The sequence below is a fragment of the Rhamphochromis sp. 'chilingali' genome, assembly GCF_963969265.1.
Source record: "Rhamphochromis sp. 'chilingali' genome assembly, chromosome: 2".
NCBI classification, from domain to species: Eukaryota; Metazoa; Chordata; class Actinopteri; order Cichliformes; family Cichlidae; genus Rhamphochromis; species Rhamphochromis sp. 'chilingali'.
In genome coordinates, this window is record NC_137930.1 from 46,678,350 (window position 1) to 46,956,051 (window position 277,702).

A 277,702-nucleotide genomic window follows, 5' to 3' on the forward strand; every position below is an offset into this window, starting at 1 on the left:
TTGGACGAAATGATTGACAATAAAGATGAAGCTGCAATCAGCTTAGCTTAGTATAAAAACTTGAGATTGAAGAACAGATAACCCGCTGTAAGCTTTGAAGCTTTATTTTCCCCCAAACAATTTTTTTTTTTTTTTGGTTGGGTTTCAGTTAAGCTGCTTTTGACTCCTCCCTCGTCACAAAGGGTTGCTACAACAGGTAGCTCTGCATGTTTGATTTAGCACTTTTACACCAGATACCCTTCCTGATGCAACCACAATGAGTATTTGTGTCTCCAGCTAGAATCAAACAGCAACCTTTTGTTTGCCAAGGAAGGTTTCAGACATGTCAGGTATCAGTAAATACTATTAATTCTCTGTTGCTGACTCTTTCAGATTGAGAGAAGGTTATGATATTGTCGACACCAACACTATGGTCCAGAGTTCTTCTGAAGTAGACATTAAATTGTAAATGTATTTATTTGCTGAATTACGTAGTACTTTGGCAAATAACTTACAGCATTAACTGTATTACTCTGGGTCAATTCACGTGTACGATGACGTTTGATATTCTCCACAGGTTGCTTTGCTGTAGCTTCTAATATACTAAACCATGTGGATGATTGATTAATGGTCACATTCAGTCCTTGTTTTAGTTTTCTTTCAGCTTAAGTGTTGATCGGTGCTAAGCGATTCCTGATAAAAAAATCAATAAAATGGGACACAGGGATGAATTAAAAAATACTTTTATTAACATGCAGCATGCATGTTTGCAAGGACAGGCATCCTGAAAACATTTAATTGGAGAACCATAGACCATAAAGTCTGTAAGTAATAGTTCATCAAACTATCCACATATTGAAGTGGAACAGACCAATTATTAATTATTTAAGGGTAAAGCTGGTATAGCTTTCCTGACTATTCTCAGATTAAGACAGTAACCAACCAAGAACTGACTGCTAACACAGCTTCTGTCTGTAACCAAAGCTTGATACATCATATTTATGTGGAACTGCATGGAACTTCACTGTTGTCCCGAAACTATTAAAAACTCATCCACATGTCATTAAGAGATATCTTCCTTCATTACCATAAATACATATCCTCCTGCCAAAAATGCTTCTCTTGGAAGAATACACTTAAATTAAAATTTCACAGGTCTACACTACCCAGTATGTTACAGTCTTCTGGGGTTTTTTTAAATACAGAAACTATATATTTTGTGAGTCTTGCACGAATTTCCTTATTTTTATATAAAAATGGGAAATATGTGCAGTTATTTACTGAAGCATGTGGAAGCATTTTGTACAGTTCTAACAAGCTTGAAAGTCGATGTGTTCTGAACACCTTTCTTCTTCAACACAGTCTGAACTCTCTCAGGCAAGCTTTTCTGTGATATCATTAAGTAGTCCTGACGAATAGTTCTCCGGGCTTCTTGGAGGACATTCCAAAGCTCTTTAAAAGCTGTGTTTTGTTCTGTTCTCTGCTGAGAAGATCCCACACTGCTTCAGTAACGTTGAGATCCAGCTCTGGGAAGCTGATCTGTAACTGATAATGTCGTAGTGTGTGCTTTTCCTATCCAAGTATGCACGTGATAACTTGAGAACAATGCAACGTCGGATTTTTAAATTCATACCACAAGTGCATCTGCTGGGAGGCTGAGGGGTAGAACTGGACGCTTCTGTATTTTTGCTGTTTCTGAAGGACATGACATTTGGATAATTTTCATTTGCTGTAATTTTTCTTAGGCTTTCCACTGCTTCTTTGTACTCAGATTGTCCAGTTTCCCTATTATTTTTACACAGTGCACACAATGATAGACATATCTAGTTTTGTTGATGCAAAAATATTATTTTATGTCACACTGTGTTATCCTTGACAATTTTCAAAGATTGAGCTAAAGAAATATGAACATGTTTTTGGCTGCTAGTAACAAGTCCCTTGTTAGTTCCTTGCCGGTGCATCCCCTGGTGCCTTTGTCCATCCATCCATTCGCTTCCGCTTATCCTTTTCAGGGTCGCGGGGGGTGCTGGCGCCTATCCCAGTTGTCTTAGGGCGAGAGGCGGAGTACACCCTAGTGATGGGATTTCTGGCTCTTTTTAGAGAACCGGGTCTTTCGGCTCGGCTCACTAAAAAGAGCCGGCTCTTTCGGCTCCAAACAGGCTCTTCAGGTTGTTTTGTTGCTTTAATTAATTTATTATTAACAATAATATAAAATTATGCACAAAATGAATTACTAATGTAAAAAAAAAAAGTGGTTTTATTTATATATGTTTATATATAAATATATACGGTGGCCCCTAGAGACAAAGCACGTACAAACTCCAAAAAGCACGTACAAATTCAAAAACACATTTCTAGCGTTAACTGAACTTCCTAAACAGAGCTACCTAGATCACACAGTGGTGTGCGGATCGATACTGAAATATCGATTCTTCCGATACCAGCAATTTATGTTCTAGAATCGATTCTCATATTATAATATCGATATTTTAGTACTCTAGGGTAAATTTGTAGTTTTTCCATTAAAATGAACGCAGTGGAAAGAAACTATATTCGGATCGTCTAATTTGGAAGGAACTACTTCCTCTTACGCCTTTCATAGTCATGTGCGAAATACGGCTGTATAAATGTGTCGCAGCCCCTGGTGTGCGCACTCACAACAATGGCTGAGCGCAAACAGAGTCCTGTGTGGACGCGTTTTACCTCCACAAACAGCCCAGACACGGTTTGTGATATATGTGGCAAGACAGTGAGGTGTTGTGGCAACACCACTGACCTCGTCAAACACCTTGGAGTAAATCACATTACAGAATATGATAAGCTTATGTTGAGGTGAACTGAAGAGGAGGAGAGGGACGGGTGCTGCTAGGGCGAGACAGACGTCTCTCGCAGACGCACAACGTCAGTTTTTTTTTTTATTTCTATATGATTATTCTGCATTATTAAGCAATAAAAACAAGTTGTCTGATGTCCTCTAATCATTATGAAGCAATATGGTTATGTTATTATTACAATTACATAATACAATTACATATTGTATTATGAAATGCAATGAAACATTAAGTTTTTGTACAGAGTATCGGTATCGGATCAGTATCGCCGATACCACCCTGAATTTTACTTGGTATCGGATCGGAAAGGAAATCAGTGGTATCGCACATCACTAGTTGTTGTCCCTGGCTCTCTTTCTCTCTCTCTCTCCCTCTGGCTCTGTTCCTGTGCTACTGAGTGTAACTACCGCCCCTCCCCCCTCTTCCCAGCGCAAAGCACAAGGCTCGCATGCTGGGTGAAGCGGAAAAAAGTGCGAGAGAGAGGGTGAGAGAAAGAAGAAAAAAACCCCCACGGCTCGCGATAAGGAGCCGGCTCGCGTCGTTCACGTCAAAGAGCCGGCTCTAAGAGCCGTTTCGTTCGCACCACATCACTAGTCCACCCTGGACAGGTCGCTAGTCTGTCGCAGAGCTAACACATAGACAGAGACAACCATTCACTGTCTTCTCATTCACTTCAGCAAACACACCTATGGGCAATTTAGTGTTAACCTAATTAAGTGTTTCCAATTAACCTATCCCCACTAACTGCATGTCTTTGGACTGTGGGAGGAAGCCAGAGTACCCAGGGAGAACATGCTGACTCCGCACAGAAAGACCCCGGCCTGATGGTGGAATTGAGCTCAGGACCTTCTTGTGAGGCCACCATGCCAGTGTGCCTTTGTTTTTCTGTAATAATTCATAGGTTAGTGTTAAATATCTTAACAGACAAGAAATAAAATCATCTTCTGAACTTTTGGAAGCAAAATATGAAGAAATGAGAGTTGTCTCATGATTTTTGCACAGTACTATATGTATTATCCTGTATGTCCCTGCACATCATTAGGTGTGGAGTCCAAAGTCCATTTAGAGTTGAAGTTAGGTTGGGAAATGAAAAAAATAACTCGGTGCAAAAGTGCCAAAAACTGCAGTTACTCTGATGGTCATGTGAGGCTGGCTCCAAAAGTGAATGTATCCCTCCAAATTCCCATCTCTGATATTTAGCCATGAGCAAACTCTAACCCTTTTGTGACTTCAAGAAGGAATAAGGCAGTGCCGCACCACTTAATAATATATTAAACTGTCAGCCTAAGAAAATAGATTTCAGTCCAAAACCTTAAACGATCATAATTAAAATGATATAAAACTGATTCATCTTTTGCTAAAATTAATTCTTCATTTTTGGGAGTTCTTTCATATTTCAGTAAGAAACGCTGGTGCGTATTTCTCCTCGTTGCAGGTTTGTTTAGAAGGCTTTGATTACAAAATCTGCCCCGAGTCTGACTGAACTTTTATCCTGAAGTAAGATAAGGGTCAAAGGGAAACCAGGCATCGTCAATAATACGTTTGTTGTCTCTGTCAGATTAGCTCTTTTATTTCGGTTGTGTTTTAAAGGCGTTTGGTCTGCCTCCCTCTAACTTTTGACAACTTAGAAGAGGAAGGCTTATTGTAGTCCCACAAGGCTTAATTATCCCTCCATCTGATAACAACCTGGTAAGAGAGGAGGTCGGCCAGAATGAGAACAGGAACCAAGGGAGGGGTGGGGGGTAGGATTAATGTAGATTGTCTGATATTACCTGGCCTCTGATCAAAAGACTGTGTTGGCAGGCGGAGCACATAATCCTCTTGATTTCGCCTGTCAGTGCCAAAAACTTCTGGTACTGTGTAGCTCAGTGGGTAGGGCAAGACATTACTGACCAGCCAATGGGAACTCTGCCATATCGTTTCCATAAACACATATCTTAAAGCATGAATCATATTAAATATTTCATCAAAATGCACAGGTAAGTACTGACCTCACAGCCCTAGAGCAGAGTGATTTTTTTTTCCTGTCATTTTTGTTTTTATAAATATTGACAAATTTTCGTATGATAGTACTAAGAGTTTTGTGGCATTTTAATATATCCATCCATTCTCACATTTTACTCGCTCTCTGTTGTATTATCTGTGGATCTTTGTGTCCAGAGAGAAAGCAATTTTGAGCAAATTTTCATCTTTAGTCATCATCTTTTTTTTCTCTTCTGAAGTGCATCTCTCTTGCAATAAGATGCAATAAGATGAAATATTATTAGAATGGTTTTTTTTTCAACTCAAGGACATTTTCTCAAAAAAAAAAAAAGGAAAAATAGACAAAAAAGTGATGTTTAAAAAAGAGAGCAGCTCAAAAGACACTGACAAAAGAAATGATGATTAAGATTATTATGATGTGTAGCATTATATATAATAGTAGCAGCTTTAGTCTAAACATACAAAAACCACCATATGCATATCTATGTATCTGTCTATGTCATATATGCTTAATGCTAAGCTTACTGTGCAGTCACACACATCAATATGTCCTCTACAGAAAACAAAGAACAACTTGCAAACAATCTATCAAGTGCAGATCCTGATGCCACATTCTGATGGACAATGTTTCTTTTAAAGCCCATTTTTTTGTATAGATCTGTGCTTTTGGCTTCCTTTAAAAGACGTTTTGTGCATAATCTAGTTTGAAAATAGAATCTATCCTTTGAAAGAGCTGTCCTAATGCTAAACTGCTTAATGGATAGAAAAAGCAGCAATTTGACTTACCTACAAAGAAAGTACCTAAAAGAAATCTACCCATATTTTGCAACATTACCAACCATGGTTAGTTACTATATCATGATAATTGATTTTTCTGACATTTGTCCCTATTCACTTTAAGAAACTTTCCCACAGTGGATTCACCTCCATGCTGAAGGTTACATTTTAGAGATGATCTCAATTGATGATATATGATTATATCAGATAGGAGGAGAGGAGAGCCGAGCGTCCATGTCTAATGATTCAAATAGCCGCTTTCACCTCTGTTGGGAAAAGTAATTATGAGAAAGTCACGTGAGGCTGAAAAAGGGAATGTGGATGAGGACAAGATCAGTGAAATGCACCATTCATCTTTTGCAAAATAATTTTTTTGCTGAAAAATTGCGACATTTGTTGACAAGAAATTGTTTTGCATGCAAAGCAATAATTTAAAAGTCTAAAAAAGGGACGTTGATTATAAGAGGAACATAAAAGAAGAGATGAGAAGAGTTCGATTCAATTGTGTGCAAAGATAAAAATTTAAAAAGTGCAAACTCATTGGAGTATGTAGGGCAGCGGTCCCCAAACCCCGGGCCTCGGGGTTTGGGGACCGCTGCCCAAACCCCGGTCCCATGTTTCATTGCACCATAGGTGCAATGAAACATTGCAGTGCAATGAAACACTGCAATGTTTCATTGCATTTCATAATACAATATGTAATTGTATTACGACCGTGAGTCGTTTGGTACCAGGCCGCGAGAGTTGAGGCTCAGGTGTGAAATGTATGGTTTTCAGGGGGTTTATCGGTTTTCAGCGTTATTTTGTTATCGTTTTTATCGTTAACTCGATTTTCCTTGGTCTTTTCACGTGTGTTATGAATAAATTTTCTTTTTTTCGGTACCGGTACTAGTTTTACTTTGTTGTATTTGCAATGTAGCTTGCCATCACCAGTGTGTGAATGTGTGTGTGAATGGGTGGATGACTGGATATGTAAAGCGCTTTGGGGTCCTTAGGGACTAGTAAAGCGCTATATAAATACAGGCCATTTACCATTTATTTATCCGCGACACCTTAAAGGCCGGTCCATGAAAATATTGTCGGGCATAAACTGGTCTGTGGCGCAAAAAAGGGTGGGGACCGCTGATGTAGGGGACACTGGGGTAGCATGTCCTATACAGTAGATCTGGAAATAACAAAGCGTTGTATGATGCAACACAAAGAAGGAACATTGCCAAAGTCTCCATTATTAAATAACTGTGAGCTGCTCTGTACAAACCTCAAAAATTTTAAGTTACATGACCTGTTAAACTGTTCACAGATACATGCATCAAAAGTTGGTTCAAGGAAATAAACTTGCAACCTTTGCTCATTTGTTAGAAGTGCTGCCATTGCTGTGCCTCACGTTTTATTCACCAAATAGAACCGCGTCACAAGTGTCAGAAGTCCAATTGTTATTCTAAGCAATGACAGACCTTCTCTGCATCAAATCATAGCAAGACTCAAGGTTTCTGTGGAGGTGAGGCAATTCACTTTAAAACACTGTGAGGAAACTGGAACATTTGTTTCCCAAACACGATCAGGCAGGCTGAAAGTGCCCACACTGTCAGAGGATCCAGACATTTAGCTGTATTGGCAGAGAGACGGAGAAGCAATTTGATCACAGATGATGTGAAAAATGCTTAATTTACCCTTGTTAAGGGACTTCTTACAGATAATGTAAATAAAGAAGAAGAGTCAGAAGAAGGCTGTCCAGCAGAGGAGTCAGGAGTCTCCAAACCGCTTCTTGTGGAAGGAAACAAGGTCAGATTGGCGAGGTAGTCTGAGACTAACATTTCACTGTGATTGACTGAAAAAGGTTTTAGATTTTAGGTTAGTTTTAGATTACTGGCAGTAACAGAGAGGTGTGTGTAAGTGTTATCTACACTGAAACGAGTGGGGAGAATATTCAACATTATGGCTATCATAATTTAGACCCCTGCAGTGAATCGACATCTTCCTGACCAAGGAGCATTACGGTCCTTGGAGTCATACTATTCTGACTGGTTTATATATTTATTTATGAGTATCCATGTCTTAGACCAACGTGCGCTGACTGTCATGGAATAAAAAAGCAGCCACAAAAAAATCCGTCAGTCAGATTTTTCCTACAGAAGCCAATATAAATGAATGATAAGCAATGATAATGCTGTTCATAATGAGCAAATTAGTTACTTAACAGTTCAGTAATCACTGAGTGGGCCATAAATTTGAAGCCAGAAGGACAATCAGATGGAAGCTTATCAATCCTCCATGTATATCAGCACCCTGCTGAACTGTGAAGAGCACACGAGTCAAACACATGGTCTGTGACATGTGTTCGACGGTGTTTCAGATCAGGGATTATTACGTTAATTAGCATGGATATGCTCTTCAAAAACTGAAACCCGTCAGTGATTGGATCAGATAAGCATTTGACATTCAGAGCTTGCTTTTACCCCTCTCTTTGCAAATCCCAGGGAGGATTTCATAACAGACGCCTGCCTGCTACTGAGCTGTCAAATTCTATTTTCTTCTTTACCATTTTTACTGTCTGCAGTAGTGCTGTGCTGTGTATCAGTGTTAAGTTGTTGTAGAGTAGTGCCATTATGTTTTCCAGCTGAATATCGAGTAGTATTTCTAGACTGTATATAAAAGATGAATATAGCCTCTGGGTCTGAAAAGTGAAGCCAAAGGGGAGCTTCTTTAAACCTGCATTCTTCCTAATAACCAGCAGAGGGCGACTTGTTTGGTTTCAGAAAGTTTGTGTACGGAAGTCAAGTGTCCTTTTGTCTTAGTTTCTGTTGGATTCTTGCCTTTTCACTACTTTACACCTATGACTTAGTGAAACCCCGTCAGCCTGAGTGATCTTTGTCCTCACCATCCTCTGTATTTTCAAACTGTGGATCTGATTGTGATGTGCTGTTTATCTTGCAACCTCTTAATCACAAGTCATTAGTCAATGGCCAATACCTTCTTTCTGAGTCTTTGAATTAACATATTTTAATAATGGTAATTCTCTTAGTATTACCCAAAAATGAGTGACAGAGCCCATAATGTCATCAGAGCATTTTTCATTAAGGTTAGAGTCAATTCCTGTTTTCCCACAGACAGGATCAGATGTCTTTTTGCAGCCACAGGTATCACCTGCTGGTGGTTCATCTTATATATTATCTGGAGATGTAAGTGAACTTCAATGTCTCTTTTTGTGCTCTATGTCCAAGTCTCCTTCCTTTATTCACTGCACATCACTTTGTGATCAACAATTGCTTTCTATTCTGGATATTCCAGGCTCTGGCATTGTAGGTAACCCTTGTTTATTTTGAACTCTATCATGTTATTCAGCGATAGTTTTTCTGTGTTTTCTACATTTTTGACAGGGTTATATTGTCTGAAACAGAACACAACAAATTTTCACTCTACTAAAATTATAGTTGAGTGATTTTTGCAAATATGAGCACGCTGCCAGTCCCCTGACTACATAGAAAACAAAAATTTTGACAATTTAACAAACAGTGCCACAAAAGAAAACATCATTGAGTAAAAATACATAAAAAAAAATCTGGTGCTGTTAGGGCTCTCTCACTCAGACCAGAAAATGGGTTAGTGACCCCCTGGCAATCACAGTTGGCTCGGGAAAAAAACATCCCCCAATCAGTTGGTAAATGGTTGCTGGAATTCCCTGGCTGCTGATACAGTACGTAAAACTGGTCACAAAAAGGGTGCTGCACCAAAAACCTCTTTGTAATTGGTTTAGGTGTTGGCAGGTTGTCATGGTTGGTTGTTGCATAGACGATGCAAGCTTGTCTGCAAGCACTTGCCAACTACTTACCAAGTGGTAAGGAGATGTTTATAGATATGTTGTCATCTTCCAGGCAAACTGTGGGGAACCACAGCAACCTGACAGTGACCTCCATACGCCTGTTTGCAACCAACTTCAACTAGTAATAACCAACAGCCAGTCACCAACCAGCTGAGGAATACACATTTTTTTCTAGAAACCATGACTGCCAGGGGGGTAGCCGACCCTACCGGCTCAAAAATTATTAGCTCCTCCTCTTCAGCAAAATATTTAGTCAATATGATAACCTTTGAACATTAGAAACTTTCAGCATTCATTCAATTTGATTGCAACAAGCACCAGCATCTGGACAGTTGGTAGTGCACTGCAAGTAGTGCAAGCTTAGGTAAGGCCACAGCTGTTCTAACTAAAACAAATAATTCCTTATTCGAGGAAGACATTTTGAGATGTCACGGTAGGAAGACCACATGTGTAAATTAACAATAACAGATTCTTAACGGTTTAGGGTTATTTAAAAAACAACTTAAAGGACATTTTTTTAATCCTTAAGATTTATTTAACACTTTAAATAATAAGTATGATCAAATACTTTTTAACAAAAGAGAAATTCTTGGTAAAATGACTACATAAGTGATGTAAAGGAAGATTTACTTCTCATTCCAGTGCCCTTACAACTCGTACCACCAGTAGGCTACCATCTATCTTGAGTCATTTCAGAAGAGAAAAACAGTAAAAGACTATTGAATTCTCAGAGTGAAAAGCTGCTGTCCATCTTCTTTTTTCCCCCCAACTGTCATATGTAGAGAAATAAAAGTATGCTGGCTTCTTTCATTCTATTATTCTGTTACCCTTGACTTCATTGAGTAAAACAGCCCTTAAGGGCATTTTAAAAGTAGAAGCATAAAGCAGAAATGCACTCAGCATCTAACTTTAAGTGTGCCAAACTGCAATTTGAAATGAACTTTACACAACTAACCAGATATATTCTTTGCTTACAATAAAATAGTGATTTTTCTTTTTTACTTTGGCCCTCCAGTATGTGAAATAAATTTGAGAAATGATTCTAGTTTGCATGTAAGTGACTGAGGGGGCCTTTGGGCTATTTTTAATCTGAAAAATATGTCCTGCGCTAAATTGGTCAGTCTGTTTCTCTTATTCATATTTCCGCCACAGTTGGCCCACTGGTGTGGCAATGATGATGGAAATTTTTATATATACTTTTTAACATTATAAGCTTTCATTGTATTGTAATTTTTCACTTTTAATGCAGTAAACTTCCTGACAGAACTAGAGTAGAAAGATTTATGGCTACAGACAGTCATTGATAGATGCTTATTGCCCAAAGATAGATATATCGATACATGAGGACTCTTTTAAGAGCTGGCCGCCCAGCCAATCTGAGCAATCAGGGTAGAAGGTATTTAGTCAGCGGGGTGACTGAGGACCTGAAAGCACTCCTGCATTAGTCTGTGGAGAGAGGCAATCCTTCCAAAAGGAAAACATTTTATGTAGCACTCCACCAATATTTGTGTCTTTGTGGTAGAGTGGCTAGATGGAAGCCACTCCTCAGTAAAAGGCAGATAACAGCCAGCCTGGAGATTGCCAAAAGGCACCTGAAGGACTCTTGGACAATGAGACACAACATTTTCTGGTCTGAAGAAACAAAGATTGAACTCTTTTTCCTAAATGCCAAGTATCTTGTCTGGAAGAAACCAGGCACAACTCATCACCTGTCCAATACCATTTCTACGTTAAAGCATTGTGTGGAGATGTTTGTCAGTAGCAGGAACTGGGACACTGACTAGTCAAGGTTAAGGGAAAGATGTACAACAAATGTACAAAGATATCCTTGATGATGTCCTGCTCCAGTGCGCTCTAGACTTTCAACTAGGGCGAAAGTTCAGCTTCCATCAGGACAATGACCCTAAGCACACTACCAAGATAACAAAATGAGTGGCTTCAGGACTATTGGGTAAATGTCCACGAGTTAAATGGTAAATGGCCTGTATTTATATAGCGCTTTACTAGTCCCTAAGGACCCCAAAGCGCTTTACATATCCAGTCATCCACCCATTCACGCACCGGTGATGGTAAGCTACATTGTAGCCACAGCCACCCTGGGGCGCACTGACAGAGGCGAGGCTGCCGGACACTGGCGCCACCGGGCCCTCTGACCACCACCAGTAGGCTACGGGTGAAGTGTCTTGCCCAAGGACACAACAACCGAGACTGTCCAAGCCGGGGCTCGAACCGGCAACCTTCCGATTACAAGGCGAACTCCCAACTCTTGAGCCACGATCGCCCGTTAACCAGCCAGAGCCCAGACTTGAACCTACTCTAGAGAGATCTGAACATGTCTGCGCACCGAACCTCCTGATCCTGACTGAGTTTGAGAGGTTCTTCAAAGAAAAATGGAAGAAACTTCCCAATAGGGTTTCCAAGTTTGTAGCATCATAGTCAAAGACTTCAGCATGTATTTGCTTCCAAAGGTGCTTCAACTAAGTATTGAATCTAGGCTGTGAATACTTATGTACATGTTGTATATGTTTTTTCCAATAATATTTTTTTTCACTTTGTCGTTATGGGGTATTATGTGTAGAATTTGGAGGAGAAAATTTATTTAATTAATTCTGGTATAAAGCTTTAACATGAAAAAATGTGGAAGAAGTAAAATGCTGGTAATATTTTCCAGATATACTCTGCTTTAAATTTCAGCCTCTTAAGGTTCTTCTTCTTCTCTGTGCCCTTTGACTACTATTTCTATTCTGTGATCAGTCCCCAGTTCATCTATTTTCGGGTGTTAAAATATTGCCATATTAGTTACAAATTATATTTTAGTTACCAAAATAGTTTGGTTCCTTGACAGTCAATAAATGTAATTTGCGTAATGTTGGGTGAGCCTCACACACTTTCACAGTAGTTTGTGGTGACTTTTGTATCATTTTATACAATTTTCATTCCATTCACCATTCAGATTTGTCACACTGGATAGCAAAAAACAGGACGGTGATGACCAAAATTCCAAACTAGAGGCTTGTGGTGGGGCGTGGTCTGCGGTGCCGTGCAGGGAGGGCGGATGCACCTGCATGGCATCCGTAATCACGCCGGGTTAAAACACAGGGACTCAGGTGTGTGGGGGTTGTGTTGTGGTGAGATGTGAATAAAGACGGCTCTAAATGATACTCCGTGGTCCCGCCGTGCCTTATTCTCGCCACAAGGCTTAAAAACAGTAGTCATCAAGTCACGACAGGAACATTGACAGTAATTCAAGGAATGGGGAATTGAAAATGTTTAATTTTACAAGTATGCAAGATGCACCTGAATGCATCATTTTTTTCTGTCTGTTGAGACTTTGTTAGTTGGCTTTCAGGTTTCATTAAGAACACAGATTTCACAAGGCCTTCTGCTGATTCAGTCATTAAACTGTAGACTGCTTAACTTCGCAGCCGGTCGTGTTTGATAGGAAAGACACGCGAAAGGAAAGGTCGACCTCTACTATTAGTCTGTGAGTAGGTGGGACAAACTGCATTATTCCACACCAGACCCTATTTGTACACACATTGTTTTCTACATATCACCCTTTCCTTTCAGTGTTGGAATTCCCCTACTACACAAGCAAAGAAAAATGAAATCCATAAAAAGGTAAAGGATAAAAGCAGACAGCATACAGATTCAAATACAGTTTAACAGTAGAAGATTCTTTTCTTTCAGCTTGCAGGCATGCATAATATAAAGCAGAATGTGCTTAAACTGGGGCAGTATGGTTTGGCAATTGTTCTGAGATTATTGCATGCAAGATGATGCAAAGTTTGCCTTGCTGCGATGTTTAAAGATCCCAGTTGGCAGCTATATACAATACGCGGCTCCTCCAGTCCTAACAAGCTCAGCCTGTCTCTTCTTTTGGTGGCAGGTTTGCCAGACAGCCACACCTTGTGAAGGACCCAGTTTCAAAGTTTCCTGACAGATCCTTTTGATTATCGTGAATGCTGGCAGCATGAAACAAAAGGCATTACAGAGTTATTTTCTACGGGAACAAAGGCACTGGCTCACCACATTCTTAGAGCAGCTATAAAAAAATGAAACTCCCAACATACTTTAAAGGGGTTACAGTGGGAGTTGCTCTTTAAAATTACTTTTCTTTTGTCAGATCTGATGGTTTGAACCCAGCTGTCCTCAAGCCAAGGTCTCTAAAAATCAGAAAGAAGATGTCTGCGTGTTATGATCTAAGCAATGTTAGGAGCTGGTGGTTTCTTGTAGTCTGCAACAATATTTAGATGGGTGGTCAGATACTGAACAACCATCCCTGTGAATACTGAGTAATACTGAGTAGGTTTGCATTCATCCAGGTTATACAGCCCGTTCTCACTGCCGAGGCGTAACATCCTGACCATTTGTCACGTCCCGCGACGTTCCTGAGGAACGCGAAAGGTGACCTTCCGCATGCTTATGCTACGTGCCAGGTTATGGGTGAAATACAGTAGAATGATGGTCCCGCGGTAATATACGTTCCAGCCATGTATTCCAGCTCTAACCCTAACCAGCACTTTAATGACGTTAAATAGTGTTTTCCAAAGCGATTTAAGTAAAATGAACGAACATGTGTAGATTGATTCCAAACGGTTCTCATGTTTCCTCATTTTTTCCGTTGACAATTTGTCACCTAGCGTTGGGAGTGAGAACTTGTTGGGTTATAGTAGTGCTGAGAGCTTGAAAAAGGCAAATGGATATTTCGCCCTTCTTCCGAGAGGCTTCTTAACCTCTAGAACAGCCAGTGGCGAGTCCGAGGGACTGGGATGAGGGGGTCGATCCAAACATCTTCATATTATGTTGTTATCAGCTCAAGTTCATTTGGGACTTGGCTGTACTTTCAGGTAACACCAGTGTACCAGCAAGTTGTGAAGACCCCGTTCCTATATGTAATGGCAGCTTGGCAATAGGCAAAGCTTCTTGAGTAAATGAAGTTCAGGCTAAAAAAAAAAAAATCCATCAAGGTTAAAGGTCAACCAGCACCCACCCTAAAACACCTCAACGGCTACTTTAAGGTTTTAGATAAATACTGCAAAGGTTAAACATGCTTCATGCACATCCTGAATATAAACAAATGAAGACAGATACTTAATACTCAAGTTTGAGTATGCTTTTATTTCTGCATGTTAAGGCAACTATAGTAAAACTAACTAACTAAATAAATAATATAAAAATAAAGAAAGGAAGGAGGTGACATTCTGTGAATGAAACCTTCTTTCAGCTGTTCGCTTATTGACAAGATGTCACTCCTCATGTTTGATTTGGCAGATGCCATATGCCCGATGCACTTCTTGAAACAACCCCAAAGGGATCTGGGAACCAGGGATTTTTTCCTAGTTAGACAAGTGTGCAAACCACACTACTGGGCCACTGGGCAAACTTCAGAGACAAAGACTGCAAAAAAAAAAGTGCAATTCAGAAAAAAGAACCCATGAAAGACACATATACATTAATAACTTTGCTCTCACATACTGTCAGAAGTAGGAGCCGTACTTTGCCTCGCATTAAATTAACTTCTTTAAATTTGGTTACTGCACTTTCAGTTAGATATTCACTGTAATTAAAATTTCCCCCAAATGTGCGTAGTCTATAACTGAAAATCAAAGGTTGTAAAATGCACAGACAATCTCAAAATCAGTTAGAAGTCACATTTATAGACCGTGTGACTCAACAGGACCCCCTGCAGCGTGAAATGTAAACAGTGCCTGAACATAGTCACCTGTGCTGCCAGCATGTCTGCCTTACTGACATGGTTGGAAATAGGTGTTGTTTGTCTTCTAATACCATTTAGAAGATATTTGCATATTTGATCTCAAGAGTTCAAATATGCTAATTTCTTTCCAACTCAGCCTTGAAAAGTGAAGCAGCATCACTCCTTCATGAAAAAATGTAAATTTTCATCTTTATTTTTGCTGTGAATTGAACAGGTTTGTTTAATAGAGTTATGCCGTCATGCCATTTCACAGAGGAGTCCACAGTAGAGTGTTACATAAAGAGGTCTCCCTAAAGATGAGAAACAGAATCACAGTGGACGAGATATCTGTGTCTTTGAACAAAAAAGGTGCCACATCAGATCACAAAGTGGAAGTGAGAACCGTACGAAAATGCATCACACATTACGAGATCAGTGAGAAAATCAGATTGAATTTAACCGTCTACATCCACACAAAGGTCCAATAAATAAGGTTGTTGCAGGGGAAAAAAAGGGGGATATGAGGGAAGTATTGACTTTAGGAACAAAATTAGAATTGATCCGGTCAGCAGAGAGAAGATGTTTTACACTTCCTGCAGTGAATTGTTATACTCGTAGTCGAAGTAAACCTCTGGTAGAGCCATCCTCTCATTATTCTTCCAGGCAGGCGTGCAGTTCTCAGACTCGAAATGAGAGTAACTTCAGATGGCTTAAAAATCTTAATTGATGAAGCTGAGGTTGATGTGCAGGTCCTTCTCTGTCACTTTCTCTTCTCGTCAAAACGGCGCCTCTGTGAAGAAAAACCATCAGGGAGCGAGACTCTGCTGCTCTCTGCCAAGAAAGAAAAAAAGAGAAACCTTTTCTCCCAGCACATCCACATCTCCACTTTAAAGCGGAAAGATAAACTGTGAGACTGTGGGATGTCCTCAGCTAATCCTTTTGAGAACACAAACAAAATCCCACCCCAACAATCCTGTGTTAATGCTGATGAAATCTTTAGGAACAAGGAGGCTTACAGCAGCTAAGTATTAGCTGATTAATATTCATCTATTCATTTATTGCTACTAATTTAAAAAGAATTTAGAAGTGATGTAGGACAGTTTGGTTTAGCTTTTCAACTTCTTTTCGTCTTAGAGGACCAAACAGCAAATCCTCTTTTATAAAAGTCCGTAAGTCATGTTTTTTCTTTTTTCTAACTTAATTTATTATAGGTATATCCAGTCTAATCCAATCCACTCCAATTTCATCTAATATGAAATATGAAATTCCCATCAAAACCGCTCAACAATCTTCATGTGACATTTTCACAAACGTTAAAGGTTCGTTTTATTACCGACAAACTGTGTCAGTCGGGCAATTTTCGTGTCAGCATGATGAGGGAACCTCATGATGACAGTTTCAAAACCCCTGGAGTCAGACATGTTTTCCAAAGTGAGACAGGAACATGTCAAATATAAATATGTTTGTGTGGATTTCATAAGATGTGTTTCACAGTGAGCACTGAAGTTCAGTCTTGACAACAAAATGTCTTACTTAGCCTAAAGCTGCATTAGCTAAAATCCATCCATCCAAAATCTATAAGGCGAAAAAAAAAAAAACTTGCTGTAAGCAGTCAACCCTCTACCTGCAGCCTGTCCCTATCTATTTTAATTCCCTTCCATAAACATGGGCTTATGCATATGTTTCATAAACTAAGAACAAGCCAGTACGTTTTAGATTGTCCAGAATAAACAGGGTCCAACAGAGCTGTGGCCCTAAAACATTCATTGGGTAACAGTTACACAATTGTGTCTTTAATAGAAGTGGTCAGGATAATATATAAAAATCCATCCATCCATCCTCTGCTGTTTATCTGGGTCTAGGTCGCTGAGGCAGCAGTCTATAGAGATGCCCAGACCTCTACTCAGCCACCAGCCTCTAGCTTTTCTGGGGGAATGCCAAGGCCTTCCCAAGCCAGCCAAAAGTCATAATCTCTTCAACATGTAGGTTTAGGGTCTCCTCTTAGTTGCTTGAGGAGAGACCCCTTCCACTTCTTTGGTGTCCCACCAAAGAAGTGGAAGAGGTAGCCGTGGAAAGGGAGGTGTGGGCATCTCTTCATAGACTGCTGTTCCAATTCCCAAGGCCCAGACCGACAAAAAAATGGATGGATGGTGCAGATGGTGTCCTGTTGTTTGATAAAATACAAAGCCTACTTTGTATTTTACTTGCTCAGTTTAGCAGGTCCACATGCATGCTGCTCCTTACACTTTAAACATTGTGCCTAACTCATGATATCATCTTTAATAGTAGTGGAGGGGGTAACTTTATTATACCTGCTCCGTAAATACAAGTCTGAATTTCAGAATTGTTATTTATCCATCTTCTTCTTGGCATGCAGTCATGATTTTGGTTATCACTACCTTGGGTGTTAATTTGAGCAGTAAAAGCGTGGAGGCTTTTCTTATCCCTTGAACGCTTCGTGACACTGCTGTCAGCCCACATTCATATCAGATATTTATTACATCCAAGCAGAGATGTAAACAGTGATCCAAAAAAATCAGACAGGAGCAGTAATTTGGAAACAAGCCCAAAACCCACATTGTAAATGTAGCTAGAGAGTGCAGAAAAACGGCAAGCCATCATTTCTCAGCTGTCTGCCAAAAGCGTGCACAGGAAGCTGCTACTATAAGATGAACATAATAGAATGCTAATAAATCCTTTGGAGATCACCGGGAGTTCAGACTGATGTTTCCCAGAATGCTCATCAGTCAGACATGTGAGGGGTTGACTTACTCCTGGAAAGCATCTTGTTTCACCGTTGCTTTGCTTCATCTTGCGAATAACTGACATTCCTTTTTTTTTTTAGACTGATGTAAATAATTACAGACTGCAGCTATCATTTACAACTTCACTGTTACTCAAACTGGCAACACATCACTCCTCCAGCGTTTTCCTGCTCACGATGTCCTGTTTTCCCAGGACATTCCCGACAGTCCTGGCTAGTTATCATCTTTACTGCGCTGCTGTAATGCATGAAAAATTATATAATTTAAAACACATACTGGTACTTAGCCATAGTTTTTTAGGCATTACTTTGAATTTAATCCTCGTGAAATTAAGTTTGTGAATGGACTTTTAAGCATCCTTTCATTAGTTTCAATGCACAAATCACTTGCTACATGTTTTTATATGAAACCTGAAAGGTCAAATGGCCAACATACTCATCCTTTCTCCAAGGGTTTGACTTGTCTTTGACTCTAATATAGAATATAATTTACAAAGTTATATTCAGCTACCAGTCCTGTCTACACACTGGTTGAAATCTGATCACTGCAAAGCCATAAAGCCGTTCGGTCATATTTCACGCTCTATAGATTACACTAGTCAAGACAGAAATGTGCCATCACAGGAAAGTTAGAAGTAGACAGATGAAACCATGCTGGAAATGCACCCCTCCACTACACAGCTGAGGCACTGGATCTCCTCGTTGTGGAAGAGTTCAGAGTTTTTCCTGAAATATTTCTTCTGTCTGTTGCATTGCAGCAAAACAGGAGGAAGGTTTAATTTTTCACACAGTTTTTGCTTACTTGTTACTTTTCGATGAGCAAATCCTTGATTTCTTAATGACAGGACTCTACATAACAACCATTTCTCATGGAATGCTCTGTGATTAACGGCAAAACTGTCATGTATCCAACGTCAGTCTAAACAGTGACGGGTTGGAACTAATCGGGAAAGAAAAAATATGACCAGGCAACATTAGGCCTACACAAAAACAACATTAGTTAAAGATGGTAGTGATGATAATGATGATGAACAGTTGGTGGACTAATGCCAATAAAACTTAATTTGATTGTATAGAGCGATATTACTACAACTAAATAATGTCATTATCAGAGATGGGCAGTAACGCGTTACAAGTAACTTTCTTCTTCCAGTCAGAGAATGTTGCATATAATTTAATGTTTGCTTCATGCGTAAAGTTAAAAGATTAAAACTAATAAAACTAGTTTCAAAAAGAAACTTTTTTATTTGATTACATTTTATATGATGGATTATTATTATTATATGATGGATTGGGCTGAAAGATCTATTGCTTTATTACCTATTCAGGCTGTAAATAATTTTTTTAAAAAGGTAACTAAGTAACTAATTACTTTTGAAAATAAGTAATCAGAAAAGTGCCCCTCCCTTCCTTCCCTCCCCATCTCCAGCTGCCTCCCTCTTCCCGCTCCACCACAACCACCCACACATGCAGGGCCTTGGAGTAGGGGTATGTCACCAGGGTGCAGAGGAGGCTACCCCCCCCCCCCCCCCCCCCCTAACCCCCTTCTGGCTGCCTCTGCCTCAATTTTATCCCACAACTTAGACATTCACATTACTCACACTCTCATTGCACATACATATAGGATCTTGGGGGTGGGCACGATACACGGAGTCCAAATTACCATCAGGGTGTACACCTCACCCCTGGCGTCGTTGCCCACCTCTCAATTTTGAATACACGTAGACATTGAGGGCTAGCAGGAGGGACCATGTGCTTACCTGCTGCTCCTTGGCAGGTAGCTCCATGCCCTCCTGGGTTTTAATTGCACCTTAGAACACACATGCATCAACACTACAATGAGCAGGTGGAGGGAGGTTTGGAGTCTTCTCTCACCCCCGTTCTCTGCGGCCTGCTGGAGCGGGGGGGCTAGGAGGAGTTGGCCGTCCGACTGCGGTCTGGAGTGTGGGGCCTCCCTGCTGCTGCGGAGTCGCCCCGACTCCGCAGCAGCAGGGAGACCGCCCCGGTCTGCCTCTCCCCACCGCAGGGAAAAGGGTAACACCACCTGGGTCTGGGTGCAGTTCCCCCCTCCAGGGGCAAGGGTACCTAGACCCGGTTCGTAGAGTACGCTTGGGGAGTGTGATTGTGTGTACAGCGTCTCTTTATGTCTGTCTCCACGTTGGTTGAGTGTGGAGTGAGTGCATATGAGAGCATGAGGGTGGGAATGGATGTTTGTATCTGTGTGTGCCTGTATGTCTGTGTCTATATGTCAGGTTGGGTATCAGACGCCACCTCTCTGGGGACATCTCAGGCCCTCCAAGGTTTGGAGGCCTATCTCCCCCCACCACCACTTCCCCTGCCAGTGGCGGACTCCCTCAGGTGTCGGTGCGTTGGTGGTTCTTTGTGTCTGGGGGTGGGCGTCCAGGTACACACCGGCTCACTCCTTGGCGGCCGCTTATCGGGGCCTGGAGCCTGGGGCTCGCTCGGGCCACTTCGGAGGTGGGGTGCCCCCGGCCTCGGGCTCGGTCACTCAGGCACAGCTGGCTGCTGGCGGAGCTCACGGGCGCGTCACTGCAACTCCCCCTGGCTTCTGCTCCGCGGCTGCTGAGTGAGCCCTCATCTGGGACTCTCCTCAGCTCTTACTGGGACAGTGGCGCGGCTGCCCCTCTGTTGGTCTTCCTTGGTCTCTTGTGTTCTGGGGGCCTCTGGATGTCTGGAGTTTTGATCTCCTCCATACCTGCTTCATGCCCTGGAGGACGGGGCTGTGGCCCCCCCACACCCTCTAGCAGATCGTTACATGGAGAAACCTTTGGAATGCAAGCATGCTGATCCACACAGGTATGCACACAGGTGTACACACGGGTATTCACAGACGCGGACTACAGCTTTCTTGGCTGCTGCCTCAAAGCACATTGTGCGCTGTCTATCTTGCGTGCTGCACAATATCGTTTATTATTTAGTATCTACTGATATCTACTGCTAGCTAGTTTATTGTGATGGTGCCGTTTTTTTTATTATGTTGCTCTTTGTTGTTTGCTTTCTCTTCTGTTTTTTTTCTCCATACAGGTGACCCAGGTGTTTTTTTTTTTTGTTTGTTTGTTTTTCTTTCTTCCCCCCCTTCTCACCGTCTCTTCTCCCCTTTGGTTTTCTTTCTCTCCCTCTCTTTCTTTCATTCTTTCTCCCTGTCCTATCCCCCAGTCATGTCTGTCCCGTTTGTAGCAACTGAAAATAAAATAAATTCATAATTATAATAAAGGTCAATCAAATGGACCAATATGGCAAGGCCATGATGATCCACTTGGTAAAATAAATCCACTTGGCATCTTTCTTGGCCTTAAGACAACAATTCTGATGGCTAAAGATCCAAACGGGACACAAAAAAGCAAAAAAAAACAAACAAACAAACAAAAAAAGATTGTGTGGCAGGGGACAGTTGATGATGTGGCACACTTCCTTGCTGGCATACTCAGGATGGCTAAGAGGGAGTGTTGTCTTTCAAATGTAAATCCCAGTTAAAAATGATCCAGACATTTAAAAAAACAAAAACAAAAAGTAACGGGATTACTTTTGGGGGGAAATAATCAGTAATTAGTTACTGATTACTTTTTTCAAGTAACTTGACCAACACTGGTTATCACAGTGGCATATAGCAGTCACATTTAATGTGATGCAAGACCCTGTGGACTGTATCAACTGTAAACCCACACCTGATGAACTGACAGGTCAGTTACATGTAGTCCTTAGTTGATGTGGGAATTCCTGCTTATTATTTTTTTAATGCTTGTAATCTTTTGAGCACAGCTTTGAGGCGATGAATGGGCTAAAAATGCCAGAAAGAGCTCATTAACATCAGGTACATTTGTAAATATATATACTTGAAAAATCGCCTTAACTGGAGTTTAAATCTCTACTCTAATCCTTGCATATGGCCATGACTGCAAATACTATAAGAATGAGATCATGAGGTTACAAACGCAAACAGCTGGAATGAGTTTCCTTCATATGGGTTGAGCTTAAAGTAAGATAGGTGTTATAGTTTCTAGGGATGCACCGATCAACCAGCCAGGGACTTAATTTGGCCAATTTCCAGCTTTCTCGGTCCGAACGTATGAGCATCTGGTCAGCCTGCTGCTTACAATTATGAGCTGATTGTTTCATGCATACACAACATCCACACAGTGGCGCATGCAAATAGTTGCACACACACTCACAGCCACACACTAATATATTTATAGTGTTAAAGGTTGTCACAGTATGTAAACACACAAAGTTTGTTTAAATAAAACGTGCGACAACACAATGAAAACGCTTGCGACAACAGACCGAATCAGACACGGAAATCCCCCTTAGCTTAATATTTGAAAGAAGCTAACAAAGAAAAAGTGACTAAAGCCAAAGCTATCCAGAGCCCAAAGCCAGCCACAAGCCAGCAGCAGGGATCAAAACAAAGGATCAAAATTTTCAAAGCAATTTTTTTTTCATTATGAAAATAATATTTTGCATCGGACAATTTTTTTTCTTGATGTAATTCTTAGAAAGGAAATAGCAATGTGCTATTTGTCATGTGCCAAGAGAATTGCAATCCATGTATCTCTAATAGTTTCCAAGTTTGTGGGTTTCCTCTAACCTATGGGAGAATTTTGAGACGCTATTAGGACAGTTTGCCCACAAATAGCCAATTAACAGCTGAAACAGGAAACATTTAAGCCAATCATGTTGTTACTCACAGTGAATGTTCTGTGTTCTGTATTACAACTATTTCTGCGTCATAGTAGAAGGCATAGATTTCAACCTCTGATTGTGGTATAGTGACTTTTTTTTCTTGTTCTTCGAGTCTGGGTCTGCCAGAGGTTTCTTCCTGTTAAAATAGATTTTTTCTTCCCTCCGTATTTGCTCATTGAAAACCTCAACAACCAGAGGACAATCTACTATTGTAGGGTCTTTACATACCTCATGGCATCAAGCACCTTGAGGTAAATACTGTTGTGATTTGGCACTATATAAACAAAATAAGATTTATTTGAATTGAATTGCTTGTGTGGGATGAGTAGAGGTGGGTAGAGGCTAGGGCCACTAAGGAATGTATAATGTAATACATGCGGAGCAGAAGTACAACTTGCTTTTTAAACCTTATTTTTGTGCAAAGCCAACAAACTTTTAAACTGACTTTCCTTGAAGCCAGAGGAATTATCACGAGTCTGCTTATTTAGCCTGCTGACTGACTGAACTCGTACATTTTTTTTGTTTTTTGGTCGTGAGCTCAAGGTGACAGCTTGGATAAATAATAGTCTGAATGCTCTACTGAACTGAATAAGCCTCGAACATCAGACTTATTGCGGCTGCACTGACAACAGTTTGGGAATTTAAGTGACAGCGTGCGCTTCAGAGCAGAGCTTTGTGCGCTCTGACACCTCTCCCTCCTCTCGCTCTCTGTAGAGGTGTGGGATGATTTCAGAGTGAGCTGTATAGTTTCAGAGTCACAAAGACTCGGGCATCTCAATGCCACTCTTCCACTGAGCTCACACTGATGTTTCTATTACACTTGTCGCCATGGAGACCAACATCCTCTCCCCCATATTCTGCTGCATCTCTAAATCTTTTCTGTTTCCCACATATGTACCGCCCAAAGTAGTGGCAATGAGACTGTGCCCTTTTTAATGCTCTGTGCGGATTTCCCTTGTTCCTGCAAAACTGAGAGGAAGTGATGTGCTTTGAGAATACTTATTATCGTCTGTATTTCCCACTCAGGCAGTTTCATTTCAGATGTGAAATCTCACTGCGGGCAGCTAGTGCGTGATTTGCACTGATGCAGCACACATTGTCATGCGTCTACAGTGACAAATAGCATTCTTCTCACCTTGGGGCATTGTTGACTTCTCACAGGAGCGTTGTTTGTTACTGAAAATGTGGTTCAGACTAGCTTGGCACTTCCCAGAACAACCCCCACCCCTTGGTCTTTTCTCACGTGTTGAAATTTATTATTGGCAGGTCCTCGGTGATATCAGATCCCTTCGCCCTATTGCCCCACAGCAAGTCAAATGCAACAACAGCAGAATTGATTATATGTGGACCACAGAGCAGCACTCAGAAAATGTGTTTACTGTAGTCTCCCTCTCGTCTAAATGCCAAGAATCAGCTCTCAGCAGACGCTCGCCTGCCCGATGAATGTTTAATGAGTCACAGAGCTTCTATAACTGCCTGCACAAACACATTTTCAAACAGGTAGATCAGCAGCGTGTCAGTCCTGAGGCATTAAAAAAAAGGTAAATGCAGGAAAGTATTTTTGCAGAGTTATGTCTGTTTCCTGGTTTATATCCCTGGACCAGCTAGATTGTGTTTTGATGATTAGCTTAGCAGGTAACTGGGAGCAATTTAATTATAGATTCATGTAATAATACACAGAATCTTAAAATCTATATAGTCGATAAGAGTCATACTGACAGATTTCTTTTATTTACTACAGAAGCATTTCACCGATCTGGCTAACTTACTACTACAAAAACACAACCTCCTTGACAAAGGTAATAATGATAATAATCATAAAAATTATTATATGACCCCTGGTACAGTGTACCAGATGTGATGTAAAAAAATATAATATATTTTAATGTTTTCCTGCATTTTGTGCAACAAACAAAATGTTATGTTGCTTGTAGCCGTCTGATAACACCTGCATCCTCAGTAAATTCTGCTGAAGTGCCCTTAAACCACACAGGAGTACCATCAAACTGTCCATCAATGAAACAATGACAGGATGAAATGAAGCAGCTGTATTCACCTATTTTAGTCCAGGACACTCACACTCTCAACAACATGAATCTTAATCCTTTTTCCTCTCACAATGTTTTGGTGATTTATAGTTTTGTGTATTAATTTAGATTTTCTGGGTTGTTGTTTTTTGTTTTGTTTTTTTTTGGGGGGGGGGGGGGGGGGGGCGGTAAAATATACACAGCAAATTCAAAAGTGTTAAATGTTTTGGTGTTAATAGTCTCCTTGCAAAAGTAGAGTTAATTTTACTCTAAGCAGAGTCACATTCTTTTAATGTAACTCTGAGGTGTAAAATGATAGTAGTTAAAATCGAGTGTTAAAAATGAGTGTTTCTCTGTCAAATCTGGAGGTGTTACAATGGAAACATTAACTCTTGACCTCTTAACTCTGAACTCCTAGAGGGGCTATGACACCAACAGAGTGAATTCACAGACTCCGCCCCCAGCACCGCTCCAATCGAAGCTGAAGTGAAGCCGTTTCGGAACATTTTGCTCTACATATTTGAGTTGTTTGCCATGCTTGGTAAGTCATTTTTTCAAAGATTGTTTCAATTATTTCTATTAGCTTTTATTTCTGTGGCTCTTTGGAGTTGAGACAAAGCTGTGTGAAAGGCATTAGCCATGTTGCTCGCTGATAGCATAATATTCTGTTTTAGCTAGCTGAAAGGTATTGTTTGCGGGCAAATACCACAGCCTTGAAAAAAAGCTTGCATGTGAATTTTCAGTCAAACTTTTGGTCAAATACACCTAAAACAATGTCTAGAATGTGAAATGTTGGTATAATGGTGCTACTTGAAGCCTGAAAACGATCGCCCATAAAAAAAAAAAACTAAAAAAAAACGAGCAAACAGCAGTAGCAGGCGTCCTGACTGGATTCTACGGTAGCATTTAGATCCCTCCAGAGTTTTGTGCACACGGTTTAGGTAAAAATGAAAAAAGTTGAGGTTTTACATTTAGTTCAGTATTACCTGTTGCCTGTGTCCTTGTTTTTTGGGAAAATACTTTACACAAGTAATGGCTCAAAGAGGATTCCTTTTTTTTTTTACTGTGCTGCAATTGTTTACTGGATTATTTGTGCCATTAATTACTGTCAACTAATTTTTATTCGATCTCCACACAGGATATGCTTGTGAAGATGGAATATGGGGGAGAGCAGAAGTGCGTTGAAGTTCCACAAAGGGATGAATGAAGGACATGCATATTGTATTGAAGAAATAAGTGATGAGAATGCTGTTATTTGCATTTACCAGCTCATCTATGTCAGACCTTTTGATAAACAAAATTCTAATGAAAGTGAGAACATGTATACTGTTACATCTTTCAGAAAATGTTTTGAAATTGTGGTGCACAGTTCAGAATAAATGTTTTTCAAAAACCATTGCATCTTTTTAGTAAATGTTTATTTCCAAAAGAAATTTCTAGAAGTTCAGAACAGTAAAATTCCCGCTTTTTAGAATGAATTAGAAGATAACTCTTACGTAGTTAAACTAAAATACTCTTTGAGAGTTAATATATAAACTCTTAACACCAAGTGTTAAATTATCAACTCCAGACAGATTTGGTGTTTAACACTAAATCAGAGTTAACGTACCAACTCTCCAAAAAGAGTTAAATTAACACTCTCTGGTGTGGACCCATATAGACACTTTAATAGTGTTGAAATCAAATCCGACAGTGTTAATTTGGACATGCTGGATTTACTGTGTACTTGATTAAGAATTGACCTGCGATAAGCTCACAAAAGCTTTTAACAGAAGGAAATGCTGAGAGAATGATGCTGTGAATTTTTCAGCGTTGCACGACATGAATTGTCGACATGAGTAATTCTAACTACTAGAAATATGCCATTTCTCTTAGATGATCATGCTGGTGGTGTTAGAGTGCGACAGTTACCTGCAGAAGTGTCACGTGGACGTTATGTAACACCACACAGACTTTCTAACAAGGAGCTGGCAGGCTTTAAGAGTGTTTGAACTCTTATGCACTCTCACATCCACCTCTGTTGAGTAATGAGGGCTGCTGAGCATGTGTGAAATACACTAAAATTTCATCACATATGAAATTCTTTCTTTATTGTTTGTCAGATTTTCTGTCCCACTTCCTCTTGTCCTCTTTCTTCCCTTTACCTTTTTTTTCATCCCCACTGCTTTTCTTGGATTAAATGAACTGGTTAATTTTGTATCTCCAATCTGGAACATTTGCAATGCAATAATTTGCCAGTCTTATAAATCCATAATTTAGTCACTGGAGAACACAGAAAACATTAAATGTTTATTGTGAGAAAATGTATGGAACGCCAGGACTGCCATAATGAATTAATTAAATACACCATTAAATAATTAATTAAATGTGTCAATAATTAATTAAAATTGGAATTAATTAATTAAATAAATAGTTATGACACATGTAATTAATTAATTATTGACACATTTAATTAATTATTTATGTATTTCACATTTTAATTAATTATTGACACATTTAATTAATTAATTATTGACACATTTAATTAATTATTTATGTATTTCACATTTTAATTAATTATTGACACATTTAATTAATTATTGACACATTTAATTAATTATTTAATGATATATTTATTTATTTCATTTTGGCAGTCCTGACGCCTGGCTCTCGTCATGAAATAATTTTATCTGTCAGCCTCACCCATCAAACTCAGGGGGCGGGGTTAACGCTGCCCATGCAGCTTCTCTAACATTTGATTGGTTGCCGTGCAAAGTAAGTCAAAACAGGTCGATCCTAGATAATCGATTGCTTGTGTAGACTTGGGGCAGCCAGTTATCCCAGAATGCAGATCAAATCACAGGCAGCAATGGTGGTGGTGTAGTTTTAAAATACCCCGTTTTTCTGTCACCAGCTACACTTTTAACAGTGTTTTAGCCGCGAATGTCGCGCCGTATGTCTGGTCAGGTTGTCAACATAGAACATGTTTGCAAAAGTGCTCAGATGTTTTCAGAGATTTCACTAGCTCTGCTAACAGTTAGCATGCAGAGTGCACCGAGGGGGTACATTAACCGGTTTGTTTACATATTCCACTCTCCGTGTTCCACATGTTGCATTCGCAGATTCTCATTTTCACCGAACGATCGTCTCTTTCCGCCTGGTCTTGTGTCTCTGTGCTTCTGTAACATAAAGAACGAGCTGACATTTTTCTCACGAAACCAGCGATCAGCTCAGCAGACCCTCAGTTTACCTGCATGCATCCTCCTCCTCATCTGTCAGCTGTTTAACACCTGCTGCTAATTCAAGAAACACGCCTAGTTACCTGGTGATAGTCACAGTTTAACTGGGCAGCCGGTGCTCGATATAACGCAATGTCAGCGCATTTTTCTGCACAAGATAAGTAAATATAGTATTTTCCCCGAGCGCAGAGCTGCTGGAGCTTGTTTCCTTACAGAGCACTTTATAGGCGAGCCAGCTTTATCAGCGGCTGATGTCCAATCACCAGCACACAGCTTTGAAACCTCAGCTGAGTTTTAGCTCTCAGTGGTTAAACGCTGGACTTCATTCACTCAGGTTCTGTCTGTCGGGTCACGTTTACTTCGCTGTTTTATTTACAACTGAGCAAATCGGTTTGGCTGAGGTTAAAGTTACGTTTCATAACTGCATAGTTTCACAGACGTTTAATGGTTCACTGGCACATGTGTTAGACTGAACTATCATCTAAATATCATCTGTTTTTTAATAGTTATTCAACTGTATTCTAAGCACCAGCTGTCTGTTAGAATGTGATTTTTTTTTCTCTCTCTGTTGGCAGAGGTATAAAAATGCGCAGGAAAATCTGACGTGCATGGCGAACTTCACCGACGATATTTAGGGAGGAATAAACACACATCAAACATAAATGAACCATTTGCCTGTCTCCATAATTGAGAGCATTTTCTCTTCTTATGTCAACACTCTCTCTCTCTCTCTCTCTCTCTCTCTCTCTCTCTCTCTTTTTTTTTTTTTTTTTTTTTTTTGCTTTTTCGGTCATGTTATGTTTACCTGTCAAAGGCTTGTTACAAACTATGAAACACATCGTGCAGACTTCTGGATGTTAGAAGAAAACTAATACTGCTCATGAATGAGACTAAAGGCAGGAAGGTGTCCTTTAAAACTAAACATGTTAATAGGACCTCCCTGTTTATATCATAGTTTATGATATAGCACGTGTATTTCAGTAATAGCCTGCTGAGGCCACTATACGTGCTGGCCTCATATCAAATGTGAAGGCAGACTGAGTCTATGTTTGACGTTTTTTATATCTAATCTTCCTTTTCAAACATTTAAACAGCAGCGAGTCTGCAGCTGAGGGAATACAAATTCAAATTGTCGGAACAGGTTTGCTCGTTTCTTGGATTCATTTGGTGATTTATTAAATGTATAACTGTTATTCTAATCTGCTGCTGAGTCTCTTACACTTTTCTTTATGCTGTATATTTTCACGTCTCTGGAATAGTTGGCAGTTAGATAGTCAGCTGGGAAACTTTGTGTTAACTCATGGAGCTGAGGATATCGTGGATATGCTGACCTCGCTGCGTGGTGTACAGAGCGAGGTCAGCATGATTAATATTCACAATAAAAATATTAGCCGAACATCATGAAGTCTGTATGTGTTTCATAGTGTCGAACAACCTTTGTACAGTTAAAGCCAGCAGTTACTACATGACGGAAACACCAACGTTATCTCTTTTATGTGTTTATACACAGGTCACGCTGATTACTGAACAAAAACCCAAAGATCAGATGTTAAACAGATTTATTTGCTCTCTCTCCTCCTTAAACATGTTTTTAATGTTAGTTATAATTCAGAATTGGCGACTGAAACACGTAGGACACATAAGAACATCAGGAAATAAAACACCGATAAATATAACCTCAGTAAAAGAAGTCAGCGGGGGTTACTACAGCTGTGTACCGGGGCCTGCGCTTTGTCGGTGGGATTGCTTGCGAGGCGAGCGGGTCTATCCCACGCTTTGCCGTGAGACTGGGCAGACATCTCCGAAATCATCGAAACACTTTTGCAAAGAGGCTGTATCTTGACAAACCGACCAGACACATGAAGATTAAACCACTACATTCTCGGCTAAAAAAAATATTAAAACGGTATTTGGTAACACACAAACAGGGTTTTTCAAAGCTCAGTTCTGTTAGCTTCCACATGCCGGTTGTTGTGTGCTAGAAACAATGGCCACCAGGGCCCTGTTTCAGGAAGCCGGTTTGGAAAACTCAGAGTGAAAAACGACACTCACGGTTGAGTAACCCCGAACTGTCCAACTCGGAATATTCGGTTTCAGAAAGGCTGATAACAAGTAGTTCAGTCAACGCGGAGTTGCTTTAACCCCAAGTGAAGCGCGCGGACGAGGATACATAAAGCCCTGATAAGCGGAGCACAGATTAAGCGAGTCACCATGGAGACGGAGGGAAAGAAGGCGCGGTCAATGTATTTCACAGCGCTTGAGGCCGAAATTCTGATGGCAGTATATGCCGATAACATGCAAATTCCGCGGAAAAAAGTAACACAGCCACAGCTGCAAAAGAAAGGGAGCATGCATGGCAAAACATAGCCGACAGAGTCAATGCGTGAGTGTTAATATAAACATTGATCGAGGGATTTCCACCCATTTAACACGTTATTTTATCATATGTTATTTTATTTGTTATTTTATACATTTTATTTTGTGATGTGATGTGAGCGCAGGTGCAACCCAACAGGCCCCAAACGTGCCTGGCAGCAAGTAAAAATGAAATAGAAAAATATAGTCCAAACAGGTAAGGTGTAATTGTATTATGAGCCATAGTGCTTGGTCTGTTTGTCCGATGTAAATCAATTGCAGTTAGAGGCTACATTAATTTTCTGTCTGTAAGCACTTATTGAAATTATCTGAGCACATTACAAGTACATATTTGCTTACTCTGTATGCTCAAATGTGACCCGTTATAGCCAACAGAAAAAAAGCGGAGGCCCGAAAAACAGGTGGGGGTCCTCCACCACCACCACTCACAGAGGCTGAGCAGTTGGCCCTCAGCCAAAACAGTGGGCGCCCTGTGGCCGAAGGCATCTCGGCGGGGACATCCTCTGAGTCAATAACCCCGCAAGACACAAGTGCCTACATAGGGGGTAAATCCAAAATAATACATGATGTGCATACATCCTTTCTTCACAGTCACCTTTGCAGTGCTGCTCATTCATTTGATAAACTCTTTACCATAATGGATTATTTTGTAGTGAAGTTATTTTCCTACTGATTTTGCCTTCCCTCAGTCTTGGTTGTCTTTGAGAGCATAATGACAATGAAGTGTAAGGTGATTGGTATGTTTGTTAATTGCCATTTGGTCCCTTGTAAGTTATAAGTGACCTGTATGAACCTCATATTCTATCAGTTGATGGTGGTGGTGTACTGCATCTGGTGCAGCCTCCTGTTGAGCCAGACCAACATGCAGTTGTGAGTAATACTCCACAGATTATATGAGTTTACAGTAGAACAGCAATGTTGTTTATTTCTTTACTACAGGAAAATAATGGAGAAACATTGACAGCTGTTACAGAGGAGGAAGCAACAGAGACACTTTATGAGGTTTACATCTTTTAATACTTTGTGTACAGGAAATACAGGCGACCAATAAAGCCAGTTGAACAAAAAATCTGTTTATTCCTCTTTCAACATGTTGAGGTGATGGGTCAAAGGAAATGATTGTGACATATGGTGTCTCTGACTGCGCTCCCATCTTGTATGTCCGTGGGAGGGTCAGGATGTTCATGGTTTGGATCACTGCTGATGTTTGGTTCAGAAGGACAGTGTTCTCCTCTAATTGTGGCAATGTTGTGAAGAATCACACATGCCACAATAATGTCACATGCCCTTTCTGGGGTGACCCTGAGTCTTTGCAGGCACTGGAACCGGGCCTTAAGCATTCCGATAGTCATTTCAATTCTGGCTCTTGTCCTGCAATTAGCCAGATTATATCGCTGCTGTGGGCCCGGTTCAGGGTCAGGGTAAGGGGTAAGCAAATAGGGTAAACATGGATACCCCCTATCACCAAGCAAGTAGCCAGTGAACTCTCCTAAGACAGAAGGATGCACTTCAGTTCAAATGTCCCTGAAGCAATTGGTCTTTATATATTTTAAAGTATTCTCAACTCACCATGTCCAAATTTTGTGCTCAGTGTACATTCACGGAATATTTGTGAGTCATGGACAGAGCCTGGCCACTTGGCTTCCACATTTGTGATAATGTTGGCAGCATCACATATGATCTTCACAGTGCAGAGAACACAAATTAGCATCCATTACTATAATGAAATAATTTGTTAGTTTGACATGCTACAGGGAACTATGTACCTGTACATTACTGCTGTGGAAAGACTTCCTGTTCACATAGTCTCCTTCATTTACTGAAGGAGCAATGATTGGAATGTGAGTGCCATCTATACAGCCAATCACGCCTGGGAACCCTGAAAATAAATGTAAAATTTAAGTAGTAGTTCAAGTATCACCACATCATACATTAAGTTTTGGTCATCCTGATACCTGCAATTTTGTGGCATCCCTCTTTGATAAATCTTGTGGGTCTATGACCGGGGAACACCACAGACGAGTACAGGAGACGTTTCAGTGCAACTGTAACATTCCTGACTGCCCGACAGACGGTAGCCTTGGAAACGTGCTCAGCGTCACCAATATTATACAGAAAGCTCCCGTTTGCAAGAAACCGAAGTGCAATACAAATAATATGCAATGAACTGAGAGCATGTCCGCGATGTGTCACATGCGTAATATATGGCCTGAGGATGTTATTCAAATAAATTATAGATTGTGCTGAGAAACGGTAACGTTCGCACAGAAAATCATCAGGAAATGATAAAATGTCCAAACGCGCTCTGATCACTCTCTCCCGGCGGAGAGCTCTGCAGAGAATTTGGGCTTCACGATCTACTGGCTCTTCAAGGAAGTGGCACGCCATGTCCGACACTTCCTACAGTCAGGTTTCCAACAAAGGGGCGGAGACAGTCAGGGTTAGTTGTAGTAAACCTGCTAGGGGGCAGGTTAGCTTCACGGAGTGTGTCGTCATAGTGACTCACTCAGGCTGCAGCTGAACTCGCTTTGTGAAACCGAAAACCCAGAGTTTTCGTTAACTCAGGGTATACTTACTCAGTTTTTCCACTAAACCGGCTTCCTGAAACAGGGCCCAGGCCAAAGCAATGGTTTTGACTCGATCAGCGTTAACCCCGCCCCCTGAGTTTGATGGGTGAGGCTGACAGATAAAATTATTTCATGATGAGAGCCAGGCGCCAAGACTGCCAAAATGAAATAAATAAATATATCATTAAATAATTAATTAAATGTGTCAATAATTAATTAAATGTGTCAATAATTAATTAAAATGTGAAATACATAAATAATTAATTAAATATGTCAATAATTAATTAATTAAATGTGTCAATAATTAATTAAAACGTGAAATACATAAATAATTAATTAAATGTGTCAATAATTAATTAATTACATATATCATAACTATTTATTTAATTAATTAATTCCAATTTAAATTAATTATTGCCACATTTAATTAATTATTTAATGGTGTATTTAATTAATTCATTATGGCAGTCCTGGCGTTCCATAAAAATGTACCACTTTTGAAAAAAGCATTTAGCTTATTTTAAATTGATGGCAGCTCTCAAAAAGGATTGGATGGGGCATGTAGCATCCTTGAATGCCACCCAGTGCACGCTACACTCAACTGCGTGTGTTGCAGATAGTGGGCTTACAGGATGTTACACCCATACCTCTTCTTCACGCTGTGCCCAGCCAGGACCTATGGGCTAAGGCCACCAGAGGCAACCCTTGGGCACCCTCCCCAGGCCTGGCTCCAGGGTGGGGCCCCAGTAACCTTATCCTAAGCAAGGTAAACTGGTTCCATGGTTTGCCTCTCACAGGTTGCCTGATACTCTCTTCATCTGGCCCTTCATCCAGAACCAATTTGCCTTGGTCCTGTGCACCCTCACAAGCCTGTCCTCCACCATGGTAAGGCGGTGATTCACAAGCATCTGACTTGCATGCCTCCTGGCTGGATTCTGGGTGAGGCCCCGGGACATACTGGAGAGATTATATCTCTCAGATGGCCTGGGAACACCTCGGCGTTCGCTTGGATAAGATGGAGAAGGCTGGGTGGAAGGAGGTCTGGGGTTCTCTGCTTAGGCTGCTGCCCTGTGGAAGATTGGTGGGAAATGCAGTTGTTGGAAGGATGTTACATTATTACAATGTTAAACTGATACTATCAGAAGGTGACTGAACTACCATTAAAGAACAATAACAAAACCAAAACATTTAGATCTCTGTGGAATAAAGGTGTGGTATGGTGAAATTAGATACTACTGCACAAATCAAACAAACTACTACAGCCGTCAAAAAGTTCTGAAAATATATTAAAAATTTGTTGCAACTCTGCCTGATAAAGCTGACATGCCATAAGTGTACCCCAAGTAAGCCGTCATTTAAGAGCAGTTTGGGGTGGAGGAGATCTTTGAAGAAGCGTCCCATAGTTCCCAGTGAATATCAGATTTCTTTTTATCAGTTTTTTGCTGTAAAGACCTGTACTACCATGGCAGTAATTTCTCACTGTGAGTCATTATATCTGCCACTAAATACTGCTGGACTCAGATAAACACCTAGAGCACAGATAGAGCTGAGACCTTTATGTGAACCAAGCATGAGGAAACCTGACCAAATGAAAACATCTCTTTCAAAGTGTCTCTCTCTCTCTTACTCAGTTTTTAAGGTTAATCCTTTTGTATGTTTTGCTCTTAAATACCTTTGAGCAAGGCATCTGACCTGTTGTCCTTGTCAGTTCCCGGTGTACGTCTATAGCCGGCGCTGCTGAAAGCATCACACTGACTGACTTTCCTGTGATAAATTAATGGAGGAAGAAAAATTTTATCAAAGTCATCAAAGGCTATTAATGTTTCCAAGGCTACCGTGTTTCTCAAACTGACCCAGCGCTACTCACTCCCCCGCTACCACCACAAAACCAACCACCTCCTAACATTTCTACAGAATTTTGTCATTTTCCGACATTCAGCTCAGCTTTGACATCCCAAAAACCTTGGGGAGAAAAAAGCTCACTGGGTTAGTAACCACGCCCCATCATTGATCCTGACACTACATAATAATCAGTCGAGCTTTTTGCATCCTGGCTCCAACGAAAAGACCGACACACTGAATGCAGAGAACGCTGAGACGAGCAAGCCTGTTCTTTAATAATAATAATGAACCAAACTACTTTAAAAACATCTTTTAAACAATAATAGACGTATTTATGCTTTAACCTTGTAGTCAGACAGGCTTTATTTCCCCCTTTGCTCAGAGCTGAAAGCTCTCATCTGCATAAGCTACATTTAAAATATACAGTATTTTCCACAGTTCTGCTGACTGACAGATGATGAAAGCGGAATATATTACAAAGTGTTTTTGAAGTCTACATCAGCGTTGAAACAGGCGTAATGTTTCCTGGGAGATTGATTCACTTTGAAACTCTTCTCCTTCTGTCATAACTTTGCTTGTATCAGTGTTTTTTCCTATACGCTTACAGGCAGTTTGTTAGCATCAAGCAAAACAAGTTGAAGAGGCAGAAAATGATTTATATGAAAAATTAGCAGTATTAAAAATAATTTAGCCTTTGGCAGATGAAATAAACACTAACATCCTCTGCTTTCTGTACCTACAAATCTTCTCTTACATATTAATGTTTTAACTTGATGTTAATTTCATCAATTCTACATTTAGAAGCTACCGACACCAACCGAACCTCTGGTGCTGGGGCTTTGTAGATTGTACGCTTGACTTGTCAGAGCGCTTTAGACTGTGTGACTCTGGGAGAGAAATGTGGTGATGGTGGTGTTCAAAAGACTGGCCCCATTTTTCATTGTGAGACGCATCCACCAACAGCAAGATTTAGAGCTTTGGAGACAAAAGAGGCGCTTCTGAAAACTCTGCAAGTGTTAGAAGTTTAGGATCAAAGAGCAACGTAGATAGATGACCTGAGAGGCTCTCCTTGCATTTTATTCTTTGATTCTTGGGCTGCCGTTCACCGTACTGTTATTGCACTGCTGGATCTGACCAAAATAGATATCATACAGCCTGAAACTGGCTACAGCCAAGCTTTTGTTAGACTTGTCTCACACAACGTGCAATTAAATTGCAGGATTACTGATATGTCTGTACAGCAGGGGCGGGCAATTAATTTTCTCAAGGGGCTGCATGTGAAACTGGGACTGTTGTGGAGGGCCGCACCAATAAGCTAAATTCAGTTTTGCTCGGTATTCATTTTATCTCTTTATAAACTGCTACTGGTAAGAATAGATGTTACAATTAGGCAACGAAAATGGCACAGTACAAACTGCAACATTTTTTCACTACCAAATCAACATTTCCAAAACCAATTATGAAAATAAATTGCATGTTTTTGTAAAATTTTGAAGACTTGCTATTTTGCTCATAGTTCAGTTACTTTATCTGCAGATTAGGAAATAGGAATAGGAAATGCGATGGACCGTCATGTGAACAGCAAATGTAAGAGCTGCCTTCCATTCTGCATCTGGGAGTCCCACATTATCCTTGCCTTTGTTTTCACAAAGCTCGTGAATTTCTGCTCTCATGTCCCATACTCTTTTTAGCCCAGGCTGAGCCACCTGACACCCGTGTGTTAGCCTACGTCACCATGTTCAGTCTCATTTGCCTCCAAAAGTGCAATAAACGGCCTTTACATATTCAGTGCTCTCCTCACCCTCATGAACAACTTGCATAACACGTCCTAGTGTATTATACAATGCAAAAATATCCATTCATTGCTGGGTTCATTTGAGTAAATCTATCTTTCATCCACTTCAATAGGATGACATTTTTTCTTTTTCACATTTGCAACACCCATTTGTTGTAACACCTGCCAGTTTGTCCCACTGCATGCTGGAACATTCAAATGTAATTATCAAATATAGAATATAATGTGGGTTTAATTCTAGGCTAGGCTAGGACTGAGTTTGTTTTTTGGTCCATGAATTTCTAGTTTCTAGTATTTTATGTGTTAGCACTAATCAGATGTTATCTGTATCGTGCAGTCCATGGAAGCATCATACTAAGAAAACAAGTATACAAGTATCAAGTCATGACATTTGAAGTAAAATGTTTGAGGTCTGAAGATAACATTCGGACCAGAAATATGTAAACTTTTGCTGTTCTGTCATCCTACTTGAATTGTGAGTTGAGACAAAAGCCCCAAAACCTAAAAACAGGTCTAATATGCTGATTGTTTCCAAATTCTTGTCTGTGTATAAAAGTATTCCCTCCAAAACCCAGCTGACATTTTAGACATTCAGAACAAAAGTGAGAACATGTTACAGATTATTAGTGTAACCATAAAACTTGCAGACAAATTCTAAAAACTGTCAATGTGGTTCACCCTCTCTATCATTAACAGACACATTACACTGCATCACATGTGACTTGAGCTTTTTACCGCTCTTTTTGTGGAGCATGTCATGCATAAAAAATGTTGCTGCAGTTAGCCACCCACTTGATGTCATCCCCCACTTAATTATACAAGTCAGGTTTCTAGAGATGAAAGTTTGGGTTGTCATATCTTGTTTTGATAGTTGTTTTTTACTGATACCACCTCTCAGAATTAAAACTTGCATCACCGCCTCCCCGCTATGTTTCCTTCTCTTCGCTTGGTTAAACAAAAAAAATCACAGCTGTCAAAAAAGAAGCTAAACTTCAATTAACACTTTTCTTCCCACTCTTTACTGCAGGTCCTGTGCGTGTCCTTTAGTTTAAATCATAAACTGATCATTTTTGAATGCATTAAATGAATTCAAGTACTTGCATGAAGAACTTGGTTTCATGTCCAGAATAAAATCAGTTAGACGGCAAAACTCGACCAATCTAAACTGGTCTGCCTTGTTTGTGTCAGTGTTAGAATTTAATCCTCAACAATAATCTGAGCATTAGGATTAGGCAGAGACCTTGTTGCCATTTTTTACAACACTTCAGTGATGTTTCATTCCAAGCTGATGATGCTGTGACTTTGTCCCTGTAATATTTCAGCTGTCTGGTGGACTTCTATGACTTCCATGTATTGTGTAGGCATGCAGCCTCAGCTTACAGCTCTTCACCTGTGCAGTTATGTCAATCATAACTAGCTAGCTTTCGCTGTAAACAATACATGGAATGCCACAACTGCTGCTTTATGTTAATTAGGCTGCAGCGCTTTTTCAAGGTGTTTATTCCGCATTTGATGTTGATGCAAACAAAGTTTTGTCACAAAGGCAAATTTTGGTGATCATAATTTACATATGGATGACATACATAGACGCTGAACGTGACAAGTAAGGAAGAAGCAGGGTACAAACATACGTAATGCTGGTTTTATGCTTGCCACGCACCCCCTCCACATCTTTGTGCGGCGCTGCAACATCATCTCACCGTCACTTCTATTTATGCAAGCTGTTAAAATGCACAAAGCTGTTGCGGTATTGTCCTGAGTGACAGGTGTCGCCACAAAGACAATACCACCACATAGGCGCTGATATAGCAAGAGAAAAAGTCAAAAGTTTTCAAACTGTTGCAACATATCCAGTTGTATATCTGAGTTTCTGTACTGGAATATTATTTTTAAAAGGCGGTAAAATATGACTGTACATTCGTGTCTTTCACCCAGCTGTGGCAGTGGTGGCAAGTTACAAATATCAAGAGATGCACGACCGACCGAAGTGCCACAAATACGGTGGTGTACGCCAGAGGATGTGATGTCAAATAAAAAGACCGGCATATTGATGCATAGGCTATAAACAACTTTGTAGTAGCATTTCTATGTGGGTGAGAATTATGTCCTTGGCAGTTCCAGGTATAAGGTGACCGTTATTGTTATTCGTTTGTTTGCCTTTTTGTTTCACTCAAACTAAATTCACTATATGACGAATAAACGCATTTTAGGAAAAGTCATGAATTTTAACAGTGATAAATGATTTTTAAAATTCAAAGGTGTCACAATCACTCCCGTGGCAGTTCGAGTATTAAACTATCAAAATGTATAATCTATTGTGGAAAAAAACAACAACAAAAAGGCTGCTAGCAACACTCTGTGAATGTAAAGTTGCTTTTCCACAGTAACACGCACTCTGTGTCAGAACAGAACAGCTGTTTGGCATAGGCCTGCTCTCCTTGCTTCAGCCTCTTAGTAGCCTAAAATTAACCCCACAGCAAGTCATACACACTGCTGCCACTGTGAGGAGAACAAGTGAAAGAAAGAGAGGGAGAAGCAGAGCGCTGACTGTGTTTTGGTCTGCCGTAATTAGTGACTGAACTCAAGGGACAGATATAAGCTGAAACACTTAAAGTAAAAGTCGTAACATTTTCCTGATTCTTATTTATTTTTTTCTTCTGGCTCTTTCAGGGTGTTTTTTTTTTTTTTGTACAGTTAGCATTTGATTATGACAATAAACCATAAAGACATATGTATAACTGCTAGCTTTATAGTTTTGCTTAAAAACATCTTAAAAACAATGCATATTCAAAAAAATGTGATTAGCTTATGTGTATCTTGTTACTACCATATTCACCACATCAGAGAGCCACATCATCTCTGTGTGCTGCAACCAAACATGCAGCATGAGCGCATGAATACTCCTTGCAGGTCTTGCAATTGCACATGTTCCCATTCATTTTTAATCACATCTACCCCTCATGTACAACAGCAGGAAGATGGTAACTGTTGGAGTCTAAGAAACTTGCTGGCCGCCTCCACCTTGATGAATAAGTAAACACATCGAACCAGGCAGAGATGCAGTTGGTGAAATTCCCAGCTGGAAGCAAGAAGATTTGCTTTCTTCTGGAAGAAATGCTGTTTACTTGCTGATAATTCCACTGCTCGCACTCTCTGAACTCTATTAACATTTTCCTTTGAGTCTGGATTCCTGCATCAACTTTAATTCTGGCCGGGAGATTCAATTTTAGTGCCTCAATCATACTCAGAGCAACTCTAATTAAAACATATGCAAAAATCTTCTCGGTCTTGACAGTTGCCTTTAAATAAAGTGGCTTTTGCATAACTCTTTATTTACCTGAGTTTCTGATTCAAAGCGCCTGACATGCCTGCTGTGTTGTTAAACAACTACTCTGCCAATCAGCCAGAGATAGAGCAACAGTGGGTTTTTCCTGTTGAGAGATTGTGTTTAGTGTGTCCTCAGTGATTCAAGTGGGCAGAGAGAGTTTTTTAAGGGAATCTCATGCATTAAAAAATTACAAATGTGATAACAGGTGTTGCAAATTTGCTTATTTTTCCTTGGAGATGGGATTAGATTATTGTTAAACAAACTGGTTAGGCTGCTTTCTTTCGGCTAGATTTTAAATATATATATGTTTTAATATATATGTTACTGTTGGTTTTCAGCATTGCATGATATGCTCCATAGACCAATAATCCTGTTTCTCCTTTTTGTAGTCAAATCATAGATAGATAGAGCTTTAAAAACAAATAATAGAACCTTGAAATCGACGCTGTACTTACCTTGCAGCCATGTAAAGATGCAAGTATTGGAGTAATACTGTCTCTCTTTTTGATCCCTGTCAAAATCTTTGCAGCTGCATTTTGAACACGTTGCGGGCAGAACAGACTTGACTGACAGTTGCCTAAATAGAGAGAGTTACAGTAATCAAGACATGACAAAATAAAAACATGGATAACTCTTTCCAGGTCCTTAGATGATAAGATAAGTTTAAGTTTAAAAATGTTTGTCTTGAGTTGGAAAAAACTGCCATGAAACAACTGAGTTTAGTCTTTTGTCCAGCTTGAGAGTAGAACTGAAAATGAAATGAAGGTTTTAAATGTGGAGAGGTACATTAGTTGATTGTGGGCACAAGTTATTTATTATAAGACAGACTTGCGGTTGGCAAAAATTATAATCCAGCAGTTTATGTCACTAAGACAATCTGAAACTTTCTGCAATGTACCATCATCACCTGGCTTCAGAGAGAGATGTTGTTGAGGTCCCTTGTAAGGGATCTCAAAACTGGATTGTAGGTGACAGGTGTAGGTGATTTTTGGCCACCCCCTCTGTTCAAAGATGGTTGTTCACATCGAGCATAGATGGCTTCTTTCACTCCCCTGTCAAACCACCATCTGTCTTCTCTGTCCAAAATGTGAATATTGGCATCCTTGAAAGAGAAGAGGAAAGGAAGGAAGACGAGTTTCTCCAGAACCTTAGACAGAAATGGCAGCTTAGAAATGATAAATCCAAACCAGTTTTTTTTAGAAGCGGCTAGACAATAGTTTAAGAGAATGAGGAACAGTCCCTTTGGAGACACTGCTATAACAATAGCGAGGGTGTTGGGGTCAACTGTCTTCACCACATCTCTGAAAAATGGCGTAGGGAACACGTCCAGAGAGGAAGTAGTTGGTTTCATGTGCATGATTATATCAGTAAGATTAGCTAAAGAGACTGGTTTGAAATAAGTGAGAAAAGAAGAGCATGTTTGTGGCTCACAGGGGTCTTGAGATTAGAGCAGAATATTTGCTCTGATATTATAAATTATTTTAGTAATGAACCTCGTGTGTGTGAGGCAGTCTCAGCAATGGCTGTAGTGGCGGGACGCAGGACAGAATTAATTGTGTTAAATAGGACTTTAGGATTACCAGAATTCTTAGTGAGATATTTAGCTCTTTCTGCCTTGATGGTGCGCTAATAGTTATTCAAATAGTCTCTAAACACATTCTACTTTCCTGTCTTACTGCATGAGTGGCATTATTTAACCAAGTTTTAGTTTATACCGTCTGCATTTGAAATGAACGATTGAGTCCATAATGTTGGTGCGAGGTGAACTACAGCATGCAAGTAGCTCATCAGGAATATTGCGATGATTAGAACTTCCATTAATAAAGGAGATGTAGCAAAAGCAGCAGATAAATGGGGAAGGTTGAGACGTTTAGGGTGTATTAAAAAGGGGATGAGGGTTTGTTTAGGTGAGTGAGGAATGGGAATATTGAAGAAAATGAGTTTATGATCAGATGGACACGCATCAAACAAGATGAGGTCTGTGTGTCCTTGCTTGTATGTAGGGCCATTGACAGACTGGGTTAAATTAAATGACTCCAAAGTTGTAAAAATTCAGCAAACTAAGGTTTGGAGGTGTAAATATTGAAGTTACCAAGAATTAGAAGCTTCGTTGTCACAAACGAAAAGTCTGAAAATTCCTGGATGACAGATCCGTCACAAACAGCTCTAGTACAGAAGTACTGTAGTCCTTTCTGAGCATCACTCTGCATTCAAAGTGATCTCTGAAAACTGTTGTGGAGGTGGCCTGGCAACATGAGGTTGCTATGAGGTTGCCAGGTCACCTCCACAACCTGTTGTCGGGGAGGTGGTAACCTCGTGTGTTGAGGAAATTACAGTTTTCAGGAGTCAGTTTAACAAAAGGAGCTAAATCACCGGCTGGTAGCCAAATTTCTGTCATAACAAAAGGCGAAACCATAGGAGACAAAGAGGTCATGGAAGATGAAAGTCTTATTCACCACAGAACTTTCACTGAACACCATTTAAGGGGCGGAGAATCCAGTCTAGTTGAGAAAAATTAGAGACTGTCCAGATGGATGGGACTTGCAGAAAAAGCTTTCCCAAAAAACGAGTAAATGCATGCATAGCGTGGGCTTCAAACGATCCCCAAGGGGGCACAGCACACATAAGTTTAGGGAGGCAGCCGAGTCCTCGTATTTAGACGTAGAAGTTCAGATTTTGAATAGTGAAGCATGTAGCTATTCGCATAAAGGTCCAAGCTTTTGATATGGCTATAAAAACAGCACAGTCCAACAATAAAGCCAAGCAACACTCGGCAAGCATACAGTTAAAAAAGGAGTCATAGTTTCTCCATTTGTTCACACAGCCAGGTTAAACCACATTAGCCAACAAGCCACAGGGCTACGATTAACAAGCCGCTGCCAGAAAAGTAGTTGTAATTACCTGCTTGGCACTATGTATACCACCCACAGCTTGAGAAGCCAGATACTTGAGGTGCGTTAACCAACCAAACAGCAGTGAGGGCTCGTGTTAGGCTGGTGAGTTAGGTGCTCAGAGGAGTTGATTAGCACGATAAACGATACAGCCCAGGTTTTCCAGAGTCAAATCAAAAATAGTGCTCAAGGGCTAAATGGTACGTTAAATACTTTACAGTGAAAATAAAACAAAACCAAATAAACAAACATACAGAGAGCAGCGGCAGAAAGACACAGCAGCATACGCTCACTGCACCACTCACTACGCCTACCTCCAGCTAGTATTTTGGCCTTAACAAGGGCAAGTGGGGGAGTTTTTTCAACAAAGCAAAGGATTTACAACATAGCATTTGTAAACTAGTTTTCTTTAAGAAGAATAAATGATCTCTATTTGTAACAGAATAATTTTAGGAAGAATTAACAGGGTAAATATAATTGGGCCTGTGAAAAACTGACCTTTGTATTGAGCTATAGCACAAATTAGTGCAGTACAATGCTTTAACTTTGTAATACTCAAAGCTTGTAAAACCAAGTTACAGCTGAGCGTTATCTTCCAATTTGCATACAGTAAGTTTGAGCTGTCACATGAGAAAGCATCAAACTTCAAACAAAAGATATTCATTTAGACTTGATAAAAGAATTGTTGATGTTCACAGAGCAAGAAATGAATATACAAAGTTATCACAGTGTTTCCAAGTGCCAAGATTGGATCATCATCAAGAAATTCATAGAGAGCAACACAGCACAGAACAAGTCTGGCAGAGATAGGAAGTGAGAGAGTTCAAAGACACCGGAAAAGAAAACTAGTGAGAGATGTGTCTGAAGACATCTGCCGAGACACGAGTGAATGACTTTGCCTAGAAGACAGTCACTATAACCTCACACAGAAATGGGCCGCAAAATTGCAGACCAAGAAAAACTCCACTTCTGCAGAAGAGACACCTTCAAACCAGACTGACGTATGCTAAGAACAACCTGGAGAAAGATCATGGGTACTGGAAGTGTGCCTGTTGGTCAGATGAGATTAAATTGAAGCTCTTTGGTGGTGGAGGTGCTGTTTATATTTGGAGAAAGAAAAAAAGAATACCATCCCCACAATGAGACATGGTGGTGGGATTATTATGCAGTGGGAATGCTTCAGCCCATCTGGAACCGAGAATCTCGTACAGGTGGAGGGAATCATGAAGAAAAAAAGACGTGCAAAGATTTTGAAAAAAACCCTCTAAGTTGCCACTTTGTCTTCCAATATGACCCAAAACTGTCACTTCAAGTAAATAACTACCTCCAGAAAACCAAGGTGAACGTTATGAACTGGGCTGCACAAATCCCACTGAAAACCTGTGATTGAAGTCCAAGTTCCATGATACAAGACCATCAACTCTGAAAGAACTTGAGAGTTTTGCCAAACAAGAATAGGTTGCAGTTTCTCAGGAGACACGTGTGAGACTTGTTGAAAAGTACAGCAAATGACTGCCGGCTGTTATCCAGCAAAAAGAATACACAACTGTTATTATGAAGCAAATAATTACTTTTACCCTCTAGTTTGTATTTTTTGTGAAATAACTTTCTTTCAGTGTATAAACTAAGCTTCCAAAATAAAGCTTGTTCTGTTACTTGTTCTGAAAAATACAAACACGGCTCAAAAAATAAATCTGCAGAAGATCAAAATTATTGGATAAAAAAAGATTGACATGTACAGTATGTATTTTTTCAGCCAGCATGTACACTTCAGTACTAGCTGATAGCAATTCATTTTTGCTAGCGCCCTAAATGGCAATTTAAGAGTAATTTTTTCTTAAGTCACCAATAAAACATACATCCAATTTTTGTGCTTTTTCATTTGGAAAGACAAACATAAAACAAAGACGCCAGGTGTCCCCGTAGTCTAATTTTCAAAGTAATTCCTACCATAAATGAGTCTGTGTAGTTTTAGTATGGTGACCACGGTGTATACAGACTCCTCTGTAAATAAAAACTCAAAGTTTAAAAAAAATTACTTGCGTAACATTTATCATGTTGAATATATTAGAAAACTTCATTTAAAAGAATCATTGAAAAACATGCGATGTGAAAACACTAAAATGTTCTCCCTTCATCAAAAGCTTTCCTGATGCCTGTTTTCCCGACACACCCACACACTCCAACCCACAAACACACAGCAGCTCAGCAGTGTCCGTGTCAGTTCATGTGCTGCCCTGGTGTCAACAGGCAAATGAACAATGGTGTTTACCAAATGGCTTTGTTGTTCAACACGCAGGCTTATTAAAATGGCATCCCATTACAGGCGCTGAGCAGCAGTTTTAAGAGATTATTTGCATTCTGTGAAACCACGTTCTCTTCATTATTATTCCGCATTGCATATGGATTTTCTGTGACCATAATAGCTGTTGATATTCATATTACAGGAAGCTTAGGAAATGGGTAGGGAATGAGGCAAAGGCGGAGCTGCGATTGTGTACACACAGATGCAAAATTTTAAGCTTTCTTGCTTTTGACATTTCTGCTGCTAAACTAATGAAATGTCCAAGAATTTATCTTCCACTGATCTTCTGTCAAGCAGAGGTTAACAAAAAGCACAAGATTCGTCTAGTAGCTGTTTTGTAGCTTTCAGTAAATTCCACTGATCTTCATAATTATCTTCAGTCAGCCATAAACGCTTGACGTTCAAACTTCAATGCTGATCCCAGAACACAATCACATCCTCTTATCTGCAATAGAGCATTTGATCGTATCTTACAAGCTCAGTCTTTTCTCTCAAGACAAATTACAGCATCAGTCAATTCAGAAAATGCACCCGCACATTTTTTTGCATCTAAATGAGAAAATTTTTTTTTTTTTTTGGGGGGGGGGGGGGGGGGGGTGTTGTAGGAGTAATGTCTGACCGGATTGTTACATAGCAACAAATTCTGCACGGATAGTTGCTTGTGGTGGATGAATGAGAAGCTAATTATCATTTTACTGATTTTGCTTTAACCTCCTAGCACCTGGCGTCCACATATGTAGACATCACATTTTGGGAGGTCTAAACCAAAATACTTAATTTTTCTCTACAAGGGCCTGATATCCACTTACGAGGACATTATACTGCTACTGTTCTATCAAAATTTGAAACGAATGTCCTCATATGTGGATCTCATTTTTCTCAGAGGTAAAAATTAGGTAAAGAAAAAAAATTGGTAATTCTTTGCTTTTACATTCATCGGGTCTCAATCGACCCAAATAGCAAAGAAAAATTAAAAATGCATGCCATGAAAGAGTTCGGGTCTTAGGAGGTTAAAGTCAGACACAGTTCTCCGTGTTTTATTTCATACGAATTGTCAACCTGGTGTTATCATGATAATGATCATTGTATAACCCTGACAGTATGTCTTGCTGTGTTGTTTTTGTGGCTACATTTACATGTCGTGCCAAACAAAATCTTTGAAACAGCTGACTTGAATGAGATGCTGTCATCTTGTCTATAACATTGTCCAAATGTATGTGTGCATCAGTGCCTACATCCTATTAACTGTTAATTGGCTTGGTCTGTTTATGGAAAACAATCCTAACAAGGAATTTGGAGTGTGTTGACCTGAGCTCACTAATGACGTAGAAACCATTGTCTAATTAAATTCAGAAAATACGACCAAATGAGCTCTGATCTTTGGTGCTTAGCACTAATATGGTAACCTCTAACTTAAAACCAAAAACAAAACAAAAAACAGCAAAGACAAATATGACATAACTGAGTATTCAAAATCGCAATCAATAAAACAAAACAACACATTCAATTTATTTATATAGCACCAAATCACAACAAAAGTCGCCTCAAGGCGCTTCATAGATACAAAGAAAAACCCAACAATCATATGATCCCCTATGAGCAAGCACTTTGGCGACAGTGGGAAGGAAAAACTCCCTTTTAACAGGAAGAAACCTCTGGCAGAACCAGGCTCAGGGAGGGGCGGAGCCATCTGCTGCGACCGGTTGGGGTGAGAGAAGGAAAACAGGATAAAAGACATGCTGTGGAAGAGAGACAGAGGTTAATAATAGATATGATTCAATGCAGAGAGGTCTATTGATCACATGGCATCACCGTGGCTACATCTGTCTTTTAAACTCAGTGGTTAGTATATTAGTACCTGCTTTGCAGGTAGAACAACCTTAATTCTTCATGGCAGAAATTCAACAAGGTGCTGGAAACATTCCTCGAAGATTTTGGTCAATATTCACATGATAGTGTCACACAGTTGTTGCAGATTTATTGGCTGGACATCCATGATGAAATCTCCTGTTTCACCACATTCCAAAGGTGCTATATTGGATTGAAACTGTAGGGGCTATTCGAGTACAGTGAACTCACTGTCACGTTCAAGAAACCAGTTTGAGATGATTTGAGCTTTGTGACCTGGCACATTATTCTGAATTATGTCGCAAACAAGATGGGTACACTGTGGTTATAAAAAAATAACATGGTCAGCATCAATAGTCAGGTAGGCTGTAGCATTTAAAAATATGTACCGAGGGGCCTAAAATATCTCTCGCACCATTGCAACAACACTCCCAACCTGAACCACTAATATAAGGATGTATTCTTATAAAGCCCAGCAGCGCCTCCATTTCTTGAGGGTTCTGAGATGGAACAGGCTGCAGACTGAACCGTGCCACTATCGAGAGTGTGCTGGTGCACGCCATCCCTGTGTGGTACGCTGGTTGCACAACAGCTGACAAGAAGAGACTACAGAGGGTCATCAGAACTGCAGAGAAGGTGATCGGCTGTCCACTCCCCTCCCTGGACTTAATTGCCAGCTCAAGATGTCTCTCCAGGGCCAGGGCAATTATAAAGGACCACCTCCATCCTAACCACCATCTCTTCAACATCCTGCCCTCTGGAAAAAGGTTCAGATCCATCAGGTGCAAAACCAACAGACTAAAGAACAGCTTCTTCCCGTGGGCTGTCAGAACTCTTAATGCAAACTAAGAGTGTGTAAAGACTTCCCCAACACATCCACTCTGACACTGCTGTTGATCATCTATGTGCAATATCTCAGTCTTTCCATGCTATGTGCAATATTTTGGTCCCAGTAGAACTACCATCTCCACCCTAAATGACCATGGCCCCTCCACCCTTATTTAATTATTATATTATATAACTGCCCTTGTATACAGACCCACAATGTTTCTGTTTCAATGTTTCTAACACATACACCATGTATATAGTTTCACTCACATATATGTATACATATACATTGCTTTTTATTTTATTTATTTTTCCCCTCATTGTATATTGGTTTCTCTTCTTCTTACTTTTGATACTAACTAATTTCATAACAATATTCTAATAAATATAATTATTAATAAGTGTTTTATGGTAATGCCCAGCTTTGCCTGAAGTTGATATCAAGTACAAAGGCAGTCTATTTTTAACTGGATTATTTCTTCTTCTGTTTTCTGACTGGCGATGATCACCTGTACATCACGTTTATCTGTTTACTGTGAGTTTATCTCAGCTTCACAGCACCAAAGAAAATAACAGTGTTATCATTATTTCAGTTTTTGCCTTTTGGTTTTTGTCAGTGGCCGTACATTGAAGTTGTACATTGAAGTTAGTCGAAATTTATTTAAAAAAAAAAAAAAGAGTAGATGCTGGTTGAAGAACAGAGATCATACTTTAAAAATATGTCATTCTTAAAAAGCCACAAACCATTGATGCTGCAAGGACGTTATCCTTTCAGTGGGTGTGTTTAAGACTTTTCTTTGATTGTTAAGTTTTTTAGTAGTTTTGAATCTAGGAAATCAAGTGTAAACAGTCTTTATAGTAGCACAACACCCAAACACAGAAGAAAGAAAAAGAAAGAAGAGCAATCAAAAATAGAATATACTCACAGTATGTTCATCAGGTACACCTGCTTAGCTTTTAATGCCCAAGAAAGTTACTCAAATACACAGTTGTTACAACCAACGTGTAGCAAACAGCATCTTTAAATAAACACAACATCCAGACTTGAAGCGATGGACTACAGCAGCAGCAGATCACACTGGGTGCCACTCCTGTCAGCTAAGAACAGGAAACTCGCCAAAATCGGACAGTAGAGGATTGGAAAACGTTGCATGTCCTGAGTCTCAGCTCTGCATCAACATTCAGAGTCAGAACATGCTGTAAACATCATGAAAGCACCATTCAGGCTGCTGGTGATGATGTAATGGTGTGGGGGATATTTTTCTTGGCACACTTTGAACCCCTTAGTACCAACTACGCACCGTTTAAATGCAACAGCCTACGTGAGTATTTTTGCTGACCACGTCCATCCGTTTATGGACACAGTGCCCTGATGGCTGCTTTGAGGAGGACAAGGCGCCATGAAGCTCAAATCATTTCAAACTTGTTTCTTGAACATAACAGAGAGTTCACTGTACTCAGTAACCAGATCTCAGACCAATATTACATCTTTGTGATGTGGAGGAACAGGAAGTTTCCATCTGACAAATCTACGAGTGTGATTTCATGTAAATATGGACCAAAGTCTCTCACCTTGATGACCCCCTGTCATGAAGAACTTGTGCAGAAGTAAAGGCAAAAGGGGGACAAACCCAATACTAGGCAGATGTGTGACCAGTGAGTATATATTGATAAAAAGTCTAAATGGACTACAAACAAAAGATTACAAAAGATTCAGCTTTTTACACCAAATTGTGCCTAATTATTTGATTATACTATCATGAGACTGTGACTGAATTGCATATCAGCATCACACAGAGACAACAAACAGTCCACAACCGAAATCAGAATCAGAGGAAAACCAAAAAAGCCTCCAGTACGTACTGATGGAAAACATTTAAACTGCAGCTTTTGGACTGTTGTTCTATGAACGGGTCTGTTGAGGTGTTTTTCCCCCATAGTTCTCTCCAGGTTCCCCTCAAAAAACAAAACATTTTTGATAATGATTCGTGTAATTGGAATATTAAAAAGGTGCAGCATGTAGCATTTATGCTGAGCAGCAGATCTTAGTTGTTCATTGCGGGGACGGAATTTACCTTAGAGGGTAACTGCACCGATTTTACACATCAAAGTCTGTTTGCAGTTCTCGCACAGGGGGGTGAAGAGCACACGTTTGAAAAATGAAAAAAACAAAACAAAAGATCTGTGGATGGGGAGCTGCATAGTTAGAAAGACGTGAGCTTATCAGACCTCTCTAGACTGGACCTAATCTGCGCTTCAGGGTAGCAGGAAGTAGAATGCATGGAATAGAAAAGATGATATCTCTGCTCCTGCTTCTGCAGATTTTTTTTTTCTTTGTTTCAAACAGTTGTGAGTTTAACTGGAGTGTTATGCGTAATCAAAGGGAAAAATTTTCCACAGCTCCAAAATATGTATACCTACTTAAAACTGTCTGAGTAAAATCAAGCACGTATAGGATACTCGAGCTGTAGTAGTCCCAGTACTGGTCTCAGATTTTTGCCTAAAATAATCAGATCTCTGTGAGTTACTGCAAAGTGCAGATGCTCTGTATTAGTGATTAAAGTAGGCTTTTGCCCTAAGCACACATAATTCTCTACTTCTAAAGCATGATGTGTGCTGCAGGCCTGCAGTACATGTAAACTGCAGCTGGAGCGTATTTACCTTTCAGGTCATAGACGAACATAAAAGGCTTTTGCGGTCCCAGTGGTGGCAACTGTAATGAGGATGGGCTCTCCACAGCAGTCAGTGCTTTGACCCACATTAGCTCTCTGCCCAGGGCCCGCCGAGGCAGGATGGAGATGGAGAATAATAGCAGGATAGAGTGTGAGACGTACAATGTGTGTTAAATTATATTCACAAGAGTTCCACAAGACGGCATGAAGTTCATAAACTGGAGGGGATTTTAAAAAAGCCATTAAGAGCCCTTGGCACAGATTCCCAAGCACGTCTCAGCGCTATGATGATCTGTTCTAAATCACAAGTGAAACAACCTTACTGCAAAAGCATTGTCATTACTATTGTTCAGACTGCAGTGACTTTGAATGCAATAAATTTGATGTAACATCACTCACTCAGGGCGCTTTTATTTTGTTCAAGGTGACACACAAGGAACTCCTTTTATTTTAGGCTTTTTAGTGGGATAAAAGACTGAAATGGAAAAATGTGAGACATGTGACTGGAGTGCTAGCATTTTGCATGCTGGAAGTCACAAAAGCAGCAAATTGAAGCTATATATGCTGTATCTAATCAGATTTTTAATCTATAATTATCAAACTAACCTAACAAGAAATCAGTGGGCACCGCTGTTAATGCCTATGCTAATGTGAAGCCAAAAACAGTCAGCAGCAAATCCACTATTTCCACATATTTGAACAAGTGTGAGGAAAAGACTGAGTTTGTTAAAAATAAATGAACTACACATTTATGAGATTTCTTTCTTATGTTTTTTTTTTTTTTTTTTTTAATCTTCAGCAGAAACAAATGGGCTGACTCCTTTATGCAGCAATATCAGACTGATCGCTTAAAAGATAAATGCTCTGTGTGATCATGAGCAAAAGGTTGTTCTTATATTTGTTTTTGAAAATAAAATTATAGTGATAAGGAGTGTGGGGATATACTTGATATCTAGTTAAATGCACCTAACATCAACATTTTCTTAATTTCAAAAACAGTTTTAAATGTATCATCCACAGTCTAGCAGATCAGCAGATGCAGACCTATTTCTTTTTCTGCAAAATTTGAGATTTTTTGAAGTCATGCTGTCTGTAAAAAACAAACAAAAAATTAATAAAAAGGCAAATCTCACTATAGAAAATCAGTTTACATATATATACACGAGCTAATTTCAGCTGCAGATGACGATGGATGTGGTTTGGCATTGTCTTGCTGAAATATCCAATGCATTCCCTCAAAGACTTCATCAGACTGGAAGCATATGTTACTCCTGTATACTATAAACTTCTATATATAGTTTTCATATCATATAAAAACTGCTTGAGTGCGTTCAGAGGCAGTAATGCAGCCCCATACAGTCAGAGATGCAGAGACCACAACAGAGTTGTTCTACTTTGCCTCAATCTATTTTAAATGAGTTTTGGCCCAGAGAAGACAGAAGTGCTTCTGGATCATGCTCACACATGACTTCTTTACATGACAGAACTTTAAACTGCATTGGTAGACGCCACGGTGAAGCGTGTTCACGGACAATGATTTCTGGAAGCGTGGAAGAGTCCACACAATGATTTCCACGACAGTTTTTAATGTGCGTCCAATATTGGTTTTCAGCCTTGTCCTTTACACACAGACATTTTTCCAGATGTTATGTACTGTAGACTGTAACAGCCACTGAATTTGATAATAAGAAGAAAGACGATGAAACAATTAAAATGCTCCACAGTTTGTAAATGCAGTTTTTTGCAGATTGTTGAATCTCTGCCCATCTTTACCTCTGAGGAACTCTGCCTCTCTAGGATCATCTTTTTATACCCAATCTAAAATTGTCTGGGGTTTTTTGTGGTACGGTACTATAATGCCGTTTTGTCAGAGCGCACATGTTTTAATGTTTCATACAAGATATCCTCCTGAGGGTGGTGTCTGGGCATACCAAGTTAATGCTCCCATTTTAGAATCAGAATCACCAGTGTGTGTTAGAAGGTTGGCGTGATGGTGGTGGAGGTGGGATGAGTTGGTTATTCAACCAGCAGACTGTGGTTTGCATTCGTTAAGGATCTTTGTTTGGTTTAGGCACTTAAACTGACTTATGTTATGTTTAGGAAAAGGTTGTTATGTGAGGGAAAATACACTGGGCTTGAAAAATGGCATCATTACCCAGTCGGCGGCTGTGACAAAACTAATTGATGTTCCAGGAATGAACAAGCTTGAATACAAGTATCGGGCAATATTTGCCTTGTTGACTGATATCCGCCTGTCGCTAAATGGCTTTTATCGGAGTCACGTGCTCATATTTATCTCTCGTGTCACATGAGTTTTGCACTGACTAAATGGTCGAATATAATGAAGACAGCGTGTAGAAAACAGTCTTAAAACAGTTATTAAATACATTTTTAAATGACAACACTTGAATTAAATAACAGGGGGGTAAAAAAATCTGCAAATAAATTATATCAATTCCAGCCATCATCCAAATTGATATAAACAATATGAACAATCGGTTTTGGAGTTTCACATCTAGAGAATCAGCAACGACTGAATCAGGAGGAAAAACGAGTATGTCTCGAGTCTGCTGACAGTAGCATGTTGCTGTTTTCTTTTCCCTGAGAGGCGTTTACAGCATTTGCCTCTAAGTGAAGCTCCTACTTTAAAACACACAATGAAAATAGAGAGCAGGAAAGAAAAAAAAAAAAGCTTGGCAATAAAACAGAGGACATGTGTTTTGACTTTAACTTTTGTTCTGAAACCTGTTAAAGATAATGGTGCCCCTTCACTGTGTTATACGGTACCTTTCTTTCATTTCTGCTTTTTCAGGCTGAAGTGTGCCGATCATCCAGGCGCTAGCTGTCTCTGCTCTGTTTTAGTTGTGCCTTGCTTTTGTGTGGCAGAAGCTAATTGATGGGTAATTAGCTTCATGAGCTACACCTGGGCACGGTTAGCTGTAAAAGCCACTTTCTTCCTCCAAACCGTCCCTCAGGCTCTTCCTGGCTTCCTGACTTTGCCCAGTGCGGTTCTTTTTCTTCCTGCGATTGTTTGTGCATGTAGTTCACTACTGACCTGCGGAAAAACACCCACTCTTAATTGAGTTATGTTTTAGTACATACATTTTAATTTTCTAACTTACCACCGTGTCTTGTTCCCCATTCCTTGTCGTCGTCCAAAAGCCCAGTTTGCATGGAGCTGTAGGGAGGGGTAATGTGGCTGAGAGCTATCTGTGATGAATGTCTTTACACAGCAGATGTGGTACAGTCTCTGCTAGTGTCATTAATTATTTTAAATCATCCGTGTTCATCGAGTCAATAATGAGCCAGCTGTCATGTATAAGAATACATCCCTGTGGAGTCTCTCAGCAATTTCTCTGCTGCAACAAGTATCTCATCCATCTTTTCCTGTCTAAATGTATACAGGCGAGAGTTTTGCTGAGAAAGCGGTTTCTGTTTCAGCATTTCACACAGTTACACGCGTTCCCACTTGGGAGCCTCCCAGTACAATCACAGTCTCCTAGTGCTGCTACTGACACTAATGGGGATTAAGTGCCTTGCTGAAGGGTACCTAGATGGGAGTTGTTGAATTCAAAGCATTTCTCATTTATTTTCTCTGATAACACTTTCACAGCACTTTTCACAACACACTCACTTATTAAAGCTTCACAAGCTTGGCTCCTATAACTTTCATACAGGCTTCAGGCCTTCAATTTTCCAAATTATTCCCCAAATCAGACTTTTTCTTTTTCTTTTTTTTTTTTTAAAGAAGCTCTAAATCTTCATTTTAGCTAGAGTTGGAATGAAGAACTAGGCACATTGGAGTTTGAAACAGAGAATACATTGAATGAAAAAGCTCTAATATGTATGTCAGATTCATATTTGCTCCATATTTTGGTCTGAAGCTAAAATACTGACAATGTTCCTTTGAAGCTGCGTGGGTGCGCAATTGCGCACTGCTGGCACGGTCTCTGCACACAGAAAATCTGCGTTGCGCACACACAAAAAAAGGGATTAGAACGATGCCACCTTATCCCATAGTCCAGCCAATGATGCGATTTACATTCGAATATACGCAGCTAATCAACGTCGTTGACAGGCTATGACAGCGTCTTTATGTGCCGACACCAGTGTTTTAGCTAGCAAAGCAGCGTGGCTGATGTGGAGTGAAGCCACGGTAATGACAACGTGGACAACCATTGGAGATATGAGCACGACAGACGGAACAATTGTGTGAACTTTATACCAGTTTTTAAATTGTGTTGACAGGCCACGTAAAACCAGAGTTATGATAAAAAAAATGCAATGTTTGTTTTCTTCCTGAATACTATCGTTGTTTATATTTACTGCAGGAAGAAACAGTAAAAACGGCGTTTTATAAGGAAAACGCTCGAATGCATTCTCCGCCTGTGAGCAAAAACAAAACCTCCACTCTTTCCTATTGGTTGAGAAATGTACCATGTCGACCAATCAAAAAGTGATATGGCAACATGGCATTTAGCTGTTTAGGAAAGGGGGAAGTTTTAGGAGTGATGGCGGTGTTTTGAGATGTGAGAGATTTGTGACGTTTAGCGTGTTTGGAGTCTAAAGTTAGTGTGTTGTCTTGTGTAGTTAGTGTGTAGTGTAGTCAATAGTTTCTTGCGTGCGTCAGAACAATGATGCGACTGCTGAATGTTACAGGTGTTACAGGAGTGATACATCTCCTGCTGTCAGGCTGTTGTTCTCCTTTATCTCATAGTGGGCATTAATTATTTTTTGGAGTGGCACAAATAATTTGTGTGGCATCAAATTTGATGCAGAACAGCTGATTGTTCTGTAAATAGTTTGAAATGTTTATTTTAAAAAAACCCCCGCCTTGGTTGCATTTTTAGGTAAACAGCTGCAAAAAACTTTGTTGTTTGCAAAACTCAGTTACTGTTTTTTTGAAGAAGTAACTATATAATTAATTACCCAACATTGGTAATTATTTACTGTATTTTGCAGACAGAGAGTTACAGGACTCTCTCCCAGACCACAGACTCATAATACAAGTCAGAGCCTTATAAAAAAAAAAAAAAAAAGTTGTGTTTTCAAAATTGGAGTTCAAGTTATTTTTACTTCCAATAGTGTTAACGTACTGCACAGGTCATGAACAAGATTTTTTTTAATTTTCATTGTAAATGGGCTCAAGCAGTTAATTAAAAGTAGTCTAACATAAATGTAAATGCTGTAATTTGATTATTTTAATAAACCATGTAACTTGGATGGATTTGATGCTGGCGTGACCACAGTGCACACGTCTGCTGTTGCTCACAGTGGTCCAAGAGATCGCTCAGGGAGTTTGTGTGTTCACTCAGACACATGAAAAATTAGAGGGAACATTGCTGCCAAAAGGTTTCATATGTTTGGAAGCTACAGAGCTGTTGTTGCAGAAGCTCAAAGAGGGCCCACCGACTGTACATACTTTCCATATTTAAATAATGTGTTGTGATAACTTGTGCATCTGCCAAGAGGATCAATATGGAAAAGAAATAGAAGCTATTGAGCTAGCAGGCTACACCACACAGCGACATTACCGAACAGTGGACAGTAAGCACAAAGGAGGGGGGCTCTGTATATATGTGAACAACAGCTGGTGTACCAGACCGATAACAGAACGTCACTGTTCACCGGACATTGAATATCTGACTGTCAAATGCAGGCCCATCTACCTACCTAGGGAGTTCACCGTTGTCATAATAACAGCTGTTTACATACCACCAGATGCTAATGCTAACTCGGCAATCACACTCCTGCACACAAACATCAATAGTAAACAGAGCATTTACCCTGACGCTGTACATATCGTAGCAGGGGACTTCAATCACGCAGACTTAAAAACAGCAATCCCCAAATTCCACCAGCATGTCAAGTGTGCCACTAGGGGTGACAAGATTCTGGACAAAGTTTATTCCAACATCAAAATGGGCTACAGGGCCAGACCTTTGCCACATCTGGGTCAGTCTGACCACTTGTCACTGTTTCTAATCCCTGTATATGCCCCCCTCAAGAAAACTGCTCCTACCATCACAAAGAATATTACCATATGGCCAGAGGGTGCCTCTCAGCGGCTGCAGGACTGTTTTGACAGGACTAACTGGGATATCTTTGAACATCAGGACTTGGAATTGTTCACAGACAGTGTTCTCTGCTATATAAAACACTGCATAGACACTGTTACAGCAGTCAAATGTATTCGGGCTTATCCCAACCAAAAGCCCCGGATGACCCGGGAGGTCAAGCAGCTGCTAAAGGAGAGGAACATCGTGTTCAGGTCTGGCAACAGGGACCACTACACTAGCTTGGTACTGTAATAGGATGCCACTGCTGGAACAAGACAGTTTGTGAAATTCCTTCTCTTCTAAATATTCCACGATCGACTGTAAGTGATATTATGCGGTGGAAGCACGGTGGAACCACAGCCACTTCAGCTATAAAGTGGAAGACCATATAAAGTTACAGTGGTGCACAGTGTGTAAAGTCACCAACAATCTGCTGACTCAGTAGCTGCATAGTTCCAGATCTTCTCCTGGCATAAACATCAGCTCAAAAACTCTTCACCAGAGCTCAGTGGCATGAATTTATAGGGCTGAGCAACTCCTGTAGATGGCCCAGTACTTTTGTCCATATAGTGTAGCTCATTAACATTGTCTCACAGAACCCTCACTATCAGAGGAACCTACCTAATCAAACTAGTGTATCCTGCCGTGTCTTGACATATCTGCAGTATCCATTATGGGGTGTAAAAGGTGGCATATGCTGACCTAAACTGCCTCAGTATTTGACCTTGTTTTCCTGAAACTCTATCCCTTTAAATATTAACGGAAACTGAGATATCAGTAGTGTAAAGAAACTACTTCTTGAAGCTCCCTGAAGAAGATCAAGCAAGCTTGAAATTGCAACACTTAGGAGCTGCAAAGGCAAGCTGTGTTCTTTTTCACTTTTCCATATCAATTTAAATAAATCTTGCCCTGCTTTTTCTAATGACTGGGGTTAAAAAGAAAGCGACAATATAGACAGTATAGACAATATATACATAGACAGATACATACATCCCATTTGGAAAGGAGATACAAAAGGAGGAAAAACTGAAACCCTGTCAGCTGGGCTATAAAAATGGCTTTGATTTCTGGCAGCTTGAATATGCAGTTCAAGAACAGTCACTCTAATTTAATAAAGTTTACAGCAATTCTCTGACTTCTCAGAACGATTCAGGACTACGTAAAATGCATTTATTTACTTTTCTCAAAAAATTTATTTTTCCTCCAAAAACCTTAGCCAGGACGACCTGGCTTCTAATACCTTTACGCATTGCAGCAATTTCCCTTTCTTTCCGTCGGTTTAAGAAAACACGTCGGGAAAAAGGAAATTACCGCTGTTCTTGCTCCTTTTTTTTCCCTGTTGTGTTTGTAAAACAAAAATATTACTGAGCAGGACAAATCTCCCCCTCATTTCCGTTTTTGGAGAGACTGTTGTTAATGCGCAGCACTTAAGATAAACCCTCCTAGGACGCATAACAATTTTTAACGTTGGAACTCATTGGTATTCCCCTCTACCTGTTATTATTTCGCCGGCTCTAATCTAAAATGACTTCAGTCCTAGAAATGAGCTCACAGGGCAGACGCACTGATAATTTGCTGAGGGGGAGAAAAAAATAACAACTTGGCAGAGAAACATTTTAAACTAAAGCAAACACACTAACAAATGGTGCTTATTTATTCACAGACGCACCTTCATTTCCATATAAATGTACGTGACCTATAAGGGGTCTGTTTGTTGTTTAGACTCACTGAGAGAAAGCAAACAAAAATCTAATTTCTTAGTATTTTCTCTTGCAGCGCAGGCATGTGGCTCTTATTTGGCCTTGTTGGACATTCTTTCATTGTCTCAATATCTGATGTTTGCAGGCTTCTATCTAAAACGACGGTTCATGTGTGAGTTGGTGTGTAGGTGGTTTAGGGAAGACGTTCATAATATTGACTTACAGCCGTCGTTGTCTTTCCACTTATTTTCATCGCTGCATCTCTCAGGTGCCGCCGTTTGGAGCTTTTTCATGACAGCAACATAAAATGGCTTATTTCTCTTGCAGATGGCAGATCTTTTGTTTTTTTTCTCCCCCACCTCTAAAATGGAACTCAAGCAATGAATAACACAATGAATAATAAGTTGTTTATTCAGTTATTGGGCCCAGCAGCAGGCCTTTGCCAAAATTGTCCCTGTAACTGGGGAGCTTGTGGTTTCTCACACTGAATGCTGCATTTTCACGTTACGAAACATCAAAATTAGAGAACGTGTCCTGGGATGCTTAGTTTTTGTTTTTTTAGATGAGGTTCCAAATAGGACATGCTGTGTAGTCGGGGTGATTCTTTTTCATTAGAAGACACTGAGCATATATCACCCCAAACAGGCCTGGGAGCGTTTGTTTTCTTTCGAGAGATGTCACTGATGTTTAATGACTTCTGAAACATCACCGGGCATGTGTTCCTTCTGCACGCAAGCTAAACAGATGACCGACAGACCCCTGCGCAAGCAGGTAGATTAATGACAGAAATTATCCATTAATAGCAGCCGTTTTGCATAATCCAATGATAAACCTTCAAAATCAGCCTTCTATAGCCTATTTGTGCCGTTGCCATTGGCCACATCTGTCATGTTGAGCAGCTCATCAGAATCTAATTAAAGATGGATATCCTTCCAGCTTTGTGATTGATACTCCAGGGCTGCAAAAACCAGCAATTATTATTTTTTGATTAAGCCCTTAAGGCCTAGTTTGATGTAAAAACGGCTCAAAAAACTGTGTGGCCAAAATGAGCATTGAACCCTGTTTGTTGGAGAAACTATTGGAACACAAAAAGTCTCTGAGCTAGCCTGAACCACGGAGTCAGATGATGATGAATCTAAACCAGAGCGCGCAGCAGCCTTGTAACAGGGAATTAGTGTAGTACTGATGCTACTCAACCAGCTTTAAAAATTCTCAGTTCCAGCTCTCATGAAGTCATAGTGGTAGTGTTTTTATTAAATAACCTCGTCCTGATACAGGGACCACTTTGAAACAATTGGAAATAAATGTTTTTGGTCTGGCCTTTAGTGCTATTTATGCATCTATATTGTTTCGTGGAAGTTATCCAGTTTTGGTGATGTCGGCTGTAGAGATGTCTCCTTTTTCTGTGGAACAATAGGAGCAGCTGGCTCTCTGTGTGGATGAAAGTGTCATGGGATGGTAGCAGTGAACTGGTTCTAGTTAGAAATGGCTCCTATGCACTCAGTTGCAGACATGCACATAGACACTGTCATTCCTATTAGACTTTTTTCCTACACAGAGCCTTCCATTCCAGTCTGTGGGTGTTAAAAGACAGCCCAGGTCACAGACAATAACATAGGATCAAATGCTGCTAGAGCCTCGCATTCCAATCCGGTAATGCCATTTACATCACTCTGACCCAAGTCGACCCTTAACACTGGTTTAACCTCCTAAGACCCGAACTCTTCCATGGCATGCATTTTTAATTTCTCTTTGATATTTGGGCTGATTAGGACCTGATGAACGTAAAAACAAAGAATTGCCAGATTTTTTTTTTTTGCTTAATTTTTGTTTCTAAGAAAAGTGAGAGCGACATATGAGGATATTAATATAAAATTTTGATAGAACAGTGGCAGTATAATGTCCTCGTAAGTGGATGTCAGGCCCTTGTAGAGCAAAATTCAGTATTTTGGTCTAAATAACCCAAAATGTGATGTCCACATATGTGGACGCCAGGTCCTAGGAGGTTAAATCTGTTCACTGAGTTTCTGGATTTTTCCAAGTAACTGGGTCAGGATATCTGGGAGTGATACATGGCTGTAGAGTTTTTCAACAAAACAATGAAGCTGGATCAAAAGTAACATGGGCCACAGGAAAAACATGTATTTTTGAATTCGGAGTGAAACGCCCCTTTAAAGCTGCACTAATTCAATTTTTTTAAAATTCAGTTTCTTGTATAGCAACTGTAGAACTATATAACTATAGAACAGGTGTTTCATATTATAAAGTAAAGATCCCACAATATTATAGAAAGGACCGCAGTGATCAGCTTTCCTATGAGCAAACTCTCTGTGACAGTGCAAAGGAAAAAACAAACTCCCTTTTAACAGGAAGAAACCGACGGCAGAACCCGGCTCGAGGACGGGCATCCTTCTGCCATGACAGTTTGGGTGTGATGGGAATGAGAACAGTAGGGAGAGCACAGAGAAACCACAAATGAGGAGAAAAAGGACAAAACGCAGGCTACAGGAGACTAGACAGAACTTAGTGAAAAGGAGTGAGTGGAGGATGAGCCCACAGTGTATCATAGCGTGGTGGCTCAAACATCCTATGGACATACACAGCCTGAGGACAGCTTTGCAGATCACTGCTGTTGTAGATGTTAATGATAGTGTCACTATCTGGCTCTGGCATACTGTACTTGTGGTGTTGATGGTCCTGCAGAAGATGTTTGATGCTTTGTATCTTTGTGATTTGTAGTAACAAAGTTCTAAAGACACAATCTATAAATTGGTCCTTTGCTGGGCTGTCTTTCACGTGTAGACACAACATTAGTTCATCCCTTGAATTGGTTTATTTTTTTATGACTGAATAATTCATAGGTCAGTGTTAAATGGCTTAACAAGCAAAAAACAGTCCTCTGAAAATTAGCAGGTGCAAGGACTGGACTGAAAATGAAAAAGCAGTCAAGAAAAACTTTGAAATCCTGGAGAGCTATTGCTCAAGACCACAAATAACAAGATACTCTAAACCAAGGCACAATGTACATTCCAAATTCCTTTAATTTTAAATATGTTTATATTGTCTATTCTGTAAAATAGTCAGATGCAGAATTCACCTGCTTGCTGCTACTACTGCACATTCACCCAATGCATATACTATATATATATATATATATATATATATATATATATATATATATATATATATATATATATATATACAATGTTCTTCCTCTACCCCCCCCCCCCCCCCCCCCATTTTTGCACATGTCGAGAAGCGTGTCAGGCTACATTTCACTGTGTGTTTTACCTTGAACCTTGAGCAAGGCAAGTTTATTTATATAGCACAATTCAACAACAAGGTGATTCAAAGTGCTTTACAGAGACATTAAAAAACAAAAACAATAAAAAGCATGATTTGAAATTGATTTAAAAAAACAGTAGATAAAATCAGTAGTTAAAATATAAGTTTTGAAATTTAAGCTTAAAAGTGTGGATTTGGTGCTTTATTCAAATGCAGCTTTGAGTAGGTGAGTCTTCAACCTGGATTTAAATAAACTGAGTGTTTCAGCTGATCTGAGGCTTTCTGGGAGTTTGTTCCAGATATATGGAGCATAAAAGCTGAATGCAGCTCCTCCGTGTCTGGTTCTTACGGAAGCGTAGAGCTGCCACCAGGCAAAAGAAAAATACAAGTGTATCACGTTATAACGTAAAAGGTTTATTGTTCTAACAAGATACTTTTCCTGTTTGTACAATATACTTTTCACGTTTGAACAACATAATATCACGTTATTACAATATACATAATTATCACGTTAGTACAATATAATATTTATATTGTACGAACGTGATCCTATATTGTACGAACGTGATAATTATGTATATTGTAATAACGTGATATTATGTTGTTCAAACGTGAAAAGTATATGGTACAAACATGATAGTATATTGTACAAACAGGAAAAGTATCTTGTTAGAACAATAAACCTTCCACATTATAACGTGATACACTTGTATTTTTCTTTTGCCTGGGTGGCAGCTCTACGCTTCCGTAGGTTCTGACTCTGGGAACTGATAAAAAATAGGATCCAGATGACCTGAGGGATCTGGAAGGTTCATACTGGGTCAGGAGGTCACTGATGTATTTTGGTCCTAAACCATTCACAGCTTTATAGACCAGCATCAACTTTAAAGTCTATCCTCTGACGGACAGGCAGCCAGTGTATAGACCTCAGAGCTGGACTAATGTGGTCCACTTTTTTGGTCTTAGCGAGGACTCGAGCAGCAGAGTTCTGAATGAGCTGTAGTTGTCTGACTGATTTTTTTAAGTAGACCTGTAAAGATGCTGTTACAGTAATCAAGCCTGCTAAAGATGAATGCATGGACTAGTTTTTCCAGGTCCTGTTGAGCAATCAGATCTTTTATCCTTGATATATTCTTAAGGTGATAGTAAGATGATTTTGTTATTGTCTTAATGTGTTTTTCTAAGTTTAGGTCTGCATCCATCACTACACCCAAATTTCTCTGGTTTTGGTGGTTTTTAGGTGTATAGATTGAAGTTCTCTGGTGACCTGTAATCGTTTTTCTTTGGCGCCAAAGACTATTACTTCAGTTTTGTTTTTGTTTAGCTGGAGAAAATTGTGGCACAACCAGTCATTAATTTCCTCAATGCATTTACCAAGAGCCTGTACAGGGCCTTGGTCTCCTGGTGACATTGTGATATATATTTGTGTGTCATCTGCATAGCTGTGATAGTTTATTTCGTTGTTCTTTATAATCTGTGCCAGTGGGAGCCAGTGGCGTGTCTAGAAAATTTTTGTTGGGGGGGCCAGGTAGGGGCACAGATTTGGAGAAGGGTGGCAGATGTAATTGGCAGATAATGTTTAAAACAAATTCTACCAACCATTAACCATAATTCAATAACCTTATAAACCTAATAACCGAATGCGCTTTTAACTCTTATTAGAATGAGATTTTAACCACTACGGTGCAAAGTTTTTAGATACTGCGTTGATAAAGTACAAGAGATACAATCAGTGCTTTGTCAGTGTTTACTCAGCATTCAAGGACAGCAATATTTGCATAGTATTTTTACTGCCATGTAGTGCACATATGTTTTGGGCAAAAACAGTTTTTAATATTAAAATACGAACATTTGTAACAAACAATTGACAAATTAGCCAATGCCAATGCAAAACTTTATCTGCCTGTTAAAAAAAGAAGATAATCTTCTCACAAACTGGTGATTTTGAAACAGGAAAAAAGTGGGGAAACAACTGAAAAGACTAACATTTGAATAAAACCTGAAAGCAAGTAAATACTTTCTATGCTGCCTTATGGTAAACTTCTATACATTTTACGTCAGATAAAAACTTTGGTTGTAAGATTCAGATAATTATTTAATAAAAGCTAGATATTTTAAATGAGAATAAGAAAGAAAAGTATTTCTTTGTGCCCCACCTTTCCCTGTTAATGCCCTACATGGACCCCTGGCAACACTTTGCTAGATCCACCCCTGCACAGTTACCAGCTGTCAGCTACCTAAAAAAGGATCCTGGTGTTATTTGTCTCTCAGAAACAGTTCATAACTTCCCTTCAACTCATTCATGTTAACTAAAAGGTAAACCTGTTTCTCCATCACCTGTTCAGCTCTGATGATTCAGTAAGGACATCTCCTGGTTTCATCTTCATGTTTCCCTCTCACCACATATCCAAACCGACACGATGACCTGCAGTTTTACAGCTGTGGCTCCAGCAAACATCAGCTGATACTAGAAATTAATATTAAATAAATTCTGACAACAGCTGATCAAGCTTAAACATGCTGTTGTTGTTTAGCGCGACATCCGCTGGTTTCCTCTTTCTGGCGCAAAGTGGGCGATAAACAAACAAGAGAGAAAAGCCGATCAGCTGATCATTGATCAGTTTCATGATTGAAGTAGCAACAGGAGAGGGAGGGGGGAGAATGAAAGAAGAAGAGGCAGCTGTGCAGCGTAACGACAGAATAACTCCAGCTTTGTGTCTTTTTCCATCCTAGCTAAAGTTCGGGACAAACTGCGTCTCTTCTCAGCTCAATACGAAACGTGTAATATTTTCTCTGAATGAGGGACCATTCCATTTTTTTAAGGAGCCGTTGGCAACTCTACTAACTAACCTTATGAATAAAATAAAGTTCACTATCAGTAACATCATAGCACCCACCCAGCTGTATAAAAACTCCGTCAAGCTGGCTAGAACGCAGTACGAGTTATTGCAACTGAGGGTAAAAAGTCAGCACAACGAAAATAAACTCCACCTGAACTTGGTTTATATCTGACCCAGATAGACTGCAGGTCATAACTTCTTACCTGAAGCTCAGTTCACCTGACACTCGGACTGGCGGCTGCCTCGGGGCTCTCCTCCTGCCTCCCCTTCCCTCATCCACCTGCTGGCCTCTGTGGAAGCTCCGCCACAGCCACCACCAAACAACTGAGTTATTTTTACACATCGACCTGCATCTGGCCAATCCACCACCTCTCATTGTTCATGCCATTACAAAAAAAAATAAAAAATAAGTCACCGGGCATATGCCCGGTATGCCCGATGGCCAGTCCAGCTATGTTAACCTGCAACCAAATCTGCAGCTCCATACAGCAATGTTACGACTTGGATTATATCTTATAACTCATAACTCTTATGTTAGCTCCCCTCAGCAGCAAACTGTCTGAAATATTCCACGGCTGCGATAATTCTTTAAGTGTTATTTTTTCCTTGGTATTCTAATTTCACCGAAGTTTACTAAACTCAACAAACTTAATATTACTTACCGGGACATTTATTCTGTCCTCATTTTCTTTCACCGAAAAATTGTTTCCTGCAGTGCCGTCTTTCGTGCTTGGCTCTCCTACCTTTGCTAACGTGATGCACATAGCGCAGAAGCGATGCTGCATTCACTTACACTCGGATATCTGAGCTTCACCGTGAAAACATAATCGTACATTTGATATCTGATTGAATTTTATTGTTTTGCCTTTGGGGTGGCACCTGGGGTGGCCAGTCTGGTTGGGGGGGGTTGGCCTGTGCCCCCCCAGGCCACCCCGCTGGACACGCCATTGGTGGGAGCATGTAAATGTTAAACAGAAGGTGTCCCAAGATGGAACCTTGGGGAACTCCACATGTGATACTTGTCTGCTCAAAAGGGTAAGTTACCTATTGATACAAAGTATTTCCTGTTTTCTAAGTATGTTTTGAACCAGTTTAGTACAGTTCCTGAAAGACATGCCCAGTTCTCCAGTCGTTTGAGTAATATGTTGTGGTCAACTGTATCAAATGCTGCACTGAGATCCAGCAAAACTAAGACTGACATTTTTCCACTGTCTGTATTCAGACATATGTCATTAAACACTTTGGCCAGAGCGGTTTCAGTGCTGTGGTTCTGTCTAAAACCTGACTGGAAGGCATCATAGAAGTTATTCTGTTTTAAGAAGTAACTGAGCTGTTGAGAAACTGCTTTTTCAATGATCTTACTTAAAAACGGGAGATTTGAGATCGGCCTGTAGTTGTTCATTTGTGTCTTGTCAAGATTGTCCTTTTTCAGTATAGGTTTAATTACAGCAGTTTTTAGTGGTTCTGGAAACACACCTGACATTAAAGAACAGTTGACGATCTGTAACAGGTCTGACTCCAAAGTCTTTGAGACCTTTTTGAAAAAACTTGTTGGCAGGACATCTAAACAGCAAGAGGAGGAGTTCAGTTGACCTCAGATGTCCTCCAGGTCTTTGCTGTTAATAGGGTGAAACTGTTTCATGGTGTTTAAACAGTTTTTCAGTGGACACAGTACATATCCTGGATCTGCTGTTGATGTACCAATTGCTTGTCTAATCTTTTGAAATTTGTCTGTGAAGAATTTGGTGAAGTCATTGCAGGCCATGGTCGAATGAAGTTCAGCTGCCACTGGCACAGGAGGGTTTGTTAGCCTGTCAACTGTAGCAAATAAGACCCGAGCATTATGACTGTTTTTAGTGATGATGTCAGAGAAGTTGGACCTCCTTGCATTCCTCAGTTGTAAATTATAATTGTGAAGTTTCTCTTTATAGATGTCATAATGAACCTGGAGGTTTGTTTTTCTCCATCTGCGCTCAGCTTTCCTACACTCTCTTTTTTCATTTTTCACTAGTGTGGAGTTTCTCCATGGAGACTTTTTCCTTCCAGAGATAACCTTCACCTTAATGGGAGCAATAGTGTCCATTACATGTAACATTTTAGCATTGATGCTATTGACGAGCTCATTGACTGACCCTCTGGACAGGCCAGGTGTTAAGGGGAAGACCTGGTTAAATATCTCACTACTGTCTTCAGTTATACACCGTTTTGTGATCACTGAAGTTGATATATTTGTGTGGGCTGAAATTTTACTTTCAAAGAAAACACAGTGATGATCAGACAGGCCCACATCAGACACAGTAACCTTCGAAATGCTCAGGCCTTTGGAGATCAGTAGGTCAAGAGTGTGTCCTCTATTATGTGTGGCCTCTGTTACATGCTGAGTCAGCCCAAAGTTGCCCAGAGTGTTACTCAGGTCTTTAGTCCCTTTGCCCTGAGGGTTGTCCACATGGATGTTAAAATCCCCAACAATAATTACACAGTCGAAATCAACACAGATCACAGACAGCAGTTCACTGAGGTCATTAAAAAAAGTCTGTGCAATATTTGGGAGGCCTGTAAACATTAAGAAACACAACTTTGGATGGGGCCTTCAGCTGTAAAGCCACATATTCAAAAGACTGAAAATTTCCAGGAGATAGCTGCTTACATTGAAATAATTCATTAAATAAGACAGCAACCTCTCCTGCTCACCCTGGCCTCACTGATAAAACTGTAGTTAGGAGGGGTCGTCTCAATGAGAACAGCTCCACTGTTACTTTGGTCCAACCAAGTTTCAGTTAAAAACATAAAATCAAGGCTGTGCTCAGTGATTAAATCATTAATTAAAAATGTTTTCCCAGCTAAAGATCTAACGTTTAATAAAGTCAACTTAAGTGTTTTAGAGGTATTATTTGCCCCGTGTTTGGGAGCAGTCTGTGGCACACAAGGTATATTTACTATATTTAAAGATCTTTTAGAGTGCCACTCCCTGTGTTTTGACCAGGCCACATGTCTCCTTCTGTCACCTAAAAGTACAGAACTTTTAAAACCCTGTCTACCCTAGTAGACAGGGTCCCAGCTTCTCCTGGGAAAAGTCACCACTGCCATAATCCTCATAGCCCGGACCCTCCACACATCACACATCAGACTGTGGAGACAGAGCATGAAGGTGGTAAGGAGGAACTAAGGGGGGCGAGGCTGGGCAATGTAACTTCGATTGCTCTGTTGAGGGCGGGGCTCAATGGCGAACCTTTGGCTGCTCTGGTGGGGGGTTTATGGGGGACAAAAAGGGATTGGGCCGGGGGTAGATCTGAGCCCAGCATTGACCCGCTCCATCATCTCCTCAGTGAATTTCAGGTGTGGCGAGGAGGGAGAAAGGGGGGGGAGGGTGATGGCCTGTCAGGGGTTTGGGGGACTGGCGAAGGTCGTGGTCCCTGGTCCTGGTCGTTGGTGTTGTTGAGAGAGTTGGAAGCAAATAGGGACCCCTCTTCTTGCCTCTGATGTCTCTCCTTTCTGAAGCTCATCCCAGGTGGGGGCAGATGAGGCTCCTCCTCAAGGTTTCTGGTGGGCTTTGTCTGTTCTTGGAGTACTGTTTGTTCCTCCGTCTGTTGTTTGGACGCATCGTTTGACCCTGTATGCAGAACAATGTTTGTCACAGTTGGATATTCATCTGCAATTTGAAGAATTCCCTCCTTCAGGTTGTTGACCATATTCTTAGGAACGCAGAGGACTTTAGTGTTCTTACCGCACATGCTTTGTACATCCTTTACAGCAGAGTCAGCCTCAATCAGAGTTTCAGGCCAAGCCTTTAGCTTTCCCTGTGGCTTTTTACTTTTCAACAGATTTTCAGACCTTACTTCACATTCAGTTGTTTTGGAGGTTTCTTGTTAACCTTCCTATTCACGGTTGTCCAGTCCTGTTTCCTCCCGTATACAGGGGTAGAAGAGCTTCTCTGTCTCGTAGGAAGTGAAGGCCAGTCGGTTTCAGAGATTTCAGCTCGCTGTGCCCTGCCTGTGATACGTCCTCCCCCTTCCAGGAGACATGATTTATGTCTTGGTTTTGCACCAAGACAGTCCAAGGAGGGATTATCGCTTGACGATTTATTATAATGCACAGTCTACTTTCTTGGTCATGTTATCTGTGCTCCTAGCTGTGTACTAGCTTGCTCATCGCCATTGTTTTGAATCAAAGGCAAGGTTGTTTCATTTCCACACAGTCCATTTACCTCCACGTTTACTTCTAAGCGATGAATTTTTGTCTCCAGTACTGCAATCTTCTGCAGGAGGCTGTGGTAGTCATCTGTGGAGAGGGAACGCATCTTGTTGCTAGTTAGCCTAGCGGTTAGCACCTTTCCAGGCTATTGAGGCTGTTCGGTGCCCAGACGCTGTAATCAGGCTTCAGCTGTGTCTAGGCCACAGACACACAGAGCGCTGAAGATACGGTAACTATAAAAATGTTGCTGTTTCTGTTAAGAACACTTTAGTCCTAATGATTTATAAGCTATCGCAGGTAAGCTCGTATGGAAAAAAGGGGAAAAAATCAGCTAGGGTTGCCAACTCCCTGAAAAATAAATAAGGGACACCTCGTGGCCAGGGCCGGGCAACCTAGTTGTCTTCACCCTTCCCAGTGTGGTAGCTCTTTTTTGTGTGTGTGAAATTATTTTTTAACCATTTGACTTGAATTTGATTTAAGCAGATGCATATTCTTTGTGATATGACCATATGGGAAACAAATGATCATTTAGCCATTTATTTTTAGCTCAAAATGACAACATTAACACAGTAAAACAGGTCTCTTTCTTAAACAGAAGCCTGTCATGCTTAACTTTTGAGAATAAAAGTAAATCTTTCTTTAAAAGAACTCTGTCCTGCTTAACTTAAAATTATATAAATTAATAGAAAGCAATAGAACGAAAAATATTCTTGTAACTGTGCACATTTAGTGCATTTAGTACAATTGGCTTCAGTTGAGGTATTATTTCAGCTTTTCTAATGCTAATCAGCTGCTCCTGTTTGTAAACCCACTTGTTCCCATGATTACGCATCATAACTCATCATCATTATTCATCTATGTATTACTTTTATGTATTAGTCATCTATTTGTTGTAATCATCTATCCTTGCAGTTGTTTATTACACAAAATAAATTATATTATCACACTTCTGGCCACATAGCGCTGATATTCACTGCACATGCCCATATTAACCTTAACCAGAGGGTTTAAAAAACAAACCAGTGTTTACATACCATATCTGCTTCTGCCGTGGCCTGGTGGACAAGAAATTGGTTAAGGGTTCCCTGAGCTTTCACACCCCTCATGTTCTTCATGTGCCCACCATTAGAAGCATGCCTATGGAAAAAGTGCGCCGGCACACAGTGCAGTGCGCTTTATAGGTGTTATGGTGACCTTTTCCAGCCAGGTGTTTCCCTTTTCCCATTCCTCCCTGTGCTTTTGCAGCCTTTTTTTCTTTCTCTGAGCGAACAAACATTGCTGCTCTAATGCTGGGCTTCTGGCCCATTTTGAGACAATTTTTGAGTCGTGCGACCGATTTGGTGATCGGCCCAATTTTGGCCTTCATCGTGCATCGTGTAGTATACGTGGGGTAACGAGAAGCGATTAACACCTCGAGCAGCTCCCGATCATCAATCGCTCGTGAGCTGCTCACACTGCTCACGCGCAAACACGTAAACGTCGGTGAAAAAGACGGAGCAGCACGGCTGTGCAGCATGTGATCTGGACACAAGCGATGGAGGCACAACTTGTAGAACTTCGGAAAGCTCTTCCGAGCCTTTTCGATGTGGCATCACAAAATTATCACGACCACAACAACCGTGAAAATAGTTGGATTTACACTGCTGCTCATTCACAGCTGCCTGATCAATGTTTTTCATTAGCAATTTAGCAAAGTTGATGGTGGTGGTTTGCGTGTCTGTGTGAGTGAAAGACAGAGCGACAGATTTTCTGTTATAACCTTCATGTTATGGAGGCACAGTGTGAGCACTCGGGTCGCATCAGAGCATCGGGTGGTATAGTGTGAGACCTGCATCGTGACCTACCAACTTCTAACCCCTGCGAGTCAATCGTGCAGTTTGAGCAGGAGCTGAATAACGCGACTGAAAAAATCACACAGTGTCTGCCCAGCTTTAGGTGTACTGTCGTCCGAGACCGCAGTGTCGGCGTTTGTTTCCCTGTTGGCCATGCTTCTTGTTGTGGTCATCTGTTGTCTTCCGGTATTTTCTCCGCAAGCGACCTTTCCTCGACCAATGAGATGAGCGGTAATCTGAATTGTCATAAGTGTGCTGTCAGCTCATTGGTCACAAAGCAGGAGAGGGGCTGGGAGTTATGCTTTCAAACAAAGCGTTAATTCCATTAACATTTATAGACTACTTTTGATTCTCACTGTATTACGGGACAAAGTGCGTCCCTTATTAGCTCAACACGGGACGTGTACTTTTGTTTCTAAATACGGGACGATTCCGTTTTTTAAGGGACGGTTGGCAACCCTAAAATCAGCATAAAAATCAATAAAATCAATAGAAGCAAAGCATTTAAAGAGCAAAGAGAGGAAGCGTCCACACTCACAAAAAGGGGGAGGAGCAAGCCTGTGTGGAGGCACAATCCGATTGTTCAGTGATGACGCGACAAATCCTACTTCCGGGCCTAAAGTAGTCTGCGTTTCAAATCAAATCAAATCAAATCACTTTTATTGTCACATCACATGTGCAGGCACACTGGCACAGCACATGCGAGTGAAATTCTTGTGTGCGAGCCCCACAAGCAACAGAGATGTGCAAACACAACAACACAAACGAGCAAAATACAAGAATGGCCAACCTGAAACTAAGGTTTAATATGGCTTTTGTGTTGTTAACATGTTTAATGTTATGTATTTTCTTCTATTTAATCTCAAAAAGCTCCTAAAACAGTCAGTGATCACTGTTGACCTCCCTCGGCTTTTATTACCGCTAATCATTTATTTAAGCTCAGTTTTTAAAACCTTAGGATGTAACTACAGCCCAGCCCATGCAGCAGTATATGAATGACTAACCTCGTATTATGGATGTATTATCTCAGTTGTTCTCCTGCCTGAAGTTTGGTCCTTTTACAGCATCCTGCCGTGCGATTGCATTTGTTCCTGACCACCGAGAACACTCACGTTAACTTTTATTGAGTGGAAAAAAAGTTAGCTTGTTTATATTATGCTAACATAGCTGTGTCGCTAGCGGTCACGTAGCACATCATTATATACCAGCTAGCCCAACTTCAGTAACCCTACAAACGTCACTGCTGTTTAGTTTTCTGTCTTCATTTATGCTGGAAGTGATAACAGAGCTGTACGTTTTAATTTGTTTCCAAAACCCCGCAGTCAGGACATGCTATATTGTATTTAGATAGAAGCTAGCGAGCTAACTCCCTGCTAACTTCTAACTCCGTTAAATGTCATAAATTCCGTTTTCATGGATGCCTGGATGTTAAACTCAATTGTTACACCTGGTAGAGCAGAACGCTGATCATTTTATTAAAGATGAAAGACTTTAGATAGTTTTTCAACTCTCAGTAATGCCATAGTGATCGTTTGATATATGGACCTGCAGCGGAGTTTAGGTCCAGACACGGCTAGTGACGTCAGACTGAACAACCGGATAGGAAGAAATCTGGGGCGGGTCAAGAAATTGCACAGTACTATATGGAATTACTGCAGTCCAGTCTAATAGAAAAGAAGGCATTTACTGTTCAGTGTCACTCTGACACAGACTGTCTGCAGTGTTGACAATGTGACGCGGATAAAAATAGGCAGAGATTTGCTTAATGTGGGAGTTAAAGGACATCCCCAGGTCACAGACAGTACGAATGGATCAAATGTTACTAGCTTGACAACAGAGAGGGTTACCATCTGACTTCACAGTTCCCTCTGCTCCACAAAGCTTTTTAGTGTCTTTATTTCTATGGCTTACACCTTTTAATGCAAAAAAGAAGCAAAAGCAAAAGCACACAGAGACTTACCTTGGTTAGGTTTTTCTCTGGAATTAGTGGCGTTGGCAACAAGAGTGTAAATATTGGCTATAAACATGTCAAGTGCCAGGCAACAATATCTCAAATGAATACTAATGTTACTGGTAGATGCATGAAAAGGTGATAACACATCAGCCATAACAGCCAGAGAAGGTGATAACATCTTACTGTTATATTTATAGTTTGCACGCCAACCACCAGAAGCCATAAAGACATTTTTCCTTATTTAATACAACAGATGTCATTTGTGAATGATTTAATCAATTGTAAATCCTTTAAAATGTTACAAGTTTCTGAAAAGCTCTTTGAAGTTTATTCAGTGCAAACACAGAGTTTAGTGTGAACTGAAAAATTTTCCTATTATTTTTTTTTCTTTCCAGCAAATTGAGCAACCTCGCTCACTACAAGCAGTCACGATAACCTCTCTTTTGTTTTCTTTAACAACTCTGCCCTGCCTATGATTTTCTTCCTTTATGTGTTTTCCTTCTTTATATGTCATGTTTTATTCTTTTAATTAAATAATTTTTAAAAAGAGAATCTCTGAGGTGGAAAAATTGTCACATAAGAATCTGAAGCCTGTGAGTATTGGGCTTTTTTGGAAAGATAAATTACATAAAGCAACTCTGTTAACAAAATAAATAGAAATGTTGTAAATTTACAAAATGGTTTATTGGCAACTCCCATCAGCACTTTCAGGACTTCTTTTCCAGTTAAACATGAGGTCAGCATACCTTGCTCTGTAGTCTTCACAATGCACAAATTAAATTACAGCTCCTGATTAAAACAGATTATGAGTCCTTGTTATTCTATTACCGTAAGTCTTCCACTAATCCTTCATAACGATGTTGTAATCCCAGTGTTCACAGGGATTGAAATAAAACCGAAATTACTTTGCCAAGCTCTCATAAAGTTTTATTTGCTTTTTGATGTCTACATTTCTGTTTTATCTGTGATGTTCAGCAGTGAGAGACTTGATCATGAGGGTAATGTGGAAGTCCATGGACAAGATGAGGTGCTTCAGGAAACGATCCATCTTCCCTTTCCTCGGCTTTCTCATCGCCTTTCTGCTCTTTTTCAACCATTATATGGATGATGGATATGTGCTGGTAACTTTAATCATGTTGTTGTTTGTTTTGTTTTTTGAAATTTTGACTCTTATGCCTGAAGTGTTCCTACAGGTGTTACTCTTTGTGTTTGCATGTTTGTGTGTGATTTAGGAGGCTGAAAAAAGACAGCTAGGAGAGACGCTGATCCATCCTCCGAACTCTGAAAGATACGTGCACACGTTCAGAGACTTGTCCAATTTCTCTGGGACCATTAACGTGACGTACCGCTACCTTGCGGGGCTTCCTTTACCACGTAAAAGTAGGCATTTCTACCAGATACCAGTTTGAATTCATTTTTACTTCGAACAGGAAAATATTTACTGACTGAACTAACTGTTTTTCACTGTTGGAACAGAGTACCTCACCATTGGCTTGTCGTCGGTCAAGAGGAAAAAGGGAAACTACCTCCTGGAAACGATCAAATCCATATTTGATCAGTCCAGTTACGAGGAACTGAAAGAGATTGTGGTTGTCGTCCATCTGGCGGACTTTGACCTGGTCTGGTGTGAGAACCTGGTGCAGGAAATCACCAGGAAGTTTGCACACCACATCATAGCTGGACGTCTCTTAGTAATCCAAGCTCCAGAGGAGTACTATCCGTCTCTGGACGGATTGAAAAGGAACTACAACGACCCAGAGGACAGGGTCCGTTTCCGCTCCAAGCAGAACGTGGACTACGCTTTCCTGCTCAACTTCTGCACAAACCTCTCCGACTTCTACATGATGTTAGAGGACGATGTGCGCTGCTCCAGGAACTTCCTGACAGCACTGAAGAAGGTGATCACCTCCAGAGAAGGTTCCTACTGGGTGATGTTGGAATTCTCCAAGCTGGGCTACATCGGGAAGCTGTATCACTCCAGAGACCTGCCGCGCTTGGCTCATTTCCTGCTCATGTTCTACCAGGAAATGCCCTGCGACTGGCTCCTCATCCACTTCAGAGGCCTGCTTGCACAGAAGGACGTGATCCGCTTCAAGCCTTCACTGTTCCAGCACATGGGCTACTACTCCTCTTATAAAGGTGCCGAGAACAAGCTGAAGGACGATGACTTTGAGGAAGACTCCATAGACATTCCCGACAACCCCCCCGCCAGCCTTTACACAAACATCAATGTCTTTGAAAACTATGATGCCACCAAGGCTTACAGCAGTATTGTTGATGAGTATTTTTGGGGGAAACCTCCGTGCACTGGAGACTTCTTCATAATAATCTTTAACAAACCAACAAAAATCACCAGAATTAAAATCCTGACCGGCACAGAGGACAGACAAAATGATATTCTTCACCACGGAGCTCTGGAAGTGGGCCAGAAGTCTGTGGACACCAAACAGGGCAGGCAGTGCACATCCTACATCACACTGGGGGAGTTTAAAGTTGGAAACATTGAGGTTAGCAATGTGGACCACAAGATAGGCTTTGATATTGAGTGCGTACGAATTGTCATCACTGCCAGCCAGAAAGAATGGCTCATCATAAGAAGTGTCAGTTTATGGACCGCGCAGCCTGTCGCTCAAATATAGAAATAAAGCTTTTTAAATGATTCTCTGCTCGTGGTGATTTTGGATGCAGATGCTGTGACTTCATTTGGGACTTCTACTGTTTGCTGAATTCAAATCAATCCACATTTTTCTTGGGTTGGCCAGAGATCTGCTGTATGTTTTCATTGTGATGTATTAAATTGACTGATGTGTACAGTATGGAGCTTTTATACTTCTGTTCATTTTCAGAAAATCTGTATATAAAAATATTCAAACTTGGCTGGTATTATATCTCTTTTTTTTTTTTCAATTAGTGAACTCCAAGGGTTTTTCCACAGAGTCTGTGGTTCAAAAGATAAATTTGCTGCTTACTTTTTAAATCCACAGTGGGGGGCAAAATACACAAGTGTAAAATAAACAAAAACATTTTTATGGCACAAAGACTCATCAGCTACCTTTTTGTTAGTATTGTCTAACAGAAGTGAGCAAGAGCATAGAATAGCTGTTACCTACATCTAATATTAAACAGTTTTCAAAAACTATAGGGAAGTGTTTTCAAAGCTCATTAAACTATGCGTGATGTGTCGAGTGAGGACTTCTAAGTTCCTGAGATAGAGCTGTCTGACAATCTGTTAATGATTTACAAAAAATAAGGTTCCACCTGCTGTTCAGTGTAAGTACATGCCTAAAAAAGAGAAGTCAAGCTGTGTAATACTGTTAAAAAAATTTCAGACGATCATCATCCCTGAATTGAGTAAAAAGAATCTACCACCTGTGTGAGGTTACTCTAACAAATGCAAAATGAACTGGCAAAAAAATTAGATGGACAAGAAATTTAATTAAATACTATAATATTAACTACAAGCTCTCGTTTTTGTCATTAAGTCATTTTTGGTGAGTTTTAAACGAATCTGTGAGAGTTGACAAATATGCTCTTTGGAGTACCTTGCTGCCACCTTGTGGTAAATTATAAAAATAACAACGGAAAATATACAGATTACCTATTGACCTAAGAGGTACATATATCATAAAATATGACCAAAATTGTGCATTAAAGGTGTATAGACTGTTATATATATATAATAATAGTCTATACACTATAGTGTAATTACAAGTAAAATAAAGAGTAGCGCAGAAAGTGAAGCACCTAAATTATAATGTCATAATTTACACCCTCTGTTTCATGCAGCGATATGTCAAAATCTACAAAGCAAGAGTAAACCACAGTTTTGTCCTGAAGAGTTATATCAGAATTATACATAAAGTGTGAAATGTGCCATAGTATGTTTTTTGTATGTGGTACCACGGGCCACACTTTGAGAAACCTGGCTCTAGAGCTTAAATGATTAAATATTTATATTTTAACATAATACCATTTTGGAACTTTTTATAGTAAATCTGTGTGTGTGTGTGTGTGTGTGTGTGTGTGTGTGTGTGTGTGTGTGTGTGTGTGTCCCAGAAAGATTCACAATTTTGCCTGAAGATGCTTCACCATCTGGGAAACTTATGGGACATAATTCTTCTTTCAGGATGAACAGATATGCAAATAAATATTATGCATAGTAAACAGAAGGAATATCATTATGCTGCAGAGGCGCGGGGCTGACTGTAAATAAACAAAGTGCAACCATGTATGAAGCACAGTAATCCATGAAGAATGTCCCTGCTCTGGTCGGAGAGTGTTACAGGTGTCGTCTGCACTGCAGCTTCTTCTCTGCGTGAGTCCCCTTCAGGTGTTGAGGTTGCCAGAAATAAACAGATGGCATGATTACTGATGGAGCCAAACACCAAATGAGTTTTCAGCTCACAAGAACTAAGTTCAATGCTTTTCCTTCATTTTTATTCATCCTGTGCACATCCTAAACCTCATTTTCAGCAGCAATCTTCTGGGACATTTCTCCTCATGCTTCGGTTCAGGTGTAAGTGTTTTTTCACCTTTTACTTTGTGATGTCTTCCTCTTGAGGCTTACATTATATTCACTTATATCTGTCTCCAGGTAGCTTCCAGTCTAATGTATTGTCCCTTTCATCCTTTTCTCATCACATTCACTACCTCCTCTTGCTTTTTTTAAAAAAAAAATCACCTTCTGCCGCCCTGACCTCCTACCATCATGTGCAATCCAAATCACTCTCACATCAGCGTCCCCCTGCACTTTTAGAAGAGAAAGATTACAGAACCACTATTTTTCAACCTTATAGCAGACATCTGTTTATTAATATTCCTATTTCTTCAATTACTTGGAAATATTAGGACCTGATAAGTTAAAAAATTGTAAGCATGAATTTATTTGACTGTGCCTGACAATAAAACTTAATTAAGCAAACTCATGCCAAGATCAGACTGTGCAATGTTCAGAAAAACTGCAAAAAACCCAAGAACTACATCTCACTCTATAGGTCTCAGTTAGCATGTAAAATGTTAAAGTTCGTGAGAGCAAAATTGGAAAAAGACTGAACAAGTATGGCTTGTTTGGAATCCTTCCCAGAAAGCCTCTTCTCTCTGAAAAGAACATGGCAACATGGCGTAGATCTGCAAAGTTACTAATGTAAACAAACAGATGAGACCAACATTTGGCCATAATGCACAGAACCAAACACAGCCTATCAGCACAAACAGCTCACACTGACTGTCAAGCACAGTGTTGTCGGAGTGATTGTTTTGCAGCCACAGAGTCTGGGCACCATGCAGTCAACCATGAATGCCTCTGCATGCCAAAGTATTCTAAAATCACATGTGAGGCTGTTTGTTTTGCCCAGACTGGGTCATGCAGGACGAGGATGCAGCTCAGGAGAGCAGATCATCTACTTGTTGGAAGGTTGGTGCTTCAAACTCTGGTTGCTCCAGTCTGCATGCCAAAGTATTCTTGGGCAAAACACTGAACCCTAAATTCCTCTGATGCATTTACTGAATTCAATTCCATTCAATTTTATTTATATAGCACCAAATTACAGCAACAGTCACCTCAAGGCGCTTTATATTGTAAGGTAGACCCTACAATTATACATATAGAGAAAAAAAACCAACAATCAAATGAAATGATTGATTGAGTACAAATGTGCATGAATGTTAGATAGAAAGCACTTACATGTAGAAAAAAGTGCTAGTTTGAATGGGTGACATGTTGTATAAAGCGCCTTCAGGGCTAAAGTCGAGCAGAAAAGTGCCATATAGTAACCAGTCTGTTTAACAATGGCTGAAAAAGAAAAGTCACAGTCCAGACTTAAACCTGATGAAATGTGACATTGAAAGCTTAAGAGAGCTGTGTATATCCAAATACCTGCAAACCTCAATGAACTAAAGCAGTGCGATTGATAAAAGATGTTTTGTATGTCATTCAGTGAAAATTACAGGGAGTGCAGAATTATTAGGCAAGTTGTATTTTTGAGGAATAATGTTATTATTGAACAACAACCATGTTCTCAATGAACCCAAAAAACTCATTAATATCAAAGCTGAATGTTTTTGGAAGTAGTTTTTAGTTTGTTTTTAGTTTTAGCTATTTTAGGGGGATATCTGTGTGTGCAGGTGACTATTACTGTGCATAATTATTAGGCAACTTAACAAAAAACAAATATATACCCATTTCAATTATTTATTTTTACCAGTGACACCAATATAACATCTCCACATTCACAAATATACATTTCTGACATTCAAAAACAAAACAAAAACAAATCAGCGACCAATATAGCCACCTTTCTTTGCAAGGACACTCAAAAGCCTGCCATCCATGGATTCTGTCAGTGTTTTGATCTGTTCACCATCAACATTGCGTGCAGCAGCAACCACAGCCTCCCAGACACTGTTCAGAGAGGTGTACTGTTTTCCCTCCTTGTAAATCTCACATTTGATGATGGACCACAGGCTCTCAATGGGGTTCAGATCAGGTGAACAAGGTGGCCATGTCATTAGTTTTTCTTCTTTTATACCCTTTCTTGCCAGCCACGCTGTGGAGTACTTGGACGCGTGTGATGGAGCATTGTCCTGCATGAAAATCATGTTTTTCTTGAAGGATGCAGACTTCTTCCTGTACCACTGCTTGAAGAAGGTGTCTTCCAGAAACTGGCAGTAGGACTGGGAGTTGAGCTTGACTCCATCCTCAACCCGAAAAGGCCCCACAAGCTCATCTTTGATGATACCAGCCCAAACCAGTACTCCACCTCCACCTTGCTGGCGTCTGAGTCGGACTGGAGCTCTCTGCCCTTTACCAATCCAGCCACGGGCCCATCCATCTGGCCCATCAAGACTCACTCTCATTTCATCAGTCCATAAAACCTTAGAAAAACCAGTCTTGAGATATTTCTTGGCCCAGTCTTGACGTTTCAGCTTGTGTGTCTTGTTCAGTGGTGGTCGTCTTTCAGCCTTTCTTACCTTGGCCATGTCTCTGAGTATTGCACACCTTGTGCTTTTGGGCACTCCAGTGATGTTGCAGCTCTGAAATATGGCCAAACTGGTGGCAAGTGGCATCTTGGCAGCTGCACGCTTGACTTTTCTCAGTTCATGGGCAGTTATTTTGCGCCTTGGTTTTTCCACACGCTTCTTGCGACCCTGTTGACTATTTTGAATGAAACGCTTGATTGTTCGATGATCACGCTTCAGAAGCTTTGAGACTGCTGCATCCCTCTGCAAGATATCTCACTATTTTTGACTTTTCTGAGCCTGTCAAGTCCTTGTTTTGACCCATTTTGCAAAAGGAAAGGAAGTTGCCTAATAATTATGCACACCTGATATAGGGTGTTGATGTCATTAGACCACACCCCTTCTCATTACAGAGATGCACATCACCTAATATGCTTAATTGGTAGTAGGCTTTCGAGCCTATACAGCTTAGAGTAAGACAACATGCATGAAGAGGATGATGTGGACAAAATACTCATTTGCCTAATAATTCTGCACTCCCTGTATTAGTGGTAATGAGGCCCTCTAGATAAGAGCCAGTAGAGGGCTTATACACCTGCTAGTCAGTCAGAAGGTTTTTATCATCCATTCACATGGAGGACCACTAACAGCAGCACGGGCAGACTCCAGTCCTGCTAAACATTCTCCCGAGACTGTTAATGTGAAAGAGCAACTTGATAAAGCAGATAACTGTTTTGTTTTGAGCATTTCCTTCTCCACCTTTTTACACCTTTTCGCTAAAAGGATGAGCACACTTTGCCATCATCGCTGACCAAAGTACAATTAATGAGTACAGTGCAGTTTTATTTATATAGCAGTAATTCACCATAACAATCCTCTCAAAGTGTGTTCTATGTTACAGTAAAGATCCTACAGAGAGAACCACAGTGCTCAAGAATCACTACAGTTATTCACAGACTGTATATAGCATGCAGTCTGGGCTCTAGATAAAGAAATATATTCCAGAAAGGATTCACATTATTAGTGCTAAAAGTCATGTGCTACATATGTGTTATTAAACACAAATATACATGTTTCAATGAATAAACTAAACTATTTTCTTACCTTTATCTCATTGATGAGGACAACATTCACTGTATCTGACTGGCCATATCTGACTCTGTTTTATCTCTGGATAAAAGCACTAAACAGTCAGATTTATAGTGTTTGAAACAATACTACAGTGGGGCAAAAAAGTATTTAGTCAGCCACTGATTGTGCAAGTTCCCCCACTTAAAATGATGACAGAGGTCAGTAATTTGCACCAGAGGTACACTTCAACTGTGAGAGACAGAATGTGAAAAAAAAATCCATGAATCCACATGGTAGGATTTGTAAAGAATTTATTCGTAAATCAGGGTGGAAAATAAGTATTTGGTCACCTCAAACATGGAAAATCTCTGGCTCTCACAGACCTGTAACGTCTTCTGTAAGAAGCTTTTCTGTCCCCCACTCGTTACCTGTATGAATGGCACCTGTTTGAACTCATCATCTGTATAAAAGACACCTGTCCACAGCCTCAAACAGTCAGACTCCAAACTCCGCCATGGCCAAGACCAAAGAGCTTTCGAAGGACACCAGGAAAAGTATTGTAGACCTGCACCAGACTGGGAAGAGTGAATCTACAATAGGCAAGCAGCTTGGTGTGAAAAAATCAACTGTGGGAGCAATCATCAGAAAATGGAAGACATACAAGACCACTGATAATCTCCCACGATCTGGGGCTCCACGCAAGATCTCATCCCGTGGGGTCAAAATGATCATGAGAACGGTGAGCAAAGATCCCAGAACCACACGGGGGGACCTGGTGAATGACCTGCAGAGAGCTGGGACCAAAGTAACAAAGGTCACCATCAGTAACACACTACAACGGCAGGGAATCAAATCCCGCAGTGCCAGACGTGTTCCGCTGCTGAAGCCAGTGCATGTCCAGGCCCGTCTGAAGTTTGCCAGAGAGCACATGGATGATACAGCAGAGGATTGGGAGAATGTCATGTGGTCAGATGAAACCAAAGTAGAACTTTTTGGTATAAACTCAACTCGTCGTGTTTGGAGGAAGAAGAATACTGAGTTGCATCCCAAGAACACCATACCTACTGTGAAGCATGGGGGTGGAAACATCATGCTATGGGGCTGTTTTTCTGCCAAGGGGACAGGACGACTGATCCGTGTTAAGGACAGAATGAATGGGGCCATGTATCGTGAGATTTTGAGCCAAAACCTCCTTCCATCAGTGAGAACTTTGAAGATGAAACGAGGCTGGGTCTTCCAACATGACAATGATCCAAAACACACCGCCCGGGCAACAAAGGAGTGGCTCCGTAAGAAGCATTTGAAAGTCCTGGAGTGGCCTAGCCAGTCTCCAGACCTCAACCCCATAGAAAATCTGTGACGGGAGTTGAAAGTCCGTGTTGCTCGGCGACAGCCCCAAAACATCACTGCTCTCGAGAAGATCTGCATGGAGGAATGGGCCAAAATACCAGCTACTGTGTGTGCAAACCTGGTAAAGACCTATAGTAAACGTTTGACCTCTGTTATTGCCAACAAAGGTTATGTTACAAAGTATTGAGTTGTATTTTTGTTATTGACCAAATACTTATTTTCCACCCTGATTTACGAATAAATTCTTTACAAATCCTACCATGTGGATTCATGGATTTTTTTTTTTCACATTCTGTCTCTCACAGTTGAAGTGTACCTCTGGTGCAAATTACTGACCTCTGTCATCATTTTAAGTGGGGGAACTTGCACAATCGGTGGCTGACTAAATACTTTTTTGCCCCACTGTATATAATCCAAACAACTTGAAGAACTTTTAGATTTAATTTTGGTGAGCTGGCTGCTATTTTGACACCTTTTGTCCAAGACAATACTGATGAAGCACAAGAAGAAAAATGTGATGCCCTCATGTGCTGGTCTCAGGAGATTAAGAGCATTGATATCTGGCTTGTGTTATTTGTATGTATGAATCTATGCAATATATTTAAAATGACACTGCAGAAATAACAGTAACATTAAAAATATATTTGGTGCAACCAAAGTCATCTAATCTAACTGTTAAAATAATTTCCCCCAGGGATCAATAAAGTATTCTGATTCTGATTCTGATTCTGAAAAACCTTTGTATCAGAAATAACAGACTAGGAAATAAAAAGCACAAGTTTTTTTTCATGAATGCTGGATGAAGTTCACTGAAGATGCATAAAGATAAACAAAATCAGTGGGTGATTCTGGTGGCAGCATTCTTATTTTAATGTGTTTTATAAAACACAACTACACAACTTTCTTGGATCTGTATTTTTTCAGCATAATAAACTGAGGTGGGGAAAAGAAAAACTGTACACCAACAATAAAAAAACAAAGACAAAAACAAAGAAACACCCCAAAACAAAACAGATATTAACTAAGAGCAATCAGTTACTTTTCCGTTTCATAATGTCAGAATTTCTGGTACGTATAGCATTCATTCACACAAAGATCTTAATGGATTTTTTGGGGGGGTGGGGGGGACGGTTTACTTCACGATAATATGGTCCTATATTGTTTAATCTGTAAGGAAATGTAGGAAAGTTGGCTTGGTTCCTGTTTTTGTTTAGTTTTGTTTTTTTTTAATTATTTTATTATTAGTTATATTTATTACTTTATTTATTTATTTATTTATTTATTGTTATTTTGACTTATAAATACTACAGCAGACACATTTTCTACAGTTTTTTTAAAATCCAGATCATTCTTGAATGTATACAAAAAATGATAAGGAAAAAAATGAATCGAAAAATGATAGGGAACGAATTAATTTATAGACCAAACATTATTTATTTTGAATCTTTTCAAAACAAGTTTCAGAAGCGGGTAAATGTTGTGTAGGCCTAATATTTATTTAATTAATTAATTGTTTGTTTGTTTGTTTATCAATAATCTTATTATTATTACTAACGCAAACGACTGACGTAAGGTCGTCACACTCCAACGTCATGAAGCCGCGCCAGTGTTGTGGTACCAAGACAAACAGAAGCTAAAAGCGAGGCTAGTGGTGAAATTTGGATGGTGCCTCCTACGTGGACTCTGCACTGTTTGGTAAGAAGCACCTACGTGTCACAGTTGCAGCAGAGGATCATATTTATCCCATTTTTATTTATTTATTTTCTACGTTTCGCTTCTTCTGGTATTGGTTAAGTTTCAAGCAAAGTAATGCAGCTAGTTGTTAGCAGAGTGCTCCTCAGTAATATTACGCTGTTACTACAGTTGTGAAGTTTAAACTGAGGTTTACTGTCTGGAGAGGTCTAAAACTCTGCAGCTATAAGTACTTTCGAAGAAGGAGCGCTGCTGCTATGCGGTTCTTACGTTGAAGTCTAAAATAAACGCCGACGTTGTTAGCGTCGCTGGATGTTGATGCTAATTTAGCTAATACAGCAGAGCTGCTGCCCTTGCGAGCATTTGGCTGTTTATTTTTTTTTTATGACTTATAGATTATTGTCAGGTCTACGTGAGGTTTGACACATCGATATGTTCTATGTATGCATGCAGCCACAGGAAGTCTCGAGGTAGCTGGTGGGAGAGGATGAGTTTGTTATTACCTGATAGTCATCTAAGTGTTTTTAATTATCTAGTCGTGTTTCATTAATATTCTGTCCCTTTCCAACTAAGTTTTAAAGGGATTACTAGTGTAATAGTAACTTTTTAGACGAGCAAATACAAAAATAAAAAAAATCAAAGGCCGGGGCGAACAACTATAACAGTAAAGTACACAAGAAAATTCAGCTAAAAGCAATACACAAACCATTATGAAACCATAAGTGATGATTAAAGGAAAAACGCAAAAAACAAACAATATCATGTGAAAGCAATTTGATAAACGTGTTTGTTAGAACTAGGGCTGCTCGATTATGGCAAAAATGATAATCACGATTATTTTCACTGAAATTGAGATCTTGATTATTTGACAATATTTATTTAACAATAACAATGTATTGAATAATGACTTTAAAGATTGTCAAAAAATAATATAAAATAGTGTGCAAATACTGATAACAGTGCAAATGTTTGCAATATAAAAAATAAATGAAAAATGTAAACATCTATGTTTAGTGAACTTTGCAGTGCTGCTCTGTGGCGCAGCTACGACACCGTAGCAAAGTTTACACACTATGTCTACTTGATCCACGTCTGACTCCGCGAACCCATAATATTTCCACACCACTGAAGTTTTTTTTACCTCTCTTTTCAACCAACGGCAGTCACTCTCCTCTCCAAATAACTTCTGCTTAGCTTTCCGAGCTTCCCTCGGGTCCTCTTAATTGTTGTGTGCGCTCGATTTGCCACACGGAGCAGCGCGAGAGTAAAGCACGAGGGAGGGTCTAATAATCGCTCAGTCATTTTTAATGATCGTTGAAAGCCCAGATCGTAATCGTGATTAAAATTCGATTAATTGAGCAGCCCTAGTTAGAACGACTAGATGCGTAGATTTAAGCCAAAAATGTGGGATGGCCAAGAAAGCCCAGCTGTGAAGCTAAGGCTGCAAACCGGCTCATTTGGGGCCAATATCTCCGTTAGGAAGCAAGGACCCAAACATGCTTTAAAAGTCAGCTCTAAAATGTACAGAGAGCCAGTAGAGAAAAGCAAAGACTTTGGTGATGTGACACTGTCCACTAGAAAGCTGAGCTGTTGCATTCTCAACCAGCTGAATGTGAGAGGACCTTTAACTAATCCCAGAAAGAAAGGTACACTTCTTTATCTTGGTCCTATGCCTTTTGCTCCTTTTTGAAATTTTGGTTGGTTAAATTCTGGGTCTTGGTATGCTTCATGTACTTGCCATATTCTCTAAGGCCTACGATCATCTGTGCCACAGCATATTTTAATACAGATGAATGCACACTTCATTTTTGTGTGTTTTCACTATATTTTGTATGTCTTTCTTTAACTAAAATATTAATCTAAGGCACTAATAATTTAAGGCAATCATTTCCCACCAGGTTTGGAAGAACTGAATGAGGTGCTGCCTTTTGCCTCTTCTCTTGTGTGAGTTCTACTGCTGCCGGGATGGGTCAGCAGATCTCAGGTCAGGCGGTGATGAACCATCTGCCTGAGAAGCTGGTGAAACATGCCGGATTGGTTCGTGACAGCGGCTACCTAAACTACGAGGAGTTTCTAGCAAGAGTGGCTGAACTTAATGACGTGTAAGTCTGTTAAAGATGATTAGCTTTCCCGTACAACAAATAGCTTTTCTTTAAGACAAACAGTTTTTGTGCAGAATGGATAGGTGGAGAAACTTGACCTATTTCACAAAGTGTACCTTTGGGACTCTTCAAATTGAGTGCTGGCATCAGTACTTTTATGACATATGGGATTTGGCCTTCCTTATTCCCCCAGCATTAGACACAGTTCTGCCAGTTTACCTTTAGCTTACAAACTCCTAGAGGTAATAGCTGCAAGGCATGATAATGCAGCAGAAGGTGGAGTAGAGAAAGGCTTTGTTACAGCAATTCTGAAAAAAAGATTAATGTGACAACAAAATAAACAGCACAGTGCAGTGTTATTGATGAAAATAATCATTGAAAACACCTGAAAAAGAAGGCGCAATGAAAATGTTTTTTTTTTTAACATTCATCATGATGAGAAATAAATCAAAAATCTGCGTGCTTTATGGAGGATGGTTGGAATGGTTTATGGAGATAAACATAACCTTTTCCCCTCTCTCCTGCGTCTCTCTCAGTACGGCCAAGCTAGCTGCTGGACAGCAGAAGCACCTGCTGTTTGAGGTGCAGCCAGGATCTGATGCTACAGCCTTGTGGAAAGTGGCTGTCAGGGTTGTGTGTACCAAGGTGAGACCAAAGAGCCTTCCCCACATGCCAACAGAGGCATCTGCATACACATTTATGACAGAGAGGGACAGATGTGAGTGAAACCATACTCCTGTAAATTGTGTTTATATGAGGAAACCATGCTCTGAGGGATCTCCTGGGATGTCTGCAAGTGTTAAAACCAATTTATTGTTTGGAAATGGACTCTTATCAGAATGATGTTTACTATTTCACAAAAATCAAGCCCTTTCTGGGGATCATAATAATATTACAGGGTAGGTGAGGGTAATAGATCTCTGACAGTTTAACTCATTGTTCCACATCGGTTTTTAACTTTAAACGTAATGTAACACTGCCACTGACCAGGCCAAACAAAAATAGAAAGTTTTTGTTTCTTCATAATTAATATGAAGAAACAAAAAGTTGTGTATGTAGTTGGTTGCATTTGTTTGTGTCTGTCTGTTAGATGTCAACTGTCTGCAGTTTCCAAGATATCATTTTCAAATTTTGTGTGATGGTAGATACTAATAACAGCTTGAGTCATAACATGACACCATAAAGTTCCACAAAATCACATACTGCATGAATAGATGTTAAAGTCTCATGTTTTTACAGGTTATAGAAGCTAAAAGATGTCAGCCAATTCTGCTCCAATCATATGGTTAAAATAATAAAATGCACAGTTATATTATGTAATGCTTCAAGGTCAAAGTTTAGAATCACATGAATTAGGAAAAACTTTCCATCGGATCATTTCCAGATTCTAAAGCAGTATAATAGTCATTGAGTAGCATAAGCACTTCCTTTCTTTGAACTCTTTAAAACATTATTTTTTAATACATTATAATCACAATGACCAACAAGATTAATATGCTACACTAGATTTCCATATTAACAATGCTCACATCAGCACAAATGATCTATGAGAACTACTTACATCAGCACGTTGTCATGAAAACATCACAGTTTTAGTATAACCTTTGCCCTTTGGTGGGAGTTGCTCTGTGAGTGCTCTTGTGATTGCCTTTGCTTCCCTCCAGATCAATAAGGAGAATGGCATGGTTGAAGCATCGCGGATCATGAACCTGTATCAGTTCATCCAACTCTATCGTGACATCACCAGCCAGGCAGCTGAAGTGTTGTCTGTAGAGGGTGCCACTAAGGGCCCCTCAACCGAGCTTCCCTCCACTGACTCCTGCCAGGCCAGCATGTGGATGGGCAGGTCAGTTACCAGGAAATGGACAGCTATGATATAAAGTGCACACACAACAATTAGATTTTCATGACGTTTTTTAATAGTGAAGATGGACAGGGATTATGGGAAAAGAGAGCAGTGGTACAACATGCAGCAGAGGTCTTTGTTCAGCGAATGCACTCACTTGTAATCATTGCCAGATTTTGAAGGAGAGTTTTCCTACAACAGACCTGAAAAAATATAGAATATTGGACTTTTGTTTGTCAGCTGAGCAGTAATGATGTTTGTGAACATATGCGCTATTAAAAATGTTACACTTGTGCAAATATCAATGCTGTTTCCAGCTTTAGCCTCCAAGTGCCCAAAATGCAGTCTCCCTGCTCAGCACATGTGTTACTGATGCAAGACTACAGAAAATGTTTTTTAATGCCCCACCATCTGCATGAATTATATATTTTTAAGGTTGTTTTTTTTTTGTTTTGTTTTTGTTTTTGTTTTTTTACAGCTGAGCGATTCCTTATTCTGTAAAGTTGAGGGGGGCAGTGACTGATGGGTCATTTTAAGGCTTTTACACATTTTTATAACCCCGAGAAATATTTATCCTCAGGCGAATCCTGAGCATAAAAAAGTGTTTCTAAAACACTTCTTATGCTTTTTGTTTTCATTTCTAAAAAATGAAGATAAAGTGTGCCTAGCGTTAAAGAAAATAATGAAATTGTTTTCCCCTCTTCTGTATACTTTTCCATGCAGAGTGAAGCAGCTGACCGATGAAGAGGAGTGTTGCATCTGCATGGATGGAAAATCTGACCTCATTCTGCCCTGTGCACATAGCTTCTGTCAGAAATGCATTGATAAATGGTGAGATAATCAAATAAGCTTGAATTATTCAAATTCATCTATAGCGTTGTAAAACATTAAATTACACACCCTCTTCTGTTTCTGTAGGAGTGGCCAGAGCCGAAATTGCCCAATCTGCCGTCTGCAAGTGACTGCTGCCAACGAATCGTGGGTAATGTCTGATATCCCCACAGAGGATGACATAGCCGGCTACATCCTCAACCTGGCTGATGAGGCGGGCCACCCACACAGGCCTTAACATGCAGAATACTGAGCCAAGTAGATAGCAAAGGGAAATATACCCACTTCAGTAGACTTTACATACTGAAACACAAAACACCACTTTCACTGAGAGGTTTCTTTCCCCCCCCTAAAGAGTAAAACAGAAAAGAATCCAGCAGGTGTCTTCTCTTTATATTCTTTGTGATAGCTTCTGAAAATCTCCTCTTATAAGTCCTAAAAATCCCAGGATGCTTTTTGAAACCAGAGTATTGTTGATGATGTACTTTATGGAGTTTTGTGATATGTTGTTTGAAGTGAAACAATTGTATTTGTATATTACAATAAATTGTAACATTTTAATGGAACCCAGAATAACCAAATGTTGCTTAAAGTACTACTAAGAGGTGGTTGGGGTTAACTAGGCACTTTATAAAACAAATGCTGATACATGTTGACATTGCCTTCCTTCGATATGAATGAGAGAGACACAGTTGCACTTCCTTGTAAAGTTTGATAAGTATGACTCTCATTCATATAATTTAAATCATCACTTTGATATTTTGGGAAAGTGTCTTGTTTGCTGTCCAGGGAAAGTCAGATATCTGTAGGACAGCAGTTAGATTATCCTCATACAAAGACTGGAAACAAGGAGAAAGGGCTGGCTGTAGTCAGTTTTATCAAATCATCTTTGAATTTGTTATATTTAACTATATCTAAATGTGAAAAATAGAGAGGTTTAAAGGTGATTTTTTTTTTGCTGTAGACTGATTCATGGCTAAGTTGCTTCATGAAGTCATTACAGGACTGTTTTCAACTTTTGGACAGCATCAGGCTCTTTTCATTCTGTTTGTAGTCTCTGTGCTAAATTTGGGAACTGACTCTGTCCTTGCAGTGAACATACAGACAGTAAATTGGTATTGATCAAATCTTAAACCTCTGAGCAAATAAGCATCATTTCCCAAAATGTCCTATTCTTCCTTCATGTGCAAATCCAAGACACCAAACATACTTGTCGTATTTGCCAGGGCTTCTGGACAAGCAGTAAAGTGAAAATTTATGTTCCATCTATAAAGCTGTTTGGATGTCTGTGCAATGTATCCCTGCATGTTTGTACCCCACATGACATGGACCATGAGCTGTGTTATGTGAATCTGTACTAAAATCCTGTTCTGGTGCAGTTCAGGACACAGGACTGAATAGGCTCATGTGATTTTAAGGACTTGGCTCGTTGTGGTGTCTTAACTGTTGTAAATAACCTTGCCTGTCACATAAGTTGTTCTCCTCTTTTTACTTTTATGAATTTTTTTCTAATTATTTTTCTCTCATCTTTATTTACACTATTTTAATATGAATTCTGTAGAAATCTTTTAGTTTGCACTCCCAAAACTGCACTCTGTGCTTCGACGTGACTGTAATTAAAAGCAACTTAATGACTGAGAGAGAGGCAGCTTGTAGGGGAACAGTTAAGTAAAATCACTGAAATTGTGTTTTGTTTTCGTTTCACCCTGGGTCTAACCGATCCCTAGTGGCATTTTCAGTTTAAGTTGACATAGCTGTGACACTCGAAGTTGATTCTTCCGGAAATATTTTATTAAATGTGAATATGTATGAACCTTATAGATTTCATTTCTGTTTTACTCAAATCCAATTCTTCATTTAAAGTTGTATTAAAGAAATGACTTATTTAGATCTTTGTTGTGTGAAGTTCAGTGAATTCTTCAGTTTAGCATTTTTCACATTTATTTTAGCAATTTATTCCTATAGTTTTGAAATATCAGTAATATTTCAGTTCTGTTCATTTTGTTCGACCTCACTTCTCTGGGTGCTTGTGCGTAGTTGATGGAGATGATTATATTTGCCTTCATAAATGTTATTTTGGCGCTTTAATCCTTTCATTCAAGCTGAAATAAACACACCCCAGAGATGTTCAGCAGTAAGAGAAGTCTTTTACAAGCTCTTTAGCAAACTGTGTCTGATCTTGTTGCATGACTGCATGGTCCATTCAGAAAAATGTCAAAGAAAGTTTTTAATATTTACATTATAAAGTTTATGAACATATCTATGTTTTTAGGGCATATTTTTAAACATGCCCTAAAAACATAAACTGCTGTGTAATGTGATGTTGCAACCATAAGATGGTAGCATTATCCTGTATTCCTTCTGGGGTCCTGGCATAGTACAGACATTGTATTTGTTATAGTGAATGAAGGGAAGTGTAATAACAGAACCATTCTTACTGTATTATCCTTAATAAATAGATACTCAATTTTTGGCACTTTATGACTGTTGAATTGAAAGTTTTTGCAACTTTTGTTAATAAGTTGTTTCATATGCAATAAACTGTATAAGCTACATTTTTATACAGCTTATTCTGTTTGGAAACAAGATTTTCTTTGGCAATAAAAGCCTAAGTGATGTAGCCTACTGTATCAGACTGGTGTTAAGATGTATAGGAAAAAATCATAAATGCTTAATCTTATGAGTTTTACATGGCTAACATTGGCATTGTTTTACAGGTTTGAACATGTAAACTCAATGGTGGTGGGACATTTCATTTTAAAATAAAAAAGAGTGAAACCTAGTTGTTCATGTGGTTTACACGTTAACCATACCCCTCCGCGAATTGCTACCTTATCGTGGTGTAGTGGTTTGTGTGTCCCAGGGATCCCAGGAGATATGTTGTCCGGGCCCTTGTCCCCCTGGTCAGGCCTCTCACTTGAGGCAGTTAAATAATTCCAGACCCAGAGCCTGGCAGAGCACCTCGGGTGGATGAGGTCCGCCCTGAGTTCCTGAAGACTCTGGATGTCGTAGGACTGTCTTGGTTGACATGCCTCTGCAATGTTGCATGGAGATCAGGGGTGATACCTCTGGATTGGAAGACCAGGATGGTTGGTTCTCATGTTTACCGGACCACAGGGTGTGTTCCAACTATAGGGGGATCACACTCCTCAGGCTCCCAGGGAAAGTCTATGCCAGGGTGCTGGAAAGGAGAGTTAGTCCGTAAGTCATATACAGGAGGAATAATGCTGTTTTCCTCCTGGTCGTGGAACACTGGACCAGCTCTTTATCCTTTCAAGGATACTTGAGGGTGCATGCGAGTTTGCCCAACCAGTCTACATGTGTTTTGTGGACTTGGAGAAGACATTCGACCGTGTCCCTCGGAGTGTCCTGTGGGAGGTGCTTTGGGAGTATGCGGTGTCTGGCCCATTGTTACGGGCCATTTGATCCTTATATAACCGTTACAAGAGCTTGGTCTGCATAGCCGGCAATAAGTCGAACTTGTTCCCGGTGGGTGAAGCACTCTACCAGAGCTGCCCTTTGTGACCGATTCTGTTCATAATTTTTATATACAGAATTTCTAGGCGTAGCCAAGTGATGGAAGGCTGTGGTGATGTGGTTCTGTTGGCTTCATCAGGTGATGGCTTCCAGCTTGCACCGGAACGGTTTGCAGCCGAGTGTGAAGCAGTGGGAATGAGGATCGGCACCTTCAAATCTGAAAAGGGTGGAGTAGATTAAGTCTGGTACGTCCTGCACGAGTGACAGGAGAAGGGAACGGGAGATTGACAGACGGATTGGTGCTGCACCTGCAGTGATGTAGACATTGTACTGGTCCACTGTGGTGAAGAGAGAGGTGAATGTAAAAGCGAAGCTCTCAATTTACCGGTCGATCTACGTTCCTACCCTCACCTGTGGTCATGAGGTGTGAATAGTGATCGAATGAACAAGATTGCGGATACAAGCGGTGGCAATGGGGTTCCTACGAAGGGGGGCTGGCCTCTCCCTTAAAGATGGGGTGAGAAGTTCAGCCATCCGGGAGGGGCTCAGAGTAGAGCCGCTGTTCCTTCACATCGAAAGGAGGTGGTTTGGGCATCTGATAAGTATGCCTTCTGGACGGTTTCCAGGCATGTCCCACCAGGAGGAGGCCCCGGGGCACACCCAGGACATGCTGGAGAGATCATATCTTTCAGCTGGCCTGGGAATACCTTGGTGTCCCTCCTGATAAGCTGGAGGTGGCTGGGGAGAGGGAGGTCTGGCCTTCTCTGCTTAGGCTGCTGCCCCCGCGAGCTGGCCCTGGATAAGCCGAAGAAAATGGATGGGGACAAAAAATGGTAAAAAAAAAAATCTGGCAACTGCCAGTGCTACCCCTCAGCCTCCTACTAGACTACTTTGCCTTGTTCTCAAGTTACTGCATTCACTGATTCTCTGACTTTGAGGTCGAGGTCACTGAGGTTCAAATGCATAGAATATTTTTATTTGTTGCACCCGTGGTATCAATTTGAAGCTCCTACATCACTTTATTCTTAGGTTATCATATTCATAAGATTTTTATAAAACTTGACCTTTGACCTTGACCTTGAGGTCGAAGTCACTGAGATTCTAACTTATCTGATTTTTTTGTAGTTACACCTGTGGTGTCAATTTGAAGCTCCTACACTGCCTCGTTCTTGAATTATTGAGAACACCTAACTCACAAACTAAGGTGTCCAAGCTGCCCCATCATTGCTTTTACGGAGGTAAAGACACAGTGAAGCCAAGGATTATTGAGAATTCACATTGCAATACCTTTAATACCTACAGCATGTTCCAATTGCTGTAATAAACTATTGCTAACAGTACCGAATGCTCTACTGACGTCTAGCAGGACAAGCACAGAAACGGGTCCACTGTCAGAGGCCATAAGAAGATCATTTGTAACCTCCACTAACATTGTTTCTGTAAATAATCAGTTAGCTGTTTTACAACCCATCTTTCAAGAATTTTGCATTTTTCACGAGTCAGTTGTGACAGCTAGGATTTGCACCAGGAACTTTATTGCTCTGAGACAACAGTGCTAATCACTTCACCACCACAGTGTAATGATTCAGATATTCCTGTTTCAAGGCACTCTCTGACATCTGTATAACCTTTGTTCCTTATGTGTGCCATGTGTGATCACTCCTATGCTGTTTTACTATGGCTATTCAAAGACCAGCATGAATCTGTTTTTGCAGTAAGTCACTGCAAGTCACAAATCTTTGGCTTTTTATAAGATTTTACTAGTTACAAATATAGCTATTATTAACCTGTGGCCATTAAAGTGCTCCAAATAATTGGCTTACCAAATGGCTCGGGTAAATACGTTAGTGGGTTACCTAGGCAACCGGAAACTGCTAGACCAACCGCCAGCTTCATCCTCCACTTAGAAAAATATTTTTCCTCTGTTGGTTTGCGAGTGTTACTGGTGCTTTTAACACAACACCGGGATGGGTCAGCAGATCTCAGGTCAGGGAGTTATGAACCAGCTCCGTCAGAAGCTGGAGAAATGTTTAGAATTGCTTCGTGACAGTCGCTACTTAACTTACGAGGAGTTCCTGGGAAGACTGGCTGAACTTAATGACATGTAAGTGACAGGTCGTTAAAGACAGCTTTAGAGAACAGCAAGCGGCTTTTCTTTAACATAAAACAGTTTTGTGCAGAATGAACAGGCCGACAAACTTAACCTAGTTCAAAAGTGTACCTTTGGGCTGATTTTACGTAGACTTTTCAATTTGAGAGCTAGCGTCAGTGCTTTTATGATATCTGGGATTTAACCTTCCTTATTTTCTAGCATTACATACATTTCTGCTAGTTTACTAGCTAGGTTTTTTTTTTTAGCTCACAAGCTCCTGGAGCTTGAAAGCTGCAAGGCATGATAGTGCAGCTGAAGGTCAAATAAACACGAAGTGAATAGCACCGAGCAGTGTTGTTAAGTATTAGTAATGAAAATACATTTTTGAAATTCAGCATGATGAAAAATAAATGTAAAAATTCTGTTATGAATATTGTGGCACTGCTTTGTCATTTGGCTGAATGGTTTATGGAGAAAAACATAACTTCTCCCCTCTCTCATTCTTCTCTGTCAGTACTGCTGAACAGCAGAATGACCTGCTGTTTGAAGTGCAGCCAGGATCTGATGCTACAGCCTTGTGGAAGGTGGCTGTCAGGGTTGTGTGTACCAAGGTGAGACCAAAGAGCCTTCCCCACATGCCAACAGAGGCATCTGCCCACACATTTATGACAGAGAGGGACAGATGTGAGTGAAACCATACTCCTGTAAAAGGGGAAAGGTAATTCTGCCCCTAGAGAAATAGAGAAATACATCCTGTAATAGATTGCTGATAGCAGCTATCAACTGGTAGCTTGGATTAAAAAACCGTGCTGGGCTTGAGAAGCCTGTCATCGGTGGGTTATAGCCAACTATTTTGGCACAGTGTAAGATTGAAACTGCATGCACTACCAGTCATTAAGTCACATGATTGCCTTTTCTTCCTCACAGATCAGTAAGGAGAATGGCATGGTGGAAGCATCGCAGATCATGAACCTGTATCAGTTCATCAAGCTGTATCATGACATCGCCAGCCAGAGTCTTCAGGTGCCGTCTGCAAAGAGCCCCTCTACTGAGCTCCTGGCTGACTCCTGCCAGGCCAGCAGGTCAGGCAGTCATGACATAAAGCATACATTTTATAGCACATTCAGCAATTATAAGTACTTTTATAAGTTTATTTAATAGTGACAATGAACAGGAAATAGGGGGAAAGAGAGCATGGGAACAACATACACCAAAGGTCATTGCAGCCAAATCAAAGTGGGACCTCACTACTTGGGCATGTTGGTGGTCTAAAAACTCAGCTGTAGGGTTACCATTTTAAAAAGCTATTTAAAAGGTTTCAGCTAAAGCTTTTCTGGACAATTTAACCACAGGTTGGTCGTTGTTTTGTTTGGAACAAAAAAGGACTCCTTTAAAGACTAAAGGTTTTGGTGCCTCAGGAAGAGCATGTGTGATCCCCAGCTCCCACAGATTCTTATGCAAATGCATTCAGTCCCTTTGAATACACCCACTTGATCTTATATTTGCCAGCTGAGCAGTAATGATAATGTTGGAACGTACATGCCATTAAAACCATTACACTTGTGCTTATATCAAATGTTGTGTTTCCGGCCCGAATCTCCAAGCAGCCTAACAATGCAGTTAATGCAGTTTTTCCTGCTCACCACAGGTGTCAGTGCTGTAAGACTACAGAAATATTTCTTTTAATGCTCCACAATCTGCATGAATTATATAATTTCTTTGCAGCAGAGTGATTTCTCATCCAGAGGCAAGGCTAGGGGGCTGATTGATGGGTCGTGTTAAAACTTTTGGACATTTTTAGAACACAGAGGGATATTATTTTCTCAATTCCTTGATTGCAAACCTTCAGGATTTATCAGACATATTTCTACTAAAAAAGGTAGAAAAGCTCATTTAAGTTGCCTTCCTCTGTAGATAAATAATAAAACAGTTTATGTTTTCTCTGTATACAAGCAGCAATTGATGATGAAAATTTGTTACTGAAAAATCTAAACTTCCTGTTATTCACACACACCGTAATTATTCCACATCCTCTTCTGTTTCTGTAGGAGTGGTCAGAGCCTAAGCGACCTAGCATGTCATCTGCATGTGACTGCTGACAGCGAATCGTGGGTAATATCTGATCTTCAGAGACTACTTCCCTAATGTGACTAATGAGGGAAGCCACCCATACATGCTTTAAAATGTCGAATACTTAGCTAAGTACATAGGAAATGGAGATACACCCACATAAGAAGACTTTTTCCTCCTAAAGAGCAAGATAGAAAAGAATCCAGCAGGTTTCTTCTCTTTATATTCTTTGTGACTGCCTCTGAAAATGAAAATCTCCTCTTTTAAGTCCTAAAAATCCCAGGATGCTTTTTGAAACCAGTTTTGTGATATGTTGTTTGAAGTGCAAAATAAATCTGTATTTGTATATTATAATAAATTGTAACATTCACGGATCCAAGGAGCTTTATTTGTCATTCGCATCACATGTTAACATGAGGTGGAACGAAATTATGTACACACGGTCCGGAGTGAAAAGAAACAAAAATAATGAAGAAACAGAAATTTTTTCTTAAAGTTAGAATAAATAGTTGGGGTTTTTTTGTTTTGTTTTTTTAACAAAAGAAATGACAAGTAATAAGACAATACAATAAATAATACTATAACTAGAGTGCAACAACCTGAGTACCAGTATGGAGTATGGGTAAGGAGTGTAGGTATAAATATAGGTGTAAATAAATATTTTAGCAGCAAAGGGCATAATGACCAGCATTGATAAAGTGACATAAAAACATTAGAATCGACCCGTTCTCCGGGAGCGTGAGTAGCCGCTGCTCTACTGTGCGCCGCCATGTTGACATCAACATTTTAATGGAACCCAGAATAACCAAATGTTGCTTAAAGTACTACTAAGAGGTGGTTGGGATTAACTAGGCACTTTATAAAACAACATTGACATTGCCTTCCTTCGATATGAATGAGAGAGACACAGTTGCACTTTCTTGTAAAGTTTGATAAGTATGACTCTCATTCATATAATTGAAATCATCACTTTGATATTTTGGGAAAGTGTCTTGTTTGCTGTCCAGGGAAAGTCAGATATCTGTAGGACAGCAGTTAGATTATCCTCATACAAAGACTGGAAACAAGGAGAAAAGGCCAGCTATAGCCAGTGTTATTGAATCTTCTTTGAATATGTTATATTTAATTATATCTAATTTGTTTAATATGACTGATTCATGGCTAAGTTGCTTCATGAAGTCATTACAGGACTGTTTTCAACTTTTGGACAGCATCAGGCTCTTTTCATTCTGTTTGTAGTCTCTGTGCTAAATTTGGGAACTGACTCTGGCCTTGCAGTGAACATACAGACAGTAAATTGGTATTGATCAAATCTTAAACCTCTGAGCAAATAAGCATCATTTCCCAAAATGTCCTATTCTTCCTTCATGTGGAAATCCAAGACACCAAACATACTTGTCGTATTTGCCAGGGCTTCTGGACAAGCAGTAAAGTGAAAATTTATGTTCCATCTATAAAGCTGTTTGGATGTCTGTGCAATGTATCCCTGCATGTTTGTACCCCACATGACATGGACCATGAGCTGTGTTATGTGAATCTGTGCTAAAATCCTGTTCTGGTGCAGTTCAGGACACAGGACTGAATAGGCTCATGTGATTTTAAGGACTTGGCTCGTTGTGGTGTCCTAACTGTTGTAAATCACCTTGCCTGTCAGCTGTGCTGATTTCTCTAAAAGTATTTACATTTATTTGTTAAGATGATTTTAATCTGACTGTTGTAGAAATCTTTTCCATCCATCCAAGTTGATATCATATATAATTTACAGTTAAGTTATGAGTTAAAATTGTTTTGTTTAAGTGGATTTAAAGTGTTGATTTTATTAAATGTAAATATGCAGTAGCCTTAATCTTTATTATTTATTAAATCCTTAATTAAAGTTGTATTTAAAGAAATTGGTTATCTAGGTCTTTGTTGTGTGAATTTCAGCTTTTGCATTTGATCACATATACAGGGTGGGCCATTTATATGGATACACCATAATAACATGGGAATGGTTGATGATATTAAAGTCCTGTTTGTGGCACATTAGTATATGTGAGGGGGCAAACTCCTCAAGATGGGTGGTGACCATGGTGGCCATTTAGAAGTCGGCCATCTTGGATACAACTTTTGTTTTTTCAATAGATTTTGTTCAATGATGAGGCAAACTTTTATGTGAATGGTGAAGTTAACAAACAAAACCACCGCTATTGGTCTAACACTAACCCACATTGGATGGATTCCTCCAAGACTGTTGGAACAACAAAAGTGATGGTTTGGTGTGGTATATGGGGTACAACGATAGTGGGTCCATTCTTCATCAATGGAAACCTCAAGGCCACTGGATATTTGAAATTGCTACATGATGATGTGTTTCCCTCTTTATGCACTGAAGCTGGCACGTTCCCTGAGTTTTTCCAGCAAGATGGTGCACCACCACATTATGGGTGCCAGGTCCAAGCATTCCTAGATGAACAGTTTTCTGGAAAGTGGATTGGTCGTCGTGGGCCAGTTGAATGGCCCCCAAGGTCTCCCGATCTGACCCCCTTAGACTTTTATCTTTGGGGTCATCTGAAGGCAATTGTCTATGGTGTGAAGATACGAGATGAGCAGCACCTGAAACTACGGATACTGGATGCCTGTGCTGGCATTTCTCCTGCGGTGTTGCTATCAGTGTGTGAAGAGTGGGAGAAGAGGGTTGCATTGACAATTCAACACAATGGGCAGCACATTGAACACATTTTATAAGTGGTCAGAAACTTGCAAATAACTCATGACAGAATAAAGTTACGTTGAAACCAAGCACCCCATTGTTTTTCCTGTTACATTACCAATAAGTTTGATGTGTCACATGGCCCTCTTCCTATTGAAAAAACAAAAGTTGTATCCAAGATGGCCGACTTCTAAATGGCCACCATGGTCACCACCCATCTTGAGGAGTTTGCCCCCTCACATATACTAATGTCCCACACACAGGACTTCAATATCACCAACCATTCCCATGTTATTACGGTGTATCCATATAAATGGCCCACCCTGTATTTTAACTTATTATAAGTATTTTTTATGTAGGAGACAACAGTTTTGGAATTTTCTTTAATATTATTTCAGTTCAACTATACTAAAGTTAGAATTTTATGTGACCGAAGGTAAAACTTTTGGGTAGTTGTTTTTTCTTTTTTTCCACTGCTGTCACGTTTTGACACCTCAGTTCTCTGGGTTTTCCTGCAAAGTAACAAAGAGATTCATAAAATGTTATCTGGCAATTTAATCCATTCATTCAACTTGAGATTTTACAGGCTCAAAAGATGTGCCGCTCTTTCAACAAGTTCTTCAGAAAATGGCATCTGATCTTGTGGTTACATGACTGTGTGGTCAGGTCAGCAAGTGTTCCAAAAAACTTTACATTTTAAAACTTAAAGAGCATACCTGCATCTGAATCTACATACACCAGTTTCATATTTTTAAACATGCCCTAAAACATAAACTGCTGTGTGGGATGTATATGATGTTGCAACCATGAGGTGGCAGCATTATCCTGCATCGCTTCTGAAAGGAGTCCAAGCATCAGTAAAGGATACTTTTTAACCTGAAAGTGAGTGAAAAGAAGTGTAATAAAACAGATGCGTTCTTATAGCATTATCATTAATAAAAAGATGCTCACTATTTTGTACTTCATGGGTTTGTGTTCCGGTGGACTGGATGCCTGTTTTCATTTTTTTTATATATTTATATATTTTTTGTTGTGTTAAAAAGTAAAATTTCTGTACAGTCTCCCTTTAATCAAGCCAAGTAATTAGATGTTCAAAACAAAAAAACGACCCCCGTTTAACTGTTTCAAATCAACTCACTACAGTCTGTTTCACAAGTGTGAATAGTTGATGTCATAGCCACTGTCAGTGTGGGGCCTCTGATGAATGTAAAGGCAAAATTCAGAGTCTTCAGTTATTGAGTTTTAAATGGCTCACATTAGCATTGTTCTACAGGTCTGAACAATGGCTGTGTGGGAGGTTCATTTAGAAATAAGAGTAAAAACTACTTTTTCGTGTAGTTTAATGACTGTGCATTAAAAAAGAAAAAGGTTATTGAGAATTTAAAGTGATAACATTTGCAAATGGGCATATGGGGATCATTTTGACCTGTTATTTATTTTGCGTCTGACCTTCAGAGGCCAGAGCTGCTCTGACAGAAGCAATGTCTGCTATGTTGTAGTTAAGATACAAAACTTAAAAAGCTTGTCTTAGTGTCTTTGTATGAACTTTGCAAATGATTATTATCTAACATGTTGTCTTCAGGCTTGGGCACTGTTTCATGACTGAAAGTTATTGATTGACTTATCCTAATGACTAGTCCTTCCACTTGGTTTAGGCTCCAAATTAAAAAAAAAAAAAATTCAAAAGTGAAAAATAAGATATATTGTTTTTGTTTTTTAACTTAACTTTGTGATAAGGTATTTTAACCTTTCAAGATTTAACGCCCTCAAAAGCCTTCAAAAGTTAAGCTGCTGAGAGACTGTCAGTTTTTTTAAAATGATTTATTTATTTTTTAAACATCAGCTAGCATTCTTATCAAATTAGTGTCAGATGTTTGGCTTCAAAAGAGATACAGAAATATTTGCTGACATCATGAGCCCTCTTTTGCAATTAGAAATTTGTATTCCTGATCACAACTTCCGCTATCATGATGATAAAACACTCACATGTGTGGAAGGTTTTGAAACCTCTCCCCTTGCATGTCGTGTGCAGACAGCAGACGATTGCTCAGTTTAAACAGCATCTGTTTCCTCTGTAACTTATTGGCAGGTTGGTTCAAAGAAAGTTCATGACAAACATCTCTGACATTTCTGTAGCCTTTATTTTAGGAATGGAAAACTATTTAAAAATGACATCACATATATAAAAAGAAAATTCTAAACAGTCACATGTTTGCGAGTGTAACGCAGGTCTTAAATACAGATTTCACTGTAACGGTTTACCTGGCCTTTCATTAACGTCTGTCAAAATTATGCTTGTGCCTGAAATCCATGCACACGGCATAGTCTGACCCCAAACGTATATTATCTTCAAGCAGAGAACATGCAGAACAAAAATCAATTGTTGCTTTCTAACTTTTAAACCATTTCCCCCTTCTTAATGTGTCAATCCAATAGCCACATCCACAGTAAACAACCTGCAAAATGAAAATAGACTGTTATTCTAATGAAACGATATACATGCTGACTGGAAGGTGTTACAATCACATTTTCATTTTGTGACACGAGGTCAAAACACCGCCACCTTTACCAACAAGCACCAAATATGTAGAAAACACTGCATTTTTTCCTAATAAGCATCAGGAACCTTTAGAGGGTGTTTAAAAGATTGTGCTGTCTAGCCTGTGCCCCTTTATCCCTGTGTGACATATCCAAGCACAGTTTGTGTTGGTGTGTTCGGTCACTGAGCTGAACTGTGGCCGAACTCGGTTTTCACTGCATCCACTAGAAAACTGAGCTCATTGCACAGAGTCTCGTAGCGATAGGCCATGCGGATTTGTGCTACATTTGTCCGCCTGATGTCATTGCCCTTCGGTCCATCCTGTAGGTAGTTGGGCCCAATGAAGTGTTTCTTCTCCTATAGGGAGCACGGTTAAAAAGATGTAGGTTGGAAAGTTGCAAATAGATATAATATTTCCAGAATTAACTCATTGTGGAGTTTGAATTTCATTAAAAAAAAAGAGAGATTGCACAGAATAAATATGCACTCAATGAAGTCAGGACTATTGGACTGTCAGACATTCTCTTATCTAGCTTTTCAGTGGTAATAGGATCGGTACTAATCTGAAGGACATATTTTAGGGTTCTTCTTGGATGTGCCGATTGACATTTTTGTGAGCAATTAAGTTTTCGAAAGAAATTACTGGAATATTGTAGAATTTTGGGAAATTAGTTAGCTTTCAGTAAGTCTGCACTGCTATTTAGTGCCTCAAAAAAGTATTTGACCCCTCATTTGGGTTACACAAAGAGAACCCAAATACAGCAAAAAAGCAGTTTTTAAATGATGATTCCATTTATTAACACAAAAACAAACCTATCTGACCCTATGTGAAAAAAGTAATTACCCCTAAACCTAATAACTGGTTGTTAACTACAGTCAGTCATTAGCAATAACTGGCAATGAGTCTTTCAAATCGCTGTGGGGAAATTTTTGTTCACTCTTCGTTGCTGATTTGCTTTAATTGAACATGAACAGCGTGTTTGAGGTCATGCCAAAGCAACTCAATTGGATTTAAGTGCAGACTTTGATTGAACCGCATTAAAACCTTTGTCTTAGTATTTTTGAGCAGTGCAGCTGATGGTGTGTTTGAGATCATCATCCTGCTGTTTAAACCCAAGTCAGTTTGAACTTCAGGGCATGAACTGATCTTTTATTAATAATGAAAAGTCATCCAGCTCCTGAAGAAGCAAAGCAGCACCAGACCACCACCTTTATATGTGACTGTTTGTATAAAGCATTTTTTTAATGAAATGCTGTTTGTTTTACACCAGAAGTAACAGGATTTCAAACTTCCAAAAAGTACTGCTTTTGTCTTTTTAAACAACCCTGGCAGCAGATCAACTTGAGTTCATGTTTAATACAAAAGTTTGGGACAAAAAAATAAAGAAGTTTTTAGTTTATCTATTATTTTATCCATTGTATCTGTTTCCAAACGCATCATTTTACAATAAGGACTTTTAAAGAGAGCATCCCCCAAGCACAAAAGGTCTGACCTTACCTCATGTGAGAGGCCGCTCTGCAGGACACTGTTCCTGGCAATCTCACACAAATCACAAGTGCTCAGCTTCCACAGCTGAGCTGCAATGGCATACTCCTCCATCAAGGCCTCCTGAAACGTTTCAAAAAAACTGATATTAACAAATGAAATGTTATGATTGGGCTGGCAGGTCTATTTGTACAGCACCCTTCAAGAAGAGAGAAATTTCTTGTATTTCTCTGTGCACCACATACTGACAGTGATTATTCAATTAGTCTCACAGATGTCACCAGACTGGAGCAAATTACTGTGATCAAAGTGACTGTGAAACGGTAAATAAAAAATTCTCCTGTGTTTCTGACCTTGGTGTAGTGGAACTGCATGGGGTCGTCGGTGGACAGGGACACACACAGGCCCTTGTGCAGAAACTCTCTCAGGGGGTTCTTGGAGTACTCCAGGAACAGGCTGTTGTTGCTCAGTGGAGACATGGCAATTGGGACCTGGGCCAGGTAGTATAGATACTGCAACACTGGGCTCTGGGGAGGAGACACAACATAGTAATGCGAATAGAACGATTTTGTTTTGTTATTTTCATTTTATTTGTGGGAAAACTAAATGAAATTACAAGCAGAACAAGTAGAAGTTCAAGGGAAACGTTTTGTAGATGGTGCAGACACGCAAGTCTTCCTAATTATAAGAAGTTATTCAAAACTAAGCGTTAAATCAATATTGACTTTTAGAAACCATATCTTATGTTATGGCACAACAAACCTTGGGCTATGGAGCCCAGAAGATGGCAGCACTCCCCTCTCTCTCTGTGACAGAGAAAAAGCTTTAAACATGCACTCTGGAAAGTGCTTGTATGGAGGATGTGTCCATGTAAACTGACATAACTGACTGGAGCAACATGTAGCCACATTCTTCGCACAGGCATTTGGAAGTTAAGGGCCGCAGCGCTAATCTTAGCAACATTTGTCATACTAATCTAATGTCGTCTGTGTGCAATAATGCAACGTGTTCCAAATTTGAGCAGTATTGAAAACATGATGCAATTATTAGAGAATGTGATTAACTGTTTTAAATCCTCCCTACATATTTATACATGCAGTGTTTAACCTCATCTGTTGGCTGTTTATTTTTCTCTTCACATTTAGTTGGATATTATATTACACAGCAGGAACTTCTCTGGTGTTTAGATATCAACTGGATGGTAAATGGTATTCTACCCAACACATCTTACTCAAACAAGCTGTTTTTGTTCTCCTATGAGCACATCGGAGAGGGACTAAAATGTGACAGCTAAAAACAAGCACTCGTGTGGATTAGCGTGTCACTGCTCGTTACTGATGGACCTGTTTGCAGAAAATATCATCTGCCAGCATCTTGTGCAATCAGCAAACACAAGACGCTGAGTATCAAACCTCAATATGATTTTAAGGTTTTAACCTTCTTAAGGTTGAGTCCATGGGAGATGTTGTCAGCTGTCAGGAAGGCGGAGACAAGATGAGTGATGGAACCCGCCTCTCCACAGTGGGGACGGAACAGGAAGGTGTTCAGTCCTCTTTGCCTGTAGAACGATCCATAGTTACTTTGTGCACTACTACATGGAAGCCATGTAGCATTAAATGAGACTAATGGGCAGGGCTTACTTGCGGAGGTTGTTGAGAACCATTATGTTGGCATACATGTAGAACAGATAATAGGTGTAGGGAGGATTGTCATCTGTGGTCCATGCCTCAGGCTTCGGGCTCTTGTAAGAGAACATGTGGTCGCTGTGTTTAGATTCGTCATCCACGCTGTCAAATCCCGTCACCTACAGGAAAACAGATTCATATCAGCACATTTGCAAACATAAAGTATATACTAGAAAAATTTGCATTTCCTGCGAAAATGCAGTGTGGATGCTTAAAGCTGAAGCTGTATGCAAAAAGTAGCTGAAAAAGCTGAAAAGTTGCAGAAATTGTAAAAACTTTGCAGAAGCAAAAGAAGTTTGCTAAAATGGAATAACTTAGCAGAACTGCAACATCTTAGAGGAAACATAATACTTGGCAGAGATACAATAGCATAGCAGAATTTAGCAGAAATATTGTAACTTACCAGAAACATGATAACTTCTCAAAAATACAAGAATTTAGGAGAAATAGTATAAGATAACAGAAAGAATATATTTAGCCAAAAATACTTAGCCATTACAGAAACACTATGATTTAGAAAAATAGTACAACAGAGCAGAAATATTGTGATTTACCAGAGACACTGTGATGAACTATGAATATTGTAATTTTAAATTAAGACTATGTTTTAGCACAAATATTATAATTTGGCAGAAATACTATAATTTAGCAGAAATACTATATTAAGCACAAATCCTATAAAAAGCAGAAATGGTATGATTAAGCATAAATACTACATTTAGTAGAAATACTTTGTTTTAGCACAAATCCCATAAAAAGCAGAAATACTGTACTATGATTTAGTAGAAAAACTATAATTAATCAGAAATACTAAATTTAGCAGAAATACTATATTAAGCACAAATCCTATGAAAAGCAGAAATAATATGATTAAGCATAAATACTACATTTAGCAGAAATACTATATTAAGCACAAATCTTATAAAAAGCAGAAATACTATATTAAGCACAAATCCTATAAAAGCAGAAATAGTATATTAAGCACAAATCTTATAAAATAGCAGAAATAGTATGATTTAGCACAATAGTAATAAGTTAAACAGAAAAATTGGAAAAGCAAAATGGACAGCTGAAAAAATGCTGAACATGCTGAGGGTCCCTCAAATATACTTGTTAAATGACAAAAATCTGAAAAAAAATTTATGACAGCCACACAATTACAAATATGTACACATGAGGAAACACACATGCACAGAGAGACACACACACAAGATCCAATTCAGTCAACCAGTCTAACTATATTCAATTTAAATCCTACAATGACATGCTGCCAAATAAGGGCAGGGTCCTCTCTCTCCCACTAAACACACACACACACACACACACACACACACACACACACACACACACACACACACACACACACACACACACAGAGGGAGAGAGCTGCCGAATTTAAATCCACCAATCAGAGTGGCTGTTTACGTTTTCCCGCCAAAACAGGTGCATCTTTTTACACACGCAGCACAGAGAGGCACAGGATTATTGCAGCCTATTTCTCATAGTGAGGACTCCCCTCAAACAAATGACCATAATTTCCTAACCGTAGGGGCTAGAGCGGTCATTCTTAAACCGTTTTGTTCAGAAGAGATGGGGGAATCTTCCAGTGTTAACAATTTATCATTAAAATGTGAATTTTTAGAGATATACGACATGGATGACTTGTTGACTTAGAAGCCACGAATTCCCCAATATGCAAATTTGAATGCCTGAGGCCACATATATGATTGGCTGGCTGGGAAGCCGTGCAGGCCCTGATTTGTGGATTTGAATTCCTCAGCCCTCAGATATGATTGGCTGGCTTAGAAGCCATGAAGGCCCCAATATGCAAATTTGAATGCCTCAGGACACATATATGATTGGCTGGGAAACCGTGCAGGCCCTGATTTGAAAATTTGAATGTCTCAGTCCTCACAGAGGATTGGCTGCCTGGGGACCTGGCAGAAATATATAGAAATACTATGATTAAGCATAAATACTACATTTAGCAGAAATACTATATTAAGCACAAATCCTATAAAAAGCAGAACTAGTATATTAAGCACAAATCCTATTAAAAGCAGAAATAGTATGATTTAGCACAATAGTAATAAGTTAAACAGAAAAATCGGAAAAGCAAAATGGACAGCTGAAAAAATGCTGAACATGCTGAGGGTCCCTCAAATATACTTGTTAGATGACAAAAATCAGCAAAAAAAATATATAACAGCCACACAATCAGAAATATGTACACATAAGTAAACACACATGCACAGAGAGACACACACACAAGATCCAATTCAGTCAAACAGTCTAAATATATTGAATTTGAAGCTTAGAATGAGGTCATCCCATTAAAAGCCTTTCTCTCTCTCTCTCTCTCTGTCACACACACACACACACACACACACACACACACACACACACACACACACACACACACACACACACACACACACAGGGAGAGATAAGTAAGTTTCTAGGTCAGCCTGGGAGCAGCTGAATTTGAATCCACCAATCAGAGAGCCTGTGCACTCTTTCCCGCCAAAACAGGTGCTTCTGTTTACACACGCAGCAGCACAGAGACACACAGGATTTTTGCAGTCTATTTCTCATAGTGACGACTCCCCTCAAACAAATGACCATAATTTCCTAACCGTAGGGGCTAGAGCGGTCATTCTTACACCGTTTTGTTCAGAAGAGATGGGGGAATCTTCAAGTGTTGACAATTTATCATTAAAATATGAATTTTTAGAGATATATGACATGGATGACTTGTTGACTTAGAAGCCACGAATTCCCCAATATGCAAATTTGAATACCTGGAGCCCACATACATGATTGGCTGGCTGGGAAGCTGTGCAGGCCCTGATTTGTGGATTTGAATTCCTCAGCCCTCAGATATGATTGGCTGGCTTAGAAGCCATGAAGGCCCCAATATGCAAATTTGAATGCCTCAGGACACATATATGATTGGCTGGGAAACCGTGCAGGCCCTGATTTGAAAATTTGAATGTCTCAGTCCTCACAGAGGATTGGCTGCCTGGGGACCTGGCAGAAATATATAGAAATACTATGATTAAGCATAAATACTACATTTAGTAGAAATACTATGTTTTAGCACAAATACTATAAAAAGCAGAAATACTATAATTTAGCAGAAATACTATATTAAGCACAAATCCTATAAAAAGCAGAAATAGTATGATTAAGCATAAATACTACATTTAGTAGAAATACTATGTTTTAGCACAAATCCTATAAAAAGAAGAAATACTGTACTGTGATTTAGTAGAAAAACTATAATTAATCAGACATACTATGATTTAGCAGAATAGTAATAACTTACAAAATTACAAATATGGAGGCATATTGAAACACAAATCCACAGAGGGACACACAAACACAGGCTCTAATCCAGTCAAACAGTCTAACTATATTCAATTTAAATCCAACAATGACATGCTGCCAAATAAGGGTAGGGTCCTCTCTCTCCCACTAAACACACACACACACACACACACACACACACACACACACACACACACACAGAGGGAGAGAGCTGCCGAATTTAAATCCACCAATCAGAGTGGCTGTTTACGTTTTCCCGCCAAAACAGGTGCATCTTTTTACACACGCAGCACAGAGAGGCACAGGATTATTGCAGCCTATTTCTCATAGTGAGGACTCCCCTCAAACAAATGACCATAATTTCCTAACCGTAGGGGCTAGAGCGGTCATTCTTACACCGTTTTGTTCAGAAGAGATGGGGGAATCTTCCAGTGTTAACAATTTATCATTAAAATATGAATTATTAAAGATATTTGACTTGTAATGCACCATAACTGAGTAGAGCGAAGCAAAAACTGCCTTGACTTGCCCTCAAACAACGCTTTCTAACTCGAAATCGCTTTGGAGTATCGATATCATTCTTTCACCGTAAGAGACAGCAGGCTTTGGTGAACAATCATGGAAATTTTCAGGTCTCTGTGGAAATCCAACAAAAAGTTATGACGAGAGAAAAAAGTGGTTCATTTCCACAGTTTGAAATCTGAAGAAATCTGAGCGAAGGACAAATTTCCTACCCTCAAACAAGTCCAACTCATTTCAGAACGGTAATAGGTGAGAAAGAAATTCTTGAATTGTGAGCGTCAGGAGTGTCTGAAGATATACGGGGACAAGCCTCATGTCTTAACTTTGCTTCGTTAAGGAGATATGACGATTCGAATATGCCTCTCATTACAGAAATCCAGCGATGATTTTGAACAAGCTCTCCATTGACTTTATATGGAGAGTTTTCCGACATTGTGTTGGTCTGAGGAGATTTGCGAAAGTTCTATGAATACCACAACAATGATAGTGACATTTTCTGAAAGCCAGCAAAAATACCTACGTTTTGATGTATAATTTGTGGAAGTTGAGTGAAAATTGAGCAAGTAGCAGGAAGTTGTTCGGACATGAAGTGAAAATTGCAAAACCTTCAGTGGCACACTGGAAGCCAAGAGCATAGCAACCATAACAACGCATGTATTTTGTGAAAAATCACAATTTTGCAACTCAAAACTTTAAGAGGCATAAAAGTAAAACAGTAAAAGATTTGAAAAAGCTGAATCATACATGAATAGCCCAATAATTTGTGAACATTTTAAAGTTTGAATGGTTGTTCTAGGCAAAAGTGTGAGGACGTAGTTAAGTTTCAAAAACAAGCAAATTTTAGCAGAATTGCAGAAGTTTCCCATTCATTTCAATGGGACAAATTAAAGGAAAAAAGCTTAATATTTTAAAAAGTATAATAGCAAAAAATAGCAAAAGTCATAGCCGGAATAAGCAGAAATAGCAGAATAGTTTAAAATTTGAACGGTGAAAATAGCACAAAAATTGTGGAAGTAGTTCTACGGCGAAAAGTGTACGGAAGCAACTTGAAGAATAATAATAAAGAATAAAGAGAAACAGGAACTCAATAGTGTGGATGCTTAAAGCATCCACACAATAACACAACACTGAAATGAACGGACAGACGTGGATACATTTGTTTGTTTCCTTGCAGTTTATTGAAACAATGAATCATTTCATTCACCAAAACGAGCTCCAAAGTTTCTAAGAAAATGTCCTTTGGACTGAGGAGAAAGAACTGGAGCTTTTTGGCCACCCACATCAGCTCTTTGTTTAAAGGAAAAATGAACCCTTATAAGAGAAGAACACCAAGCCTACTGTGAAACATGTAAGGGGATACTTTTGTTTTGGGGCAGCTTTGTTTCATCTGACACAGGAAACATATAATCTGGGCAGAGCACAATGAAGTCTAGAGAGTACCAAGGCATGCTGGTGTGAAAAATACTGCCCAGTGTCAGAAAGCTCAGCCTCAGTCGCAGGTCATGTATAGCTGGGAATAAAACTTTGGACTATTCTTAAATGGCACTCCATGAGACAGGATCTTAATCCTATTAAGCATCTATGGAAACATCTGAAAGTGCAGTGTGGAGTCAGGATCCTTCAAACATGAGAGAGTGGGCTAAACTACCTGTTGTTTGGAAATGCAAACGTCTTATTGTGAAGTACAGAGATCACTTGTTGGTACTGACAACTGTAAACGGTGTTGCCACAAAGTATTATATTAAGGCCACCACCTTGTTTTTTGTCCTGTCATTTACATTTTGTTAAGTAGCATAAAATAATCATCTGATTCTTATGTAAGCTGATATAAGAATCAGATGATTATGTTTTTTTGTTTATTTAATTGTGGAAAGGTACCATTAAATTTTTCATGTCTGTATATGGTTGCTGTTGCACATTAGAACTTCTCCCTTTTGACACTTACATATTTTAAGAACACGTGGACTGCTTTGTGCTTTTGAGGGTTGATTGTAGCCTCAAAGAGGGGGCGGAACACATTCTCCAGTATCTTGGCAAAGCTTGGGATTAATTTCTTTGACTTGAAAATATCACTGCAAGACAAGATAAGCAAATTTAACCCATCTTCCTGCATGTGACACAAACATTTTACAGTTTGTTTGCTTATTGAAAACAGCTGACTGAGAAGTGTAATTATTCAGAACCCAATTATGCTGGATTTAGCCTTCAGTTGATGCTTACTAAATCCTGGGCACTTGGATCATCCATCTCATGTTGGGCGAGTGGACCTTATGCTGGATGAACCACGTCGCTAGGCTCTCCCACTCGCTCGCAGAGCGGCCGTAAATTGACAGACGGGGCTCAGCATGTTGGTATTTGCTCTCCTCCAGCTCCCCGGCCACTTCCTGAAACGGATAACAAACCACAGGAAGAAACAGGATGTTTCTTGATAAAGCAGAAGTGACTAGTTGTAACTGCCCAGTGGACAGATATGGCAACACTGTTTCCAAGTTTCAGCAAAGTGCTTTTTACTGCATATTCCAAAGCATCGCTTAGATGAGCAGCACTACCAGTGCGTGTGAGGCATATATATATATATATCTTATTCTAATTCATAATGAATATGACTCAAATCTTTGTACGTGTAGCAACATTTGATTGTATCAAAATGTCACAGTGACTCAGCATGCACAATACCAGGGCCTTAAAAAGTAAAAGCAGCTTTGTGGAATTTAGCCATTGTTCATTTGATTATTTATGTTTGGGCTTTTTCCACAGTGATGTCATAATGTCTAGAAAAAAATATGGGAACAAAACTGGGAACATCCTGAATGAAAAAATGATCCTCTATGAGTTAGCATCTTATAATTGAATCTCTGGGGATGGTGGCCCGTACTTCATTGCTTTAACTGTAGCCAGATTATATCCAGGTCAGTTTCCTCCTTTTCTGTGGGATCAGTTCAAGTTGCACTGATAAAAATGTCAAATGTAGTCAAACAACAGGCTACAGTTTCAAGTTTAAACATCAGTAAATGCACTGTTTCCCACACATAGGCTTTATTAGGTCACGCCTCATATTTGTTGGCTTGCTTTAGCATTTTGTATTTTTGTATATCTTTTGTCTGAATGGGGAAAAAAGGCCTTCATGCTTTCCATGGCCGCTGGCTCTACTAACTAGTTGTCCTCATTATTATTCAGTTGCTAACAGGATCTTGTAAAGCTCAATATGAGGCTGTAGCTCTCATTGGTAGTGCTTGTTCTGCACTGTAGATCAACTGGCACACTGAGACTGCAAACCAGGACTGTACATCTGTAGCGCTAAATGAATTTATACTTAATAGAGATTCACTTGAGAAGCAGCTGATAATGTCCTTCAGTTATCTGTCTCAAAGAGACTGACAGAAGAAAAGTATAAATGTCATTATTTAATTGTTGAATTGCATCTGTGCCTCCTATTTTGTCACCATCTGGATCTGTTTCAACATGAATAATGTAAAGTTGTTCCTTTTTTTGTTCTCCACCTTGGCTATTTACGCGTGTCAAACATGACAGGCCAAAACAAGAGCAAATAAATTCTGCATGTAGTTTGGTGCCTTTACATAATTTCAGTTTAACTACAGCTAAGCAGGCCTTCAAGTGGTGTTAGTGCTTTAACTCATACTATACCTTAATGAGACGTGCAAAGTATTCTCCTTTGATGTAGTTGTCCGCTTTCAGGTAAATCTCCCGCAGTTCGCTGGCCCCCACAGGGTTGTATTTTGAGTTGAACTTATCAAACCGATGAAAGGTTTGCCTTCCCTAGAAGGATAATCGATCGGTCAGACAGTGAGGCTCATGCAGCGCAGTGGCGATCACAACATTTTCATTTCATTAAAGGGACTGCAGTAGAAATTAACAGGAACTGTTAAGCTGTTTGTAAAGATAAACAACCAAACGGTCATTTATAGTCACTGAGTTATTGCCTCAACTGTTTGCATCAAGGACAATTTCTATTTATACAAGGTAATGCTGACATAGGAACAAGTAGAAAGCTTTGAGTTCTCTTACAGCGTGCACGTCCAGAGAGTCTACAGTGAGGTCGTACGGGTCCATGTGGAGGCTGTCAAAGACCTCCTTGAGTGTGAGCTTCTTACTGCCTTTTTCCAAGACCACTCGATCTGCTTCAGTCTGGTATGTGGTCTGTATGAATCTCAGCAGATGCTTCTGGTTCATGCAAGCGGCCGCATGTATATGTGTGTCCACCTGTGTTTGACACAAGTCAGACAGTGGCACGGGGCTTACTGGACAACTCACAGCATCCCTATAAAGTGATATTTATTTATACTGAGAGCACTAAAGTTATGAATAGCTTCTGCTCTAAGTGCGTCAGCCCCTCTCCTCTGTCTGGGGCATCGCAGACTGAGCAGAAAGATTTCAGCCAACCTTTCTAACGTTGTAGAAGTCTCTGTGTGGGACTCTTTTCAGCTCTTTTAGCTCCGCCATTTCATTCAGCATTTCATGCAGGTAGAATTTGGAGCCCAGGAAGTTCAGCCGTCTGTGGCAGTAGGATTTTCTGCGAAGCAAAATAACGAAACAGTTACGAGTAAAATGGAATAAATGTCATTCGGTATCAGTCAAAAGGTTCGTAATGTCAATCTGTTAGAAATATTGACTAAGCTTTTGCACTCACGTTGGGCCGTCAGCTATCATTGCAAGTACATGGCTCAGGTCTATAGCAAAGGTCTCGAGGTCGGGGTAAGGAAGGCTGTAAGCTTGCTCTTGTTTCAGGGCCTCAGCACTCTCATAAACATGAATTATACCATCCTTTATCTGCAGCTCATAGTTTAGGTCTTCAGGAATACCCTCCATGGAGTATGGGTCCTCCCCTTCACGAGGGTAAGGCCAGATGTCTGCAGATGATGACAGCAGCTCAATCAGAAGTTATTTCACATTTGCAAAAACAGTCACTCTCTGAAGTGTTGGTTGTAGAATAAAGATTCTTAAAGTGTATTTTTCCTTATTTTCTACCAAATACAAATATACTGTTAAATTAATAATTGCTCCTATTGAATACTGGCAATTTTAAATAAGGATGTCAGCCTCATCAAAGAGAGCAAATATCCTTAATGCCTTCATTTCAGGCTCAAAGCCCTGGCCACACACCTGTTATTTAGACCTTCTGTTTATGAGGGAGATCCGATCAGAAGAAAGACTGTGTGAGGGCAGGTAAAGGAGCTAAGATGGCTTGTTTCACACATTGAGATGTACCCAGGGGCTGAGATAAAGAAGTATTGTTTTGAAGTGTGCAAAATCATGCAAAGCTTCTCTGGTGAAGTGTAAGAATACAAAAACAGGAACTGGAAATGAGTCGAATAGACCTCTGACATTTGAATGAAATGATGGCTAGTAGATAATTCCAACAAGTCTTTCTCTTGACTCATTTGAGGTCAGTTTTTTCAGGCTCTGTGTCAGGCATCGCCCAATCAGGTTTGAGCTCTGATATTTCCATGCCTGTATAACCTTCCCAGTGTATTCAGGAAGGGTGAAATTATACAGTATCTTTTATTTATTTTTCACTTAAACCTAAACTTTGGCTTTTAATTATGACTGAGTTTTGTTTTGTTCTCTTTGTGTGTTTGTTTTACGTTTTATTTTGTACAGCAAGTAACAGCAAGTGATTGAACTTAACCTTAAATGTATCAAAATGAGCAAAAATTATAACAAATAGTAAGATAATTTAAGGCCGGTAAACTTTATTACACTGGAGTTATATTTAAGATTGTACATTTTCTTTATCTGTTGTCTGGATTATTCTCAGGTTCTGTTTCTGACGACATTATCTGTTGTCAGAAACAGGCTGACTGACCTTGGCTCACAGACACTTCACACCATCTCTGGCACACATACAGAGAGGTCTTAAATTAGATCTGCATAGAATAGGTGGCACACAGTAAGTTTTATCTTTATCTCCAATACACAACTAAACATCAAATCATTAGTGAGTTGTTTAAACTGGTCTGAGCACTTTTATTGAATATTGGAGTTGGCATCCTTCGTAAGTTTAATATTGTTTCTGCTCTCTGTGTGAATTGTTTGAGGTTAACGGTGAACTGAAACCTGAACCTTTAATATTAATGGCCTTGCTCCTTTTCCTCTCCATGTCGGAGTATTTCATTGGTTAAACAGCTGAGCTGGTTAAACATCTGCACTTGCGCATGTTGTACATAGCCTCTTGCTGTGTGTGAGCGAGTAGATGGAAAATTACAAAACGTGCACTTTTGCAAGAAGATTAAATTGGACATTTTTGACACCAAAAAGGAAAAGTTTAGTAAACCTGGCAGGACTTCATCCTCTTCTAGCCACCTCTCATTTTCAGCATTTCGCAGGAACAGGGCTGTGGTCCTTGGAAATCGGTGGTAGGCCAGCCTGGAGTACTTCTCTCGGATGAACAGGGCTTTGAGGAGACCCTTGGTTGCTTGCTCATAGTCCTCAACTGTGATCTGGAAACATCGTGAGGTTGTTAATTTTTGACTTTTGTTTGTGTTTAACAACGGTGTCTTAAAGGTTCAAGATGGCCTTTAAAGAATAATCTATTTAAACTATGGCACCGAGCTAAATGAAGGATCTCTCCTGTTGCCCTGTCAGCTTACAGCCATCAATGAAGTTTTAACAAGAAAAGAACAACTGTCATGTTTTTCTTTTTCTTGTGTGAAAATGTCATTTTATAAGTACAGAGTGGATCGACTTTTTAATTCTGGGTAAAAACATGTCTCTCATAGGCCAAACATGCATTTTACCACATCATTGGTCTGAATTTAAAAATCAGTTGTTTTTTATCGTATATTTCCTCACTAGGCTGTGGTCCATCTTTTATATTTCAACATATGGACTAGTCTCGTTGATTACCCCTGCACAGTAATCTCCACTGATGGTAACTCTCTGGAAGTCTGGGAAGGAGTCTGAAAGCAAAGATTCAGCAGTGGCGGGTGTTTGCGCTGGGGTAGGTGTCCAATCAGGAGGCATCTGCAAAGATACCGACTGTGACCGCTTCAACTTGAAACTCTTCTTCCTAGTTACACAGAGGGAAAAGAAGCAAGCACTATTTATGCTGAGTATTTTTTGATGGTTTTATTTGTTCTTTTTTGTCTATCCAGAAAGAGAGATATGTTCAGTTAAGCATGTTTCTAATCCATACCTCTTAACTGACTCCTGAGACTGCTGTTCAGCCATCTCCTTTTGCAGCTCCTTCTCTCTAGTCTCTTTCAGACCAATGGGACAGTCTTCTGGGACAGTGAACAGAGCCAGAGTATCCTTGCTGTCTTCCTCCTTCAGAGCAGAGGCGTACACCTTCTCTGCCATCAGACGAACCCTCTCATCCACCTCGTGTATTGACACTTTTGGGAAAAGGCGTGGTAAATCTGAAAAGTATTGAGAACATTTTTTTAGCAACTACCTGTATTTTTCTTACCGGTAAAAGTAGTGTTTAAAAATGTAATCTAATCATATTTCAGAATGCTTCTGTCATTCCAATACTGGTCATTATTAGTCGGAGTTATGTCATAATTATGTTTGAAATCTAAAATGGAACAAAATACTGACATGTTATAACTCGTCTCATAAACGGGTTTAAATATGGGAGTGCTTAAAGAAGAAATAACATTATCTTAGTAATGACAGTAAACATAAATACCAGAAACATAACCCGGAGTGAGGACGGTTGGTTGTGGGGCTGTTTTCCAGCTTCTCATTTCAACACACAGACCAGAGAACGTGTCTTGAGTGGTGTTGGAATTAAATAATTTGCAGTGCCTCAATAATGCTATGCTTTTTTATTAATAAGAGTTATAAAGTCATATAGTGTAGTATTGAGTGGACACAGTCCTGAAAAATAAAGGCATTAGATCATGTGTCCTTGGGGAGTAGAAAGCTGTAGACGCTCGCTCACACTTGCCTTGGAAAAAGTAGATAAGAGGGGACCATCTCTAGTGGAAAGTTATTGAGACACTGTTGTTTAGACTAGAATAAGAGAGCTTCTGTAATAAAACTGTTGTGTTATGCAGGACGCATCTCCCTTCTAGAAGTATTGTGAAAGAGAAATAAAGTGTTAAATGGTCTACTGAGCAGTGTTTTGTCTTCCATCGGATGCCTCCGAGGAATCAAAAGAACTCAGTGAAGTGTTGATCGTTGACAGTGGCTAACTCGTGTTTCAGTGCTTGCTGCCAGTGCAACAGGTAAGTTACAGTAAACAAACTTGTGTGTCCAAGTCTGGCCGCGTGTTCTGAGAGCACACCGCACTGAGGACGGTATGTGACAGCAGGAAAAGCAACAACACTGAAAGCTCCTGCTTACACAGTGCACCTCTGTCGGTGCATCGCCGCGTGTTAATTAGATGTGACTGAAGGGCTGTGATGATAAGCAAGATATTTTTCTGTAGGAAATATCATGTTGATGGAACTTGTGAAACCAGAGCTGCGTAAACGTTTTGTTAAGGTTCAAAATTGAGGAAGGAGAGTACAAACCACCCATGGTCCAGAAGGTCTTGGTCAAACAATGATTTTAATGAATACACACGTGTGGGAAGAACACTCTGTACGCCGACAGCAAGTGATCTCCGACTTAATCAAAGCATAAACAGATATTTTATAGCATCAGGGTTTGATTTACTGACGCCCCTTCATGCGTCACAGATACATTTTATACATGACTTTTAACCCAGAAGATCATCTTCTATTTTCATGGCTGGTACTTTCCGTTCTTGTCTTAAAGTGAATTGTTCCTCTTTCTTGTCGAGACATGACTAATCTCTCCTCTAAATAAATCTAACTCATGTGTGTGTGTCACGACCTCACATGCTCTTTCTCAATTCACCTGTTGCACTTCTGACCTTTCACCAGACCAGAGGCTCACTGAGACTATGTGTATGTCTTCTACTAAATAAATGTTTTAACCAAGAACCTCTACTTAAAACCTTAATATAAAATGATCTGATATATAAGTGTTTTGTAAGCATGTATTGCAATTCCTTCTATGGCTCCAAGTCACTTGCACAATAGATTGTCCGGACATCGCGCCGAACAAAGCTTCCAACCCCCAATTAATTGACCGAGCTCCAACTCTTTAATAAGCACAGATATGCATTGTGTATAAAATAGTCATAACTGCACCTGAAATACAAGGTCAACATAATAACTGTATGCATAACATCTTAAGGCCTTCTTAAAGCTATCTGTTACATTGTTAAAGCCTCGTCTTAGCCTGCTGCTCAAAATAACTTTCACTTCTGCAAAACTCTCCAAGCCTGTTTCCTGTCCTGTTACTTTTAGCCTTTCTGAAAGACACACACTGTTCAACCCCTGAATGCAATATAAACTCCAGATTATATTATTAATGCAATGGTAATAATGATGATTATTTAACAATAGCAGTAAAATAATTTCCCTGCTCCACAGTTTGCAAAACAAAAATTACATAATGATTCGTGAGGTTGTGTTTATTTATTTTTATTATTTATGGTTGTCATCATCCTTACTGGTATATTGTGACACCATTAGTTTCGTGTTTATTTTGTAATAAGTAATATACAGTCAGCGGGCACTTCATTGGGTTGCACCTCGTTCCAGGTTGGAACAACTTTAACTCTTTGTGACACGCATTCAACAAACTGCTGGAAACATTCCTCAGAGATTCTGGTCCATATTGGCTCCATAGCATCGCACAGCTGCTGTAAATATGGAGGCTACCAATCTGTTCCACCACATCCCAAAGGTTCCCTGTCGGATTAAGGTCCGGGGACTGTGGAGGCCGTTTGAGTGCAATGTGGTCAAGAAATGAGTTTGAGATGATCTGAACTCATGCTGCACTATCCTGCTGCAAGCCACCATCAGAAGATGGTACATTGTAAACTTTACACTGTAATACAGGCATTTAAATGGTCAGCATTTAAACGCATTACTGTTTAAAATGTAGTGTTTCAGTAATGATAAGTTGTGCTACATCATTACTCCACCACCACTACTTTGACCCACTGATCCAAGGCAGGATAAATCGGTGCTTTGATGGTGTTTATGCTAAAAAACCGAGACAGACCAGGCAACATTTTTCCAGTCTTCTGTTGTCCACTTTTGATGACCATGTGTGAACTGTAGCCTCAGTTTCCTGTGGCACCTGGTGTGGTCTTATTTGCTGTTGGCTTCCTATCAGCCTGTAGCAGCCTGGCCATTCCCCTCTGATTTTGCCCAGAGAACTGCCGTTCAAACCATCCTCTGTAAACTCCACAGATATATGTGTGGGAAAATCCCAGAAGAAAAGCGGCTTCAAAAATACTCGCCTGTCTGGCACCAACAAACGTGCCACATTCAAACATGTGGAAAAGCACAGCTGTTGAAGTTTATATTATCATTGCCGCTGCAGTTTGCCCTGGGAAGTCAGTCTTTCCTTATTTTGACATTTACCATGTAATATTATCAGAAGGTTAGTTCAGGCTCATGCAAATATTGATTGGCTTATGTTACATTGTAACAGGTTTGCAAGGGTGTCAGACTTGATACAGGTCTGCTATTGAATGGTAGGCATCAGTAAAGTACATTCAAGAATCTTCAGACAGATATCCTGTATGTAGTTCACAGGATTTTTCCAGGCTTGTAAATGGAAAGGAAATATTTGACCCCGTTGTTAGAGCAGCAGTTATGAGCATGCCATCATTTTGGTTCTCAAGGCTTTTTGGTGGGAAACAGTCAAGTTTATTTGTATTAATCTCATTCTCTCATACATGCATGGCATGCTATTTCTGAACTCAGGACCCCCTGATCTTGTATTTTCAGCAGATGAATGACAGAAGATTGGTTTTATATTTTTAATAGCTTCTCCCCCTTGTTTAATTCCCACAGTGTGACAGCTACTGTTGCTACCCAACATCCCATCATCAGTCGAGATGTTTGGATATTCTGATCACCGTGTCATCACTGTGGATATTAACGTTGCAGTCCATGGGGGTCACTGGGACACATCCAGAATATATCCGTGTGAGGATACTGGAATCAACAAGCACACGATAGCACATGCAGCTCCAGTGTATCAGATGCCAAACTTTTCAGCTGCACACTGCATCCCTACTGGTTTACACAACACTCTGTCTGAAACCTGTGAGTGATCTGGAATTCTTCACAGATGATACCGTTAACATTTGCCCTCACACTGACACGCTTGCTGCCTGTTCCTTGGCTAGCACATTTTGGGAGCTGCTGTTTCTGATGAGCCTTTCAGCACGTGTACTCTCTCCCTGCTGGAACAGCTCAACAGTCTCTTGGATGACCTTGATGTAGTGTGTGAATGTGTGCGTGAATGGGTGGATGACTGGATATGTAAAGCGCTTTGGGGTCCTTAGGGACTAGAAAAGCTCTATATAAATACAGGCCATTTACCATTTACCATATTACACACCCCAGTTATAAAAACCTAACATTCACAAAGCCTCTGACTATGTTGGAAACGTCAATTAAACTGAAATTCTGAAATATTATGATAAAATTTCAATTTTGGAATGATTTTTAAGTTTTCAGTGTGTAACACAAAAATAAAATAAAATCAATAAAATGTGCCAGTATTTCATAATACTCACTTATAGTATATATAAATATCCACCTGTTTCCTCGGCTAAAGACTGCTGCACTTATAGCATCGCTCAGAAAGTCAAATCTAGCTGCTTCTGTGCCTCAGGCAGTAGCCACTGAATAAACATCTTTGAAACTCTTCTTTGAAATTACTCTTTGAATAGTTGTCATCACATTTCATAGTTTTTTTTTAATAGAAACATAAAATCAGTAGGGGTAGCACTATCTGTCTCTTACCTTCTGTCGTGATTTGGGCCATGTTTGGCTCTTTCAGTCTCTGCCTGTTGAGTCAGGTATTTCAGCTTTCACGTATCTGGTTCTGTCTCTTGTGGACCCCTTACCTCTTAGCTTTGGCACTGCCACTTCTACAGGTATGGCACTCAGTGGCAGGACTTACAAAACATCTGAGTGCTGCTGACACAACACCTATGTAAACTGTCCTGAGTTCTGGTGACTGTATATTGCTCGTGTCTGTGATGCTTCTCTTCAGGGTTTTCTCTCTGACTGACTCTGTCGGGCTTTGCTCTGCTGTTTATTTGGTCCACTGCCTGTATGTATGATGCAGCTGCTAGTTGTTGTTGTTGTATTGAGTGTCCTTCTATCTCTATTTTAGGGTATTGAGCGCGTCGGGGTAACATGGGGTGCTAATCCAAGCTGGTATGTCACAACTGGCTGCTAACATGTGAGCTCTGATCTGTGATATGGGGCAGTAGGGCAAAAAGTAAGTACTGGCAGCTACAGTCACTGTGTTTACCATGTAAACACTAAAGTAAGGGGGAAAAGCCATCAAACCTAGCTGGCCCTGTAGGAAAAAGTAAAGGTCTCCTCTTGCTAAATTATTAATTAACTGTGAGTAACAGACTTCTTGGAAAACTGAGTTCATTTTCACGAGCCACACCCAGGCGTGACAACAGCCAGACCTGCTGAACCAATAAATCAATTATAGAGGTATGTTAGCAGGCTAGAGACCTCAAATTTAAAGAAAATGGCACCGCCGACCACGCCTCACCAGAGTTATGCAGCCAGACAATGATCCAAAACACACCAAGTAGTCCCTTTTACATACTATTAGAGATCATTCATAAAAGCATTTGTGTAGCAAAGAATCTGAAGAACACGAGTATGAACTTTACTGCAGTAAAAGGAAGCACATTGCTGGTGACAGTCCATCTTTGTATGCAAATTATTTAGTGGTTTGGTTAGTTGGAATCATCTGTTCACTGCCCTCACTTTTATCACACCTATAAGGAGCGCGCACTGTTCAAAAAAGCCACTCAAGGTTGCAGACAGCAGACAGTTTAACTTTAAGTGGTGTGTGAACAGATGCGTGATAAACCGTGTAATAGCTGCATTTGAATACGTGGGAGTGAGACGAATGCCTGTGTTTAGTGAGATCGCTGTTTGTTGTGCTTTTGTATATTATGTTTGTCCTGCATGGTTTTATTTACTCACCCTTTCCCATGCATGGTGTCGACTGTTGCTTCAAAAGGGCCATGTTGATTTTCTTACTCATTTTGAGTTGATCTAGAAGAAACAAAGCTTTAATAAATAACACTGCACACATATGTTGTTCAGTAAGGCAGCATTTACTCAAACTTGACATTGGTTAAAGGTGTCATTTAATGGCTCCTAGCAAAGCAGTACAGCCTTATCTCGCATCACAATCTCTTCTTCCTTACCTTTGTTTGCTTGAGTGACGGTCACACCCAAAGTCACACCCCGAGGACCATGATTTTACACAACTTTGACTTGACTGTTTGAGTTATCGTAGTTTTTGAAATGCTCGTGTATTATGCTCAGATTTAACTTGGAATTTGTTGAAAGGAAGTCAGTGAACTGGAAAGTGGGGAGGTTTGCATCAGGAAGGACAAAAAGTCTGTGACAAGTCAAACATGGAGATCATCAAGAATGAGATTTCCATACCGGAGCGTCTCTGGTACTGTTAGCGGACAGGGTGACGGTGCAGACTGTGCTGCTGTTGGCCAATGTGGCAACCCATAAAGGGAGGAGCCAAAAGAAGAAGTTGAAATGCATTACTTGTATTTGGAGTGTTCCCATTATGTTAAAAAGAGGAAAGTTTTAGGGATCATCAGACAATATTTAATCTCCCATTTTTGTTTAGCTTTGGTTTGGTTTTATATGAGCAGTTAGTTTTGTTTATTACTTTGTTATTTTATGTTGCCATCATAAATTGAATGTAGCTGTTTACTTGACATATTTTAAGGGACTGGAACTCTAATTTGACTTTTGTAAAATGAAGTATTTTGTGTTTTGGGCAAAACGTTAGTTAAAAAAACAACAACAACAAAACGTCCCACTTAATTTGTTTTGTTTGCATTGAACAACTGTCATTTCAGTAAATTGCTGACAAAAACTGCTCTAACCAGTATGGCCATTGTTGGGACACCTTTGGGAGTGTCTTGTGCTGTGTGGAACCAAAATGAAGGAGGTGGATCCTTAATGCCTTTAGATTTGACTTGATAGAGTTCGTGGTTGCTTGATCAGATTGGAATCTGGGAAGTTTGGAGGCCAAATTAATGTCTTTGGCTGTTGTGTTTCACAAGCTTTTTTTTTTTTATGTTTTCTTAGTTTAGGGTTTATAATCCTATGTATACATTACACAACATTACATTACACACAGCTTTGCGTGTCTCAAAGTTCTATACCAGCATGCAGTGTCAGTGTTGTCACAACATCCATGTGAAAAGTACTGTAGTCATTTTTTAGTATAGGATGCCATTTACATTCATTTTAAACATGAACAATAGAATTAAAAAATATCCACATAATGCATTAGCAGTTAAAGACTGAAAAGAGCTCATTTCAGAAACATTTCTTTCCTGGTATGTGCAGACAGTTGCTGAGCATCAGATGCGAGTGCTGATTCTATAACACATTTTAACTACTTAACTATGTGTTGAAGTGTAACTTTAAAAAAAAAATTTAATTTCTCTATCACCAGTTCACACTCGTTATGAGAACTCCTTTTATAATTTCAGATTAAAGGCTACAACATCGTAAACTCAACTATCTAGCAGTTTTCTATGAAGAAGTATTTGGTGCCAGAAGGTAAAAAAAAGAAGTCATTTGTAACAGGAAGTGACATCTAATAGACCAGGCTCAGATATTCACAATGCCAACATGACTGAATCCTGTCAGCTGCCATCAGGTGTTATCTCAGTGTTGTAGCGGATTATACTTAAGGAGGTAGTCGTTTTTAGCTGTCTAGAAGAATTTGTCTAAAAAAATACAAAAATAATTGAATCATTAACAAATTACCTGATTGAAAGAACATGAATGAATAAAATCTGTCTGATATTCCAGATCTCACATAAAAGCTCAAGTTGTCACAAGCTAAAAGTAGCAATCATGTGGCTTCACAGTGGCTGCTCTCTGCCCAGCCTGGAGGTCATTGCAAACTCTCAGTACCTCAGCAGAGCTGGCAATATCATCAAGGACCACTCTCACCCCAGCAATCAACTGTTTGAACTATTACCGTCAGGCCGACGGTACAGGTCACATAAAACCAGGACAAACAGATTCAGGGATAGCTTCTTTCCCAGAGCTATCACCGTAGTAAATAAGCACAAAAACAATTGAACCTATTCCATACGGACGATCTGATTTCCTCGTGTCAGCATTGTTCCCACATCATCATAATTAATGTTGTTCCAGGTTCAACATTGCAAGTGACCAATCACCTTCTTGTGACGTCATTCCTTTGCGACTTCGAAATACCCGCCTTCGATTATTTCGAAATACAAGTGAAGAAGCGAAAAACCGCCGCCTGTCCGCCGAATTTGAAGTCAATTTAGGATACTTTCCTTTAATAAACGGTAAGCATTATACATATGTTCCTCACTTGGCTTGCTGTTTGTTTGCTAGCGATAGGCTACTTGACGACAGCATTAGCTAACCAGTGTTCTCTAGACCAGCGTTCCCCAACTTTTTGGGTGTTTCGTGGCCCGGGGGTTGGGTCAGGCAAAATTGCAGTAGCTTCCCTGATCATTTTACAAACATAAGTGAAGAGAATCTGGACTAAAAGGCCTAGACTTATGGTTGTGTGCTGAATCTATGAATCAAACTATCACCTGGAAACATAATTAACTGGTCCATAGCTGTGAAACTGGACATGAGTTCTTGATTCTATGGAGATTAACAGTAATCCAGAAATTTACATGTGGGAACAATGCTGACACGAGGAAATCAGATCGTCCATTCCATACTGTCACTGTCATTATATTATGCTGCTATCCTGTATATATTGTACATACTATTGTTTGAGTACTTATGATTGTTTTTTTGTTCTTTTTATATTTTACATTATATTTATTATTGAAACTTACACCAAGGGAGTGGCACTCCAATTTCGTTGTACTCTGTACAATGACAATAAAGGCTATTCTATTCTATTCTATTCTATTCTATTCTATTATGTTGCTTTGTTGGTGTAAATAGCCCAGAGAAAACAACAGCAAACCAGTGCAAAAACTCCAAAGGCATGTGCAAACTAAGCATTTCAAAGGAGATTCTGACAACTTGGTACTTGTGGGAAACTTGTCGTTGCCACAGTGTCTTCTTTGATGTGCATGAACTGTTCAAGCACGCACCATGTGCCATGCATAAACTCATCAGTGTCATTTGACTAGATCTGTATCACGGGTTCGTGTCTTTCTAGGGTGTAACGCAGTCTTGTATTTATTCCTCTACAACAGAGGAAACAGAATGAATACCACCCAGTCCTATTTTTAAGGCAATTAGTCGGCATCTAGTTTTGTTTGGGATTTTTCCTTTTTTTTTGTATTAGTTAACTAAGACACATGTTGGTACCTGTTGGGAAATGTGCGGCTGCCGTACTTGATCAGGCTTGTTTTGGACTGTGTTGTAAAGAGAGCAAGAATACATCCACAGACATGCTGTGAATTCAACATTAGGAGCAAAGTTTCAGAATAAAAGGAAAAAGAAACATTTTGATGTCAGGCAGCAGTGTTAACCACAGCTAACTGTTGCCTTAAAAAAGTTTGACTGTGCCTTAAGATTGCAGTTTAAGATATATCATTTATTTTGTTTTAATACCTACAGATGCTCACTCCTTTGGAAGCCAAAAAAGCAAAAAGAAAAAGAAATAGAAATATGCACATTCATATTAAGATCTTTAATCTATATGCAAACTATATCTAGGTATGTCTGCCAGAGCTCACCATGCAAAGGAGGTAAGTGCTAAAAGCAATGCTGGTGTGTTGATAATGACATAAAGTTAATATAAACAATGGAAACACAAAGAATCATTATGACTGCCGTGTACTTACTGTTGGCAGGGCTTTGCACAAAGCTAAAACGTCCTGGGACTGTAGAGAGCGTTGTCAGGTGTCAGCAGACTGAAGCCTTGTCAGTGCAGGTTCCAGCAGACACCGGGCTGGTTCGGGCTGTCACTGCCGGGTTGAAGTATGAAGGAGGTACAAAGTTGGTGTAGCAAACAAGGAAGTAATCTGCATCAGTGTTGTTTGGCAGTAGAGGAAGTGCAGGAGGAAGCGTTTGTATGAACAAGCAGTTCTGTGTCACTTTTTTTAAAAGCCTTGAGACTTCATAAGCCCCACCCCTCTTTGTCAACTTAAGTTGTATGTGTAATTCACTGGGCTGGCGACAAGTCACCGTCTCCTTTTAGGGTATTTGATTAGAGAAAGTGTGTGTGTGTGTGTGCGTGTGTGCGTGTGTGTGTGTGTGCAAATATAAACAAACATGGGGAAGTGACTTTTTTCTATAAAAGGATTGCTTTCTCCACCACTTTGAAAAGAGAAGTAAATTTTGACAACGTTTTTTTTTATTTTTTTTTATTTCAGGTTCCTGTGACCAAGGTCAAGATGTTTGATCCTGACCTGGTCAACAGAGCACTGATATAGAAATGGTGGTCGTGGTGGTGGTGTGTGTGTGTGTGTGTGTGTGTAGCATACCACTGCTACACACGTCTGAAATACTAGTAAACTGGTCCTGAGTATGCTCAGCATAAGGTAATGCTACTGTAATGCTTGCAACACCACCATCTGGACAGCGACGGAAAGTTCATTCTCCTCGGTTGGCTAGATACTTTTTTTTAAAGCCCTATACTCCTTTGTGTATTCATGATACTTCTTCTTTATGGTCCAATGCTGCTGTAGCATACAGTGCCACAGCAGCTGCGCATTCAGCAGGTGGACAGGTCAAACTGGTCAAACTTCAAATTTAGGGTGACTCTAAATTTATAAAATGTTGATATTACTTTAACATTGGTGCACTGCAGTTTGTTATTTTTTATTAGCAGTGTTGAGCAACTTACTTTGATAAAGTAATTAGCCCTTTCACGCATAGTGGTCACTACAGTGGACAGCTGTGCTGTTTTCTTGTATTGGTGTCAGTGCTGATGGTATACTTGCACATAAACAACTACAATGGACACTGATGTGTCACTCCATACCCTGCCGCCCACTGGTGGTTTAATGTGCCTATAGATGTATGACGTGTTCCATTGCAATTATTGTTATTTAACCCTGTCATGAATAAATTATGACAACCTCAATCAGGATTTTTTTCTTAAGTATTTTTATTCATCTTTTCATGCCTAAAGATGAATAAAAATACTTAAGAAAAAAATCCTGATTGAGGTTGTCATAATTTATTCATGACAACCTCAATCAGGATTGAGGATTTTGCCACTTCAAACAATAATTTCTGTCCACTATAAGATAAATGAAACATTATAAGCCTGATACCTGCAGACCTGAAAGCAGGAGGTGTATCACTTTCGAGCGCTCTCCTTAGAAAACGCTGTTTTTACAGTTTCTTCCTGCAGTAAACATAAAGATAGTATTCAGGAAAAACATTATGTACATTTTTAGCATAACTGGTTTTACGTAGCTTATCAACACAATTTAAAAACTGGTATAAAGTTTGAAGTCCGAACTTTTAACACAAAAGTGGAGACTCGGGGTTGTCTTGTGTTGACATAGCATCATGTTGCCCATCTGTTAATAGCTTGTAGACCCACCTTTAGCACAAATAAGCTGAAGTAATCATTTTCTGTATGACATATCAGTCTCTCAGATTGTTGTGGAGAAAACTTGGCTCACTCATCTTTTCAGCGTTGCTTCACTTCATTCACATTTGCAGACATGCGTTCATGCACTTAAGGTCCCAGTCCAGTTTATTATCTATGTGTTCTCCAAGGTATTTATGATCAATTTTTCGGTCTTTGTCACGTTGAGCTGCAGATGATTCTGCTCACACCATGTGACAAATGGGTCAACCACAGCCCGGTACTCTGACTCATCACCCTCACTGATGCATCCAACCACTGCAGAGTAATAAGAAAACTTCTGAAGATGGCAGGTCTCTGTGTAGTGGCTGCAGTCTGTGGTGTAGAGCAGCGGTCCCCGGGCCTCGGACCGGTACCGGTCCGTGAGTCGTTTGGTACCGGGCCGCGAGAGTTGAGGCTCAGGTGTGAAATGTATGGTTTTCAGGGGTTTTATCGGTTTTCAGTGTTATTTTGTTATCGTTTTTATCGTTTACTCGGTTTTCCCGGGTCTTTTCACGTGTGTTATGAATAAACCTTCTTTTTTTCGGTACCGGTACTAGTTTTATTTTGTTGTATTTATCCGCGACACCTTAAAGGCCGGTCCGTGAAAATACTGTCGGGCATAAACCGGTCCGTGGCGCAAAAAAGGTTGGGGACCGCTGGTGTAGAGGCTGAAGAGGAAAGGAGAGGACGGTACCTTGTGGTGGCCTCGTGTTGCTGATCATCTTGTCAGACACACACAATGTTGAAGACACATATTGTGGTCTTCGTGTCAGGTAATCAATAATCCAGGTCACAAGAGAGGTATCCACTTGCATTCCTGTCAGCTTATGACCCAGGAGGGTTCGCCTGATGGTATTGTATGCACTAGAAAAGTCGAGTGTCCTGATGCATGCTCTATCTTCCAGATAAGGAAATCCCCCAAAATGTATTCTGTTCATCTGGATGTAGCATTTTCAGTGGGAAAAACAGTACATGTGCATAATGACTCAAACTAGCATAAATGCAGAGTCCTGGCCTGACGAGATGTCATAACACAGAAGAGCTAACTCATCAGGCCAGGACTCCGCAGTCTGTCTACACCTACAGGCCAGGGCCACTCATTCAGTGATGAGGATGTATATACCCTGGACAGGGAGGAATGCTGGTTTGAGCAGAGAGTCAAGGAGGCCATTTATGTGAAAAGGGAAAGACATCTTTCACCATCTTACAATGCTCTGACTGCAGCCATTCCCCAACTCTGTAAGTAGTACTCGTGAAAATGTGCATATCAATGATCAAAGAACTGACCTCACAGCCCAATGTTCCTTCAGTGGGCTGGTTTCAGTCATCGTGCAAAGGTAGTGTTTATAAGATTGGGCAAAACCTGCAGTCAGCTGAGACTGAGGAAGTCACTTGGATGAGTAACGTTTTAACGTATTAACATGTACCTCAATGCTCCACAGCAAACTGACGGCATGTCTGTGTTTTTATTGAGGCACGCAAACTTGCTGTTGATCAGTTAATTTGGTGCACTTGATTAACAGCACCTGGTTGTTACCTAAGCTTTGAATTCCTATGGCAGCAGCTTAGTTTTGCATACACAGCTTCTGCAATTTGGCTTTTACTGTATGTCCTGATATGTAAATCCTTAGAAATGAAAGGGTGTACTTTGACCATTTTCAAGATACTGCACATGCAATATGTTGATGAACCACTCCAACATCTTTATTTTGTGGACTGATAGTTCTTTACTGGACTTGACAAGAGGAAGAAAACTTCACATGTCTGTGTGCCATTTGTTCATTACTTGCACATTAAATAACACAGGCAACAGCAATGGGTGAAATATGAGCTTTTTATAATTGAATATTTCAAATGTTTGTAGGATTCTTTGCAAACAAACCCATAGCAAAGCCAGAGACCATCGTAGCATTTAATCCTCCTAGAGGGGAAGTTGATGTTTTTATGTCAAATTTATGTCATTTATGTCAAATCTGTTTATCATTTTAGGGCACTGTGACCACTCAGCATACAGGGAGGTGCGTGTGTGTGTGTGTGGGTTGGGGGTCACATTCCACAGTGATTATATCTTTCTAGCCCTCATGTAAGTGTTTCTAATATATAAAAGAGCACACCACTCTCCTCTCCATTAAGCAGAACTTGGACTGTCACATTTGTGCCAAAACGTAATTTATTGTCCCGAGAGGTCGAACTTACTCAATCCGAGCAACATGTTTACCCAATACAAATGTAATTTTAGTACATGTGTTTCTTGAGACAGTGCAGGTGATGAGTAGTGCTATTTTTAGAATGGAATGTAAACCACTGGGTCACATATTTTGCTCTCAATATGACTCAGAGTTTAATTTTATTAAACAGCACACGCAATCCTTAAATGACAAGGGACACGCCATGTGTTTCCCCCTAACACGAACGCACACACACGCACACACAGACACACACAAGGTAAATAATTGATGTGGATCACAGAAGAAAGGTTTCTTCAAGTTTATTTTATTGTTTTATTTGTTCATTTATTACTGAAAATTATTACAGTTCCTGGTATTCGAAGCAAGACATTAATCTGGTTCAGTAATACCTTTTCAAGTAATTTCAGCTGAATTGTGAGCAAATGATTATGATTTATAACATTCAAATATAGGAGGCGATAAACCTAACATTTAACACACCAAAGTAGATGCTTTGAAATGGCTTGGCCTGCATTTGTTACACATAAGCCTGCTGCAAAGCTAGATGGCAGCACAGCACTTTCATCAGCTCATCAATCCTTCTCCTTCCCTTTAAGTGAAAGCTCAGCCCCAAACTAAAAGGCCTGCTTTGCTTCAGGTGCAGATAAATATGCATAAGACATGTTAAATATGAGTAAGTTCCAAAAAGGTGTAATCAAGTGAAGGCAAATGGTACAACTCATTGTTTAGATACATACATAGAAATAAAAAAGCAAAACAAAAAAATTGACACATTTCAGATACATCAGATACTTCACTGAAGTTAAACTAAAGATGTTTAATATGTAGTTTTGTTGTTGGAAATTATAGTTGCATACATTATAAGGTAGTCTTTCATATTTTAACATATAAGGTACATATTTTATATGTTTATCTATATATAAAAATTGTAGCTAACAAGCAATTCGATACATTCAGTTCAGTTTTGTGAGGATTCTGCATTTGATAGTTTGGGGCCCAGTAATGCTGATTCCTTGAAGAAAAAGTAAAATAAAAAGGCTCCCTTGTTGCAGAATGTGTTCCTCCAAGCTTTGTGTTTCGGAGAAGATCCACATGAATTGTCTTCTGTCTCAGCTGCCAAGCTCGCTTTGGATGCTGAAGAAGAGACAGACATTCTTGTCAAGTCCCATAGGTCTGGCTTGAATTCATCAATAAATCAAACACTTGTTCAGAGACACTGAAACCTGAACCTAAGCATGTGCACACAAACGTCTCAGTTTGATTTATTTCAATCTTCCTTTCATCCAGAGTGGTTTGAGCTTCCTCCGATGGGCTGTGCAGATGTAGCAGCCAGTCTTTCGCTATATCTAGCGCCGAATCTGTGGAATAAAAGTTCTGCGTGGACTAATCTTCATCTGCAGTGCTCACATAACCCCAACAGGGACTCTCCTTTGCTTTCTCATGCCTGCCCTAGGCCACCGTGTGGGTGCTTTTGGGGTTGCTGACTCGCTGACCAGTTTCCGTGCTCCATCTATGCGTTCCTGTCTCGAGGATGAGCTGAGTGGCATCCAGAAGTGAGCGGCGGCGACGTCCAAAGCCACCCGGTCCCATCTTTGATTTAGGAGCAGTGGTGTCTGTTTGAGCGTTCTTCTTTGTCAGGCTCAATCGGTAGAACAAGTCGTGGTATATACATGTGATTAGGAGGCAACCAGACTGACTTGACGTTGACCTCCTGGACCTTATATTTGGGCCAAAGCTGGAAAAAAGGGGAAGATTTACTGCTTTAGAGGTGCTGTTAAGTCTAGCTTGGCAACACATAATATGTTCACAGTGTGTAAAATCCAAAATGTTTCATATCTAGATTTTTGCATGTTTTATCCAGTAGAGAATGGATCATTTTCAGACTTCATTTGTAGCGTCTTGAACAAAAATAGATGCTTCAAAATTCTGAATTTTAACACTTTTAAAATTTGAACACCTCTCACAAATGACAGCCATGGGGGTATTCTAAGTAGGAAAATAACTAGGAGCACACTGAATGACTATGTGACTCTAGGTCACCAATCCAATGTTTCTTGTTACCTTGATGGGGTTGGGAGAGTTTTGGCAAGCCTGTCCTGCTGCGGTCCACCAAAATGTTGGTCATCGCCTGTCACTAAGCGACTGCGCAAGTCTCTCTTCATATGGCTCTGCAGCCATACTCTAGACCTGCCACAAAGATCAAACAGGTAGTTAACCACAAAACTTCAACTCTGTCACATTATCACTGATGTTAAGTGATATATATATAGCACTTTTCTACTCTACTCAACCACTCAAAGCACTTTATACAATCTAAATATGTTCATACACACGTACATGTAGTGAGTAAAAGGAAATTGCAATGAATAAATGTCAAAGACATTCAGAGACAGTGTCCACTGAAGACACTACAACTTTGCCCATTATGAAATGTAGTGCTGATGTAGCTATACTATATTCAAGTAAAAAACAAACAAACATATATCTATCATTATTGGCTTAATAATCCCTTATGTCAAGAAAAAACTAAAATTCAGAATCTACTTGGCATAAAAGTTCCTTGTGTTACCAACAGTGGGCATCTTATTCTACTAGATGAATGTAGAATGAACACAATGTTCTGAGAGCTTACCTTTTTCTCAGGCTGGCGTTGGTCTCTCCTGTGGCCCCTTTTACCAATGGCAGGACTGTGGTGAAAACACAGCAGCAGATGATGGTGTGCAGAGATAATCTCATGTTGGCTGGGAGCTGCCAATGGTAAACAGACAGAAATGGCACTGAAGCGGTCATGCCTTATCTATTACCACAACATCTGAACGATGAAGCTCTTTTAGACACATTATTGCAGTAACATGTGGAGTTTTCTGCACAGAACAGCATAAATAAATAAAATATTTTCTTCCAGTGATTCAGAATTTTTTCACCAATTTTGCAGAATTTAAATTCTTTACAAAACTTACTCAAATAGAAATCAGCGACAAATTCACTTACCTCTGGCTCTAGTTTGTGTTGTGATGTACAAAATTAATGGTGCACATCCAAGTTTGTTCTTTACTACTTTAGCTGTGTGGTTTTTTTTTGTTGTTGTTGTTTTTGGTGAAAGCTGTAAAGACTTTACCATGAGTTGAAGTCTGAAGTTTATGCTGCTAACATGAGAGGCTTTATAGTAGAAGGGAGGGAGTTGCACCTGAATGCCATACCCAGTGGGAGGGACTGTGGGACAGTTCATGTCAACCCCATCCACCCCACATGTACAGTCAGTCAGACCAAAAACACGTAGATAGAGACTATAATCAACACAGCAGTCCGCAAATAGCGTGACTAATAGATACTTACATAATTCTGATTTATTACTCCACCCCCCACCTCTCTCTTTGAGAAAGTGTTGAAAGAATTTTTTGCATTTCAGGGGTTTTGCAAATTGACCTAACTACATTGCTTCTCTCTGTCAAAGGTTTGTATTTGATTGTGTAAATGGAAGACTTGTTTGCAAGTCCATTTACATATTTTTGGTCTTTTCTTTCAGCAACTGTGAAGGAATCGGTTGTTTAGAGGGGTTAACAGAGGACACTCTGTGGTCTTGCATGCTTTAAGGCAGTTATTTTGGGTTTAAATGTGTTAATAACTGAAATAAATTGAAATGTGTGAGTTGGATGACTCCGTTTGAGTGTTAGCGAGCCATCTGTTAGTTTTAAATAGCTGAAAAAAGCTAACCATGTGTAAATTAGCGCTGTGCTGTTATGGCAACCGCATGCAGTGTGGCAATTTAGGAAAGAAGAGTGTGCTTTTGTGCACTTCCAAGTGATCTCTTAAATCGTTCAAAGTGCTGCTCTCAATCACTGGTAGCTGCTTGCAGGCATCCTAATTAACGAAGTGTATAAAGGTTAAACATGTTTTTCGATCTCTGTCCGCTACAGCTAACGTTTTCAGATATTTAAGAGGCCGATCTTTGCATCAAAACTGCAAATTACCAAAACAAAGAAAAAAAAACTTGGTTAGGCCTCCAGATTGGGGATGTAGCTGCCAGGCATGTACTCTATGTTGAATGATCAGAAACCATAAAATGCTTCATTAATTAGCGGTGCAATGTGAAAAAATGATACGAGCTAACGGCTAAGGTTAGCTATTAAATTTATTATTTAATTTACTACAATATTAAACTTAAAATCAGCTCGACTTGACTCGATGTTACATATCACAACCCACACCATGCTTCTATGGATTTGATCTATTTCTGATTGCAGTGCATTTCTACAACATGCACTATTTTTAACACAAGCCAAAGTCCAGGAAAAGGGAGTTCACTCCCTTCCACAGAAAATACTGCCCGTAAACTGCCTTACACGTCTTTTTGGCAGCCTGTCCTTTTCTTCCATGTAAAACATTTGAGTAATGATCTCTTTAGTGGCTAGTTTGGAGCATCCTTAAAAAAAAGAATGAGTAACTGCCTCACAGTGCGCCAATTTTACATCCTTGAAAGAACCGATTCTGTTAACTCAACTATAAATGCCTTCGCCACAAACAAAGTAGGCCAGATGTTCAGTTGTTTGATGGGCCTTTATGTCCCCACAGTAATTTTTTTTTAAAAAGTACAGTGCGTGGCTAATGGCACTGTAGGTTTTGGTGGTGTGCTCCCAGGCTGGAGAAACGCGATGTTAAAAACTGTGGAAATGTCAAGATTTGAAGCCAATAAACACGGACTGTGTGTAGATTACTGTTTATTTTCTCTCTAAGCTGAGCTGCCTTTTTGTTGGCACACCCTGATGGTGCAAATACTTAAATAAATGATCACAATACAAGTAGTATTGAAAATTGTAAAGCCAATGCATGAACGCATGCATCTGTCTTTCTTCTGGGTCCAATTGTGGTTCCGACTATGTGTTGTATGTACACAGGCTTATTACCCGCAGAAACTGAAACTGCACCTCCTGTGGTCGTGGCAACAACAGGCTTAAAAAGAAGGTGTGGTAAAATGAATCATCTGTGCTGTGTTCTAGAGGCCTTGTTCCTGTATCCCCCATAGAAGTTTATCGTCTTTGCTGTTGCTTGTGTTTCAACAGCTGCATATATTGTGCTAACCTGAAACTTGCTGTGGCGGGTTAAGAGCAATGGGTGTAGAAGTTTTCTTGTTTCTAAATACAACATGTAAAGATCAAGCCTAAGATTATTATATCTAGGGTAGGCGTACAGTATCTTATTTTTCTTTTCTACTTATTTTTAAAACCCATATACAGTATGTGAGGATTTTACAAATAAACTGACATTAGTGTGGAAGGACAGATGTTCTAATAAATGGGACAGCAAATAATGGTAAGAGAATGTTATTCCAACTCCAGCTCTTACACTAACTCCTGTGGGGCCAAAGTTGATTTTGTTCTTCTGGATGTAACGTTTTCAGTGGGAGAAACGTTTCGTCGCTCATCCAAGTGACTTAGTGGAGACTGAAGAAGTCAGTTGGATGAGTGACAAAACATTTCTTCCACTGAAAATGCCTCGTCCAGAATCAACTTTTGGGGATTTACAAAAAAAAAGGTACAATTCTAAAAATGAAAGTGTCAGGGGAGCTTTCCACTGGAGTAGACAGTTTGTGCTTCATAGCTATCTACCAAACAGTTTGCACCGGATCTCAAAATAAATGCTGCGTTTAAATTTTTCCCACAGCAGTTTATAATATATGTTTTTGGTGAAACGCTGCCCTTTAGTGGTGAATTTTATTTAGTTGAAATTTGCATTGGGTAATTGCAAAAAGTACCTTTTTATAGAGAAAGTTAGGAGATATAATTTCTAAATTCCCTAGTATAATATAATACTGCAATACTACCCTACTAAAAGCTATAGCACAGTACTAAACAAATATTCAACAGTGACTCTGTTTAATAAACTATGACAAACAAGCTTCTTTTAAAAGCAGTGAAGACATTTTCTATTTTCTCTGCGTCTTTTGATGAACTGTATTAGTAGTAGTAGATTAAAAGTTCTTCCCAGTTTGTTCATAATATCTTGCCTTCAACATGTATTGACCTGCAAGCAGCTGATGTAACTTTTTAGAAGCTTAGTACCGCTGTCAGGTGCCAGCTTTGTGGTCTATCGGAGTTTAGATGCCAAGAATACATGTACACTGTGGTGTCATGGCAACGCCACTGCAGCTTTCATGGGCCAAAAGATGAGTCAGTGATCTGTTTCAACGTGATCCCTTCCCGTTCTTAAATTAGTTGTACTTTATTTGCTTTGCAAGCTGTTGGCGCATTTCCTGCTGCAGAATTTCCAAAACAAAGTGTACTAATCCAAATCAGTTTGTTGTTGTTGTTGTTGTTCATTAATACATTTTGACAAGTTCAAAGACAGTGTAGTGTTTGGTTTGGAGACGGGTGAATCTGATATACTTCCACAGCCAAGGGTCAGTAGAACACAGTGTGAGCTCACTTTTGGCAGACATCCATTATGTGATATTCATGGTCTATTCATAGTTACTTATTTCACTCTTTTTTTATTACTACTGAGATAAAAGGGCAGGCACTGTAGGAATTTTATTAACTCTTTATTTGCTCTGGTATGCAATAGCCTTCTTCCTGGAATTGTGCTTTCCTAAATGTGGGGCCCTTACATTCCTTCTTGTTCCTTTCCAACAAACAGAAAGTTATTATATGAGGGTTTTTTTCAGTTTGGAAAACAGACACACAGATTACACAGATTACAATCAATCAATCAGTTATAGATACTTTCAACTTGTTATGTGTCTAAAACACACCTGTCCACAAATCCATATCTTCCATTTCATTTTTTGTTTTGTTTTTTCAGTAGCATTTAATGACTTATTTTTCCAGTTTTTTGTCTGCCTAGCCAATAAAGCAAGAAAAAAAAACCAAGCTACATTAATGGATAATGTAGCTTGGTTCATTTCAAATCACCTCACCTGGCACTTTGTTATGTATCCCTGTTCAACTTTTAGTTAACATGAGTATTGATTTAGGTCGCTCCTAAAGTGACGGGTTGGTCTGAGTGTTACTGAATCTACTGGGATTTTCCCCACATAAGCATCTATAAGGTTTATAGAAAACGGCCTGGAAGAAGAGAAAATATGATGCCAGAGATGAGATGAGAGTGTTCAGAGGGCCACGACCGGGTGAAATTAACCCAAACAATCAATCATTACAAACAAAATATGCAGAAGAGCACCTCTTCTCTTAAATTAGACGATGGGCTACAGCAGCAGAAGACCAACCCTTTCAGCTAAGAACAGGAAACTGAGGCCATCTTTCACACAAACACAATGAAATTGGACAACAAATATTTGGAACAACAATGGCTGGTTGGATATGTTTCAGTTTCTGCTGCAACATTGAGATGGCAGAGTCATGCTATGACATAAACAACTTGAATGCATGAATCCATCCTGCCTGGTGGTGTGGGATATATTGTATTGACACACTTTGGGCACCAACTGAGCACCATTTAAATACCACAGCTTATTGAGTATTTGTACTGACTGTGTTCATCTTTATGACAGCGTGCTTCCAGCAGGATAATGGACCATGTCACAAAGATCAAATCATCACAAACTGGTTTCTTAAACATGACAATGAGTTCACTGCACTCAAATGGCCTCCACAGTTACCAGATCTCAATCCAACAGAGCACCTTTTACAGGAAATTCATGTATTTATCTATCTGCTTAGCACTTATTTTTATGTTTATTTAAGTGTTGTCTTACAGTATGTTTTGCACTAAGTACTGCAGCAATTTCCTAATGTTGTAAACCTGCTCAACATTTGGCAAAAAAAAAAAAAAACCCTGTCTGATTCTGATTCTGATTCTGAATGTGGAGCAAAATCTGTTAGGATGGTAAAAAAATGAAGTCAGGTTCTGAAGGCCAAAGAACTCATTCCCAGTATGACGTACCTCCTGCATCAGTGGTCATTTAGTTGTATTTAGATGTATCCCACAACACCCTACACCTAAATTAGCTTTTTTCCCTCGTCAGGGATCCATTTGGAGACTCCTAAAATTCCAATGGGTGGGATGTAGGATGGAAAGTGGGCTTTGAGAGCCAGAAACTTCAGCAGCTGGCAGAGTCTTGACTGATATTTATTAACAACGCTGTCAACCGCGCAGATAAATTTTACATTTGCACCATTGGCCAATAAATATCTTACTTCTTAGTCTTGTAAACATTTATAGAAATCTCACACAACATTGTGTTGTCAGCGCGGGCGTCGTGCTTCTGCTTGATTTCAAAACAGCTGTTGCTCGTGCTAACAACCTCTGACATGCATGCTTTTGTAACAACCTGGCATTAACGAACCAAATTATGATCAAATATTCAGATAAAATATTTCACAGATTCACACCTGTTAGTTGCCTGACACACGCGGTATCAAAACAACCACCACCGAGCAACATTTGAGCGTTTTAATATCGTCTCTGACTCTGCAGGTGCTGTTTTCTTGTGAAGATTTGAAGACTGAACCTTTCCAACTCTCAGCTGCTTTTCTTCCCTCCTTGAATAATGTTGTGAAATTTGCAGCTTTTTTTTAACATAGCTATATTTCTAGGACAGAGTATTAAGGCCATTTTTGGTAAAAGAAAAGAAAAAAAACATTTCTGGCAATATTTAAAGGGGGTGGGTGGGGGTTGTTGTTTATTTACCAGCTTTGCTAACATGTGCACTGGTGGAGTCTATTGTGGAGCCATATTGTTATTGTTTCTTTTTCTTTCTTTCTTTTGCTACTGCTACTTTCAGCTTTATGAACTCAAACAATATTCATGAACTTGTCCTGTTTTTCTGTAAACGTCTCAGTTTAATGCCAGAGACGCTTGTTTTGTTCAACAATAGGCGTCCCCTCATCCCTGCTAGGTTAAAAAAAAAAAAGAGAAAAGTTCTTTTACTTTGAACATTTCTTGTCTGTTGTTATTAAACTCAGATATATTTTCACTCAGACACAGTTTAACTCTGAGTAGACACAGCAGAGTTGAAGGTGTCACCGCAGCATAAGCTGTGCCTTTAAAGGTACAGTCAGTCATTTTGGGGCTTATTGAACAGAAAAAAACGAATTTTGTAATTGTGTTTTCCAACAAATTGATGGACATCCCAGTTCCATCTAACTGAATTTTTTTGTCTGTGGCTCACCTCAGTCTAACATCATCAGTCATCATGACTCATACACTTAATCCGAATTCTTTCACAAAGTTTTATAGAGTTGTTAGTCCTGCAGCGTCCACCGTAGCTATGTACTTGACATGGGAGGGTTAAGAAAACAAAATTCAGTTGACTGCATCTGCAACTTACTGACATCTAGTGGTGAGATTTTAGCAACTGTAATTTTAAGTTGTGTCAGTCTTGAGTTAGAATTCCTTGAACATGTTTCAACTCCTTAACCAACTTTTCCTTAGTGTGTGTGTGTGTGTGTGTGTGTGTGTGTGTGTGTGTGTGTGTGTGTGTGTGTGTGTGTGTGTGTGTGTGTGTGTGTGTCCCATCCACTGTTAAGTACTGCTGGTCAAAACCAGGACTACCTCACAAGCTTTACCATTTCAGAAATACTCAAACTAACACTGAGTATACCACATGTACCAGTGTGCTGGTTATTATTTCATAAATGAAATCAGTGTTTCACATATCTTAACAACAGAATAGAAATGAAGAAAAGAGACCACAGATTTATCTAAAGAGTCATGTCTGCTGTTTGCAATTTCACTTATAAAAATTTATTGGACTTGTTTTGCTTCATTTCCGCAAACAGTGACAGGAAAACAGGTGAGGCAAACCTAATCACAGCTGTTTCTCCTGAGGACAAATGAATTTGTGCCTTCAGTTTGTGAAAGGGTATGTCCACATTTTTAAAGCTTCAGATCTCTGCTCTAACTGGTAGCACCAAAAAAAAACCCAGTAACCACCCATAACCAAACACTATATCACACATCCTGTATTTAACCTTTGTGAACAAGCTTAAGAGGATGATATTTATTGGTTTGGTTTATGTTTAATTTCTTTTTTTTTTATTATGATACAACATGTTTTATTTTCCACATTGGCCTGACAGAAGAATGACCTATTCTTCCGTACAGGGCCACTTATACCAAAATAATAGTAATATAAATAACACAGGGGTATCCTGCCAGAATCTTAAAATATTCTGTGATACTGATTTATGGTCTTGCTTCCCTGCACTGGCTCAAACCCAGTCACCTGGCCTTAACAGCTTGACTCTCAGGCGAGCCCATTCCTCTCATATCCAACACACTAAATATTGGGTCCAGATTAACTTCACATGTTCTGTCATCATAAGATCATCAGTTACTCAGAACATCCGTGCATCTGTGAGTGGTCATGCTGCTGTGGTTCACTGGTGTGTACTCCTTGCTGCCTTGTTTATCCTGTTTATTTTTGCACTAAGGCAACAAGTGGAGAAAATGTAGATCGCATTTCCAAGATGTTTCGGGGCTTTATTCCACGTTGTCTTCTCCAATTCTGAGAGATGGATATCCCACAAGTGGCCCAAAAATGTGTTCTGAAAATAGCATGTTTACTATAGTAATTCTTCCGAAGCTAATCGTGTAATTGGAAATGATCTTTCCTGCTTCATCGCATTCTGCCATCGTGAGTCATCGCTGTCACGCCAGCGTTGCATGCAGGAAGCGAGCATCACCCGACGCTGAATCCATAAGGGATCAAAACAGCAAATCTTGCCAGCATCGCTGACCATCACTCACGCTGGGTGATGCAGCCTATTTGAAATGTGAACCTGGCACTCCAGCGAGCTAAGCGATTGTATAACACCTCATTAGAACTGGGGAGTTAATCTGTAGTTTTGGAACCAAAGGATTACTGTCATATTGTCCTCATTACAACTTTATAGTTTAAGACATGTTTCATGACTTTCAAATGAAGTGGAGAGAAGGATTGTGTAACGTGTGGATTTCATTTGGACTTTTATTTTTTCTAGACGTGTTCTTTCGAGCACTACCTCACCTCTGTTGTTTCATTGCCTGTGACGGTTGTTACACGCATGGAATACATAACATTTATGGCTTCATTTCTCTTTTTGTCATTCAGGCTTTATTATCAGTTACATAAATGTTCCTAATGGGTTCATTCAGGCATGGCCAGATCATTCTTATGTTCATTAAATGCCAGGCGCACAACCAGGAAGTTCTGTCCATAATTTATAACGTTATGATGTGAAATTCATGAGTTTGTGGAATGTTTGTGCTTTTCACTGTAAAAACTATAAAATATTTTGGCATCTGGGCAAGAAACTGAACCCCTTAAACACCCCCAGTGTATCATCAGCGTGAGTGTGTGTGAGGTGAAGAAAGGCTGTGACTAGATGAAAAGTGTAAGTGGCTGAAAGTGGCTTGCAGTGGTAAGCGCTTTGGAAGGATGAGAAAATGCTGTTCATTTACCTTTTATTTGAATTATTCCTAATTATAATAATGTGATTGTATTTTTGCACAGAATCACATAAAACTGTCTTTTGATTGCTAATTTCTCACAGGTTACAACATAAATAGGATATTTATATAACATAGGATATTTAGTGGAGGAACGATTGTGAGTAGGTGTTTTTTTAACGCATAGTTTCTGATAATTAATAATAATATGACACATTTTTATTTTCTTCCCAAAAAAGAACTTATTCGGGAACATAGTGCATGTACTGAAAATCTTAGAAGGTTATAACCTGTTATTGCAATGTGCATAACAAAGCTATAATCAAATTCATCAACTATACTCAAAAAGTACCTTAAAAAAAGACTTTGAAGGAGAGGTCAGAGGTCAAATGTGAAATTTGATATTTTATACCCATATTTGATGTTTTAAATCTTTATGCAGTACTTTATATATGTCGACTATACAAACCACAGTTGTAAGAATCATAGTTAAAAGGCTGTTTGTCATTTTTCAGCCAATAAATGATTCGGTTGACTTTAAAGACCTTGGTGGATGTAAAGCAAATTATAATGGACTGTTAACATGACCCCACTCTACACCCCTACAACGTTTTTTTAAAATTCATTCAAAACCTTTTGAGCTATGGTGTTTACAGATTGACAAAGTGACACACATTCATGCAAATACTACAAAAAACACAACCTCCTCGGTGGAGGTAATAATATTCATACATTTTGCTTACATAAGTTTAATCCTTTTCTATGTAGTTAACTATCTGCACACTAAATTAAATTATTTTTGGATTATACCTGAACCCAAAAAGTACCCTTCTCCTTCTAAGCTGAACCCTTCTTCTCTTTATTCTTTCATCCTGGTGGCTGTGAACGACTGGGCAAAGCACTCATCAGGCCAGCACAAGCAACACACTGGACCCTTGTGTAGTGCAGGGTGGTGCTCAATCAGCAGCATTGTCATCGTGGATGAGCATCGCCACAGCCTTATGCAAATACACAACACTGACTTGTTCTGCATGACTCGAGCTTTTACCTGTGAGCTATGCAAGCTGAAACTGGTGGCCATTATATTCAGTAGCTGAGCTGACTTTTCTACATTTTATCCAGAACAAAGTAGTTCATTATATTTTTCTGGATGACCTCTGAATAAATGAGCCATCGTTGAAATAAACACAACTCAGTGGCTTTTTAAAAAAAACGTTTGTATGTTAAGATTTTGTACCTTCACATCACCGTACACTGTCAATTTAAAAAATGTAAAACCTACTTTTTCCTCAACTAGCTTCGATGTAGTTGAACAGCATTCAATGTCAAGTAACTGTTACACATTCAAAGCAGCTTCCTCATCATTGCTCATTAAAAATGTACACAAACATGGCATCTTTTTTGAGAGGAGGTCACATTTACTCAAACGTTTGTTCAACATAAACTGCCAGTGAGGATGCTGGAGGCAGAGCTCCACATTCAAAGCCTGAGAAGTTAAGATTAAGTGCCATGCTCTCCTGTTGTGGTTTCTTTTTTTCTTTTTGGGTGTGAGGACAAAGCAGCTTCTGTTCCTCTCCAGTCTGAAATAGCAGCCCTATGTTTACCTTCATGACCCTGGAGGAAGGGTGTGTCATCAATAAAGAAATGCTGACAGTACTGTGCAGGTAACCCCACCCCCGACGCGCACACATGCACGACTTTCACCTGGTAAAGGAGAGCTCTGCTGACTCGTTGACTTCTTTTCTTCGAGCCTGCTGCTCTTGGATATTTTTAGCATGATTTTATAAAGCTGTAATTAAGTCGGATGCTGGTAAACAATGCTTTGGTTGGAGGCCAACTCCAAACTTGGCTTAGTCATAAAAAGTCAGACGGTTTCAACGGAAAAAAGAAATAACTTCATGTGCTGGAACGAGTGCAGTGCAGTCCATGGGGGTTGTAGGTTTTTTCTTAACAGGAACACTTGTGTTTTATATTTGCGCCTTGCCACACATTCTTTTGTGTTCATGGGGGAGGAAGAAGATGAGATGCTGACTTTTGAAGTCTTGCGGTCTTGTCACGTAAAGCATTCCTCATCGATGGAGTTGGACCACTCAGCCGAGCAGTCACTTCTCACTGCTTCCCTGTTATAGTTTTCCTCTGACTGAGTTGAATTAAAACTTTGCCTGTGCGTGCGTGCATTGGTGTTTTTTCTTCTTCTTATCTGTAGCACATTTAGGTACAATTGCATGCTTGCTGCATTTGTGTCCTCCGTGTTTGCAGGCAGGAAGTACATGCATTTGAGTGCTGGTATTCGTGTCAGGTGTGCAGCTTAAACACCTGTATTCATCTGTATGTCCATTTGCATAATATTTACAGGAGGCAAGATGACTGGTTCATGAACTCTTGCATGTATTACGAGTAACTTTTGACCTATGTTGGTAAAAACACAAATTTAAGGTCAGAGTGGCACAAGGCTCACCTTTAGCTTGGCTCTTTGCATTGCCAGGAGATATTTTTATCTAGTATGAACAATTGAGAAAGATGGGTTTGAGTTGTCCTCTGCGGCCTCGGGTTTGGCCTTCCTGTGGGTGCAGAGTCAACCTCAGTCTGATGCTCTGATTGGAGCCAGATCCTTTGTCCCAGATTCCGAATCCTCGCATCCTTGAACCTCACGAAACCTAAAAGTCCCACATTACACAAATCCAACTGAAATCTATTGTGAAATATCAGGAGGGCGATGCGGCGGGATAAAAAACACGCTGTTGGAAAAGAAAGTTGACATGCAGGTGAAATGAGGTCGAAGGTGAAGTCTCAAAGGGAGGCAAAGACAGCCTTTTAATAGTAATAGTTATTGTAGTTGTTGTGAAGTGGAATGCTGCTGTTAATTCCTCACTCTTCTGGACCCACTTTTGGTGTTTTTCATTTTTATGAGGCAGGGGAAGACATCTGCTTGCATAGTCAACCCTTACAGGAATTCTCTGGGGACCTTTTAATCATCCGTTCGAGATCTACAATGTGAAGATGCTGCGATATGCTATTTTTGTCTACTCTCTCACCAGATGCTTTCCTGAACTCTTAATACTCTCACATCACACCCCTGGGGTCCATGAAAAGTCACATGCGATACTGTGATAGAAAGTGAATGTTCTGCAGACATTTTATTTTACAGTCCCAACAGCACGCTTCTGCTCCGCAAACCTCCGCAGGCTCCAGGGGGTTTGCGAGAGCCCCATTTGCTGTAAATGCCCAGAATTCCTAAAACCTTCAAATGCTGTATATTTTGAATTCCTCAGACATTTCAGACACTCGGATGTTCTCATACTCAAGAGGGCAATGAGACCTGTTAACCACTTTACCCTACACCCCTTCATACACAGACATATTTACACACACACACACACGCTCATGTACACCCCCTGCGATGGATTCCAGATCTGGAATTTAATGCATTTCTGTTTCGCATCACCTCCCAGGAATGCGGCACACGTGCCACAAGCCTCATAACCCCAAGCTGATGAATGTGAGGATGTTTAAAAGGAAAGGATGATGATGGGATACAGACGTTTCTGGGGGTGGGGGTGCATCCGGTGCAGTATTTGACGTTATTGACAGGCCATGTTGTTGCAGAAAAGCAATGTTAGTGCAGCTGTGGTACGTGCCGAGCACATCTGGACCACAGATTTGGGAACGCATTTTGTGTGTGTTTGTTTGGTCTGCCTCGTCTCACTCAAATTAACGACTATTGCACGATATGGAGAGAGGATGGAGCGAATTAACTTAGCAGGGGATCATACGGGGAGAAGCTGGGGGAGTGTGTGGGGGCGGGGGTGATCTAAAAGTGGAGACTTTACAATCTAGTCTGTTTTGAACAGTCACATTCCTCTGACTCATATTAGACACTCTAGGTTGATTGCAACAGAGGAAAAAATTAGTGAGCTGCAGACTAACTACAGATCAAGGTTGCGGTCAAGTAGAAAATTTTGCTTATTATTGCCGCCAAGCAGACACTTCCAGGTCACGTCACTCAGTTAGGAACCTAGAAAGCACAGTAATACTAAGGAAAGATACTTCAGAGTGTCCTCCAATACTTCCTTTAAAACAGGATACGCTGGACCATCCTTTAATAAAGGAAAGGAAAGGTTGAAAATGGTGCTGCAAAGTGATGCAGATCATCATGAAAAATATTCTATTTTTTGGAAATAATGAAAATTATGTTAAGGTAGCAAAAAGTTTCCCATTATAAAGCTGCCACCCTGACTAAAACACTTTGTAATGTAAGCTTATAAAAACACTGTACAGAAAGATGGCTGTTTATATATTAAACTGATCAAAATAAAGGGAAGATTACAGTTTAAAGTCGTAGTTTCCATTGGTTATGTCCTCATTTGAGACGTTTTAGGATTAATTAAATATTGTGACAGACAGAAGTGAATTCTTTTCCCTTCACCCCCCAACCAGTAATGGCAGCTGCTCCTCCCTGAGCCTGGTTTCTCCTTTTAAAAGGGAGTTTTTCCTCCCCACTGTCGCCAAGTCCTTGCACACAGTGGGTCCGGTGACTCCTGGGGTCTTCTTTGTATTATTGTAGGGTCTTTATCTCACAATATAAAGCGCCTTGATGCAACCACTGTGGTAATTTGGCTCTATATAAATACAATTTAACTGAATTAAACAAATACGAGTTGGACATTAAGGTGAGGAGAGCTTCAGTCTTGATAATGAAGTCATTGCTTTCATCGGGATTTCCATATTTTATGCTACGTCCTGATGAACAGAGTTAACTTTTTGGGATTTCCTTACCTGGATGGTTGAGCATGCACCAATGTTGCTTGGGTAAAGTTTATCATTAGTTTTACTAACCATTCATTTTTTAATTAGCCATTATGTCAATACTGTGTCATCAAAAAAATACAATGTCATACTTTTAATTGGCCAACAGTCATTATGCATTCATGTCTACCTTATTTATATGCGGGGCGACCGTGGCTCAGGGGGTTGGGAAGCGTATCTGTAACCGGAAGGTTGCCGGTTTGATCCCTGGGCTCTCTGTCCTGGTCGTTGTGTCCTTGGGCAAGACACTTTACCCTACCGCCTACTGGTGTTGGCCAGAGGGGCCAATGGCGCGATATGGCAGCCTCGCTTCTGTCAGTCTGCCCCAGGGCAGCTGTGGCTACAACCGTAGCTGCCTCCACCAGTGTGTGAATGCGAGAGTGAATGAATAGTGGTATTGTTAAGCGCTTTGGGTGCCTTGAAAAGCGCTATATAAATCCAATCCATTATTATATGATACAATTACCATGTCGGTCTAATCTGTTCTGTCATGTTTGGTTTAAATAAATCTGTAATTTCAAGATATTCAAAATTTAACTTCAGCACAGCATAATACAGCATACATGGAATTATGTGTAATTCTGATTGAGGATGTTTGTAGTGCAGCTTTAAAGATTTAAAGTAAGCTTTTAAATATAGGCTGCGTGTATTCTTAACAGACCATAATTCATGGTGGTTTAACTTTGCTGCTTTAAAATTTCAGCGATCTTGAAGAAAACGTTTAAATAGGGCAGACGGCCGAAATTTGAACTCAGCTTTACCTGTGCCGCTGTGAATGAGTGAACTGCCGCATAAACACTGTGCGATGCTTGTTTATTGACTCTTTCCCGTGCTCCATTTCAAGCCATTCATTGCTCCCGTTGCTGCGTGAGATGAAGATAAATGTGCACGGTCACATTCTGCTTCTGCTGGACTAAGATGTTCTTTATTTACCCACTGCTATGTTGAATCGTTGTGTCAGAGTCTTATATAATGATGCCTTATTTTCCATTCACAAAGCATTCGTTTAACTCTGAACAAATCTGGGATTAAATCAACTCTAATCAGTTGTTTTGGAACTGGAACATTTGAAAGTTTTGCTTTTTGTTTGGTTTTTTTAAACTTCCTGGAACAAACCCAGAGAAACTCGAAGAATGTCAGATGTACTTTCAGATTCCTTTCTGGTACACTGAAACGATTAATCCGAAAAGATACATTTAAAATAATACAAATAAATTTCCATAATTCTTGCTGTTCTTGTCTTGCATCTGGTTTTTCCAAATATTATCATCGTCTTTATATTTGGCTCATATTTGACTAATGTTATCTCCCTGTATGTGCTGGACCTCATATTAAGTAAGTTGCTCATTACTCAATAATACAATGCGAGGATGGCAATTTAATTAATGTCATTTCTGTTACATAACTGTAGAAAAATGCAGTATCTCTGATCTTGTCTGTATTATAACAACCAGACAGGAGACATGAGACAGTGATGAGCTTTATTTTTTTATAAAACTAAAGGTTTAGACAGTGAAGTCACAGAAATGAAGTCAACATTTGTCACTATCCTGTCCCCAGATGAGCTCCAGTTAACATTTTACCGTTTTGCTGCTTTATAAACTCACAGCACACATTTTATGACACTGTAGCGCCCTCTAGTGATCACTCAAGGTTAAAACCGTTATTACTTTATAAACTGGCTAATAGGGTAGAATAGAATAGAATTCAACTTTATTGTCATTGCACATGCACAGGTACAGGGCAACGAAATGCAGTTTGCATCCATCCAGAAGTGCTTTAGTGATATAGATATATTACAATATATATTAGCAACAATATAGATATGCAAGTATGTTACAGAAATGGGTCTATTATGGTATATTATAATGTACACGGTATGAAGTATGTTATGAATATTCTATAAGTATGTACAGGCTGAGGAAATATGTGCAAATATAACCTGAATTTGGATATTTCATATTTGAATTTGTTTTAATATTTAATTTGAACCGCTCAAATGTCTTTTTTCCCACAACATTTCTTAATGCACAAACAAACTGGAAGTCAGCTGACCTCTTTCATACACAGATTCCTTTCTGACTGGCCAGAGAGAGATGTGTCAAAGTAAACCAAAGTTTAATGGAAAAAATGTGAATCTGGAGTTTGAGAGATAAAAGTAAGAGTAGGAGGATTGAGACTTTTTTTTTTTTTTTTTAAAAATTGAGCTATATATTTATTTATTTTACCTGTTTAAGTCATTTTGTTATAGTCTTTCATGTTTAGATGCTCCCACTTCTCACCTTAGGATAAATAGCACATTACCTTATTTAAATGCCTTTAGGTCAAATATCTGTCCGTCTAATGTTACCTGTAGATTAGCAGATACACCTCGTCTGCCTTGCTGAGAGCAAGAGCCCCATCCCCGAATTCGATAAGTGGAAGAAGCTTGTTAAATGGATCGTTGTAACTCTTCTACGGTGTTAGAAAAAAAAAAAGTCAGTTATTCAAGATGTGATTTATTATATGGTTCAGTTTTGAGCTTTTTACATATATATATTAAAAAAAAAAAAAATCACAATTTTGAATTTTTACAGTATCAAAGTCACTGGTTGTTCTAAAGTAACAAACTTTCTGCCGTTAGCATCTGTGCTGGGAGTTAGACTTCAGTAAAATAATCCTGCTAACAATATTCAGGACAAGACAGAACAAGAAATGTTCCAGAGTCACTTAGAAATCTTGATGAAACAAAGTATTGAAAACAGCTCTTTGACAATAAAACATTTAGTGAATTGTACATGATAGTTTACATTCTTTTGAAGGTAACATTGTTAAAACATAAAGTCGACTAAATATGTACAAACACTTACATTTCAATGTAAAAATGATCTTAAGGAGGCTAGTTTGTAGAGTAGTTTTTAGCAGTTTTAGTAGTTTCTGCTTCTTTAAAAGGATTAAAACAAAGAACCTAAAATACACTTTGGCTAATTCTTGTTAGACGGGTCAGACTCTGATCAAAAGTAGTGCATATCATGGACACAGTCGAGACAAACTGGAAGAAGAAAAACAGTGCAAAGCACTGGTGTGCACATTGTTTATACTCGTGGCTTAAAGGCTAGTTTCATTGTGTTTCATCCTTGTGTATTTCCTGTCACTGAGGTTATTGTGTTTTTGTGGGTCATGCTAAATTTATACTCTCCACCTCCATTGCAGAGATTCAGGAAAGGAAAAAAAAAAAAATTATACCGGGGGACCATATTTGACCAAAAACAAGTTTTACATGAATAGTTTGTTCTTCCTAGAGTCAAACCAAAAACACAGATTAGCTGCCTGAAATGGCCATATTACTTTACAGTTCTCCATCCATGAAACCTGTTAAAACAGAACAGTTTTCTTTTTTGTGTTTTTAATAAAGCTGAATGTCTTAAAACCAATTTCAAATCATGTATATTGTTGGCTCAGGTCTATTTTGACTATGGTCTGCCTTTACAGACAGCAGGCACTGACCACTGTTAACTTCTAAGTACTCCACTCTTTATTAACTTTGTATAAAGGTAACTGGTAAGGTTCCCATTGGTCCTACAGCTCAAAGTCACCTTCCACAATCATCGTACAGATGCCGGATGTGTTACACATGAACACAAAATGGAAAACTAAGTTATGGTTATGGTCAGTTCGAGAAACAATAATGTAGATATTGATAAAAAATGAAATCACAAGGATCCTGCCGATTCTTACAGTTTTAAATGGTTTGCAAATAACTGCAAGAAAGATTTATAGGCAAAAACCCAACAAACCTTCTGTATACAGCAGGTAAAGTATTGAACACATCACCAATTATCTCTAAAGGTCCCATTGACATGAAATCTCCAGATGCCTGTAACAACCCATCCAAGCCAAATGACACAGTGGAAAAGTATTGAACAATTTTTTTAAATTAATTTATATAATTAATAATTAATTTATATAATTTAATAATTTATACATTTGATATTGAGTCGTTTAATACTTGGTACAAAAGCCTGTGTTGGTGACAACAGCTTCAAAATTGCTCATGTGTGATTTTGGCCCAGTCTTCCACACAAACATCAAATCCTGATTCCACACCTCTCTTCTATAAACTCTGAAATTTGGTTCTTTCCATACATTTCCAGTTGGATTCAGGTCAGATGATTGGCTGAGCCATTCTTACAGCTGTATTTTCTTTTGCTGAAACCAATCGAGAGTTTCCTTGGCTGCGTGTTTGGGAACATCATCTTGCTGAAGCGTTTCATCGTCATCATCCTGGTAGATGGCAGCTAATTTATATCAGGAATGTCTCAGTACATTTTTCAATTCATCCTTCTTTCAATAATATGAAGTGTGCCGGTGTTGTATGCTGAAAAACAGCCCCACACATGATGATCCCACCTCCAACCTTCACTGTTGGTATGGTGTTTTGGGGGTGATGTGCAGTGCCTTCTGCTGATTCCAGGTCTTTCTGTAGCTCTCCACAAGTGCTCCTTGGCTCTGGGACAACTCTGACAATTCTTTCCACTCCTCTGTCTGAAATCTTGCGGGGAGGTCCTGGTTGTGGTCGGCTTATGGTGAAAAATGTTCTTTTCACCTCTGGATTATGGCCCCAACAGTGCTCAATGGAATCTTCAGTATTTTAGAAATTCTGTAACTGGTGCCATCAGCATGCTTTCCAACAATAAGGTTGTGAAGGTCTTGAGAGAGCTCATTAGTCTTACCCATCATGAGAAGTCTCTTCTGTGACACATTGGTAATGAGTCACCTTTTTATAAGCTGCTGGTTTGGACTGAACCAGCTGACATTAATTTGCACTAAGCGCCAGGATTATTTTCTAATTACTGATAGATTTCAGCTGGTGTCATGACTTTCCATTCCTTTTTGCGCCTCGCTTTCTTCATGTGTTCAATACTTTTTCCCTGTGACATTTCTCACCATTACACATAATCTGTGGATGTCTGTGGTTTGATGTGGGTTTTGCTGACATTTTGGTAAAACTGCACTCGTGTGGATCGCATGTCCGACACGTGCCTGCACTTATCTGAGAGAAACGCTTCCGGCGAGGGAGTTGCTAAGGAGGGTCAGTTACTTTAATCAGCCACTGTCCTTACTGCCATCATTTCTTTTACAATAAAATGTACACTGTAAAATCTTGCAGAGAAACTGTCAGTTTTGCACTTTGCAAGGACGGCAAAAACAATTTTGTGGTGTTACGTGGCTTTGTTGAAACATGCTTTCACATAAAGGCACGTATGTGCAGTGTATGATATTCCACTCCTATGTTGGACAGCTACAAATCTCCACAATACCGAATTCTTTGGATCCCTCTGTTCAACAACGTCTTCGTCTTTTGAGCCGTGGTCCGCGTTTGTTGTCATAGTCACTGGTTCGGTTTGGCACTACTCCCATTGTCACTGTCACGCTGTGTGTAAAAATATAAACCGAATGCCTTCTATTGATTTTGTGCTGATTATCTCTCATATTTCGACTGAGGAAAAGTTATTTTGCAATAATTATCATTTTAAATCCCGTTCCCTAAATTATGAGGTGACTTTTTCTTGTTGGTGGTTTTAGAGATAATCAATGGTGGCCAACACTAACATAGAGCCAAGTTTATCAGTTCTAACTGTGCTTCCTACAGGGTAACGTGAGATTTATTGATTAGTTAATGCCACCTTATTATAAAATGCCTTTTCATCCCGGCAAAGATACGCTTCATCAGAGACGTTCCAGTACATCCCAGCAGGCCTGTCTCATCTTTCCCTTGTTAGTTAAACATGTTTAAGGTTATGATAATGGTTTACAACAGCTTTACTGAGCTTAAGTTGCCTGGTTCTTCGTCTCCTGCCATTGTTTCTCCCTCAGACTGAGCTCTGCTTCAGAAAAGGCTGCAGGGCCCCAGTTTGTGATATTCTGCTGCCCCTTGGCACCTGAGCAAGAAACAGAAACAGAAAAAACATTGTTGCATGGCAAATACACACACACACACACACACACACACACACACACACACAGCAAAACTGTTTATAGCGTAAACCACACAGCATATCATCACAAATTCGCCAACAGTAAAGCGCAGCAATGGAGCAGTGATGATTTGAGCTTAATTTGCACCCACAGGACCCAGGCTCCATGCAGTCACTGAGTCTCCTCTGTGCACCAAAGTATTCTGGAGTAAATTTTTGAGGCCATCTAATAAACATCTTAGGTTTGACCCCCCCCCCCCAAAAAAAAGTCTTAAAAAAAGAGACCACAACAGCTGATCCTCAGCTAAAAATCTGAGGATTTATTGTATGTGTAACTGCCATTTTTCTTCAAATTAAGCTAGCATTGCAAAAAAGTTGCAGGACTCTAGATGATAGCCTCTGTCTGATTAGCAGCTACAGAGTAGACCACAGAGGAAATGTTTACCAAACCCACAGAGTTCTCCCTTTCTCTCTTATCTACACTCTGTCCCTGCAGAGTGTAGCCTTCTACTTTCATGCCTTCCTCTACTGGCATGTGATTTAATGCCCTTCGAGGAGGTGGCGCTGTACAACATCACGCTCACTGGAGTCATTGCTGTAAATCAGCGAGCAAAACCATTACTCGACACACACAACTACGACCAGCTGTGCTGCCAACTATTGCAACAACCAAACCACATGCATGGTTCCAGGTACAGTTTATCTCAGTCTTGACTAATGACAGGACTGCTGTGCGTCCCGTTGTCTCAGCGTCTGCAATGGTGCAGACACGGAGAGAGACACCGAGAGTGTACTGACAACTTCTATGATTATAACCAGGGGTGCACATAAATGGTCCGCAGGTGCGCATTCGCTGTCAAATTAAAAGACGCGCACCAGATAAGAAGTTGCGACGCGCGTTTGCGTCCATATAAAAAGCACTGTTTTTGTCCGCTAGAGTGGGATTTTCACAGCACATTCCGCACCACATCTCTGTGCGTTCATCATTTGTTTGAAGCCAGCTCACCTCCTGCAACCACTTTCCGAGAATACGTGCTTCTTTTGCGGTTCGGACTCCTTCTGATCTTTCTTTGGAGGTGGAGGAACATCACAGTAATTGCTTAAAGGAGCTTCTTCGACATCTTTAAGAGTTCTAAACAAATGTCTGTCCTCCTCCAGAACATCTTATGTACGCAAACGCGCGTTGCAACTTCTTATCTGGTGCACGTCTTTTATTTTGACAGCGAATGCGCACCTGCGGACCACTTATGTGCACCCCTGATTATAACCAGCTGCAATTGACTGCACAGTTTATAACATATCATAGGTCAGTTTTTACATGAAATAGAATGGCATTTATTATAATACAACATTTTTAAAAATCCTAACTATCATTGTGATTAGGTTTTTAACGTGTTTTTACTTTTTTTTTTTAAAATCTGAATTTATGTTATAGTGAAAAAAAACAACTCATTTTATATTTTCTATATGAATAAACAGATGTATGATATTCTGAATATATCACTATCACCTAAAAATAATCCCAACCCTAACCTTAAACTTGAATTATAACTGTCAAACAGCTCTTAAGAAAAGCACCACATGGTGCAGGCGGATGCTCATTGGGTTTCTGTTTACCTGGTTGAATGAGCCGTAACAAGCCCTCATGTTCAGCCACTTTGTGCTTCCAGGTCTTGGTGTTGTTGGTCGCAGTTTCCAGCTTCTTCTTTACCGTCTGGCTCACACATGGAGAAACAGAAAACGCAACACATGTGTGAGGTTTAATAGATGTAAACATGGCACCTATCAGCATACTGATTCACAAGTGGTTAGTATTAAATCTCTTGTCTAAAGAAATCTTGTCTAAATGGCTAAGCCTGAACAGGTGTCCCTGAGGCTTCCACAAAGTATTTGATTAAAAGTGAATTCTTTTGGGAATGACAGACTAATCACATGATGAGTCTGCATATTTGCATGGAAAGCTGCTGTGCAAATAGTCCAGTCACTGCTAGCAAGGTGGATGCTGCATGTTCTGCCTCCTGCATGCAGGTGGCCCCCACCTCTAAACCACATGTAGCAGCTTCTGTAGTTTGAGTGGAGCAGACCGTCTCCTGCTGTGTGCTACATATGAGGAAGGACAACTGAAAGCAGCTTTGAGGACATATGTTAGGTGCAAACCTCAAAGACTGCTCAGTAACTGCTTTGAACTACAGCAAGAGGCACAATTTAGTCATAAAATGTCAACATTCATAGAAATGATGATAAGTTGAGTTTTTCCCTTTTTATTGTTTTAATGATTTATTTGTGGGTAACGGCTCCATTCCACAGAGGAGTTTTCACACTAGTCCTATTGCATCCATATTTATACCCCCCATCACTGACCTCATACTGCTCCAGCGCCCCCTGCCTCTCCAGCTCCAGCTGCTCCAGCTGCTTCATTGCAGCTTGCAGGGCGCTCTCCTTGGCCAGACGCTCCTTCTCCAGTTCCTCTTTCTCAGCCACCGTGACGGAGATGGCCTGCTTCTGCTGCAAATGGATCTGCTCCAACTCTGCTCTCTTCTTGGCCTCCTCCTCCAGTAATCTGGTCCACAGTACATATATCATTTACTACAGGCAGGCTTCAGCATGGGCCCTACCCCCAGGAGGGTCAGATCACTGCATAAACAAAGCATGTGGACCGTACATGCGTTTTCCACAGATTTGACACTTCTTGAGAAAAATATTAGACCCTGTGTAGTTACTATTATCAACAGTGTGTGCACTGTATACTGTACACACACACACACACACACAAAAAAAAAAAAAAAAAAAAAAAAAGTGTTTGCCCCCTTCCTAAGTTTCTAGTTTTTGTATGTTTGTCAAACATTAATGTTTCAGATCATCAAAAAATATAAATATATGTCAAAGAATAACACAAGTAAACACAAAAGGCAGTTTCTAAATGAAGGTGCTTACTCTTAAGAGGAAAAAGAATCCAAACCTACATGGCCCTGTGTGGAAAAAGTGATTCCATTATCCACAAATGGTGAAAACATGGAACAGTGGTGAACCTTCCCAGGAGTGCCCAGCTGACTAAAATTACCTCAAGAGCACAGCGACGACTCATCCAAGAGGTCACAAACAACCCCAAAACAACATCCAAAGAACTGCAGGCCTCACTTGCCTCAGTTAAGGTCAGTGTTCATGACTCCACCTTAAAAGACTGGGCAAAAGTGGCCTGCATGGGAGTTTCAAGACAAAAAACCACTGCTGAGCAAAACGAACATAAAGGCTCGTCTCGTTTTGCCCGAAAACATCTTAATCATCCCCAAGACTTTTGGGAAAATACTCTGTGGACTGACGAGACAAAAAGGTGTGTGTCATTTCAGAAAAGGATCATCATGCCAACAGTAGAACACTGTAGTGTGATGGTCTGGGTCTGTTTGCTGCCTTAGGACCTGGAAGACTTGCTGTGGTAAATGAACCATGAATCCTGCTGTCTACCAAAACACCCTGAAGGAGAACGTCCGGCCGTCTGTTTGGGACCTCAAGCTGAAGCAAACTTAGATTTGGCAGCAGGACAATGATCCAAAACACATTAGCAAGTCCACCTCTGAATGTCTTAAGAAAAACAAAATGCAGACATTTGAGTTGCCTTGTCCTGACTTAAATCCGATTGAGATGCTATGGCATGACCTTAAAAAGGCAGTTCATGCTCGAAAACCCTCCAGTGTGACCGAATTACAACAATTCTGCAAAGATGAGTGGACCAAAATTCTCCACAATGCTGTAAAAGACTCATTACCACTTATAGTTTGGTTGCAGTTTTAAGGGTGCTCCAACCAGTTATTCGGTTTAGGGGGCAATCAGCTCACCTTCATTTAGAAACTTAATTTTGTATTTACTTGCATTATGTTTGTCTAACATTTAAATTTGTTTGGATTATCTGAAATATTTAAGTGTGACAAAAACACACAAAAAAGAGAAAATCAGGCAGGAGGCAAACACCTTTTCACAAATAAAAGAGAAATATATTTCCAGGCTGTAAAAGTAGAATTGTTTTAAAAAGAAAAAAAAGAATAATAAAGAAGCTAATGTATAAATCAGTTGTAAACGGATGTGTCAGCAGGTGGTGCAATAGTGTAGTTAGACAAGTAAATATAATAAACATAAATATATACAAACATAATTTAGTTCAAAATTTTTTATGAAATATATTTTCCATAAAGGTGATCTGAGTTTGTGATGTCATGATTTGTATAGTTGATATTTTTTGACACTGAGACTGTTCATATGTATATAGTGCTGCACAACTGTGCCCCTGGCAAATCTCCTCTCTCAAAATTTCAGTGGCAAGTCTTTAATATTTCTTGTATCTCATTAAGCACCTATACGTTTCATTATAAAACACTGCCATTTAGGTCTCAGGCATGTTTTACTCATTTAACTGTGGTTGTAGAGAAAAAACAGCCACTGAAAATTGTCCTCTTCTAAAGAACTGATTGACATTTTTAACACAACGACTACATTTAAAGGAAATACTCGCTGGTGACTTCTCAAACGTGACCTGGAATGTATTCATCAGCAGATAGGAAGGAAAGATGAGGGAGGAAATGTCGAGTGTATGAAGGAGAAGTTGAAAGTCTGGCTGTGTATAGCCTCCTATATTAGGAAAACAAAGACTTAGACTCAGCTCTTTGGACAGAGGTTCATGTGATGCACTTCATTAGGAATAATAAGTTTCATGCTTCACTGAAATTTGGTAGCACCCGTGCTGGATTGTTAAGGTAACAAAAAGAATTTCTATGAATATATTTATCCCAGTGTTATGCTTTCCAGATAGGAGACGTATGCAAAGATCCGAGTGACCCAAGTTTCCTCATCAGAGGATCTGAGTGAGGCTCTGTGGGGAATATTCTTTATACAAACCCAAACATTTCTCCCTCCGCACACCCTTTGACTCACCGTGTCTGCAGCTTACGGATGATTTCCTCATCCTGTCTGGCACGTCTCTCGTCTTCCAAAGCGTGCTCCAGTTGGCGATACATGTCTTCCAGCTCATGGACCCTCTGCAGGTACTGCTCCAGCTCAGTGGACTTCTCAGCCAGGTTTTTCTCAATCTGCTGCCGCACCTTTAAAACCAGGAAACACAGAAGTATACTTAACCTGGAATTCAAAATTAATACTCATAAGATCCATTCGTGTGTGTTTATACACCACTCTGAAATCATTAGATTTTTTTTTTTTTTTGTCCCATCTCTTGCTGGATGTTATTTCCTGTTGAAAGCAAGGTTTTCCTTCCCACTGTTGCCAAACTGCTTGCTCATAGGGGATCATCTAATTTTCAGGGTGTTCTTTCTCATACATACATACTTTATTTTTATTTATTTTTTTAAACTGACTTGACTTGTATTAAGCGTTGGAGTTTGCATATTGGTGCCAACTCTAAAGTGCCACAGCAGGTGCGCATATCTAAAGTACTCTTGTCATGATTAATCGACATCTCACAGGAAACCAGAGTTTGATATTAGATGTGTAAAATAAACAGACAGACAGGTGCAACCTAAAACCTCAGAGATAACTGCTATCACAACTGCTATCAGCTCTCTGTAAACTCAGGCTTTCTGCTCCAAGTGCGTTCACATAAAAGAGGGCTGATGACTCCCATCAGACACATTATCAGAGGAAATATATATATATATATATATATATATATATATATATATATATATATATATATATATATATATATATATATATATATATATATATATATATATATATATATATATATATATATATATATATATATATATATATATATATATATATATAACAGAAAGCTGATAGTTATCAGTTATTTCAGGCTCTCACTGCTTTCACATAAAAAAGGGCCGCCTACATCCAGAGACAGAGGAACAGGTGACAGCAAAGAAATATAACAGCAAAATATGACCAAAAAAAAAAATCAGCCTTGTGAGTTCATAAGTTAATATTTATTCTAGCAGTCTTTACATCCATGAGTGCTGCTGTTTATATCTGATATTGTGGGTGCATTTAAAGTGCATTGTGACACTGTCCCAAAGCCTTCTGATGGAGGGCTGTAAATCACTTTAGTTTATGCTCAGATCAAATTTAAATATTTTCTGTTGACTGAATATTATTGCTGTTCAATAGCCTTCAAAAGGCTGCTGTATTATCCAAATCCCACTTGGAGCTTATTGACGGGAAAAGCCTCAATGAAAGCATTTGAGAGTCACCTTAGAGCTCAGCGTACCTCACTAACTCATTGTTATTGTATCTTTATTTCAGACATATACAGAAAAAATGATATATACAAGTACACATACTTGCATTTACATGTACAAATATGAATATATATGTAAATACACACATGCATGTGCGCAGACAAAACAAAAAAGTAAAATAAATAAAATAGAGTCTAAATGACATGAAATTACAATTATTAAGTCTGAAATGGAGTAGGAAGAAGTATAACATACTTATTAGCATTAACACTGCTTCATATAACACCTCTGGGATCAGAAGTTTATGAATCAGCAGTTTTTATAATCAACTGATCAATGGGCCATCAGGATTGATCAGCAGAATGAGTTTTAACTCATTAGTGGAGATGATCTTGAGCAAACACTAAAAACCTCATGCTATTCTCAGTGGGTAGCTCAGCTGGTGTGGACGAGTGTGAGAGAAAGTGGAGTTAAGCGAAGTGCTGTTACAACCAACTTAAACCGAGTAACATATTAATGATGTATAAGATTAAGTAAGAAATACAAATCAAAATTACGCCGTCTCTTAGGATCAACTAAGTGGGACATCTGAGAGCAGAACTGTGACTAAAGAACCACAGTTAAACATCTCTCTGCCATTTCACCACATCCATGCTGTGTAGCAAGCATGTCAAGATGTTATCAGTGGCATTCGAGCACAGTGAAACGGGGCTCTTTTACAAACAAGTGTTTGTGAGTAAGAAAGAAAACGCCATCAGTGTTAGCTGAGCCTCATAGACACTTCTTAACCACACACTATGTTCTTAAATGTGAGGCAACAAACAACATCCATTCAAGTCTCTCCAAATTGCTGCTCAAGACTCTGCAGTACTTTTCTGTTTTGTGTTTATTTTAGTAGCTCTTCTCAGTTTATGTATTTAACAAGTTTATGAAAATTGTTCCGACTTACCCATTATTGCATGCTCTCAATAATACAGTGATATATTGTTCCTTTTATTAATTTTGTTCCTTGTAAGGTGACCTTGGGTTTCTGAAAGGTGCCCTCAAATAAAATGCATTATTATGAATATATTTGCAGCCTGATAATTGAGGATTAATGTCCCTGAATATAAAGCAAGTGCAGTAATTGACCAGTCTGGTGCCCCCCACACCCACCCATCCATCCATGTCACGAGTAGAGTCTAGAGGCTAGAGTCTATTCCAGCTACTATGGGGTGAGAGTTGAGGTACACCCTGGACAGGTCTAGTCACAGTCTGTCTCACGGCTAACACAGAGAGACAGACAACCATTCGCACTCACATTCACATTTAGAATCATCAGTTAACCAAACCTTGCTATCTGCATGTCTTTGGACTGTGGGAGGAAGCCAGAGCACCCGGAGAGAACCCGCACAAGCACAGGGGGAACATGCAAACTCCACCCAGAAAGGCCCCGGCCAGATGGTGGGGTCTAACTCAGGACCTGGTAGTGTTTGACTTTGCTTATTTTTTGTTTTATCTGTAATAGTACTTAAGACTACACAAGGAGTGTGCAGTGCTAATATTGCTGTCATTTTAATGTGGCACTTCATCTATGGAGGCCCCCCCATTGATGACATTTGCACATATCTACTACTGATGTTTCAATACATATCTCAGATAACTGACCAAAGACTGAGTGGAATTGCACTGATGAACAGCCATCACGGAAATTATGCAGAGATACAACGAGGAGATGCAGAATTAACTTAAACAGTAGGAAGTAGGAACCACTAAACCACTAAAATTGTTTTTCTGTTCAGGAATTAAAGTAAATAACTCTAAATTGGCATTTTAATCAGAAGATCCAGTACTAGAGTGTACTTAATGAAGTGTAGCGCAACAATATTAAGATGTTGTCAGGCAGAGTAATCAGAAGTTTGTGGTAATGGTGCAGAGGAAACATCCATGTATGATATTAAGTCCAACTGGCACCACTATGCTCGACTGTACGTTATAGACATTACATGCAGATGAAAAGGATTGACAGACCAGTTTCTCTCTCTCCAGGTCCCTCCTGTAACGGTCCTGGAGCTCAGTTTGGGTCTGAAGGCGTCTTTTTTCTTCTTCTGCTGCGTCAGCTGCTGCCTCCTCCAGAGCCTGCCAAAAGAGCAACAGACAAGCCAAAAATGAAATTTTTTAATTTTCCTTTTTTTGCAGAGTGGACTAAAGCAGTATGTGAAATCACACATTTCACACCCTTGTAGTGTCAGGTTAAAGAGACTGTTTGGTGGTGTTACTTTTACATACACTAAAATATCACACTCTAGTCAGGGATATAACCAGGGCTTAGAAAAGCTACAAGTCCTAGAGTCGTAAAACAGCCAAAAAAACAAAATAAAAACAAAACAAAAACAACAAACAAAGCCTGGAATTTTGAAAACTGTAAAGGGCTTCACTCTTCCTGCTTTTGCAGAAGCAACTACATATATGAAAATTTGAAATATGTGCTGTGGGTATATAATAAAGACATAAAACAAGATAAAGCGTGGACTTAATCCTTTATTGGAATTAAAATAACACAAGGCAAAAGTTACCTACGATTAACTGGCTTTACCTTCGATTCGCTCCTCGTACCTTAACCAATCATCAGTCATCATTCTTAAGGAGTCATGCTACAGTCCAACTCGACACACTGGGGGGAATGATACCAATCTGGCAACATGTCCAGTGTTTTCAAAGAAAAAGCCATCAAAAGCACGTGTTGTTTGTGTTTTGGCGTCCTCATAGCAATGGCCGTAATTGTAATACTTAATTTATACAGTTTCATCATCAAGTGCCATCATTTTGAGACATATTGCCAAGTGAAGTCTAGTTGAGGAGATAAATGATTTTGCAGTAAAGGTTAGGGATTGGCTAAAAACCAACCAGAACTGTAGCTCTTCTAATTTAATTTTCCCTTCTAAAGCCTGGTAATTATATCTATTATGTTTTATTTTGTTTTAAGCATCTAGTAGTTTTATGAAACTGCTGTGCAGACAAAAGGTTAGCCAAGGATGAGAACTGAAAAGTAGTAACACATATATAGTATGCAGCACATCAGTTTCATGCTCCATTTTGAAACTGGCGAACTACATCATAACTTTTAAATAAACTTGAAATTAAAAAGCAGTTTCTCCATTTTAAAAACCACAGAATGAAAAAAAGGAAAACAAACAACGAAACTGGTGTGAGGGGGAAGTTTCAGCAAAGACCTGTCAGGGGGGGATTGCTGCATGTTTAATTTTATTTGTGTGGTTTCTAACAGACTAACAGAAATGAATGCGCTGCCTCTGAATAGGTATGCAAATGTAACACCAGCAGCGCTCTATGAAGGCAAATTGAGCATGAAGTAATACACACTGAAATCATTTGTCCTGCAGAGTTCAGACTTCTTGGAATAACAAATGTTTTACCATTGCGGTTGCATTTTATTTTTGGGTTGTTTTTTTTTGTTTTTATTAAAAAAAAAAAAAAAAAAAAAAAGTAAAAGAAGAAGAAGACTACTAGTCATTCTCTCATGACCTTCCACGTTTATCTGGGTCGATGTAACCATTACAGTTACAGCAACTGTATTGTTTTTGACACACACACACACTCTCTCTCTCTCTCTCTCTCTCTCTCTCTCTCTCTCTCTCTCTCTCTCTCTCTCTCTCTCTCTCTCTCTCTCTCTCTCTCTCTCTCTCTCTCTCTCTCTCTCTCTCTCTCTCTCTCTCTCTCTCTCTCTCTCTCTCTCTCTCTCTCTCTCTCTCTCTCTCTCTCTCTCTCTCTCTCTCTCTCTCTCTTTTAGCCTAGTCATTGCACACTCTACATGGTTAATCAATGCACCCCGACTCTGCTATGGATCCATGTTATTGCTGATTGTTATTAAATTGAGATTTTAGCAAAGAAACAAAAACCAATTGAAATAGACCAACACAATGGAGATGGCACTGTGCTACAGTGCTAATTTAAAACACAAGTAATATAAACACAAAATGTGAAAACTGTTGCCTGCCAGTGCTGCCGCTCAGCATCCTATTAGATTCAAACATGGTATCAACATGAAAATCTTACACTGCTCGATCGTTATCGCGTTCACAGAGTTGGGGGTCCACACTACCTGCGAGGCCAGTTAATTACAATACCCATCAGGATTTTATGGCTGATAAATAATCAGGATTTCAGACAGTGGTAAGCATGCTAGCCAGTTACTTCACATACTGGTATCATATTTGACCATTTTTAAACTATGGTAAATGGCCTGTATTTGTATAGCGCTTTTACTAGTCCCTAAGGACCCCAAAGTGCTTTACGCATCCAGTCATCCACCCATTCATGCACACATTCACACACTGGTGATGGCAGGCTACATTGTAGTCACAGCCACCCTGGGGCGCACTGACAGAGGCGAGGCTGCCGGACACTGGCGCCACCGGGCCCTCTGACCACCACCAGTAGGCAACGGGTGAAGTGTCTTGAAAAATTACATCAAAATTGAAACTGTCCAAGCTGGGGCTCAAACCGGCAACCTTCCGATTACAAGGCGAACTCCCAACTCTTGAGCCACAATCGCCCGCTATGATAACATGAAGATCAAAAATTTTTTATATAGCACCAATTTAAAAAAAGCTGCCTCATGGCACTTTCTAGGATACAATACCAACAATATTAGAAAGAACCATCACCAGGCCCCCTATCAGCAAGTAATGGGCAACAGTGGGAAGGAAAAACTCCCTTTAAAAATAGGAGGAAACCTTTCAGCACCACCAACCTTGGGGAGGGGCAGCTATCTGCCACAGCCGGTTGTGAATGAAGGGAAATTCAGTTTAGCCATTTGTGAAACACACCCAGCAAACAAGTGTGACGAGGCTTGATTTGCACTTTCTCACCATGAGTCTCCTTTTAGATTTAGAAGAGAGAATGTTGAGTGCACGCTACAGGTTTTGTTGCTTGTTTCAAGACTTTTCCCTCATTTAACTTTCTGAATGACAAAGTTATAAAATACAACACAAGTTGCTGTCAATGTGGAATTGCAGGCGACTGTTGAAACAGGACATTTGATAAAATGTTATCAGGAGCATAAGTAGGTTTGGTGCTTCTAGATGTTTCTAGAGGTCCCTGAATTTATTACAAAATGTAGCAGCAGCAGTTTCATTAACTCCATTTTCATTTCCATCCATTTAATTAAATTGCCTAATTTCATTATCTTGCCAGGATGTAACAACACTTGATATTTCTGGGGGGGGATTTTTGTTTTTGTTTTTTTAAATAAAGACAAATCTTCCTCGTTTGCTGTAATCGAAACGCAATCAAAATTTAGTTCCAAGAAGAAATTGACCATAATTGCAATTGACCTGATATATAAAGACAACATCCCAAAAAGTTGATTCTGTTCATCTGGACGTAGCATTTTCAGTGGGAGAAATGTTTCATCACTCATCCAAGTGACTTCTTCAGTCTCAGCTGACTGCAGGTTTCCCCAAACTTATAAAAAGTACCTTTGCACAATGACTGAAACTAGCACCACTGAAGGAACAATGGCCTGGGAGGTTGGTTTCTTGATCATTAATATGCAAATTGTCATGACCACTGATCAAAGACCACTGATCAGTGCGAATGGTACCATGAGTACCATTCACAGAGAGTTGGGGAATGTCTGCAATCACAGCATTGTAAGTTAAGATAAGATAAGATAACCTTTATTAGTCCCACACGTGGGAAATTTGTTAAGTTGGTGAAAGATGTACCCTTAGGCCCCCCCTCCTCGATTCAGAGATGGTCTTTCCCTTTTCACGTAAATGGCCTCCTTGACTCAAACCAGCGTTCCTCCCTGTTCAGGATGTGTACATCCTCATCACTGTCCACTGGCCTGTAGGTGTAAATAGACTGCAGAGTCCTGGCCTGACGAGTTAGCTCTTCTGTGCTGTGCCATCCGCTTAGCCAGAGGTTGTTTGGTTTCCCTGATGTTTAATCCTGGCAATCCTCCTGGCACTTTACAGCGTACACTATGTCAGTCTGTTTGTGTCGCAGGACCCAATCCTTGGAGTGGACCAATTTTTGGTGCAGTGTGTTTTGGGGTTTAAAAACCACAGAGATGTGGGAGTTTTCACTTAGGCAGCGGTTGTCCTTCTCTCCTGGAGCGTTCTTTTGGCGCCTTCTCAGCTTTGACAAATGTCCAGCTGGGATAACCACATTTACTCAGGACCTTCTTGATATGATGTTCTTCTGCTTCCCTGGCCTCTGTATGTCATCAGGATGCTACAGTCACAGTTTGTGCTCCAGTGGATGATGAGAGTCAAACCTGTTTATAAGGTTGGGGAAACCTGCAGTCAGCTGAGAGTGAAGAAGTCACTTGGATGAGTAACGAAACTCTTTCTTCAAGTCAAGTCAGCTCTAAAAACTTTATATGGTCAGCTTTTGTATTTATAAAAGAAGCAAAGGTTCAAAAATACTAGAATAATACTAACTAAAATAAAATACATTTAAAGGTCCAACATAGCCTATATACTCCAAGGTTAAACTTTTATAATTGCTGCCATTGTTTTTGTTCTACAATCATTTAAATACATTGTGAAGCGTATAAATGGCAACACAGTCTTGTGCGAACTGTGTGTAGCTGTTTTTGGCCTCTTGGCATCTCACTGACCTATGAGGAATGTGACACCAACAATACTAGAATATACAAACAATTTATGAAAACGCATTTTTAAGTTTGCCAGCTGTTGGTGTAGAGCGTGGGTTTGTTTCGAAACAAAACCGAACGTAACAGGGAAAAACATTTGGGTAAATTAAACTGTGCTGGTGGTTGATCAATAACCTCTTTTTGCTTCACCCCTGATGTGAACTGTCTGCAGACTGTCACAATGCTCCTCTTATAGCAGCAGTGTGTGAGAATGTCTACTGTATGCCTGTGTGTTGCTACACATGTTTGTGTTCATTGTTAATTCATGAAGCTAACTATGCGAGTTGTACACTTACACCTCAATGGTAGATTGTTGTGAGTTTAGAGGTCGCCGTTCCAGACAAAGAACTCTTGTCCTGTTCTTCAGTCTGTTAGACGAGCGCAGCGTGAACCAGGCTGACTGTAACTTAGCTTTACTCACAATGCTGGCTGCAACCCCCCCCGGTCCTACACTGAACTGAAAACCTAACCACTGATACGTGGTCAATGCGGTGATTTAAGTTTAACTAAACAATACCATTCTCAGAAGATTTATCTGACCCCTTGAGTCAGATAAGAGGCCTTTTTTAATTATTTGTAGCCCATCTGCTCTGCAATGATGTTTTTTTCCTATAACAAAAATCACAAAATCAAACAGTTGAGAGACTATTTCATAACATTTGTAACATTTGCCCACATTGCAGAAGGACAGTACAAACAAACAGATTTCTCACGGATGACTAACAGCAATGAGAAAAATACTTAACCACGACAATATTGAAGATGGCACTTCCTGTTATTTCTCAGAATTAGCTGAGAGCAGCCACTAATTATCAGCATTTGAAAAAGACAAATGAAATTGCAGAAATCAGCAGTGTTGGTAGCAGCAGAGAGAGTGAGGTTTAGCAGGAGGATTTTCTGGAGCAACATGTTTAATGGCTGCTGCACCCCCTGCCCCCACATTGCTCTTTCAATCCACATTCCTTCATTTGCAGGAAGTGATGGACTATTTATTAGTCAGAGACTGCAGGGTGGAGCTGATCTATTGTTGGCATTCATGAGCTGGCAGCAAGTTTCAGTGGTAACGAGGGTTTTTAGTTGACCTACTTCAAATAGTTGCATGAGACGCGTGTGTAACCCTGCAGTGTGCGACACAAAAATACACTGTCACTTCTAAAAGTGCGCAAGATAATGATTATTGAATGATTATTTTAAGTTGTGATGCGATCTTAGAGGAATGTTGCTGGATTGGTTTTGACACTTAATTTAGACAATGACAGCCGTGATGACATACCTGACTGAAAACAGTGGTTCCTTCTCGGCCACAAACCGCCTTCGCAACACTGGTTAAGCAAGATGCAATCCCAACATTATACCATAATAGTTAGAGACATCTTGGTACTTCTAAGTTGCTGTATCTGTGCCAGTCGGCTCTATCAGTTTAGTTTTATCACTTCACAGTGCAGTGGGTGGCCACAGAGAGAGGTGGCAGGCTGCTGACCATAAGCCAGTATATGTCCATTACCATCCATCCAGTTTTTGCTAGTATCTAAGGCCAGGTCACACAGAAGCAGCAGTCTAAGAAGAGAAGCCCAAACCCCCTTCTCCCCAGCCACCTCCAACGCATCTGTGGGAAAACTCAGGCAATCCCAGGTCAGCTGAGAAATAATCTCCCCAGCGTGTCCTTGGTCTACACCAGGGCTTCCTCTTGACAGGACATGCCTGGAACACCTCATCAAGGAAACATCCTACACTTACACCTGAACCACTTCAACTGACTTTTTTCAGTGTGCAAAAGTGGCGGCTGTTTGAGTCCCTCTCGAATGACTTAACTCCTCACCTCAGCTCTGAGCAAGAAGCCAGCCTCTGCAGGAAGCTCGTTTTCACAGCTAGTATCCACAAGCTTGTTCTTTTGATCACTACCCCACAGTTTGTAACCACAGATGAAGCTAGGAGTATATCAACACTTGGCTATGCCTGTTCATAAAAAATGATGACTGTAATCAATTACAGAGGGCAGCCCTGGCAGAGTTCAACACCCACTAGGGCTCACATCCTGCAACGCAGACCAACTTCTCACTGTGGTCGTACAGGGACCGAATCGCTCATAAAAACAAACCAAATAAACCATACATCCAAAGAACCTCAAAAAAACCATCCACTGAGGCTTAAAGGTGTGATTGCTTTGAAAGTAGCTAGGCCCATCAGAGGCCTTCTTTCTTTGGGCTTCCCCCCTCCACAAGCTCTCAAAAGTCAGTTTGACGCAAGCAAGCAGAAGTCAGCTCCGACAGCAGAGCTGTCTGCAAGAGCATAAATTAGCTACAGCTAAGCAGAGACGCGCTCGCCTGGATGATGGCTCCTTTGTGCACTTGGCTGTTGAGTTCTATTTGCATAAATGGCAACAAATTATTTGCTGTTTTTTGACAGAAATATAATTCCATAAAAGGCAAGGCAGGCAGAACATTGTTTTCAGATACTTTAGGCACTTTCCCAAAATTAGTGCCACATAGTTTGCACCTTCCTGTGGAGACAGTCTGAAAAATGGAGGACAGGCTTGCAGCTTTAACACTGCAAATTCTTCACACATACAGTTGAGCCCTGAACATTTCTAAGACTTCTCTGACATGAATGTGAGAACACAAATTAGCTGGTCTTTAACCACCAGTGTGCTGTAACATTGTGTGAATAGTTCGACAGTGAGGTGCAGTTGCTCCAGTGCACTTTATGCTGGAAGAGGAATGCCTCCCATCCTTCCTCATTCTTTAATCTGAGACTGAGTACTGAGCTGTGCTTTGAGGAGTGCCGTTTTCAAACATACAAGTTCAGAACTTCAGTGAGGGAAATCCCTCAGGTTTGTCTCGCTCACTAAAGAATGCACAGACGTTTTTTCTGCTCCATTCATAATCTTATTTAAACATCCTGGTGTTCGTCTGTGATCCAACAGATGCACCTCCAGCCTTATATGCAGACGTTTCTCTCGTTATAACCTCAGTAACCACATCTCCCTTACGTGCACTTCCTATTTTCAAGAAGTTCTCAAGAGAAAGGCTGTTTTAATTACTGTTATTACTGCCTGCCCAACCGTCAGGCTGTTATCTGATAAGCTCTCTCTTCTTTTTTTCCATTTTAACAAAGGAAAATAAACTTTTATTTTTAGCTCAGAGGATGAAAGTCGGTGGCTTCACTTTACATGGTGTTTCTAATGTCTGAGGATCACATGTTGATCTTGTACTATATGTACAGTTTGCACTTATTATAGCTTTTTGTCTCTAAATGATGCTCACTCACTCAGTTTTTCCCATGAAGATATGCACCTCTGTCTCACATGACCACAAAGATCGACTTCCCTGTTTCAATACAAACAGCATAGTGAAGATGGCCAAGAGCTGCTTTAAGTCTCTCGTTTTTTCCTCCCCCGCTTTGCTTTTGTGATTTTATCTGTTATATTTTTGACAATCTCTGCATCTTTCACTTCTGTTCATTTTCATCTTTGAGATGCTACGAAACAGAAGTGATAGTGAGGCAGACTTTTTCTGACCAGACTGGATCCACGGGGGACTATTGACTGTGTGAGTTTCATCTCCTACCTTCCTCATATTTTCCAGTTCATGCTGCTTGGCCTCATTGGCTATCTGTAGCTCCCTCATCCTCAGCTCCAGTTCTTCCTGTTCAGCCTGCTGTTTCAGCCGCAGCTCTCTGCGCTTCTGTCGAGCCTCGCGGTGCGGCGCTGGTCTGCCCTGACGCAGCAGAGTCACGCAGTTCTGAACAGCTGAGACATGGATATCACACAAAAAAATCTTTAGTTTTAGAGCTTCCCGTTTCATGTTTTGGTTTTTCCAAGCCCCTCTATGAATTGCCACTTTCTTCCTGGAGGACAGTTTTGCATGCCAGCGTGATCCCAGCAGCTATGTTGTCAGGGGCAATTCAACCCTGGAAGGATCACTCAAGGCAAACTGGTCCTGGGAGAAATGTCACAGTAAGGAGGCCGAGCTTTAACCTATGGGGTCTGGCTGGGCACAGTCTAAAAGCACTACATGGGCTTGCTCTCTTGTGGGACCACCACTAACAGTAGGGGATATGAGAGTTTGGTGTTTTGTGGATCAGGCCGCAGTCATGGTTGGATGCCCTCTCTGTCCAAACCACAGATGACAAATCTAGCTTTAGGAACATGGAATATCACCTCTTTGGGCAGGAAGGCACCTGAGCCAGTGTGAGGGGTTGGGAAGTACTGCTAGAGATAGTTGGGCTTGTCTCAATACACAGCCTGGGCTCTTTACCACTCTGGAGTTGCCATTGCTCAAAGGCAATCGTCAGGCAGTCAGGTTTAGGTATATGCATGGGATGACTGAAGGTGCCCCTTCCGGGGACTCCATTGTCCCCTTCAGGCAACTTGAATTGTCAAGAAGATTAGTGACGACACAATCTGGGGATATGCGAATGGGAGGGACCACCTGAGCCATGGTTTGCTTGTCCATAATGACCATCGTGTTTGAACATACAATTCACGATGTTCATATTTGCACTTGGCCCCAGGACACCCTAAGTCACAGGTCGATGATTGATTCTGTAATCATTTCATCAGACCTGCAGCTACAGTGGGGCAAAAAAGTATTTAGTCAGCCACCGATTGTGCAAGTTCCCCCACCTAAAATGATGACAGAGGTCAGTAATTTGCACCAGAGGTACACTTCAACTGTGAGAGACAGAATGTGAAAAAAAAATCCATGAATCCACATGGTAGGATTTGTAAAGAATTTATTCGTAAATCAGGGTGGAAAATAATTATTTGGTCAATAACAAAAATACAACTCAATACTTTGTAACATAACCTTTGTTGGCAATAACAGAGGTCAAACGTTTACTATAGGTCTTTACCAGGTTTGCACACACAGCAGCTGGTATTTTGGCCCATTCCTCCATGCAGATCTTCTCGAGAGCAGTGATGTTTTGGGGCTGTCGCCGAGCAACACGGACTTTCAACTCCCGCCACAGATTTTCTATGGGGTTGAGGTCTGGAGACTGGCTAGGCCACTCCAGGACTTTCAAATGCTTCTTACGGAGCCACTCCTTTGTTGCCCGGGCGGTGTGTTTTGGATCATTGTCATGTTGGAAGACCCAGCCTCGTTTCATCTTCAAAGTTCTCACTGATGGAAGGAGGTTTTGGCTCAAAATCTCACGATACATGGCCCCATTCATTCTGTCCTTAACACGGATCAGTCGTCCTGTCCCCTTGGCAGAAAAACAGCCCCATAGCATGATGTTTCCACCCCCATGCTTCACAGTAGGTATGGTGTTCTTGGGATGCAACTCAGTATTCTTCTTCCTCCAAACACGACGAGTTGAGTTTATACCAAAAAGTTCTACTTTGGTTTCATCTGACCACATGACATTCTCCCAATCCTCTGCTGTATCATCCATGTGCTCTCTGGCAAACTTCAGACGGGCCTGGACATGCACTGGCTTCAGCAGCGGGACACGTCTGGCACTGCGGGATTTGATTCCCTGCCGTTGTAGTGTGTTACTGATGGTGACCTTTGTTACTTTGGCCCCAGCTCTCTGCAGGTCATTCACCAGGTCCCCCCGTGTGGTTCTGGGATCTTTGCTCACCGTTCTCATGATCATTTTGACCCCACGGGATGAGATCTTGCGTGGAGCCCCAGATCGAGGGAGATTATCAGTGGTCTTGTATGTCTTCCATTTGCTGATGATTGCTCCCACAGTTGATTTTTTCACACCAAGCTGCTTGCCTATTGTAGATTCACTCTTCCCAGTCTGGTGCAGGTCTACAATACTTTTCCTGGTGTCCTTCGAAAGCTCTTTGGTCTTGGCCATGGCGGCGTTTGGAGTCTGACTGTTTGAGGCTGTGGACAGGTGTCTTTTATACAGATGATGAGTTCAAACAGGTGCCATTCATACAGGTAACGAGTGGGGGACAGAAAAGCTTCTTACAGAAGACGTTACAGGTCTGTGAGAGCCAGAGATTTTCCATGTTTGAGGTGACCAAATACTTATTTTCCACCCTGATTTACGAATAAATTCTTTACAAATCCTACCATGTGGATTCATGGATTTTTTTTTCACATTCTGTCTCTCACAGTTGAAGTGTACCTCTGGTACAAATTACTGACCTCTGTCATCATTTTAAGTGGGGGAACTTGCACAATCAGTGGCTGACTAAATACTTTTTTGCCCCACTGTACATGTCCTGGGTATTCTCATAAAGAGAGAAATTCAGCTGTTACTGAGGTTACACTGAATAGTGAGAGAGAAAAAAAGAGATAGCTGAAACAAGCAGTGGACATGAGCTTCCTCCAAAGGGTGGCTGGAGACTCCCTTAGGGACTGTAGTTGTTCAGTCATCCGAACAACTACAGCAGGCTCCTGGATACCTTGTAGGTCAGGTGTTTTGAGCAGAACAAAGTTTTTCTTTAACTGTGTCGAACTAACAGGTTTATTTGCAGTAGAAGTAGTGAACAACTAATTTACTGTTTATTAACAATGAGGCAGACAGCAGAAAACTATTATCGAACTACTATCGAGCAGCTTCGATAGAACTCACCTTGGATCCACTCCTGCTTCTTCTTCTTGTCTGATGCACTGATTTCAAAGCTTTTTTGTGATGACTTGATGAGAAAGAGGCACTTCTTTCCCTCTTTATCTTGTAAATGCTGCAAAGAAAAACAGAATTTACAAGCTGACAATACACAGACAAAAAACAATAACATACTTCTTTTTTTCTAAACAGTTCTCCGGTCTTTTATTTCTTATGTGCATAGGGAATTAATCTCTGTGTTTCACATGTTTAGATTCTCTTCCGCTGCTGTTCTCATAGAAATCAAGGCCGGGAAGCTGAAACAGAGTTTTACTACAGACAGCAGGCTCTTGCCTCCACACTGCAGTTTCCATCCAACAGGACGTCTCCTTTCTTTTCAGCCAAGTCTTCACCAACATAGTATGAGATTGTGTTTGGCTTCAGCACAAACCAGCGCTCCGTCCAGTTCTTTCTCTTGTGCCCTTTCTTCATCATATAGCCCTGCAGTAAGACAGAATACTTAGCGGCTTAAATAACATTCACATCCTCCTAACATCAAGCTTCATTATAAATCAATAATTAACACTTTATGAACTGAAATTTCATTATTTGACACCATTTTTAATCAATGATTTGCATTTGTGGTTAGAATTTAATCTGTAATTGTTTTCAAAATGCTTGGTCCCAAACAGCGTTTTTCTTTTTTTTCTTTTTTTTTAAAAAAAAAAAACAGTTTTAGTTTTTAGCAGAATTAATCGAAATATCGAAAAACTTCCGCATTTTTGGGGCCTTTTTTCTACTGTGAACTAAGACATTTAGAGGGATTTTGACATTTTCATTGCCAGGTGCTAAATGTGCTGTTTAATTTAGTGTGAAATCTATGACTCCTATCATTTAAAGTGGTATATGCTTCACAGTTATTACAGTAGGCTGCATCGGCACTCTTTGAAATCAGAGTAAGATGACAGAGCTTTGCGATGAAGACTGTACCATCAGTCTGTGCTGATGTGCTGCCCACCTGTTTGAGCACGTCGAGAATGAGTTCCTGGTAGACTTCACCGATTCCCATTGAGAGCGTCTGATGGTCCATGCCCTTACTGAAGTGACCCGACCCAACTAGGCTGATGAGCTCCCATGCATTCAGACACTGCTGCTTCGAGTTCAGCTGCAGCTTATAGTCCTCGAAGCGCTCCTCCACCCAGCTTCCCCCCATCGCCTCTGTCATCTTACGCAAGAAGTACTCAATCTGTACATGCAGACATGCACACAGACACACAAAGACACACACACACACACACACCACATGCACAGAGTCATTTTTCATCAAAAGCACAGCTGTTCATTTACAATAAAAGATAACTTTCACCATTTCTGCATTTTTCCCACAATTCATCCTTACATGACTGCAGCAGCAAAATGTGCATTTCTTTTGCAAACAATCTTCCTGTGTTTGAGTTCTGATGTTTTTCCTACACAACAATAAATCTTCCAGCATTTGTAAAAGAACAGGAAGCTCGAAACTTCCTTTTCTGCTCTTGAGCAACGGACTTTTTCCACTGGCTACTAAGTGACACAGTGAAGGGACACGTACAATATCATATGCTGCAAATAAAACAGACTACAGATGAATAAAAGGCTGTTCACGCCAGTGCTTCCCCTTTTAGTAAGCACTTTGAAAAGAAATGCTCCAGTCTAAAATGTAAGATGTTTACTGTCTCTCTTGAAAAAACAACAAACAAACAAACAAACAAACAAACAAACAAAACCTTAATGTGATTCCTGAACTAGTCAATGGCATCCTTACAGGTTAGCGTCTTACTGTGTAGCTTCTGAAGCACTTTTGATGCAAAGACAGCTCACACAGACGTTTGTGGTCAGTGCTGTGGTTTTATGACTGCAGGGTCCAAGGCAGGGCTTTTGCCAGAAAAGGGGTTAAGCTAATTATGTGGCATAGATGGCATCCCAAAGCTGCGTCTTTACACACAATTGGTGTGGTCTCAATTTTTTCAAAACCTAATTTAGCTTCTTCAGTTTCTTTCGATGTTGCTTTACTCCATGTTAAGTTGGAGATGTGAACAAAAAAACGACACCTAGAACTCACCCAGAATTTGTCTGTTCCTTTCTAGAGCCATCTGGTGTTTACATGAATTGTTTTCTTTTAATGTCACTTTTCTTACATCCAGACCAAAGTCATTTTACTTCATGAGCCACATACCTGTGAATGAGATCTCAAGTAGGACGGAGCGGTAAAACAACTGCAAAGTGCTTTTGTTTTAATGTACACAAGGCTTTCTAAAAGTATTCATATTTAATTTAACATCTATTTACGCAACACATCAACAGCCTTGGGTACTTATATGTGCACTAAAGAGCACTTCAAAGTGGATCTGCAAAAGTACAAAACCCAGTAATGTCACGTTTTTCAATTTAATGATTTAATCAGTAAATCTAAGACTAACCAACCCTCTATGACACCAACTGAGGGAAGAGCCACAAAAAAAAAAGAAAGAAAAAAAAAACAGGGCGTACTACAACGCAACAGCATCCCATGTTTTCTGACCTCCTCAGTGACGACGATCAGGGGGTATCTGTCTTCAGACAGGAAGTTGAAGATGCACCAGATCTTGAAGGCGTCATCGTTACAGATCTTCAGCTCATTCTGCTCCAGGTTCTTCCTATACGACAACGTCCAGCACATTTTGTTGAAGTCCTGACGGTTAAAGTTATCCTTCACCTGTGGCACAACAGAAACATCATCAGGTTATGTTCCACACCAAAGGAGAACAGTCTGCTTTTCCAGACGCTCACATTTTTTAAAGCTGACGTTTCAAACCACAGAGCATAGATATTATACATATGGAATATATCCATTTATCAAATCCATAATACCCAACTTTAATAACGTACAACATGCGTTTCATCTACTAGCACATGCCCATGCTAGTTAGTCCAGGGTGGCTAGGCAAAATGATGTCATTAGGGTATCTAAGATGTACATGTGTGCAGGAGTGTTCGGAAAGACAGATTGTGTATTACAGTACGATGCACACAGAAACTGAGAAGGGACAAAAAGAAAAAGTGCCTCTAGGCTTTAAATTCCAGAGCCAAATGGGAGGAAAGTTCTTAAAAAGGTCTAGTCAGTGGTGTGGAGGGGATGTTTTCTTTGAGCCAGTGAACAGTAGCATCTCCATGGAGACTACCGGCTGGCTGAGTGCGCGGTCATTTGGATGAGAAGCACATCTTGTCCTGCTGGCAGTCGCCCCACAAATCCAACCACCAGCAAATGATCCCAAAACATCTTCCAACGTTTGCCGTAATTAGAAACCAGTCAACCCTGTAACTGGATTCATCAACTATTATATCTACAGTCCATGAATCCTGCTCAAAACCATGGTTACGGCACCTGCAGTGGCCATCACACAGTTTTTAGAAACACTGGTCTAAGGTGGCAGTCAGGACATTCGGTAGCACTTCATATTGCTGTTGAACACTCAGCCTTTAACACAGTACAAACTTTAGTGGAACTACCACCCATTTTCATCTCCAGATTTTTTTTTTAATTCTGAGTAGCTTTGCATTATTCTCCATTTAAAATAATCCTCGATTTTCTTACACTAAGCCTTAGTGGAGACCCCCAGTTAACTGGCTAACAAATCATTTAGCTCCTTCCCCTATAAGTCGTCTTTATTTTAAAGACGACTGTTCAAATAGGTTTGTAGCTTCTGTGGGCACAACTTAGCTGACCATAGTAAGGATATCCTCTATGACATCATACAGAGGCAAGAGTGTCGGGGGGAGGGATGTGTGAAACCAAGTGTGTACAAATCTGGAGACTGAGCTTACAAAGGCATTATTTGTCATTTGCTGACCTCATTACTTGAAAATTTTTCCCCCCTCAGCTTATCATCTCAGAGAGGCGGCCTGGTGTTTACTCATAGCCTGTGTTTGTTAGGGTTAGGAGAACTGAGCTCTTCAGGGAAGGAACACCTAAAAGTATCACCTCCAGCTGAACTCTCCAGAATGTGCTTTGCAGTCCCCTTTACAGAGCTGCGTGGGAAGTCACTCCTTTTTCCTCTGTGTAAATGTGGGCAAGACTAACGCTTTCAGAGGGAGGGGCTCAGCCACACTAACATGCACAACGCTAAAATAAGCAAGTAGTTACTTACAAAGCAAATAGCTTCTGAGCTTGTGCGTTTTATCAAATGCTTCATTAAAATGTCCTTTTTTCACAGGCAACATACAGAACAGTGAGTTTGTGAAGTATGTTCACATGATAATAAACCTTTGACTTGTGTGCTGCTTCAGCTAGTCCCGAACCTGAATCCAGTTTCCATGCTGTGACAGAGAGAGACAAACATCCAGCTTGAAAGCCTGAACGGTTTCAAGATCTGATGTAACCTGCTATTGTGCTCATTTAGGTTGAGTGCCTGTGTAGAAACCTGTCTTAGATGTTAAAGCGATAGTACTTCCTCAACTTTTGAAAGTCACCCTGAAGCATTGCTTTACTCAACACTGCAAACTAGGACTAAACGTCAATTAATTTTGACGTCTAAATGAAGTAAAACACTTTTTTTTTAATTCACAAAAAACAAAAACAAACATTCCTGTAGTGTATTACTCTTTTCTCTGTGCATCTTTGTTCTAAATCAGCGGTCCCCAACCCCCGGGCCTCGGACTGGTACTGGTCCGTGAGTCGTTTGGTACCGGGCCGCGAGAGTTGAGGCTCGGGTGTGAAATGTGTGGTTTTCAGGGTTTTTAAATCGGTTTTCAGCGTTATTTTGTTATAGTTTTTATTGTTAACTCGGTTTTCCTGGGTCTTTTCACGTGTGTTATGAATAAATCTTCTTTTTTCAGTACCGGTACTAGTTTTATTTTGTTGTATTTATCCACGACACCTTAAAGGCCGGTCCGTGAAAATAATGTCGGGCATAAACCGGTCCGTGGCGCAAAAAAGGTTGGGGACCGCTGTACTAAATTATTATTTTAAAACAAGAAGCACTCAGACAGCACAAACTTCAGCAAATTCAACTCACCCCCTAGTCTCTGTATTTATCACTTTGGCCTTCAGCTCAATCTATTGACCTTGATGGAAAGATCAGAGGTCAAATGTGACATATTTTAAATCTTTATAAAGTCATCGCAAACATGACTCCACACACCTACAAAGATTTATCAGAATTTGTTCAAACTTCTCCAGCTACTGTGTTTACAGAAACACGACAGCCAAACTTCTCTTTAATTGGCCTCGGCATCGTCACCTCTCCCATCAGAGATAGTCAATCTCTATGACATCATTCAGAGCCTTTTCAAGCCAAGACAGAAGAAAATGCAAAAATAAAAAAAAATGAGAGATAATAAAAATGTATTTCATGTACCTTAGCAGCGATAAATTAAGTGTGTATTCAATAATAAATAAGCAAAATAGATATCCTCATTTACTTTAGCTATGCAGATTAAATGTGGGTTTGCCTACCAGTAACTTATCAGTCATGCTGATTCTCAGATGGTACAAATGTGTATTGAATATTTGTTGCTGTTGGGAGCTTTCTGGAGATTACTGAAGCTGAAAACAGCTGCAAGTCTTTTGTGAAGGTGAAATTACTGGCAACTATTAAAGACTGTAACAGGTAAAGATTGTTTGTGAGGCTAAAAATAGATTTTGGGTGGAGTAAAATTAAAAAAAAAAAGTTACATGCCGGTGTAAAGAGGCTCCTCCCATCATGAATATTTTGCCATTCGTCACTGGTTCTGGCAGTAAGTCTGACTCAAAAACAACATATTCTGCTGTTGTTATAAATAAGGACGTGTCTCTCATGATGATGTGTTCAGGTAGCTGAATGTGTTCGCATCATGTTTGTGGTTCTGAATGCTTAATCACTCTGCAGCAACACAACATGCGAGGATAGGGTAAAGGGGAAGTCGTGAAAGCAGGATTTGTTACGAAAGAGCTTCTCTTTGCGTCACGCTCGTCTTGTTTTCGTTTTGTTCTTAGCTCGCTGGTTCTCGCTGTCTTTTCTCCTCCTCCCCTTCAAGATCCCTCTCGGTCTTTTCCCTTCAACAGTGAGATCCTTGTCAGCAAATCGCCCCCTCCTCTCCACTGCCACATGTTCATTAGGATTCAGGATCTAAACTTCAACCTTATCTCACACCGAAACAACACAACACAGAAATGTAACAAGTGGAGTCAGACTAGAATAAACTGGAAGACAAAAAGAAAATCTTGTTACCAGTTCAACCGGACTGTCTGCTTTTTAAAAATCACAGACTTCAGTGGAATGAGAATCACACCAGTGACAGGAGCAGCTGAATGTTCAACACAGTATGATGTGATATGAAAGCATTTGAAAAGGGGGAAGTAGTAACAAAGTGCTTTTTTAATGGTCCACAGCACAAAACAGGTGCTGTTAGGATGGTTCATCACCAACATCTGGCATCAACATCCTCATTTCTTTAAAAAAAGCGTAATAAATATACATAAATCTAAACACAGACTGCTGAGGCTCTCATTAGCAGATAACTAAAGGTGAATATTGCGATACAACTATGAAAGCATCCTCCAGTTACTGTAGCCAAATCTTCCTCTCCATGTCTTTTGTGGTTAGTGTGAATTCGAATGACAAAGTTCACCAAAACTGAACTATAAGACACGCTCTGCAGCAAGAACACAGATTACTCCAGATCTGACATTATTTACATACACAACTCTGTTAAATAAATAAACATTTGAGCATTTCTGATGAAAAGAAAAAAAAATAGATATAGGCCCCTCAACTTGGGCAAAATTCAAGGAATTCTTATTTTATTTGTAAAGTTCCTAAACAGAAAAACCAGCCCATTAAGCTGTTAACCCTTAACAGAACAGTCCATGTTCTGTGCATGAATGCATTTTAAATTTCTGTTTTCCCCTATTAAATGTGATGTTTCAGAAGAATGGATTTCAAATTAAGATAATCGCTTTAAGGCATGTTAGCACAAAAGTCTTACTGCCAATCTGCTGCAGCTCAGCGAGGAAACACTGTGCCTTACAAACCCACCCAATCAGTCTCAGACTGGTGAAACCTCAATTAGCTTCAACACATTTTTACATGAAGTGAGGACTCAGGATTTTGTCCTCCATCTTTCCTAACAGCAGAGAACTATTGCAACAAGAGGAGTCACCACAGCGGTCAACACTTTCAGTGACTGTGTGTGTCAAAATTCTTGACTTGGAACAATGAACTTAAGTAATCTCTGTTTGTAACACAAGCACACACACACACACGTTTCTATGTAGTGCAACATGCTATCACACAACAAAGTGTGCGGCCCTGAGCTTCAACATCATCATCACTTTTCTGCTACATCAGCAGTGGTAAGTGTTTCAGGGTCATGGTACAGAGTTCAACAATCTCATCACACCAACACACGTCTCTGTGCTCTTATAAAAGAAAATGTTAGAGGTCTGCCTTTTATTTTCTGCTGCACTATACGGGTGAGTTGGTGAGGATAATGTACAGACTGCCTCCATCTGCACTTCCTGTCTGCTGTACAAAGGCACAAACACACACGCAGTTTAAAGTTTTTCCTGACTAGCAACTGTGTTCACTTGTAAAATAAGATACTTGCTCTCCTGGGTTTCGGGTTTCTGACACACACACACACACACACACACACACACACACACACACACACACACACACACACACACACACACACACACACACACTTTCCTTGTGTGACAGGGTGGAGTTTCCTCAGGAGTGAGTGAAGTTGAATGCTTTGAACACCACCCCAAGCCAATGCATGGGTGGGATGGTTGTGTGTGAAAAATACACGTGTGTGTGTGTGTGTGTGTGTGTGTGTGTGTGTGTGTGTGTGTGTGTGTGTGTGTGTGTGTGTGTGTGTGTCTTCCTCAAACTAAATCCAGCATTTAGTTTCTTTAAAGAAAATGTGGTTAGAAATTTTCAGCACCAATCACGAGCACGTCTTAACTACACAACACGTATGTCAAGTATGTCTGCTTGTCCAGAAAGAAATTATTTAAGCAGCTTTATCACAAATCACTTCAGACATAAAACAGTCAGAAATGTGCACTGCCACAGAGACAACGAAGAGGATAAACAAATACAAACAGCCTCTCTAAACTAGTGTTAATCCAAGCTTTCTATATATTGAAGCTCCAGCTGAACCAACTGGTCTGCTGGAAATAGTCAAGTCATTTTAAGGGCAAAACAAAAGATTTTTCTATACGCCAGTGGAGAAATGTATACGGGTAGAAAAAGTATTTTATATTCATTGATCAGTTAATTAACAGATCAATTTAATAAAGTGTCACAGATTATTGAGACATGAAGTTAGCAGTGAGCACAGTCTATCAGGTAGCCAATCAGAACTCATATTTTTACAAGTATCTATTTTTTTCTTACATCTTTAAAATGACTGAAATGGAAGTTGTAAAACAAACAAGCAAACAAACCAACAATAATCAAATGCCATACTAAACTACTGGAAAATATAAAAAAATAAAATAAAATCAGCAAAATTCAAGAATAAGAAGTCTTAAACCCTTCATTAAGACAGAGTTTAAGAACCTTTTTAAATCATGGCAATAGCCACTTAGCACGGATGTTATACAAGAATTCCAAACATTCAGAAGGAATTCCACTAGAGCTCACTGCTGCTCATGACATGACTAAATAAGCATTTTCTCTTGTCATGATGTCCAGCTATGCAATCACAAACGCTCCATTCATCCCGTGACCCCGTTATTACATCATCACAAAGGTCTGATGTTCAATAAATGGTTTTGTGCTGCCGTCTCGGAGCAATACAATGATGGATGGACACAGAGGGTGACACCAGCACAATGTAGCTACTAATACACTGTGTCCATCAATGGACCTTTGTAGTGCACGATTAAATATGACTAATAAATAACCTTTAAACATGATCAAAAACAAAAAAACAAAAAAAACAAGGGTTCTGCAAGAGAAAGTTTGTGAACCCTTTGGTCATAGTGGGTTCCAATCTTAGATCAAGTGACAGATAAATAGCTTTAAGTCTTTATCTAACACAGTGTAATCAGTCACAATGCAGGCTGGGAAAAGTATGCCAGCTCTTGGTTTAGTAACTAAAAAAACCACATTTAGCTTCAACACCCTCTATAAGATAAGTAGCTGCTTATGACACATACACCACAATGATGAGAATTTGGGAACATTACTCCCAAAACGTGGTTTTTAATGCAATTATATTGGCATGTTTGTACAAAATGTCAGCCCATGCCACAGCACCTCAGTAGCATTAAGATCAAGACTCCAAAAGCTACCTGTGATCAGGTTTTAAAAGTATTCAGAGATGCACAAAGTCTACTTAATGAAAAAGTCTCCTCATATCAAGAAAGACCAGTCGGTATGAATCATATCTTGATCACAACTTTCTCAGTTTCATGTCTAAATGCCCCATGTTCAAACATCTACCGTAAGACAAAATGTCTACGAAATCAAAAGCTGCTACATCCCATAGCAGAGGATATCTTATAAAGATTACACAAAGACGTTAAACTACAGCAAAGACTTGCAGAAATCTGAATCTGTGCCCATTCTGTTGAGTACGAGGCAAATACTGATTGAGAATGGTTCTGCAAACACTGCACATGTCAACTGTTAAGCATGAAGGAAGAAGCACTGAGGTTTGACACTAGTTTGCTATGTGAAGGCCCGGATGCTAAAAATGGACCCGATTTATATAGTTTTTCTGGTCTTCTCAACCAGTCATTCAGTGCTTTAACTCTACACATACAGCACTCTCTCAGACACCCGATGATGTTTCACAGTTGGTGGCGTTTAATATTTTACCCAAGAAATTATGGATTGGAGAAAATTTACAGAACAATATCAGGTCAGCTGTTAAAATAAGTTAGGATGATGCAAGAAAACAAGAAACTGAAATAACTGCTTGAGAGAAAAGAACATGCATTTCAAAAAGAATTGGCTACTTTGAAGATAATTCTGATTTTATTTGTCTAGAATTGTGATTGAGAGGAGCATCACACCACTATTTATGAGTGGCCCATACAGGCAGCTTTTGCAGCCCTGACGAAGACTCGGGACTGTTGCTCTCAGGGACAAACAATCAGCAACTATAACATGACTCCAATCTCCTGCCTTAGTAGAAAATAGATAAAACGCCCACAAAGTACTTGTTATGGCTGGTCAAGCCTCTGAACAGCCTTCAGCTAATGTATCATTTTCAAAGCAAAGTCATGAAGAGTTGTAGCGCAGACTGATAATTTGCCATTATTATTTCCTCTATAACAATGGCACTTATTGTTTGTCAGTGTGTTGACACTGAAAAAGACAGCGCCCTAGATATAATAAACACCACTTTACTATCCTAGGCTGACAAAGTGTGACTGAATGTGCTTACACAGCTGACTGACCTTATCCAGAATGAACTTGTTCAGGTAAGGCATGTATCCCTGGTTGGAGACAGGACCCTCGTCATCATCTTTGAAGTGCTCCTCCAGAGCCACCGGGTCATGGGGAATGTTCATGACTGTACATAAGTTGTGGGACAGCACCTGAAATCAGAGGTGAAAACAATACTTACTAGTTATTATAACGATCGATTGATATGTTTAAGTCAATTTCAGCTAATAGTTATGAGTTACATTCCATTTAAGCCAGGTCTTGGCCGTTTCTACCTTTGCTCCCTGCAGTTACATTTCTTGAGAAATGCACTTGAGGTTACATGAAAGGTCACAGCGTAGGGTTAAAGTCGTAGGTTACAGTCGACATTTACAAAATAAAACAAAATGTAAATACTGTTCCCTGTCATACAAAGGCCCCTGCCCAGAATTCCTTTTGACGACTCGCAGCCGTGTGGGGTTGCACATGTGGACATGACAGCAGTAATTGGAGAACAAGTGTGGCACAACCAAGAGAACCACAAAGGAAGCGGTTTCACCATTTTCAACAGACGTGGAGCGTCTTAAAGCTGCATTGCATTTTTTTTCTCCTTTTTTAGGCCACAGTTGTGTAGAAACTAGTCTAACTATTGTGCAAGTAGCAACAGGGACATTCCCAGGATAATAATAAAAAAGAGGGGGACCAGATCAGAATATTTAAAGTAAGTATACTATAGACAACTAATGTTGAAGACACGGTGTGCACGTATGCAGCCCTGTGCCCTGGTACCAATGACAATGCAGTTATTATGCATTATCATCGATGCAATAGCTGTACAAGAATTTAAAGACGGTTTTGTTTTGAGTAACTATTTCAGACAGTCGCCAAGCATATGTAGGTAGTTCTGATGTGCGTTTGGGATCACTGTCCTGTTGGAACATCCAACTGTCTCCAAGTTTCAACCATCTACTGTTGATTTGAGGTGAAGTTGAAGAATATGAAGGTAGCCCTCCGTCATCATTTCATCCACTTTGTGCAATGTACCAGTATCACTGGCAGCACAACAGCCCTTGCTTGACATTCATGTCCGTGTTCTTAGTTTTGACAGAGTCACCTTTACTCCTCCAAACATACTTCTCGTGATTGTGACCAGACACCTCAGTATTCGTCATGTCTCATATAAAACCGTTCTCCAGGAGGCATTTGGCTTGTCCGTGTGGACAGCTGCAAATTTCAGTGGCACTTGAATGTGTCAAATTTGAAGTAGTCTTGGTCAGCACCCTCTTAGTCAATGAAGATGTAAAAGTCACTTCACTGTAGGCAGAATAACTTGTACTTGCGTGGAGTTGTTTGAAGGGATGATCTTGGAATCTGCAGTTGTTTAGAAATGGCTCCAAAAAGATCTTCCCAGCTTGTGTAAATCTACTGTTCTCCTTCTTAGATCTTCACTGCGCAATTTTATTGTTCGGAGTATTAGTCAGTCAACTGAGCTCTGTCAAACAATATTTTCTATTCCAGCAAAGATAAACTACCAGTTGTAGTGAATGGTGATGACTAATGAAAAGTTTACCCCCTTGGTTTTGCCATGTTAAAACCCACTGTATAACCTTCAGCTCCACTTATTAAATAGAAATACTTAAACGACAACAAGTACTTGAGCTACATTCAGCCATTGTTCCTATTCATGCTCTCATCCAATGGTGTTTGGCATTGTTAGATAACCAAAGACTATAATCTCTGAATCACTGAATCAAATTTTTGCACATGTCGAGGAGCGTGTCAGGCTACATTTCACTGTGTGTTATACTTGTATAACTATGCATGTGACAAATAAAGAACCTTGAACCTTGAACCTAAAGTAGTGTAGTGGTTGGCACCTCACAGCAAGATGATTCTGGGTTTGAATCCACCGGCTGGAGGCTTTCTGTGTGGAGTCTGCATGTTCTCCCTGCATTTGCCTGGGTTCTCTCCATGTACCCCGGGTTCCTCACCCTTCCACAGTCCAAAGACATGCATGTTGGGTTCACTGGCGATTCCACATTGACTGCAGGATTGAATAGGTGTCTGTCTGTGTCAGCCCTGTGACAGACTGGCACTGTCCAGGGTGTACCCTGCCCCTCACCCTATGAGAACTGTGTTAGAACCCGACCCTGATAAGGAGAACAAGATGGATGGCCGGTACATTGGCAATAGAGGGTGGGAACCCAGGAGGGGCCTATGCCGTCCCATGCCCTTTCTCTTTGCACTTACCCCAGAGTAGCAGCGACCATTTTCACTTTGGTTTGATGCTCCTGAAGTGAAAAGTGTTTTTGTTTTTTCCATCCGTTCCTGAACAATGTTTGGCTGGCACAGGAGTGTGAGTGCGTGTTGTTTACATACATGGAGGTATCTCCAGGAAATTTGTACTCATATAAAAATATCTTCTACTTGGCTGTGTTTTCAAGTGGATTCTTCCAGTGATGAGAGGTGTATGCAGATCTTTTGAATAACTTTACTTTCATCTGCGTTAAAGCCTCCTTTTCAAACATCTGTTGGCTCTACTTGTTCTGTGGTGGTTTTTAGTGTGGGATTCTCCTTTAATCGATGTGCAAACTGTCAACAGGTGCGTCTCAGCTGATGCTGCCTAACAGAAGTGTGTGCGTTTGTTTTTTTTTTCACGCAAATCAGAATAGGAAGGAACGGGTTCACTATTTTGAAAAAAGCCAAAGATCCTAAAGGTTAAAACCTCCAGCGGCCAAACGAAACTCAAAACCATCAAGGAAAGCAGCTTACCTTCAGCTGAGATTTAGAGACTTTCCCGCTTTTGTCCACATCCAGAGCTGTGAAGGCATGCCAAATGGACTTTAAAAGTTCATCCCGCAAGGCCATATCGGTGGAATATACCTCGTCTTCTTCTCCTGTACTTTTCCCCTCTTACTTCTCTCCTCTCCGGCTGCGTGTGTGTCACTCTTACTCTCTTGCTGTGTGAACTGTCTCTCTTCTGCTGTTGGACACGACGGGGAAAGGTCACGTGACCCGCCGTCAACTGCTGCGTGCTTGGCATCGTGATGAAGAACTGCAGCACCGCTCAGCGAGAGGAGCGCACACACATCAGGCACGAGTGTGTGTCACTGACGCTCTGTGCGGAGGGTATGTGAGGACTTTGTGGGTAAAAAAAACATTATTTATTTTTTACGTAAAAAATGACACATAATAGGTGTTTGAAACTACCTATGTTTCTGTTCTGTGTCCTGTTTGTTTGTATACGTGTCTTTTTGGCTGCTGTTACAACCAAATTTCCCCTTGTGGGACAATTAAAGGATTATTCTATTCTATTCTACCTTGCTAAAAAACAGAGAAAGTCGTTAACATATAAATATATGGAAAACCTAAACTGCCAGCTCAAAATTACTAAACTTTTAAAAATCACAAAATATTATTATTGTTACTAGTATGCCAATTATATGTAAATAAATAATAAATAATAATATTTTAGGCATTCATTTTGATAAAAACTTGCATGTTTTGTAGATGCATACAAAGGTGAGTTGTTAAGTTCACCTGTTGATTGATTGACATCAGTGCAGAGATCGTGTACACATGCCTTTCTCTAATATTTAATGACATTCATTTATCTGTGGTGTCATGTAAGCCTTTTATCTCTTTATTTTTCAGCGGTTTTCTGACAACTTAAAAGTGGGAAATTAAAGATTAAAATATAAAATTTCTGGATTTAAAAATGTTGCTTGATTAAGGCGCTAAAATGTAACTGAGAATATGTTTGTGTTAAAATCTAGATGGCTAAAAGTATTTGAATATTCTGAAAATATTTTACAAAGTGAAGTGACGGTCTCAATTTTTGGATTAAACTGTAGTGAAGTTTTCACTAAAGATTTAATATCCTCATCTGAACGTCTGTGGAAATCTCAGATAGAACCAAGTCAGTTTATGTTATTTTATGCAAAAAAAAATTTATATAATGAATTTTGTTTTTACACAGTGAATTTTTACTTGGGTTTAAAAATGAAGCAGTTATGATTAAAACTCCTGGAAAATAAATTAGTACCAAATTTGTGACTAATTCTAGATGGCCTGACCTGTAATACTTATCGTGTGATTTAGAAGTGCCACATTCTATTGCCCTAACATCTTTGAATTCAATTCAATTCAATTCAATTTTATTTATATAGCGCCAAATCACAACATAAGTCGCCTCAAGGCGCTTCATAGATACAGAGAAAAACCCAACAATCATATGACCCCCTATGAGCAAGCACTTTGGCAACAGTGGGAAGGAAAAACTCCCTTTTAACAGGAAGAAACCTCCGGCAGAACCAGGCTCAGGGAGGGGCGGGGCCATCTGCTGCGACCGGTTGGGGTGAGAGAAGGAAGACAGGATAAAAGACATGCTGTGGAAGAGAGACAGAGGTTAATAACAGATATGATTCAATGCAGAGAGGTCTGTTAATACATAGTGAGTGAGAAAGGTGACTGGAAAGGAAAAACTCAATGAATCATGGGAATCCCCCGGCAGCCTATGTCTATTGCAGCATAACTAAGGGAGGATTCAGGGTCACCTGGTCCAGCCCTAACTATATGCTTCAGCAAAAAGGAAAGTTTTAAGCCTAATCTTGAAGGTAGAGATAGTGTCTGTCTCCCGAATCCAAACTGGAAGCTGGTTCCACAGAAGAGGGGCCTGAAAACTGAAGGCTCTCCCTCCCATTCTACTTTTAAATACTCTAGGAACAACAAGTAGGCCTGCAGAGCGAGAGCGAAGTGCTCTAATAGGGTGATATGGTACTACAAGGTCATTAAGATAAGATGGGGCCTGATTATTTAAGACCTTGTATGTGAGGAGCAGGATTTTGAATTCAATTCTGGATTTAACAGGAAGCCAATGAAGGGAAGCCAAAACAGGAGAAATATGCTCTCTCTTTCTAGTCCCTGTCAGCACTCTTGCTGCAGCATTTTGGATAAACTGAAGGCTTTTCAGTGAGTATTTTGGACATCCTGATAATAATGAATTACAGTAGTCCAGCCTGGAAGTAATAAATGCATGAACTAGTTTTTCAGCGTCACTCTGAGACAGGATATTTCTAATTTTAGAGATGTTGCGCAAATGGAAGAACGCAGTCTTACATATTTGTTTAATATGTGCATTTAAGGACATGTCCTGGTCAAAAATGACTCCAAGGTTCCTCACAGCGTTACTGAAGGCCAAGGTAATGCCATCCAGAGTAAGAATCTGGTTAGATACCATATATCTAGGCTTTTCAGGGCCGAGTACAATAACCTCAGTTTTATCTGAATTAAGAAGCAGAAAGTTAGCGGCCATCCAGGTCTTTATGTCTTTAAGACATTCCTGCAGTTTAACTAATTGGTGTGTGTTATCTGGCTTCATGGACAGATAGAGCTGGGTGTCATCTGCATAGCAGTGAAAATGTATGCTATGTCTTCTAATGATACTGCCTAAGGGAAGCATGTATAATGTAAACAGAATTGGTCCTAGCACTGAACCCTGTGGAACTCCATAATTAACCTCAGTGTGTGAAGAGGACTCTCCATTTACATGCACAAACTGGAGTCTATTAGATAGATATGATACAAACCACTGCAGTGCAGTACCTGTAATACCTACAGCATGTTCTAATCGCTCTAATAGGATATTATGGTCGACAGTATCGAATGCTGCACTAAGGTCTAGCAGGACAAGCACAGAGATGAGTCCACTGTCAGAGGCCATAAGAAGCCATTTGTAACCTTCACTAAAGCTGTTTCTGTGCTGTGATGAACTCTGAAACCTGACTGAAACTCTTCAAATAAACCATTCCTCTGCAGATGATCTGTTAGCTGTTTGACAACTACTCTTTCAAGGATTTTTGATATGAAAGGAAGGTTGGAGATTGGCCTATAATTAGCTAAGACTGCTGGGTCTAGAGATGGCTTTTTGAGTAAAGGTTTAACTACAGCTAGCTTGAAGGCCTGTGGTACATAGCCGATTATTAGAGATAGGTTGATCATATTTAAGATCGAAGAATTAATTAATGGCAGGACTTCTTTGAGCAGTTTTGTAGGAATGGGGTCTAAAAGACACGTTGATGGTTTGGAGGAAGTAATTATTGAAGTTAACTCAGAAAGATCAATTAGAGAAAAAGAGTCTAACTTAACATCAATGGTACTAAGAGTAGCTGTAGATAATATTACATCTGTGGGATGATTATTGGTAATTTTTTCTCTAATGATAAAGATTTTATTTGTGAAGAAGTTCATGAAGTCATTACTAGTTAACGTTAAAGGGATTGTTGGCTCAAAAGAGCTCTGACTTTTTGTCAGCCTGGCTACAGTGCTGAAGAGAAACCTGGGGTTGTTCTTATTTTCTTCAATCAGTGATGAATAGTAAGATGTTCTGGCTTTGCGGAGGGCTTTCTTATAAAGCAGCAAACTATTTCTCCAGGCTAAATGATGATCCTCTAAGTTTGTGACACGCCATTTCCTCTCCAGATTACGAGTCATCTGCTTTAGGGTACGTGTTTGAGAATTATACCACGGAGTCAGGTACTTCTGATTAGAGACCTTAGTTTTCACAGGAGCTACAGTATCCAGAGTCGTATGTAGTGAGGAGGTGAAATTATTAACAAGATAATCGACCTCTGTTGGGGTAGCGTTCAGATAGCTGCTCTGCTCTGTGTTGGTACAGGGCATTGAAGATGATAACAGTGGGTGGATTATATTCTTAAACTTAGTTACAGCGTTTTCAGAAAGACATCTACTTTGATAAAGTCTACTCTCCACCGCTGTGTAATCAATTATTGTAAATGTAAATGTTATCAGGAAATGATCAGACAGGAGAGGGTTTTCAGGAAACACTGTTAAATGTTCAGTTTCTATGCCATATGTTAAAACAAGATCTAGAGTGTGATTAAAGTGGTGGGTGGGTTCTTTTATATTCTGAGAGAAACCAATTGAGTCTAATAACAGATTAAATGCCATGTTGAGGCTGTCATTTTTAGCATCTACATGGATGTTAAAATCACCCACAATAATTATTTTATCTGAGCTCAGAACTAAATTAGATATAAAGTCTGAGAAATCAGACAAGAAACTCTGTGTAAGGCCCAGGTGGACGATAGATGATAACAAGTAAGACTGGTTTCTGAGTTTCACAGCTGGGGTGGACGAGGCTAAGCATCAGGCTTTCAAATGAATTAAAAGTCTGTCTTGGTCTTTCGTTAATTAATAGGCTGGTGTGAAAAATTGCTGCCACACCGCCCCCTCGGCCTGTGCTTCGAGATTTCTGGTAGTTAGAATGACTCGGGGGTGTTGATTCATTTAAACTAACATAATCATCCTGCTGCAACCAGGTTTCTGTAAGGCAGAGTAAATTAATTTGTTGATCAATTATTAAGTCATGTACTAACAGAGACTTGGAGGAGAGAGACCTAATATTTAATAATCCACATTTCACTGTTTTACTCTTTGGTTCAGATGTGGATACTTTATTGTTCTTTCTTTGTAATTGTTTATGTTTAAGTTGTTTGTTGCTGGTTTTTAGTTTGTTTTTTGTCTTTTTGGAAGCTGACACAGTCTCTATGGAGATGGGTTTTTGGGGGGGTAGCAGAAGGAGAGAAGCTGCAGAGAGGCGTGTAAGACTGCAACTCTGCTTCCTGGTCCCAACTCTGGATAGTCATATTTTGGGGGGTTTAATAAGTTTGTCCATATTTCTAGAAATGAGAGCTGCTCCATCCAAAGTGGGATGGATGCCGTCTCTCCTAACAAGACCAGGTTTCCTCCAGAAGGTTTGCCAATTATCTATGAAGCCCACATCGTTTCTGGGACACCACTCAGACAGCCAGCAATTTAAGGAGAACATGTGGCTAAACATGTCACTCCTGGTCTGATTGGGGAGGGGACCAGAGAAAACTACAGAGTCTGACATTGTTTTGGCAAAGTTGCACACCGATTCAATATTGATTTTAGTGACCTCCGATTGGCGTAACCGGGTGTCATTACTGCCGACGTGAATTATGATCTTACTGAATTTACGTTTACCCTTAGCTAGCAGTTTTAAATTTCCTTCAATGTCGCCTGCTCTGGCCCCTGGAAGACAATTGACTATGGTTGCCGGTGTCTCTAGCTTCACATGTCTGAGAACAGAATCACCAATTACCAGAGTTTGACCCCCGGCGGGTGTGTCACCGAGTGGGGAAAAACGGTTAGACACATGAACGGGTTGGTGGTGTACCTGGGGCTTCTGTTTAGGACTATTCTTTGGTGTGAGAAATACTAATGCTGATATACTTTGTTGTATATCATTATGCTGGATGTTGTTTCTATTTTTTGTTAAACACAAATAATCATTTGTACTTAAAGATTCATTTTCAATCTTTCTGAGAGTTTTTCTCTCATAAAAATGCCACTGAACAGAAGGTGAAGTGTAGATGGTGAGAATTTATTAAAAAGAACATATGTACATGGTACAACAACAGAACAGACAACAGAAAAGTTACTGTTATGGGGTTACAAGAACAAAAGGTTGAGGAATGCTCGCCTAAACAGTAATCGAAGACAAGCGTTATGAAAAACAGACAGAAGAAAGAACGAACCAACAGAACACATGAGAATCGTAAGAACGGGACGATGATTGTAGTAATGCTACAGGCAGGGTTGGCAGCACTGATCAATAGGCAAGATTAAAAGCATGGATCAATTCTAACCTCATAGATAACAAGTTGGTTCACTGGTTGCGGTACTTCACAGACATTGGATAATTTTTTTATTTATTTTTTTTTAGCATGATCTATTTCCATCCGACCAGATACAAAACAGGATGGAAACAGGAGCTCCTGCTACTTGAAAATAAGAGCCAGTGACAGTTAACGATCCAACCTGAAACAGACCAAACCCTGACACACAAAAACATGGATAGCAGCAGGTTTTCATTTTCTTTTCTTTCTTTCTTTTTTTTTCTCTTTTGAAACAATGTGGTAAGCGCCACATGTTACCTCCAAAGTGCTCCATTACAAACACAGAAACTGTAAGTTCTCAGATCCTCTAGTAGCCAGCATCAGGCATGCGACAGGCAGTAAGGTGCGCACGGCTACATTGAGTACATTCACACATGGGGGGGGAAGCTTCACTGCAGTTTTGATCTGCTGAAATGCACTTCGACTTAGTCGAGAGAAGTGCAAGGACAGGAATGGAGAGAATTGTCTGACATCTATGCAAACCTAAAGAATGACAAAGTGTAAAAGGTAAAGCAGCTACCTTCCTTTCAAAGAGAAAAAAAGAAGTCCACTGGTGAAAGGACTGAACTATATTGGCAAAGAGTCTAGTGAGATGAGTTCAAGTCTGGTGCATCAACACTCTACAGCTTTGATTGGACAGAGGAGCCCAACTCCTCGACTGACAGGGTTGTCCTCCAAAACAAAAAGTTGTTTTTTTTTCTTTTTTAAGTGATCAGTTCTGGTTAAAAGGTCCATAAGCCTTCGTGTTTCACTTCTTATCGGGATGGAATAAAGTCTCAGTATATTGTGAGGCTGACCGATCGGCTCATTTTTTTCCCAATAAGCCTGGTGGTTCTGGAGTTCTGGACTGTGGAGCGGGTTAAGATCCTGTCCGTGGATAAAACTTTCTCCTCGGCTGCCGCTCTAGCCTGCTGGGCTTTCTTCAGCTCTCTGAAGAACATTAAAAGAAAGAGGGAATAAATGAGACACGTAGGAGATGGTAGACCACACTAAGAACAGTCCTAGACTTAGCTGAAAACTGTAACCAAATGAGCTAAGATAACTGAGCACAATCCTTGGGTTTCTCCCTCAAGCTCACTATGCTCACTGTTTATTATTTTAACTAAGGAATACAAACAAATTGCTGAATACATATTTCTTATAATGTGTTTGCTACTTTTATTTTTCAAAGTGACAGAGCAATGATTCCCAGCCCCCTCCTTTAACACTGGTGCAGGATAGGTACTCCATAACTGGCTTATTTGCTGCCATCACACAACTTGTCCAAACAAACTAGGAATTTTCAGACTGTCAAACCACTGATGAGTGAAGACAATAAACACCTGGTAAGCTTCTGTGCAGTACGTACTTTTGAAGCAGGGCGTTCTTAAACTTCTCTGCGTTGAGCTCTACTCGGAGCTGATCAGCACTCATTCTGGCAGTGGTAAGAAGTACCGGGTGTTTGATGAGGTCAGAGGTTGATGGGCGCCTTGTTGGATCAGGGTGGATCATAAGCTGGGGAAAAAACAAAACAAAACAAAAACCTATAAATAAATTCACCAGAAAACTAAGCTGAGGTTGACAGTGCTCAGATTTACAAAAAAAAAGAAAAAGAAATACATTAACTACAATTCAATTATTAGATCAATTGTTTGGTTAATAAAATAAATAACAACATTCAAGACACTTTTCCACAGGAAGGCTAATATAGCTTATCTGGCATGACTCATGCCAGAGGCCAGGGTTTGAATCCACCTCGGCCCATCTCATGTGAAATTCCCTCTCACTCACTCCCTACTGACCTGTCTGCTCTCTCCTGTCCTATCAGAATGAAAGCTGAAATTTTAAACTTTTCAAGCACCCAATGAAAGTGCTTGAGAAGGGCCGCTTGAAAAACTTGAACTGGCCTGCACTGTCTCATAGAAAAATAAAAGTTTATCTTTATACATTAAAGTAATTGGGAACATGCAGCTTGGCTCAGATAAGCACAAAAGCTACGACATAATAACACCCATTCTTATAAACTCTAAAAGGATCTAAAAGGAAAGACAAGTGTTGTGCAGTTACCTTAAGAAGACTGAGAAACTCTGGAGAAAGCACTTGAGGAATGGCAGGGAGTTTTCCCCGTCTGATCTCGTGCCATTTCTCTCCATTGGTGGGTAGAGGTTCGGCCCCTGACGCGCTGACAACAGTCAGGGCCAAAGCAAAGATGTCTGCTTTTGTCAGGTTACTGTAATCCTAAAAAGAAAACAAAAATTATGTTGGACGTGCAGCAGAATAAGTACAAGCATTTTTTCTTTTTGGTTTGTTTTTTTAAGCAGGAAAACAAACCTCTTGTAAAACTTCATTAGCCAGGTATCTGCTGTCGCCCTCTTCAACCTGTGGATTGTTCACTCTTGTCACATGACCAAGATCACCTGGAGAGGGAACGCAGGTGAATGTGAGAATGAGCTATCTGACATTTAATAAAATGACAAACTAGATATTATAGAACTTTGGAGTGAGCGTACCGATTTTGTAGATGGCAGTAGGAGTCAGTCCTTCATCCTCGTCACATTCATCACAGCTCACTATGGATTTCCGTGAAATAAAGATGTTGCCTAAACAAAGAAAGCTTCCATTAGTTTCGGACTAGGAAACTTTAATGTTAAATGTCTCATCTCCTTTTCTATAAAATATAAGAATGAAGGCCAATCGCAACCTCAAACACCTTAGTGTGGATTTTTCCTGTTTTAAAATGGGCATATTGGGGGGCAGCTATGCAGATCAGCATGAATGGGCCACATAAAGCAGGGGTACACATTTCTTAAAAGGGGCAAACAGATTTAACGCTGTGGGCTACATACAACCCACTTTCACTTCAAGTGGGCTGGGCCACTTCAGTTCAATCCAATTTACATAGCGCTAAATCACAACAATGGTCGCCTCAAGGCGTGGCCTCTGAAACTCCCCTGCTGTCAGTGTAAACCTATGTGACATTGTAATATAAGAAAAGTAGTGCAATTTCAACTATACATCATAAAGGTTTTTCAACATGATAAAGAAAAGCTGCACTAGTCAATTAAATAGTAGCCATTACTATACAAATAGCTTAAATAGTAATAAATATTTGTGTAAAAACTGTAGAAAAGGTTTTGACATCTCATTGCTCAGACTGTTGTTGTGAGTTCCTTTAAAGAAAGAAAAAAAAATCTAATTTCTAAGGTAGATTTCTAGTCCTAATTACTTAGATGTATCAAGAATATAGGAAAAGCTGTAAAACTTAAGAAAATACAGTTAAAAGTCTAAAAATTATGTCCTCCTTCACATTTTTCAAAGCCATGCAGTGAGCCAGATTGTTTTTCCTGGGCTGATTCTGGCCCCCAGGCCTCATGTTTGACACCCCTGGTCTAGGGTAAAGCTAAGGGACAGACTTTGAACAACTGAACTGAACCAGGAAACACAGCCCTGTCAGAAGAGAGCCTGTCTTAATTTTGCCCATTCATGGCATATAGCAAAGACAAAAAACCTAAAGAAAGTGATGACAGATAACAGTTATTTCCTGTTATTTAATAAGAACAAAATGTATATTACTTTTGAGTAACAAACAAGTCATCAAGTCTGTAATGACTGTTCGTTTTAACCAATGTGCATGATTTTTCTGGCTGTCTTGAACTTGCCGAGATCCCCGAAACATTTTTTCAAGCAGGAAAGCCCAATAATCCAACTTCTCAATAAGTTCGACGGCCATTCTTTTATGCTTTAAAAAAAAAAATACATCAAATATTGCAACTCCCAATATTTTAACATCAAGATCAATTACTCACTTGGTTTGATATCCATGTGCACCAGAGAGGTTGAGTGGATGTACTTTAGTCCCTGTGTGACCTGCACAAGCAGATTTTTCAGCTCAAGCACCGACAGGTAGCAGAGCCGTCTGTAGTTCTCTGCGATGACGTCAGACAGCGTGCCGCCGTTGCAGTACTCATTCTGGATGAGCATGTGGTCATCTTCAGCCCAGGCTGAGTAGTAGCGTACCACATGGGGATGTTGGCCCAGCACGGCATGAGCATACACCTCCCGTAAGGCATTTTGCCTGTGAAGGAGAACAGACCGTTTTAATTAGGACGTGACTGGAGCTGCTTTTGTAGTTCACATGAGTGGAGGTCAAAACTTTCCAGTAAAAGAACTTTTAGTGAGCTCCTTTAAAAACATGAAAGAGGAAACATGGGTCTCTTTGGGTATATACACATGTGTCTTATTACAAACACAGTAGTACAGGTAAGTTTGAATAATCCAGCCATCTTTCCACTCATCCAATTTGTATCCAATATTCACCACAAATAAATATGATCTTCGTTTGCGTAGTTTAAACAAACCAATCTACTTACTCGTCTACTGATCCCGCCAGAGGTTTCTTTGACCTCTTGATGGCATACATGCAGCCGTCAAGCCTTTTCACGCACTTGAACACAGCACCGAACTCCCCGCAGCCGATTTTCTCCAACTCGAGGAACTCTGAAGCATACCGGGACGTCATGTTGCTTTCCATCATTGTGATCCTCTGAGGGCGGGAGAGGAGTTTTAACAAAAGAAAATCTGATACAATCACTGAAATCCAACCATCAACCAGCACGAAGCTCGCTTTTCCAGTCCAGTTACCACCGAAACCAACAGGTTTACCCAGCTAATAGTTTTGAGGCAATTTACATATGAAATACACATGTGAATGAGCCGTTTCTATGTTGTGTTTAGAATAACAACGAGCATTGTGCAACATACTCGTTTTGGAATTTCCATTTAAATCTCGTTCCACAACATTTATAACTTCAACAATTACCAAATTTTCCTTTGTTGTAGATTTGTTAATTTAAAAAAAAAAAAGTTAACCTGTGTGGTTCGTGTTTTGTTTTTAACTTTCGTGGTATGTTTCACAAATTTTACATCTGTAGCTACAAATTTAAAAGGAACCAAATAAAATTTAAATAGCAGCAAACTTTTCTTCACATAATTTCCCCTATAAGAGAAATTCATTTTACTTATGTTTATATGTGGCTTCCATTAAAAAAAACAACATAACCAAAACAGAATTCTAGACCTTTACCTACAGATGGAAAACCATTTCTCGAAAAATATTCTCTCATTTGGTGCTCTTACTGATCGTGATGGAAAGATGTATTTAACAAGCCCAAAATACACCGCACATATTTATAGAGTTTGACATCTGGTGACTGAAGGCTTCAATATATGACAATTTAGTCATTTATAAAACCTCAAATCTCTCAGACTCCTAGAAAACACTATTCACACCCAGACAGAATAAAGAAAACTTTTCTGGTTTGCAGTGCCAGCAACACACCCCAACAATAAAATAGAGGCACTGAATCTGACTAGAAATGACAAGAACATCTAAATACCTTAGATGGTGGCACCACTTCCTCCTCTCCTTCACCGTCACTCGCCTCCATGTCTTCTCCACAGGAGCTACAAGTGTAAAGATAAAGAATAATGTGGGTTAGCATTCTGTACAGCAGGGGGCAGCACTGAGGACTTCAAGAGCACATGGCAGAGTTCAGTGGTAAACCTCGGGTCTTATACTGCCAAATGTTTAGATATTCTGAAAGTGCTGAAGGAAACAGGTAAAGTTTAATACAGGTCTACAAAATCGGCTACTACATTGTGTGTTTAACGATTGTTGCATAGCTGTATTAACATTAAGGTAATTAAAGACTAACTGTTATGGCTGGGAAATCTGGAACAAAATCATTGACAGCAGTTTATCGACTCCAACAGCCACATTTCAAGTACAATGACGTGTAACACGCGCTTTTTGAGGACTGATCTAAAGATGCAAAATATAAAGTTATGAGCTTACTCATTCCAGTGTGCTCGCTTTCTGTTGATTCTCTGCTGTGTGGCAGACTGAATGAGGAGGGAGTCAGGGGTGAAGGGGTTAAAGTTGACCAGGGGGGTCTGCTGTCTCTTGCCACTGTCAATAAGTGACTTTCCTGAAACGTCCACTTTCTTGAATAAGGAAACTCTCCTGCTGGAGGACCCCGGGCCTGAGCTTCTAGCTCTGGACAATAAACTCTGCAAAAGTCAGTATTAGAGATGAGAGAATAACAGAGCAGAAGGACTAAAAACACCAAAAAACCATCTGTTTCAACCAATATGCGCATAAAATAAGCTAAGAACAATAACTGGTATTTATAATGTAAAGGTACTTTAAATTAAATGCTCACTCGTTGATAGACATGCCCAGACATACAACTGTGTGGATGACTATAACGTTATGCAATAAGTACAGTTATACATTAAGTGGGTCAGTGGGTGATTAACGGACTCTCCAGAAGTTCAAAAAATTTGAATCAGTGTGTTTGCTAAAAGGCCTGATCTCTTTCCACTTTTAGGCCCGAAAAGACAGAGAAACGATCGAAGCAGTAAGCTAAACTACAGAGACAAGACAAGAAAGTGCACTCAAATGTTCGGTTTTGCAAGAGTCTGATTATGAATAATGTCTCAAAAATTAAATTACATTTACCTTTGGTGTGTGCGGTGTGTCAAAAAGCCGCAGTTTCTTGAAGGTTTTGTGCGGGGGTGTATCTGGACAGTCCGGGATCGGGGAGCTGGATCCCCCGTCGTCCGGAGATCCGGGACGACAGGGAGACCCTCTAAACAGCCGAGAGTTTTTCCGAGGGGATGGCGAACAGTTGGCAAATATAACACTGCTGGGTGACTGCAGGTGAGTTGGGGATCCAAAACTCTCCTCCTCGTCCCATAGCTCCACGTCTTCGTCCCCACCGGACTGATTCAGGGGGCTGCTGCTCCCGTCCAGGCATTTATCGGCGATGATCCGTCGCACTGGCATCGGGGAATCCATCTCCGTGAAGCCAGACTCTCCCCCTGTGCTGTTATTGATGTCCTCGATGATGTCGTCCTCTCCGTCGCTGCATGTGAACTGTAATTTCTGACGGATTGGCAGACTTTTGGGAGAAGGAGATCCGTGCCGATGGCGGCTGTAGCTCGACATTTTCAGGATTTAAAACCCGGCTTCGTTGACGCCGTAAAAAAAACAAAAAACCCAAAAACTGAAAAGCACGCGGCGGATCCACAGCACTGCTGAAATGACGTTTTTTTTTAATGAGATACAACACTTCTAGTTGCCTCAAATTAAAGGTACTGATCCAAAAGCCTGAAAAGAACGACTTTTACCTTCAGAAGCTTCGCCTACAAAGTTAATGTGTTTGCTGAATCTCACACGCCCATCCAACGCTAAAAATGGCCCCGAGAACAACGTCCGAAGTTGAGCTGATATTGAATTAATTCCGAAAAATAAAGCCCCCACCCGACGGGTGTGAGTGTCCGTCACTACCTTCTTGACGGCTGACTGACAGAGAAACACGTCTTTCCACAATTAAACCATTCCAATGTTTACAAAAAGTTTGAATGAGTCAACTACCAACTCCTTCCTATCACGCGCGTGGGAAAGGACTTCCCGCGACCGTTGGTCACATGCCATGCGCAGCCAATCACATCTCGTCCCTAAATTTTGAAAGATGGGCGTTCCAGTGCGGTTTCGGGAGACGTTACGTCATGAATAGCAAAGCAACAATCTGGCGCGAACGCGTGCCTTTACACGCTGACCGAGACGCGACCATTAAGGACAATTTATTCAGGCGGAAAGATCAAAGACGCCGCGATAGATAAAGATCAAGTAAACATTAACATAAACACCCACCCGTTATATACAAGTTATGCGAGTTAGTATGTTTATAGTAGTTAGTAAGTTTATTGACAAAGTTTTTTCAATAAATGCTTAATAATTCAAATATCTGAAACTGTCATTAAGTTTACATTTTTGAAAATAAATTAATGTTTAATCATTTTGAAAAGGGCTCAAGTTGATTAAGTGATTTATGAAAAAAAGCAGAAAAATATACTGCTGTATGAGGATTCTATGGCAGATTTTGTGCACGAAGGTGTTGAAATGGTGCAAAATGCATCAACGGAGTATGGGAGACGCCTAAAACACACTAGATTTAAAAAAATGTGGCTAAAAAGAAGATTTCGTGCAAAAATCTCATTCCCAACTTATTCATGCAGTACCAGTTTCTCTCTTGGCACCCTATTGTCTGCTTTATCTACATCCACAAAGACACAGTGAAACTCTTTCTGACCTAGGGTCCATCAACAGTCTGGAAGCAAACAACACATCTATATTGTGCTTTCTCAGAATGAAGCCTAACATTTTTTTCACACATCTTCATGGTATGGTTCAACTTTATTCCCGTGTAGTTACTACAGTTCTGCTCTTTGAAAATCAGTACCAGTACACTTCTTCTCCATTCCTCAGGGTAGTTGAAAAAGTTTTCCATGTACTGTAATGTGTTTGCACAATGCTCTTTTTAACTATTCTGGATCTTTTTTTATTGTGCTTGTCATTCATATCTTTCTGTAATCTTTTATAAAAATTTTGTGTTATACAGTTTCCCTTTGTCCTCTAGGTATTTTTACCTTCTAAATGGAGCAAGGTTGAAAGGAGACAAAGTTAATAAGCACGTGGGTGTTGAAAATCAACTGCAGTCACACAATCACATTTTTTTGTTTGTTTTTTTTATTAGAAATAGCATTAGCTGTACACTGCAGTACTGTGCACCATAAACATTAGAAAGCCCCCCCCCCCCCCCCCATCCTCTCACATTTTATGTAGAGGGACAAAATAGCACACCAGAACTCCAGTTATCAAAATTCTATGTACACATAAAAGCTAAATTCTTTTGTGGAAAAACATTGAGGAAGACTCATGATTTCTCCCACTGACATAGTCCATTTGAAATTAGTCTTAATTCATAATCACTGTCCTTATCGATCAATCATCCAGGCCTGGTGACTCTCCTTGCTGTATTCTTGATGCTATTCTGATGGCTTCCTCCAGCGAAGGCTGATCACTAAGCTATAAAAAAGAGAGAGGAAAACAATGCAAACAATATTGAAATTTTGACGACCACAGGTGAGCAGTACTAGAATTAGCACATACAACGGTTTTGGTCCCTTCAAAATAAAGGCGCACATATTAAAGTGCTGTAATCCCTTGAGCATGAATATCCTTCAAAGTACTTCAGAGAGATAGCACTTTAATTTCAACTTAAATAAAGGAGCTAAAATAAAAGTTGTGTCAATGTCTAAACACATATGGAAGTGAATGCATTCATACTCCCAACCCTCTCAAAAACAATACCACCACCATTGCCCAACAGGCTGCTGGAGGATGACTGTCACATGACGGAAAAGATGCAAAATAAGCCTTTGCTAAATCATTAACATAACAGAAACAGTGCAATTTGTTAAATAAAGACAGCGGAGGGAAATAAAAAGGTTGTTAGCCCTTTGATGTAATTATAATACCCTTAAGGGTTTGGCCTTGATAGTAAATTAAGCATGATACTCTAATACATAGCTAAAAAAAAAAAAGGTATTTTAAGTGGATAAATGTTAGTGAATTTATTAGATAAACATAAAGATAACATCTGCACTTTAACAAATAAATCATTCTCCTATATGTAGAGGCATTTAGAGAAAAAAAAACCCCAAACCCTTTACTTTCCATAATAAGATTGTGTGTCAATGAAAAACAAACAATTATTTACAGCGCTGGTTTTCTTTTTTGCATAACAAGTTAGCAGTCACCATGAATTTGAATAACATCCATACTAAGGTTTGTTTTGATCCCGAATTGACTGAACCAGTAAGACATAGGTGTCAAACTCTGGCCCGCGGGCCAAATTTGGCCCGCAGCCTAATTACATTTGGCCCGCGAAGCCATACCAAATTACTATTAGAGCTGGCCTACTGGTATTATACAGCTAATATATATATTGTTTAGTATTAAGCTTTGCTTGTTCCATATTCAGTTTTCCAGCAAAACTTATTTGAGTCAATAAGAAAAGATTCATTCATATATATGGAGGAATTTTTTTTTTTTCAATAAATATTAATGTTAGCCCGCGACTTTGTTCTAGTTTTGAATTTTGGCCCACTGTGTATTTGAATTTGACACCCCTGCAGTAAGAGGTCAACAGCACACCTACCACTCCTAAAGCCTACAAAAGCCTTTAGGCAAATATATTTTCAGGGTGGGGCCTCTGTACTGCAGAACCTGTTCCAACCAGACTTAAAGATGTAACATTTTCCAAATTTTTCCTTTATCTTCTTCCTAAAGTGAACTAAATACATTTAATGACTGGAACTCGGTCCCTCTGATGATCTTTACCAACCTGTACAGCGATGTGTGTGCCGTTGGATGTGGCCAGTAATGTGACAGGATGAATATCATCTTGCTCTTGGCTGTAACCTGCCTCCTCCACAGTTTGGAATGAAGCCATGTCAGGTGTCATGATGGCCACCTGGGGGCGACAAAAACGCTGTACTTAAATTACAGCTTAATTTTTGAGCCACAAATATATTTTTAAAAACACATCTGATTCCATCATGGAAGTTTACCAGAAAACGGAATAAATAATAAATTAAAATTGAAAACCTGATTTTAAAAAATATAAAAATACTAAAAATAAAAGCAACTGATCTTTCTTAAGTTACTTTTATAATATATAGACTTGATTTTCAGCTCAGTTATTTAAGCTGAATACAATGCCACACTGAAGCCTTCTAAATAGAAAAAAAGCCCTTCACATTATTCTGAGTGCAGTCTACTGAGCTATGAGAGTTGTTTACCTGTTCATCTGAGCCATCTGTTGTTACCATGGTGACTGAGTGAGCACCCTGAGTTGCCAGCTCATGGGCTGGGATAGTTATGGTTGTGCCTTCTTGGGTTACCATGGTAATTGTGCCACCCATAGCTTGAAGGTCTGCCTCGGAGATACTGACCTGAAAGAGAAAAGAACATAGAGTCTGAACTACACTCTGACAACTTCAGATTGCATCCTTTAGCCAGGTCAAAGTCCCACTGAGATTAGAAATCGTCTTTTCAATAGTAGACAAACAGTCAGGAGACTTTGCAGCTGCCACTTGATACTTGATGTCACTTGAAAAAGCATATGCAAGAAAAGTACAAAGTTAAAACAGGAACAACCTGAAATGAATTTAAATGCTACTCTTACAGAAATCTCAGCTTCCTATATGTGCTATATGTTCATTTTAATATTCACAAAATCTCTGCTGCAGTTATCATCCAACCTTCGCACCATTAATATGTAAATTATATTTCTTCTACCATTTGAAATGCTATACATGTTTCTTTTGAACTGTTTTGAGCTGTTTTGGTCATTTGACACAGAATGTAAAGAGTGAGAGGTCAGTCTGCTCATCGTCTAACCATTTGTCAATTACTGGTTGTTAGCCAATTACCATCCTGGGCTTCCCTCCTTCCTGACTTGTAGAAAAAAAAAATATATATATATATATGTATATTTTTTTAACATGACCTGACATTGGTGACTGATCCCACAAACTCATTAGGAAAATGTTTACAAAAGTCAGGGCAGAAGGTCGCTTTCCCTATATAGTTTTCAGGGATCAGATGTCATTTTGCAGTCACGGCTATTGCCACTGGTGACCATTATAATGAATGTAGTTTTAAGGGATTTCTGAGGCGTTTGCTTCACATATGGTATATGATGAGCATCCTCGCTTCTTAAAAAAAAAAAAGTTATTTGCAATATGTTTATAGTCATGATGACGTTGTATTCTCTTACCTGTTGTTGTGTTCCATCTTCCTGTGTTACCAGGGCAACATGCTGCGGACCAACCATGTCGGAGCTTTCCACTGGAACCGGCTCTGATCCGGAGTCATCTGCCTCCACTACAGCTGTCGTGTAGCTCACATTGGGGTCATCGATGGCATCTGAATTGACATTAAGGATTCATTAGAATTTTGTAAGTTAATAAATAGACAGTTTTATCTGAACTATTGTTAACATCTGTTTCCATTCTAAATTCCTACATCCCTCACAGACTTATCAAAAAAGAGAGGCCGTTAGAGAGGCCCCTTCACTGTCCACTTTTAAAACACACGTTAAAACCCATTTTTATTCTTTGGCTTTTGACCGTAGTGAGACTTCGTTTCTCTTTTAATTAAATAATTTATTAACTAACAAATTAATTATTATTATTGGGGGTTTTTTGGCTTTTATTTATATCTTATGTGATTGTATTATTTCGTTCTAATGTACAGCACTTTGTGTCAGCTGTAGTTGTTGTTAAAGTGCTTTAGAAATAAAGATGATGATGATGAAAAAACATTTAAAATATTCGTTCTGTTTCGTTACATTTTACTGACCTGTTGGGGGTTCAAAGTAGGCTTCCTGCTCCTCTTCGATGGGCTCGGTGTCGTTGTGCGCTGTTCTTTTGTGCATGGCAAGTGTGGAAATCTGCTTGTAGGTTTTCCCACAATGATTGCAGTTGTAAGGTTTACAGGGCGTATGAACAACATGGTGTTTGTAAAGGCTGGAGTATTCTGTGAAGCGTTTTTCACACCCAGGCACTGTGCACACATACGGCTTCTCACCTGGAGTGGAAAAAATAGTAAGACAATGAGCATTTGACTTCATTTATTAAACTGCAAGAGAAGTGAAGACCCCCATCTTTATTGGTGTGTTGTTTCAGCACTCAAGAATTAATATATGCTTTACTTTTACATCACGTTTTCTTTATATGTAAGATCACAATGTAGTGAAGAACAGTGAACAGTGAAATCCAAATACATATCCTATATAGAAGACCAGTAAAAGGATTAAATCTCCACAAAAAGACTAAAAAGCTAGATATTCTATAGATATTCTAGATAGTTTTAAAAATATATAGAAATAATGTTTGTTTGTTCTTCCTAGTAAAACAGAGTTTTTCAAACTTCAGTGTTAGACATGATGATTTAAGCTATCTTGAAACTTTATCAATTAACAGCTTAAAAGCTTTTTGCACAGCTTCTGTGGAAAAAAACAAAAAAACAAAACTGTGCTGAGATCCAGGGGTTCAACTGGAGAGCACTTAGTGACTCATAACGACTCAGCAAGCTGAGTCATTATAAAATACCAAAGACTCACCAGTGTGAATTCGCATATGATTCTTGTAGTTAGTGGCACTGGCAAATGACCGTCCACAGCTTGGTTCAGAGCAGTAGTATGGCCGTTCTCCGGTGTGTGTTCGGATGTGAACTTTACGGATATTGGAGGTGGTAAATGACCTGCCGCAGCCTTCAACTGGGCATTTAAAAGGCTTCTCTCCTGCAAAACATGAAGTATGTCAACGCTGCAGCTTGAAATCTACAGAATTGTAAACCTGACAGAAATAGGACACAACACTGTAAGCAGCTGTTTAACATGACTAATGCTGGTATGAAAGTAGCCTTCAGGCCTTTATAAATAACCAGTGTGATTCCAACTGCAAAATGTCTGCCGTGTTTTAAAAAACAAGCAGGAGGAACTTGGCGTCATGCTTCTCGTGATGACCATGTGCCTGTGCTCCTGAAGCACTATGGTGGCTTTGAAAAATTTCAGCTCCCCTCATCTGTTGTTCAGCATTGGCTGAACAACTTGACACAACCCCCTCAAGTTGTTCAGCCAATCCTAGCTCTTCACCACCATGTGTTGTTTGTTTAAAAAAAGACAGTGCTGTGTGGCTAGTTAGTTCAATCCATTTTGATTCCAAACACTCGTTAAACAGCCCCTTCTGTATTAACAGCCCTGAAGTAATATAGCTTTTACCAGCAGTAGCAAACAACAGTTAATCTCCTGGGTTTGTTTACAAACCTTATCAGGCTTATTGAGTGTTGCAACAACATTGTGACTTGTCAGTGAGTTTCTGGGTGTGGTTGTTTACCTGTATGTGTCCTTGTGTGCTTTTGAAGGTCTCCAGAAGTTTTGAAGGACTTGCAGCAGTTTAACTCCTGACATCTGTATGGCTTCTCCCCTGTGTGTGTGCGCGAGTGACTCTTCAGTCCATAGCCTTAAAGAATCACACAATTTGACATTCAGCTAAATTATTATTCCATAACTACAAGCAGCCTATTCCATATTTATACTGATCTCAGATATGGTCTTACATTTAACAGCAAGAGTTTTTTCCAGCTCAAAACAGACCTTTGGGGATCTCTTTCAATATACTGTTTTATATTACAATATAACATAACATAACAGGCAACTGTTGTTGTGATTTGGTGCTCTATAAAAATAATAGAATTTAATTGAATGGGGTTGACTAAACTTGTGTTTACAAGTGGTAATTAAGGCAGTTTGTCTGGGGTGCTTTACTGAAGAGTCTGCATTTTCCACACATTTCAAGTCATTTGATAAACAAAAAATTTATTTTTTGCAAATAAATTAAATCCCACTCAATTACAGCCTTCATTAAAAGGAAAAAAAAACTTACACAGTAATAACCTGACTAGTTCAATTGTCAACATCACTATGGTGATAATGAGATTTTAATCAAGGGTTTAAAATTTTTTTAATTTGGCAACAAAAATAAAAGAAATTAGCCATGAGTCAACTTGTAAAATTATATTATCTGTTGCTACCTGTTGCAAACTTCTTTCCACAGTTGGGATAGTCACAGATGTACGGTTTGTCTCCAGTGTGGGAACGCTCATGTACCTGCAGGACACAAACAAAACTGTAAAGCATTGCATTTCAGTAAATGGCAAAATCTTACAAAATGTTATCTTTAAATAATCTACACTTGAGGAGGCAAAAAAAAAAACTTTTTAGAAAAACAAAGCACCCACACTTACCTTAAGATGGTGGGCAGTGGTGTACAGCTTTCCACAGCCTTCATATTCACAGCGAAAGGACTTTTCCCCAACATTTGAGACCCTTCCTGGCCTGTTGTCTTGTCCCTGTAACACAATCTGAAAGACAAGGCACAATTATGTATCCAATGTTAGACTTAATGTAAAGAGAAAAAAAAAAGGAGAAATAAATAAAAAGAAACATTACCCGCATGTGGACACCATTGTCTGCTTCAACTCTGCCAAAGGTCCCCAGGGGGTTCTCTATATTCTCCACCTTTGAGGGAAAAGAAAGGGTATTTTAATATCTATTGGATGATCATAAATATATTAAACCAAGGGATATTAAATATGAAACTATAATATTTAAAATTGATAAACCATTATTACAGCAAAAATGGAACATTCAAAACAGGCAAATTTATAAAGCCTATGAATAAGATAATATTTAATCTCATATTCACAAGTGACCATCTTGCCAAGATAACAACATAATAACTTTTTACACAAGCCAATTACATGTGCGCAGAACACAATGGTGTTAGTGATTTTCTTTTACCTAAAAATTTTGTGTGACATGATAAAATGCCACTACGTTGCAAGCTCATATCAATATTCCTCTTTGCATCCTCACTGTTACACCTGTCTGCCTCTTACTCACACACGTGTTCTGTCTCGCTTCTACTGACATTCATTCCTCTTCTCTCCAGTGCACTCCACCTCTCTGAGCTCTTCCACCTGCTCCCTACTCTCATTACAGATCATAGTGTCATCTGTAAACATCACAGACCACAGAGCCTTCTGCGTGACCATCACCTTTCCAAACAGGAAGGGCCTCAGATGGTACCACCCCACCCCCATCCTTGAATCCACCTGTCACTTATACTGCATACCCCACCACTTTCTCGCTGTCATAATTCTGTGTCAAAACACACACACACACACACACACACACACACACACACACACACACACACACACACACACACAATGTAGAGTTTGTACCACACCAGTACAAAGACAAAGCACACGTACCTTAGTGGTATACTGTTCTAGCACGCTGATGGTCTCTGGGTCAATAGCTGCCGCCTCTGCCTGCAGGTCTGCGATGGTGCCATCAGCCTGGATTGCCAGGATGGTGTTGGACTGGGGCATGTGCACAGTGTGCTGAATGTAGGCGGTGCTCCCATCCTCCAGCTGTACCTCCTGCAGGCCACCCTGATCATATGTTTCTGCACAGAAATTAGGAGAAGGACGCAGAAACTGAAACTCACTGATGAAACTGAGCTTTGTTCCAGTAAAAATCAAAAAGTTTGGGGAGGGAAATAATAGTTTCCTGCATGTCTGGACCCAAACTTAATGCTTCTTTGTGGTGAAATCCTTCACCTTAAGAGTTTTTATTTATAAATGTTTTGTACATTTTCTAGTCCAACACCAACATTTATGTAACCATTTTTATGTAACCGTGTTGTCCCATGAAAAGACTGGTTTTTAAAAAAGAAGATACACATGCACATGAACATTTTTAATGTCTGTGAACTTGCAGCTTAGCCAAACTCTGCAAATAAATTTATAAAAAAAGAGTTTATAGGAAGGGAATATAATAAAGGATAAGCAGATGTCTTTTGACTATTTTCTTTTACTGATGCAATGAAACATTAAAATAATCAACTAAATAGATGAAAGATGCTTAAAATTCAATTCAGTTTGATTAGGTGCTATTTACCTTTGGGTGTGTGAATATAGGCAGTGGTTCCGTCTTCTAACTGAACAGCCTGTCCATCTTCAAGCTGTAAACTGCCCCCCCCTAAAAGTGCATTAAAAATAAACATTACTCACATTCACTTCTTCATTAGTGTGTTCTTGGTTAGCTACTAGTGAGCTTTTGTTACATAGATGACATGCATTTAAATTACAGCCTTGCACTGTGCCACAAACACAGTACACAAAGAATAAGCTCTACTCTGCTATTGGTATTACAATATTTCCATTTTATTTACCCGCTTTAGGCATGGGCACATGCTGAACATAGGCAGCAGAGCCATCCTCCAGCTGGATAACTTGGCCGTCCATAATCTGTCCATCTGAAAAGGAACCTTTGGTGTCATGCTGGATATATGCAGTGGATCCATCCGCAAGTGTAACAGCCTGCAGACTCACTGTGTCCATACTCTCCATCTGATCTGCATCTGGGAAATAAGAGAGTAGTAAAACATAGACTTTTAGTTTAAGGAGTAATGGAGTAGATCGTCACAAAATGAAACAACAGGACTGCGATGTGATGCCCTTTGTCCCAGCTAATACCAGATTACTTCTGGACACAGTTTTGCCATCCTCAACCAAAACTGGGACTGAAATTCAAATGTGATTAGATGTACAGTTCTGCAGTGATGTCAGTAAATTTTTTGTAACAATAGAAAGTTTAAAGGCTCACCTCCCACTGTCACAGCCTCTGCTAGACAGAGTGTGACCGGCTGCCCATCTGCATCATGAAACTCTGCCATTCCCTGGGAGTCCCGGTTTATCTGGGCCAAGAGCATGCTTTAGCTGCTGCAGGGGAAACAGGCAAGACACTCAAATGAAATGCATACTGACACGGGCACTGGAAATGCAGATACTGTGCGGTTATTTGATAACTGGATGTAACCATTAAGAATCTTACTTAATGTTGTTGCTGTTGCAGTGCCCCTCAAATCATCGCTATTCCTCCAATATGTGCAATACATACATATATAAATGTTTTTTTCAGTGTCTAAACATACTCAGTAAATACAACCAACAAACTGGCAAACAACCATACAACTGCATAGAAATAATGTGTTATAACTTAGTTTTGATTTACTAGAATAACCTAAGTGTGGAACAAAATAAGTTAAGTGAAAGAGTAAAACAAAAATAGATTTTTTTATAAACAAAAATTAACTTGAGATTTTCTGCATTACATGAAATTTTTTGTTTTGCCAGTTTCAGCATGGTAACATGTGTGAACACAAACAACATTAGCACATATTTACCTGCAAAGTGAGTCAAGTTTGTTTATGAAATGTCTGCTACATATATTTCTTATTCTAAGCTCAGCCCCAGACAAATACCCCTCATTCAAACTAAAGATACAACACTTGTGAAATTGGAGCCAATGTAACAACCTGCTTCATATCAGGCTTCATAGTTAATCTATTTCTATTGACTCAATGGAATTGATACTAGTGTTAGGTGTTTGCATTGTTTTATTCATTTTCTTTTTTGTACCAAGGAAACAAAGTAATCTCATATATTTTGTTTCTTTTATCGTCATAAAAAATAAGCAAAATTTCAAATCTTCATCACACCTTTTAACATTTATTAAGTGGAAAATTTATGTTGCATAAAAGATAAACATCTGTAAATGTCATGTGTTTGCCAATAGGTGATATCAGTCAATAAGGCCGATACTGGTTGATAACATTGTTCAGCTGATATATTACAACATCTCTAACAAAAAGTGAACCGAAACGAACAAACTAACTCTGGAAGTTAAATGAACAGAAAATCTAACACAAATACAAAATAAAAATGTCAAGAAATCCCTACAACTCTGGTGACCTAATCAGACATATTGTGGATATTAAACGCAGAAAGAAGAAGCATATTAAGATTCGTTATAGCGTTCTTCTGACTTGCTCTGTTTTCAAGTTCAAGTCATAAACATAACATCACTTATTATAATAGTTTATTATTAAATTATAATAAACCAGTCTAACAGCTCTGCTCAGCTCACATTTGGTAATTCAATCTTTTACTAGTGTCTTATCAATAACTTAACGTCAACATTACTTGCTTTTGGTCCAAGTCAACGCGCTTGTTGATTTGGACTCAATACTTGGAGCTAGCTACTTACGATGTAGCACAACTATGACTTGCCACATTAGTCAAGTCTGTTGTATATCAAACAAGTGTATTTAACCGGCTTTGGTATCCCAGGATTCAGTTATCACACTGACAGCGTGTCTAAACGCTGAGTTGATGACTACAGCCACAGAAACATGCCGTAATGGAGTAAGCTTGATAGCCGCTTCGTAGGCTAACAACATTGCTAACTATGACAAGCAGCGCTGTCACGACTTTCACAGCGGTTGTTGGCGAACTGTTTCTCGATGACTGCGGTTATCGAGATCACAGAGACTTCTAAATGATTTTGTGAAGTCTAAAAGGGCTCTGGAATGACAAATGGAGGGCTAGCTATCTCACGCCACACAGCTTCCCGTTTGACTAACGAGCGACGCAGTTGGAAAACAAGAGCGAGGAATCCGCGAGCTAATTAATGATAACATAAGCATTTTGGCTCGGTGGGTGTCAATTTTATTTTATGATTAAACAGCCGTCTCCCATTCTTGGACTGAATCCCCACCGCAACCTGTCACTCCCTCTCACAGAGATGGCTGAGGGAATAATGCACACTGGGTAAAAACCAATTTATATACTAACCTCCGAAAAATTTCCAACAATTCCTCCTGTTCGACCACCATGCAACAGTGCAGGAAACGGTCGGCGATGTTCACAACCCGGGAACATGTATGACAGAACTATCCTTACCGTGTTGTCCCGCCCATTCTCTATTGAGGGATTGGTCACCGACTCGCAAAGCCCGCTCTTATTGGGTTAGGCGTGTGCCTGTTACGTTCATTCGAGTCTATACTGCTGGTATTCAGCCTCCCGGGCCCCTGGCAGACGCCATTCCGCGTCCTTTTTCGCATTGTCTCGGCAGTTTGACTGTAAATGCGCTGCTACGTCGTTACAAAATAATTATTTAAGCATGAAAGGTAGACGATAGTCAGCCGACATTGTAGATTCCGAGCCACCGTGCGACACAAAATGTGGTTAAATGGGTTCGCCAGCGACATAAACTGCGCTGTGGTGGAAGAATTTTCGGCATCCATGTTGAAAACAAGGTCGTGTGGGTAAAAAAAGGGGGAATGTGGGCAATGCAGTGAAAAGAGGCTCGCTGGGATAAAATGACACTACAAACTACACCCAGGACATCAGATAATCATCTTTTAAAAGTTGCAGATACAATTTCACCTCATGAACACCTACAAAAGAAGCTGAAAAGACGTAGAGATGTAGTCCTCAATGAGGCGAGAATGACTGTAGAAATGCAGGATTCACCTCAGGGTTGTCTATTTGTATTCCATGGATCAGATACTGCCCGATCAGATCTGAAGTTGAGCAGATTAATAACGTCATTGCATAAGAAAATCCCATCAAATGTTATCATTTCATTAAATGTAAAGAAGTACATCTGAATGAAAGTTCACCTGGTATAGGTAACTAAGATTTTAAAAATGTTTAACCATAAGCCACACTGACAGATATCCTTTGCCTTCCCAAGTCTTCTAGATGACAGGACTGTTTACCAAAATAGATAATTGGCATTGGATATCTAAAGAAAAATCAATTTTCAAAAATACATCTCAGTTCTTTGACATTCATTGAGTCTACTATCATTACATTTTCATTCGTTAAAAGAAGAAGACTTTCATTTAAAGATCACAGGAGGAAAGGCACCAAATGTTCACATGAATCATAACTTTGTAAAAATCTAGAAATACTTTTAAAGTGACTTGGCTACAGTTTTCACACTTTGCAAAGTCATACAGCGGGCCACGTTGGACACTTTGGTGGGACAGGTTTGGGATGTTGGAATGTTTGACAACCTTGAGTTTGACCCTGACAAAGATGCAATTAAAGTTTTAAAAAAATCCAAATATGACAATGATAATACTGATCTATATGTCATACTGAAAAAAGAAAATAAACTAGTAAAATTAATTAAAAAGATAAAATAATAAAGTAAACAAACTGTTTAAAGTGATTGCTATGGAATGGAGAAAAACTAAATGTTAATTACACACATGCACAGAAAATAATTATTTAATTATCTGTGAGACTTTTTTTTACACTTTCAGTACATTTTTTCACATTATAAACTTTGACCTCAGAGCAAAAATATGGATTTGTAATGAGAAATGATTTTGTTAGTCTTGTATTATTGCTTTTAATTAAGTAAACAACTACCTGCATGATGTAAATGTAGCAGCTCCAACTGATGTCAATATTTAGGTTTCAAACACAACCAGCTTGGGACAGTTTTGAGCCTTCTTATCTGAAACCAACACTTATAACCTCAGAGACACGAAACAGAACAAACACGAAGGGAACGCTTCATCGTCTATTGAATTGAAATGAATTAAATGTCAGGAATACCAGTCTGTCCTGTTAGGGAGCATAAACCACTGTCTCCTGCTCAGATGCAAATGACAGTGATGGCAAAATAAGAGAGGAGATGGCTTTGTGGATATCCCTCCTTTTTGGTGAAAGCAAGGGTGAGCTGCTCACTGAAAGAACATTTGGACAGCGCTGTCATATATATACATTTCCCCCCCATTTGAATAGAGAGAATATTTTTGAATTATTTGCTGTAGCCCAGTGCTCATGCTTTCTTTTTAGTGATTCATATTTTCTAACAAACAATAAAATGTTATTAAAAATAGAATTTAGAAAAAAGGGATTTTATAAAAAGTTTTATTTCCTGTTACAACCCTCACCAAAAAGCCTTTGTTTTGCAAAACGTGAGTTAACTCTTACAGGCCTGCTGCTCATAGAGCTTCACATTTTGTGCAAGTGGTTTCTCCACGTGAGAGCGTGTTATTGGAGTCACGCTGCAGCAAAGTGACGTATGTTTCCCTGTTTTCGTTCTACCTGCCTCAAGTAAAAGCAAAGTCACGCAAACATACTGAATGAGACCGGAAGCTGCTGTCAAAATAAAACCGGTGAGAATTCAGAAAGTTCTAGAATTTGTCATCCCACATCCCAGTTTTCTAATCATTTATGTTCCTTGAACATTTATATGAAACACAATAAATAAATAAATAAACTTGTGGCGCGGACATATGCAGTACAGCTGGTCTTTGTAAACAGTGAGCTGTAGGCACTTTAATAGACTGTAGTCTGAGTTATCTGAAGCAAATGAACATAGCTTACCAGATTCGCATTGTAGCAGTTCTCAATCTTTTTCTGACATGGCACACTTAAGCGGCCAAAGGAAAAGAAATCTTACTTTTAACTGAAATATTCTTAATTCAGCATTTTGTACACAGAAAGAAAAATATTTTGAGTGTTTTTAAAGGTTGTACAATAAAAATATAAATTCAGGGTTGTGTTAGTGGAAGAACGAAGTAAATCCACTTTTCAGGGGTCTCAGAGTTGAGCAGTTCATGAATCTGTAATGCAGCATTAAAACATCCATCCGTTCATTGCGCAATGGGCTATGCAGCGTTTGGAAAATGGGTTTTATTTTGAAAGTTCACAGCAGGATTCATTTTTACAACTTGGGCTGTCTTAACTACCTGTCATGTTACGGGGGAGTCTCCTCTTCTAATGTGGACTTGACGCATCGGGGATTCCTCATTAGGCTCGGTTGTATGCAGGCAGTCAGAGAGCCGGGGCAACACAAGCACACGCCCGCCATCATGTTTACAGGGATGCGGACAGAGAACCGCGGAGAAAAGGGGGTCCTGGATGCAGCGACTCTGAGGCAACAGAGGAGGCTGAAACAGGCGATCCAGTTCCTCCATAAGGACTCCGCTGATCTGCTTCCTTTGGATGGACTGAAGAAACTCGGGACTTCTAAGCAGGGGGTGAGCCTCATATCTAAGGCCATTATTATATAGACATTATATAGGTGATGGGGAGGAGGACCATTGCCTCTCTCTTTCTGTGTGTGTGTGTGTGTGTGTGTGTGTGTGTGTGTGTGTGTGTGTGTGTGTGTGTGTGTGTGTGTGTGAGTGAGAGAAATTTATCAATGATTTATACTCTAAAGTGAAAACCTGAATCTATATTGTTATCAGTCTATCCATTTTCCTAACCACTTCTAGCAGGGTGGCTGGAGCACATCTCAGCTGCCACCTGGTGAGAGGCAAGGTATACTCTGGAGAGACTGCCAGTCCATCACAGGGCTAAAGAGACAGACAGCTATTTAATTTGCTTCCACATTCACACCAAGGGCCAATTTAGAATCACCAATGAGCCAAACATGGATGACTCTGGATTCTGTGAAGAAACCATAACACAAAAATATGTCAAAGTTAGGCGACAGAATACTTTCTAAATTGTATACATGAGCTTAAAGATGGTCTTTATATTATAGCATTTTTAGCTCAGACTGTAGATCTGATTTTAGGCTTCGACAATACTGAGGATATATATTCAGTAGGCGTGTTTGTGTTGTTTGTAATCTCTGTTGTAGCAACCACACAATATTCTCCAGAAGCGCCTACTGGAGGCAAAGCTGTGCAGAGGCAGGATAAACATGTGTGGAGTAACACCAAGCAATGGAGAGGTTCGTCTGAGCCACAGCCATGTAAATTCACAGGAGGATGAGGAGGATGACTTCATCCTCGTGCCCTGCAAGGTGGGTGGAAGTTGGGCTACTTAAAAATTATTTTCAAGCACAAAATATCCGTGACTTGTTTGTCAAAAGGATTTTTTTCTTTCTTATTTCTCCTATCTTACATGCACCTCCCCTGTGTATACAGTGTTTAGGACAGGAAGTGAATTTGCTGATTGATACAGGTTGCAAGTTGAATCTGATGTCTTCTGTGACTGCGGAGAGATTTGGGTGAGATGTCTTCACTAATTTTTCATTTTCCTGACACCAGTTCATTTTTCAGTGTCTCCTAAGTATGTACTGCAAACATCTGCAGCATGTGAGGTGAGAACTGTTGAATTATTTTGTTTCCCTTTCAGTTTAAAAGAACTGGTCGAAGAGATCAAAATGGAGACCGATGGCTTCCCATTTCAGCGCAGGCTCTGCATCGATGGTCACATCAAGGAGCTCGGCCTGACCGTCGGACAAATCAGGATAACTTGCTCATTTGCCATAGTGGGTAAGGAACACAACAATCGTTGCCTGAATGAAAATTATAAGAACACTTTTATATGAAGCGGTGTCATCATATTACTGTTCATCTATTACATCTATTTTCAGAAAGTAACAAGCATCTCATGTCCTTGGGCAGCAAGACTTTAAAGACACTCAAGGTAAATCTTCTGCTTTGCAACCACCATCCATCATCACCATCCATCATCACCATCCATCACCACCATACATCACCACCATCCATCCTGGAGGGGAAACAACACAGTGATGTAAACAGATACAAGATAAAAGCTAGATGATTAACTACACTAACTAAAATGGCTCTACTATAACCAACGCGGTTCTGTAATGTTTTGACATTTCTGTTTTTGCAGTGTGTAATCGATACAGAACAGCAGATCATGGTGATTGGGACAACTGTGAGGGAGCAGATTCATTTTGCCAAAAAGCAATTCAGTGAAGGGTAAGATGTTTTTCTCATCTTTTAGCTTTAAAAACATTTTTTTTCTTGTGCAAATTATATTTATACCTTTCAAAATAAGGTATCATGCAGTTTATCAAATTAATATCATGAGGTGCAATCAAACATTCAAAACCTTCACAAAACTCTCATTTTTAAATTAGGGTGTAATCCACTACTTATAGAAAGTTGTGCATTGCTGGGAGTTTTTCACGCATAAAGAACCAGTGCAAAAAAATATCCATACACTGCTTATTTCAAGCACCACATTTTGCTTTCTGGAGTAGTTTTGCATTTTCATTATTGTAGCAGTATATGGAAAACATAATAATGGTGACTTTCATTAATGTTAACCCTTGCTTACCTTTAATTATTAATTAAGTTGGCAAAGCCTAAGTCTAACCAAATCTGCCTCTTCTCCCCCCACTTTCGTCTCTGCAGCTCCACAGACTTCAGAGACCTGGGTTACTAATCTTCCTACCCACAAATAAACCCACACTGACCAAAAGCAATAGGAACATTTACTCCTACAACCAGATGCCTCATTGGAGAACTTCAGATTTCTACCTTCACACACTTTCAGTTTCTGTTTGCCGGTTTGCTTGCTGCGTTTAGAAGTCCTGATGCTCCACAATGACTTCACTGATCTTAACGTTGGCAGCCTTTAAGGCAGCCGTTCTCACTCTGCAGCTGCTCGCACCTGCAGGTTAACATGTAGCGTTCTTTTAGCCCAGAGTGTGTGAGTCTCGTATTAGCAGTCGCTACAGTAGTACGTGCTGTGCAGGTAGTTAACAGAAGCTGTAATCTCTAAGATTGTGATATAACTGTGATTTTTAGCTCTTTGTAATATCCAGCAAATTAGTATTATGCTGCCAGACATGGTATTCTGCAGCCGTGGAGAACAACTGTTAGTTTGTGTAGATTAGGAGCTCAGCACAATCTACTGAATACAGATTAGACGTTTCTCTACTATATTTGATAATGTTGTAAATGTATTTTCTAGTTGAATCATGTATTTGCATTGAGGTCACTGCCTTTTAATGTTTACAGGATTGTAGTGACACTTGTGATAGGTTTTATCACCCAACGGAGGCAAAAGTGTACCACTGAATAAACAAATGAACGGTGACATTTTAGTGCCTTTGCTCATTTTTTCACATGAGCTGTAGCACCATGAAAATCTTATCAGTGCCATTTTATCTGAGAGCCATTTATGAATGTGTGACCAGCTGAAGGTGACCTAATTCGAGTTGTTAATTAGAGGAAAAATCAAATAGAGTTAGGAGAAGAAAAGTCCTGACACATCTGCAGAGATTAGTGTCATTTTTCACAGCTGCTGTTTTTGTGTAGCTGTACCATAGCAACTGTAGCGTGACCCGGCCTGCCGACTGGGAGGTAAACAGGCCCTCCAGTGGTTATGAAGAGGGCCAGCTCAGGCTCGAACACCATGGAAACCGACATAAACAATGGGTTAAAGTTGTTGTCTGCAGCTGACTGTGATCGACACAAAAAATGTAGGTAATGTAATCTGTGTTTTAAATGTGTTATATTTCAATTGTAGTGACTCATGTTTGTAGCTGCTTTCTTTACTGAAAGAGGTTAATAACTGTGTTTGCTATTTTTGCGGACATAGAAAGAAATGTTTCAAGTTTCTCTCCGTATTTGAGTCAACTTGATGGAAGTAGATTTACTTAAGTCCTCTAACTTTACATTTGATTAGACTACATGCTTTTATTCCACTACATTTATCTGATAGTATGGTGAATTTGTAGATTTGGGGTGATATTACAAAGTACAATAAAATAAGAAACGATATATATAATATTAAAAATATATATATTAAAATGTGAAAAACTACTACCCAGCAAAATATAAAGTTAGTACATACAATATATACAGTATATGTTCAGTATATATAGTCACACATGAAAGTAATTAAATGAGTCCCATCTTCACCTATTGCAACATTAAAGAGACGTACACATTAGTATATCAGTTATTCCAATATGATCCAGTAATATAGACAGTTCTAAAGTTGGCCTCTTTGCATTATGACTAATTGGAATAATTATTAAAAACATAACATTAAAAAAAAACTGTAATTTATCTATAAATCTGTCTAATTTATCTATACATTTAGAAAAGTGCTGATTATTTTTCATAAAAATTGATGCAGGTGCTCAGTTTAAAATTTGGTAAAGTGTGTTCTAAAACAAAAAAAAAATCTAAATAAAGATTAAAAAATGTTCACAAGATATGTAGATATTTTCATTGTTATGTGTTTTGTGCTTTTTGATAATATGTTACATTTGGCCTAAATATAGTTCAAAGATTTTCAGGTGATTCCTCGCCCTTTCTCACTGTCTTTTCACTATTACAGTTTACAAAAAAGGCAAAAAATAAAAGAAAACTGTGTGATTCCTTCCCATTACCACAGTGTTACTATGACATCTGGACAGATGGTGACATGTGAGGCTGCACTGATACCACTGCTCCTGGGAAAGCAGGGATGCAACATCACGTTTGTCCTGGAAAGCTCTGAGAACATGAGAGCTGTTCTGGGGTCAGTGAAACACCTGCTGATCCAGACGTTGCTGAATAAAGCATCTCACAGGGACTCTCTCTTTAACATCATGAGCTTTTCAAGCAAGGTGAGGGGGATCTGGTAATTTGGGGCTTTTAATAATTTCTTTGTATGCTCATTTCCAGGGTAGAATGGTTGTACAGCATACTATTAACTTAAAACAAGAATCAGGTGCACTAGTTTGAATTTCTTTTGGATTTTTGATCCAGTGAATTCACACACAGGGCTTTTGATCACAGCTGTGCATGAAGTCAGTCAAGTGCAAAATTGAGTAAACTCATATAGTATACTACCTCACCTTTATATGATTTGATTTTTAAATAACTAATCACTCTTATTCTTTCATTTTCTTCATTTTTTTAATCTCACCCTGAGCTTTTAGTACTTTGAGGACATTTTTTTAAGCTTGAGCAGAACCTCAGATTTACTGAGTCTTTCTTTCCCTTGAAGGTGACCTGCTGGTCCTGCCACATGTGCTCCTGTGCTCCTGACACAGTGTACACGGCTCTGTCCTGGATTCACTCCATCAGCTGCAGCTCAGGCGGAGATCTCTTGTCTGCTCTGAGTATTGCTCTCACCGACCCTGCCTGTCATGCCGTCCACCTTCTTTTCACAGGCTTTCCTGATCAACCAGAGGCCGTGCTGAGAGCTCTTCCTGCACTGGCAGTTGGGAGGCCTGTGAACGTTTTCTACCTGCAAGATATAGGAAATAAACTGGACAGAAACACAAGGGACTATCTGCAGTCTTTCACACAGACCACAAGGGGGAGCTGTTATCTGATTCCATTCGATTTGAATGGCACGCTGGAGAAGGTATAGACTGAGAATTGCTCGGTAGTTCTAAAAAATAGGCCCCACAGTGACTGTGAGTCTGAGTATGTGTGGTTCTATTACTGCTGTCAGGTGATTCCTCTGTACGTTGCTGAGAGCCAACCATCACTGCCAAGCTTCAATCCAGCCAAGTGGTGCTGTCCCTCCACCTCTGTCACAATACCACAGCTGCACCACATATCTTCACCCCTGCTCAGGTCTAGTTGCACAATTTTTAATCTTTTTAAACTTTGAACATTGTTTTAACAACAATTTAACACTATAGGAGCAGTCGGAGTAATCCCAATCTTCCGGTTACCTCCTGTATCCTGTCTGGTCAAACCCTAAGCAGCCCAGAATTCTTCCCAGGATGCAGAGTCCTGGCCAGGAGAGAGCGGGATGGCCTTTATTACATGGGCACTGTCATAAAACAAATACAGGTGACACATGACCATTGAATATTGTTTCTACTACAGCTAATACGGGCTAATTCAGTTATTTACTCCTGCAAAAGCACAATCGTTTTAAAAATGAAACTATACATTTACAGTATTTGCTGACTTTAAGTTTAAGGGTATTCAGCCACACCACTTTTAATGTATTAGCATCCGGATGAGTGCACAGGGGCACATCAGCTGCACTGAGCAGGGCTCTCATTGACTGACTGCTTTAATAAGCACTTTGCCCAAAAATTGTGCCCAGTGTTTTCCCAATTTTCCCATCTGTCCCAGCTGTCACAGCGTCAGTGGTGGAGTAGATCTAGGTAAGGTCGCCAATCTCTCACAAGGCTCTCCTTGTGCCATCCCATTTAAAAAGTGGTGGGAAAGCTCCTGGTCTTCAGAGGAAAAGCAGAATAAATATAGAGCATTTAATCTATTGTGACGCAGCTTCAGTACAATCCAACAAAAACTGATCATAAAAATATAACCTGATGAGCCGAAGTTAAAAAAAAAAAAGTTTTAGTGTCAGAGTCACTGCTCTTATCCAAAAGTCAGACGCTAACGGACTAAAAATCAAATTTTAAAAAAGGGACGAGTAAATATTTGAAGACTGTCTTCCAATTTTAGGGCTGCAGTGGAATTTGGGTGGTTGACTTTGACCATGCAGAAAGCGCAACGTTTGAGATTGCCTCCTCCCAGCGCCAGCTCGTTTGTTCACTTGACATGGTCAATGACAGCAGAGGTTGCACATGCAGGTTGGCTCCTGGCGACGCTGTCCTGTCACCATGGGAACAAGATCTGAGAAGATACGGTCCAGGTCAAGTGGTGGCAGCCACAGAACATAGAGATGGTTATGGAGGTACGGCAGAAGTCGTATATTTTATATTATAACATCATCATATGACATTCAGTGGTGTGGATACAATCAAGGATATTTTTCTTTATAGTCAATAATTCTAATGAGACCGTTTTCAAACGGGAGACTTGTTTCCTAAGATAAATATTCATATGATAAATCACCAATGTCTGTTCATGATCACCATCTGTAATCCACTCAAAGGGCTCACCTTTCCTTCCTGTAGGTAACGGTGTTAGACGCCTCCGGGTGCTGATGTGGAATAGTTGTGTGTATGTGCTTCCTGAAAGTCTGCTTTTGCCCATTTCTGCTTCTCGTCATGCCAGAATAGTACGGGAGCTCCAAGCAGTCACTCACAATCAGTGCTGCAGCTGGCTTTGTGCCCCCCAGCTGTACTGCACCGACTGCTGCCATTCAGCATGTGCCTCTTGCTACTGTTCATCCTGTTTAGTTCCACCCAGCCTTGGAGCTAGCTTTGGAAAATCAGATGAACTTGATAAAACAGAGCAAGTCAAGCAGGTGGACCGCAGAGATGCAGATGTGAGGACGAGTGATCCCGAGTTGCCATCTTCCTCCTCCTCCTCATCTCTTTCCCATGATGAGACTAGAGCATCAACTTCTCCTTCACTGAAGATAAGAAGTAAACAACAGCGTCCTCCCTGGAGATACTGGAGAAGAACTGGACCAGAACCACAGCACAGGCAGCCAGGTGAGAATCAGACACACACTGAGTTAATAAGTTCTGAAGAAGTTCAAAAGAAAACTGGAAACAAAAAGAAACCTTGTGAAAAAATAGATCACAGGTAGATTCCACTGGAGATATCACATAAACAAATGGGTCCTACAGTGTTTAAGGTTAATGACACATTTACTGAGAACACTGGAGTGTTACTGTTAGAAGACAGGAGATATTGAAATTGAAGACATCATGACAAGAGATCATGTTTAAAATCCCTTGTTTTGACATCATCTACTTAAGTGAATGAAATTAAACATTTCAAAAGACACTGTACCTGACCTTATGTTACCTGGTTGAATTTTTGTTAGTAAACTCATAAATCAGTGTATTTCCATCTGCTAGTCTGTTCTTATCCAATCTTAAAAACATCCGATCCTCTTCGCCTTTTTTGGGTGTTTTACTGGAGACCCCAGTAAGTGCTGTGTAGAGTGGTCCTGAAATCCTTTCGATGATGTTTTTCATATTTTGACTAAATGTTATTCTCTGTTACCTTTATAGCAGATGCTGCTTGCTACACAGTGTGGGCACACATGAACACATGCATGTTATTTTTGATGTATTGTAAACAAATGCATTTCCAGTCCTTTTACCCTCACGTTTAATGGTCACAAATAAGTGCAAACTTGTCTCACAAAATGCCAATAAAGATGCAACATGCTGTTTTTGATGATAGCAGTATACAGTATGCGTTCTGATATGTGTGCAATATGCATGAGCTCAGATGGAATTTTTTTTTTGTGCAGGGAGTGCTGGTCCCCGGAGGACAACCCAACCTGTGAGTTTCAGCATCCCTGAACCACAAATTAGTGCCTCACCAAATCACAGCTCCCTGTTTCAGTCACTTCCTGGCACCAGAGGAAGAAGAGCAAACATTAGAGACATTTTGTCCACAACCAGCTTCAAACCTCGACCACCAGTGGGACTGCAGTCTCTCTGAGAACAATGCCAATATATTTACATATTGTCTCAGTGTAAACTCATGTACAGTGCATGTTGAAGAGCCAAACAAAAAACTGATTACAAAAATATTTTATTTCAATACAATGATGTGGTCTTAGTGCAGGTAAGAATGTGTTTAAGTGCATTACAGTAAAATAAAATGTAAACTCTTAATGCAAAAATCTATATACAAGAAGCAAGAAACAAAGAGCACGTGCAATGGTCAGTTGTTATTAAAGGGTGACAGGTTTGGTCAGCTGAGGGGTCAGAGGTCAAAGGTGAGGTTGACACTCTCCCCAGCTTTAACACTGACCAGCTGAGTCTGCTGCTGTGACTCTGCCACACTGGCAGTGATGGCATATGTTCCAGGTGAAAGCTCGATATAAAAATCCTCACTGGATCCAGACACGCGGTTCTGAAAGCAGCAAATAAAAAGATTTTAATGCAATGATTATTTTTTACATTTTAGATGAATTAAAGTCAAACTTTTGACAACATGTAAATAGTAAAACTCAGGCCCCCAAACTGAAATGCAAACTTCATCTATACAACTTCAAAGGAGTTTCCTGAATTCTGCTGGTACTGTCTATGCCACTGTAAAATGCTAACTTTCTGAAGCCTCCAACTCAATTTTTTGTTTCCCTTTTCCACTTTTTTGGCCAACAAATTACCTACTGTAAATTGCTTAAATATAAAGCCTTAAATGCTCTGGGTTTGTCAGCCTCTGAGCTTTTCCTATTCCAAATAATCAAAAACACAACGCAGAATTACTTGGTATTTGTCGCATTTCCTGGTTGGTAGCGCAGCTGATGTCTTTGCAGATGCTGGCTGTGTGTGAAACCTGGACATGTGGTTCTTTTCAATGTCACTGGGCTGCGTGCAACAACCAGACTTGTAAAATCTCTGCAACAAAGACAAAATCCATATTTTATTCTCCCAGGTCTGTAGCTGAAGTCCACATAGAGGTGCTTTGGGACATAGTCACTAACTTTGCAATGACTAGTGGTTTGTGCCATGAACTCAGCGATTTTTGCAAAGGCATCATCAAGCTCTGTGGGATTTCTCTGGAAAAGCAAGAGATGAAAAGAGACAAGCTGATAAAAAAAAACAAAAACAAACTTTGAACAAAGAATTAAAAGTATTTATATTTAGATTACATTATAAGGTTATATTATTATAAATATTAAAGGCGAAAGATAAAAGCACCTCGTCAGCTATATCTGTGTCTTCATCTGCCATAGTGGGGTTTTGGGATGCAGTGCTCGCCCAGTCCACACTCCGCCTGGAGGCTCGCTGCAGCACCTCCAAGCCCAGACTGGCAGAGCGCTGCAGGGAGGACTCCAGCCAGGCTTGGCTGTCCATGGACAGGTGGAGGGAAAAACTCAGGTGCCTTTCACCCAAGGAACGGGCACAAAGAACGCTTTAAGATCGCTTTACAGGACACAAATATTGAAAAGACAAGAATTTAATTGTAAATATACCAATATAATACAACAAAAGAATTTATCACTTACTGGGATTTTTTAAAACTAAGATGTCAAACTGCTCTGTGGATCCAGCATATCTAATAGGCATCTGATTTTTCTAATCTGATATTGAGAAAACCCTTTTTCAGCTGCTTCGTAAGAAACACAATATGTCAGAAAACAAGTTAACAGAGCTACATCAGTACAAAAATAAGACTGTGTTAACAAATCTTGGCCAGTTAACAAAGATCAATGTTTTTTTTTCCCCTCCGACAAGGTTTGAACCAACTATAATCACCTTAAATGCAGTGTGGGAAACAAGAACATATGGGACGGATATCCTAGAAACAGCGCATGCGTGCAAATTAAATCAGCTGGGCTGTCACTTCTTTCTGAAGCTACTTACTTTGAACTGTTAAACACAGACCCGTTTCCCTCGATGGAAGCTCAGGAACACTGAGACGTGAAACACTTCGAAGTGCACGCCTCACATTCTAGAGCATCACGTTGTCACATGTAGAGCACATTCTGCTTATTCCAGGAACCGTCAACAAACCTCGTGTCAGGAGACTTCGTCTACCTGCTCTGCACGTTTAACATGTACGCAGGTTACTGGATGCAAAGTTAGAGAAAACTGTGCTCCGCACACTTACACTCTGGCTTTGACGTTTCCCTCGTTTCAGTCGCATTCACGTCACGCTTTTAGCTGCTTTCAAATGACACGGCAGGAAATCCTACATATTAAAGCCCGCCCCTTAGTGGTGGAGGAAGTATTCAAATCATGAACCAGGGTGAAATTTATGCGTTTACCTTACCTTGTTATCTTTTCTGTGCGGTTTTGTGGAAAACAAATAATGAATATTTTGATTGTGGATTAGTCTGCATTTCTGTTTCTATCAATCAGCTAGTTAATTCATATAACCTCAAATAAAAATAATAAAAAGGAAACGCAAATAAAAGTGCAGGACTGTCCCTAACTATCCTTAATCTGCAGTGAAAGTCATAATTGAACTTCTTAAGTTCATGTTGCCATGTCTAGCACACTGCCAGTGTTTCCAAGGAAAGCTCTTAAAATGGACAACTTTCATGACAAACAATTACTGAATTGTTTCAGCTTTGCTTGCACACAGATACAATTGAGAAAACTTTAATATTTACTGATATTAAAGTTTTATTTTTGACTGTTTTATTCTATACATGACTTGTTAGATACACCATTTCGGGCCTCCAGTCTACAAAACAAGCTGTTAAGTTATATCTGGTAGTTTGTGTTGGGTATCACCACGTCCCAATAAACAAAATTCTTTTAAAGGTAGCAGTTTAAAAGCAGCTGATTAAGCACTATATAAACAAGTTCCTCAGAAATTTGAATATACATATATTTTGCCTCTAATTAGAATGACGTGACAAAAAACATCAGAATTAACTTTCTGACCATTTCTTTAATTGTTCAATGTAGTGCTGACTTTCTGAAGCACATACGGCAACATTTGTATTTTTTTGGTGAGTTTATATTATTACCAAAAGCATAGCAATACCGTTTCATTGTAAGTCATTAGAAACGACTGACTTTTGCTATATTAAAAGAACCAAACAGGAAGTCTGTGCATTTTTGAATATTGTTCAGTCTGTAACTTGGACACTTGTCAAAAAGATTTTACAAGGACAAGACCAACAGTGCTGAGGATCCAGGTGATTTCCTCACATGAAAAAGTTTCCACTGCTCCTCACACCTTTCAATCAAAATTAACAGCATCTCTTCAGTTTCCATGCTAATCAAATTGCAACTTAGGAGTGGGGCGAAAAAAATTACACACACACCAGTTTCCATTTATACAGTTTATTTCTGCAAAAACACACAGACAGGATCGTTATGCCATCAGCACGCAGGCTCCTCCCGCTGCCTTGATCTTCTCCTCGGCCTGTCGGCTGAAGAACTTGGCCTTGACGATCACAGGCTGCTTGGGCAGCTTGCCTTTGCCCAGGACTTTGTAATAACCCTGCAAAGTAAAGCACAGGTGGAGATCATTATTTTATCTGACAATACACTGTAATATTATCTAATAAGACTAACAGCTAAAACTACGACATGTAAGCCAACCTAAGATGAACTGATAACCACCACAAACAAAACCACACTAGTTAAGTAAAAAAAGTCTGTCGACCCAACAAAACAAACGTTAGACATTGGCTTGGCGAGGAAAAAGGATGCTGGTTCAACTCTAGCCAGAGACACAAATCCCCTTTGGGGTTGCATCAGGCAGAGCTATGCCCAGTATAACTTTCTGTAAGAAGGGAGTGTGCTAACGTGAGCACAATAAGCAAAATGCAGCCAAACAAACAAACAAAAGTCAAGTTTTAATAGACAAGAGTAACTTTTCTATTAAAATGAAATTATGTTTACAAAAAGAAATAATTTTCAATGACTGAAAACAGGAAAATTATCTGGTACAAATCCAGAATTTATAGCTCTTTAAAAATGTAAATGTCTGAGTATAATGTTGTGTAAAATGGAGGGAAAAAAAGTCCTGAAAGCAGAAAAATTAAGGAAAACCAAGAAGTCTTAAATCTGTTTTATTAGCACCACGTACACTTTTGCACCAAATTCATCAGAAACCCATCCAAAACATTTAACTTTCCACTATGAGTGTTTCAACTGTTTAAAGGACACCTGTTCTTTAAAAAAAGAAAACGGTTTCTGATGTCTGATTCCAGCTGCTCAACAACAATCCAATTTCCTAAGGTGATACTCAATGCCGACAAGTCGACATGCCACCACCTACTCCAAGCTACAGTAGAGGAACAAGAACTCCCGTAAAGATTTGAAAGGTCCAATTATTATGACAAGAGAACATTTTTAATAATAGCAAGATTTAGCAATACTTACAGCGCGCACAGCATCGATGATGGGGGCAGGTCCATCGGGCTTCTTGCTGTAGTTGATCCTGGTCTGCTCGCTCACCAGTGTCCACAGCTTGTCCAGGTTGATGGTAGGGCAGTGGGAGGTATTCCTCTTCAGGTGGTAATGTCTCATGCCCACCTTACCAAAGTATCCTGGATGGCTGAGGACAAACACGAGGAAAGAAAATGAAATCGAATGTTTTCAAACTAGAGAAACAAACACTAATATTTTAAATATTAACGTTTAATTGAAGTTCACTTTTGACATTCAAATTTAGTGGAATAGTATAAACTACTGCCCCAATTCTAATGTGATGGGTGCATCAGCAAGGTGTATTAGAGTGTTTGTAACTGCCCATGTGGATGACTGGACTATAGGGGAGGCCAGTCGGTGAGTAGGACCAGTCTTTAATCTAAGAGGACTCAAGCACACCAAGACAATGAAGTCTGTCAAGATGAGACTCTAGTCTCTATAGAAACATTAGATAAATGCATTTCTCTTCCTACAGCCTTTTTTTTACAAGCAGGTAAAAACTAATCAGCACATCTCTTAACTGGACAGCAGAACTAACCCAGCATAAATGTGTTCCATAGATGAGCACAGTCCCCAAATTGGGAGAAGGTTCAATAAATTCTTTGTGTCCATAATACACAGTATCAGTGCACTGCTCTCCAGATCTTTCAATAATATATTGCATGGCAGTTTTCACCAAGTAGACTTGGGTTGAGTAAATAAGCTCCGTAGTGGGGATGGTCTACCATGTTTCTGATTTACTGGATGAAATTTTTACTCTTTCTTTGAAAATGCAGCTGTTTAGGTATTAACCTACAGAAAGACTGACCAAGCTGCTGTGGTGGCATCTCAATCAGCTACCTCAACTCTCTTCTGCCTGTGTGAGGTACACTCCAATTCCACTGCCCTACAGTGACAGTAGTCCTTGTTCTGCTGTAGCTCACCAAGGCTGCGGAGCAGAACAGGGACTATTGTCAGCAGCCACAACTCAGCTGATATAACTCGAGTCTGACTACAGGTTGAGGGACTTGCTGAATTTGCCGCCGATTAATTTTGTTATATATTACAGCAAGCTCTATAGTACACAATAATATATTGTTAAAATAAACTATTACTGTAAAGCCTCATCTAGGAAACACTACAGCTATATAGAATAGGGTGATACATCGAATATACTTGATGTATCACGTGTTTTCCACGAACGATGGTTAAAATGGTTTTAACATAAACATCAAGTGGAAATTGCCGCAATATAAAGCTGTCTGGGGGCAGGGGGGCAGGGATAGCTCAGTAGGTAAAGTGGTCGCCCCATGATCGGAAGGTCGGCGGTTCGAATCCACTTAACGGCTACCCTGAGGTACCCCTGAGCAAGGTACCGTCCCTACACACTGCTCCCTGGGCGCCTGCTTAGTGGGCTGCCCACTGCTTCACTGAGTGAATGGGTCAAATGCAGAGAAAAACAAGTAATTTCCCCATGGGGATCAATAAAGTATCCATTATTATCATTATTATTATTATTATTGTCTGCATGCAATTCACTGTCAGTTTTTTTTTCTCCTACACGCTGCAAATGCATCATTAATCCCCCCTCCCAACCGGAAATTTTTTTTACCTGTGCTGAGCATGCGTGTTTACTACCTGATAAGGAAAAATATGGCGACAGCCGGAGTTACAGAGGAGCGAGCGAGTGAGACTGTTGTTTGGATTTCACAAGGAGGAGACAAAATACGGTAATTTGCAAGACATGCCATAAACCTACTGGCACAAAAAGTATCACGAATTTATTCCATCAGCTGAAAAGTCATCCACTGCAAAATGAAGCCTGTTTTAAACCCTGCATGTCAGCGTCTCCCACACAGCAAAGGAAACGTTAAATAAACCAGCTGTGATACCTGCGACGGTTGTAGGTTAGTTGTTTTTATAGCCACTATCTAAACGTTCATTCCTGTAATTTAAGGGCATCACATTTTTTGGTTCACAATTTTTATGTTATAAGAACAAAAGAGCATCTTTCTAATCTCAATTGTTTTAATTTGTCTCGTGAATTCTTGCCGATGTCCTTTTTTGTTGCTATGATCTTTTGTTTGTTAAACATCTAGTGTTGACCACAGAAAGACTTACTGTGACAGTATTGCCATTTGTCAAAAACCTCTGTGTGCAACAAATGGAACCCCCCCCCCCCCCCCCCAAACATTTCAATTCATTCATATATTATTGTCAAAAATATAAAACAGTTAATTTGAAAGAGTATAGCAGTGCAATTTTAAGCTCTATATGGCTGAAAATAGTTTTTTTTTGTGATACAGCCAAAAATGTGACATTAGATTTTCCTCATATTACTCAGCCCTACTGCTTTAGCCACAAAACCTGGCTTTATCTCTAAAGGAATCCAACACAACAACCGAAATCATATCAGGCAACACTTAGGGACATCATAATCTAACTTAAATATCTGAGGTAAAAGCATACTTCTGTGTATTTTTAGACATATTACCTTACAAAGACTTTTATGGCCAAATACAGGGAAGCCAGGTTTACTTGAGTTCTACTTTACAGTAGTCACACTGTACTCAAATTTCACTAATATCATTATGAGTGACTTACTATTTGTCGAAATTGATTCTGTGATGATGCATGCCACCAGCATTACCACGACCTCCAGGATGCTTCCTGTGCTTGCCTGTGGAGAGAGTCGGTAAACGTTTACTCCATCTCCATATCGTCCGGGGATGAAAAACAATCAATTAAAACTTGTGTCAAAAAGAGTATACTCACCAACGCGACCATGTCCGTGGCTGACATGTCCTCGGAGTTTCCTGGTCTTCGACTTCTTGGTAGGCTGTGAGCAAAGATTTTGCAGTTATTGTTAAAAAAAGGATGAGGTTTATTTGAAACATTAGCTCCCGTCTAGCAAAGCAACAGACTTAACAGTCCGGCAGGTCGACTGTGATGTTAGTCTGCTAAGAATCTGTAATAAAATGAGCATACATAGCATGTTTTCCCCACAGAAAAGCTAAAGTAAACCGCTGAGTTTGTCCCCGAGTACTTGCATGCTGCTTAGCAGGTAGGAGGCTAATGCTAGCTCAACCATCTTTATCGGAAGGTTTAACGCTTTATGCCAATGGTTGTTTCAGGGTTACACCACCACCACCACCACCTTGCACATTTAACTCTCACTACCGTTGTCAAAAAAATTACAAATGTTTGTTTTCTGCGTGTGGGTAAAACTAGGTTCCCTGCTAGAGCCGAGGCCCAGGAGAAGCGACATATCACACAGTGAACCCATCAAAGTCCTCACAAAAATGAGTAAATAACGGTAATAACACCCAGCATTTATTCCTACAACATGAGTGTATTATAAGACACCATCTAAAGTGGATTATTTTATACAGGTTAGTAAGGATGGAAGTAGATTTAACCCAGTTTGGATGCACAGGGATAAAACGTAGAACCTACCATCTTGGAGGCTAGTTGAAAGAGGAACGGGATTCGGAACGAACGCGATTTTGTGCGAGATTTGCCCCCAACAATACAAAGTGCAATAATTCCATAGCGACATCTGGTGATTGAGGATCGAAACGACACAAGAGTCAACTGAAAATTCGCTTTCTTTTTTTAAGTCCAAGAAGACAATTGTGAATTTAACAAAAAAAGTGATACGATTAAAGTCTGACATTGATAGAATTAAACGGGTTCTACTTGTATTTTAGCAATTAAATTCTCATGTTACATCAAACAAATATATATTTGAAAACCCAAGCTAATGATAATAACTAATCACTATGCAAAAATAATACATGAATATCCTTCTGAGATCCAGAAGAAAAAACTATTTAGATATTTTCTTTAGATAATTTAAGTACAGTGACTGATAAACAAAAGTTGACTAATGTTTTGTTTGTTTACAGAATGATGTGATGTAATATAACAACATTGTTTCTGTTTCTGGTACAATGCCTTTTTATTTCATGAAAATTACAATTAGATGAATGGAAATCTAACATTTACAGAAATCATCCATTTCTACAATTTTGTGCAGCCATGGATGCCGCCACGTGCCACGGACCTCACGCCGCCATCACGCCGCCACCTGTCACGACCTCTGCATGAACCTGAACCCAAGTCAATTCAATTCAATTCAATTCAATTCAATTCAATTCAATTCAATTCAAGTCAATGTTATTTATATAGCACCAAATCACAACAAAAGTCACCTCAAGGCACTTCATAGGTACAGAGAAAAACCCAACAATCATATGACCCCTATGAGCAAGCACTTCACTGGGTCCCTGTCTGTTCATCACACTCGGGAAATCTAAGCCTGCTGGCTTCATGGACAGATAAAGTTGGGAGTAAACTGCGTAGAAGTGAAAATGGCTGCTATGCCTTCTAATGATTCTGCAGGCAGCATGTATAATGTAAACAGAATTAAGGAATCCTGTGGAACTCCATGACAACTGTGTGAAGAGGACTCTCCATTTACATGAACAAATTGGAGTCTATTAGTTAGATATGATTCAAACCACTGCAGCACAGTACCTGTAATGCCTACAGTATGCTCTGATTGCTCTAATAGAATATTTTGGTCAACAGTATCGAACGCTGCACTGAGGTCTAGCCGGATAACCACAGAGATGAGTCCACTGTCAGATGCCATAAAAAGATTATTTGTAACCTTCACTAAAGCTGTTTCTGTGCTGTGATGAGCTCTGAAACCTGACTGAAACTCTTCAAATAAGCCATTCATCTGCATTTGATCTGTTAGCTGTTTGACAACTACTCTTTCAAGGATTTTTGAGATGAAAGTAAGGTTGGACATTGGCCTATAATTAGCTAAGACTGCTGAGTCAAGAGATGGCTTTTTAAGTAATGGTTTAACTGCTGCTAGCTTGAAGGCCTGTGCTACATAGGCATATAGGTTGATTATATTTAAGATTAAAGCATTAATAAATGGCAGAACTTCTTTGAGCAGTTTTGTAGGAATGAGGTCTAAAAGACACGTTGGTGGTTTGGAGGAAGTAATTACTGAAATTGACACAGAAGGATCTATTGGAGAAACAAACTCTAAATAAATATAAATGGCAAGTCGACATGCCACCACCTACTCCAAGCTACAGTAAAGTAGAGCAACAAGAACTCCCATAAAGATGTGATCTAGTCCTTTTAACTGAATGAAAGGTCCAATTATTATGACAAAAACTGCTAATTAGAGACGTTTTAATGAGAGAACATTTTTGATAATGGCAATACTTACAGCACGCACAACATTGATGGGGGCGGGTCCATCGAGCTTCTTGCTGTAGTTGATCCTGGTCTGCTTGCTCACCAGTGTCCACAGCTTGTCCAGGTTGATGGTAGGGCAGTGGGAGGTATTCCTCTTCAGGTGGTAATGTCTCATGGCCACCTTACCAAAGTATCCTGGATGGCTGAGGACAAACACGAGGAAAGAAAATGAAATCGAATGTTTTCAAACTAGAGAAACAAACACTAATATTTTAAATATTAACGTTTAATTGAAGTTCACTTTTGACATTCAAATTTAGTGGAATAGTATAAACTACTGCCCCAATTCTAATGTGATGGGTGCATCAGCAAGGTGTATTAGAGTGTTTGTAACTGCCCATGTGGATGACTGGACTATAGGGGAGGCCAGTCGGTGAGTAGGACCAGTCTTTAATCTAAGAGGACTTTTTCATAAGGAAACTTATGAGTTTTCTGATTTTATTGTATATTGCTTGTGATTTAGATTTGTTAGGTGTAGTTCCTTTTACATCTCCCCTCTCTGTGTCTCTCTGTTCCCTAACTCTCACTCTCTGCTCCTCGCTCTCGCCCTTTCTCTCCATCTTCAGTGTTTTTGCACTTGTCTTCGTAGCCTTGTCTCTGTTCCCTCCCTGTGTTCAGTGTATCTAGTCTGTTTCGTCTCAGTATTCGTTTCTCCTGGCCTTTTGTGTTTGGTCCATCTGTTTCCTGTTTTATTTTGGTAGTCTTTGCCCTGTGTGCACTGTGTTCTGTTTTGCTTTCGATGTCCTGTTAGTTTGTAATTAGTTCTAGCTGTGCTCCCACCTGTGGTCCAACCTCTCGTTATCCTGTGTATGTGTTTTAGTCCTCAGTCTCCCTCTGCTCATTGTGGCTTCGTGTGGGTCCTTGTGTTCTGTGTTTCCCTTGTAACTTCCTGGCTGCTAATTGCTAGTTGTCTGTTTCTAGCTTATAGCTCCCAGGTTCTAGTTTCACAGTTTTAAATTTTTGGGTGGAGTTTCGTCTTTCAGGAAATAAAGCTTTTAGTTGATCTCTTTGTTTCTGAGCCCTGTGTTTGGCTCCTACCTCTGCCTGCTATACAGCCGAACCTTGACAGAAATAATTCTGGGTTTTCAGGTCATGTCGCTCACTAAAATGACCATACATGGTTGACAGAGGGCTGAGTGAGATAGTTGCTGAGATGGCAATCAGACATTAGGAAGGAAAATGCTCGGGACGTACCAGTTTTTGAGGAACCTGAGCAGGGCTAAAATAATGAGATCCAACGTCAATTATGGATAAAAAGTGCTTAAGAGGGGTCTCACCTTCAAGAGGGCTTTATTCTTTTCCTCTTATAAGAGATAACTTTGATGGACTGCCTAATCTTGAAGAATCTGTCTCGACTTCTTGAAGTGACTATAACTAGGAACTAGCAAATTTGGATGCTAGGTTATCTGACTCATGCCATAAACATCTCGACAGTTCATTAGGAGCCGCATAGATTCCACACATGGGGCTTGATGTAGTGGTCTCAGACACATGTCCTCCACAGAGGACAAAAGTGAAATGCCAGGTCTTACAAGACTATGATATTATAATAACTATTTCAACATATAATCATCATATATAACAGTACCCTGACACATTATGCAGAGAATATAAACCCTGAGTAAAAACACACACAGGCTTGGATCACGTGCACACAGTTAAAGATGACGTGTAGTCACACATGTCCACGTAGCTTTATTGGGTTTCTGTGGCGACGCAACCGCAAACAGACACAGTTAAAGGTGATTTACATAAAGTCAGTCTGTTATTCAAAGTTTGAGTGAAATGTCCAGCGTGTAACTTGTCATTGGCCAGAATAACAGGTTGCAAAATCAGCCTCTGAAGGAAGGTAAGACACACCTCTGCCATGCCACCAGCTTTTTGCAGCCCTAGAGATCAGCACCACTGAACAAGTAAGGACATTTTTGTCATTAATCCCTAATCTATCTTGTGTATATATATTTAATGTGTTTGAAGTTATACTTTTTGTCTCTATTTCAGAAACAAGGAAATAAAGGTTAATATAAGAGATAAATAATTCTGTAGAAGCGTGTCCCAAAGTTTTGTTCTGCTTTGAAGTATTTCAATTTGATGCCACTTTACTCACACGAAACCATGATAAAGATTTCATTTGGCTTAAAAGGGGAAATATGTATCATGTCAAAGAGTCCATCTCAAATGTATTTTTCTGGCCTTTGTAAAGAGCCTGGCCATCAGATTGAGGAAAATCTTTACTAAATTAAAAAAGTATATAGAAAATGTTTTATTAAAATTATCTTAACTTCCACCAACAGGAACAGTAAAACAAGACAGTGAATCAGTTATTTGCAGTCTGATATATGAATTGATAAAAGACACAAACTCCAATGTTGGTGTTTCAAAATTTAAAAGGTTATTTTTTATAATCCCAGTTCCAGAAACATTTGGTTGTTTTGTAAAATGCAAATAAAACAGAATGCAATAGTTGTAATACCTTGAAAACCCATATTTTGTTCACAACAATCAGATTATAGACAACGCGTTAAATCTTTAAAATGAGAAAGTGCACCAATTTTAGACAAATATTAACTTTTCATTTCATTAATGTAACTTTGTTGAGATGTGTTTCTGCCTTCAAATTCAAAATCATCTTATTATAAATGATAGTTTTTCTCAATTTAATCATTTGATAGCTTTTCTGTGTAAATGAAATATGAGATTTGCGAATTGTGCAAAACTGTAAATAAAAGCAGAATGGAACAGTGTCCAAACGTTTTTAGACTTTGGTTTGTACGTTAAAGAGGAATTCCATCATTTTTACAAAACAAAGCTGTTTTGTAAACAAAATCTTTTTATGTCATTAATAAAGTTTGAAAATAAAGCATAGGGGTTGTTTTGTGGCCAACCACTGATAGAGCTACAGATTTATTAGCAACCACACACACTGTCACATTGTTTTTGGCTTTACAATATACAAATATTTTCATAGCTGATTTACATGCAGAGCTTTTATTTTTACACCCTCAATATATCTTTTACCTACTGGACAAAAAGGCATCACATGATTACTGGGAAACGCATTAAATATTAAATACCTGTTTGCTGTTTCTATTTGTGAGCTGTGCTGAAATATCAGGGGGCTGAGGCTGAATCTTCACTCCACCAATCAAATCATTTGAGTTCCCCTTGACACTGGACACATGGAACATTTCTATTCCTCTTCTGCTCAGCTCACATCCACCTGAGGACACATTCACCTGACTTTCTGAAGCAGACATCTTGTTTTTTCATCACTTGGCTTCAAACTGAGGTAATGTTTGATCATAATTCACCTAATACCTGATTCCTTCTGTACGTTAATGTGATGTAACTTTTTGTTATGCTCATAACGTCTCTTTTTGTGTTGTAAAAGTTACTCTTTGTGCAAATGAGCAGTTATATTAGTGTTACATTGCTGATTCTTAATCTACCTCTTTTATGGTTTTGTACTTTTCCCCCCCCGGTCAAACACTGAGCACACAGAAGATTTTAAACCATCGGCTTCTTCTCTGTTTTCTCTTCTGTTTTTTCACCCCAAGAGGCCCAGTCTCCTGGAGATGGCAGACTTGCCTCGCAGACGCTATGGCAACTTCCCACAAAGGCGAGCCACCATGTTACCATGGGTAGCCAAGTGTAGGGTAAGGCTGGCACTGGAGGCCATGCCATCTGAGACTGGTCCAAATCTGGCAACCACAGCAGAGGAACCAACCCCCCGGGCAGAACATGTGAATATAGATGTAAACAATGTTTTAAAGAAGGAGGGATTCATCACTACAACTAGTAGTAAATGAGAGATGAGTAAATGGGATTTTAGAAAGATGAAAATAATGCAAAGTCTCTTTTTTTTTGAATTTTTAAACAAAATAGGTCAGCATGACTGGATTCTGTGAGGTGGAAAAGGAGCCAAACCAGTCTTATGAGAGAAAAACAAAAGCAACATCTCCGTCATCTGAAAAATGGGAAAGGCCTCCAGACAAAAGTGTTAAAGCTTTATTGAGAAGATTAAGGTAAAAAAGGGGAGTATGCTGCGGTAAAGCCATGTTGATTTTAAAGGATGACAACAGAGCAATGGATGAACCTAAAGTCCTCTTTATCCAAACCAATCTATGCTTTGGTACGTTACAGACTGGGCAGCCAGTTTATAGACACTTTTATTGCCAGATCAGATGGTGACAGATATCCACGGTCCACAGTGTAGTAGAATACATTCATTTGGACTTGAGTGCTATTTATAGTTTCTGTAGCTGCATGATCATAAAGCCCAGCAAAAGTCAGGGTGACATAGGTTTGGGGTCGTTGTCATGCCTGTTCCTAAATTGTTTCTGTTGTGTATTGCCCTTTTTTGGGGAGGCACTGGGGAATGTTGTTGCCTCAAAGTGGTTTTCTTGATCTGCAGCAATGTTTAGGCAGGATTGTTTTTGTTTGTTCTTTCCATGGGTTTAAAATGGAAAATGTTCTTATGAATTTTACACTCTTAATGCTAACCTTTGATAATCACTTTTAAAAGCTTGCCCTATCAATGAACTTCTCCAAAGTCTTGGAAAATGCTGAACTATTTCTTTATCAGTGTTGTTTTTTCCATTTTTGGGTGAATCCGGTTAAGAAATTTAGCCTCACTGAGACTTTATGCTGAAAATAATCTTGGTAATGGAATTGAAGACACTGCCATAAGACACCTTCAATTTCACAGGATTCACCCAGAGGCCCAGAGGATTCTGGGTAATTCCTGCATACCTGTAGTGAGCCTGGAGCGTCTGAACTTCCAGTCTGTGTCTTTATCATCACTGCAGCCTGTGGTGTCTTTGCAACGTCTGCCTTGCCAAAAACAAGCTGAGCTCTGTGACAATGTGTCATTAAATATTTCTGAACAGGTACAGAGCTGAAGGTCTAAACACTTTCATGTACAACAAAGATAAGTTCTTTTTTTTAACCTCTGTGTCTTGATCTCTGCTAACAGAATGGATTCAGTCAAACTGAGGAAGATATACTGGAGCTAACTGAAGGATCATTCCAGCCTAAACCAGTAGAGCCATGTGATCTCAGTCCAACATCCTGGACTGAACCATATTGTCCTGACAGCTCCCTTTCTGGAGAGCCAGAGCAGGACTCAGGCTTTGACTGTGACTCTAATCCAGATCAGCCTTACATCCTGTTTGATTGTGGATCTGATGATGGGAAAGCTGAATCTGAAGCATTTTATCTGGATCCAGATCCAGAGCAGACTCTGGTTATTGAACTGGATCCAGGAGAAGAAGAAGCAGATCAGGACCAATGCCTGCCCCCGGAGGATGAAGTTGAAAGTACATGTGTGGTTGATATAATCCAAGTGGACGATGGTGAAGATCAAAGAAGTGAAATTAGATGCTTGGGAGAACAGGCCGACTCATCCACCCAGCAGCCTGGAGCTGAGGCTGGGACTGAGGAGAGTGAAGATTTCTGCGCTGTTTGTCTGAACGGAGGAGAGCTGCTCTGCTGTGACCGCTGCCCCAAAGTTTATCACATAGGCTGTCATATACCTCCTCTCAGCAGCTTCCCGCTGTAAGTGCTGTGTGAACATACAAATCTGGATATATGACATATGGGTTTAATGTGTTTTTTCATGGACTGTGGTCCTGTGTATTCCACAGAGGTGACTGGGTGTGTACTCTGTGTAGAAGTGAGCAGGAGCCCGTGGAGGCCTACGACTGTGAGATCATGGACTCCTGCGAGGGAGTCAAGGCACCTTATACACTATCCAACCTGGACCAGAGGGTAAGGCTGGTTTAATTCCTAAATTAAAGCTATAATGCTTATTTTCATTCTGTTGCTGTGAAGATGGCCTTAAATATTGATCCTTTCTTACAGGAGATTGTTTGGTTCAGACAAATCTGGAAACAATTCACTTAGTTTTGGTGAGAGAGCTGTCTGGGGAAGAGTGTGAAGACGCCAGGTCACACACACTTACTGTGAAATTAAAGGACTATTAACTATTAAAGGGCTACTCTCCAACTGAAATTGATCCACCGGTGTGGCAAGAATCCACACAATTTTAAGTTGTGTAGACTCATTTATGACTCTCTCTCTATATATATACATTTGTTAAGGTTTAAGCTTTGATTTTATTGCAGTTTTTGAGTCCAGTTTGGGGTCAACATTGATTAACAGACTTACAACAGTAATATTTATTGGTGCAGAAGCTTTCTATTAGACAATTAATGGCCAGAGTGATGATGAAAACAGCTTGGTTTATTGCCCCCTCTGCCCAGACTGCTCCCTCACCAAAATTAAGTGGATTGCATCCAGATTTTTCTGAAGCAAACAATCTCCTGTGCAAAGTGCTTTGAGTGCTTTAATAGAGTAGAAAATTTGCTGTATAAGAACCATTTACCATTTATTGAAAACCATAATTAATAACACTTTATAATATCTGTAATAATTAAAGAAAACAGTATAGTATTAATAAAGTATTCCTGTGTGAAATATATTTGGGCCATAAATGACTAAAATACCGTGTCACGTGAGGGTTATCAATGTTTATTACACAAACCAGATCAGCCTGCGTTTTCACACTCGCCTCTATCCTGTGTAATAAATCCGTGTTGTGCTCCACTGTAAAGAAGCTTGAACTGATTTTGCTCTTTTGTCTGCAGAGATGTGAGAAGTTGACTCTGCTGTTATACTGTCAAATCCTCAGCGCTCCTTTCCATGAACCTGTCAGCCCTCTGGTCAGTCCAACAACAACAAATCACCTCAGCAGTAATGTAACATACATGAGCACCAAACGGTTTAAATATACAGTGCATATTTATATATACAGCAATAACTACAAGACATCGCTGTTAGCGAAATTGTTACAACCTAACTGAGGATGTAAAATGTTCCACCTCTGTGATCTTACATCAAATCTATGCTCTCGTGTGCCAGGCTCGAAACTACTACCAGATCATCAAAAGGCCCATCGACCTGTCAGTGATCCGCAGGAAACTGGACAAGAGCAACACTCTCCACTACTTCACTGCTGAGCAGTTTGTTGATGACGTCTTGTTGATGTTCAAGAACTGCGCTACTTTCAATTACGTAAGGAATATGAGCGGATTTCCCACTTTGACCTAATTTCTGGTATAATTGAGTTATTCCTGCACTGCAGTCTGTGGAGATAAGTTCCACGTGTATCAGCAAGCTGGGCCTCTTTCTTCACATGGGGCCTGCCAGTCAAGGTTGTGTTCATCTGCAAATCAAGTATCAATCAAATCTCTGGATTTACTACTTATATCTACCAGGAATGAAGATGTTTACAGCCAAGGCAGTTATTATAATGTATATTGGAGGAAATCTGTAGTCTTTGATTTTCTTTCTCCTCAGTGCTGAGTACATGGTTATGGCATAGTAGACAATATGCCATGGGAACGTGGATATTTGTGTAAACTGTATGGTAATCAAGTAAGTGCTGAGGTATTTTAAAATAAGTTTAACCAAAATAGAAATCTGATTTTGAATCTGGAAGGATCACCTTGCACCTGCTTGGTCTCAAATATTTATGACTTTATTCTGGTAAGCTAATTCATCATAGGTCACTGTGGGTTGTTTTTTCTCTCCTTGTGCTGTGCAGCCAGACTCAGAGGTGGCTCAGGCTGGTCGAAACCTGGAGATGTTTTTCTTGAGCAAACTGAAGGAGATTATTCCAGACCGGACATTCCCATCAGCCAACCAGGGCACAACAGACAGAGCTCGCCTTCAGTGGCTCCACAGGAAGAACAAGGAAAACTCCAGAAAGAAGAGAAATGTTTTTAGCGGGAAAAAATATTGCCTATAACTTGCAATTTATTAATTTCCTTACACCTCTCAAACATGTTGAAATTTAAGTCTTTAAAAACTGTGACAATAACATTAATAACTTGTGTTTTTTATATTAAAAATACATGTCGTGGAACTGAAAACTTGTCACATTTTTCAGGGATGTTCATGGAATGAAACAGAGACAGATGCTATTTACAGTTTTTAAATGAAATCAGTCAAATCAGATCAGTTGCATGATTTATCATTTTCATATTAAAGTGCTCATATTAAATAATAATATCAGCTTATGTAAAAGTTATCCTGATCGCTTCCTTAAATACTCAGTTTCAGGCTGTTTGTTTTACTATTGGCTCGGTATAATGTTGATAAAAGGGAATATCCTTAATATAATCTCAGGTACACATCTCTGACATCTCTGATTGGCTGACCTCTGTTTATGAGTGGTAGCCAACCAGAAGAACATTAGCTTGATAGAAGAACCAAGCTAAATGGCTTATTTGAGGAGCTGCTCATAGGCCCAGCATTACTCTCGTAAAGACTAAAAATACAAATTGAGTTGTAAATGAGCACAATAGGTCTACTTTAACTCTGTTATTGTTAAATCACTGCTCAACACTGATTTTAGGTGATGCAAGTATACTTTATACAGTAGACAGAAGGCTTTCCACCTTTTCATAAAAACTACTTCATAATGGTGCATTGGCACATGTGGCATACATCCCAGCAATGTGGGTTTGATGACAAATAAATATCATTAAAATGGTTTTGGTTGATTGTTGGTTATTGTGCTTCTGCAGTTATCACAAACTTTCCCCAGCAGGGGGAGCCCGTGTAAGACTTAACACTGGAAGGACATCTGTTTTGAATGTACCCTCAGTGCAAATTATGCTATTGACAGTGAGTCCATTATAGCACAAGAGGCTTTTGTGTCCCACTCCCCATTTATACCATCTTATCTATCAACTTTCATCTTTATCTATCCACTTTCTTTCTTAATACCTACAGTTGCTCTGCCTTCGTCTTATTGTGTGGTTAGACTTCACATAAAAATAAATCCTCATCCATGACAGCATTCAGTTTCATAATTTATGACAAGTAAAAGAAAAAAAAAAGATGTAAAGCCCGAAAAGGCAGCAAGTGATGTATTAAATCAATAAAATTCTGCCTCAAAACTAAAAACAGTTAATATAAAATGGAGAAAAAGTAAAACTAATGTCTGGATTTTTACCAGTGTGTTCAACCAGAGAATTGCAACTTTGGAAATATTTATCTAAATTATAATCTAAAGCTTGATTATATTACCAGCTGACAGTAAAAGTAACAAATAAAGAATAAAAATAAAGAAATCAAGAAATGAGATTGGAGCTGCAATGAAGAAAAAGCCCAAACAAAAACAACAGAGTTTCAATAATTAAGTTACTTTATTATGTTTCTTAAAAAATTACAATAACAGCACAAAAATGGTTAACAGCAGCTAGCCAGGCAAGCGAGTGTCCAGGGCCGCTAATTGCCTTAAACTAGCAGCAGAGATAAACCAGTCTGTGTGTGTGTGTGAAGGAGGAGGGGGGTGTTGTATCTGGGGTCCACTCTCCTACAGTCTGATTTGCCACCTTAATTGCTGCAACCGTACTCACCACCATCAAGCAGAGGGCAGCATAACACAGGGTCACCACGGGGTGAACCTCCACTGGTCCACAAACACCAGTAACCAAAACAAAAAAGGGAGTTACTAAACATACTTTGGATAGTGAGTGTACAATAAATCAACTTCCCCACAAAAATACAACCCGAAAGTCAAGGGGGGATTGAGCAATGGGCTTCAGGTGTCTTTATTCAAGCGCCGATTGAGAAATTAGAGGAGGAGCCAGGGTTTATCTAAGCGGGGCACGTTTCAGTCTACAATTTCCCCTCAACACTAGCAAAATGAACACTGATTAGGTGATATCAAAACTTATTTTAATACTATAACTTATTTTTCGCCAGAGGTGTGGACTCGAGTCACATGACTTGGACTCGAGTCAGACTCGAGTCATTAATTTTATGACTTTAGACTTGACTTGAAAAAATGTTCTAAGACTTGTGACTTGACTTGGACTTTTACACCAATGACTTGGGACTTGAATTGGACTTGAACCGGTTTACTTGAAAAGACTTGATATTTTACCCCAAATATAAAATTTAACATGCATATTATATAGAGATTGAAAATGTGACGTCATTCACGGGTAGAACCGCAAAGGATTCTGGGAACTCGTGGCAAGCGGTACTAGCGCACGCAGGCTTTCAATTAAAATCAGTTATACAGCGATAAAAAGAAACACAAAAATGTCAAGAAGCTGTTGTATTATTAACTGCAATAGCCGGTCACATGACAGCCACGGGAAGCCGACGGGTAAAGAGATCGGTTGTTATCGGATTACGTCGTTGAAGAGAAATTGTTCGAGCCATGTTTCCGAAGTAACAAAGACGCGACGGATGGCCTGGATTGCAGCCATTCAAAGATCAAATATAACGTCCCAGAACCCTCCAGCTCACAGGTTAGTCTGCTCCAAGCATTTACACAAAGGTCAGTGTCTTTTAGTACTTAATACGTCATTTTCATAACATAATTGGTGATATAGGTTACAAGCAAGTCTGGCGCTGAACAGAAATTGTCGCGCTATGCTCCTTTATTTATTGTGCATAAATAGTGAATTGTCCTGACACAATATTGCGTTTCGCTTCTGTTATTATGGTACATTGACAAAAACATATGCTTTTATTTATCCTGTTTTAGAACAGGATAAAACAGGTTTTTTGTATCACTAATTGTCCAGTGCGATTACAGCATACAGTATTATTGTCACTGCTACATTTCTGTGATGCTACCAGAAATTATTTCCACTACTAATTAATTACCGTTGAGCTCAAAGGTTATATTAATAAACGGTTAAGGAATGTGTATTTATGAAGACGATTTGTGAGACTGGTAAACTTATGATACGTACGATGGTCTTTCTTTCTACACGGTGCATTTCAAGGTCCTGCACCCATCCGTCGGTAAACTGTACCTGGGCTTGTTGCAGTGACCGGAAGTTACTAAACTTCATGAGTGTATGCACTCACTCCAAGAACCGTATGATTATAAATATGCATATAAATATGCTAAGATGAGATAGCTGACTTCATCTAACTAGCAAATGTTGTCCAGGCTATGTTGGTGATACAGTTTTTTTTAATATGTATGATATTTTTGTCATGCGATTTTTAAAGCTGGTCCTACAACCGCATCCAAGAATAACATGCAGCTTATCTCAGAACTGTCGGTGAAAATTATTCTTGGAGCTAGGTTTAATTGAGCTGCATTTTAAAGAGGTGCAATTTCACAATTTGTGTATATTTTCTAAGTTCACTATTTTGTCATGTGTTGAGAAAAACACAGATTTTAAAATTACATGGTCTAATATTTACATTTAGCATATAACTGCAACATTATTTTTTCGTTTTTTTTTTTAAAGACTCGAAAGGACTTGAAATTCAAAGTTTCAGACTTGTGACTTGACTCGGACTTTTACACCAGTGACTTGAGACTCGACTCTGACTTGCCTGACATTACTTGAGACTTGACTTGAGACTTGAGGATAAAGACTTGAGACTTACTTGAGACTTGCAAAACAATGACTTGGTCCCACCTCTGTTTTTCGCAGTAATCATTTTGATTTAACCTACTTGACACTAACTGGTAAAAAATCATGCTGTCTGGACAGTCTGCACACAACAAGCTGCCAAGTGTTTCAGAAATATGAGACAGTGGCTCGAGCTCCTTAAATGACATCATGCAGAGCCAAGCCAGTAAAACCCAGTGAAGGCTGGAGGAAAGTGCTTCAAAAACAACCACGCTATCTGCTGTACTATCTGCCAGCAAGAGTTACTTTTGCAGCATAAGTTATGCATAGTATGTGCATTTTACTTTGAAACAGCTGTGGTTGTGTCAGAGTACAAAACAATACTTCAGTTTATTACAAAACCTATTGCATTGCATTATTGTAGTGCTTCAACCTGTTTATCTGGTTATTATCCACAAGCATAATTACAAATATACTGTCATTTTTTTCCACAACCTGGAAATCTAACAATTATTCTTGCTAATTAACTGATAGATAATAAATATTAATTAGCAAATTGTTTAATAAACATCAATTTATCCATTGCTGTACTTCTCTGTGTGAAGGGAGACTTACCATAAAAACGGAATAAAAAAGTAACAATAACATGAGGCATGTAGTTAAAATGAAGTTGTTGTAACATATGCAACAAAGAGAAATTCAGTATTTGTATAACTGTATAATTGTTAAAACCAAAATTGTAACATTGACATGTTGAATTATTTTGCAACAGATGTTTGCTTGACAATAAACAATCAGATGTCAGATATGCTAAGACTAAGATTACTAGCCCTATCAGCAACTAGTCCTGGGTCAGATTAGCGACCTGTCCAGGGTGTACCCCGCCCCCCCTCTCCCTATGGTAGATGGGATCGGTTCCAGCCTGCCGGCAACCCAGATAAGGATAAGCAGAAGAGAATAGATGGATGGATAAATGGATGGATGGACAAGCAGCATAAATAAAAGAAGCTACAATGAGACTAATTTCAAAATTCATTCATGCCAGTACTTCCCCCTAGTCATCCTGAATTATGATGTCACGGCAATTTATTCTCAGTTCCTTGCTAATTCTTTCCCAAACCCTTACTCCCTTGACAGAATACACTGTTTTACAGCAGTCTTCACTAATTCTTTTTGACCATATATATTTTTTCTTAAACGATATAGACAGTCTTTGGATACTTCCTGGTGATTTTTACATTAAAATCATGCTGTGGATCCGTCTGCCAAACCTGACAGCCTGTGTTTCTCCTGGACTCTGCTGCCCTGCTTGGTGGCTGGCTCGCTCTGTGTTGTTGTCATTTTCTGATTGTGGTTTTCAATTTTTCAGCTCTTAAACGTGTAATGTTTCAGGACATTTTGTTCTTGCTGTTCTTCCTTCCTGCAGCTCATTGTAATTTGCCAAACATAAGAGAGCATCAAGCTCATGCTTTTATAGTCTATTGTCAAAATGCTCTTATGTATAATCAGTGATGAAAGCAGCTCTGTGAATGCTGCATGAGTGCCTGCACTCTATAAACCCAATGAAAGGCTTTCAAATGGACAAAATCTGTTGCAACCACTGATAAAACCCACTGTGGTCCCATTATAAACAATATCTTTGATCTGTGTGCACATCTAAAATTTGTCAGCCACTGAAAGAAAGCATACAGAAAGGGATGAGAGCGAGCTTTTCAGGGTCGCCATCGCTGTGGCTAATTTAAGGTAAAATAGCATAAACTGACCTTGGGATGTCCTTAACAGGAGGTTTAATGACTTTGGAAATCTCCTTTGTTCAGTTCATTAAACCTTAGTCACGTGTCGCCTTCTTGTTTTCTTTCTTTCGTCAGTTCTTCTTTCTCCTTCTTTTTTCCCGTGTCCAGATGTTTCATTTAATAACATCAAAGCCCCCCTCACTCTGTCTGTCTGAAGCTGGGTGAATCACCAACGTATAAAAAGGAGGAAAATGCTGACATACCTCCAGCTGCAATGGAGAATATCGTCTCTGAGATAAGACCTAAATCTAATGTTTAGATCAAACTCAACAGCAGCCATTAGCCCTGATTGTACCTCTGATAGTTTTGATTCATCATAAGAGCATTGTCACTTTAGAACAGTTAAAGATGTATCGTTCCTCCAAAAAGCTGCTGCATGATTTGCTCTTGCTTTTTGTGTTATTTAGGGTGGTTTAGACTCCCTTCCTCACTCACATTCCTGGTTAGCTACTGCATGAAAATACTGAATTATTGTGTCTGGGAGTGGAGTAAGTGCATGCTGTTGACTTTGGATGCTACTGAGAGCATAGCTGATTTGGTTTATTACACCCTCTTGGAAAGGATGTACCACCTTTTATGAAGATAATGCTGTAGTGGTCATCAAGCTGGCTGTGTAAAGCCAAAATTTACCTAATTTTTTTATGTTGTTCAGAACAAAGGAGATCCTGCTGCTCATCATCTCTGACATTTTTTGGGGCTCAGCATAGATATTTTAATGCTTTAAATTAAAAAAAAAAAAAAAAAAAGCTCACAGACCAGTAACACACCATTAATCACCATTGCCCATCTCACTTCATAATTCAATCCTCATGATGGAAACATTATGAGGATTTTTTCTTATGACTAAATTTGGGAACTAAAATTTGGGGGTAAAAGAAAAGGAAAAAGAAGCGGGCCAGTACAGAAACATCATATGAAGTCAGTGGGTTGGTTAACCGCTGCCTGTGCACTTCATCTATCCAGTCTGAGCCTGACGTTCAGTGCAGTAACATATTCAAGATGTTTATGAGAGTTTGTCTGACTGGATAACTAAAACTAGACCAACAGACATTTGGCATGTCTGGATTTATGGGTATTGTTTTAAACACCAAAGTCACTCTGGTTTCTTGAAACAATCACTAAGTGAAACCTCTGTTAGAAAGATTGATAGTTGCCATCTCAGCCCATTGATGGTGTTCCTGTTGAAATGAGAACCACGTTTTCCACAAGCAAAGTCAAAGGATTTTGCTGTTTCTCCCCCGAAAGGGATGAATCAGCAGTAATTTTATTTAGTTTTTTCCCCAGTGCCATCAGTTCTTCCACCATCTGCAGCTGCGTGAAGCTTTTGCACATTTTGACGAAATGGTTTAGTAGATCTGGAAAATCATGTATTCATCTGATTTAAAGTTAAAGTATGTGTTGATTGTTAAATGTTGCTTATTTATAATGTGTGGTAGGACTGGCTGGAGGTCAGTATACTGTTTCACAATTGTCCATTAATGTCTCTGCCTCTTAGCTAATTTTTCCTTTATTATGCTTCAATATTTCACACATATTTGGTTAACCTAATACTAAACGAATTAAATAAATTAAACAGACTAACTAAACATTTTAGTTTAATATTTTAATTCTGGACATATTACTAAGTTACTGAGTAAAGCTAAGCAAGCTAACAACAAAATTTTGAGCCTTGGATATAGAATTAAATGTAGCCTAATAATAAATAAAACACACCGGCTTGTAGCTTCACACAATCCAGTTTTTACAAATAGTAAGCGTAAAAGCTCGAGGGGACCCAAGACGACCCTTTACACGACTAGGGTTGCCAACCGTCCCTTAAAAAACGGAATCGTCCCGTATTTAGAAACAAAAGTACACGTCCCGTGTTGAGCTAATAAGGGACGCACTTTGTCCCGTAATACAGTGAGAATCAAAAGTAGTCTATAAATGTTAATGGAATTAACGCTTTGTTTGAAAGCATAACTCCCAGCCCCTCTCCTGCTTTGTGACCAATGAGCTGACAGCACACTTATGACAATTCAGATTACCGCTCATCTCATTGGTCGAGGAAAGGTCGCTTGCGGAGAAAATACCGGAAGACAACAGATGACCACAACAAGAAGCATGGCCAACAGGGAAACAAACGCCGACACTGCGGTCTCGGACGACAGTACACCTAAAGCTGGGCAGACACTGTGTGATTTTTTCAGTCGCGTTATTCAGCTCCTGCTCAAACTGCACGATTGACTCGCAGGGGTTAGAAGTTGGTAGGTCACGATGCAGGTCTCACACTATACCGCCCGATGCTCTGATGCGACCCGAGTGCTCACACTGTGCCTCCATAACATGAAGGTTATAACAGAAAATCTGTCGCTCTTTCACTCACACAGACACACAAACCACCACCATCAACTTTGCTAAATTGCTAATGAAAAACATTGATCAGGCAGCTGTGAATGAGCAGCAGTGTAAATCCAACTATTTTCACGGTTGTTGTGGTCGTGATAATTTTGTGATGCCACATCGAAAAGGCTCGGATGAGCTTTCCGAAGTTCTACAAGTTGTGCCTCCATCGCTTGTGTCCAGATCACACGCTGCACAGCCGTGCTGCTCCGTCTTTTTCACCGACGTTTACGTGTTTGCGCGTGAGCAGTGTGAGCGGCTCACGAGCGATTGATGATCGGGAGCTGCTCGAGGTGTTAATCGCTTCTCGTTACCCCACGTATACTACACGATGCACGATGAAGGCCAAAATTGGGCCGATCACCAAATCGGTCGCACGACTCAAAAATCGTCTCAAAATGGGCCAGAAATCGCACAGTGTAAGCCCAGCATTAGAACAGCAATGTTTGTTCGCTCAGAGAAAGAAAAAAAGGCTGCAAAAGCACAGGGAGGAATGGGAAAAGGGAAACACCTGGCTGGAAAAGGTCACCATAACACCTATAAAGCGCACTGCACTGTGTGCCGGCGCACTTTTTCCATAGGCATGCTTCTAATGGTGGGCACATGAAGAACATGAGGGGCGTGAAAGCTCAGAGAACCCTTAACCAATTTCTTGTCCACCAGGCCACGGCAGAAGCAGATATGGTATGTAAACACTGGTTTGTTTTTTAAACCCTCTGGTTAAGGTTAATATGGGCATGTGCAGTGAATATCAGCGCTATGTGGCCAGAAGTGTGATAATATAATTTATTTTGTGTAATAAACAACTGCAAGGATAGATGATTACAACAAATAGATGACTAATACATAAAAGTAATACATAGATGAATAATGATGATGAGTTATGATGCGTAATCATGGGAACAAGTGGGTTTACAAACAGGAGCAGCTGATTAGCATTAGAAAAGCTGAAATAATACCTCAACTGAAGCCAATTGTACTAAATGCACTAAATGTGCACAGTTACAAGAATATTTTTCGTTCTATTGCTTTCTATTAATTTATATAATTTTAAGTTAAGCAGGACAGAGTTCTTTTAAAGAAAGATTTACTTTTATTCTCAAAAGTTAAGCATGACAGGCTTCTGTTTAAGAAAGAGACCTGTTTTACTGTGTTAATGTTGTCATTTTGAGCTAAAAATAAATGGCTAAATGATCATTTGTTTCCCATATGGTCATATCACAAAGAATATGCATCTGCTTAAATCAAATTCAAGTCAAATGGTTAAAAAATAATTTCACACACACAAAAAAGAGCTACCACACTGGGAAGGGTGAAGACAACTAGGTTGCCCGGCCCTGGCCACGAGGTGTCCCTTATTTATTTTTCAGGGAGTTGGCAACCCTATACACGACCCTATGAGTGAAACTGTTAAGGTTCGTTAAAATTAAGACAGCAAGCTGTATTTTAAAGTTTGGTGTATGGGTAACACCTTTTAACAAATGGCCGATCCATAAAGAGTCACAGAAATATAAATGGAAAAACAAATGTAAAAGATACAAAGTTAAATATGGATTGCTGTGGAGTCAAACTGCTCCCGTAGAAACTGAGAAGGCTGTTTCACCTGCCATGAATGTCATTGACTGGTAGCCAAGTTGCTGTTAGCCATGATGCGATAATTAGCAGCATAGCTAAATTGAGCTAATTAACTACCTATTTGCAATTTTTCCCCGCTTATCTATATCAGATTAGTCTACTTAAATTATCCCAAGACACTAAATAACTCTACATATACAGAGAGAGTTTAAAAAAACTATGCTACATGAAAATAAACCTAGCTAAACTGCTAGCTACAGATATGAAGCTAATACCATAATGCGGCTGCAACGAACATTTTAAATTCATGTTCTGGTCTAGTATTTTCATTTTTTTTTTAAATACATGTAAACACTTTGAACTTTATTTTGTTAAGATGAAATTTTCTAAGCATTTAAAGAAAGAATGAATGAAACATGCTGATCGGTATTCTCTTCGTCCGCATGGCTACTTGTTGCTTTCTGTTCCATTTGCCCGAACTGAACTTGGTAAAAGAGCTTTTGTCCATTTAGCACCCTTGGCCTGGAACAAACTGCAGAAGGAATGGAAAATGACTGAATTCATTTCATTAAGTGCTTTTAAATCTAAACTACAAATCCTTGAGGCCAAGTCCATAACATGTAACTGTTTCAATTAGATTGATTGTCATTTTAACTGACTTTTTTATTTTTATTTGAATTTAATTTTTTATTTTATTTGTATTCTTTCACTTATTGTTGCATGTGTGTTGTTGCTGCCTGTGTTTGAGTAATTTCTGTAACTGTGAGACATCTGCTGCTGCCTATCTTGGCCAGGTCTCCCTTGAAAAAGAGGTTTTTAATCTCAATGGGATCTTCCTGGTTAATAAATAATAAAGGTTAATAAATAAATAAATAAATAAATAAATAAAAGAAAGCTAAACTAAGATAGCAAAGCAGCTCCAGTGAATATGTTCATGTTTTTATTGTTTTTCAATAGGCGTATTTATACATCTATTCATCATTTAGTTGCACTTAAGTAAGGTTTAAGAATCTAAAGTGAAGCTAAGATACACAAATGATTTTTTAAATAGCTCCCATAAAGCTTGGTTATGCTGATCATAAGAAATTTGTTTGTTTGATATTTGTTAGTTTTTTTGTTTCCTTTCTTGCATATAGCATTCTGCTAATGCATGCCCAATTTTCAATTAAGGACTTCAAACAGAAAAAGAGTCCTTTGGTGGCACACATTTACCAATAATAACTAGACGTCAAAACCTAAAATGAAAACTGGTTTTGGTGGTTTTATTCGTAAAATCAAAATGGTTCCCTTCCTCAAAACCAGCATTTTTGGACTACAGCACTTCAGGGGATCTTTCATTCTGGACTTTCTTATGTGCAACTCCAATGAAATCAAAGTACAGAGAGTGTGAGTTCTTGATACTGCAAGAGTTCTTTGTATAAATTAAATCATGCTAAGCTATGATGACTAAAGCATCTGGAGAAGTCTAAGTATATTTCACAAGCTAAACCAAACCACATCTAAAATGCATGATGAATCAGGGTCATATAAATATTACGCCTACAAGATAGATTACTGGAAAGTAGGCTACCTAACGGCAATGACTTTCAGCAAGCACTGACCTAATTTATCTGACAATTAGTTCAACAGTTCACCAGTTTAAGTTCAACATAAAATTTCCCATGTCATACATAGCAGATAATCTTATTTCACAGAATCAACAGAAATCTTCTAGAAGGTTTCCTCGTGCACAGTCAGTATATAATGATGTTGCTGACAGTGCTATGGTACCCTTTGAAGTTTCATGTGTGTACCCAGCTGGGGAGAGTAACGTGTTTCCTGGTATGTGTAGTTTTGTGGGCACATGAAAGCTTCTTTACAGCCACGTGTTGATCAGCTCAGGAGAAATGGTTTTTGATTAAAAGCTTCCATGGATGGCTGGGTCCTTCACTGTGTGCTCACCTTGGAAGTAGAATAGAGGAATTTCTCATTGCTATGGGAATGTCCACTGTAAATAAGAAGCATGACAGAAAATGGATTTTTATTTAAATTTTATGTTTTGCACTGATGAATAGCTGATGCATCAAATGTTTAGCCACCAATGCTTATTAGATTTCTAGCTAATAGTTTGGGATTAGGAGTGATTGGGGCTAGCACATTTCCCCAGTATGAAATATTAATCTCTCTTTTGTTCTGATGAGGGAGTTAAAGAATTTCTTGCGATGTGTTGGTGATTTCAGTCCTCATCTAAATTCCCAAAACATGAAGTTATCTGGTTCCAATTATTTTTTCCTCATGCAAGCTGATTTTCTGGAAATGTGATCTCCAAACATCACTGAATGGAAAGAAGATAATTTAGTAAACATTCCAAAAGCACATTCAGTCCATATGCCATGCAATATGAATAGATTTGAACCCACATATAGAAATTTGGTCAGGTTGTTTTCATTTCATTGTTATGGCTTTTTAAAAAATGGTATAAATCTACAGTCCTAAAGTAAACAAGATGAAAGTACTTTAGAGTCTGGAAAAGGTGATTTGGAAACATGATTCACTTTAGAATTGACTGACAGCGCTCACGAACTTGGACGTTTTGAATGCATTTCAAAATATAAATGTAATGTAATGAATGTAATGTTTAAATGAAACCACATGGCAATCCTGGATTTTTTGCCTTTAATCAAATCGTCACAACAATGAATAAACTTATGTAAATACCCCAAAGCCACAACCCCAAATTAAGGCTTTAAACAGTGTCGTAATTGTTTTTGTAAAAGCCTGACAATACAAGTGCAGCCAAGTCTAGACAACCTTCACCAATAAAACACAAGAACATCTGACTTTTTTTTTTTTTTTTTACACAGAACAAGATCAAATAAATAGACCTAAAATGCCCAGAATGAACCAGCAAGAGGGTCCGTGGATACAAAAATGCTGTTGTAGTCTGAAGAATATTCATTGTTGTTGGCTGGAGTTAGTGCCTGTGAAATCAAAGCTATTTCAGGGTGATTTACAGGCTGTAAGTGTCACATTTTGTGTGAAGGCTGACACTGAAGGAGATGGATTGTTTGTCTGAATCAGTTTCATTGGATGTGAGGAGTATGACTGATGCTTCAATCAGTGTTTTTTATTGTTGCTATATTGCTTCAGTACTTTGAGCTGTGCAGCTGATAAAGTGTGTAACTAAAAATCAGCAAAATGTTTTCCACATCATATCACTGCCATTCCTTTTCCCTGAAACCAAAACAGGAAAACATCAGAGTAAGCACGGCAAGAAGGTAAATCATGGTTTATATGGAAGGCCAGTCCTGGCAGAAAAAATAGGTTTTTGCTCTTTAACTAAGTTTCCTTAAGCTGACTAACCACAGCAATAAATAAATATGAATCATTCTTCAGTCACAGTTACAGAATGGGACAAAAACAAGTCAACAATAAATGTGAAAAATCAACAGCTCGTGCACCGCAACCCCATTGTTACCTATCATACACTCACTCTTCACATGTCGCTAGTCATATGATCCAGTTATAGTGTCCAATCAGAACAATAAATCAACCTTTCGTGAACAAAGCAATATGGGACTATATAGAACTACGTATACTGTATGAAGAGAAAGGAAATAAACCTGTTTTGTATGGACAGAAACAGATATGTTTATTAATGATATAACCCCCCCCCCATCTATTATTTTAATTTATATGGCACTGATGTTCCCTCAAAGTTAGTTTCTCTTGTAGATAAACATTATGTAAATGGTATTCACAGCAAAAGCTTTACAAATATCAGCTACAATGTGTTAAAATATAAAACTGTAGTTTTGAGTTTTCTTCACAATTTTCAAAGCATTATCACTTATCATTATTATTATGATACTTATCATTATTATGATACTTATCATTATTATGATAAGTATCCTAATAAGAGATTTTCACTCAACATTATCACAGGTTTTGTGTCATTTATCTTTAAAAATATATTTTCAGTACCATGTAACTCGTTGAGTTTGCTTCTTGTAATTCTATATTTTCTTATATTGACTATTTCTTGGCAAACAAGCATAACTGGCTTCCATACCATTATACCATTACCCAATGAAAAATAGCACTAAAATCCATAGATGAAAGCAAGTGCACAGTTAAAATGTTAAGAGAAGGACTGCCACAATAGGTTTAGTCAGTCATGACCTTTGAGCAAGCTCTGCATAGGAGGGGGCAGAGACAGAGAGGAGAAATGGGTCCAAGAGAGGAATGAAAGAAGGAAAACAGACAGACTGAGGGGGAAAAAGAGAGAGCGAGAGAAAACAGAAAAATGAGAGGTGCGTGTGAGAGAGAGAGAGAGCACAAAAGAGCTCCTGGCAGAGAGACAGAGACCAAAGAGGAGGGTGCTTGTTTTCCCCACTCTCCTCTGCCTCTGGTTTTAAAATGTGAAACAGCTCTTTGAAGAGAAAGAGAGGGGAGGGCAATCATGTACTTCCACTCTGCTTCAACGATAAGGAGTGTTTAGTGAGCTGAGGCTAACCTAAATACCAAACGCAACACAGAACTGCAGCTAGAGATACAGCTGAGGACCTGACACAACACAGGCATGAACGACATCAAGCTGGCCCTACTGGGAAGCCAGGGGGCTGGGAAATCAGGTAAGTACTTGAGAGTGATTTAGTGATCTATAAGGGAGAAAAAGTGTCTCTTTATACTTGTATCTCAATAAAAACTGTAAAAACTGTCAAGACTGTTGACAAGGAAGTTATGATGCCTTAACTTCAAACCACCTCATTTAACTTGCTTATTTTGCTTATTACCTGAATTTAAACACATGTCTCTGCTAATGTAGTAGTTTGGCGTGTTTTATCATCATTTTATTTTTTAATCAATTGGTCAACAAATGTCATCAAGTTCTTAATTTTATGGTTATATGCTACATTGTGTTGTTTTTGCTTAGCTATCAGTCAAAAACTCAGTTTACAGTACAGTGCATAAGATAACTGGTAAATCAGAGTTGGTATTTGTTCTTGAAAAACTGATAATTAAATATTATCAAAATTGTTGCTAACTAAAATTAAAAACAATAAAATGATAAAGTGACAAATTGTGGCTGATTTAACATGTTTGAATTTCCCCTCTCAGACATTCAGTGTCTCAGTTATATTAAATTTAGGGCTAAAGATTTTGTAATTATTATAGAACATACACAATGTAGCTTAACACACTTTTCTGAGGTGAGCTAAAGATTTTAAAGAATGTGACTCACGGCTCTATCTCAGTACGATCCTGCTCTGCATAGTTTGGGCGAACTTATCATGGTCTTCATCAAAAGAGACGCTGGACAGAATTATGTGCATAAATACTTTAGAGAGGTTATTACATATGTGCTCTAAACAGTAATGCAGATGTGTAAAACAACAAAAGCTCTCCATCATATAATGATTTAACAGCTATTTAGTTCAATTCGGGTGTCTTTATATTGCACCAAACCATAACAACTGTTGTGTCGAGGTACTTTATAATGTAAAGAGCTGACAGTATTCTGAAGAAAACCTCAACAAGCAAGCAAACTCCTTTGAGCAAGATTTTGGCAACAGTGGAAAGGAAAAGCTCCCTTTTAACAGGAAGAAAACTCGGCAAAAAACAGGCTCAGGGAGGCGCTGCAATCTTCTGCGATCTGAAAAGAAGTTTTGGTGGTTTTTTGTTGTTGTTTCTAACTTTCCAGTCAAACATGATGATACTGCTGAGACTGTGAACTATCTGAGATCTGTCTATTTTTTCTTCTACCAAAGGAAAGTGTAATTTCTGGATAGATCTCTTGATTGCAATATGGTAACACTTGAAAACATGTCACTTTAACCACAAAACAAGTTTTGTTTAAAATTTTTGAGGGCGTACTTTTTAACTAGCCAGCCATGGAGCATGAGAGCTGATTTTTGATTCAATTCAGTTTTATCTATACAGCTCCAAATCACAACAAAAGTAACCTCAAGGCGCTTTGGTAGACCCTACAATAATGCATACAGAGAAAAACCCAACAATCATATGATCCCCTATGAGCAAGCACTTTGGTGACAGCGGGAAGGAAAAACTCCCTTTTAACAGGAAGAAACCTCCGGCAGAACCAGGCTCAGGGAGGGGCGGAGCCATCTGCCGCAACCGGTTGGGGAGAGAGAAGGAAGACAGATTTTTGTTCTTGTAAACTTTGACAAGAAAAGGTGATTGAAAAGTGTGATTAACTATGAATATTCCCACAGAGCCCAACCACAATCAATTCACAGAGTGGAAAAATCTCTTCTTAGTGTTTCTTGACACTTCTACAGGCTACAGCTAAAACTTAAATCAGAGCTAAGCAAATCACCAGGGTACCACCAGGTTTATGCTGGGTTCATGTCATACCCTTAATGAAAACAGCAGAAATGACTGGGTGCGTGACTATTATGGTGCAAGTACAGCTCATTCAGAAACATAGTAAACAAAAAATAAACATTAGGTTGAATGATAGCAGAAATTAATATTAATTAATTGCATGTCACTTTTTTTGGCATGCGATTTTAACTGTTATTTGCCGTCCAGGAAGAGTGGCCTTGAGAAATGAAAAGTAATTATTTTTAGCAGTGAACACTTCCAAGTTTGAATAAACATGTTTCTCTTTTCTTCCAGCATTGTGTGAGCTCTGGTTTTGCATTACATAACCAAAGACAACAGTGGATTATTGGCTCCATTCACTGAGGTTTAACTAAACTAATAAGACCATTTCTCCCTCCAGAGATTATCTGCCTTTGTTTTAAAACTCCTCAGTCACAGGGCTTAGTTCAAGGCTGGACAGAGGAAAGCACAACATGTTTTATCAATAAGTCAATCGGCCTGCTGCTCCACCTGTGGTGTTGTTTAGAGTGTAATTTGATCTTGGCTTTCACTGACTTTGATGTGTCGCAGTGATAGTTTGTTATCTTGTTTTTTTGCTTGTTTTTTTCTGTGTCTATTTTAAGTTTCATGTGTCCATATTGGATCATTTAGTATTTTTTATGGGTTCTTCGGAGAACCAGTTCATGCAACCATACTTCAGTTCTCCTGTTTGGACACACTTCAGATTGGATTTTTAAGCTCTTGTTAAAAATGCTGTCTAGGAGAAAGCATTACTTATGATTCTGCTTCTGTCTGTGAGAGGGTGGTTCAGACTGTACTGTACAAACCTTTTAAAACAATGGGACATGGCCATTCTTGGTGCTTGGCAGTGAAGCAGAGCCGTTACCTTGGTGATGCTGTAGCTTATGGAAGCTGTATGTGGGTGCTTGAGTTCATTCGACATGTTTTTCTGCTCCCTTCTGCTCTATTTGTTGCTTTCAACACGTCTTTTATCGTTGAATGTATCTTTATGTGACAATGGAACCAGGACAATTCCTATTGTGTTAAGTCCTAAGTGTTGAATGTCCACATCCATGTTTGTGTGTCACCGTGTCCTAACCTCTGTACAACCCCTCAAGAGGCCCACTATTAGGAGCAAGCTTCCAGAGTTCAGCACTTGAAACTTCAGCCTTTAATTGAAATTGATTGTCTTGTGGGACCAAAACTGGCCCAGTCAGTCAGTTTTATGTGTAGCTTGCAGTGTAGAGGCAAAGCACAGGCTGGGGGGGATTTAACTATTCAGCTTGCCAAATATGCACACAGACCTTCCAGGAAAGCCGTGCAGCATTCTTTTATGTGGGGCTTCAGTTTCATCGCTCCAATCCTGGAGACATTTAACACGGTGTTGTGCCTGCTGGGGTGAACAAGGCTCCCCCACCCCCTTCTTCACTGAGAGGGATGAGTGTGTAATGATGCCATGATTCATTTTATTGTTTTCCATTTCATCTCCTTTCTCCAGCTGTCCTCGTGCGCTTCCTGACCAGACGCTTTATTGGTGAATATGCCTCAAATACCAGTAAGTGTTTCCAGATTTCATATAATGGCACTTTGATGAGGTTTTGGTCTAGAAGATTGCTCTCATCCACTTAGAGATGCAACATTTTCACCTGTGCATTCATGGACAAGGAAAATATTGTTCTTTTGGGTAATAAAAATTTTGCAGGCAGGTAATGTAGACAATCCTCTCGTGTAGCTGTTTTGACACAGCTTCCAGTGTTTTAGCTCAACATTTCTGATAGTATAGTTGGATATCTAATGGATTTGTATTTTTATACTATTTTCTATTTGTATTTATCATAAAGATGCTGTTATCCTATATCCTTTAATGTAATGATGTAATTGTGGTTTTCACTGTTTTCATTACCACTTTAGGCATTGATGCTTCTAGCTCTGTTAGCCGTGATTACAAGTCATGAAGTGAATAGACATGGAAAGTTAAAATAAATAACAATAAAGTCAAAATATATACTTTTGTATGTATGTCTGACCCATCACAACTTTTTAATTATGCTTGATACACTAGCAGTCCAGTTCCTGTAAAACAACAACAACAAAAACAAACTTTGTAGTAAAAGTAGATTCGTGACAAATTCATGGTAGGTAATGTTAATACCTGGTAATAGATTTGTGTCTTGAAAGTCTTACTAAAAACTGATGAAAGTCCCAAACACCACATTTTTGACATGTTCCATGTGTGATTTTGACATCCATCAATAATATAATATAATAGTTATTTATGCATTTTGTATCTCCTCCACAGACTCTTTGTACCACAAAAGACTGTCGATCGATGGCAGGCAGCTGAATTTGGAGGTTTTTGACCCCTGCTCTCAGGTAAGACTCTTGTTTTTAGTATTAACAGAAATATATTAGAAAAGCAGAGCTGCAGCAGGACCACCAACTTTTCCCGTTGTTCTTCTAACATTTCATCTGGAGGACCACCGACAAACCACTGACAGGAAACAAACCGAAAAAATGAAAATCTGACACTGATGAGAATAATGCCTTTTCAAGAAAATTCACCTAAACTACTCATAAAGAAAGTCAATTTTTACATTCTTGAGTAATTTTGTTTGACTGTCGGGCCATAACCAAAATTTGGTTTGCCTTCATCTATCTATCATCTATCTATCAAAACAGTGGTTTGTTTTCAGGCTGCTGGAGAGCTGCCTGTGGCTTAGCTGTGGTTATGTGTTCACTTAGAGTTAGCAAGTGTGGGAATATAAGGATTTATGAGAGTATCCTGAGGAGATGAATGTCCCTTTGAAAAAAAGGGGAGCCATATAAACCTCTTACTTCTCATTCAACAAAACTAAAGACCTGAGAGGGACTTTACTACAATGTTAGTGTTTTATTGGAGTACCCTGGCTCAGGAGAACAAAAACCAGTCATCGTCTTTGTCATTTAGACCCCCTGTAATATTGCTGTCCCATAAGGAACACAGAGTCACAATCCAGCCCTTCTGACCCAGACTGCATTAAAAGAAGTCAGTAAAGACAAAAGGTTTAAAATTGGGTTTTATAGCACTCAGGTGTGTCCCCAGGCCTCAAGCCCTTCTTACACTGTTTATGTCAAGGTCACAAGCGCTTGTAGGGTCACTCTGAATTTATTTACTGGTGTCACTGATATTGTTAAGGCACCACTTTGAAATGCTTTCTGGTATTAGTGACTTTCAGCTGCTCACTTGTCACAGAGGGTTGCCACAGCAGCTCTGTGAGTTTCCTTTGGCAGGGTTTTACACCAGATGCATTTTCTGACACTTTCCAAAAGGGATTTGTATCTCTGGATGGAACTGAACCAGCAACCCTCCGCTTGCTGAGCAAATTTGTAAACCAATACGCTATGGATCCATAAAAGGAAAGTGTTTCAATATTACAGGTATGAAAACTAACTGTAAGATGCTTGATTAGCAAAAAGAGCAATAAAATCAAATCTGTATAATCAATGGGAAGACAGTAATGCCAATGTGCATTTGTCAAAAAAGTATAAAAGCAACTCAGTTTTGCTCAAAACAGGGAAATAAAAATACAAATACAAGGTGTTTTCAGCATTGGAACACATCTATAGAAATAATAATGGTATCCAGCTATATTATTATAATACCATCCATAGAAAGTGACACAGTGTAAAGGATACAGGCTCCAACTCTTTTTTCTTGCTCCATAGGAAAAGCAACCCAGTTGGCACGTTGATTCGGGACAAACTGGATGATACCAACATAAAAGCACATGCTCTTCTTGGCAGGGTTCGGAGGCCAGGTGTATACTTGAAGAGCCAGTGGACTGGGCAGATGGCTTTGTGGTGGTGTACAACATCAGTGACCGCACTTCCTTCATCAATGCCAAAAACATCCTGCGGCAGATTCGGGAGACACGCATGGAGAACTGCAAAGGGTCAGCAGAAACTTAATAACAGATGCTGCTGACATATAATGGATGTTTGGATTGGTTGTTATTTAACAGTAATTCTGGGTGCTACAACAATGCCTGTTTTGAAATGGAGGCAAAATCCTACATTCAATTCTACAATTTCAAATGTCAGATGAAATCCTCGTGCAAAGAATCAGTAATCAGAGGTTTAAAGTAAAGTGGCAAGTCCGGAAAATGATGTACACCCACTTGTCCATATATAGTAAAGTGCTATATAAATACAGGCCATATGAACTGAACATGCTGCAAATGCTCCAGGAAAACAACAAAACAGAGTATCTGTGCCCTAGGTTCTTTGTAACTGGACATGAATCTACATGCACTTTTGAATTTGAGGAATGCTGGGAGTCCTGACTGCCCTCCTACAAACTCAAACTCATAAATGATTCATGATTTACAGGGATTGCCAGCGCAGGTGTCTGATAAATTTAAGCGTGAAAAAAACAAACAAACAGGCCATCCACATCTATCAGGCTGCCTGGCAGCATGCCAAGGCATCCTGATAACATGGAGGGAAGAGCTGTGTAGCCTAATGACAGGTATTTGAGAATAAATATAGGTGTAGATCACAAGTGGAACTGTTGGATTGTGTGAATGTAAATCAAGCCCAGCTAGTCGAAACATCTGCTTTACGCTCAGAAAGATAGGATAGGTTGCTTAATAGCCAAAATTGTTGCAATGTTGTTGCAAAAGCACTCAAAAGCTGTAAAATAAAACACATTTGCCTCTGCATCCTCTTCATATTGCTATCCTCAGTCATCTTGCAGGCTGATGGTGTTAACGCCTCCCTGCTGTCTTTTTTTCAGGGAGATGGATGTTCCTGTTTGCCTGGTTGGCAACAAGCAGGACCTCTGCCATGCTCGTCAGGTGCGTGAGGATGAAGGCCGCGGTCTGGCGCAGGAAAACCGCTGTAATTTCCAGGAGGTCTCAGCAGCCGAGAGCTACCAAGACATTGCCAACCTCTTCACACAGCTCATCCGGCAGGTGATGGAGCATCTGAAGTATCGCGCTGACAGACGACGCTACAGCGGCTCAAAGTCTATGGCCAAACTCATCAACAATGTTTTTGGCAAGAGGAGGAAGTCCGTATGATGATCCCAGTACAGTTAGCAGCTAATCGGACACTGAGATGTCCCTGCTGTACGTGGCCCTTAAGGGGATGCAACCTTAATGTGTTGGGTTTGATGTGTGATGTGTTGGTCTATACACTCAACAGAAAACTGTTGAGTGTATAGACAATGATAGAAACAGTGAACCTCTTTATATCATGAGCAACATGAGTGGTTGGTGGAAAAATTCAGACGGCCATAGTTACTAAATTTACAGGCAAATATATATCTTGGCAAAGTTTTGTTTTTCCTTTGGTTATTTTGACTTTGCCTTGGGTATGTTTCTCTGATGAAAGGGCCAAATACAGTGAGGCAGTCAAAAAAAAGCAGGTATGTTAAATAGAGCAACACTATACAGGAGAGGGAAGCATAAAAAGATATTTACTACATACACTTTTTATTCTTTTTCTCTTAATGTGTATTAACTGAACCTTTGGTGAAATGCCTACTTTTTATATTTAAAGGACCTGTGTGTAGTACCAGCACCTAGAGGATAAAGATTGCAACTAACTGAATACCTGTCACTTTCTAAGCACGTAACTAAACCTAATTTGGCCTCCAAAATAGCCTCTCTATAGAAACAGTTCCACTTGTCCATCATGGGCTGCTATAGAAGCATCAATATGAGGAGCTATGTGTAGGAGCACTTGCTCCCTGTATAAATATGCAGAGGTGAAAAAACATGTTTATTGTTAATTATTAGACCATGGGTTTCCAATCACTGACTGTACTTGGTCACACTTTCCAAAAACAGATCGGATCTGGCTGAGAGACTGAAAACAGACGTGGAACGTGAACATATTCCACAGCAATCAGCAGCTCTTGCAAAAATTGTTTAGTTTGTTTTATTTTAGTTGTTTTAACAGTTTTTAATACTTTACATCGCTACGGCTACTTTCTAAGCAAAATTTCTGTCTGATTTATTGGTGTAGTTTAAACGTATGAAAAAAGGTTACCTTAACACTTCTTATCTTATTCCAACAACACAACATGGGAGGCTGATCAGCTGTCTTTTATTTGTCGAAAGCTTGCACTGCATCACCGACTCCTGCATCAGTACAGTGTAGGCCAACAGTGATGACACTGAATGAAACTTTCAACACCATATTGCATGCCTTCATTTTGTGACTGGTTCAGTTAGCTTTACTTTACCAGAGTATTGCCCCTATAGTTCAGCGTTGTGTAGTCTTTTGCTCAGCGTCCTTTTATACTGGTATAATATTTCAGAGACAGTATAATTGATATTACATGGTTATTTTAAATGCACGTTAAATGTATATTCTCATAGTAATGCCACTCTTTGGAAACCATAATGTTTTATTTACTGGATCACTGAACTGTGATTTGTAATACGCATACTGTGTAAATCCTCTGATTGTCTAATGCATAATATGGTTTATTTAACAGCTCCTGCTGTATGAACACTTAGTTTAGCTGTGGTCATTATCACTAAAATGCTGAACGTTACATTTAACACAATTTATTTAGTTGAATGGAAAAGTCCAAAGACATGAACAGGGTTAGGTTAACCCTGCCTCTTCCCCTGTGATAGCAGGGATAGATGTGTGCTTTCTCAGATTCTCAGGTCTTTTTTGGAGATGATGAAGAAGATTATAATACTTAGGGTAGTGATATGTCAAATACAATCAGTGTGTAGTGTGCCTTGGCTTCTCGGTTTGCTTCATTGGCGATGTGTGGTTTAAAAAGACGAAACAACACCAACTTCACAAACCAGCAGCTACATCCATCAGTGTCTGTGCCAAGTGAGAGGCATATACCTATATCAGTGCATGGCTGTGTGGCTGTCTGGCCTTTAACTGACACTCGGACTCTTCCTATGCACCCTTTAGTCTTACTTTATTGTAAAGGTGGAACCTGTATGTCATATGTTGTTGTATCCTGTTTGCTTTTAATGACAGATAAGATAAAATAGTATTTAATTGGACTAGAAAATAATGCATCTATTACAAGGTGATATCAATTTTAATTTAACATTGTTATTGTTGCACATTGTACTCAGCTTCGGTTGTATACTGTATGTATTTTGTATAGATTCAGTATCTTAATCTTGTATTTATTTGAGTTAAAAAAGAAAAGAAGAAAATGCCCTAAAAACTTAACACCATACTGTAGAACTAACACATACCAAATGAGGCCATGAAATTTATTCAACAAAATGCTGTTTTTCTTCTAAAGAAAAACTTCTTCTCAGTTATGTCACCATGATTTTTTACAGAAGGAAAGCACTGTGTATCATGAAAAATATCTTCATCTATGCAGTTTTTTGTTGATGAATGCTCTTTTTTGTAAATGCTGTAAAAACACTGGTTATTCCAGAGGAAATTAAAGTTAAACATTGATGGCTGTTTTAGCTCTTCACGGGGACTGCTGTTTCGCTTTCAGCTTAATTTTAATTAGATGTCCATGAGAGAGGGCATTACTCTAAAGCCTTTAGTAAAAAAAAGAAAAAAAAAAGAAAAGAATTTCCTGTGCTAAAAATAGAAAGACTAGAGGCAGAGCAGTGAGGGGAGAAGCTCCATTGTTATGCTGAATTTTAGCCTCTTAAACAAAGCGACGCTCCCTCACGTTTCCACTAGATGGCAGCACAGATCACGATGACGATCTGGCCTTGAGTTTAATCATTTCCTGCAGATCATTATATGAATGAACCTTTTAAATACAAGCGCGTCCATGCTCACAGGTGTACACACGGGTGCTCACACACACAAACTACACCCTTTTTGGCTCCTACCTCAAAGCACACTGTGCGCTGTCGATCTTACATGCTGCACAATAATGTTTAATATTTAGTATTTACTGTTATATTCCCATATATCATCGTGATGTTGTTTATTATGTTGCTCTTTTTTTTCCTTCTGCTTGTTTTCTCTTTTTTCTTTCTCAACAGGTGATCCGGGTGATTGATATATGTATTTTTTGTCTGTTTATTTTGTTTATTTTTGTTTTTTGCCCTCTTCCCCGCTGTTTTTCTTTCCCTCTTTCTTTCTCCCCTTCTTTTCCCCAGTCAAGTCTGTCCCGTATTTAGCAAGTGAAAATAAAATAAAATAAACAATAAAAAGTTAATCAAATAGACCATTACAGCAAGGCTGTGATGGTCTATTTGGTAAAGTAAATCCGTTGGGCATCTTTCTTTGCCTTTAGACAATAATTCTGATGGCAAAAGAGCCAAACGGGACAGGCAAAAAATAAAAAGAATAAATAAAAACAATAATTTCTTGCCCAGGGGAGGCGACAAATTTGTACACAAACCAGATCGATAGTTTATTTATTTATTTACTTTTTACAGCAGAAATGTCCTTTTTTTAAAAAAATTGTTAAGGGAGGAAATACACATAGTAATGTAGATGCCATAAATAATAGCTGTATTCCCTTAGTATTCCACTGTGATGTTTTACTACTGAGTGGCAAATTTAAGGAAAACCAATATAAATTGACTTTGTTAGATGTAATTTGTGGTGTCTGAAATTCTTTTCAACATGTGAGGGAAAATCTGAATTCACTTATAGGTGTTTTTCGTTCTGACTGACTCATTTTTTATTGCTCGTGTCTTTAAGTACCACATATGAGTAAGAATGTGTATGCTATGACCCTGAGCTATTCAAAGATGTACGAAAACAAATGCAATTACCCAGATAATACATGAATGGTACCCAGGTACAAGTGTGTACCACTAAATAAGAGGTAGAGATGAGATACAGTGGTATCTGTAATACTTGAAAAATATAAATTAGAAACTGCTTCATTTGCCAATTAATGTTATGTAAGGAATTTGCCTTTGATTTCCTTGACAGAGCCTCTCAAAGAGGACACTGTTAACATTTCTTGTTATGAAGTCAGTCGAATGATTACAAACCCAGAGGAAAGGAACATTTCAAACTCTCTGCTTTTTTCAGCTGTTTTCTTCTAAATGCACCTCAGAGGTTTGGATTGTTTTTGTTCTTCTGACATTCCTTCTTCTCATTTTGGCCCTTCGTAAAAAGAACTAAAATAAGCTGAACGTTGCTGTACAGAACTTTGTCTAAAATGAGCCTTTCTTCAGATAACACCACATTGTTAAGATAAGATAAGATAAGATAACCTTTATTAGTCCCACACGTGGGAAATTTGTTTTGTCACAGCAGGAAGTGGACAGTGCAAAAGTTATGACGCAAAAATTAGAATACAATAAGAATAAATACAGTACACAGCTGTACAGAATAGAATAAAATAATATACTATATACAGTAGAATAAAATAGAATAAAAATATACAATAAGATAAAAATAGAATACGAATGCTATATACAACTGAGTAAAAATACAACGATGCCAGAAAAGATTATTGCACTTAGTGTTATTGCACATGTGTGGATGTGTGTGTTTGTTCAGTTAAAGTCTTTGTTGTGGAGTCTGACAGCAGTGGGGAGGAAAGACCTGCGAAATCTCTCCGTCCCACACCGTGGGTGCCGCAGTCTCCCACTGAAGGAGCTGCTCAGTGCTGTCACAGTCTGCTGCATGGGGTTATCCTGTTATCCTGAAACTAGACAGGATAATTAGTTTGACCATTACTTTGTCTTTTAATCCTTATTTCTCCAGATTTCAGAGAGCAGGTCAGTATCCAGTTATCTCAGAATAGAAAAATGATTTCTTCCAGAGGAGACAAAGAACAGGCCTTTGTGATGGTCGCAACTTTCAAATGAAATGCTGAGATGTGAGTCAGCATTATATGCAAAGACCACAAAGAGAAGCAAAACATCTGCTGAGTGATGCAAAACAAGGGATCTGGAGACACAAGACAAGCTGAAAAAATAAATAAATAGAGATATAGAAAAAGAACCTATACCAAGGGATGCAAAGGGACAAAAGAGTGATGCAAAATGTTCACAAAAGGATGGAAAATGATGACAAAGAGAGTGATAAATACACTGACCTGTAGATCTGTGTCAGCGATGGAGAGGTGAATAATGCTGGAGAATTTGGGTAATAATGCCCCTGTGTAACACGTGGCTTTGAAGCCACCCATCTGGAATTTTCCCATAAACGAATCTTACTTACTTCAAGAAATAATCTAAATAAAAATAAATAATAAAAATAAAAAGGTATTTATTTACTTTACAATCCGTGCCAGGCCAAGAAAACTCACACTACTTATTAGAGCTATATTTTAAATACTCATCATCAGCTCAGCCAAGTAAAATCAGGGCTAAAGCACAGATAGATGAAGATTACATCTGTTAGCGTTTCAGAGTTGAAGTTTGAAGTTTCTGAACAAATAGTTTCCTCTGATTGTTCGGTAACCTTTTGCCTCACCACATCCAAGCAGAGGATATTTGGTGAAGAGCAAACAGAAAGCTGTGCAGCCTCCTCACAGTGTCCGTCATTGCAGCACAGGAGGCAAATGAAAGCCATGTCTCTGCACGAGTCTTTTTGATACAGCTGTTTGGGATCAGTGAACATTTTTCCTCATCAAATATCATTTCGCTCCATTGTGAGGATATTTCCCGGACACGTTTATACTCTTAGATAACCACAGGCATTCTTTTACGCCCAAGAAAGACTGCTCCCCCCCACCCCCTTCCTAAAAAAAAGAAAGAAAAAGAAATCATTTGACGCACAGGAAGTCATGAATTTTACATTTCGAGCAGCAGCTAAAGCTGTTTGTTTTGAATAAAAAAAAGCAGTGGTAGGCAGAAACAGCTCTCGATGTGGCAGAACAGAAGAGAAAACGAAAACAGCCCCACCTACAGAGACTCGAAGCAAATCTGAGGAAAAACACATCACAGTGCCTCCCACCTGAGTTTGACTGACAGGTAATTTCTGGAGAGAGCAGTGCAGAACACAGTGGACATTAGAGCTTAATAACAACAAAGGTGTCAGAAAAATGCAGAATGAGCAAAAATAAAGTGTAAATGTGCGAAGGTGCAACATCCCTTTCATACAAATTCTAATTTTATTCAATCTTTTCATCTCTCTCCCCTCTCCTCTTCTGACTGTCTCATTTTTTTCTCTTTTTTCCAGAGAAATGAGGAGCGCAGACAAATGGAGACAGAACCTCCAAGCGTGGCCTCGAAGCTTCAGGTCAGTGATCTTATTTGGCCCCTGTGCGGAGGAAGAATTGCTTTTGGCTCGGCCGTGGACAACCATCCGAACCAAGGGGATTGGATGCTGCTGGGACACCCCAAGAGCCAATCAGAAAGGCCATCGATCAGTTCCCCTTAATCTCACAGCTGGTGAGCACATCCCCACTCCAATCTAAAAACCGACAGCTTAGTCAGAGTGACAGGGGATTGGCTGTCTTCCAAAGATTTGAACCTCTAAGGAAACAGATCCACATTAGAACAGAAACAGGTGGTACTTCACTCACCTCTCACCACCAAACTATCTGGCTGGAATAATTGGCTACAGAAATAAATAGAAGTGAAAATGTTTTGTCAGACTGTTCTTTAAAAAACAATTAAAATGCATATTGATGTGGTAGGCTGATATTATTTTTTAGGAGTAAAGCTAGTTATCTTTATTCAGACATGTTTTCTCTTAAGATGTTTATGAAAACAATAATTTAAGTTGATTGAGCAGGACTCAAGGACAATATTTTTCTTCTTTTTCTTTTTTTTGCCATGTACTGTGCACTGTGTGTCAGGCTGAATGAGTGCACACAGTGATTGCTTGATGAATGTATGTGAAGAGCTTGTTTCTAAAACGAGACATCTCCTATCTGAGAGAATAGAGATACAAAAATTTAAGGTTAGCTTTGTTGAAATGAGTCTCCTATTTTCATATCTTTAATGTATGGATAGATAATACGAATGAATGTGACATTTTTATGCATCAAGGACAGAATAATGAAATCCTTTTCACATCATCTGAGTTGTTAATGGTTTATTAAGGTATCCTGCTGTCTCCTCTTACACTAAAATGATGTCCTGCTGTCTGTGCACTAAATACTGCTATGCAAGATGTTCATATCTGCCTGTGCTAATGATGCAATAAGCTTAATCTAATGAGATATTTGATATTACTTCAGTATCAAATAGCCTCTGACTCTTTGTGTCAGCTCGATCAGAGCTTCCATGTAAAATTGCATTACAGTGAATAATAATAAAAAAAATCACTAGTTGTATTGCCTTAAACAAAGATCTTTATAGACAGAAAAACATGCAATTTTATGTATGCTATGTATGAGTAAGTCTGCGTAGGTGTATATGCAAATACAATACATATATATGTATATAGTATAGTGCACTGCCTGGATTGATTACAAGAAGGCCTATGACTCGATGCCCCACACCTGGATCCTAGAATACCTAGATCTGTACAAGATCAATAGGACCCTAAGAGCCTTCATCAGGAACTCAATGGGAATGTGGCGGACAACACTAGAGGCCAAATTCATGCCAATAGCTCAAGTCACCATCAAGTGCAGGATCTACCAAGGAGATGCTCTGTCCCCAATGCTGTTCTGCATAGGCCTGAACCCCCTCAGTGAGATCATTGACAAGACTGGCTACGGATACCGACTACAGAATGGAGCAGTTGTCAGCCACCTCCTGTACATGGATGACATCAAGCTGTATGCCAAGAGTGAACGCGACATTGACTTGCTCCACACCCCAGTATATACAGCAATGACATCGGAATGTCGTTCGGACTGGAGAAGTGTAGTCGGATGGTAACAAAGAGAGGGAAGGTAGTCAGAACTGAGGGGATCGAACCATCAGAAGGCAACAATGCAGACATAGTGGACAGCTACAAGTACCTGGGGATCCCACAGACAAAAGAGAACCACGAAGAGGACGCTAGGAAAGCTGCAACCACCAAGTACCTGCAGAGGGTCAGGCAAGTCAGCTGAACGGTAAGAATAAGATCCGGGCCATCAACACCTACTCCCTGCCCATGATCAGGTACCCTGCTGGGATAATAAGCTGGCCAAAGGAGGAGATAGAAGCCACTGACATCAAGACTAAAAATCGCCTGACCATGCATGGAGGGTTTCACCTAAAGTCCAGCACCCTGAGGCTGTACGCTAAGCGGAAGGAAGGAGGCTGGGGACTGTTGAATCTCAGCACCACAGTCCAGGATGAGACAACAAACATCCATGAATACATCAGGAAGATGGCTCCAACCGACCGCATGCTCAGTGAATAACTCAGGCAGCAAAACCCCAAGAAAGAGGAGGAACCATCATGGAAGAATAGGCCCTTGCATGGTATGTACCACCGGCAGATAGAGGAGGTGGCTGATATCCAGAAATCCTACCAGTGGCTGGACAAAGCCGGACTGAAAGACAGCACAGAAGCACTGATCATGGCAGCACAGGAACAAGCTCTGAGCACAAGATCCATAGATCCTGGGGTCTACCACACCAGGCAAGACCCCAGGTGCAGGCTGTGTAAAGATGTCCCTGAGACAATCCAGCACACAAAAGCAGAGTGCAAGATGCTAGGAGCACTAGGGCAGTAACTCCCAAGCTAGGCGAATGGCTCCAGAAGATCCCAGGAACAACATCCAAGATCTTGGTCCTTGATCTTGGCAGTCCTTGGGACAGCTAAGATACTGCGCAGGACCCTCAGGCTCCCAGGCCTCTGGTAGAGGACCTGAGCTTGAAGGATAGACCGCCCGCAGGGGCGAGAGGGGATTTTTTTGTGTGTGTTTGTGTTTTATTATTTTAATTCAGACTTCAGGAGACAAGCCTGCAGCTCAATGAGATGACATCTTTTGTATTACAGCCTCAAATTGCACAACACATGATACGCAGACACACAGATGCAGCTGAGCTCGTGTTGCTAGACTAAGTGACTTTAGTGCCAATGATAACAAGCTTTTCTCGCATTGGACATTTGATTTGACAAACACAGATGTAGCTAATGTTAATGATTGTATCTCACTCATGCTTTGGAACAAGATTTGTTGTTGTGCTGGCACTGCTGGAAAGTACAGTTAATTATTTGCACATTTCCATTTCAGAAGGCTCTACTGAGACCCAGACTCCTGAGTAGACCCAAGAGTTTGGGCTTGAGTCTACTCTTTTTAAAAATTCCTCATATTTACTGTAATAAATGGATGGTATTACCGTATTTTCACGACCATAAGGCGCACTGTGCTAAAAGGCGCAGTCTCAGTTATGTGTGCCCTTACTGTATTTAACACACACATAAGGCGCACTGGACCATAGGGCGCATACAAGTACCGTATGCGTATTTAAAAATAAAGCGGGAGCAAACGTGAATTCGGTACCTTACTCACATTTCTATTGCCGGTAATCGTCATCATCAACAACACACAAGCATACAAGTGTGCGTATTTAAAAATAAAGCAGGAGCAAAACTGAGTTTGGTACTCACATTTTTATTACCAATAATCGTCATCATCAACAACACACAAGCATACAAGTGTGCATATTTAAAAATAAAGCAGGAGCAAACGTGAATTCGGTACCTTACTCACATTTCTATTACCAATAATCGTCATCATCAACAACACACAAGCATACAAGTGTGCATATTTAAAAATAAAGCAGGAGCAAAACTGAGTTTGGTACTCACATTTTTATTACCAATAATCGTCATCATCAACAACACACAAGCATACAAGTGTGCGTATTTAAAAATAAAGCAGGAGCAAAACAAAGTTTGGTACTCACATTTTTATCATCAATTAAACCCATCGAAGTCCTCATCCTCTGTGTCTGAATTGAACAGCTGCGCTAAATCTCCATCAAACATGCCAGGTTCACTGTCTTCACCGTCAGAGTCACTTTCCGTGCCGTGCGGCTCCTCGGAAACGATGCCGGCTTTTGCGAAAGCTCGAACAACAGTGCCAGCAGACATGTTAGCCCAAGCATCTACAATCCATTGGCAAATTGTGGCGTAACTCGCCCGGCGCTGCCTTCCACTCTTAGTGAAACTGTGGTCTCCACCGGTCATCCATCGCTCCCAGGCCGCTCGCAGCCTTACTTTGAACGGGCGGTTCACACCGATGTCCAGCGGTTGGAGTTCCTTTGTCAGGCCTCCCGGAATGACAGCAAGCTCACAGTTCATTTGCTTCACAAGTTTTTTCACATCGGCTGTGAGATGGGCACGCATAGAGTCACAGATCAACAGCGATGGTGATGCGTGGAAAAAACCACCTGGTCTCCTTACATACACCTCCCTCAGCCACTCTTTCATCATTTCCTCATCCATCCAGCCCTTTTCATTTGCCTTAATGATGATTTCTGCTGGAAACTTCTCTTTAGGCAAAGTCTTTCGCTTAAAAATCACCATAGGCGGCAGTTTCTGTCCATTAGCATGGCAGCCAAGCACAACAGTAAAAGAAGACTTTTCATACCCCGTTGTGCGTATCGCTACCGTGCTGGTCCCCTTCTTCTCCACAGTGTGACTCACCGGGATGTCAAAAGTGAGCGGGACCTCGTCCATGTTTGTGATGTGGCTGGACTGGATGTTTTTGTCGCCGATGTGTTTGCTGCAGTAGGAGCGGAAGATGGCCAGCTTTTCCTTATAATCCGCTGGAAGTTGCTGCGCTATCGTAGTCCTGGTCCGGATGGAAAAATGGCACCGTTTCATAAAACGAAAGCACCAAGACGGACCTCCTTGGAAATGTTCAATGTTCATCTCTTCAGCTAGTGAAACTGCTTTTAGCCGAATGGTGACCGTCGAAACGCTTCTCCCGCTCGCTCTTTGCTCGATGATCCACCGCTCGAGTCTTTCCTCCAACTCGGGCCACCTCGCCTTATGTCCGCGGAAACTCAGCTGCGTTTTCTTGACCTGCCGGAGCTTGTTTTCCAGCTTCCTCCATTTGCGAACCATCGATTCGTTAATCTTAAATTCTCTCGCCGCTGCTCGATTTCCATGTTCCTCCGCGTAGCTGATGGCCTTCAGTTTAAACTGTGCTTCGTAAGCGTGTCTCTTTGCCATTTTCAGGGTTGTTAAAACAACGATGTCCTGCATAATGCACATACCTGTTCTTTTATACAGGTATGTGCGATTGTCCCGGTATATACGATCAACGCCCACACTTCACCCTTTAACGTTCTCATGGTGTTCTCTACTACGTCCTCCTTACAACACATAGGGCGCACTGCGCTATAGGGCGCGCCGCACTTTTTGAAGAAAATCTAAGACTTTTAAGTGCGCCTTATGGTCGTGAAAATACGGTAATACTGGAACAGTGGATTTGATACCAAGATACTATACCAAGATCTTTTAATCTTGTCATCCTTCCAAAATATAGATATTCTACTCTGCCTTTAAGGCAATGTAACTAGATTATATGTGTTTAGGCTACTTTTTTTTTTTTTTACTATATTTAAATATATTAAAGCATTTTGCAGCTGGACAGGGCAGCTTTAGATTCCTGGTTTACTCAAATAGAGAAAAGACATATGTAAAGAGACATACGCAAATACATTGTATTACAGCTTTTCCAAAGCAAAACTGGAAAGGTTTGTGCTTGTACAACTGTTGTTGAAGTTTTCTTGCCAAGTTTTAGACTCGCAGATCAAAGAGATACCCTTCAAGTGTGACAGGCTGCATCTGTAGCAGAGGAACGCTGCCCAAACACTTCTGAAAGTGGGAAAGATTCTTTCCAACATATAAGCCATGGAAAAGGAGCTATTCAGTGCTGGCTTTGAAGTTATTTGAAATGGACAGTGTAGTGAAAAAGAATTTGTCCCCTTCCTGATTCCTTCGTTTTCTTCTTCTTCTTCTTTGCATATTTGTCACACTTAAATGTCTCATATCATCAAACAAATTCTAATATTAAACAAAAATAGGTAGAGTTTTTAAATGACTTTGCTAGGAGCTGAGTTTAATTTCACTAGCCACACCCAGGCCGATTCCTGGCAGTCTTTCACGTTGCTGTGGAGAAAATCTGGCCCACTCTTCTTTGCAGAAGTGCTTTAATTGAACCATACTGGAAGACTTTGAGCATAATCGGCCTGTTTAAGATCAAGTGTTTCAATTGGATTTCAATCTGGACTTTGACTTGGCCACTCAGAAACTTCCAATTTATTTTTGTTTTTTTGAGTCATTCAGAGGTGGACTTGTTGGTGTGTTTCGGATTATTGTCCCGCTGCATAACCCAAGTGTGCTTGAGACACAGGGCCCTGATGGACGGACATTCCCTTTCAGGATTTTCTGGTAGTGCAGAATTCGTGGTTCCATCAAATATAGCAAGTTTCCCATTTCCTGAAATAGTAAAACAGCCATCACACTACCACTACTAATTTTGATTGTTTGTCACGTGAAAGACAAAAAGGTAAGACAAGACTGATGGAGTGGCAGAAAGGGAACAGAAGAGAAAAACTCTACAAATTGATCTTAGGTGTTGGAAAACAAAACCAGGTCATGGATGTAGACTGGGGCAAAACACAGAGAAGAACAGATTTGAGGGTTATGAGGTTCGATTAGAAGATGGAGCAGGACTAAGAGATTCTTCTGGAAGATGCAGTGGTGCTCAACAGTGAAAGTGAATCCATACTGGAAGGCGAACTGGTTGTCGGGAGTTTGTCAGGAGGGAGGTGCTTGCTACTTGTCTGCTTGTGACAAAGACCCTTTCAAGATGAGAAGCTCAGGAGTAAAAACTATCGTCTCTAGGGAGGCATTGGACTGAGAGGCAGACAGAGGTCCAGTGCTGGCAGACCCAGGTGGAGTATGAAGTAAGACTATCAGAGTAGGTGAAGAATGTCAGAAGGCAGAATTCAGGAAATCTTTTAACCTCTCTGGTGAAGTTTCATCAGTCCAGCATTTTTCTGAGCTTGCTGATGCACTCTTCTCACCATTCCTTCTTTATACCACTCATGGTTCAGTAAAAGGACTAGATGTTGTAGTCCCTGATAATGCATTGCTTTAAATGCCGAGAATCCTGAGGGATGGCTGTTATGAGGAAAGGCAAAGCAGAAACTTTACCAGCAGCACACATCGTTGTGTGCCTCATCTTTCGGTCTTTTACCCAAGCTAATCTGCCACTTTTTGGGGGGATTAGAGATCTGATCTAGATGATCATATTAAGATTTGGGACACATCATCAGTAGTGGACCTTGGATTCATCGGGTGTAAATGACTGTATAGAACCATGAGCAAGTACTTGAAATGTTCCAGCTGCTTCTTCAAAGCAAAACTTGAGTCTGCAGAGTCTGTGACTGATCAGTGCTTTGATTGCTTTTTCCATTAAGAAATGAAATCATCATTTAAAAACTTCATTTTGCATTTACTCGGGTTATCTTTGTCTAATATTAAAATTTGTTTGATGGTCTGAAACATGTAAATGTGACAAATATGCAAAAAATGTGAAAGCAGAGAGGAGGCAAATACTTTTTCACAGCACTGTAATATCATTGTGGCATTTCTTTTGGGTTATGATACTTGAAAATATGGACTGATGGTGCTCTCATTTTGTGGTTCCCCTGATTCTCTGCATCTGTTTTTGATGTTATAGCGGATGTAAAAAAAAAAAAGTACTGTAGTACTTCTAAAATAAATATTCGGAAAACTACCTGACCTTTTTAATGAGGTGAGAGTGTCCTTTAAACATATCATCCTAACTTTAACGACTTTTCTAAAAAACAGAATGTCAGTTCTACTTTTAATTTCTTGTGATTAATATGCACAGTAAAGTGTCAAAAATGTTGTTTACCCCTGGGCAGGATGAAACACCATCTGCTGAAAAATATGTAGAGAAAGTGAGTCAAATGCCCTCATTGCTCTTGAATTGTTGAGACAAGAATCTAAAAAACACTTTTTAAAGTTGATATTCACTTTTTGCTTTGAGGCAAATCTTTTATGCTCTGTGTACTATAGATAGTCCTTTCTCAACAATATCACTATTAAAAATAAACACCATATTCTTTTCCATTTCCACACATGGATCCAAACACATGCTTTTATATGCATTGTCTTTTTGCTGACTTTGATATGCACTGCCCAAGTCAATAGTGAGTTGCCTTTAACCTGCATTCCCTCTAATGGAGAGCAAATCCTCTGGTTTTACAAAGAAGTTTGGTTTCACAGAAGTCTATGGGGAAAAGACCACAAGGATCTGTGTTGTCTGACCTCAGTAAATGTATCGTTTCAGTGGCCACTTTTAAGTGTTATTAAATACTGCATAATGCTCATCGTGTTACAGTCTCAACAGAGTCAAAGAGAACAATCACGAAGGGTATCTTTTTTCCTTACCTTGTGGTTGAGAAGTATGCATGAGGATGTGAAGTTCCTAAGTTTCTCACCAAGAAGGTAGTGATGGATAAAGTACTCTGCTTGAGCTCAGATCAAAAAAGCATTACAATGGGACCTCACTAAACATCCATCCATTTATCCATCCATCTATTATCTTTTGGTTATCTAAAGTTGTGTTGCAGTGGCAGCAGGCTAAGCAGGGTATTCTATATGTTGTTCATTCCAGCAACACTTTGCAGTTTCTTTTGAGAGATACTGAAGTGTTCCTAGGGAACAAGAGATACACAGTCACTCTAGTAAGTGTGCAATGGGACAGACCAAGAAAACCTCAAAGGTTGCCAATCGGATGAACTACCACACTCTTTCAGTCATTTCCCATGTCTCATGAGCACAGGTGAGGGTTGGAACGTTGATGGACTGGCAAATCAAAAACTTTGTCTTTCTGCTCCATTCTCTTCACCACAGCAGTCTGACACTGCTGACGTTGCACCAGTCCAACTAATGCTCTGTTTTCCTATGACTCATAAATAAGAAATACTTGAACTCCCTCATTTGAGGCAGTGCATCTCCCCCAACTCACAGAGAGAATTTCACTGTTCTGTTGAAATCTAAAACCTTAAAGCTTTTGATGCTTCTCTCACTACTAGACCAATCTCTATACCAAGCAGCCTTAAATGTTGACTGTTAAAAAGACCCAAATTGTCAGGTACAAGATGACATCTTAAATTTCCTATGATGGAGCAGTGTTACTCGGATTCTGCTCAGGCACAGCAAAAACCTGTTATCAGCATATAGTTCGGTGATATTTATTTAATTTTATAACAGTGTGATATTAAAAATATTTATTTGGTCTCCAAAAATAGGTTTTCTCTTAATCAACACAAATTAAACCTGATTACACATCTCTGAATTGGTCGGTCCTTTATTCACAATATGACAATAAACACACATATATTTGTGATTTCTGCATTTGATCCTGAGATGACCTGAATGCAGCAGTCACAGAACTTTCTGGATGAGTTTGTGAGATTTACTTGCTTTGTTTAAAAGCACTTTATGTCCTAAAATCTGAATTTCTTTGGCAGATTTCCCCATCCAGCTCAGCCAAGGAATCAGAACAAACAAGCTTACTCTCAGAAATCTAACCTCTTGGGAGTCCAGGTGCAGCTCTGTTACAATCAGCCAAGCCTGTCTGGTAAAGCACTTTGCTTTGTGTAAGAAATATAAAAATGTTAGTGTTATCGTCCAGTTTCCAAGAAATTCATCTTGCCATTTTCACATACTTAAGTGGAATTCAAGGTACCACAATCGTGTATGCTACCGGGAGTGAAGGACTTGGGTAACCTAAACAGCATGCATGCATTCAGTATCATGGGAAGGCTGGAGCCTATCTGGAACACAGAGAAAGATAATCATTCACGCTCACAGGCAACGGGGAGAACATGAAAGGCCTCACCAGCTGCTTGACTCAAACCCAGGACCTTCTTGGTGTAATGAAAGAAGGCGTTAAAGAGTGCTAACCACTGCACTGCCAGGCCACCCTGCTAGCATAGAGTTGTTAAAAACAAAACAAAGAAAAAAACCCACCAACTGCAGAGCAGTTAGCCCAATGATGAAAGCACTGGGTCTAAGTAGAATGCTGACTGGTTAGGCAGAAGGCTTGAATATGACTATTTTCTGTTGTTGGAGCTAAGCTAAAGGACCAACAACAGCACAAACGTAAAAGCTGACCAAAGACTGCTTTTTTCAAGATTTCTGACACCGCCCCCTGGTGACAGCACACAGCTACAGCATGTGGATGTGAGTGCAAAGCTCTCTTTACAAGCTCTGTAAAGAAAGAAAAGCAAAACAAAAAAAAATGTGGTATGTGTATTGTTAATTAGTTCTGCTAGCATTAAATAAATATTTGATTTTAATTATTCTATTTGTCATGAAAGTTTATTTTGAACAACACTTCCACAGCTTTTTGTTACGTTACTATTACTCTTTAAATGCTGATTCTAGCTGCTTAACATCTGCACTACAACCAAATTTACATGATGCCATTTAACACTGTCACATTTTTAGTTTAGCATTTTATTAGAATGCAAATTTTGCTGGTGGAAATGGTACTAGCTTTGCAGGTGTAGCCCGGGAGCCTTTTGCTGTGAGGCTAAATGCTGACCACTAAGCCACCCTGCTGCAAAATAAATATAATGTAGAAATTTCTCCTAGATGATTTCATGAGAAGTTATCGGAATAACCAAATAGACGCACCATGATTCATCATAAATGTATACAAAAGATCATGGAGATCTATCAAATATCTGCTGCTATAGTTCATTTTGGACCAAAGGGTAGCTTTTCATTTAGCGACTGGAAAAGCTTTTGCTTCTATAAAGAGAAACGTCTATGATTTGTGTACACAGGTTGGTTCTTTTAGATTTTGTTTAAACATCCGACAAAGTTACACATAAAAAAAATACCTTCACAGCACAGTAGATGTTTGAAAATTAGCCCCAAGCCTAAATAACCCTTGTTTTTCCTCCTTTACATCTGAAACGAAAACACAGCCTGTGGTTTCACATACTGAACTATATACAGCATCCCACAAAATGCAGCAGCTTCCTGGTATTCCCTTCTCTAAATTCGGCTTTTACTTTTAAAAACTGTGCTCCCTGCAGTAGCCCCTCATGGCATTATATATGAAAACAGCCCTCCTAAAAAAAAGCATTACCTAAATTTGTATCTGCCCTTTTCACACTGAAGGCAGGATGGCAAGCTGTAGCAGATGGCCAAAAGACTTCCTATTTTCACAGACTGCTAATTAGAGCCCTAACCACAGCTCACCTTTAATGTCAGCCACAGACTGCTTTTAGTGCAATTAGCCTAATGGGGTCCGGGCCTGTGAATAGCCTGTAATATTTAGTAAGGGCCAGGCATTGCACTGGAGTTAGTGTATGTCAAAATAAAGGACAAAAGAGGTCTAACACATCGCAGAACCATTTATTACAGGAACTGATGGAGGGCGAGACTGTAACCGTGATTACCCAGAGAAACTATTTAATTAGATGCATTAATAATTGAACTAATTAGCTCCCATGTGTCTCGCAAATGAAGAGGGAACCTGGAGCTTCACTTGCACCACATCAGCTGATTAATTAGTCTGCTGATCGTTAGCTGTCTTGATGGCCTATATGCGATCAGATGAGAGGGTGGATAATGAGGAATAGTCGGTCGATGGTGCTGGTTAATTAGTGTGACCTGATCCAGGGGCCATGTTAGAACAGTTGTTGATGCCACAGCTTCTAATGAGGAGGATTTAGGGCCGGATGATCTATTTGGAAGCAGGCTGCAGTGTTGTTTGTGGATTTGGATGTGTACCAGCCTTGATAACCCCTTTGAAAATCACTACATTTTTCCAATAATCTGTCTACAGGGACTATGTCCAAATGTTCAATATTAACTTTAAATAATGACCTTCCCATGCCCTACTGTATTTCTATTCATAAAATTTCAATATAGTGACTTACAGCAGGTCTGGGACTTAAAAATTGCCTTTCAAGGCTATTCACAATTCATCTTTTGCATTTATATAAGGAGAAAATTGAATGCAGTAGGCTTATGATAAATCTATTTTAGATGGTTCCATAGCAAGAATTCCTATAACTACTGCGTCTAAATGTCTTAAAGATTAAATTATTCACCTTAAATAACTTATATAACATGTTCTTATAAGGAGGTAATATTATCAGTCTATTACTGAGGTTGCAAAGACATATAAATGCTCTACAGCATAATTAAAGTATCACATCATCTTATAGTATTAATCAAGACTGTGCATTATGCCAGAGGAAGTTGCAGGACTATCCAAAACCAATTTGTTGTTCTTAGTGATGTTCTTAAATGGCTTTAAAAATGTGTTTTCTTCAAATGCCTGCAGTATGATTCATGACTACATTGAGTTTATTGTCCTATAACTGATTCACAATATGACATCTCTTTCAATACTATAGTATCACAAATAAATCAATCAGTTCTTTATCGAACGCCTTCGTTTTAAGATTCTTTCTCATGTTGTAAAATCATTTAAAAACAGTTTTCACAGGACTCTACGCTGTCCTGTGAAAAACTGAGTCCACCCCATGATTCAGTGGCTTGCAGAGACATCTTTAGCAGCTGCAACTTGAAGTAATAATTTTCTGTATGACTTTTTCAGTCTTTCACATTGTTGTGGAAGAATTTTTGCCCAATCTTCTTTACAACATTTCTTCAGTTCATTCAGGTTTGTGAGCATTTGTTTGTGCACAGCTCTCTTAAGGTCCCCAACAGCTTTCAATTAGGTTGAGGTCTGGACTTTGACTGGGCCATTGCAACACCTTGATTGTTTTTCTTTTCCCACTATTCTGTTGTAGAGTTGCTGCTGTGCTTGGAATCATTGTCCTTTTGCATGCCCCAATTTTGGCCTATCTTTAGCTGTCAGACAGATGGCCTCACATTTGACTTCACAATGCTTTGGTATACAGAGGAGTTCATGGCCAACTCAGTGACTGAGTGCCAAGGTCCCGTGGCTATGAAAAAGCCCACATCATCTTCTCTCCACCAATGTACTTAACAGTCAGTATGAGGTGTTTGTGTTGATATCCTGTGGTTGGTTTTCATGCTGTGCATCAATTAATATCTTCATTTTTGTCACGGTCCTGGGTCTCCTGACCCAGCGTTTTTAGTTCTTTGTGATTTTCGTATTATTGTACTTGTGTGTGATTTATTCTATGGCTTCTAGTTTTGATCCCTTGCCCTTCATGTCTCTCTGTGTCCCCTCTGTTCTGTGTAATTGTGTCTTTGCATGTTTGAGTTTCTTGTTTTCTGTCACTCTGCATTGTGCATTATGTTCTCATGGTTGGTTTTTTGTTACTCTCTCTAGTCTAGTCTCTTGTGTTCCCAGCTGAGTATTTCCCTGTGTATTTTGGTTCTTAGACCTCTGCCTTATGGTTTATGTCTCTGTATTTCTTAGTTGCTGTCTCCACTGTGTCAAGTTCGCGTCTCTGTGTGATACTTCCTGTTTTACTTTGAAGGTCCGTTTCTTATGTGAATGTGTCCTGCTTTGCTTGTCTCGTCAGTCCTGATTTCTCCCAGCTGTGCCCTCCTTCTGTGTCTCATTCCCCTCGTTACTCCCCAGTGTATTTAAACCCTGTGTTTCTGAGTCGGTGTGACGTCGTCCCTCATGCTGTGTGTGGATCTCCCTGTAAGTTCTTAGTTTGTGGCTTCCCAGTTTAGTTTGTATGTTTGTTCTACCGGCAAATAAAGCTGTGTTTTGAGTTCATTCCCTCGAGTCTGTGAGTCCTGCATTTTGGGTCCAACTCCCGCCTGCCGCACAGCGATTCATGACAGTACGACGTCACCAGATATGGACCCAGCAGCACTCAACCCACCAGAAGAACTGCGTCTGGACATTATCTACTCCGTGGAAAGACTCCTGCATCTGTGGCTCGAACATGAGGGGAAGGAATTTCGCCGTGCTGTGGAAACCAAACTACAGCGTTTAATCTCTGGTCTTCCCTGGCTACTCAGTGCGTTCCACCCACTTGAACAGGA

The 277,702-nt window shown here is 39.7% G+C and overlaps 14 protein-coding genes and 1 long non-coding RNA gene across 19 annotated transcripts; 8 read left to right on the plus strand and 7 right to left on the minus strand.

Annotated features, from left to right (window-relative positions):
- Window positions 1-240: 240 nt before the first annotated feature.
- LOC308392002 (alpha-1,3-mannosyl-glycoprotein 4-beta-N-acetylglucosaminyltransferase C-like) lies at window positions 241-74,918 on the plus strand. The gene is made up of 4 exons (XM_080874848.1): window positions 241-329; window positions 73,087-73,232; window positions 73,344-73,491; window positions 73,588-74,918. Exons 1-4 carry the CDS (start codon window positions 323-325, stop codon window positions 74,748-74,750), a joined length of 1,464 nt encoding a protein of 487 aa, XP_080730974.1. The 5' UTR covers window positions 241-322; the 3' UTR covers window positions 74,751-74,918.
- LOC308390152 lies at window positions 25,046-25,976 on the plus strand. Its single transcript, XR_013970401.1, has 2 exons — window positions 25,046-25,121; window positions 25,719-25,976. It is a non-coding gene; the product is annotated as an uncharacterized lncRNA (long non-coding RNA).
- Window positions 74,919-83,062: 8,144 nt separating the features above from the next.
- LOC308391763 (RING finger protein 141) lies at window positions 83,063-89,855 on the plus strand. The gene is made up of 6 exons (XM_080874502.1): window positions 83,063-83,184; window positions 85,080-85,283; window positions 85,820-85,928; window positions 86,948-87,129; window positions 87,853-87,960; window positions 88,048-89,855. Exons 2-6 carry the CDS (start codon window positions 85,147-85,149, stop codon window positions 88,196-88,198), a joined length of 687 nt encoding a protein of 228 aa, XP_080730628.1. The 5' UTR covers window positions 83,063-83,184; window positions 85,080-85,146; the 3' UTR covers window positions 88,199-89,855.
- Window positions 89,856-93,333: 3,478 nt separating this feature from the next.
- LOC308392342 (RING finger protein 141-like) lies at window positions 93,334-95,880 on the plus strand. Its single transcript, XM_080875317.1, has 4 exons — window positions 93,334-93,541; window positions 94,044-94,140; window positions 94,457-94,611; window positions 95,578-95,880. Exons 1-4 carry the CDS (start codon window positions 93,405-93,407, stop codon window positions 95,672-95,674), a joined length of 486 nt encoding a protein of 161 aa, XP_080731443.1. The 5' UTR covers window positions 93,334-93,404; the 3' UTR covers window positions 95,675-95,880.
- A 4,471-nt stretch (window positions 95,881-100,351) lies between these two features.
- Window positions 100,352-124,977, minus strand: ampd3b (adenosine monophosphate deaminase 3b). Of its 2 annotated transcripts, none has more exons than XM_080863512.1 (16): window positions 121,100-121,314; window positions 120,873-120,944; window positions 115,007-115,229; window positions 114,718-114,880; window positions 114,146-114,311; window positions 112,502-112,721; window positions 112,255-112,384; window positions 111,880-112,074; window positions 111,499-111,630; window positions 110,074-110,237; window positions 109,799-109,925; window positions 103,957-104,120; window positions 103,754-103,874; window positions 102,670-102,843; window positions 102,329-102,439; window positions 100,352-101,187 (listed from the first exon to the last, which is right to left on the minus strand). In XM_080863512.1, exons 2-16 carry the CDS (start codon window positions 120,931-120,933, stop codon window positions 101,011-101,013), a joined length of 2,328 nt encoding a protein of 775 aa, XP_080719638.1. In that variant the 5' UTR covers window positions 120,934-120,944; window positions 121,100-121,314; the 3' UTR covers window positions 100,352-101,010. The 2 variants fall into 2 exon arrangements, with proteins under 2 accessions (XP_080719638.1, XP_080719637.1); XM_080863511.1 differs by lacking the exon at window positions 121,100-121,314 and adding an exon at window positions 124,730-124,977 and having other exon boundaries at window positions 100,355-101,187.
- Window positions 124,978-128,990: 4,013 nt separating this feature from the next.
- Window positions 128,991-147,255, minus strand: admb (adrenomedullin b). 2 transcript variants are annotated; one of them, XM_080863540.1, is made up of 4 exons: window positions 147,205-147,255; window positions 131,293-131,408; window positions 130,722-130,847; window positions 129,008-130,395 (listed from the first exon to the last, which is right to left on the minus strand). In XM_080863540.1, the coding sequence occupies exons 2-4, from the start codon at window positions 131,394-131,396 to the stop codon at window positions 130,110-130,112; spliced, it is 516 nt and encodes a 171-aa protein (XP_080719666.1). In that variant the 5' UTR covers window positions 131,397-131,408; window positions 147,205-147,255; the 3' UTR covers window positions 129,008-130,109. The 2 variants fall into 2 exon arrangements, with proteins under 2 accessions (XP_080719665.1, XP_080719666.1); XM_080863539.1 differs by lacking the exon at window positions 147,205-147,255 and having other exon boundaries at window positions 128,991-130,395; window positions 131,293-133,541.
- Window positions 147,256-147,436: 181 nt separating this feature from the next.
- swap70b (switching B cell complex subunit SWAP70b) lies at window positions 147,437-183,563 on the minus strand. The gene is made up of 12 exons (XM_080863529.1): window positions 183,349-183,563; window positions 180,609-180,749; window positions 172,749-172,922; window positions 171,207-171,434; window positions 170,543-170,689; window positions 170,216-170,324; window positions 167,245-167,426; window positions 159,028-159,135; window positions 155,735-155,901; window positions 153,173-153,371; window positions 152,429-152,525; window positions 147,437-150,775 (listed from the first exon to the last, which is right to left on the minus strand). Exons 1-12 carry the CDS (start codon window positions 183,442-183,444, stop codon window positions 150,666-150,668), a joined length of 1,758 nt encoding a protein of 585 aa, XP_080719655.1. The 5' UTR covers window positions 183,445-183,563; the 3' UTR covers window positions 147,437-150,665.
- Window positions 183,564-188,983: 5,420 nt separating this feature from the next.
- wee1 (WEE1 G2 checkpoint kinase) lies at window positions 188,984-196,772 on the minus strand. The gene is made up of 10 exons (XM_080868299.1): window positions 195,799-196,772; window positions 195,133-195,347; window positions 194,675-194,741; window positions 193,649-193,821; window positions 193,085-193,353; window positions 191,789-191,878; window positions 191,610-191,695; window positions 191,346-191,516; window positions 190,648-190,793; window positions 188,984-190,229 (listed from the first exon to the last, which is right to left on the minus strand). The coding sequence occupies exons 1-10, from the start codon at window positions 196,285-196,287 to the stop codon at window positions 190,076-190,078; spliced, it is 1,860 nt and encodes a 619-aa protein (XP_080724425.1). The 5' UTR covers window positions 196,288-196,772; the 3' UTR covers window positions 188,984-190,075.
- A 1,241-nt stretch (window positions 196,773-198,013) lies between these two features.
- znf143b (zinc finger protein 143b) lies at window positions 198,014-208,904 on the minus strand. Of its 2 annotated transcripts, none has more exons than XM_080868275.1 (15): window positions 208,462-208,904; window positions 206,432-206,544; window positions 205,998-206,186; window positions 205,724-205,804; window positions 205,033-205,229; window positions 204,206-204,274; window positions 204,001-204,117; window positions 203,788-203,863; window positions 203,091-203,216; window positions 202,316-202,495; window positions 201,553-201,780; window positions 200,969-201,117; window positions 199,989-200,141; window positions 199,532-199,660; window positions 198,014-198,210 (listed from the first exon to the last, which is right to left on the minus strand). In XM_080868275.1, exons 2-15 carry the CDS (start codon window positions 206,535-206,537, stop codon window positions 198,127-198,129), a joined length of 1,884 nt encoding a protein of 627 aa, XP_080724401.1. In that variant the 5' UTR covers window positions 206,538-206,544; window positions 208,462-208,904; the 3' UTR covers window positions 198,014-198,126. The 2 variants fall into 2 exon arrangements, with proteins under 2 accessions (XP_080724401.1, XP_080724400.1); XM_080868274.1 differs by having other exon boundaries at window positions 206,432-206,547; window positions 208,462-208,903.
- Window positions 208,905-211,447: 2,543 nt separating this feature from the next.
- On the plus strand, window positions 211,448-214,577 carry LOC308392577 (nuclear receptor-interacting protein 3-like). Of its 2 annotated transcripts, none has more exons than XM_080875656.1 (7): window positions 211,448-211,673; window positions 212,282-212,446; window positions 212,571-212,653; window positions 212,782-212,921; window positions 213,023-213,183; window positions 213,289-213,377; window positions 213,816-214,577. In XM_080875656.1, exons 1-7 carry the CDS (start codon window positions 211,458-211,460, stop codon window positions 213,844-213,846), a joined length of 885 nt encoding a protein of 294 aa, XP_080731782.1. In that variant the 5' UTR covers window positions 211,448-211,457; the 3' UTR covers window positions 213,847-214,577. The 2 variants fall into 2 exon arrangements, with proteins under 2 accessions (XP_080731782.1, XP_080731783.1); XM_080875657.1 differs by having other exon boundaries at window positions 213,023-213,075.
- Window positions 214,578-214,859: 282 nt separating this feature from the next.
- On the plus strand, window positions 214,860-219,740 carry cUnh11orf16 (chromosome Un C11orf16 homolog; the record flags this gene model as incomplete). Its single annotated transcript, XM_080876332.1, has 8 exons — window positions 214,860-214,888; window positions 215,834-216,025; window positions 216,409-216,771; window positions 216,862-216,986; window positions 217,055-217,208; window positions 217,836-218,067; window positions 218,291-218,773; window positions 219,547-219,740. Exons 2-8 carry the CDS (start codon window positions 215,834-215,836, stop codon window positions 219,738-219,740), a joined length of 1,743 nt encoding a protein of 580 aa, XP_080732458.1. The 5' UTR covers window positions 214,860-214,888.
- Window positions 219,741-219,853: 113 nt separating this feature from the next.
- Window positions 219,854-222,892, minus strand: akip1 (A kinase (PRKA) interacting protein 1). Its single transcript, XM_080876334.1, has 5 exons — window positions 221,615-222,892; window positions 220,949-221,173; window positions 220,732-220,806; window positions 220,514-220,645; window positions 219,854-220,157 (listed from the first exon to the last, which is right to left on the minus strand). Exons 2-5 carry the CDS (start codon window positions 221,102-221,104, stop codon window positions 220,008-220,010), a joined length of 513 nt encoding a protein of 170 aa, XP_080732460.1. The 5' UTR covers window positions 221,105-221,173; window positions 221,615-222,892; the 3' UTR covers window positions 219,854-220,007.
- Window positions 222,893-223,032: 140 nt separating this feature from the next.
- rpl27a (ribosomal protein L27a) lies at window positions 223,033-227,674 on the minus strand. The gene is made up of 5 exons (XM_080876335.1): window positions 227,579-227,674; window positions 226,898-226,961; window positions 226,727-226,802; window positions 224,096-224,270; window positions 223,033-223,208 (listed from the first exon to the last, which is right to left on the minus strand). Exons 1-5 carry the CDS (start codon window positions 227,579-227,581, stop codon window positions 223,080-223,082), a joined length of 447 nt encoding a protein of 148 aa, XP_080732461.1. The 5' UTR covers window positions 227,582-227,674; the 3' UTR covers window positions 223,033-223,079.
- LOC308392946 (uncharacterized protein) lies at window positions 226,968-237,706 on the plus strand. Its single transcript, XM_080876333.1, has 11 exons — window positions 226,968-227,438; window positions 228,162-231,318; window positions 232,615-232,694; window positions 232,963-233,160; window positions 233,291-233,430; window positions 234,114-234,294; window positions 234,381-234,961; window positions 235,051-235,174; window positions 236,053-236,127; window positions 236,327-236,479; window positions 237,012-237,706. The coding sequence occupies exons 4-11, from the start codon at window positions 232,981-232,983 to the stop codon at window positions 237,213-237,215; spliced, it is 1,638 nt and encodes a 545-aa protein (XP_080732459.1). The 5' UTR covers window positions 226,968-227,438; window positions 228,162-231,318; window positions 232,615-232,694; window positions 232,963-232,980; the 3' UTR covers window positions 237,216-237,706.
- Window positions 237,707-245,669: 7,963 nt separating this feature from the next.
- On the plus strand, window positions 245,670-261,336 carry rerglb (RERG/RAS-like b). Its single transcript, XM_080864526.1, has 5 exons — window positions 245,670-251,167; window positions 254,380-254,436; window positions 255,181-255,254; window positions 256,665-256,813; window positions 257,656-261,336. Exons 1-5 carry the CDS (start codon window positions 251,116-251,118, stop codon window positions 257,939-257,941), a joined length of 618 nt encoding a protein of 205 aa, XP_080720652.1. The 5' UTR covers window positions 245,670-251,115; the 3' UTR covers window positions 257,942-261,336.
- The last annotated feature ends 16,366 nt before the right edge of the window (window positions 261,337-277,702 follow it).

Bases quoted from the DNA above. Each gene is read 5' to 3' on its own strand.
- LOC308392342 (XM_080875317.1), top strand. From the start codon at position 93,405: ATGGGTCAGCAGATCTCAGGTCAGGGAGTTATGAACCAGCTCCGTCAG. The intron at 94,141-94,456 runs GTGAGACCAAAG...TCTTCCTCACAG, and splicing joins TCAGGGTTGTGTGTACCAAG to ATCAGTAAGGAGAATGGCAT. The intron at 94,612-95,577 runs GTCAGGCAGTCA...CTGTTTCTGTAG, and splicing joins GACTCCTGCCAGGCCAGCAG to GAGTGGTCAGAGCCTAAGCG.
- znf143b (XM_080868275.1), bottom strand. From the start codon at position 206,537: ATGCTCTTGGCCCAGATAAACCGGGACTCCCAGGGAATGGCAGAGTTT. The intron at 206,187-206,431 runs GTGAGCCTTTAA...CTTATTTCCCAG, and splicing joins AGAGGCTGTGACAGTGGGAG to ATGCAGATCAGATGGAGAGT. The intron at 201,118-201,552 runs GTCAGTAAAATG...ATGTCAATTCAG, and splicing joins CTACTTTGAACCCCCAACAG to ATGCCATCGATGACCCCAAT.
- wee1 (XM_080868299.1), bottom strand. From the start codon at position 196,287: ATGTCGAGCTACAGCCGCCATCGGCACGGATCTCCTTCTCCCAAAAGT. The intron at 194,742-195,132 runs GTAAGCTCATAA...TTACACTTGTAG, and splicing joins AAGCGAGCACACTGGAATGA to CTCCTGTGGAGAAGACATGG. The intron at 191,696-191,788 runs GTACGCTCACTC...TTCCCTCTCCAG, and splicing joins TACTGCCATCTACAAAATCG to GTGATCTTGGTCATGTGACA.
- akip1 (XM_080876334.1), bottom strand. From the start codon at position 221,104: ATGGACAGCCAAGCCTGGCTGGAGTCCTCCCTGCAGCGCTCTGCCAGT. The intron at 220,807-220,948 runs GTGCTTTTATCT...TTGCTTTTCCAG, and splicing joins ACACAGATATAGCTGACGAG to AGAAATCCCACAGAGCTTGA. The intron at 220,646-220,731 runs GTTAGTGACTAT...TCTTTGTTGCAG, and splicing joins AAACCACTAGTCATTGCAAA to AGATTTTACAAGTCTGGTTG.
- rerglb (XM_080864526.1), top strand. From the start codon at position 251,116: ATGAACGACATCAAGCTGGCCCTACTGGGAAGCCAGGGGGCTGGGAAA. The intron at 251,168-254,379 runs GTAAGTACTTGA...TCCTTTCTCCAG, and splicing joins CCAGGGGGCTGGGAAATCAG to CTGTCCTCGTGCGCTTCCTG. The intron at 254,437-255,180 runs GTAAGTGTTTCC...TCTCCTCCACAG, and splicing joins TGAATATGCCTCAAATACCA to ACTCTTTGTACCACAAAAGA.
- LOC308392946 (XM_080876333.1), top strand. From the start codon at position 232,981: ATGGCAGACTTGCCTCGCAGACGCTATGGCAACTTCCCACAAAGGCGA. The intron at 234,962-235,050 runs GTAAGTGCTGTG...TGTATTCCACAG, and splicing joins CCTCTCAGCAGCTTCCCGCT to AGGTGACTGGGTGTGTACTC. The intron at 236,480-237,011 runs GTAAGGAATATG...TGTGCTGTGCAG, and splicing joins ACTGCGCTACTTTCAATTAC to CCAGACTCAGAGGTGGCTCA.
- swap70b (XM_080863529.1), bottom strand. From the start codon at position 183,444: ATGGCCTTGCGGGATGAACTTTTAAAGTCCATTTGGCATGCCTTCACA. The intron at 171,435-172,748 runs GTCAGAAAACAT...CTGCATGTACAG, and splicing joins TGATCGTCGTCACTGAGGAG to ATTGAGTACTTCTTGCGTAA. The intron at 170,690-171,206 runs GTGGGCAGCACA...GTCTTACTGCAG, and splicing joins TTCTCGACGTGCTCAAACAG to GGCTATATGATGAAGAAAGG.
- LOC308392002 (XM_080874848.1), top strand. The intron at 73,233-73,343 runs GTAACTTTAATC...TGTGTGATTTAG, and splicing joins TGGATGATGGATATGTGCTG to GAGGCTGAAAAAAGACAGCT. The intron at 73,492-73,587 runs GTAGGCATTTCT...CTGTTGGAACAG, and splicing joins GCTTCCTTTACCACGTAAAA to AGTACCTCACCATTGGCTTG.
- LOC308391763 (XM_080874502.1), top strand. From the start codon at position 85,147: ATGGGTCAGCAGATCTCAGGTCAGGCGGTGATGAACCATCTGCCTGAG. The intron at 85,284-85,819 runs GTAAGTCTGTTA...CGTCTCTCTCAG, and splicing joins GTGGCTGAACTTAATGACGT to TACGGCCAAGCTAGCTGCTG. The intron at 87,130-87,852 runs GTCAGTTACCAG...TTTTCCATGCAG, and splicing joins GCCAGCATGTGGATGGGCAG to AGTGAAGCAGCTGACCGATG.
- ampd3b (XM_080863512.1), bottom strand. From the start codon at position 120,933: ATGAGTAAGAAAATCAACATGGCCCTTTTGAAGCAACAGTCGACACCA. The intron at 110,238-111,498 runs GTATAGTATGAG...TATCCGTTTCAG, and splicing joins ACTTTGCACGTCTCATTAAG to GAAGTGGCCGGGGAGCTGGA. The intron at 102,440-102,669 runs GTCAGAAACACA...GAAACGTTTCAG, and splicing joins TGCAGTTCCACTACACCAAG to GAGGCCTTGATGGAGGAGTA.
- admb (XM_080863539.1), bottom strand. From the start codon at position 131,450: ATGACCGCTTCAGTGCCATTTCTGTCTGTTTACCATTGGCAGCTCCCA. The intron at 130,848-131,292 runs GTAAGCTCTCAG...TCTTTGTGGCAG, and splicing joins AACGCCAGCCTGAGAAAAAG to GTCTAGAGTATGGCTGCAGA. The intron at 130,396-130,721 runs GTAACAAGAAAC...CCTTTTTTCCAG, and splicing joins ACTCTCCCAACCCCATCAAG to CTTTGGCCCAAATATAAGGT.
- LOC308392577 (XM_080875656.1), top strand. From the start codon at position 211,458: ATGCAGGCAGTCAGAGAGCCGGGGCAACACAAGCACACGCCCGCCATC. The intron at 212,447-212,570 runs GTGGGTGGAAGT...CTGTGTATACAG, and splicing joins TCATCCTCGTGCCCTGCAAG to TGTTTAGGACAGGAAGTGAA. The intron at 213,184-213,288 runs GTAAACAGATAC...CTGTTTTTGCAG, and splicing joins AGGGGAAACAACACAGTGAT to TGTGTAATCGATACAGAACA.
- rpl27a (XM_080876335.1), bottom strand. The intron at 224,271-226,726 runs GTAAGTCACTCA...GTTTGTCCTCAG, and splicing joins AGAATCAATTTCGACAAATA to CCATCCAGGATACTTTGGTA. The intron at 223,209-224,095 runs GTAAGTATTGCT...TTTACTTTGCAG, and splicing joins TCATCGATGCTGTGCGCGCT to GGTTATTACAAAGTCCTGGG.